Source organism: Lagenorhynchus albirostris, chromosome 14, assembly GCF_949774975.1.
Source record: "Lagenorhynchus albirostris chromosome 14, mLagAlb1.1, whole genome shotgun sequence".
Classification (NCBI taxonomy): domain Eukaryota; kingdom Metazoa; phylum Chordata; class Mammalia; order Artiodactyla; family Delphinidae; genus Lagenorhynchus; species Lagenorhynchus albirostris.
In genome coordinates this window covers 65,099,086-65,381,089 of record NC_083108.1, presented here as the reverse complement: position 1 = coordinate 65,381,089, position 282,004 = coordinate 65,099,086, and the positions used below count along the sequence as shown (strand labels likewise).

The following is a 282,004-nucleotide window of genomic DNA, read 5'->3' as shown; positions in this document are numbered from 1 at the left end:
TGGCTGAATAATATTCTTTTGCATAAATATACCACATTTTGTTTACCCATTCATCAGTGGATGGACATTTAGGTTATTTCCACTTTTTTGGCTATTATGAATAATGCTGCTATGAAAAGATTTTGTACAAGTTTTTTTTTTTTTTTTTGCGGTACGCGGGCCTCTCACTGTTGTGGCCTCTCCCGTCGCAGAGCACAGGCTCCAGATGTGCAGGCTCAGCAGCCATGGCTCACGGGCCCAGCCGCTCCGCGGCATGTGGGATCTTCCCAGGCCGGGGCACGAACCCGTGTCCCCTGCAACGGCAGGCGAACTCTCAACCACTGCGCCACCAGGGAAGCCCTGTACAAGTTTTTGTAAAAACATGTTTTCACTTCTCTTGGGTGTATCTTTAGGAGTGGAATTACTGGCTCATATAGTAATTCTATGTTCAACCTTTTGAGAAACTGGCAAACTGTCTTCCAAAGTGGCTGCATCATTTTATATACTCCCTAACAATGTGTGAGGGCTCCTTTTCTGTTTTCTTATTTTGCTATTATAGCCATCCTAGTGGGTGTCACGTGGTATCTCATTGTGGTTTTGAACTGCATTTCTCTAATGACTAAAGCTCTTGAGTGTCTCTTCATGAGCTTATTGGCCATCTGTATATCTTCTGGGAGAAACATCTATTCAAACTTTTAAAATGTCTTTACCTAATTTTAAATTGGGTTGTCTTTTTATTGTTGACATGTAAGAATTCTCTATATATTCTGGATTTTAATCCCTTTTCAGATATATAATTTGAAAACATCTTCTTCCATCTGTGGGTTGTCTTTTCACTTTCTTCAGTGTCCTGTGATACACAAAAGTTCTAAATTTTGATGAAGGCTGACTTATCTACTTTTTCTTTTATTGCTTATGCTTTTGGTGTCATATCTAAAAAAGCACTGCCAAATCCAAGGTCACGTAGACTTGAAACCTCACACCTGGTCTCAGATTGGCTGAAACAGCACAACTCAGATCAGATTGGGACTTGAACTCAATCACACCTCAGATGGTATTCAAACCCAGCTAAAACTAAGATTGGGACTTGAACCCATGGGCTGGGACTCAAACCCACTTGTCTTTTAACTGAAATCACATGCCTGGTCTTAGGACTTAATGAAGCTCAGGTTCTCTTTGCCTCAGCGCAGAAGGAATTCAGTGAGAGGCAAAGCGATAGGTAACAAGTAGGTTAATTGAGAGAGACACATGGAGAAAAAGGAACCCTCCTGCACTGTTGGTAGGAATATAAATTGATACAGCCACTATGGAGAACAGCACGGAGGTTCCTTAAAAAACTAAACATAGAATTACCATATGACCCAGCAATCCCACTACTGGGCATATACCCAGAGAAAACCGTAATTCAAAAAGAGACACACAGGTACTTCCCTGGTGGCACAGTGGTTAAGAATCTGCCTGCCAATGCAAGGGACACGGGTTCGAGCCCTGGTCCGGGAATATCCCACATGCCGTGGAGCAACTAAGCCCGTGAGCCACAACTACTGAGCCCGTGTGCCACAACTACTGAAGCCCGTGAGCCTAAATCCCGTGCTCTGCAACAAGAAAAGCCACTGCAATGAGAAGCCTGCGCATCACAACGAAGAGTAAACCCCGCTCGCCGCAACTAGAGAAAGCCCGCGTGCAGCAACGAAGACCCAACACAGCCAAAATAAATAAATTAATTAATTAATTAGAAAAAAAAGAGCCACACAGAGTGTGGACCATCTCAGGTGAGAGGCCCTGGGAGATACACATTCCATAGACAGAAAGGATTGAAAGTGGCCCCGAAATATGCAGTGGTTAGTTTTTATGGTCTGGGAAATTTCATAGGCTAATGAGTGGGAGGATTTTTCCAATGATTTTGGAGAAGGGCGGAGATTTCCAGGAATTGGGCCACCACCCACTTTTTGGCCTTGGAACTGTCATGGCGCCTGTGAGCATGTTGTTTAGCGTATGCTAATATTTACAATGAGCACATAATGAGGCTCAAGGTCAACTGGAAGTCGAATCTTCTGCCAGCTTGGGCCTAGTCAGTTCTAACCAGTTTACGTCGTATCCACAATGGCTAAGTCATTCTTTTAAAGGTTGTGCCCTGATCCCTTCCTTCCCGTTTCAGATTTACCTCCATGTTTTCTTCTGAGAGTTTTACGTTTTAGCTCTTACATTTAGGTCTTTGGTTTTTTTTAACTTTTTAAAAAAATTGTGGTAAAATATTCCTAACATAAAATTTGACATTTTTAGGGGCTTCCCTGGTGGCGCAGTGGTTGGGAGTTCGCCTGCTGATGCAGGGGACACGGGTTCGTGCCCCGGCCCGGGAGAATCTCACATGCCGCGGAGCGGCTGGGCCTGTGAGCCATGGCCGCTGAGCCTCCGCGTCCGGAGCCTGTGCTCCGCAACGGGAGAGGCCACAACAGTGAGAGGCCCGCGTACCGCAAAAAACAAAAACAAAAAATTGACATTTTTAAAAGTACAGTTCAGTGCCATTAAGTAGATTCACATTGTTGTGCAACCATCACCACCATCCAGCTCCAGAACTTTTTCATCTTCCCAAACGGAAACTCTGTATCCATTAAACAGTAACTTCCCACTTCTCCCTCCCCACAAGCCCCTGGTGTCACCGGCAAAGCCCGTGAACAATTCTCGGGAAATAAAAATAGAATCTGGGTAATAAAATAAAGTCTAACCTTTCTTCTTCTTTTCCTCTGCTCTTACTCTCGTTTCACTCGCTCACAGGGGGCCGCCTGCAGAGGCTGTGCACCCGGCACTTCAGACCAGAGTTCCTGGTGCAAAATAGCTGCACAGACACCTCAGCTAGGTGGGCCACGTGCAGAAGTGCTGCACGCAACACTCAATGCAAGATGGCGGCAGGGGGCCGTGCGCAGAGATGCTACGCCCAGCACGGCGGTCTGGAGCCGTGAGCAACACGCCTGCGCCAGACCCATGAAAACCCCGCCCCCTTCCCACTGACGAGAGCCCTATCCAGCAGCCCCGCTGAGCGCCTGTTGGGGAGGGCCTGATGGAGAGTACTCTAGACCAAGCTCACACCTCTCCATTCTTTGATCAAAGAACGAAGCTTTCCTTTGCTTCACAACCAAACTCGGTCTCAATCTTTTGGCTCAAATGACACCAGGTAGAGGGACCCCTGTTGGGGCCCGACTAGAAAGGGCCAGTAACACTGGCAACCACCATCCTACTTTCTGTCTCTATGAATTTGACTACTCTAGGTACTTCTTGTAAGTACAATCATGCAACATTTGTCCATTTGCATGTGGCTTATTTTGATTAGTCCATATCCATTCATTTGTTAATGGATACTTCGGTTGTTTCCATCTTTAACTATTATGAATAAAACTGTTATGAACATTGGTATACAAATATCTGTTCAAGTCCCTGCTTTCAGTTCTTTTGGGTATATACCCAAAAGTAGAATTTCTGGATCATAAGGTAATTCTATGTTCAATTTTTTTGTGGAACTATCATATTGTTTTACATAGTGGATGCACCATTTTACATTCCCAGTAGCCATGCACAAGGGTTCCAGTTTCTTCACGTCCTCACCAATGCTTACTATTTTCTGTTGTTTGATAATAGCCCTCCTCAGGGGTGTGAGGTGGTGTCTCATTGTGGGTTTGATTTGATTTCCCTGATAATTAGTAATGTTCAGTATCTTTTCATGTGCTGTTGCCCATTTGTATATCTTCTTTGGAGAAACGTCTATTTAAGTCCTTTACCCATTTTTATTGTTTTTTTTAATTTTTAAATTTATTTTTGGCTGCATTGGGTTTTCATTGCTGCCCGTGCGTGGGCTTTCTCTAGTTGCGGTGAGCGGGGGCTGCTCTTCCTTGCGGGCGCACGGGCTTCTCACTGCGGTGGCTTCTCTTGTTGCAGAGCACGAGCTCTAGGCACACGGGCTTCAGTAGTTGCGGCGTGGGCTCTAAGAGTGCAGGCTCAGTAGTTGTGGCGCACAGGCTTAGTTGCTCTGCAGCATGTGGGCTCTTCCCAGACCAGGGCTTGAACCCATGTCCCCTGCATTGGCAGGTGGATTCTTAACCACTGCACCACCAGGGAAGCCCTTTTTTTTTTTTGGCCACACAGCACAGCACACAGGATCTCAGTTCCCCGACCAGGGATGGAACCTGTGCCCCCTGCAGTGGAAACGTGTAGTCTTAACCACTGGACTGCCAGGGAAGTCCCCTTTACTCATTTTTAAATGAGTTTTTGTTGCTGTTGTTGTTATTGACTTGTAGGAGTCCTTTATATATTCTGGATTTTAATCTCATCAGATATACGATTTACAAATATTTTCTCTCATTTTGTGGGTTGCCTTTTCACTCTGTTGATAGGTCCTTTAAATCACAAAAGTCTTAAATTTTGATGAAGTCCAATTCATCTATTGCTTATTTTGTTATTGTTTCTTGTGTTTGGTGTCATTTTCAAGAAATCATTGCCAAATCCATTGTTATGAAGCTTTCCCCTTATGTTTTCTGCCAAGATGCCCTTGTTGCTTACCATAGGAATGGGTTGCTATGGTGATAGGAGCATGGGGGAGGATTATTAAGGAGGCTGCAAAGTGGAGAAGCTTGTACACTGTCCAGGGCTGGAGCTAGCACACCCTTTCTCACAATACCAGGGTGTACCCTAAGGGCATGCAGTGTTCCAAGTTCTTCATGCCAAACTGATTTCATTGCCATTCTTGGGCAACATGGAGTGCCCAAGACTACTGTCGGGGAGGCTGAGTCTGGGGGTGATTGCAAACAAACTGCCAAGCAGCTGTAATTCCTCTCCCAACATTGAGAAAATAATTCTCTAATAGTTAGAAAATGTATGGTGCTGAAACACTGGCTTGGGTAACTGGGTTTGAATCTTGGCTTCCTCTCAAATGTGCTATGTGAGCTTGAGTCTCAGATTTCTCATCTGTAAATTGGGGCTAATAACATTCCCTTCTTATAAGGTTAATGGGATGGTTAGAAGAGGCCAATAAGGTACATCACCCACCACCTGGCACATGGTAAGCACTCAATAGTGTTGGCTTTTATGGTTATTATTGGGCTGCTCACCCAGCCTGCCTTCAACTCCAGGACAAGAGCACGACTAGGCGAGCCCATCCTTTCTGGTTACTGGACCTGTAAAATGGGGCTATAATTCCCATCTCCTTCAGGGTTGCATGTAAAGGGGCTGTGCAAACTGTGGAATGCTGTGCCATGGAACTCTGGTGAAGCCGTGACTGTCCCACAGTGGTGTCCTCTCCAACCTGGACTCTTGGAAGGTGAGCTGGACTGGGGTGGAAATTTGGGGGGCAGGAGAGCCTTTCCAACTGCATTGAAAAAACCCCTATAGGTCCCTCACCTGCATCCCCCCCTCTCCCGCCACCAGAAGATTGTGGGGCTTTCCATCCCAGAAGATGTGCTGGGACCGGGAGGCCCCGCCTCCGTTCCTCTGGACAGGTGAGGCCTGGGTATTTCCAACCACCTCATTCTGAGTAAGTTTTGATCTGTGGCCTCCTGCCAAGATTCTGCCATTCTTTCCTGACAAACAACACGGCTGTTTTGTAATGTGCCTTATAAAATGGTTTTATTAATAATTATCAAATGTGTACACACAGTTGTTCACAAAGAAATCATAAACATCAGAGAGCGCCGCCCAAGAGCCCTTCCGGCACCCCTCCGGCCTCAAATACCCCACAGCCACCCTCACCCCATTCCTCAGTCTGGAAGACTCGTCCGCACCTGGTCACCCTCCCACATCTCTCAGTTTTCCCTTCAAGGGTCCCTTCCTCGGACAAAGTACATCTGATTCCCCATCAGGCTTCTTTGCTGAGAGCTCCCCTAGAATTTGGCTTCTGCCCCTCCAAGCACACGTGGTGATGACACGCCCACTTGATAATCATTGGAGTCACTTCTGCCTCCCTCAATATAGGTGAGCTTCCTATTAGCGTCAGCCCAGTCTCCCCGAGGTCCCCAGGGCCTGCAGTACCTAGCGCTGGGCAGACACTCAATAACCGTTGATGAATGAATGGATAAACAAAGAAACAAGCTTCGGGTAAACAGCCCCTTTCTGGCTACTTCCTTTTTTTTTAATTTATTATTTTTTAAATTAAAAAAATTCTTTTTTGGCCTTGCTGTGCAGCATGCAGGGTCATGTAGGGTCGTAGTTCCCCGACCAGGGATTGAACCCGGGCCCTTGGCAGTGAAAGCATGGTGTCCTAATCACTGGACGGCCAGGGAATTCCCCCCCCCCACACCTTTTTTTTTCTTAAAGTGTTAAGACACAGGGATGGAGGTTGCTGAAGACATGCTCCCTTTCTATCTCCCAAAGTGCCCCTCCTCCCTTGCCAGGTAGGAGATTCTGCTCTCACCTCTGCAGGTGACTGCTGCCCTGCCGGCTTAACAGAAGTGTGCTCTGCCAGCTCTGGGATTCAGTGTCGCTGGTGCCCACACCTGACCCCCTTATCACAGCCATATTTGTATAAATTCTCTGTGGTCAGAGCCTTGGGAAACCCCTGTGCAGAGGAGTCTTTGCTGCCTGCAAGAAAACCACATGAGGCAGTGCTGATGGTGGGAAGTTGGCTATGAGTGGTTAGAAAGGCAAGGGTCATTGTTCACATCTATGAACCCCTTGTCTTTACGTGGGGGGCATGAAGGTGGAAGTAAGGCACTGTGAGCCCCCATCATGACAACAGCTGGGAGCAGTGAAACCTGGCACAGGGTCCTCCCAGCCCCTGTTGGCCGTGCCCTCCATAGCCTGCCATGGGCAGTGGGAAGATGGCCCTGGGAAGCCAGGACCTCTGGGGGCTCTGGATATCCCTGCATCTGGGAGGCTGCACAGAGGGTGGCTGTGCAGTGCAACTGGGGTGACGGGAAAGCCTGCCACATCTGGGATGCAGGAGAGGACCTTGGACACAGAAATGTCATGTGATTTTTGCCTGACAGCCTCAGGCCATCTCTTTGGTGCTGGAATGCAGTTTTTTTCTTGCCAAACTATTCAAACACTGTTGGGCCAGGAGTGCCTCGTGGCGCTGGCTTATGGCATTTGGTTTTATTTAGTTTGCTTTTTATAGCAGCAGAACCTCTGCTCAGACTCTGTGCTCCATCACTCGTGGTGGATGGAGGGCTGGGGACCCAAGGACCTTACCTGGCTCACCGGAAGATCCCACCTTCCCAAGCCTCATCATGCTCTTGTCTAAAACAGGCTTTGGGAGATCGAGAAATCTCTTATTAACTGGAGAAGATGAGAGCACAGAATCTGAGAGTGGGAAAGGGACCAGAGCTGGGCTTCTTGCTGGTAAAGCACCTGGATAGTGGGGCTTGCGGAGGCTTCCGGTCCCTGGGAAGGGCCTGGGCAGCCAGGATGCTAATGCTTTGCAGCAAGGACCCCTTTTACACGTACGTCTGACCACTCACTCCCGGGGACGTCACCTGGGTGGCCAGCACTCCACCCCGTGGGACAGTAGTACAGGCGCAGGGATCCAGAGCCGCGGGCCGAGCCACCCTGGGGTTGGGTCTTCAGAGGTACTGGGGGCCAGTGGCCTGGCCCAGCCAGAGGGCAGGGAGCAGGATGAAGGGGGCAGGGCAGCAAAGCCTGGGCTCCCAGGCCCAGGCTGAGGGCTTCATTGCCACCTAGAATCAACCGCAGAGGCACAGCCATCTCAGCGGCTTCCTCGGCTCACTTCCAGGCATGGGCTGCCCTGCTGGGTGCATTGCGGCCAGCAGCGGTCCTGACTGTGGGCTGTGGTGTCCAGGAGGGCCAGCCATTGAGAAATGAAGCCTTCACTGGCCAGCTACTGAGTTGCATTTGGGGTGGGGGAGGAGGGGGGTTGGCAGCCAGCCTTCAGCTGTCCCCTTGGTGAGACACAAAGATGGAGGAAAAACCTGATGGTTCTCCAAGAAGCAAGTCAGAGTCTAGGATGAGCACCCTGGGAGGGCAGCTCCACCCTGCACCCCAGTATGTTCATTCCACCTCCCTCCAGCTTTGCTTCGGTCCCAGCCCCCATCAGAGCCGGAAAGAACCCAAGTTGAAGGTGGGCTGGATCACAGCAGGCTGGGGGTGGGGAGACACTGGGAATTCCCCGGAGACTCAGTCACACCCACTCAGCTCTGCGTAAGGCTGAGCGCGGCTCTTCCTCCTGATGGTTGTTCCTGCCGGCTCTCGCTCTCCGTTTCTGATTTTCCCTCCAAATGCAGTAGAACAGCCCTGGAGGGCTGATGCTCTGTCAGAACCGAGACTCTCAGCCCTGCCCGTCCTTCCACCCAGCTGTTTACAGCTGGCCCTGCCCATCCCTGCTGACCCCCTGCATGTGGAGAATGGGGCTTCCCTGCTCTTCAGGCCTGAGGCTGTGCTCCCTGCAGGCCCTGGCGCTCATGCGCATGTCCTCCAACCACGATGCCAGGTGTGGGTGAGCCCTGGGATGGGGGGGACCTTGTCAGGAGGGACACAAGGGCAGCTTCTGCAGGTAAGACCCTTCCTCAGTGGACACAAGCTTATCCTCAGGGTTCTCATCCTCATTTTCTGCGAACAGGGGATGGGGTGTCTGTCTGAATCCTCAGCGTGGCCTATGCACCAGGGTTCCCCTTCCTGCTCGGCCACAGAGCCAGGTTGGCCCACAAGGAGCTGAGACGGTGATGGCTGAGGTGGGTGGCTCTCTGCAGTCACCTCCAGCACCGCCCTTCCTGGGGGCGGCGGGCAGGGTCAGGGGACAGGGAGGGGTGCTAAGGGGTTGGAGAGCACAGGCACCGGGGCGCCCAGGGTCTTCATTGCAGTGGGGACTGTCTTGTTGCCTCGAGACTCTGAATCTTCTCCTCGGAGGCCTTGTCGGGGAGCAGCACCTCCACAGTGTAGCTGACCTTCCTGGCATGCATCAGGCTGTAGGTGTTGTCAAAGCGCAGGACGTCTGCAAGGACGGAGAAGTAAGCAAGCAAAGCGAGCCTGGCACATCTGCACGCCCAGTGCCCTTGGGAGTGGGCCGCCCAGAACTGTGGGTGGGGCTGGAGGGTCTGCCCCAGCCCATCACTCCCGACTATCTCCTTGGCCGATGCTTGTGCCAACCAAAGGAATAATAGTAACCACCAGCAGCGTGCATCAGCCCCGTCTACGGGCACTGCATCGGTGCTCACAGCTCCCTGAATCCTCAAAGCAATCCCACAGAAGGCACTATCACCCCCATTTTATGGATAAGGAAATGGGCTTAGAGGTTGGTTAGACTTATGATTCCAGAGCAAGGGAGGGGAGGGACTGGGATTCCCTTATCCTGATGTTCCAACCCAGAGGGGAGCCCTGCTTTCCCCAGAAGAGAGGGCTGAGTTCCATCAGCCACATTCTCATCATGCCTTTTTTAGAGGCATTTTGTTTGACACCAAGGTCCAACATGAATGCTGGGACGTGGTGACTCATCCAGATTTCTCCGTCTCCACCCTTCTAATTCTCCCTTTGCCACGAAGATGAACTAGATGTGGATGAACTAAAGCATTAGCAGAACTCATTCTCTTCTCCAGGGGAGATCAGCTTTGGGTTTCCCTTCTCCTAGCTCTGTTCCCCACAGAGGTGGGAGGTCAGCAGTGGTCCTGGGCAACGTCGCTTCTGCTAAAGTGGACCAAACTGCATCTGGCCTGGGAGGCCTGGGAATGGGGGAACAAAAACCTGGAAGAGTCATCTCCTCAGGATTCCCAAAGTGGGGTGGTCCACACATGTGGACAGGCTGGGAGCCCTGATGCTGAGCCCATGGCTGTTTTCCAGCTGTCTCTTACTTAGCCTGTTGAGTGCAGTGAGGGGGCTTTCCAGGAGCTGAGTCCGCGGCTGTGAACCGTGCTCTCCACCATGTGTCTCTGCCTTTGTATCCACACCTGGGGGCCACTCATAAGATCCAACACCTGAAACCAATGTCCCTGGTGCCTGTGGGATCTAGGAGCTAGCGCAGACTCCCACACCCTCCCTGAGATCTGGAAATAGGAGCAAACAGAGAGGTCAGACTGGCAAGAGACGTCAGATCATTTCTCCGCCATGAGGAGGAAAATGACTCCAGCGAACCCTATAGATCTTACTGACGCCGGCCTGGAGGCAGGTGAGGCTCCCGTCCTCGGGCACCAGGTGGGTGTTGTAGCGCTGGCTGGGCAGAACCTCCATCATCTCCCCGGCCTGCTGCCACTCCCCCATCTTGGTCTTCAGGAAAACCCCGAAGCCGATGTCCACCTCGTCTGATGCGAACTGCCACCTATAGGGGACAGGGCCCCACTGACAACCACCTGCCTGGGCTCCGGGCCCCTCCCAACCATGCCCAGGTGTGGAGTGGCCGCCATCCCTACCTGAGCACACAGCCTGGGAACAGGATCTCGTTCTCCACCTGCAGGGAGGAGCCTCGGCCCACGGTCACCTGGTGCTTGTACTGCACCCTCACCTGGTTGTGCAGGTAGTAGCTCCTGGGCACCTTGCCCCCGTAGTTGATGTCTGGGCGAGGGTGAGTGAGAGGGCACTAGACCATGGCTGTCTCCCCTCCCTCCCCATCCTCTGGGCACCTGTACCTTGGTCAGGCACTTGGGGTTGCCATCGGTGTCAGTCATGGTCCCCCCAAACTCCACAGGCAGCTGGTCGGGGCTGGTGAACTTAGGCAGCTCTTGCTTCCAGCTGTCTTTGGGGGCGAAATTGGGGTTCCATGTGGGATCGGGGAGGCTCGACTGAGGGCAGTTGGGCCAAGCCCAGGGCTGTCCTGTGTCATATGGCTCCCTCCCCCTATTTCCCACATCCTCCTGGTGCCCCCGGGGACGGACCCCTCCTGGCCCCTCTGCCCTCTGGCAGGTGGACTCATTGGCCTCAACGTTGATGCCATAATGGAGTGGGTCCTCCAGAGCAGTGGGTCTGGAGGAGTGGGTCCCCGAGCCTGGTGCCCTCGGATGCAGGAGCTGTCAGGTCTGCAGAGGGGCAGCCCCCAGCTCAGGCTCTGGGCTGCAGAGGAGGCCAGAGCTGCTCACTCATCTCCAGGAATCACCACCTTCCTGCGCATCTCCTCAGTTATGTACGGCTTGATCAGGTTGAAGGCCACTGGGAACAGCTTGGAAGCTGAGAAAGGCACTGTTTCAGGGTCTCCTGGGGTCTCAGTTCCCTGCCTTGTTGCCTCCACATCCCCTGCCCCCCACTCAGCATATCCCGGGCTGGTTCACTCACCTCTCACAACAATTATATTCCTCAAAATCTCAGGGTAATTTGCCTCGAGTGCTGTGAGAAACTGTGAGGCCAAACTCAGGTCAGTGCACAAGCTACAGGTGCCTAAATGCTGCCCCCTTAAGGCTCCCAAGGCCCCCCAGACACCCAGAACCCACCCAGACAAGAGAAGCTGCTGCTTTCCAGTTTGTTGGGTCCCAGTCACAGACCCTCCTGAAGCCACTAGTGCAAAATTCTTGACAGATTTCAAGGGGGTGACCCCACCTACTGCAGAGTAAGAAAATCCCCCTCAGGACTCTGGAAGGTTCCCCTCCATGTGGTTTAGACAATAGTTCAGCTTCAGAAACAAAAACTTTTAGCATAAGAAAGATTCAAAGTTGTAAGACATACCTTTTTTTTCTTAATTGGGATAGAATTTACATACCATAAAGTTTACCCTTTCAAAGTGTACGATTCAGTAGTTTTCAGTATATTCACAGAGGTGTGCAGCCATCACCGCTGTCTAGTTTCAGAACATTCTCATCACCCCAAAAGGAAGCCCGTACCTGTTAGCAGTCACCACCCCCACCCCTTCCCTCTCCCTGCAGCCCTGGTTAACCACCAGTCTGCTTTCTGTCTCTATGGATTTATCTATTCCGGGTATTTCCTATCAATGGAATCACACCATATGTGGCCTTTTGTGTCTGGCTTCCTCAATTTAGTATGTTTTGATGATTGTTAAACTTTTTTAAAGTTTAGGTTCTCTGCTATTCTGGGTTGAGCAGAAAGAAAAGAAAAGGCAGGCTGGCTGCCCCGGGGGGCCCAGGTCTTGTCAGGGCCTCCCTTCCCTCCTTAGGGCTCTCAGAGCAGACTTGCTTCCAGCCGCCTCCCAGACAAAGCAGCAAATGGGATGGGGGGAGGGGCTCAAGCCAAGGGCAGGGGGTGGGGCCGGTAGGGAGGAGCGGGGAGGGAGTATGAGAGGGAAGGGCATCGACAGGGACCCTGGCAGGCCTGGTGACCATGTTCAGCAGGTCACCTGTTGTTGTGACCTGCTGGACTTGAAATGGTGACATTGGGGTGATAAGTATGATTTAGCACAGCCCCAAGAGATTGTGGGTTTGAAAATATCCCTGCAAACAGCAAGTAAGGAGCTGCAAACCTGTGGGCGGAGCGAGGACCCCCCCATACACACTCCACATCAGCAAGCGAGGGACAGAGGCCCAGGAGGGCGAACACCCTGCCCCCCTTGGTGGGGTTCCCTCACCTCCTGGGCAAACTCCACTCCTGGCTTCCACAGATGCCTCTGGCTCAGCCCCTCGAAATCGAAAACAGCTATGATTTTCTCCACTTTCTTCCCCAGGTGCAAGGGAATGATGGGAAGTGAGACCCCCATGAGGGTCAGTGCCCCCCACACCCCACCAGAGGTGGGGCCGGGCTTGAGCCCAGGGCACTGGCCTGGCTTATCCCGGCTCCGCCTGGCGTGGAGGTTTCACGCCAGGAAGCCAGGTGCAGGGGGGATGGGGCCGTCCCAAGGGGCGCCCTTCCCACATCTGTCCATGGGAAGGCAGGTCGCCATGCCTCAGTTTCCTCCTCTGTCCAGTGCGGCTGAAATACCTGTCTTTCTCCATCAAATGAGGCCACAGAGAGCAGCGTGGCCTGGTGCGTGGAGCTGGGCTTTGGGGCAGTGAGCCCCAGTGTGGACCACTTAGCGGGTTACTGGCCTCTGAACCCTGTGTACGCTCAGAGGTGCTGGGAGGAGCCGAGGAGACCAGGGAGGTAGGTTCTGGGTGCCCAGTGCTGGGGGCTGCCTTGGAGGCTGCCAGACTGTGGCTGCCCCGGGGGCTGGGAGGGCCCCGTGGGACCCTTGCCTCCTTGCTCCGCTGCTCGCACACTCCCTCAGGGACAGCCCACAGCTCTGGGACTTGGCCCTGAGCAGCTCTTGTCTGGAGATGGAGAGGAGGAGGCCCTTGAGGTCCAGGCCTCTGATGATGTGGTACCACATGGGGCTGCCCTCGTTGTTGTGGCCACAGGTGCCGTTGGCGTTGTATAGCCTGACAACCTGGATGCACGAGAGAGAGGGCTGGGGAGGGGGTGTGGGTTTGAGGGAGACCTGGGTTCCGAGGCGGCTGGGGGGCCGGGGATCTCACCTCTGGAGGCTGGCATGCAAGGATGTTGTGCAGATCCTGTTGCTTCCGGAACTTCACCTGCTACAGAGACACGGGAGGAGCCGAAGACCCCCCCGAGCCAAAGGCCTCTGCAGGGACCCAGGGACACTTGGCCAGGCCCCTCTGCCTGCAACCACTGAGGGCCTGCCAGGGCATCTGGGGCTCCACGGGCACAGAACTGGGGATGTGGACAGGAGTGGGACAGAGGAGACGTGGGTCTGACATGGATGAGGAGGGAAAAAAATCTCAGAAAGGAACAGGTGAAGCCAACAGGTGCAGCTGCCTCTCCCTGCATCCTTCCACCTGCTTGCCACCCTCCATTCCCCACGCGGTCTCCCAGGGAGTTCTGGGAGTCAGACTTCACCCCCTAGCTTCCAGTTCTCCTTAGTCAAAAACCTAGACTCCGATGGTGGCCTGCAGCCCCACCCCACTGCCACCACCATGGGCCTGCGCCACCCACGCAGCTGCATCTCTCCCCTTTCTCTCTACAACACAACCTCCTGTGCTCCTGGATTGCTCCAGCTTGCCTCCACCTCAGGGCTTTTGCACTGCTGTGCCCTCAGCCTCCGATCATCACCTGCCTGCCTCCTTTCAGGCATTCGTGACACAGCCAAAATGTCACCCTTCAGCAAGGAAGACCTCCCTGACCTCCCTCACTTCCTTCCATCCCACTGTCTTTGTTAAACTTTCCACTCTCAGGAAGCGTCTTGTTTACTTATTTATCTGGTTTCTTTTCTCTCTCTTTCTACCACTGCACTCTCCCCAGTGCCAGCACCAGCTAGACTCACCTTTGGGGCTCAATAAACAGTCATTGCATGAAAGAAAGAAAGAAAAAGAAAGGAAGGAAGGAAGGGAGGGAGGGAGAGAGGGAGGGAGCGAGGAAGGAGGGAAGACAGGAAGAAAGGAAGATCTCAGAAGACTTGGGGTAGGAAACAGGGCCGGTCAGGGAGGCGTTGCCCTCACCTTCCGCAGCATGTCATCGGATTTCTCCAGGTCAAAGCTCCGAGCTGCAACAAGGGGACAGGCTGTTGTTGTAGAATCCTGGGGGCCTGTTCCAGGTGTCTGAAGAAAGAGGCCCCACTCCACCCTCCCACCCGCTTTGCTCAGAGTGTTCCTTTCCTGACATGGGGAACCACAGTGTGGCTTGGGTAAGAGCTGAGGTACCCAGAGCCCCAGGAAGACTTGGGTATAGGCCCCCTGAGTTCCTGGGCTGATGGCAGTGGGTGTGCCCCTGGGCGGGCCTTGGTGATGGTGGTAAGCAGAGAAAGAAGCCACCACCCAGGAGGGAGATAGGAAGAGAAGGTGTCCAGAGAAACAGCACATTGAGTCCCTGTCACACCCACGGCCACTACCAAGGCCTTGGGGACCCCAGCTGTGCCCGCGGCCCTTTTTCTGATGCTCCAAAAAAGTTGTTAAGAGATCAGACCCTGGGACTTCCCTGGTGGCGCAGTCGTTAAGAATCTGCCTACCAATGCAGGGGACACGGGTTCGAGCCCTGGTCAGGGAAGATCCCACATGCCGTGGAACAACTAAGCCCGTGTGCCGCAACTACTGAGCCTGTGCTCTAGAGCCTGCGAGCCACAACTACTGAGTCCGCATGCTACAACTACTGAAGCCCGCACACCTAGAGCCCGTGCTCCGCAACAAGAGAAACCACTGCAATGAGAAGCCTGCGCACCACAACAAATAGTAGCCCCTGCTCGCCGCAACTAGAGAAAGCCCGCGTGCAGCAATGAAGACCCAACGCAGCCAAAAATAAATAAATTTATTTAAAAAAATAATAAAAGTGCAAAAAAATCTCAGTGATCATTTTTATATTGATTACATGTTGCAGTGATACCAATTTGGCTCTGTCAGGTTAAATAAAATATATTATTGGGAATTCCCTGGTGGTCCGTTGGTTGGTACTCGGCACTTTCACTGCTATGGCCAGGATTCAATCTCTGGTTGGGGAACTAAGATCCCGCAAGCCGTGCTGCATGGCCAAAAAATAAATAAATAAAATATATGATCAAAATTGATTTTACTTGTTTCTTTTCCCTGTTCTCACGTGGCTACTAGAATATTTGAAATGACACATGTAGCTTGCATTTGTGGTTTGTGTTATGTTTCTATTGGACAGCGCCAGTGTGGACTCTGGCCACCAAGACCCTCAGAGTTGAGAAGCGACCCGGGAGTGCGGAGCTCAGAGGAACCTCAGGGGCCTTGGGGGCTACCTCTTCTGGGGCAGAAGGAGAAATTGAGGCCGGTGCAGGGCTCTCTCCCCCACCTCACCTGGGCTAGCATCCTCTCCTGCGATGGGCTCAGCTCACCCTCTTGCCCGCTCATTCTCCCTACAGTGGTGGGTATGGGGTCCAGCTGGCTGGTCCCGAGTGCAGGCCCCACTCTGTGGCTCCCTGCAGACCACCTGTCTTCTGCCCAGCTGGCAGCCCCGCCCATGCCTACCACTGCCCAGAAGCCCCGCCTCTTCCTGCCAGGCTTCTTGTCCCTACATGGCAAGGTCCATTCCTTGCTGGGTGCCTAAGGCACCAAACCTTGACCTGACTGGCCCAGATTCAAATCCTCATGTGTGAAATGAAGACAGCGATCTTTGCCCCACAGCATGTTGAAAGTGACACCGCCTGTTGTCACGCACACAGGGGCTGCTCTCTACCCTGCCTCTCAGTCCCCACCCTCTACTCCTGCAGTCCCATCAGATACTTCCTTGAGCCAGGAAGGCCACCACTCACACCCAGCAGAGGTCTGAAACCACTGTCATTGTGCCCCGACATGTCCCAGGCTCCAATTACCACCCCACGTGTCTGGAGCAACTGCCCATGATTCATCACAGCCTTTAGGGCATGTGGCATCGGTGGTGAGGAGAGACTTCCCAGACCCAGACCCAGCAGGTGGATGGATGTGCAACCCTGAGCTGGGCCACACCCAGCCTTCAGGTGAGGGGTGACAGGAGACTCCTGGCTACAGTTAGCTCCCCCACCCCTGGACAAGCAGAAAGCCAGAGCCCAAGACAAGGACACGTGGGATCATGCTGCATGAACGGGACCTGCACACAACAGGCACTTGTCTGAGATAAGCACTCCAGTGCAAGGAGCTTATTCCGGAGGTGATCCGGGGAAACACAAATAGGAGAGTGAGGAAGTGAGACAGAGGTGGGGAGGTGGCTGTACGGGGAAGTAATGAAGAAAATAAGGACAAGTCGATCCCAATGGGGATAATGGGAGACAGTGTGGAACGCTCACCTCAGAGTCCCGCCCAGGGTCTGAGGGTCTTTAGACACCTTTGCTTGAGGGCTGCTCCAGGGGCTGACGATCCTGCTGGCACCTGTGGCCCTGGAGGCTGGAGAAAGGCCTCGGGGGGTGGTGAGGTTGAGGGGATAAGGGCAGGGGACACGGGCAGGGCACCAGCAGCTTCACCTCTAATCTGGGACCACGTGTTGGGCTTTGTGCCTGCTTCTCGGACAAAGGCATCCCTGCTCTGTGAACCCCTTACTGTTCCTCCTGGAGCCTGGAAGATGGAAGTGGAGTGCCCGAGCCGTGCAGCAGTTGGGTGACAATCAGGACCGTCTGAACTTGGAGCTTACTCAGGACTCTGTCTCTCACATGCCGGCGCCAGGCAGAGCACACACCTGGGGCGCCTCGCTGAGCCCGAGATGCTCCCTCCTTAGCCTTGCACGGGAGTAACTGGAGTGGATCTGCCTCTCTTGTAGGGCGAGGTCTCCCTAGAACCCCACAGACCCATAGGCTAGAGCTTTAGCCACAAGGGGCAAGTGTGGGCCACCCTCCCCTGCTCCTTCCCTGGCTCAGGCCCCCATTCCTCTCCCTGGTTCCCCACCCCAGCACCTCCGAAGCCCACCTTTGAGTAGTCCTGCGTCTCCTCCAAAGCCTCCCTTGGCTCCTTGTCAATCTCAGGAGAAACTGCAAACTCCGTAGCCTAGAGCGCAAGATCATTTGCTGTCCTTGCTGAGCGGATTTCTCCTGTTCTCCTCCTTATTCCAGCCCCCTTGCCTCTCCACTATTACCTGTCCAGTTTTTCTTATGCTGTTCCCTCTCCCTGGAATGCCCTTCCTTGCAACACCCTGCATCCAATCCCTGCCTCCCTCAAGGCCTATAATCAAAGCCCTCCTCTTCTGCAAGGTCTTTTCTAATTGGTTTTATTTGCTGGGAAGTGAGTCCCAGTCCAGTGAATGCGGCGGGAACGGGGCTTGCACACAGTAGGCACTTGTCTGAGAAAAGCACTCCCACTGTGGCACGCTGTACACAGTAGGTACTCAATAAGAGTTTGCCAAAGATGTGATGTCCAGGGAAGCTGGGAGTGGCCACCTCTCCTTTTTCAGTTCTTATATGGCTCTCTGTGCTCGTGGGTGCCCAGGGCCACCCACTCTCCAGACTCCCTGCCTCTACCTGCCCGTGTCAAGACTTACCTGACCTGTGTCCCGCCCCAGTGTCATGTGAGCCTTCAGCTAATGAACTCATTCCAGCACTTGTGTGCCTTGGCTAATCTATTATCTTTCCCAGGGACACAGGCCCCAGTCAGTTAGGACAAGTATGAAGAAGGCCCTCAAGGGCGAAATAGCTCCCTTTCTCCCCTCTGCCCTATTTTCACTCTCTCTTTTTTACCTGTTCCCTCCCTCCCTCCTTTCTTCTTTTCTCTCTTCCTTCCTTTTTTCCTTTCTCCCTATTTCCTTTTTTTCTGTCCTCTTTTTTTTGGCCACACCACATGGCATGAGGGATCTTAGTTCCCCAACCAGGAGTGAGACCAGAGACCCCTACAGTGGAAGCACAGAGTCCTAATCACCGGACCACCAGGGAAGTCCCTTTCCTCTGTCTTTCAACATTTATTAAGAACTGACTGTGTGCCAGGCACTGGTCTGGGCACTGGAGGCCTATTGTTTCCATAAGACCCGGGCCGCATCCTGGAGGGCCTCTCAGACAAGCAAATCCACGGCTCTGGCCCTGGGCAAGCAGAGCTGAGATGGGGAGCCTGGTGGCCCTAAGCTAGCTTGGGGGCTGGGCTGTCAGGGAAGGACACCCAGAGGAAGAGGCAGAACTTGCTTTGAAAACACGTAGCAGTATTAGGCCTGCAAAAGTAAGGGGGCCTTATAGTAGAGGGAACAGCATGTGCGAAGCCCCAGAGGCATGCAGCTGCCTGGCTTTTCCTCAATGGAAAGGAGGATAGTGGAGGGCTTGGAGCAGAGGACAGCCTCTGGCTACAGGTGGAGGGTGGCTCCTAGGGGCGAGCCTGGGGGAGGGAGGAAAGGAGGGGTTCAGGTGAGGGGGAGATGCCTCACCCAGGAGAGTGTGTTAGTGTCCTGGGGCTGCTGTAACAAAGTACCACAAACTGGGTGGCTTAAAACAACAGTTTATTCTTTCACAGATCTGGAGGCTAGAAGTCTGAAATCAAGGTGTTGACAGTGTCACGTTCCCTCAAGCTCTGGATAGACTCCTTCATTGCCTCTTAGCTTCCGGAGGTGGCCATCACCCTTGGCGTTCCTTGGCTTGTTGCTATATCATGCCAACCTCTGCCTGTCTTCACATGGTGTTGTCCCTGTGTGTCTGTGCCTTCACATGGCATTTCCATCTCTTATCAGGACACCAGCCATATTGGATTAGGGCCCACTCCAATGACCTTGTCTTCACTTGATTATATGTACAAAGACCCTATATCCAGATAATGTCAGTCATAGGGGACTGAGGGTTAGGACGTCAATGCATCTTTTTAAGGGATACAGTTCAACCCATAACGGAGAGGGACATGTGGTTTCACTTAATTTCTCCCAGGGGGCAGCCTTGATCCCTGCCCTGGCTCTCACGTGTCCGGTCTACAGATGCCTGGTCACCATGGGCGCCCCCAGCTCCCACTGGCCAGGAAGGTCAGAACTAGGCAAGACCGAACTTGGTACCATGGCGCCTTCTGCTGCTCAGGTGTAGCAAGAGCAGTCTGGTTCCTGAAGGCTACCCCTGCAGAGCCCCTTGGAGACCTCATACTTTTTCAGCCATGGGACAGCCCTCAGTCCTGAGGCTGAGGTGGCCAACTGGAATGGCGCTGAAGGTCTGGAGGCCGCAAGCACCAGCCTCGGCATCTGACTGACCTAGGTTTGCATCCTGCCTCTATGGCTGCTGGCTGGGTGACCCTGGGCTGGTTGCTCTGCCTCTCTGCATGTCAGTCACCTCCTTGGGGGAGCAAAGGGAATTGTGCATGTTCCCACATGGCACAGGGCTGAGCACAGAGTGGTTGCTCAGTACCTGGCAACTACTCATTATCAAAGTATTAATTACATTAATAAAGGAGTTAATAACTATAATGCTTTTAAAACAAACCAGGCAGATAGTAAATGCTGATGAAGTAATTTATGTTCTTAGCATCTACTAACTGCCAGAACTGTTCTCCTTGGATCTTGAAAGGACCTAAAAGGGCCAGTATTAATAATAATAAATAATGTAATTATATATAATATTATTATGGGCATTTCTAGGCCCTTAGGGGTCCAAGGAAATAGAATTATGGGGTTCCACAAACCCAGGAAGCTATCATATTGCACTGAGTCACGTCTCTCTTTGATTAATAAAAGGAGGGAGAATTCTCTAATAAATGTGGGGTCAGTTACATCTTTTCCTGCAAATAGTCTTAGATGTTGTCAGTTTTATTTATTTATTTTTGCTTATTTTTCTCCCTATGAATTAAATAAAGACTCCAAGGCTGTGCTAATTTCTTGCCACAAGGAATATTATGAGGGTGTAGGCAGTGGTCCCAGAGGGTTGGTGGGGTCAAACCTGTCCCATACTGACCAACTGTCTTAGTTGTCCAGGACTGAGGCACTTCCTTCAATGTGGGAACTTTCAGTGCTAAAACCGGGACAGTTCTAGAAAAGTGAAACAATTTGTCACCCTAACTCCTTCCTACCCTCCTTGGACCAGAAGCTTCCTCCCAGGAGGAAGATTGACTCAAGCCCAGGGAGGTTGAGTGATCTGGCTGACTGATCTGACTTTGAATTCTGACCCTGGCCCTAATTAGCTGTGTGACCTTGGGTAGGTCACTCAACCTCTCTGAGCTTTGATCTATAAAGCTAGGATGTTGTAGGTATCCAGATAAGTTATGTAAGCACTTGGCTTGGAACCTGGCACAAACAGGTCTCCAGTAAAGAATCTCCTGGCTGTGGTTTCTGCCTTTCATATCTGGCTGCTGGCTACTGGTTAGAGACTTGAGGAAGGGCCTCTGTTCCCCGGGGAGGCTGATGGAAGCAGATGGTTAGAGCTGACACATCCCTGCCATGGTTGATCATACCCGACATGCCTTGGTTGCTCTCTGGACATGAGCTCCAGGAGGGTCTAAGCCAACTTGCTGACTGCTGTCTGCTCAGGGCCAGCTCAAGGCTGGGGCGCACTACAGACATCTAATGAATATAAAATGTTTTTTGGATTAATTAAACTGAACTCCAGGGTGGAAGGGGAAAACCCAGGACTTAGGTAGGGTTAGAGCACAAGCAGATGGTGAGGCAGCCTGGAGTGGTCATTAGGGGAAAGGGGGCAGGCAGGGATGGGTGAACAGACATTGGCTATGGAAAGGGTTTGGGTTCCCAGAGAGATGGCTTAGTACTGGGTCTGGTAAATCTTGCAACATGACCTCAAGCATTTCCTTCCTGCTCTCAGAATGTCAAATCCCACATGTGTAATATGGGATGGTAATTGTGCCTACCTCAAAGGATTATTGTGAGGACTAATGAGATTGCACGAGGAACCGTTAGCCTGGGCCCTGGGCCTGCTGTTCATGGCTCCACCAAGTTCTCCCCACCTCCCTGTTACACACACACACACACACACACACACACACACACACACACACACACACACACACACACACACACACACAATCTTCCAGGTCTTGGTAGCTCATGGGACCCCTTCAACCACACAGGGCTTCAGCATGTGACAGATACACACCAAACCCTGCCATACCACTGGGCTCTGCCCCACAGACACGCTCAGGTGCCCATCATGCTCCCTTGGGTTCCCCCAATCCCGACCAGTCATCCCACACACACCAGGGCCCCGCCAGTCAGCACCACTGAGGCTGATTAACAAAAACACATCAAATTCTTTTACTTCTGAAGTCTCCCCTTTAAGGGGAGCCAGAAAATAGAACATTCTTTTTTGGAGGGAAGGGGATTTAATTTAAAAAACGAAAAACCAAAAACCAAAAACTATAATTAGTCAAATACTGATCTCAGGCCCTGTGTGCAGTGGGCCCAGTCCTTGGCTGGTTGCACCCCTGCAGTAGCCCCGCCTCACCCCAGGGGCTGGGGTGGCACCAGGAGGGCCGTGGGGGGAGGCCAGCGGGCCCCTGCTCAGCCCTCCTCCACGGGCGGGCGTCACCACTGCAGGAAGTCCCGGATGAGCTTCCAGAGCTTGGTGACCCACAGGTTGACGCCCAGGTCCATCAGGTACTGGATCTCGGGTGTGAGCATGCGTCGACAGAGCTGCGCGTGCCGCCGCCCAATGCTCTTCTTGAGGTTGTAGCCCAGGATGGATTTGGTGCCCAGCGGCTGCCAGGGCTGCATGGCCGAGTCCTGGATGGCGGTCGCGTCCACCGCGTGGCCGCCGTCTATGCAGATGCGGCGCATGCGCTCGTTGGCGCGCCTCAGGGCGGCCACCTCGCGGGCCATGCGCTCGCGCCCAAAGGCCTCCACCTTGCGCCAGAAGCTGGCGTTGAAGTGGCGGTAGAGGCGGGCGTCCAGCACGTTCCAGGCTGTGGCGCGCCGGTACAGCTCGCCGGAGAGGCGCGGCACTGCCGAGGCGCGGCGGGCATTGAGCTTGAAGTAGAGCACGTCCTCCAGCTCCCAGCACAGCAGGTCCTTGAGCAGCACTAGCGACTCGTCGAAATACTCCTGCAGGAGCACGAGGTGGAAGCGGCGCTCCACCTCCAGGATGTGCTCCTGCACCTGCGGGCTGCCGGGGTCCAGGTCGCTGTCGTAGCCCAGGTCGAAGAAGAGCAGGTTGTGGAGGTAGTGGGCGTTGTAGCCGTGGGGGTCGTAGTAGCGGTCTGGGTCCTGCAGGAACTTGGCCAGCTTGTCGCGGCCCGAGAGTTTCCACGTGAAGGGCACCACGGAGCCAAAGTAGTGGAAGGAGGACTCGAAGAGGCGGGCGGGGTCGCGGAGCACAGTGATGAAGGTGGCGTTGGGCGGCACCAGGCCCCGGACCTCGTCGTAGTGGAAGCGCATGTGGTTGCAGATGATGTTGAAGCAGGCCCCGGGCCGGTAGTCCTGCACCAGGCTGCGTGCGAAAAAGGCCGGGTAGTCGAAGTCGTTCCGGCCGTTGGGGAAGGCGAACTTGAGCCCGTGCTTCTGGCCGAAGCGGAACAGGATGTTGAGCAGCGTGCTGCTGGCCGTCTTGTGCGTCTTCATGAACACGATGTCGCGCCTCGGCTGGCAGCCTCCCACCGAGCCGTTGGCCGGGGTCAGTGCCTCTGGCTCACTCAGGGCCGGGGAGCAGGGTGCTGCGCCCTCGGGGGTCCTGCTTGGGATGGAGTGGTGGCAGAGCCTCAGGACTTAGCACCCTGGGCTCTGCTACCCCAGGTCTAGAGAGCGGGCTGCTGGGGGTGGGGTGTGTGGCAGGGGAGCCCAGGGACCAGATGGGCCTGCATTCAGGCTGCAAGGCCTAGGTCAGTTGTTTGGCTTCTCTGGCCTTAACTTTCCTCATCTGTGAAATGGGGACAATAAGCCTGTTCATGGTGTTGCTGTGAGGACAATAACACGTCTCATTCATGGCCACTGTTAAGTACATTTATCATGAATTAGCATTAGGTAGGACCACATGAAACTTTGCAGGCCGAAAATGGTCAGTTATTAGCAGTTTCCTCTAGTTCAACTTAATACCTCCAATTAAGGGCACAGGCTGTGCTGCGTCCTGGGCAGAACAGCCCTGTGGGGAGGTGGGGTGGACTCATGCTTAGGAGCCAGGCTTGGAGGCAGACAGACCCCAGTTTGAATCCAGGCCTGTGCCAGCTGTGTGCTCTTGGACAGGTCCTCCCCACCTCCTGGCCCCATTGGAGCCCACCGTGCAGATGGTGTTATTTGATTCTTATGCTCCATGTCAGGCTCTGTTACTATACCCACTTCACAGATGAGGACACCGAGGCCTAGGGTTCCACAGGGTGTTCTGCTCTCAGTGGGATTTCTGCCTGGCACAGCATGATGAAGGGCACAGGGTGGCCACCCAGGAGGTAACCGTGGTCACGGGGGCAGGAGCCAACCCTCCCCCACCCCCAGCCCTCAGCTGCCCAGCAGGGCCACTCACGTGGAGGCCAGGCCAGTGTGCAGCGGGGGGACGGCGTAGGAGTACAGCAGTAGCAGGAAGCTGGTGAAGAGTGCTCCCAGCACCAGCCCCTTGGCCATGGACTCCCAGCGCTTCTTCTGTGGCAGCGGCATCTCAGACACCTGTGGGGAGTACAGAGCAGGGAAAGCGTTAGGGGGCTGGCCGCAGGGAGCCCCCACCACCATCTCAGGCCTGGCTGGCTTGAGAGGCAGCCTTCAACATTGGGACCTGCCTTTGCCAGCTCTGTGGCCCCCCAGCAGGTCCAGACAGGGACAGAAAGACTCTCGGCTGCAGATGGACCCGCTGGGCAAAGCCAATGCAAAGAGAGGCTAGGGAGTGTGGCAGGGAGAAGGTTCTGCTGCCTGGTTCTGTTTTAACTTTTAAGCTGAGTGGTGGGTACGTGGGTGTTCATTAGTTTATTTTTTACACCTTTTGGGCCTTCATGATGAAATCATGTTGTAAGTAAAAAGGAAAAGAAGACCCTTTCCCAGTGCTCTGTCCCCCCAGGCCTGGGGCCAGGTTTGTCTACAGGGAGGGGCCTGGGCCCGAATCCCTCACCTTTCAGAAGGCCCAGCCAGCCCGCCTGTCCCCCGTGCCACCCTTCCCAGCTTCCCAGTGAGGGGCCAAGGCTCCTCATCTCTCCTTACAGGCCCCCGTGCCCATGGGATCTGTAGGGGAGCCAGATGGAGAAACTGAGGCTCAGAGCGAGGAAGGAGAGGGCTCAGATCACACAGCCAGCCCGGCCTCTGCCCACATGCCCATCTTTTCTCCAACTGCCGGCAGGCAGGGTTAACCGGGTAAGTATGAATTTCAGATAAACAACGAATAGGGACTTCCCTGGTGGTGCAGTGGTTAACAATCCACCTGCCAATGCAGGGGACACGGGTTTGAGCACTAGTCTGAGAAGATCCCACATGCCATGGAGCAACTAAGCCCGTGCACCACAACTACTGAGCCTGCGCTCTAGAGCCTGCAAGCCACAACTACTGAGCCCGTGTGCCACAACTACTGAAGCCTGCGTGCCTGGAGCCCGTGCTCCACAGCAAGAGAAGCCACCGCAATGAGAAGCCTGCACACCGCAATGAAGAGTAGCCCCTGCTCATGCGACTAGAGAAAGTCCATGTGCAGCAACAAAGACCCAAAGCAGCCAAAGATAATAAAATTAAAAAAAAAACCCACAACAAATAAAACTTTTTTTAGTATACACGTGTCCCAAATATTGCCAGGGATATAGTTATACTAAAAATTATTCAATATGTCTCTGAATATCAAATTTAACTAGATGTCCTGGTTTTTTTGTTTGTTTTCAGTTTGGGGGGTAGTAGGTTTTAGGTCTAACTGTGGCAACCCTGTCGGCAGGGGGCTGAGGCCTGAGCTGTAATGGGGGCAGTTCAGGCTAAGCCATGGGGGGTCCAGGAGAGAGCTGGGACTTGGGAGCCTTCCCACTGCCCCTTAGCTACAAAGCCAAGGTCCAAAACTTTCCACTGCTGCTGTGGTGCATGCTGCACTAGGCCCTGGGCCCCAGAGGCCAAGAGAGATCACGCGTGCTGCCCCGTGATCACACGCATGTCACGTCACCACTGACCCTGCAGCCAGAGGTCAGCCAGTCAGCCTGGAGGAGGACCCTATGTAATTCCCCCTGGAAAAGTGACCGGAGGCACCCACAAACCTTTCCCAGAGAATGGGTACTCCAGGTCTGCCTGACTAGCCCCTGAGTTTTCCGCTTCTCATCTAGAAAGTTGTCCTCAAAGGAAAGGACATGAAGAAGAAATTTGCAGAGGAAGGAACTATATAAGAGGGAATTTGGCTTCCCTGGTGACAATGACATATCTCTGTTCACTCTTAGGTGGGCAAGGTGGACAGGGTCAAGGGTGGACGAGAGTGTGAGAGAGTCTCCGGTACTCCTATCAAAGGAGGAAGGTACAAGCTCTTCCAATTCCAACTATTCTGCAAAAACACTTGGGCAAAGTCACCCATGCAAGGGTGTTCATGGCGGTTTGGTCAGAAAAAAGTTAGAAACAACCTCAGTGTCCATCAGCAGGGCACCTGTTCCACAAACCAAGGCCCCTTCCCAGATGGAGGCATCTGTACCCGCGTAACAAAAAAAAAAAAAAAAAAAAGGAAAAGAAAAAGAAACAAGGTGGAGCTGAGTGGACTTGCTTGAAAACACACCATGATCTACTAATGTGGAAAAAGAAAGTTCTGGAACACTATGCCCCCAAATCCATATAGGCAATAGGTAAATATACATAGGCCCAGAAAGAAACCACTGTAGGGGCATATTCTAAGTTTTAACAGTGGTATTCTCTGCGTAGCTGGGGGAGGGGTATAAAAGGTAATCGTTTTCTATATTATGCATTTCTGTAAGGGTTGCATTTTTTTTAAGGAGCATGTATTACTTTTAATCAGAAAAAGGCAATAACACGTATTTACTATATTTAAATAGTAGATAAAGCTTGCGAGGTGGGTAAAGTCAGCTGGCGAAGGTCTGGTCACGAAGAGGTCTCAGGAGAGGGGAGGAGCCAACCTGGAAGCCCCGGGCCTGTGTTTCAATCACAGGAACCCCTTGGAGCCTCAGTTTCTCATCTGTTAAGTGGGGAAGCTGGTAGTGCTGGCTTTTCCTGCTGGCAAAACGACTAGCGCATAGTTACCGCTCAAAGAGCGTGGGGACCTGCTCTGGGTTCCTGTCTTTGTCGCCCTCAGGGTAGTCTCCCCCTGAACAAGGAGTGGCTGCCCCCAACCCGACCAAGCACAGACCTGCCCCCTGCCTCAAGTGACCCCACCAGCCTCCTGTTCCTCAGGGGTCCCAGCAAATATCAGGACAGAGCCCTGGGCCAGGCCAGAGCCTCAGATGTGAGCCCCAACCCTGAGTGGGGCCCTGGGCTTCGGTTTCTCTGACTTTAAAATGGGGAGGGATTCGGATTGTTGCCCTCTAAAAAACCCCGGGGCCCACCCCTGCCCCAGGAGCCCCACTCACCAGGGCACTTTCTGGAACTCTGGGAGGCGGCTGGCAAGGCTCTGGGCGCAGGTCAGGCAGCAGGGGGCAGACCTGCCTCCCAGGACCACCAATCAGGCTCTGCCTGGCCCCGCCCAGGACCGCCCCCTCAACCCCCATCCCTGCTTCCCTCATTCATTTGTTCATTCCCCAACTTTGGCTTCCTCAAAACCAGCCGGGCCCTGCCCTGATAGGTGCTGGGCCCTGGGCCCTTTCCACCCTCTGATTTCACTTTTTTTTTTTTTTTGCGGTACGCGGGCCTCTCACTGCTGTGGCCCCTCCCGTTGCGGAGCACAGGCTCCGGACGCGCAGGCTCAGCGGCCATGGCTCACGGGCCCAGCCGCTCCGCGGCACGTGGGATCCTCCCGGACCGGGGCACGAACCCGTGTCCCCTGCATCGGCAGGCGGACTCTCAACCACTGCGCCACCAGGGAAGCCCCTGATTTCACTTTTGAGCCCTGCTATGAGCCAGGCCCTGGGATGGGGTCTCCTCCAGAGCATCTCACTGACTCCACCCAGCTATCCTGGGAGGCAGACCCCACTGTCACATCTATTTTGCAGATGGGAAAACCGAGGCTCTGGGAGGTGATGTGACTTGCCCAGGGTAGCAAGGCAGTGGGCAGGGCTGGGATTCGAGTTCAGATCTGTTGGCCTGAAATGTGCATGTTCCTGTTTGTCCATGGCGGCCTCTGCCTGGCATGTCCCAGGCCCAGCCCAAGCCCGTGGGAAGGAGGGTGTGCACAGCTGGATGTTCCATCACAGAAGGCTGAGGCTTGCAGGCAGCTGACGGTCCCAGGTCTAAGTCCATGGGGTACCAAGGACAATCTCAGCCTGGCCCAAGCCTCACGGCCTGTAGCCTGGAAGACAGTGCAGCAAGGAGGCTGAGGCTCAGAAACGGCAGAGCCACCATCAAGGTCACACAGTGCAGCAGTAGCAAAGACAGGGCCAGAACCTGAGTCTCTTTCCTCTGCTATGGTGGTGACAGTCCCAGGCACTCAGGGCAGACCATCCCCCCTCCCTAGCTCACCCTATCTATTCCTCTCCTTCTGGGTTACCCTAGCCACATCACCCTCCGTCTGTGCCAATGGCTGGCTCCTGGCCAGGCCCAGCAATCCTCCTGTTTGGCTGGACCAGCACACTCCAGGGAACAAAGGAGAAACAGGACTCATCCCCCACAGCATGCACACGGGGAAACCGAGCCCGGGATGGTGAACCTTCTTGCCTAGAGCATCACCACCAGGCAGGCCTCAGTCCCAGGGTGTCCTGCTCCCCCCAGGGGCCTGTGCGTGAGACAGAGGAAGACACACTCACCTCCGGCCGTGTCTGGATGCCCCTTTCCTCTCCCTGACTGAGCCACATCTGACTCCCAGGCTGCCTCTGTAGTCACTGGGAAACAGGAACGCTCCAATGACACCCAGGAGTGTGCTGGCTGGCTCCCTCATGCTCTAGTGGGTGTGAATATTCATGAGTTCCCTCCCTGGGGAGAGCAGGTGGCATGTCCCTGTACCCTGCAGGTGCTGCCCTGGCCCTCTGCCCCCTGGGTGGTCCCCAAACCTCTCTGGACCTCAGCAGCCAGGCAGCTCCTTTATCCAATGGCTCAGCAAGGCCCCTGGCGTCCTTGGGCCAAGGACAAGCAGCCGCAGAGCCCGGCAGAGAGCCTGGGACCGGCTTGAAGGCCATGGGAGGGACAGGGAGGCAGGTGAGTTTGGGGAAGCTAATTTCTCCTCCAATCACATCTCATTTAAGTCTCACAGCTACCCTATGAGTCAAGTACCATTGTTAGCCACTCCCCAGGTAAAGATACCAAAGCTCAGAGAGGTGAAATCACCTGTCCAAGGTCACACAGTTAGCAAAGAGCAGACAGAACCAGAGTCAAAACAGGGACTTCCCAAACTCTAGGGCTTAAAGATGCCAAGACACAACCTGAGACCAAGATTTGCCTAAAATCTGTGAGAGCCCAGAGAGCAAGCAACTCAACCTGGAAGGCCTGCTGGAGGAAGAGTACCTGACCAGGGCTGGGAGGTACTGAGTCTGATGAGATTCCACCTCTCTGACCTCCAAATCCTTTATCAAAGAAGTACGGTACGGAATCCTGCCTGTCCTGCCTCCACCCTGTGTGAGGGATGGTGGCACAGGACACCCTGGACCAGCCTTGAGGAATTTGGGCTGATCAGAGATGCTGATCCTTCCCAAGGTCTCCCTAGGAAGAGGCAGTTCTTGGGGCCAGAGGCCCTCGGGCTCAGCCCAGGCACTGGAATCTCTCGCATCCTGTTCTTTGCTGGGTTCAGGTCTGTTCTCGCTCAGCCTTGCCCATGGACAGAGGGTGCCCAGAAAAGCCCCCCACATCCTTCCGTCAGCACTGATGCCCAGAGCTCCCACCATGGCCCATGCGTGGGGCTCTAGGAACCCAGGTATCACCATCAGTTTTTTAATTAATTAATTAATTAAATTTTTAACATCTTTATTGGAATGTAATTGCTTTAAAATGTTGTGATAGTTTCTGCTGTATAACAAGGTGAATCAGCTATACATATACATACATCCCCATATCTCCTCCCTCTTACATCTACCTCCCACCCTCCTTTTTTTTTTTAACATCTTTATTGGAGTATAATTGCTCCAATTGTATAAAAGTATAATTGCTTTACGATGGTTAGTTTCTGCTTTATAACAAAGTGAATCAGTTATACATATACATATGTTCCCATATCTCTTCCCACTTGCGTCTCCCTCCCTCCCACCCTCCCTACTGTGACGGTCATTTATCCCACATCGAGCACTTTCATCGGACGAGCAGCTGCCAGTCCCTCCCAAGGAGCAGCAGGCATCTGACAGTGTGCTCTGAATGCTCTTTCCCCCAAAGCCCCACCCAGCCGGGGAGCAGCCCAGCAAGCACCCACGAAACAGGGGAGGCCCAGAGTCCTGATCTCCCTGAGTGCTGAACCAGGTCCAGGGCATGGGATAGAGATGTTTTATCTTTTCTGGGCTGAGCTAGCTTGAAGACGGATGCATGGGAGAAAGTTGGGGCAGAGCTGGCATCAAATAGCAGACATGCTGGTTTATGAGCGTGGACTCTGGACCACAGCCCAGTTCTGTGCTCAGGACTTCCCATGCATCACGCACTCTCATAATCTTTGCAGAGAGCCCTTTAGATCCCCCACTTTGTTGTATATAAGGAAGCTGAGGCACAGGGAGGGGATGTGACAAGCCCAGTGTCACAGAGGGGTAAGAACCTCGTCCATGTAGGAGTGGAGTGAAAGCTTTTGAGCAAGAAGTGAGATCGTGGGAAGAGTGGGAAGCTAGTAAAGAAGAGCCACATAAATATTTTATTGACACACATATATATCTGTAACAGTAATATATAGTTTTGAAAAAATTAAACATTGGAAGTTTCATATTTCTAAATATTGTTTTTGTCATAGTAGATCAAGGCCAACAATAAGGAAAAATCTATTTGTTGCTTCTGCTCTTAATATTTCTATTTGGAATTTGATCACTTCCTTTCCTCTTTGATAACAACCCTACTCTAGTAGCCAATGCATGCATTGCATTGTATACATTTTATTCAATTAATTTGATTCAACTGATTTTCATACAGTTCTTTATTAGCTGACCTTTGGGGTTAGACTTACACAAGCACTAATGCTACAAAAACTTCATTTTAGAATGGCAAATGATCATCTAATAAGAGTTTTGCTAGGAAAATTATTTGAGGAATGCCAGAGGATGCCTAAGGAACATTCTGATCCAGTGACACTCAAAGTAAGAAGCGGAATATAAGATAAACTGGCAAAGATAGAGGGAAATTTCAGTGTAGCATAACATAGGCTTTTACTTTTTTATTATATATTCATTAACGTCCAGAAAAACGAAGATGAAATTCTAAAGATGCAAATGCATACTAATGCTCTAATCCTATGTCAACACCAATTAATTTTGTATGCAATTTTTCTTCCAGAAATTTACATTTCCTCTCCCATAAAATTAGTCTAGAAGCTGGACAAGTTACTAGTAACTAGTTTTTCGATTATGATAAGTGACCATAGCCTAAAACTGGCTATAATACAGACATAACACTCTGAACAGCTTCCTATACACTACCAGTTGTAAGGCTTTGTACAGATATGCCTTACCATCTTACAGACATTCAGTTTTAAAATGTAAATGGTACAGGATATTGATAAACCAATTAGTGCTGATGCAAAGCAAATTCCTCTTTTATGTCAATTACAACATGATAATAGTTCAAGATAGTTTAAGTCTGAGACAAGGGCAACTCAATAAAACAACAGCATCTTGATACGGTAAAGAGGAAAATGTGACTCAATTACTGTTTTAAAAATATCTCAAGGGCTTCCCTGGCGGCGCAGTGGTTGAGAGTCCACCTGCCGATGCAGGGGACACGGGTTCGTGCCCCGGTCCGGGAATAACCCACATGCCGCAGAGCGGCTGGGCCCGTGAGCCATGGCCGCTGAGCCTGCGTGTCCGGAGCCTGTGCTCTGCAGCGGGAGAGGCCACAACAGTGAGAGGCCCGCGTAGCGCAAAAAAAAAATAATAAAAAAAAAATCTCAAGAACTTTGGCTCTTTTCATTGCTTTTATCAAAAGCTATGATATAAAACACTACTCTGATTTTTTACATATTTAGTAAGCAGTTTGGGGAAGTATGAAGAAAACACCTCAATAAAAGCATTTTCTAAAGTAAGAAATGTTTGGGATTAGAAGATGCAAACTATTATATATAGAATGGATAAACAACAAGGTCCTACTGTATAGCACAGGGAACTATATTCAATATCCTGTAATAAACCATAATGGAAAAAGAATATGAAAGGAATATATATATATATATATATATATATATAACTGAATCACTTTGCTGTACACCAGAAACTCACACGACATTGTAAATCAACTATACTTCAATAAAATAAATTTAAAAAAGGAAAAGAAGAGCCACGTGAAGCCAAGCTTTCCAGAGTGGGAGCGTTGATTGCAGAACCTGCGCCTCCAGCCCTGCCAGAGGGGTCTCTTCCCCCAGTGTCAGTGACGTCGGCTCCGGCTGGTTCTGCCCCCACCGGAAAAAAATTGTTGTAATTATAAAAGCAGCATATGCTCAATGAAAAGAAGTTCAGACAATTACAGAAAAATATAAAGAGCTCCATCCCCAGAGGGCAGCACCCTTAAAGCTTCGGCACAAGCCTCCTCACATTTTTTCTATCAATAGAGGCAATAGGAGGTGTCTCTGTTGGGGAGCACATTTTGTTTTTTTCACATGTCAATAGATTATGGACATCGTTTTGTGATCACAATGAGTTTTAAATTGATCTGTTCTGCAGGTATTTACTGAGCACCTGCACTGTGCCCAGCACTGGGGTGCCTGATGCCCGGTGCACGGAGCTCGGGCTCTCAGTGCTGGACGTGAGAGAGGAGCAAGCTGACAGCTGCAGATGCTGTGATAGAGGACACACTGGCAGGGCTTCCTGGAGCACAGAGAAAACACCTGATCCAGCCTGGAGGCAGGAGGAGCGTGGCCAGGGAGACTTGCTGGGGTAGGGGGCCCCAGCGGCAGAAGCTACAGTGTGTTTTCCAATTTCCAAAGGCAGTTAGTTCCCTTTCTCCCTGGGTACATGGCTAAACTACATTTCCCATTCTCCCTTGCAGTTCAGTGTCCTCACGTGACTGAATTCTGGCCAGTGGAATATGAGCAGAATGAGCAGATAAAGGGCCTCCAAAGACATCGGCTACAGAATATTCTGTGGAACCACCGCTCCTGTGAACCATTCCCTGACTGATGGGCATCCATGCTGTTTGTTCAGTGCGCACACATAGGAACAGGGCTCTGGCAGAGATGGTGGTGGAGTGAGGGTGTCTTAGGGCTGTTTCCTGTGGCTGGAAGGGAATCTTACGGGGACAATGGAGGAGACTTTAAGAATAGAGCAGAAAGACTCTCCCTACAGTGCTTAGAATGCATATTTGACAGCAACTGTTATAGCTCTAAAAGTGTCCGTCCTCAGACCCAGCACTTCTACCTGTGGAAATTTGTTCAAAGAAGAAAATCTAACAAGAGATCTGAGACGGAGCACAAAGATGTTCCTTGTAGTATTATTTAGCGAAGGGGAAAAATAGAAACAACTTAAGTGTCCAACAAGAGGGGATGGTTAAAAATATGTGACATTCATCCAAATGGTCTAATATGTCCTCATTAAAATGATGCCCATAATATATAATGAAGTAAAAAAACACATATATACACACATATATGTACACACATACACGCACATAAATATATACTTACACACATATAATTTTGTTTTACAAAGAGTCTGTATTACTTTGGAAAAAATTAAAATAACGACGTTTCCATTTTGAAAAACTGCAGTCTGGCTGGAGGAGGAGGGAAACGTGGCTAGTCTGAACCATGCCCCACCTTGTTGTGTGACCACGGCAGGCATGCTGCCCTCTCTGAACCTCAGTGTCCTAAAATGGGGAAGAGACAGCAAGGGTCTGGGACCAAGAAGAAGCTGGAAAGTGTGAGCTGCACAGTTGAAGGTGCAGATGGAGAGGTTGGCCCTCCATCCAGGAGCGCTGGGGGACTGACTTGCAAGAATCTGGAAGCTTCCCCCCTCTGAGACCCTCTGGAGGGGGTGCTGGAGTAGAGATGGGGAGGATCTCCCGAGGGGCACTTCAGCTTTCAGGACCACCTCCAAACTTGTCAAGGAGCCCTGACAGCTTGCTCCTACTGCCCCCTTGGCTGGGGGAATGGCTGCAGCTGGGTACCAGGCCTGGCAGCTGATTAAGAAGGCAGTGTTCTTTGATGACTAGAAAACTTTTTGATCTTGCAGGGTCAATCACCTATTTCCACGGTTCCAAATGGCAACCACACAGACACGCTTAGTGTCACCTGCTAGCTCATGTGACGGCGGGGACACCGAGGCTCAGAACTACGAGCAAGCCCACAGGTCTTGCCTCGCTGCTTTGTCCAGGCAAAATCACCACCCCTCCTGATGGCAGATTTGAGTCGCCCCAAAGTAGCTCTAACTGAAGAGTGGCAAAACACATGTTAAGCAAGTAGTCAGTCCCTTCTTTATTAGCTTCAAAATCACTGAGAAGCCCTCAGGTGAGTATGTGAGAGTTGGTAGTATCATTCTCCTTACCTTCTAGCATGACTGAAATGTTTTTTAAAGGGATATCATGCACTTGTTTGCATAAAAATATGTAAAATATAAAGGTTTTTTAAAAGGTGCTGAGCACTTGCTATGCACAATGCCCTGGATCTTCCCGCCCGCCTCACTAATCCTGGAGAGGTCTGCCTATAAATCCCAGCTCCCCAGCTGGGCGACCTTGGGCAGGTGACCTCCCCTCTCTGAGCCTTGGTTTCCTAACAAATGGGGATACTTCAACCTTCTCACGGGTTTGCTGTGAGGATCAAACGGGGTGAGGCATAAGGAGCCCTCTGCACACACCTCGGGTTATTATCATGACCCTTCTAGATCCACCTGGCAGGAGAGGCAGGACCCGCCAGTACCATCTCCTGGAGGGCCACCCTCCCCATCCAAGCACCCATACTTCCCATGCTCCAGACCCAAGGTCCCTGACTCCCAGATTTCACATCTGAGAAAATCAAGGCACAGAGAGAGAAGGACTTGCCTAGGGTCCCATGGCAAGTCTGGGCACCACTGGGATCAGATCTGGGGGTGCCCAAGCCACACCCCATCTCTGCCCTGGGGCTGGCAGGTAGGAAAGCATGTTTCCTCTGGAACCCCACTTCCTCTGAACCATCACTCCTCACCTGGCTATTCCCCTGACCCCAGCCTGCTGACCCCCATGGGCGCTCTGCTCCATCCTGCCCTCCCTGTCTGGAGTAGGACAGGGCTCCTAAACAGGGATGGTCCATATTCCTTGCTCAGTCTGAGGGAAGCAAGAAGCCCTTCACAAGCCTGTTGCCATGCCTGGAATTCCAACATCTGTGTATCGTTCTCCCAGGTTAATCATTGCCTCTTTCACCAGGGTGACACAATTAGTCCCTTAAAGCCTAGAGGGAAGGACACACTCCTCCCTTGCTGGATTGGACCCATGCCCTCAAATATCAGACCCATGCGCATCAGACAAGGGGATGCACAGGAGGCAGGCGTGCTTCTTTGTCCACAGGGATTCCTTCAGGCAGGGCTCTGCCCAAGTGAGAAGCAGGGAGGAAACAGTCCGAGGTGGCAGCTGGGAACAGGGCTCTGTTGTCTCTGCTCCCAGGGTAGCAGCCTGCCCACCCCCCGAGTGTCAGGCAGAGCTGGGAGCTAGGGAGGCAATGGGGGAGGGGTCCTGAGCTGGGGGCTGGGGGCAGCCATGGAAGGTCTAAGAGGCTAGGACCCCAGAAGGGCAGACAGATCTTGAGCAACGCTGGGGTCCTGAAATGGGGACTCCGGCAAGCCACTGAATTTGGAGTCAGTTTAGCCACATTTGAACTATGTGACCTTGGGCAAGTCACCGAATCCCCCTGAAACTCAGTTTCCCCCCTTGGATAATAGGGTTAGTAACAATGCCTCCTCTGAGGGGCAAGGGACAATGCAGCAGCACATGGTCTGCTCCAGCTCAGGCCTGCCCATGGCCTTACCGTCTCTGGGCCTTATGTCACCCTCTTTGTAAAGGCAGAGGTTGGATTCTGGAACTGGACTGTCCTCCTGAGGATTTCCATGGCACCTGTCACCGGGGCAACCCAGGTGATCAGGTGTCAGGTCTGCCACCCTCTCTCCCTCCCTCCCACTGGTGTGGGTTACTGCAGCCAGATGTGTGCCCATCACCTCTCCTGCTCTAGGCAGGTGGGAGGGGGTCCCTGCTGGGAAGGAACCACAGCCTTGTTCTGTAATGTTACCAAAGCACCTTGGCTTGGCACCAACGGGGGCAGACCAAGATGGACCCCCTTTCTGAGCACTGGTCCAGGGAACAAGGGAACTGTTGGGTTACCTACGGGGCCATTCCTGGATACCAGAGTTTATCCCACTCCCACAAGCCTTTCCTTGGTGGCCTTGCCCCCTAAGCGGTAGAGGACAGGGCCTTCCCCAGGCAGAGGGGATCCATTATTTACGCTGATGCCCAGCCCCTGCTCTGACGGCCCCTCTTCTGGGGAGGGCTGGTGGGAAGAGGGAAGATCCCTGCCCCTCCTCCCCCAGGGCTCTGGCACCATGTCCAAGATTAATGATTAATGAACTCCCAGTTCCAGCCCAGCTCCAGCCCCACCCGCCCCAAGACCAAGGACTGGGTAAACCCTGGAAATGGGACCGTGGGGAAGAAACCAAGGGCCGGGCGAGCACCAACCTGCGCCACCCCCCTCCCCGCCCCCCCGCAGGCCCCAGCCTTCCCACCCTCTGTCAGCTAGGACAGGTGCGTGAGCCCCAAAGCGGTAGTGTAGCACTCCCTCACCACTCAGGTCTAGAGTCTGGCGTGCGCAGCCCCAGTTCCGGGCGTGGGCAGCGCGGGCTTGGACCCCAGGGGGTAGACTGAGGCAGGGCGCAATCTGGTGATGGGTGCTGGGCCCCCAGGACGTACCTTGTCCCCGTCCTTCTCGGCCTTGGCGTGCAGGCTCGGCCCCGGGCCGCGCCGCCCGGGCGCTTACTAAGGCGGCGGGGCGTACCCGCCAGGTCCCCCTGCTCGGCCGGGCCTGGACCATGTTCCCGCCCCCGCCGCCGCCGCAACCTCTCCGGCCAGGTGCTGCCGCCAGCCTGGCCCGGCCCCCCCGGCGCCGCGGCCAATGGGCGCCCCGGGGCCCGGCCCCCTCCCCTCCCCTCTGCGCCTGCCCGGGTCGCACAGAAGCCGCATTCAGCGCGCCGGGGCGCAGCGTCGCGCCCCCGCCGCTGGCCCAACAAGGCGCGTTTGTCTCGGATGTGCCAACGGGGCCATTGTCCTGCCGCCGGACCCTGAGGCTCGGCTGAGCTCCCAGCTCCGTAGAGGATTCGAGGGTGCCTGGGAAACGGGGTGGCGTGGTGATGGTGAGGGCAGCCCAGCTCTGGGAAAAGGGAGGAGGCTACACTAGCTGCTTAACTTTATTCACTGGAAGATATGGCCTGTGGCTCTAAAGTCAGTGCAAACTGGGGACACATTTTTAGCATCTGAAATGTGGATGAGAGGAGTAGGGGTGGTCATACCACCGGGAGGTCTCAGCTGACGCCCCCCCTCCAAGGTGCCCATCACTGAGCACAGTGCCATCAGGATGCAGGTGCCGCATTCAGGATCTGACTCTTTCCAGTCCCAGGCTTCCCTCCTTCACCCCAGAGGAGCAGGCCCAAGGATGGGGATTAGTGCCTGCCTGGAGCTGAGAATGCTCAGCTCCAGCTGTGGGCAGTGCAAAACCAGCTGGCCACCCAGTGGGGCGTAAGCCACGTCAGAGCCCCACTGCCCCTGCCATTACTGGGTGACTCCGGAATGGGGAAAATTCCACGTTAGCATGACTGCCAGGGATTTTTCCATATCTTTTTTTTTTCCTATTTATTTTTGGCTGCGTTGGGTTTTCATTGCTGCGCGCAGGCTTTCTCTAGTTGCGGTGAGCAGGGGCTACACTTCATTGCAGTGGGCGGACTTCTCACTGCGGTGGCTTCTAACGGAGCATGGCCTCTAGGCACGCGGGCTTCAGTAGTTGTGGTATGAGGGCTCAGTAGTTGTGGCTCGTGGGCTCTAGAGCGCAGGCTCAGTAGTTGTGGCGCACAGGCTCAGTTGCTCCACAGCATGTGGGATCTTACCGGACCAGGGCTCGAACCCGTGTCTCCTGCATTGGCAGGCAGATCCTTAACCACTGTGCCACCAGGGAAGTCCAGGATTTTTCCATATCTGATAGGCCCGCTCTCTGGCCTTGCCCTGGGATGTACATGCACCCAGGCAGGACCAAGTTATCCCCTAGGGCTGCAGACTTTGGCTCCAGAGACCCTGACCCTGTCCCTGACTCTAGAAGACCACCCCCCACACACACCATGAAGCATGTCAGAGTGGAACATAATCTCTCTCTGATACCCACAGCACACCCACGGTGAGGCCCAGTGAGACAGGAGCCCTAGGTTCTCCACTCCCTCAGCCAGAGAGCCTGCCCCAAGCTCTTGCCTTCCCCCTGCACAGGGTGGGTCTGAAGACACTGCCCAAAAGAGTTCTATAGAGCCTGGGCACTTCTACAGAGTGAGGGGCAGAGGGCCAAGGCCCTCAAATGCCTAGATTTGGCAAAGGAGGAGCCCAGTTCCAAACCCATACTTCCCCATCCTGTGCCCTGCTCCTGAGAGCACTCAGCCCACAGGAGCACCCTGGGGGGGCATTCAGAATCTCCCTGCCTGACCTGGGAGGGGTTGAGTGGCCCTGGCTCTGCCATGAGGCACCGGCAGTCCAGGCAAGGGCATGTCCCCTTGGGCCTCTGCAAGGGCACTGCCAGGGTCAAGTGGGAAGCTATAAGGATGGCCCAGCCAGGGTTACAAGTCCAGCTGCTGGCAAAGCCACATTGGGGGTCATTGGCAGCTCTGCCCATAAGCCCACAAGGTAAAGCTAGGTACCCTCAACTCAGGCCCCATAGATCCTTCAGACACTGGCTTTTACCTCCCACGCTGACTCCAGCAGGAAGTGATGACAATCACGGTTGGTGTTTGCTGAGTACTTTACCTACCAGACACCTGACACTAGTGACTCTCTGAAACATTATCAGTGAACCCTTCACACATGCCTGGGAGGAAGGCTCCAGAATTTCTACGCTTAGCTTACACGTGAGGAAGCATGTTCACAGAGGAAAAGTCTCTGGGCTGGAATGTGCACCTACCTTCTGGCACCCTTGGACCCCAAGGGATCCACAGGCAGCCAGAAAGCTCTGAGCAGTGACCGGCTCCTCTCAGTGAATACTGAGGGCTGGCCAACCTGGAGCACTAGGTGGCCCTTCTCCAACCCCAGAAAGGCTCACGAACACAGAATTCAACTGGCTGCAGAACTCCAGCCATTTAATAACAAATGCTTCCCCACCCTACCCCCCATCAGAGCACTGGGAAAATCGTGGGTCCAACCGTACGTGTGGGGGAGGGGATGCAGAAAGCCAGGGTGAATGGGAACAGTCAGTGAGGGGCTGGTTGGGTCCCGCCCCCTGTGTCGCTTGACCCCCGGGAGCATTGCGGGGTCAAGGAGAGGCAGAGGCCTCTCTGCCCAGCCACCAGCAGGGAGCTCCATCCGAGCGAGGCTGGGGCTGTCCATGGGCCCAGCCAGAGATCTTGAGAGGAGGCCAGGGCCGGCAGAGGGAGGAGAAGGATGAAAACAGAAAAGACCCTGGTCTGTCACCAAGCCCAGGCCCTCTGGGTCCCTGTGCCAAGTCCAGCCTCCGGGAGCTGGCCTCACCCATGGCGAGGCTGCCGCCACTCACTCCGGCCTTGCCTTCTTGGCCTTCTTCTCAGACCTTACAGCCTTATCGTGGGCCTTCCGCTTTTCCACCAGTTTGTTGGCCTGTGAGGAAGAAGGGGAGGATTAAGCTGTGATGGGGGGAGGTCGGGGAAGGGGACTCCCCCTTCTGCCACTCAAGGCCACCCCTTAAAAGCAGAGCTTCCAGGAAAGCTAACAGGCAAATTACCAAGGGGAAAAAGCAAACCCCTCTGAAGAGCCTCAGGTGAGGAACCGTGCCTTCACCCCTGCCTTTATGACTCTGTGAAGTTATGGGCCCACAGCAAGTCAGGAGGATTGCAGCCTCCCAGAGCTGGAGGCAACTGCCCCACTGACCCCCTTCACCTGGGAAAGCTGGGGGCCATTCAAACCTTCACCAGGAGCTGCTAGGGTGGGGTCGACCTGGAACAGTCCTTCCCCGGGGCCATGTGGCACTATCTATTCCAAAACAGGTGGCCTTTCAACCTGGCAATTAGACTCCTAAGATTTTACCCTGCAGAGACACTTGGAGGTAGGAAGAGAGGTGCTCAGGACTGTTCTCTGAGAACGACTATAAAAGGGAGACAACCTAATCCTGTCAGCAGGGAACAGGCCATGCACTGTATGATGCCACGGACAGTTCATGCTGTGGTTAAATAACAAACACACAGCAGAACAACCTACAGGCAGACCTCGGAGATATTGTGGGTTGGATTCCACCCACCACCCCAATAAAGCAAATACTGCAATAAAGGGAGTCACGTGAATTTTTTGGTTTCCCAGGGCATATAAAAGTTCTGTTTATGCTATGCTGTTGTCTGTTAAGTGGCAATAGCATTATGTCTAAAAACACCGTGCATATACGTTAATAAAAAATACGATACTGCTAAAAAAACCTAACCATCGTCTGAGCCTTCAGTGAATTATAGTCTATTTGCAACAGTAACATCAAAGAACATTGATCACAAATCACCATGACAAATATAATAATAATGAAAAAGTCAGAAATATTGTGAGAATTACCATCACTGATGACACAGAGACATGAAATGAGCAAATACTGGAAAAATGGTGCTAAACAGATTTGCTCAACACAGAGTTGCCACAAACCTTCCATCTGTAACAAACTCGTTATCTGTGAAGTGCAATAAAGCTAAGTGCCATAAAACCAGCTCTGCCTGTATGTGTAGCACAATGCCCCCCAAGTAACATCTGTGTTATCACATGCACAAAGAAACCTGGGGGGCTGTTACTACAGATCACCCCAAGGGCAAGACTATGAGCCACTTCTGCGTCCACTACAAAGTTCTGGCATGCACAGAACTCTCTTAAAAATTTTTTTTCTTTTATATTGAGCATATGTGGCTCTGTGAATGAGAGGAAACAAAACAGAAGCTGAACCAAAACCTCCCACAGTCCTTCCAGCTTCACGCACTTCTGTGAAGTGCAGGCCCCGAGTCTGCTGCAGCAGCTCTGGCCCCCAATCCCAGCAGACTCAGAAACCACCGGGTGCAGGAAGGAGACTGACACCAAGATGCCCAAGGCAGGCAGACAACGTCAGAAAAATGCTAGAAAAGGGCCCAGAGACTGCCCGGGAGAGCCAGCCGGCCTCGAAGCTCAGCTGTGCGGCCCCAGCTGGAGCCTCAGGCGGCGGGGAGACTCACCTCGCGGATTTTTCGCCTCTTGCCAAACATGATCTTGTTGTAAAGGTACTTCTCCCGCTTCTTCATCATCATGATGGCCAGGCGCTTGGCCTCACTGTCCTCCTCCTGGGCCAGCCGCTGCTTATCCTCCAGCTTCACTGTGCCCACCATCACCTTGGGCTTCTGGGGACACAGGGGGGACACTTGTGGTTGCAGGTTGACCCCCACCCTCTACCTCCAGCCCCCTGGCTCCCACCCTTCTGGCACCAAGGTGGCCAGTGGGGCTGCTTCCCAGGCCGAGAACCCAATCAACTCCCTGGTACCTTCCCCTCCAGCCTCGGCTCCTCCGGGGCCGTCAGTCGGGCCTCTTCCTCCCTTTCTGAACCAGCCTCCTTGTCTTCTTCCTCCTCCTCTTCTTTTCCTCCCTCTTCATCACCATCACCTTCATCATCTTCCTCCTCATCCTCCTCTTCAGATTCATTCAAATTTCCTACAAACAGCCGAGGATTACGAACACCCGGGAGCCTGCTCTTCCCCTTGTGGCGTGAGAACTGGCGCCAGGCACCACCCTCTTTGGCACAGACGTTCCAAAGGCAGAGCAGGGCCATCCTGACCACAGGCCCTCTGGCACCTCCACCACAGGCCCAGCTGCCTTCAGAGCAAACTCCAGGCCCCCAACCCCTCAGCTCTGCTGCCTCGCGTGGAACTTCCAGACCATTCTGCTCAGTCACTCTGGACATCAAGGAACACTGGATTATAAGACACAAACGTTTCCTCCTCCTAAGCCACATTACTCCGATGAGAGTTTAAAGGGCTTTGTACCCCTGCTGCCCTGTTCTCTGGAGCTTGCCACCTTTGTAGCCAAGAAGGGAAACAGCCAGGTGAAGCCCCTGGAGCCGAGGCCAGCCTGGAGGAGCCTGCCCACCCCGCCCTGCCCAGCTCCCTTTCACTCACCTGGGTGCTCTCCCCGCTGCAGGGCCAGCAACTTCTGCTTCTCAGGGGGCACATAATCGCCTTCCTTCTCTGACACGAAGGGCGAGAGGTGTGGAGGCAGCTGCACCCCGGGAAAGTAGTCTGCCACAGGGAGGAGGAGCCGGGCGTTCACGGAGTCAAACACCCACTGGGGCTGCACGTAGCACCTGCACAGGGTGAGGGCAGAGAAAGCCGTGTTGCCACCCGAGACCCCACTGCATCTGCAGGGGCCTGGAGACAGACCTCCGCCCCCAGAAACCCAAACAGGCGGAGGAAGACGAGGGCCTTGGGGGCCTACCTGCCGATGACGGGGGTCTGTTGCCCAGGCCGGTCGACAATCTGGTGGGTGATGCCAGAGTGTGTGACGTCGTATGTGGCCCCAATGCACAGAGATTTGTCCCAGGACACGTTCCCTCCAAAACTCCTACAGGCACAGGGGGAGCCCATGAGGGTACTGAGGCATGAGGTGCCCACCCTGGAACCCACTGGCCCACAAGCTCACGCTCCTAGGACACACCTGTCCCCTCCCCACCCCAGGAACCCCCCCTTCAATTGGCCGACGCCTCCAGTGCTGGCCCAGGGGAGACCTTCTGCCCTAAGCTGGTGAGGAAGTGATGCCAGCTGCCCTCTAATGGGTGCTTTCCACGTGCTTGGGGTGTGCTGAGTTTTCCACACCCATTTTGTTGAATCCTCACAACAGCCCTAAGCAGCGGATACTGACGCCAGCCCATTGTTACCGATGGGCGTCCAGGGCTGCGCTGTCTACGGCAGGACCCAGCCCAGTATGGCAGAACCAGTGCCGTCAGGCTCCCCACCTGATGACAAAGGCCAGGGCCTCCCGGGGCACCTCACGGTTCAGGAAGAACTTCAGGCCCTCGAAGAGCTTCTTGTGCTTTTCCTGAGCCTCCAGCTCCTTCCTGCAGTCCTCCTGCGCCACCATCTCCTGCCGAGAAAAGGGGCTGCTCACACTATCAGGCCTGCTTGCACCCCACTGGAGGCAGAGGCTGGAGACGAGCCCCTCCCCAGCTTCCTTCTAAACCCCTCAGTCCGCCCGCCTCCCCAACCCCCGCTTCCAGAGGGCAGCGCAGTCCTCACCCCGTCAGCAGGAAACTCATCCACCTCGGCTTCCTCCTCCTCCGCAGGCACCACCACACGGGCCAGACTGGCACTGAGAGAGGCCAGTTTCTGTGGGAAAGCAGCAGGGTTTCAGGGATGCTGCTTGCGGGTGGGGAAGGGTAGCGCTGGCAGTTCTTGGCCGGGTATCAGTGGGTTTGGGTTCTGAGGGTAAGCCCTGAGACCACCTGTCTAGCCATGACCGCCTCCACCCCCAGGCCAGGAACCACCCTTCTGGGGAATGCAGGGCCAACGCTGGAAGCCTCTCTCACCTCCATAGAGCTCTCCGAGTCCAAAGCATAGGTGTCCTCGCTGGCCTTCGCTTCTGCATGAGCCTGACCCTCGAGCTGGGAGGCAAGGGGAAGGTCAGAGGAAGAGGATGCCCCTAGCCCCCACCTCCACGTGGGGAGAGAGGCCGTGGCCTCTGCCCGGTGAGGAGAAGGTGCTGGGCTGGGCCGGGCCTACCTTGGGAGGGTAGTGCAGGTTAAGCGACTGGTAGAGGCGGAAGTTGACAAACCCCAGCAGGGTAGTGTAGAACTCGGTGAAGGTGGCCATGACCCTGTAGTCCACGTCTGTTGGGTGCTGGGGACACAGAGACGCATCAGCAGTGTCAGTGCAAAGATGGCACTGACAACCCATGTGGGGTGGGGGCTCCAGGTGCCCAAGGACCAGGAGCTCCTCCAGGGTGGCCCCGCCTTCGGAGCTCTGCCCCAGGAGAAGAGGCTGTGTGGCATGGCCCTACCCAGGAGCATTCTGGGCACCAGTGAGGCTCTGGACAAGGGTCCCAAGGCTTGTCCTGGAGACCAGTGCCAGATCCCCGTGCCATAAAGGGGATGCTAGGAGTGAGAAGAGGGAAGCCTTTGTCACGAGGTTCCCGGGACAGGCTGGTGCCCCCGCTCCCTGCCCCAGCTCTCCCCTTCACCCTGCAAGGCAGACTTCTGTTCTTGCAGAGGCCGCTCACGCCTGCTCCCTTAGCCATCCCGTAATTTCCATTTACTGTCTTTTCTGGGGCCAGCCCATGAGCTCCTGGGGGCCTGGCTGGGAAAGGTGGCCCTGGATCAGCCCATCTGCCTGGGTGGGGGTAGTGGGTGGGCGGCACTCAGCACCTACGAGCCCTGGCAGGAGCCTTCGGACAGATACTCAGAATTCAGCAACCCTGCCTTGGGCCCGAGCCGGAGACAAAGGCACAACCCGAGGACCCAGGACAGGCTGGGCAGCTGCCTGGCGCAGCCCCAGGGAGCTCCTGAGAAATGCTGCCTGCTTGGGGCAAAAACACAGAGCAAGCGGGGGACACGGGAGGGCTCGTCTTAAACCTTGAGGAGTTGATAAAACAAAACAGGGCAAGGATCTGAGACCCAAACCAAAGTGCCTCGACCCTTGAGCAGCACTGCCTGGCATACCAGAGAGGCCAGGCCAGCCTGGCCAACTTCTGAGACCTGAACAGGGGGATACACCAAGCGATGATGAAATCAGTAATGATCACAGCATCCCTTCTGTGCCTGTGCGCCTGTGACGCTGAGCTGTTTCTACATCCTGCCAACAGGCAGTGACTGGGCTGTGGGGGTAAAGGGGCCAAGAGGTGCCCCACCTGTCCCCCACTGTTACCTCAGTCCTTCCATGAGCATCCACCAGGGCCTTCGACGGGCCTGTGAGCACGTGAGCGGTGACTGCCCCACAGCACAGCAGCCCCCTGGGCCCCGCTACCTGCCTGGGTCCTGCTGCCAGGAGCCCAGCACTGGCTGCACAGGGGCCCCAACTATGACCCAGGGCTGGTCCCCCATCCTCTTGCTGAGAGGAAGCAGTGGCAGTGAGCTGGCCAGAGAGGAAGGAGGAAGGGGTGGCCCGTGCCCTCCCCCGTTCCTCCAGGGCCAGCTGTGTGGAGGCCGGCCTCCACAGGGCCCTATTCACCACTGGCAGTACAGACAAAGACCAGTCTGAGCAGTGAGGAGGTGGGACATCAGAGAGAAGGAAGGAGAGGGAGGGGCAGAGAGGAAGGAGGGAAGGCAGGGCAGAGAAGGCAGGAAGGACAGAGGAGAGGAGGGACAGAGAGGGGAAGAAGGAAGAGCACAGACTTGCACACACACCTGCCCCCAGGGAGTGGGCACAGGGACTGCTGAGGGCCGAGCACCTCTCACCCACAAAGACCACAGGCTGCCACCAATTGTCACTGCTGCTCTGCACTCAGCGGGGGTTCCAGCCTGTGGCCCCCAGCCCAGAGTAATCAGCAGTGGCCCAGGGGACCCAGACCACCAGCCCCCGCTGCCTGGCCAGCAAACCTGCCGTCCAGCTGAGTCTCCACTGAAGGCACCAGTTCTCACTCAAGGCACAAGCAGGAAGCAAGGCCAAATGCAGGCCCACAGCAGGATAAGTCAGGCGCCAAGCCTGAGACCCTGTGGGAGACTAGAGGCTAACAACCCCCATACGGAGGCCAAACCAAGATTTCTCTCGACGGATCCTGCCAAAAATTCTCACAGTCTTAAAAAGAAAGATGAGTAAGAAATAGTGCCAGTAATAAGTAGTACTCCTCTTGTGCTCATCCTCCCCAATCTCACACAGTCCCCAGTTCTGGGTGGGGCACAGGAGTGGGGGTGGCAGAGCGGGGTGAGCACCTAGCAGGTTGGAGGGCAGGGCCGTGTATACAGGCAGTGCTCGGCCCCGGTGGCCGCTCACTGTTGGTTCTGCAACCCCCGAGGGCCAAGCACCAGGCACTTTTAAAGCTTTTTTCCCTCAAATCCTCACAACAAGGCTTAGAAGGTGGAAGCATGTTATTAACTGGGCACAGAGAGGTAAGGGAACACGTCCAAGGTCAACCAGCTAGAAGGTACTGGAGTCAGGCTGGCTCGGGCTCTTGTTACAATTCTGTACCACACCCCCCCCCCCGCCACTGCCCTGTCCGGCACTCAGGAACCCAGCTGGTTCTGCAGGACAGGAAGAACCCCCCTTCACCCACACCATTATCTCTGTCTAGGAAGCAGAGAGGGAGCAACGGTCCCTGCACAACCCTTCCCTGTGGGCACACTCACATCGTGGGAGAAGGTGTAGGGCGTGATCCACACGATGGGCTGGCCCAGCACCTCGGCCTGGTAGTAAATACCTTTGATGGACAGGAAGACCTGCGGTGGAGCGGGGACAGCGTGGTGAGGACATGGGGGTGCGGGGCGGGGGGCTGGGCCCCACTGGGTGGCCCCGGGCTCACCTTGCGCAGGGCACGGGCGGCGATGACGTAGTGCATGAACTCCACGGCCAGCCGGTGGCACAGCTGGATGGTGTGCACGTGGCACTTGCCGGTCCGTGGGAAGGTGGAGAAGAGGAAGCACATGGAGAGGGCGTCGTCCAGGTCCCGCAGGGCATCTATGAACGTGGGGTACCTGCGTGGCCAGGAGGGTGGCGCTCGTAGGGTCGCACAGCCTGGGCTCTGAGGGGCCCCTGAACTCGTTGCCCCACCCCAGGCCCTGCCACCGCCATCTCCTGAACAGGGAGCTGGGCAACGCCCTGGGGCCTGGCAGCGCCAACCTCCCCACAGCTTCCGGAGGAATACGGAACCAGGATGTGCCCACTTGGCTCTGAGGTCAGAGAAATATGAGTCAGGAGGGGCCAGCCAGGTCTTCAGACACAGAGCAAAACAGAAGAAAGGTCCGCAGGGACCTCTCAGAACAAGAGAGGCACTTGGTTTCCTGGTTCAGAGGCCAAAGACTCAATCAGCCCCCTCTTGTGCCTCGAAGTTTCCTCGCTCTGCACCTCACAGACAAACCCAACAACCCGGGCCTTTCCTAGAAACAGCACTGGCCATTCTTTCTTAAGCAAGGGCTGAGGAGAAGGAGGTGACGCAGAATGGGAATGCCACCATACTGCCATCTAGTGTGCACGTGAATCCAGACACTTGCTTTTTTCTTGCGCATTTTTTTTTTCATTTGTTCCACAGGACAGCTGTGTCACACGCGTCATCTCTCTGTTAGAGGAGGACCTGCTCGGAGCAGGAGCAGTTCGCGGACTGCCCAGCTCGTGGCCACGGGCTGGGGTGAGAACACCTGCTGTCGAGCTCCCAGGCCAAGGCTATTGCCCTGCTAGCCCATGGCTGGCCCGACTCAACGAAGCCAAGTCCATCCAGCCTGGAGCTAAGTGTTCCCAGGGCCAACAGCCACCAAGAGAAGGCAGACATTCAGTTAGCCCAGAGTTTCTGCACCTTACCACCACTGACATTGTGGGCCAGGTTGTCCCATGTCGTGGGGGCTGTCCTGTGCACTACAGGGTGCTGAGCAGCATCCCTGGCCTCTACTAATTAAATACTAGTAGACCCCCTACCATCCAAGTCAGGAGAAGCAGAAGTGCCTCCAGACATTGCCAAGTGTCCCCACTGATTTAGTCAACGAATGACGGGGACTGCTGAGAAGGATGGGCAAGAAACAGTTGAGATCAGAGGTGTCCAGTCACGTCTTCCAGGACTGACCATGCACCCCACGCATACCCCCAGGACTCCGGCTCTCTCTCACCACAGGGCGTTTGCACTTGCTGTTTGCTCTGCCTGAACCATGCCTCTCCTGGCTGGCTCAACTGTCTCCCCCCAGAGACCTCCTTTGACAAGCCTGTAACTAACGTGCGTCCTCCAGCTCCCTTCCTGGAGAGCATCCCTCGTGGCACTCGTGTGGACTTGCAACCATTAGAACAACTTGGCAGTTTGTTTTCTGGTCTGCCTCCTCCAACAGGACGCCAGCTCTGTGAGCAGGGTCTCGGCCCCGTTCCCCACTGTACCCCCAGCACCAGGTCAGAACCCCCGGCTCACCGCTCCTTGACGATGTGGTCGAGCTTGTAGTTGGGCTTGTTGTCCTTCAGCCGCTCCACCGTGTTCCACTCACTCTTCCCATAGGCCTTCCGCAGCTTCCGGACGAACACCTGGGAGAGAGGAGGAGACCGCTGATGTGGGGCCAACGGCTCCCGTACACCCCTTCCATGGAGGAGGGATGCTCGGGGCAGGAGGGCTCTCCGACCACGGCTGTCTGCCGGCACGATCTGCCCCCTCAGCCCGGGGTTTGCACAACAGCCACCTTCACGGAGCAGCGAACCTGACCCAGACTGACGACAGAGCCACCCCACTGCATCCCGCTGACAGATGAACAGGGATAAGCATTCAGACGGGCTGACTCCGCATGTTTACGTGAAAGTATAAGGTTTTCAGCCCTATTTTCCAACTGAGAAGTGAGACAGACCAGGGCCAGGAGGCTGGGCCAGAAACACCAGTCCGCATGTGTGTGAAACGAGCCTTGGGCCCACATGTGGGGCTGGGCCACACGAGAAAATGCAGTTGAGGCCAATGGTGGCCCCAGAAAGTCCTCTAAACTGACCAACTGCCTCCCCCGAGCACTTCTTCAGAGGCTCAGAGGCCACCTGCGCTGAGACTGTAAACAGCAGCTCTGAGACAGCCAGTCCCACAAGGGGCCCAGTTCCAATGCAATGAGCTGGGGTGTCTGGAAAACCCAGCAGCAGGACAGGTCCAGCCGCCCACCTCGGCCAGCTCTGGCGAGAGGGCTACCAGCAGCTGTACCCCACAGCCTGGCCCTGCTGCTCGGCAAAGGCTACAGTAACAGCAGTCTACTTTCAATTATTTGCATTTGGTATAATTAAGTTTCTTCTTTCCCTGCAGTATTTAAGCATTTAATCGTTTCTATTTGAGGAATGAAAAGCTTGGTCTCCTGGGAACAATTCCAGAAAGAACCTGAATAGGAGTGGTTTATTTGGGCAGAAAACACACCAGAGAGCCCCTGAAAGACCACAATCTTTGCCTCAGAGGCAATACATTTACCCTTCTCCAAAAGAACCAGGGGAAAAGTATGACAGGTAATGCATTAATCATTGGTCAGGTTCTATGTAAATGATTTCCACACCTAAGATCTCAGTCAATCCCCCTGACACCCTTTTGAGGTAGAATTACCTCACCCTATGTACAGGCTTGCTCAGAGAGATCAAACGATTTGCCCAAGGTCAGTGTTAGTGGGTCTGCATAGAGCTGGGAAGGGCCCCATCCAGACCCTAGAGCCCAGGCCTCACCTTGTACTCCCGGAACTTGTTGACAATGGGTTCATGGAGGAGGAATCTGATGTCTTTGATAAGGTAAAAGGTTCGGGCTGCCGTGGAGCCCTTGTTGACCTTCTTCTTGTGTTTGGGTTCATGGGGATAAATGCCCTTCAGGATGCACAGCCGCCTGGAAGACAAAGGCCACTCCTTCTATCAGCAAACGTGCTGAGCACTAGGCACGCTGGGCCTGGAAAACTGCAGTGAACAGAGAACACAGGAGCCCTGCCCTTTGGAAAACTCACTTTCTAGTGCAGGAGTCCGACAGTGACAAGTTCCCGACAAACATAGTGCAGACAGTCCCAAGCACCAGAAAGGAAACAATCAGGATATTGACAGGGGCCAACTGGTAGGTACCTCTTTTAGCAAGGAGAGTCAGGAAAGGCCTTGCTGACAAATCAACATTTCAGCCACATGGAGGTATACCTCATTTTATTGAATTTTACTTTATTGCACTTTGCAGGTAATTGCATTTTCTTTTTTTTTTTTTTAAACAAATTGAAGGTTTGTGCAACCCTGCATTGAGCAAGTCTATCGGCGCCATTTTTCCAACATTTGCTCACCTTCATGTCTCTGTGTCACATTTTTGGAATTCTCACAATATTTCCAAACTATTTCATCATTATTATATGTTACAGCGATCTGTGATCAGTGATCTTTGATGTTGCTATTGTAATCATTTTGGGGGCACCACGAATAGCACCCATACAAGATGGTGAACTTCATCAATAAATGTTGTGTGTGTTCTGACTGCTCCACCCGACCTGCCATTCCCCAGTCTCTCTCCCTCTACTCAGGCCTCTCTACTCCCTGGGACACAATATTGATATGAGGTCAACAAATAACCCTACAGTGGCCTCTAAGTGTTCAAGTGAAAGGAAGAGTCCCACATCTCTCACTTTAAATCAAAAGCTAGAAATGATTAAGCTTAGTGAGGAAGGCATGGTGAAAGCCAAGACAGGTCGAAAGCTAGGTTTCTTGCACCGCAGCCAGCCAAGTTGTGAATGCAAAGGAAAAGCCCTTGAAGGAAATTAAAAGAGCTACTCCCGTGAACACATAAACGATAAGAAAGCAAAACAGCCTTATTGCTGATATAAAGTTTTAGTGGTCTGGACAGAAGATCAAACCAGCCACAATATTCCCTTAAGCCAAAGCTTAATCCAGAGCAAGACTCTAACTCTCTTCAATTCTATGAAGGCTGACAGAAGTAAGGAAGCTGCAGGATGAACTCTGAAGCTAGCAGAGGATGGTTCATGAGCTTTAAGGAAAGAAGCAATCTCCAGGACATGAAAGTACAAGGTGAGGCAGCAAGTGCTGATGTAGAAGCTGAAGCAAGTTATCCAGATCTAGTTAAGATAATGAACTAAACAACAGATTTTCGATGTTGATGAAACAGCCTTATATTAGAAGAAGATGCCTTCTAGCACTTTCCTAGCTAGAGAGAAGTCAATGCCTGGCTTCAAAATTTCAAAGGACAGGCTGACTCTCTTGTTATGGGATAACACAGCTGGTGACTTTAAGGTGAAGCCGATGCTCATTCACCATTCTGAAAATCCTGGGGCCCTTAAGAATTATGCTAAAATCTACTCTGCCTGTGCTCTATAAATGGAACAACAAAGCCTGGATAACAGCACATCTGTTTAAAAACAAAGTCAGGGGCTTCCCTGGTGGTGCAGTGGTTAAGAATCCACCTGCCAATGCAGGGGACACGGGTTCAAGCCCTGGTCCAGGAAGATCCCACGTGCCGTGGAGCAACTAAGTCCATGCGCCACCAACTACTGAGCCTGCGCTCTAGAGCCCGTGAGCCACAACTACTGAAGCCCGTGCACCTAGAGTCCGTGCTCTGCAACAAGAGAAGCCACCGCAATGAGACGCCCACACACTGCAATAAAGAGTAGCCCCTGCTCGCCGCAACTAGAGAAAGCATGAGCAGCAATGAAGACCCAAAGCAGCCAAAAATAAATAATAAATTAAAAAAAACAAAACAAAAAACATGGTCAATGACTATTTTAAGCCCACCCTGGAGACCTACTGCTCAGAAAAAAGTTTTTTGTTTTTTCAAAATATTACTGCTCATTGACAATGCACCTGGTCACCCAAGAGCTCTGATGGAGATGTACAATGAGATTAATGTTGTTTTCATGCCTGCTAACAAAACATCCATTATGCAGCCAATGGATCAAGGACTAATTCTGACTTTCAGGTCTTATTAAGAAATACATTTCATAAGGCTATAGCCACCATAGACAGTGATTCCTCTGATGGATCTGGGCAAAGTAAATTGAAAACCTTCTGGAAAGGATTTACCCTTCTAGATGCCGTTAAGAATTTTCGTGATTCAGAAGAGATAAAAATATCAACATTAACAGGAGTTTGGAAGAAGTTGCTTCCAACCCTCATGGATGACTTTGAGGGGTTCAAGACTTCAGTGGAGGAAGTAACTGCAGATGTGGTGGAAACAGCAAGAGAACTAGAATTAGAAGTGGACCCTGAAGGTGTGACTGGATTGCTGCCATCTCATGATAAAACTTTAACAGATGAGGAGTACTTCTTATAAATGAGTGAAGACAGCGGTTTCTTGAGATGGAATCTACTGTGGAAATTGCTGAAATGACAACAAAGGATTTAGAATATTACATAAATTTAGTTGATAAAACAGCAGCAGAGTCTGACAGGATCGACTCCAATTCTGACAGAAGTTCTACTGTGGGTAAAATGCTGTCAAACAGCACTGTGTGCTACAGAGAAATGATTCACGAAAGGAAGAGTCAATCAACGTGGCAAACCTCACTGTGGTCTTATTTTAAGAAACTGTCACAGGGCTTCCCTGGTGGTGCACTGGTTGAGAGTCCGCCTGCCGATGCAGGGGACACGGGTTCGTGCCCGGGTCCGGGAAGATCCCACATGCCGTGGAGCGGCTAGGCCCGTGAGCCATGGCTGCTGAGCCTGTGCGTCCGGAGCCTGTGCTCCGCAACGGGAGGGGTCACAACAGTGAGAGGCCCACGTACCGCAAAAAAAAAAAGAAACTGTCACAGCCAGCCCAGCCTTCAGCAACCACCTCCTTGATCAGTCGGCAGCCGTCAACATCGAGGCAAGACCCTCCACCAGCAAAAAGCTTACCACTCACTGAATGCTCAGATAATGATTAGCATTTTTTAGCAATGAAGTATTTTAAATTAATGCATGTTCATTTCTTTTAGACATAAAACTACTGCACACTTAACAGACTACAGTAGAGTGTAAATGTAACTTTTATATGCACTGGGAAACCGCTTCATTGTGATATTCATTTTATTGCAATGGTGTGAATCTGAATCCACAATATCTCCAAGGTCTGCCTATAAAGGGCAGAGGGAAGAGAATCTTAAGAAGGACAGCGGCTGTAAGAGTGGGAAGTGCTGGGTGCGTTTGGAAGATGAAAAGTGAGCCAGGCAGCAGGACGCAGGCTGTGGAAGAGTCTGGACTGGACTCTCCAAGGAGCTGAGAACCACAAGCTGCAGGATCAGGGGTCACTACTGCCAGAAGGGAGAGGATGGGTGACAAAGACCCAGATAAGAGAGCAGCAGTGCATTGCACCAGTGGGCCCATTTTGATGACTCAGGGTGACACGACCCAGTTCTCCAGCTTCCCTGTGGACCACACCTGGCAAAGCACAGCTCACTAAAGCAAAGCCAGGCAAGAAAGAGAAGGAATAGCAGAATCCCAGACAGAGTTTGCAGCAGTGCAGTTAAGAGAGGGATGTGGCTGAGTTTTCACTGGCCAGGCACCCGAAGTCCCCCTCTCCTCTCCAACCTCACCTGAAGTCGGCCAGGCTCAGTTGCAGCTTCTTCCGGGCTTTGTTTCGGGTGATGTAGTTGGTAGCAGCGCCTCGTTCATACTTGGGGAGGATAAAATCAATTCTCCATTAGCAATGATTACAATGACGGAGAGCAACCTCTGGACATTGCTCATGCAAGAGGCGACTATTACTCTGGATAAATGGCCAAGAGGCTGTGGGGACGGAGTGCTCCTGCACTGTCCCTGCAGTTGTCAGCACAGAGGAGGACACACACATCTGCACGATGCAGGACCATGAGGTTGCTGTGGATCAGGTGCTATGCCAAGCACTTAGTAGTGGCTGTAAGTACTGACCATTATGATTACTGATTTGCACACATTATTCATTTAATCCCCACAACACTGTGAGGTGGGTGCCATTAAAATTCTCATTTCACAAGGGAGGAAAACAGGCTCAGTAAAATAACCTGCCCAGGTCACATAGCTTTTTAAGAGCTGGGGCTGGATTCAGACCTAGGTCCAAGTCCAGAACCTGAGTGCCTCATCCACTAAGCCAGTGTTCTCAACTTCTTTTTCATTATAACCACCCCTCCACCACCAGAGGCCTTTTTAGACCTTTTCTCCCCTTTAATCACCCTCTCTCACAGCCCCATAAAATGTTAATACCACAGGTACACTGTAGATGTTTCTGTAATGTGGTCCTTCTGAGGGCTACACATCATTGTAATGTCTAAGATGTCCCCCAACCAATTTCTGTTCCCTTCGGCATGACACCATCCAGTTGAAAATGCACACTCTAAGCCACACAGCCTCTCTCCTTCCTCATTCATTCAACAGACAATCACAAGACCTCTACTATGTTCCAAGTGTTTAGCTAGATGCTAGGAGGTAATAAAGACAAAAGGCCTGGTCTCTACCTGCACCCAAAGAGCATGTTGTGTTGTGCAACCATCTGGACATCTGTGGTGCTAAGACGCTGCCTCACACTCACACGTCTGTATCCCTGATAGAGCAGCAGTGCACTGTACCAGCTCCCTGCAATGCTAACCAAGCACGTCCTTCCCAAACGAGGTCTTCCTCTGGATTAAGACAGCATAGGCCTCAATGGCCAGGTCCAGCTCTAAAGGGACAAACCTGTAGCCTTCTGAGGGGTATGTTTATGAATAATCCCACAGTCACGAAACATGCCCTTCATTCATTCTTCCCTTTAGACATTGTCTACTGGGGATCAGGCCCGCGCCAAGTTCTGAGGGTACAAAGATGACTTTTAGACTGTCTTAGGGAAGTTGCTTTCATTCTTTCATTAAAATTGTTTTCTATTGCCCTACACTGTCACCATTCTTATTCTTTCAAACATTAAGAGGATAATTAAAGTCAACTGGGGTGACTTTACTCCCTGGATGTATGGCGGTGTATTCAGCATTTTGGGCTGTTAGATGCTATTGGCACCTAGGGGGTAAGAGGCCAGGAATGCTGCTAAACGTCCCACAACTCACAGGACAACCCTCCCCACAACAGTTATCTGGCTCAAAATGTCAAAACGGTTGTGAAACCCTGCTTTAAAAACTGTCATGATTTGTTGGGACTTCCCTGGTGGTCCAGTGGTTAGTACTCCGAGCTTCCATTGAACGGGGCCCGGGTTCCATCCCGCAAGACGCTGGGCGTGGCCAAAACAAAACAAACAAACAACAACGACAAAAACTGTCATGATTTGTTTACATATCTGCACCTGTACCTCAAAGTCAGGTTTTCAATGTTACATCTTTGTAGTTCCAATCACTAGCACTTAGCTCAACAGCTGGATTAAAAACAGATTGGCAGCAGGAACTTTCCAGCTGACAGAAACAATCGAGGCAACTACATCTTCCTCATCCTCATCCCCATCCCCTCTCTAATCTCTTCATGCCATCAAGGTGATTCTCCATACAGCAACAAGAACAACTCCTTGAAAAACAGATATTACTCCCCCTTCAATTGATTCTTACTGCTTTTTGAATAAAATCAGTCTCCTCACTGTGCCTGACAGGCCTTGCGTGACCTGGTCCCTGTCCAACCGCAACTTCACCAGATGCCACTCTCCTCTTGGTTTACTATACCCCAGCCAAGCTGATATCCTTTAATTCCTTGCACACAGCAAGCCTTTTCCACCCGAAGGCCTTGGCACTTAGTTTCCGCTGCCAGGCTTGTTTGTGATCGTTTTATTTGGTTATTTACTTTAGTGTCCAGCTTCCCCACTAGAAAGTGAGCTCCACGAATGCAGGGACCACAACTAGTTGATTATATCTCCCATCCCCAATGTCCAGGACAAAGCCTGATTCAGCAGAAAAGGGAGTCACAAGTTTTAGAGATGATGAGCTCGAAATAATGGTGAGCTCTACCTAATGTTCATCACTTTCAGTAAAGTTATCCTCCGGCTCGGCCTGTTTTGGGGTGCAGCTCTGCTTGGTAACCTCAACGCTCTTTCACAGCTCTACTCCAGGGTTCTTTCCCCTATTTTACAGAACAAGTACTGCCGTCCTCGCCCATCCTCGAACTCCTTCTGCCTGCTGTCTCCTGTCGCGTTGATCCCAGCCGCTTCTGCACCCACGAGGATCCAAGGCCGGAGAAAGGCGCAGTCCCCGGGCTCCATCGCTCCCGTCTCCTACCTCCTGAGGCACCCCCGTCCCCCCTGCCCCAGACCCGCCCTGGCCTCTCGCCCATCACCTTCTTCTTCTCCAGGCCTCCCATGGCTCCACGCAGAAGAATCTACAAGCACCGCGTAGACACCACCAGTTCCTCTCGCACTTGCCCTGCCTAGGGCCCCGAGGCCCCCGAGCCGCCGGCCTGCGCGTGCTGTCCAAGGAGGTGCCTGAGCGAGTCTACTGAAAGATGGAATTTTTCTCCTGGAGATTAAAACTAAATCCTCTGAAAAAAAATCGCTAAGACATATCTTTTGGGCTCTTTCTCATTGGTGAGCCTGTTACAGACATTTTTAATGTTTAAGCATGGGCGTATATTCAGGCATTTCTATAATCATCCTGATGACGAGCGTTTGACGTTATAAGCCCCGTTGCCTGTTGGGATGGAAGGGGGCGGAAGACTTAGAGGCGACGCAGCGCCTTCTGGGATGCAGAGGAGAGAATCACTCAGAGGTGTGGGGGTACGAGTCTCCCTTGTCTGAGAGGCCGCCTCGGCGGTAAGTGAAGCTGGACGCGCTTCGCCGGTGGCTATTGGCTTTTACGTTTGTCCATTCGCTGTTACCGGGATAAACTGAGCAAAAGCAGACTTTTTTCTTCACAGGGGTGGAGAGACTCGAGAGGCCACTTATATTTTCTGAGCCTTAGCGGAGGGTTGAAAAATGACGAAAGACCAAGCAGAATTACAGAACTCGTGGTATATTTAAAATGCACATTTAAGACGTTTTGAGCTTTTAATATGTATACACAAATTTCGTAGTGTGTTCCTCAAAGAATAATTACAAATTTATACAAATATTCACACCAAGTGGTGTGGTCTGGGAAGCAGGTAAAATTTGTAAAATTTGATGTTTTCTTCTTTCAGGCCTCTAAACTCCATTTGGAGATTGCCTCAAATTTTTATTTATTTATTAATTATTTAAGTTATTTTTGACTGCTGCGGCACATGGGATCTTCACTGAGGCATGGGGGATCTTTCGTTGTAACTCACAGGCTCCCCGGTCGTGGTGCGTGGGCTTTTCGCTAGTTCCGGCATGAGGGTTTTTCTCTCTCTAGTTGTGGCGCTCTGGTTCCAGAGCGTGTAGGCTCTGTAGTTTGCGGTACATGGGCTCTAGATGAGGCGCGAGAGCTCCATAGTTGTGGCGCACCGGCTTAGTTGCCCCTCAGCGTGTGGGATCTTAGTTCCCCGACCAGGGATTGAACCTGTGTCCCCTGCATTGTAAGGTGGACTTTTTACCACTGGACCACCAGGGAAGTCACAAGATTGCCTCATTTTTTTTTTTTTTTTTTTTTTTTTGGTACGCGGGCCTCTCACAGCTGTGGCCTCTCCCGTTGCTGAGCACAGGCTCCGGACGCGCAGGCTTAGCAGCCATGGCTCACGGGCCTAGCTGCTCCGTGGCACGTGGGATCTTCCCTGACCGGGGCACGAACCCGTGTCCCCTGCATTGGCAGGCGGACTCTCAACCACTGCGCCACCAGGGAAGACCCTGCCTCAAAATTTTGAATTTGAGGCCCTGTGAATGTGACCTGACCCAAAGTTGTAGTGATAGAACTCACCCTTTAAAGGTAAATACAGACATTAAACACTGGCTAGTGCTTGTTTTGAACAATGTGCATTTTATTATGTACTTTCAATTAAAGCTAAAGTAAAGTAAAAACCTCGTGATTCTACAAACAGCGAAAAATGAAATGAAATGAAAACCAGCTAGGGGAAGGTGAGCTGGCAGAACTTTGAATGAACTTGCCAGAGAGGTGTGAGGAAAACCAGGGTCATGTGGTGCTCCCAGCAGAAGACCAAGGAGTGTTCCAGAAGTGGGGCAGGAGAGAAGGAAGGATGGCAAAGATTGGTGCCACCATGAAAGTTATAAAAGGTGCAGAGGTGGTGGTCTCTATCACATCTCTGTTTAATTCATCAGTCTGGTGCCTGCAGAAACTGGTTTGATTCTGGAGAATGACTATAGATTACTGTGCACTCAAGCAAGTAATAGCCCTGATCACAATTGATGCGCTTGAAATTGTTTCATTGCTAGAGCAGATTAATAAGGCTTGAGGTATATGGTTTGTTGCCATTGATTTAGCAAGTTCATTCTTTTACATTCCACTTAGAAAAGAGGATGAGGACTTCCCTGGCGGTCCAGTGGTTAAGACGCCACACTTCCAATGCAGGGGGCCCGGGTTCGATCCCTGGTCTGGTAACTAAGATCCCGCATGCTGCGTGGTGCGGCCAAAAAATAAAGAGGATCAGAAACACTTCTCATTCTCATGGAACTGACAATAATATTCATTTAGTTTTACGTTGGGGCTATGTTAACTCTCCTGCCCTCTGTTATAATACTAGTCTGAAGAGATCTGGATCATCAGAACAGCCCACAGATGTGACACTGATCTGTTACACTGATATCATGCTGATCAGACAGGACATGTAGAGAGGGCTCTGAAGCAGGTCCTGGCTGCAGAGCAAACCGTGCCCCACTTGGACCATCGGATCCAGCAGACCCTATGGTGTTGGTGGAGTCAGCGGAGGGAAAGATTCAGTATAGAGCTTATGGCAAGCCCCAGTGGGAGAATCACAATGCAGAACTCTGGAATTCTTGGGCAAGGTCATGCCACCTACTGCAGAGAAGTGTACACCATTGAAGAAATACCTGCAAGCTTGTTACTGAGCCCTGGTATAAAACAGTTGGCCATTTGTCATCAAGTGACCAAGTTCAGAACTTCCAATTATGAGTTGGGTTATTTTGGACCCAGTGAGGAATAAAAGTAAATGGGCCCAGCAGAGGTCATTGTAAATATAATCAAGCCCTCCTGGGACCAGAGGGCACAAGTAAGCTGCATGAGCGAGTAGCCTAGGACCCCTATTGCACACAACAGTTGCTCCAAAATCCCTTCCCTGTTTGCCCCTAAGCCTGTATGGAGGTCCCACATGACTAGCTGAAAACGAGGAGGAAAAGACTCAAGCTTGGTTTATGGACAGGTTGGCTCAGTGCACAGGTGCAAAGCAAAAATAGACCACAGCTACATAGCAGCCACTTTCAGAGTTGGTCTTGAAAGACAGTGGAGATGGAAAATCTTCCCAATAGGTGGAGCTGCAAGCAGTCATCCGCTTTTTATGGAAGGAAAAGTGACCTAAGTTGAAAATACAGATAGGTTCCTGAGCAGTGGTCAGTGGTCTGGCTGTCTGGAAGGGGATCTGGAAGGAAAAGGACTAGAATGTAGAGATAAGGAGATCTGAGGTAGAGGCATATGGCTGGATGAGAGAAATAGAGAAAACACTGAGCCCCCAGTATGCCACTATTCCTTGAGGAGACCAACTGGCCACTTGACAATTCAGCTACAGTGGGCCTTTCTGTCCTGGAAATGTCACCAGTTTGTCCTGAGAGAGAGAGATACCTAACCTGGGCAAGGGTCTGCCTTGTCTGCCTGCAGACTCAGCCAGAGCCACTATTCAGCAGCCTATGGAATGCCTGATCTACAAGCATGGAATCCCACGTATCATAGCCTTCAACCAGGGACCTGTTTTACATGCAGGGAGGTGTAGGAGTAGGCCCATGGCCTTGGGATCCCATGGATATACCACCTACTGCACCATCCAGAGACATCCAGCATCACAGAATGCTGGAACAGCCTTCTACAAGCATAGCTGAGGTACCAGCTTGGAGGAAATACTCTGTGATAAGCCAACCCACTTACTCCCAATGACTCACTGGGAGAATATTGTGCTTCCCATTCCTGTAACTCTGAGCTCTGCAATGTTGGAGACCCTGGTCCTCAAAGAGGACATGCTTTTCCCAGGGGACACAGAAAGGGTTCCATTGAATTATAAGTTGTGGCTACCACATGGGTACTTTGACCTTCTTGTGCACAGGGACCAGCAGGTTTGAAGAATTTTTCGCACGGTTTGCTCTGCAGCCAGGACCTGCTTCAGAGCCCTCTCTACATGTCCTGTCTGATCAGCATGATATCAGTGTAACAGATCAGTGTCGCATCTGTGGGCTGTTCCGATGATCCAGATCTCTTCAGACTAGTATTATAACAGAGGGCAGGAGAGTTAACATAGCCCCAACGTAAAACTAAATGAATATTATTGTCAGTTCCATGAGAATGAGAAGTGTTTCTGATCCTCTTTATTTTTTGGCCGCACCACGCAGCATGCGGGATCTTAGTTACCAACACTGAGAGGCCCGCGTACCACAACAACAACAACAAGACACATGCACCCCAATGTTCACAATGGGGATGGGACAACACGTGCAGAACCCAGGTGAGCTGCTTGGGAGCCTCCTGGCACTCCATTGCCCACTGCAACTGAGAATGGACACATGAATTACCCCTGGCATGAAAAGAGTTAACATACCAAGGGTTCACGACCCTCAGCAATAAGGTTTGGGTTATGCTATCAAGACCTGCTGAGGTAAGAGCTGAGACTCAGGTGAGTTTAGGATGGATGGTGGAAGAAGATGAATACCAACTGCAGCCCTGAGTCACGGATCAACCAAAGCAATGGAGGTTATGGTTTATTCTAGTAGCATCCCTTTTCTTAGGTTCCACTCAGGAAGCGAGGCCCATGGAACTATCTCTGAACCTGTGTGGAGAAGTAAATGTATGTGCTGCAAGGGGTAGACTGTAGTGGCTTCAAAACATGTCTCTCAGGCCTCCTACTGTGGGGAGCACAATTGCCCAATCGCCCCAGCTGTGCTCTGAAACCCATCGAGTGCTAGTGCAAAGACTGTGCTTCCCATGGGCTCCCAGCCAATGACTGAGCACAGCAAGGATACTGAGGGAGGCCTGGTCCTTGGAGTCACAGGACTCCTCTGTTGGGTGACTGTTTTGTGTCAGTCTCAGCCTATCATCGATAGTGATGCTATTGGCTAGGAGTGCCTGGGGGGCCTGTACTACCAGTGGGAGCCCCCCACACCCCAGACGTTTCCCCAGCTGGAGCCAGTGTCGTGGATGGACTAGTCCTTGTGATTGCAAGATACACCTCAGCAACAACCATTAGGGAACTTTGGGGGAAAAGGAAAGGTTTATTACAAGTCCTGGAGGGTACCTGGCACGTCTGGGGCCACACAGCAAGGTCACAGGTAGAGAGAGAGAGAGCATGCACCTGGAGTTTTGCCTTTATTGGGGTTGAGGATGAGGTGCCTAGGGTTTCACAGGTTCACTCTTTATTGGCAAATTTAAAACAGAAGAGCCAGAATTAGGACACAGGAAGGGAAAAGTGGGGTCACTCAAGCAGTCAGTTATGTAGGTTACCCAGGACTTTCTAAAAGGGGAATTTTGGGGAATTCCCTGGGGGTCTAGCAGTTAGGACTCTGCACTTTCACTGCCGAAGAGGCAGGTTCAATCCCTGGTCAGGGAACTAAGATCTCACAAGCCGCTGGGCTAAAAGAAAAAAGTGGGGGAGGGACTTCTTGGGTGGGGGCAGCCTGTCTCCTTATCTATTTGTTTAACTAGTAACTGTGTTCCACAAAATGTTTGAGGTGCGTGTCTTTGAAATGAATGCCTCAGCAATCGAAAGCTTAATGTCAGGCACTTAAAATTAAAAAAAAAAAGCTTACTGTCAGGCACTTACACTACAGTAACTTTTTTTTTTTTTAATTTATTTTTATTTTTGGCTGCATTGGGTCTTTGTTGCTGCGCTCGGGCTTTTCTGTAGTTGCGGTGAGCAGGCTTCTCATTGGGTGGCTTCTCTTGTTGCAGCCCACGGGCTCTAGGCACGTGGGCTTCAGTAGTTGTGGCTCGCAGGCTCTAGACCGCAGGCTCAGTAGTTGTGGCGCACAGGCTTAGTTGCTCCGCGGCACGTGGAATCTTCCCAGACCAGGGCTCGAACACATGTCCTCTGCATTGGCAGGCGGATTCTTAACCACTGAGCTGCCAGGGAAGCCCCACTACAGTAACTTTGATCCCAGGGCTTGCCGTAGGCCTTGCTGAAAGTTTCTTAAATCTCTACAGCATTAATTATTAGAGAAATGCAAATCAAAACTACAATGAGGTATCACCTTACACCGTTCAGAATGGCCATTATCAAAAAACCTAGAAACATAACTAATAAGAACCTGCTATATAAAAAATAAATAAAATAAAATTCAAAAACAAAAAAAATCTAGAAACAATAAATGCCGGAAAGGGTGTGGTGAAAAGGGAACCCTCCTGCACTGTTGGTGGGAATGTAAATTGATACAGCCGCTGTGGAGAACAGTATGGAGTTTCCTTAAAAAACTAAAAATAGAACTACCATATGACCCAGCAATCCCACTACTGGGCATATACCCAGAGAAAACCATAATTCAAAAAGACACATGTGGGCTTCCCTGGTGGTGCAGTGGTTGAGAGTCCACCTGCCGATGCAGGGGACAGGAGTTCGTGCCCCGGACCGGGAAGATCCCACATGCCGCGGAGCGGCTGGGCCTGTGAGCCATGGCCGCTGAGCCTGCGCGTCTGGAGCCTGTGCTCCACAGCGGGAGAGGCCACAACACTGAGAGGCCCGCTTACCACAACAACAACAACAAAAAGACACATGCACCCCAATGTTCATTTCAGCACTATTTACAATAGCCAGGACATGGAAGCAACCTAAATGCCCATCAACAGACAAATGATTAAAGAAGATGTGGTACATATATACAATGGAATATTAGCCATAAAAAGGAACGAAATTGGGTCATTTGTAGAGATGTGGATGGATCTAGAGACTGTCATACAGTGAAGTAAGTCAGAAATAGAAAAACAAATATCGTATATTAACGCATATATGTGGAACCGAGAAAAATGGTACAGATGAACCTGTTTGCAGGGCAGAAATAGAGACACAGATGTCGAGAACAAACGTATGGACACCAAGGGGGGAAGTGGCAGGGGTGGTGGTGGTGGTGTGATGAATTGGGAGATTGACATATATACACTAATATGTATAAAATAGATAATTAATAAGAACCTGCTGTATAAAAAATAAATTCAAAAGTTCAAAAAACAAAAACAAAATGACATGTACCACAATGTTCATTGCAGCACTATTTACAATAACCAGGACATGGAACCAACCTAAATGTCCATCAACAGATGAATGGATAAAGAAGATGTGGCACATATATACAGTGGAATATTACTCGCCATAAAAAGAAACAAAATTGAGTTATTTGTAGTGAAGTGGATGGACCTAGAGTCTGTCATACAGAGTGAAGTAAGTCAGAAAGAGAAAAACAAACACCGTATGCTAACGCATATATGTGGAATCTAAAAACAAAAACAAAAAAAAATGGTACTGATGAACCTATTTGCAGGGCAGGAATAAAGAGGTAGACATAGAGAATGAACTTGAGGACATGGGGTGGGAGGGCGAAGCTGGGGTGAAGTGAGAGTAGCATTGACATATATACACTACCGAATGTAAAATAGCTAGTGGGAAGCAGCAACATAGCACAGGGAGATCGGCTTGGTGATTTGCGATGACCTAGAGAGCTGGGATAGGGAGGGTGTGAGGGAGGCTCAAGAGGGAGGGGATGTGGGGATATATGTATGCATATGGATGATTCACTTTGTTGTACAACAGAAAGTAACACAGTATTGTGAAGCAATTATACTCCAGTAAAGATCTATTAAAAAAAAATATCTCTACAGCAGTCTCAGACCTCCCTTACCTATTTCCTTCCTTCCCTCTCTCCTTCACAGGGGTCAGACCTGCACCATAGTCTGACAGGTCCACTGGCTTCCTCTGGTTTCCTTTCCCTTTATACTCATAGAATTTTCCCCATCAATCCTATGCACATCTAATACCATCTTGGCATCTGCTCTTGGAGGACCAGGACTAACACAACCAGTCATAGATTTATAGCTTGATTTTTCACAAACCAAATACACCCATATAAGCAGTACCCAGCTCAGGAAACAGAACATGGCCAGTGCCCATGAGCCCTCCCTGCAGTGCCCCCTTCCAGTTCCTATCCCTCAAAGAGAATCACTAATCAAATTCCCACATCATACCTTAGTTTTGCCTATTTTTCAACTCTCTGTGGACAAAAAAATGTCACCTGCTGTATCAGTAAAAAAAAAAAAAGGATGTTCCTGCCATCAGGCCATCAGCCACTGCAGCAGCCTCACTGGGCATCCTTGCTACGAAGTCCAAGCTCATACTACTCACTGCACGACAGGCCAATAAATTGAGAGATGAGTTGTTGGGGCAAGGAATAGCGACTTTATTCAGAAAGCCAGCAGACCGAGAAGATGGTGGAATCATGTCCCAAAGAACCATCTTGCCTGAGTTAGAATTCAGGCTTCATTTATACTAAAAGGGGAGGGAGTAAAGTCAAACATTTCCTGGTTCTGGTCAGCCTCAGGAGGGGATGTGTTAGTTTCCTCCTTCCTGTAGTCATTCACAGGTGGGCCTGGTCTGGATGTGAGCCAAACAAAGGGATTTTAGCTTAGTGCTCATCACCTGGGAGGCAGGGGTCCCAGAGGAGGGTCATTATAATTCAAGCTTATAGGCAACATCCCTTTAGTGATTAACTTGTAATAGAATTCCCTATTACACCCTGAAGGGATTCAGATGGAGAAAAACAGGATACTAGCCCTAGATAGCTAAAGTGCATATCAAAGGAATGATTTCAATGAGCCCAGACTCTTGCATCTTCCCATACATAGAAAAGCACTAAATTCATTAACTTGAGATGTCTGTTTTCTCTTTAATTAACAGTAATCTTTTGATGTTCCAACTACCTGGGCTTTTTGTTGTTTTTCGTTTGTTTGTTGTTTCTTTGTGTGTTTTTTGTTTATTTTTTTGCAAAAACTCCTCTATGTATCCTGGCTCCTCCCTTACCTCTTCAGAACAGTCCCTTAGAGTTATCTGAGAGGCTGTATCCTGGGCTTAAGTCCTCAGAAAGTCTGCTGAATAAAACATAATTTTAGGGCTTCCCTGGTGGCGCAGTGGTTGAGAGTCCGCCTGCCGATGCAGCAGACACGGGTTCGTGCCCTGGTCTGGGAAGATCCCACATGGCGCAGAGCGCCTGGGCCCGTGAACCATGGCCGCTGAGCCTGCGCGTCCGGAGCCTGTGCTACGCAACGGGAGAGGCCACAACAGTGAGAGGCCCGCGTACCGCAAAAAAAAAAAAAAAAAAAAAAATTCGGCATGGGGGAATTCCCTGGCAGTCCAATGGTTAGGACTCTGTGCTTCCACTGCAGGGGGCACAGGTTCAATCCCTGGTCAGGGAACTAAGATCCCTGTGTGGCACAGCCATAAAAAAAAAAAAAAAAGAAATTGGGGATGGTGTCAGTTGACTGTTTCTGTCTATAAGTCTTATGCAGTTGAAATCATGAAAGCTGGAATAGTCTGAGGGCTGGAGAAGCTGGGGGCTGGCTGGACATGCTTCTGTTTCTTCAGGTAATCACAGGGCTTCTTCAGGTAATCATGTGGATTACTTTCCTGGGCCAATTTAGGCTTCCACCCAGGATAGCAGCCTCAGGGTGGTTGGACTGTTTACACAACAGCTCTCAAGTGTTGCCAAGAGCAAGGTGGCAGTGCATTATCTTTTCTGACTTGAAGTCATATATTATCACTTCTTGTATATTCTGCAACTTACAAGCAAGTCACAAATCTGCCCAGATTCAAAGGGAGAGGACTTAGACTTTGTGAATGAATGACAAAATTATAGAAGACCACAGTGGGATGGGGTATTGTTGCAGCCATCATTGCAAAATACAATCTGATATATGCTCTTTGTCTCTATTAATGCTTTTTGCCTAAGACTATTTGATCTGATAATAATATAGCTAAGCCAGCTTTATTTTGGTTGGTATTTTTCTGGTATATCTTTTTCTAACCTTTCACTTTTAATCTTTTTGCATTTTTATGTTATAGGAATTTCTCTTGAAAACAGAATATAGCTGGGTATTTTAACATCTTTATTGGAGTATAATTGCTTTACAATGGTATGTTAGCTTCAGCTTCACAACAAAATGAATCAGTTATATACATACATATATTCCCATATCTCTTCCCGCTTGCGTCTCCCTCCCTCCCACCCTCCCTATCCCACCCCTCCAGGCGGTCACAAAGCACCGAGCTGATCTCCCTGTGCTATGCGGCTGCTTCCCACTAGCTATTTACCTTACATTTGGTAGTGTATGTATGTCCATGCCTCTTTATTGCTTTGTCACCGTTTACCCTTCCCCCTCCCCATAACCTCAAGTCCATTCTCTAGTAAGTCTGTGTCTTTATTCCTGTTTCACCCCTAGGTTTTTCATGACATTTTTTTTTTTTAAATTCCATATATATGTGTTAGCATACGGTATTTGTCTCTCTCTTTCTGACTTACTTCACTCTGTATGACAGACTCTAGGTCTATCCACCTCATTACAAATAGCTCAATTTCGTCTCTTTTTATGGCTGAGTAATATTCCATTGTATATATGTGCCACATCTTCTTTATCCATTCATCCGATGATGGACACTTAGGTTGTTTCCATCTCCGGGCTATTGTAAATAGAGCTGCAATGAACATTTTGGTACATGACTCTTTTTGAATTATGGTTTTCTCAGGGTATATGCCCAGTAGTGGGATTGCTGGGTCATATGGTAGTTCTATTTGTAGCTTTTTAAGGAACCTCCATACTGTTCTCCACAGTGGCTGTATCAATTTACATTCCCACCAACAGTGTAAGAGGGTTCCCTTTTCTCCACACCCTCTCCAGCATTTATTGTTTCTAGATTTTTTGATGATGGCCATTCTGACTGGTGTGAGATGATATCTCATTGTAGTTTTGATTTGCATTTCTCTCATGATTAGTGATGTTGAGCATTCTTTCATGTGTAGCTGGGTATTTTAAAAACCAACCTGATAGTCTTCGCCCTTGAACTGGATAGTTTAATCTATTTACATGGATTGTGATGGCTGATATATTTGGGTTTCTGTCTTCTGTCTTATTTTTGTTCTACCTATTCAGTTTTTCTGGGTTTCTTTTTTCTCCCCCTCCTTTTTGTTTTCTTTTAGATTAAATTCTCCCCACAATAATTCTGTTTGTCCTTCTACTAGTTTACATACTGTTTCTGTTCTTTAAATGATTATCCAAAATTTTTAACTTACACTTAAAATCAATAGACCCTCCAGAACATAGGATTATTTATTTAAGGACACCAGCAAAATACCTTCAAAGTCCACAGAAATGATGAGATGATGATTTTAAGGACTCCTCCTTTTTTTTTTTAAAAGAAGTAGACTTTATTTTGGGGACTTCCCTGGTGGTCCAGTGCTTAAGAATCTGCCTTCCAATGCAGGGGACGTGGCTTCGATCCCTGGTTGGGGAACTAAGATCCCACATGCCACGGGGCAACTAAGCCCATGTGCCACAATTACTGAGCCCACGTGCCACAACTAGAGAGAAGCCTGCGAGCCGCAACTAAGACCCAGTGCAGCCAAATAAATAAATAGATAGATAGATAGATTTTATTTTTAATTTTTCCCCCCCGCCACACCACACAGCATGTGGGATCTTATTTCCCCGACAAGGAATCGAACCCACACCCCCTGCATTGGAAGCGTGGAGTCTTAACCACTGAACTGCCAGGAAAGTCGCCAGGACTTTATTTTTTAGAACAGCTTTAGCTTTACATAAAAATTGCGTAGGTAGTGCAGAGAATTCCCATATATCCCACAGTCAGTTTTTCTTATTATTAACATCAAACATTAGTATGGTACATTTGTTACAATTAATGAACCAGTATTGATACTTTATTATTAATATACATTATTCAGATTTCCTTAGTTTTAAACCTAATATCTTTTTTTTTTTTTTCTGTTCCAGGACACCACGTTACATTCGTCATGTCTCCTTAGGCTCCTCTTGGCTGTGAGAGTTTCTCAGACCTTCCTTATTTGTGATGACCTTGACAGTTTTGAGGAGTCCTGGTCAGGTATTTTGCAGGATGTTTGGAATTTGTTTTTTTACTCATGGTTAAACTGGGGGTTGGAGGGACTTCCCTGGTGGTCCAGTGGGTAAGACTCCGCATTCCCAATACAGGGGGCCCAGGTTGGGTCCCTTGTTGGAGAACTAGATCCCAGATGCATGCTGCAACTAAGACCCAGCATAGCCAAAATAAATAAATAAAATAAATAATAAATAAATTTTTTAAAAACTGTGGGTTGGAGGAAGAAGACCACAGAGGCGAAGTGCCATTTTCATCACATCCTATCAAGGGTGTATGCTGTCAGCATGATTGTTCACCTTGGCTTTGGTCATTTGGTTGATGAATTGCTTGTTGGGCTTCTCGATTGTAAGGATGCTCTTCCTCCCACCCACTTTCCGTACTGTATTTTTTGGAAGGAAGTCACTCTGCACAGCCCACACTTAGGGAGTGGGGAGTTATGCTCCCCCTCCTTGAAGGCAGAGTATCTGCATATATTATTGGGAATTTTTCTGCATGAGAGATTTGTCTCTTATCCATTTGTCTTAGTCTGTCTGGGCTGCTATAACAAAATACCATAGACTTGCTATAACAAAATACCATACCATTAGTAGCTTGCAAAGAACAGAAATTTGTTTCTCACAGTTCTGGAGGCTGGAAAGTCCACTACCAAGGTGCCGACAGATTGGGTGTCTGGTGAGGGCTTGCTTTCTGGTTCATAGACAGCCAAATTTTCACTGTGTCTTCACATGGCTGAAGGAGTGAGGGCTCTCTCCGGGGTCTCTCTTTTTTAAAAAATTTTATTGAAATATGGTTGTTTTATAGTGTGTTAGTTTCAGGTGTATAATAAAGTAATTCAGTTATTTTATTTATATAGATATATTTATAGATATATTTATATATATATATTCTTTTTTTTAACATTCTCTTCCATTATAGGTTATTACAAGATATTAAGTATAGTTCCCTGTGCTATACAGTAGGTCCTTGTTAGTTATCTACTGGGGTATCTTTTATAAGGAGTCTAATCCCATGCATGACGGCTCCTAATTACCTCCCAAAGGCCCCACCTCCAGAAAACATGGCATGGGGATTAGGTTTCAACACATGAATTTGGGGGGACACAAACATTCAGTGTATGTCAGTGTTTATTTATTTGTTGAATCATTTATTTATATCAGTATGTAAGCATGGATATTTATTTTTTACTTTGGGTTATAGTCTAATATCACTTTTGTTGCTCAAATTATTCCAGCTTTGGCCACTAGGGGCCCCCCTTCAGTTTGCTCCTGTATCCCTTTGACATGATCAGTGTGGGTGCACGTGTGCATGTGTGTACTTCCTTACCTTCTGGACCTATAAGATGCTCCAGGCTCATCTTGCATATTTCTTGTCCCAGTCCTAGTATCAGTCATATTAGGGGAACCTGGTTCCTTTTATTGGAGAATGGTTATTATAAATCAAAATCTGGGCACTCAGTAATCTTATTGCTACTGTGCTGTCTTTGCTTCTAGACCCTCTCAGCTGACAGCAAAAAGTATGTTTGTGTATACTGTTCTGTTGTGTACACACATACCTATAACAATTTCTGGATGTAACCATCTTTGTCTGTATTTAGCTAAACATGAATTCATGCTGATGTCTCCACCACACCGTCACCACACAGATCATTCTAGCCTCCTCCCCTTGCTTGTCTGTAAACCCCGACTCCAACAGTGAGAAGCCTGACTTCTGTAACCTGCCATCCATTTGCTTAATTGTTCAATTCCAATACTCATGTCTGCTAGCATCAGAATTATTAACTCTCACCCTCATGATATAGTGCTTATGTGCAGATCTTCTTGCCTTTATTCTACAGACCCGACTCATCATCACAGTTTCTTAGGCCAGCACTCTTTCCCCCACTCTTTTTTTTTTTTTTTTAACAAATTTATTTATTTTTGGCTGTGCTGGGTCTTCTTTGCTGTGTGCGGGCTTTTCTCTAGTTGCGGTGAGTGGGGGCTACTCTGTTGCGGTGTGCGGGCTTCTCATCGCGGTGGCTTCTCTTGTTGCAGAGCACGGGCTCTAGGCGCGTGGCCTTCAGTAGTTGTGGCTCGTGGGCTCTAGAGCACAGGCTCAGTAGTTGTAGCACACGGGCTTAGTTGCTCCACAGCATGTGCGGTCTTCCCGGACCAAGGCTCGAACCCGTGTCCCCTGCATTGGCAGGCGGATTCTTAACCACTGTGCCACTGGGGAAGTCCTCCCCCACTCTTTTGGTGAGGTTGCTTCATACATTTGTAATACAATTAGATTGTTTGTCACATTCTGCATTCTATCCTGGGATCCCGTCGTCTCCTGAATAATATTTTTTAAATTTGCATGCGTTAAGTTCACTGTGTGTGCTGTAAAGTTCTATAGGTTTTGACAAATATGTAGTATTATATATCCACCATTATACTCTCATACAGTTTTGCCATACTTGCTTCACCTATTCAACCCTCCCTTCCCCTACTCTTTCCCCCCAGCCTCTGGCAACTACTGATCTTCTTACTATTTACCATAGTTTTGCCTTTTCCACAATGCTGTGTAATAGGAATAATCGGAAACCTTTCAGTCTTGCCCCTTTCTTCCCTCGGCAATATGAATTTAAGTTTCACCCCTGTCTTTTTGTGGCTTAATAGCTCATTTATTTTACTTTTAAATTTTTTTTGGCTGTGCCACTCAGCATGTGGGATCTTAGTTCCCTGACCAGGGATCAAACCCATGCGTCCCCTGCATTGGAAGTGTGGAGTCTTAACCACTAGACAGCCAAGGAAGTCCAATAGCTCATTTCTTTTAATTGCTATTTTCAGTTATATAATATTTCATAGTATATATGTACCAGAATGTGTTTATCCATTCACCTATGGAAAGACACCTTGGTTGCTTCCAGTTTTTGGCAATTATGTATGAAGTTGTTATAAACTCTCACATGCAGATTTTTGTGTGGATATAAGTATTCATATCTGTTGGGTAAACAGCTAGGAGCACGATTGTGGAATCTGATAGTGAAACTATGTTTTGCTTTGTAAGTAACTGCCAACTGTCTTCCAAAGTGGCTGTACCATGTTGCATTCCCACCAGCAGTGAGTGACAATTCCTGTTGTTCCACATCCTTGCCAACATTTGGTGATGTCAGTGTTTTGGATTTGAGCTATTCTAATAGGTATATAGTGGTATCATTGTTGTTTTAATTTGCAGTTACCTGGTGACATATGAAATGGAGCATCTTTTTATATGCTTATTTGCCATCTATATATCATCTCTGGTGAGATGTCTGTTCAGGTCTTTGGTCTATTTTTAAATTGGGTTGTTTGTTTTCTTATTGTTGAGTTTCAAGGGTTCTTTGGATAACCATCTTTTTTTTTTTTGCGGTACGCGGGCCTCTCACTGTCGTGGCCTCTCCCGTTGGGAGCACAGGCACCGGACGCGCAGGCTCAGCGGCCATGGCTCACGGGCCTAGCCGCTCCGCGGCATGTGGGATCTTCCCGGACTGGGGCACGAACCCGTGTCCCCTGCATCGGCAGGCAGACTCTCAACCACTGCGCCACCAGGGAAGCCCCTGGATAACCATCTTTTATCAGATATATCATTTGCAAATATCTTCTCCCACACTGTGGCTTGTCTTCTCATTCTCTTGACAGTGTCCTTAGCAGAGCAGAAGTGTTTTTTTTTTTAAATGAAGTCCAGCTTAGCAATCATTTCTTTTATAGACCATGCCTTTGATGTTATATCTTTTTTTTTTTTTTTGCGGTACGCGGGCCTCTCACTGTTGTGGCCTCTCCTGTTGCAGAGCACAGGCTCCGGACGCACAGGCTCAGTGGCCATGGCTCACGGGCCTAACCGCTCTGCGGCACGTGGGATCTTCCCGGACCAGGGCACGAACCCGTGTCCCCTGCATCGGCACGCGGACTCTCAACCACTGCACCACCAGGGAAGCCCTGATGTTGTATCTTAAAAGTCATCACCTCTTCCAGAAGTTTTTTAGTTTTGTCTCTTACATTTAGGTCCACTTTGAATTAGTTTTTTGTGAAAGGTAAAAGGTATATGCCTAGGATTAATTCTTTTTTTTTGATATATCCGATTGCTCCAGCACCTTTTGTTGAAATTACTGTCCTTTCTCTATTGTCAGTTGCCTTTGCTCCTTTGTCAAAATACTGGTTGACTATTTTTGAGGTAGTCTGTATATGGGCTCTCTATTCTGTTCTGTTGGTCAGTCTGTTGATTTTTTGACCAATAGTACACCATTTTGACTACTGCAGCTTTATTGTAAATCTGGAAATCAGGTAGTGTCAGTCCTCCAACTTTGTTCTTCTTCAGTGTTTTGCTGGTTATTCTGGTTTTTCTTTGCCTTTCCACATGACCTTTAGGATCAATTTGTCAATATACACAAAATACCTTACTCGGATTTTGATTGGGATTATTCAAAACTATAGATCATGTTGGGAAGAATTGACATTTAATAAAATTGAGTCTTCCAATCCATAAACACAGAATGCCTCTCCATTTATTTAGAACTTCTTTGATTTTTTTTTTTAATTTTTTTTCCAGGGTTCTTTTTTTTTTTTTTATTAAAGGATAGTTGATTTACAATTTGTGTTAGTTTCAGGCATACAGCACAGATTCAGTTATATATATATATATATATATTCTTTTTCAAACTCTTTTCCCTTATAGGTTATTACAAAGTATTGAGTATAGTTCCCTGTGTTATACAGTAGTTTCTTGTTGGTTATCTATTTTATATATAATAGTGTGTATCTGTTAATCCCATACTCTTGATTTATCCCTCCCCTTCCTTTGGGATTCTTTGAGGTATAGGTTTGAAGTACATTATGAAAGAGACATCATTTTTTTCTGCCATGTACCAGGCTGGTTTTTAAAATATTATTTATAATAATAATAAATCACTTTAGTCTTCATTATTATTTATTTATTTATTTATTTTCTTTTGTGGTACGCGGGCCTCTCACTCTTGTGGCCTCTCCCGTTGCGGAGCACAGGCCTATGGCTTACGGGCCCAGCCACTCCGCAGCATGTGGGATCTTCCCAGACCGGGGCACGAACCCATGTCCCCTGCATCGGCAGGCAGACTCTCAACCACTGCGCCACCAGGGAAGCCCATAGTCTTCATTATTATTGAAGGTCTTAACAGTGGGAATGGAAGCGCTCCCAGAAAGGCAGGAGCAACAGCAGAGGAAGGTCCCTTGGCCACTGCCTGCCATGACCTCAGTCAATTGTCTCCTCAGAGCCTCAGTTTCTTCATTAACAAACTGGAGGATGATGGAGCTGTTCTGAGGGCTAATTGAAAAAGATGTATGTCCGTTGGTACAGGGGCCACTCAGTTTTTATATCTTGAGTCAGAATCTGTTTCATGAACATAGACTGCAGGCCAGTTTCTTGACCTACTTGAATCTTCATAAAAACTCTCCCACATGTGGGTATTGTTATGACCCCTTTAGAGATTAAAAAAACAGAGGCTGAGAAATTAACACGCCCAAGTCTACACAGAAGTAAAGGGCATATTCTGCGTCTGAGCTCAGTTGGTCAGATGCCAAGTGTCCTTCTAGCTTAGCCATTGCTGGCCGCACCGTGCAGCATACGGAATCTTAGTTCCCGCGACTGGGAATCGAACCCTCACCTCCTGCAATGGAAGCACGGAGTCCTAACCACTGGACCGCCAGGGAAGTCCCTAGCTCTGCCATTTCTGATCACCAGGACCTGGAGGCATTGCCTCTTCCACTGTTTCCCTGCCGATCCTCTTTCCTCGGCTACCTCCAGCCTTTACACATGCTGTTCCCTCTGCCTGGAATACTCTCCTTGGCTGGATAAGTGGCCAAAGGAAAGGAAGATGAGCCCTATATTTACTTTGAAGCTGGACCCAGACCTCTGCAAGAGTCGCCTGTAAATTCAGAACAGTTCCAAGGATCTGTCTGAGCAGCTCTCCTGGGACCTGCAAGTAGGAATCCAGTGTGTCCCCTCCTGAGGTCCTGTCAAGACCGCTAGCCTTTGAAGAGGGAGGGGGAATGCAGGGGAAAGAGGGGAAGACTGTCGGACAGGATTACTCCAATCCTGCCACAGCATCATTTGATATTTCCCAGCCTTATGTTGGGGAGAAAGAATTTTCCTCTACCCTTCAAAGGTTCTTTTGGCTGGTCTGATGATCAAATTGACATGAGACAGAGTAACAGAAAATCAAATTTAATTTTGTAAGTACGAGAACCCCACATACATGAGAGGTTCAAAGATAGAAAGGTAAAATGAGGTATTTATGCCATCCTGAGCTAAGGAATGGGATAGGGACCTGGGGCTTCAACAGGAAGGAGGGCAATTCACAGGAACAAGAAGCAAAAGAGCAAACATTTGGTAATTAGATATTTGCCCTGCCACACAGATGGGTCACTCAGATAAGATTCATCTCTGGTAATAATTCTCATTTTGGGAGAGACTTCCAATGTAAGTTCTTCCAGGTAGTTAAGGGAGGGACAGATGTTTCTCTTGAGCCCACAGGGTCTTGATTTCCTTTAGCTCAAAAGAATCCATATGCCATGGCGTGTTTGGGGGAGGCTGGAGCTGAACCTCTTCAGTTGCATGGCTTAAGATGGTCCAACAGTCTTGTGTTACATGCAAGGCTGTTTTCTCTTACTTAGCTGGAATCCAGATCCTTAGAATTTGGAAACTTGCTAAGTGGACACTGACTGTTCCCTGTAACATTCTTTCCTGGATTTTGACAGATAGTTATTGATAAGAGCTGAAAGTGTTATGAGCTCGAACCACACACTAGGCACCGGTGGTAAGCATTTTATAAGCATTCTCATTTGATCCTCATGAGAAACGTATGAGCACAGTGCCACACGCCCATTTTACAAGAAACAGGCTTAGAAAAGATGTCTCTTGCCAAAGGTCACAGAGGCAAAACTAGAGTCCAGGTCTGTGGGATGACCCCTTTTTTGGTGTTGCTGTTGAGATTTAATAATTTTTTTTTTTTGCCTTATCAAGGACATTCTTAAGTGAAACCAGGTTTTCCCCACCTTGGAGTGCACGGGGGTAAAGAATACAGTGACTACTAGTACAGTTTGGTGTCACTGCCTTGATTCCTGCTAAGACACTAGCAGTTTTAGATGCCACTGCTTTACACCATGAGTGCAAATACCCAAAAAGCAAACAAGGCAGATAATGTCTTAGTATTTTCTAAAGTAATTTTGAACTCACAGACCCCCTAAAAGGGTCTTGGAGGCCTCCAGGGATCCACAGACCACAATTTGAGAACAATCCTCTGGGTTATGGGACTATCAGTGATTTTCTGGTTTTTCTTTCCCTCTTCTTCCTCTACCTCCTTCTTCTCCCTTAACACATTTTCTGATTTTTCATGCAATCCACATATCTTACTTATATAATTTTTAAAATTTAAGATTAATTATGAACATCTTTCTACGTTAAATGGAGTCTAAGATTTTAATATATTTACATTTTTAATTAAGAAAATGGATTTTCCATATGTAACGATACAGCCATGTATTTATTCTTCTCATGCCACCTTCACACATACAATTTTTTTTCACTTCACCTTTTTTTTTTAAAAATTGAAGTATGCTTGATGTACAATGTTATATAAGTTTCAGGTGTACAACATAGGGGTTCAAAATTTTTCAAGGTTATACTCCATTTATAGTTCTTATAAAATATTGGCTATATTCCCTGTGTTGTACAATATATCCTTGTTCATGCATAAAATTTAATTTTTTTCCTGTTGGATTCTTTCTTAGGCTGTATCCTAGTCCAGTTGTCCTGAGACCACCAAGAACAAACCTTTAGTCTGACAGTCAGCTCAGTTGATCCACTGCAATGAGGGGGAGGAACTGAGGGCATATGACTACACAGAGGGCAAGGTGATTACAGGATTTGGGTGAAGAGTGGGGTTAGGTTAGGTGAAATGTAAACCAAGCAGTGCTTTTTTTTTTTTTTTTGGCCGTGCCACGTAGCATGTGGGATCTTAGTTCCCTGACCAGGGATCGAAACTGTGCCCCCTGCAGTGGAAATGTGGAGTCTTAACCACTGGACTGCCAGGGAAGTCCCAACCAAGCAGTATTTTGATAGGCTCAGCACAGCACAGGGCTGCGTGAGAAGTGTCAGCTTCAGGTTTGGACAGCAAAGTATCCTGTGTAAGAGGAAACTACAAAGTTGAGACAGGCATGGAACGTTGAGTCCAGGAATTCCATACTGGGGCAACTTCTCTGTGTCAAAGTGACTTGGCGCCTCTGGGGTTGTTTCTTTCTTACTAACATAATTTCAGGCAGCAAATTCCTGATAGTTTGTGATTGTAGGGGAAAAAAGAAATCCCGGTAAAAAAGTACAAGTAATAGTCACTCACACAGCATGGTTATCGGGACACTTTACAGTTGTTGTAACGTGACCTTGGGAGAAATAATGTTTCCTTTTTACATTGCAGCTGGCTTTGTCTGTGCCTGTCTGGACAGGCAAACTTTTACCTGCTCATTCCAAGCTAATCTTTACTTTCTCAGCTATAGACCCCCAAACAGAAGTCCTGAACCCCAAATGATTTAGTCGTTTTTCTTTTTCACTTCCCCTGACTGCATTACCTGAAACAGTTCAGTTCCACCCCCAATCAGTCACTCTGTTTCTGATAGCTATGGAAATGCACCTCGTCCCCACTGGTCACTGTGGTACATTCGAGTCCTCAGGGATCAGAGGTGACTCTCCCAAGGAAGCTGCTTCTCACCAGAGGCTGCTGTCCTGGAGGTGGCAGGAAACAGAATCATTGACACTGGCCACAGGCAGAGGGTTGGGGAGCGGGGCAGTCCCATCCCAAACCAAGGCAGCTCCATTGCCCACAAATTTCCAAGGCCCCCGTGGAAGTCTGAACCCAAGAATCTGCAGAAGTTGGGCCTCTAGCTGGCATCCCTCCTTCCCTGGAACTTCACCCTGATGGGCCATGCCCAGCCTCCTTGCACTAGACGATCTAATTTTATATTTATAAGGTACTTCCGTAAACAGATGCAATCTCTATTTATTTATGTCTGTATTTATTGGCTTGTGATAAGTCAGGCACAAAACTGGATTATCTTGAAAGACTGAACTGTGGCAATTTGCCATAAAATGGATTGCAGTAAACATTTTATTTAGAAGTGATTAGAGATGTTTTAAGGTCGTAACATCTTCACAAGTTGAGCTGGAAGGGAGCTTAATTAGAATGATCTTCTCTAACCCTTTCAGCTCACACAGGAGAAACTCTTTCAAACTCAGAGAGGTTAAGTCACCTGGCCAAGGTAACACAGCACCTCCAGAGCTAACTCTTGGACATAGATTCTCCTGTGGACCTAGGCAGGTGGGGGAATCCTTTGTTCTCTCTCCTCCTTGAAGAGAGTTTTTTTAGGTTACTTTCTTAGTCCTGACAAGTGGCCCTGCTAACCATGGCTTTGTGTCTCAGATGATTAAGTCTTGTTCATTAAATGGCTTTGTTTTGTCTCCAGGAGGCTCCCAGCTTTCTGGTCGGCTGAGAAAACTGGCCTGTCTGGTCCGGTTCGGCTGCACTCCACACACCCCCACCCCCACCCCACCGCCGGGGCGGGCTGGCAGAGAACAGCTGACTCCAGCCGCTGCTCATGTGACCGTCGCAGCTCCCTGTCCTGCTCCCTGTCCCAGGCCAGAGTGGACACTTTCAGGGTCTCCTTCTGGGAGGGGTACCAGGTAGGCACCCCAGCCCTGCCCGTCCACCGCTGGAACAGCCAAGGGGATACAGGACAGGAGTGGTCGGACAGACTTGGGCAGATCAGAAGTCAGACCTCCTGTGCTGGTCCAGGGCTCTTTGGGCAGCAGGGACAGAATGTGGTTGGCTCCGCAATGTCGCACACCACCACTGCTTGCCCTCCCCCTCCCCCTGTCCCCGACCTCCAGGAAGGCCTGCTCTGCCCTGCCCTTCCTTCCTCTGTTCTTTGGCCTTCCTTTCCCCTCAGCTACAGACCTTTTCCCCTTTCTCTCTGCTGACTTAGCAGCGTGCCGCCAGGCGTGGAGGGATTAATCAGTGACAGGAAGCTGCCTCTTTCGGAGCAGTGACTGCTGTGGTCAGGAGAGCCTCTGCCAGGCCAGCCCTAGGAATCTGTCCTGCTCCCCGCCTGCTGCTTACCCCTGCTCCTGCCATGGGGTGCCTTGGGGCCCTCCTCTTCCTGCTTGGGGGCCTGGGAGCTCTCGCCCAGATCTGCGGTGAGTACCTGGATCTACTCCGTGCCTCTTGCCTGCTGGGTCCTTAGGAGAGAGGACCGTCTTGTCGAAGCCCCTCATTATATAGCTGGAGAAACAGGCTCAGATGTGTGTGTGTGGCAGGGATGACTTAGCTGCCCCTCTGGGCTCCCACAGCAGTTTGGACTTAGCTGGACCTCAGTGTTGTAGCACATTTTATTGAGATGAATTGTATGTCTGACTCGCCGCCAGACAAGATCACTTCCATTAATTCAGTCATTTGTTCATTTATTCATTCAATACACATTGATTGAGCCTTCTCTTTGCCAGGCACCATGTTAGGCTTTGGGGAAAGAACAAAGAGCAAGACAGGTCTCCCCCCATCCCTCCTAGAGCTTCCATTCTAGTGAAGGGGATGGTGGTCAAGAGGCAAGTCAGTGCTGTGTTGGGGGCTGTGATGAGTGCCAAAGGAAGCCCAAGGCCTGGAGGGGGTGGGGGAATGCCAATTCAGGGAGAAGGGGTGGGAAGGATTTCCAAGGACCAGGGAGTGATGCAGAAACTAAGACCCGAAAGAGGAAAAGGAGCTGGCAAGGAAAGGAGTGAGGGGCGGGCACCCCGGCAGAGGGAAAGCGAGCGTGTGGAGACCCTGGCGGGTCACGGTGGCGGCAAGGCGTTTGCTTTACGTTCCATACAGGGGCCTGCCTGCTCCGGTGCCCCTGGGAGTATCTCGGGAACTCTTGGGACCTGTCTGGGAGTTGGAGCGCACAGGCTCAGGGCTGCTCGTGCCCCGGAGCCCCACGGGAAGCAGAGGCAGGAAGGGAAGGTGGGCCGCCCGCCTCTCTTCATTCCTGGTCGTCCTCTGCCCACAGCATTTCGCTCTGCCTACACCAGCAGGGTCTCCTGTGACCCTTGCAGAAACCGAGAGGCAGGTTCAGTCGTGTGCAGGTGACTCATGAAGCAGTCAAGGGTTGAAGGGGCCAGGTGACCTGCCCAAGGCGCCCCAGCTTTCCAGGGCTTTGCTGGACTCAGTTCTCAGAACTCCAGGTCACGGTCTTCCCTAGGCACCAGGAGCCTCCCGCCCGGCGTGTTCCACAAGTGCCACCAGACCCCTCAGCCCTTGGCTCTTGGTTCCTGTCCAGGCAGTCCCCAGGGCAGACCCGGCACCCTCAGCGGGTATGAACCTTTCAACAGTTGGTCCATAGGCCTGACCCCAAAAGAGCCCTGGACTGGGTTCGGGGGTGCAGCCCACTGCTGCTGGGCCATTTAGTCACTCCCAGTCTCATTCACTCACTTATAAAATGGGCTAAGAATGCTCCCCTGCCTTCCTCCTTGGTGTGATGCAAGGATCCCACCACCTGCTTTACCAGGTTCAAGCCCTGTGTGGCTGTGAAACTGACACAGATCTGCACTAGTGCCCATGCAGGATGGGCTTCGTGCTTCCTCTTGTCAAAGCCAGTCCTCAGCAGGCAGAGCTGGGCGGCCCTGTGAGCTGGAGGCCCTGAGGGGAGGGAGCTCGCCCAGGCTCACTTTTATTACCCTGGGTGAACCTTAGCAGCTCCTTCCTGCTAAGGAAGCTGAACTGTGTTTACCCACCTCTCTTTACAGCACCAGCTCCTCTTCCTATCCTGCTAATCCCAGGGCTGACTCACCCGCTGGAGGTCAGAGCCCAAGGTGGGGGCGGGGCTCCCTCTCCAGTTTGAAGAAAAGGGAGAGGAAAAGAGAACTGTGGAGGGAGAGATAAGGAGAGAGACAGGCTGAGAGATGGAGAGAATGAGATAGATCCAGAGAGAGAGAGAGATTCCTACAGAAATGGGGGCAGGCACACAGAAAAGCACTGAGAAAGAGAAAGGAAAAGAGAAACAGCCCCCTCCCCAGTTCCTTTGCTCCGTCCCCTGGGAGGGGCGACCTGCCCAGCAGCTGGAGCCCCACAGCAACTGGGAGGCAGTAAATGGGGAAAAGTCTAAAGTGGCTCCAAGGCCACCTACTCAGCTCAGGTTCCCTCCCTTCGGGAGGAAAGCGCCAGTCAGCTGGAGCTGGGAAACACCCCTAAGGGCTTCTGCTTCCCTCGTGGGTAAATCCCGAAGCACACAAGGATGATGGCTTTCTAACAATTCACCTCACAATCTCAGGTCCTTTTCACCTAAACTGAGGGGGCAGGGAAAGCGTTATTCTGAGATCTGCCCAGAGGAAGTTCACCAGGCAGCCCCAGTTAGCCAGTGGGCAGGCTGCAGTGTTTTTGTTTTTGTTTTTTTTTTAATTGGAATATAGTTGATTTACAGTGCTGTGTTAGTTCCAGGTATACAGCAAAGTGAATCAGTTATACATATATATCCACGTTTTTTGAAGATTCTTTCCCCATATAGGTCATTACAGAGTATTGAGTAGAGTTCCCTGTGCTATACAGTAGGTCCTTATTACTTATCTATTCTATATATAGTAGTGTGTATATGTCAATCCCAGTCTCCTAATTTATCCGCCCCCCTTCACCCCTGGTAACCGTAGGTTTGTTTTCTACATCTGTGACTCTATTTCTGTTTTAAAACTGGTTCTGTAACCTGTTCCCTGTGTGAGTTGAAGTTTTTGTAAATGGGTAGAACACTCCCACACTTTGGACTTCTGTTTCCTCTTTTGTGCAATGCGATGATGGCAGTACCTACGTCACAGAGCTGGCCTGAGGACCGAGGGAGGTGGGGTGCAGTGCCTGCGGCACCCCACGCTGCTCGGCATCCAGTCTCTCTGTCACTCCTGATGGGCAGAGTGGCTGCCTGGCACCCGCTTCCTCTGCCCTGGGCCCACCAGCTCTCCCTGGCCCACTCCGGCCACTCTTTCAGGATACCGGCTTTTCCTGTTACCACTGCCTCTTGTTACAGTCGGACTCCCGCATACGAGTAGGGTGTGTGCCAGGTGACAGTAAGGTGGGGATGTTTATTCCCTGGAGAAGACCCTGGTAAGGTGTCACTGGTGGCATGGCCCTGCGACCTCACTTGGCCTGTTCTCTTTCCTAAGAAATAACAGAGGTGGACAGCACGCTGGTGGAGAGGCTGGGCCAGCGCCTCTTGCCCTGGATGGACCGGCTCTCCCCGGAGCAGCTGAACCCCAGTATCTACGTGGGCCTGCGCCTCTCCAGCCTGCAGGCTGGGGCCAAGGAGGCCCACTACCTGCACAGCCTCAAGCTCAGCTACCAGCAGAGCCTCCTGAGGTCTGGCCATGCTCTCTCTCCTCTTTTCCCCATGGCGTGCTCCACATCCTAAGAGACAGGAGATCTGTGTTCCGGTTTGGGCCTGTCACTGCTTTGTTGGGAGACCTTAGGGCAACTTTCATCTCCTCTGGGCCTTTCTCCATCTGTGGAATGGGGTTGGTCCGACTAGACTGGAGATGCCAATCTGGGGCCCTTGGGCGGCTACTGTACCCTCCGGTACCTGAGGCAGACATTACTAATCCATGGCCACACTCTTTCATACTGAGCCCAGCAGCAGTATTGGACTATCCGTGCTCCCTTTCCAGGGGCATTAAGAGGAAGCCTGTTCTGAGGTCCAGCACAGGAGTCTGAATGAGAGGTGAAGGGTCAGGACCACCATGGAGCATCTCCTGCTTGGACTCCCTCTTGAGAAGTGGATGCAGGGCAGGGAGAGGAAAGAAAGGGGAGAGTGTATGGGTGAAGTGTGACCAAAATGGTGGGGCAAACAGGTCATTTGGATGCAAGAGCCCTCAGAGTTTATCCTTGAGTTTAATTTCTCATCTTTATGAAATAAGCGTGACATACACAACTTACATAACTGACTACATCTGCTTTTGGCAGGTCTTGGAAACGTTCCAACTGCTAGGATTTTTTTCCGCTTTGTAGTGGTGGTGGGGGGGCACTCCAAGCCAGGCTTACCAGGGTGGCACTTTCTCACTGAAGTGTTGTTAACTGGCGTTGTCCTATGTCTGCCTCCAGCAATGACAACAGTGACTCCGAGGCCAAGCCCTCCATGGGCCAGCTGGCCCTCTACCTGCTCGCTCTCCGGGCCAACTGCGAGTTTGTTAGAGGCCGCAAGGGGGACAGCCTGGTCTCACAGCTGAAGCGATTCCTGGAGGACGAGAAGGGGGCCATTGGTGAGGAGGCGAGGTCTGCCGGTGTGGGGGAGGGCACATCAGACAACATTGTCTGGTGAAACGTCTACATTAGAACTTCGGGTTCTCTCCCCAGGCCTCTTTCCTGCCCTCCATTCTGCCTGTCTCCATATCTGCTAGAGGCTTGGGCCTGTCCCGGTAGCCATTCTTGATCAAGCCTTTCCTGCATTCCACATACACTCTGTTGGCAAGCCCTGCTGCTCACCCACCAAGACTGGCCTGATTACCCACCCCTGGGACAGCTGCACAGCCTCCCTACTACTCACTCCTTACCTCTCTCCACTAACTTTCCTGCCTCCTACCTCAATCTGGCACACACAGAGCGAGCCTTTAAATATAAATCTGATCTTGTTAGCGCTGCTTAAATCCTCCAGCAGCTGCTGCCTGCTGTGGTCACAGCCCTCAGGCCCAGTCCTGCCCACCCACCCTCTGGCTCACCCACTCGCCCGCCCCTCCGTGGGCTCCGGCCATCCTGGCCTTCTCTCAGCTCACAAACCAGCGTCTTGACATATGTTCCCTCTATCTGGAAGGTTTCCTTCCCCTTCCAGCTCACTCCTACTCCACCTTTACCTCTCTCCCGCCCTTTCTCCCCAGCATCCCTGACTCAGAGAATCCTTCCCCGACTCCCCAGCTACTCAAAGACCTCTGTTATTTGGCCACGTGGACCTCGGTCCACAGTTCAGTTATAATCACGATCTCGTGAGCGTGGGTTGTGTTATTTCCGGAGGCCCTGGCTGCACTGTGCCTGGCCTGTCATCACTGTTCATACCTCCAAGCACAGCGTCTGACACTTAGTGGGGTTTCAGCAAGTATGAGTCAAGGGAATGAAGGAAAGATGGATCCCACGACCCAAAGGACGGTGTCGGGAAGTACAGGCAATGGGTCCAGTGCTGGCTGTGCTGGTTGCTGGGAGGGGACAGAGAGGTCACTCCTCAAGCCCAGCATGACAGCCCCACCCTGTGGTTTTCTCCCTCCCAGGGCATAATCACCAGGGCCACCCTCACACCAGCTACTACCAGTACGGCCTGGGCATCCTGGCCCTGTGTGTCCACCAGAAGCGGGTCCATGACAGCGTGGTGGGCAAGCTCCTGTATGCTGTGGAACACAAACAGCATCTCCAGCAGGGCCACCTCCCTGTGGGTGAGTGGGCCAGACCCTGAAGGCCAGGCTGGCACTCCTCCAGCCCCCGGCCCCAAATGAAGGCCTCCACCTCTGGTCCCATGCTCACCTTTCCTTGGGACCCCTCCTATCGAGTCCACTAGGAGCGCAATGGTGAGGGTTTGTTGTGGTGCAAGGGCTGCGAGCCAGCGCTGGGGCTGGACTGGCTTCCTGACCCCATCCTCCATCACATACTTACTGTAGGTCACCCTGGACAGATCAGCTGGCCTTTCTGGCTCAGCTTCTCTGATAAAATAACACCCCAGCAGCATCTCAGTAAAAGATGCTTTACATGTAAAGGGCATAGCATGGTGCTCAGCATGGAGAAAGTCCTGGATACACAGCTATGATGTTCTCATCAAATGAGCTGAGAGGCCTGAGGCCTGGATACTGGATCTGCTTCCTCACTGTGTGACCTTGGGTTTCCAGTGCCCTTTCTTGTCATCATGATTGCAAGGTCTCTTCTAGGCCTGGCTGTGTTCTGTGAGTGTGTGTGCCTCGCATAGGGCGGGGTAGGATGGAGTAGGTTGGAGGTGGGGAGGGTAGGTACCCAGAGAGAAGAAGGCAGCAGGGCCCCTGCCAGCAGAGAGCTTGTTCTGCCTCAGAGGCTTATAGAAAACCCACCGTGGACACATTAAATCATCCCAGGGTAGGGAGCTTAAAACCTCCCAGGGCCCAAGCAGCTCCCTGGACCTAATAAACCAGACCACCTGGGGGTGGACCCAGGCACCTGCTCCTTTAATAATCTCCTGGTGAGGAATTCACTGGCAGTCCAGTGGTTGGGACTCTGTGCTTTCACTGCCGAGGGCCCAGGTTTGAGCCCTGGTTGGAGAACTAAGATCCCACAAGCTGTGTAGCACGGCCAGAAAAAAAAGAAAAAAAAAAAAAAAGAAAAATCAAACAAACTCCCCTGGTGATTCTAAAGTGCGGGCAGGTTTGGGAACAAGTGTGTAGGCTAAAGTCCTCTTGGCCCTCCCTCCTCCAGTCTCTCTCCCCAACCTCTAACCCCCAGGCAGCAGACAGGGATACGGTGACCACCCATCCCAGTTTGCCATCCTGGAAACTGGGAAGACTAGGTTGTTGGTCCCCCTAGCTGGTGGAAACTTTCTGAAATGCTGCTCTGACCATATTGTCCCCCTACCTCCAGCCCTCCTGTGGCTGCCCATTGCCCCAAGGTCCTGCCCGGGCTGACCCCACTTGGCTCTGTCCCTTGCAGACACACTGGCCATGGCGGGCTTGGCCTTCTCCTGTCTGAAGCTATCCAACCTCAACCCCAATCTGAGAAACCGGAGCACTGTGGCCCTCGGGAGAGTGCAAGAGAAGATCCTAAAGGCCCAGACCCCAGAGGGCCACTTTGGGAATGTCTACAGCACCCCTCTGGCACTGCAGGTGGGAAGGAGACTCTGGGCTGGGCTCCACCCTGGTGGCTGGTGGGAGGTGGACTGGTGGAATGCTGGAAGACCTGGCCCCTCCCCGCTGGCTGACCCACCTCCTCTTCCCCATTCCATCACCAGTTGCTGATGGCCTCCCTTAGGCCCACGGTGGAGCTGGGCACAGCATGCCTCAAGGCCAAGGATGCTCTGTTGGCCAGCCTACAGCACAAGGCCTTCCAGAACCCTCTCATGATTTCTCAGCTGCTGCCCATCCTGAACCAGAAGAGCTATGTGGATCTCATCTCTCCAGACTGTGAGGCACCAAGAGGTAGCCGGGCCTTTCATAGAAGCCCTGCTCTTTTCAATCTGCAATGAGGTCTGCCTGTCCCAGGAAGGGAACTTGCTCCATCTTGATTTGCTGAGTCAACAGGGGTTTGCAGGTGTGCATGGGACACACAGGCAGCTAGAATGCAGTCACAGATGCTAGAAGCTCACAGTGTGGGGAGGGAGATATCAAATGGTGAGCTCTGGGCGGGCCATGAATCTCCAGCCCCTTGTGTGATACCCAGTACAGAAGTGTTCGAATGAATGAATGGCGAGAGACACATTTCTGTTAGCTCTGATCATCATAATGAGTCCCAGTTAGCTGCTTGAATCAGGGCTTCATCTGGGAGAGGGACTGGGGTGGGTGGGTGAGATTTGCCAGGGGAGAAGAGGGGAGGAAAGGCAGAGCAGGGAGGGGGCAGCAAGGGCAAAGGCTCAAAGGTGTACAAGACTGGAGTTGGGGGGAAGGGTCTCACTAAAGAGTGGGGTTTGAGAGAATGAGCTGGAGTGGCAGGCAGGAGGGTGAAAAGGAGGGGAGGCCCTCAGAGGTAACATGTATGTTCTATAAATAACCCTGGGTGGGGGGTGCTTGTGGCAGAGAGGTGGGAGGGGGGTACTAGAGGCAGAAAAACCAGTGAGGGGCCTGACCTTGGGTGGCGAGGGTGGTGGGAGCTGAGGGACAGGGGAGGCTGGGAAGGCAGCCAGATGGTGGTGGTGTTGACCGGAATGGGACCGAGGGGAAGGAGGAGGTCTCGATGGGCCACAGTGTCTTCCAGGGAAGAAAGGAGGACTAAGGTCTGGCCCCCTCCCCTCAGATCAGCTGCCCCTTCCCCTCTCCCTGGCACAGTCCTGTTGGAACCAGCTACGGAGACCCCTTCACAGACCCAAGTCCCAGAGGTCATCCATGTCACGCTGAAGGTCTCCAGCACCTTTCTTTCGTACAGACACTCCGTCTCTGTCCCTGTCAGCTCCTCTTTGGAAGATGTCCTGAAGAAGGCCCAGGAGCACAGCAGATTCACGTGAGACTGCCCCCCACCCCCCCGCATCTCCCAGCCCTCACCCGACTCGACCCCACATCCCCAAAATGGGACGTGGATGGGGCAAGGGATGGAGAGAGGGTTCCCTTGGGAGAGGCCCGGGCTCTCTTCCACCTTCTCCGCTGCCGACTCACCCACGCTGTGGCGGAAACAGGCATCATGATTAGGAGAGCAGGCTCCCGAGGCAAACCCTCCACATCTGGAATCTCAGCTCCGCCTCTGTCCAGCTAGGGACCAGGCCAGTTATTTTCCTGCAGCTCATGAGGATGGCAGTTGTGCTCCCCGCATCCACCAGAGACCATGCAGGAGTCCAGGAATTAGTGCGCAGAGAGGACATGGTGCATGCTTTTTGTGTGCAGGGTCCCGCACTTAGAAGTGCTCGATACATGTTAGCTTTCAGAAGAATAAGAATTTTTATTATCAAACGATCTTGGTCCCTGTGATTATTTAATTACCTGGGCAACAAGCCCTCTGCAGAATGTGGAGGTGGGACAACAGCCTTAAACTTGCTTCTCACCCTGAGATTTGACAGATCTGAGGACAAGCATTTCCAGAGCACTGCTCTGTGCCAGCTGTGTCTGTGCCTAAATAAGATGGGAGGGATCACCAATGGGGATCTGGCCCAGAGAATGAGTACCTTCCACCAGACCCCACTAGACCCCAGACTTCTCTTCTAGAAAAATGTGCCTCAGTTTGAGAGGGTCCCAATTTCCGTTCCCAACTGGAGCCCCCAAAGGACAGCATCCTGCTGCCAGGGAGGACCCACAGCTGGCACCTTGGGGTCATCTGGGGCAGGGAATTTCAGGCCAGAGATATGCAAAAACCCCTATAAAGGCTGAAAATTCTCCCAGACCCCAGGTTATTTCTGTAATAATATGACTTAGATGTGTACTAATGTTTACTATTTAAAGTCCTTTCTCTTTTGGCTCTTAGACGGCTATAAATCCTAAATAGCTTTGCAAATTAAGTACAAAGAAAACTGTGAACCAATAACATTCAAATAGGGACTGTCTGCTGAGGAGCAGGTGTACACACCAGTGCCAGTGAGCCCGACGTGCTCAGCACTTTCTTGGGTTGAGCTGCTGTCAGGCGGAGTTTGCACAGGCAGCTGCAGCTTGTACACTCTTCCCTGGCCCCGAACATGCCACTTATTACCAAGCCGACCTCAGTCCTCTGGGGCCACACACCCTTGGGCACCCTTGGGAGGCCTTAGTCGGCAGGCCCTGGATTACCTAGAACCTGCTGGTATTCGTGTTTGGATATTGTTATCAAAATGGAAAAAATTTGAACTTAACATTTTTATTCAGAACTCCAGGACCTCTGAGAAAACGTCAGGGATACCAATCTGAGAAATAATTCTCTTGGTGGTGGAGGGGGGTGTGGAGGCACATTTGAGGCATGTAAGTGCACAGCAGAGAAAGCTGGATTCTAGAAGGAGAGAGAGGAAAAGATGAGAGAGACGGAGAGGAAAGAGACAGAAAGAGGAGAGAGAGAAACGGAGAGAGGCTGGTCCAGAGCAGTTCTCGGGCAGCCATGTGGCCCCGCACTTAAGGGAGGACTGGGGACGGCTGCTCCCTAAAACCTTCCCTTTGACCAGGTCACCCTGAGGGTATTTCTGTTTCTTAAACTACGAAAACCCTCCCTCTCTATGAACAACACCATTGATAAGGAGACAGGAAGGACAGGGCCACAGTGTTTTTAAGAGGATCCCTTTGGGGACTTCCCTGGCGGTCCAGTAGTTCAGACACAGGCTTCCACTGCAGGGGGTGCAGGTTTGATCCCTGGTCCGGGAACTAGGATCCGGGATCCCTTTGTGTTTGTGGCAGTGGCGTCAGGGAGGGGTGGCGTGAAGAAGGAGTCTCTTGGTTGCAAAAGCCAGGAATCTAATCCAAGCCTCTCTGGTAGTGGGGAGCATGGGGTGTGTACAGTCGGAGAGAAGACTGAGCAACCCCAGCCATAAGGATGGGGTGCCCCTGAGCCACAGAAACTTACGGAACCAGGGACCCAGAGCCACCACTGGGCGTCTCTGCCTCTGTCTTGCCTGTTTCCTGCTTCTTTCTCACGCTGGCCTCCCTGTCTCTCGTGGGCCGTTGTCAGCTTCTGATTCCCACCCCCTGCAATGTCAGCCCCCCAGAGGGGATGCAGTCCCCGAGTGGGCGGTGTCCTTCGGGCTGGAGAGGAGGCGTGGAGGAGAGACCATGGTGAGGTGGCCCAGGAGGGTTTGGCTAGCGCTGCCCTGAGAGCGACGGCAGGACTTGCTTGTGTGGGTGGTTCTACTTCTGCCCTTGGGTCGAGGGGAGCAAAAGTCACCTTTCCTCCCTCTTTGCCTGTCGCTTTGGTAGGTATGGAACACAGGCCTCCTTGTCAGGCCCCTACCTGACCTCTGTGATGGGGAACAAAGCTGGGAACGTGAGTTCTGGCAACTCTCCGAGCCCCCGACACCCCCCTGCTGCAAGGTGAGTCTGGTGGCCAGCCCCCTCTGACGTGTCCCCCAGCCCAGCCCTGTCCCAGCACTGAGGCTTTGTCGACTCACGCCAGCTTTCCCTGAACCTTCCTGGGCCTCAGCCTCAGATAACCACTGATGCTCAAGTTTGCATATAATATATTAACTGTATTCTAAAGAATTTTTATATACGTTATTGTGGCAACTCTAGGAAAGCAGATAGGCAAAAATAAGAAAATTAAAATTGCTCGTAATCCACTACCCAGAAATAACTTCTTTTAACTTTTGGTGTATTTTCTTCCAGATAATTCTTAAAATATGTACGTTTGTTTTTTCATAGAAATGAAGCCATACTCTATAGCAGTGCTCTCTGATAGAAATAAAATGTGAGCCACATGTGTAACTCTAAATTCTGAAGTTGGTGAAAGTAACATTAATAATATATCTTATTTAGTCCAATACATCCAAAATATAATTCCAAGATGTGATCAATGCAAAATTATTAATGACATATTTTGCATGCCTGGTTTTTGTACTTTTCAAGTGCTCAGTAGCCACATGTGGCTGATGGCTGGCATATCGAATGGCACAGCTCTATATACTGTTTTGCAATTTATTTTTTTCAGCTGTAACATATTGTAGCCATCTTTCTATGTTGGTATATGTAGGTCTTCCCCTTTCTTTGTAATAGCCACATAGGATATCTCATTCAGCAGGGTGCTTTGGGCTGCAAGTAACAGAAATGTAATACAAACTAGTTTCCATGACATCCATTGGCTCATCCATTGGCTCATGTGACCAGATTCCAGTGGGAGCAAGGACTTCAGCCTCAGCCCCACCTCCCTGTGACTCTCCTCCTCTCTTTGCTGGCTTCCTACCTCCAGAGAGGCTACTCTGTGTCTTCCTGGGGCTGCTCCCTTTTATGACTTGGGAAACTTGTCTCTGAAACCCCCAGCAAATGTCTCCTGGCATCCTGAAGGCGGACTTGGGACACAAGCGCGTTCCTGGACCCATCCCTGTTGCTAGGAGATGGCCCAGATTCTGCGCCCATCATTGGCTAGAGAGAAGGGACCATGGCAAGACTGGCTTAGGCCAATTAGGGCCCAGCCCTGGCGTGGAGTGGGATGGGTGGACCACAGCTTATCAACTCCTGCTGGACCTTTAGGGTGTCTCCAGTTTTAACTCTTATGCCCCAAGCTGTCATAAGCATCCCTGAGCATCAGCCCAGTTACCAGACAGACTCTTAAGGGTCATCTGTCCCCACTCCTGCTACCTGAAACTTCTAGTGGGCATTTGCCATGGGCCAGGCATTGGGCCAATTGCTTTACAGAAGGTGGGACTTGCTGAGGGAGCCCAGTAAAAAGCATTCTCTTTTCCTGCCTGGCTTCTGGACAAATGGAGAAATAAAACCAAGAGGTGACAGATGGAGAGACCAGATCTGGCCTCTATTACTGAGAAAGACTGGACAGAGGAGGTAGCTGAGGGGGAGAGCCCAATGGACTCGGCCATGAGGCAGACATGGATGGTCGTGTCCTCTACGTACCCCCTTCGACTCCCACTCCAGCAGGAAGCCCACTCCCATGGGGAAAAAGGAGGGCCCGGTTGTTGATATCACTATTATCCTCATTTTAGAAATGGGAACACCAGCACTCAGGTTAAATAACCTGCCCAGAGTCACACCCCTAGTGAGTGCAGAGCTGGGGCTTGACCAAGGTGTCGTGCTCGAGCCTGGATTGTCCCTAGTGAGCAAAGGCTCACTTCACTCATGGTCCCCAGACCACACCGAGCAGGTCCCTCTTCCTGATGGCCCTTTGGGGGACTATGAAGACAGTGACCCTGCTGGTCAGGTGTTGTCAGGGTCTCTGGTTCTTTTGGCCCCATGTTGGTTTTCCGGCGTGCTGTCCCATACCCTCCCACACCCTCTGGGGGTCCCCCACTGCAAAATGAGCCTGTGGGTCTCAGCGACCCTGAGGTCACAACTGAGTTCAGAGTCTCCAGACTGGCTCTGGACAGGCCCCCAGTCTCCCTCCACCAAGCCCTGAGCCCATCTTACAGACCGTGGCCTCAGGGCAGGGGTCCAGAAGGTGAGGTTGGTGGGGGGAACACTCCGCCCTGTTAACTCCCAGCCCACAATATTTCTGCAGGTATTGCTGACTACAGACCCAGGGATGGAGAAACCATCGAGCTGAGGCTGGTTGGCTGGTAGACCCCAGGCTCACCACCCCAGCTGCCTCCCACACTTCCTGGGCTTCTGCCCTCCCTCCAGACATCCCTGTAACAGGCACACGCCTGACCCTGCTGCCTCCTCTTGTGCACTTGTCCCCGGATCGCCACAGCCACCACCCCTGCGGGGGTCCTAAACTACCACCCACCCTGGAGCAGGGAGCCCAGCACCTTCCGCAGCAGGTCTGTCTGCCCAGGTCTGGCCCCATCTGGCCCCGCAGGTGTCCCATGAAGGCCACTCATAGGCTGGAGGGCATGAGCATCTGACTCCTTGGCAGGAGGAGGCCACCGGCCGCTGGCGTTGTGAGTACCGCTTGCTCTGGGATGGGGGTCCCGCAAGGAGAGCTCTGTGGCCCTGACCCTAGCTTTCCACTCTTTACTCCATCGGGGCTGCTGCCCCAGAGCCGACTGCGGCATAGCAGCTGGCGAGGGCTCTGTGGGGCTGCTGTCAGCCCACTTCCAAAATGATTAAAGAATTGATTGTGCACATGCCCCAGGGTCCTGATGTCTCATGCTTGGAGCCAGTGCGGGGGCTGGGAGCAGAGAAGGAGGAGAGAGGCCCGTGGGGAGCAGAGGAGGGGGGTAAGCATTCTCCTGGGTAGGGGTGAGGGGTGCACAGGAACGGTGCTGGCGGTGGTGACGCTGATTACTGTTCAGGGAGTGTGTACTTGCTGGACGCTCTCTTGCACAACTCTGAGGTTGTTGATGTTTCTGTTTTCCTCTCTGCTTTACAGAGGGAGAGTGTCTGGTGGGGGGGGCGTGGCTTAGGAGACGACAGACCTGGCCTGGGGAGGCCTCCTGGTTCCTCCACTCAAACACTGAAAATCAGGGGCTTTCATGATTGTGTCGACTTAAAAAAACAAACAAAAAAAAGCATAACATGAGAGTAGCGAGTTAAGTTTTCTTTGGGGCAAAATGAGGACTATAGCCCAGGAGACAGCATTTCAGATAGCTCTGAGAAACTGCTCTGAAGAGGTTGGGGAAGGGTCAGCACTATATATGATCTTAGCGAAGGGGGTACATGTGGTCAAACACACATTTGGGCAGAGATCTGCTGCTCGTCTCTTGAAGGTTACTGCTAGTCACCATTACTGCTAGGCTCCATTAATGATTTTAGTCCTTTTCTAGATAAGAGAAGATGCAAGAATTGGGCTCATAAAATCTTCTCCTAAAAATATCTGCCTGTTCTGCCTGTTTTTCCCAGAGGACAGAGTGCCTCATTCCTGATCTCCACCCTGAACTCCTTTCAGGGTGTGTCGAAGGTCAGCGGCTACAGGAGCTAGTGACCTAATCCTCGTAGAGGCAGATGGCGGTTGACAAGTTTTAGTTGGCAAGTGTTAGGATTACATGGCAGAGTCCAAATGCAACTGGAGGCCCAGGACCCTAGAGCTTTTCCCTAAGGCACAGTCAGGCGCCACCCCAGGCCTCAGCGGCCAGTGGGGTGGGGACCCTGCCTCTCTGTGGGAGGGCCTGGGCTCTGGGCTGCCCTCTGGGAAGTAGGGTTCAGGCCAGGCAGGCACCCCACAAGCCCCACCCCACCGAGGTTAGGAAAGGGGTCTGCCCTTGGAGGGGCCCTCTGGCAGCATGTCAGGTTTCAGAGTGACTCTCACAGGGCCGTCCACGCCATGGATTAAACATGTGCTTCTTCCTCCGATATTTAGGGTCTGGGCAAGTAGGGGAAGTAAGCGATTTAAAAAGTGCTTTACAGGGCTTCCCTGGTGGCGTAGTGGTTGAGAGTCCGCCTGCCGATGCAGGGAACACGGGTTTGTGCCCCGGTCCGGGAAGATCCCACATGCCACGGAGCGGCTGGGCCCGTGAGCCATGGCCGCTGAGCCTGCGCGTCCGGAGCCTGTGCTCTGCAACGGGAGAGGCCACAACAGTGAGAGGCCCGTGTAACGCAAAAAAAAAAAAAAAAGTGCTTTATAGACATCCAAGTACCTAAAAGCCAAATGAAAAAGCCGCCTGTTTTTTTTTTTTTTTTTCCGGTATGCGGGCCTCTCAGTGCTGTGGCCTCTCCCGTTGTGGGGCACAGGCTCTGGACACGCAGGCTCAGCGGCCATGGCTCACGGGCCCAGCCACTCCGCGGCATGTGGGATCTTCCAGGACCGGGGCGCGAACCCATGTCCCCTGCATCGGCAGGCGGACTCTCAACCACTGCGCCACCAGGGAAGCCCGCCGCCTCCGTTTTGAAGGTGAGATGTCTGCTCAGATCCCCAGAGTGCTTGTTCGCCTGTCCTTTCTTAATCTCAGCCAAGGGCACTTTAGAGAGGATTCAGGACCTGCCCTGGGACCCTCTCCTCACAGAAGGGTGGAGGCTCAGAGAGACCTGCAGCTTCCCTCAGGTCACACAGCCTGTGGGTGTCAGAGCCAAGGTCCCTACCCATTGACCCCAGCCCTTTCCCCTGCACCGCCTTGCTGCCTCCTCACCTCCTGAGGAAGCCAGGGCCCTCCCATATAGGGGAGGCCAGCTGTGGCAGGTCCCAGGCCAGGCTAGGGGGAGGGTGGACTTAACTGAAGGGAGCACCCCTGCACTGGGCTTTCAGCGTCCATGGTCTGGATGTGAGCCTCCCTCTGAAGGAACTGTCTTAGTCGGGGTGTGTTTGGCTCTGAGCAACAGGGAGCTACTGAATCCTGCTCAAATCAAAGGATATTTGCTGATGGACTTCCCTGGCGGTACAGTGGTTAGGACTCCATGCTTCCACTGCAGGGGGCATGGGTTTATCCCTGGTCAGGGAACTAAGATCCCACATGCTGCTCGGGGTGGCAAAAAAATAAAAAATAAAAAAGGATATTTGCTGAAAAGACTCAGCGCACCAATTTAAGGGCAGCCAAGGGCAGTAGGGAAATGGAAGTTGGGGCTCAGGGCTCCATCCCTCCACTACCCTCAGGCTCTCTCCTCTCCGTGTCCTCCCCCTCTGTCAGCTTCCTCTGAACGTGGCCCCAGCAGTGACTCTGCTGACTTCCAGTTTAATTCCCCAGGCCCTCTTATCTTCTTAGCCTGTGTCCCAAAGCCTGGAGAGGGGTCTGACCGGCACAGCCCGCTTCTGGGCCCTGGGTCATGTGTCTAGTCTGGCTCCATCAGCAGGGACCCCGAGAAGGGGCATGGGTGGGAGGACAGTCATGTCCACAGTAAGAGTTTGACAAGCAGCGGCCGCTCTGGAATGGGGGCCCAGGTTTGCGTCTGGCCTGCATTTAGAGCTGTGTGACTCCAGACAAGCCCCGTCCCCTCGTGCAGCCTGTTCCTAACTCACATCTGTGGGGTGGCGCCTTGGTTTACATTCATGCCTGTGAGCTCATCATAGATCACAGGTGGGGAGACTGAGGCCCCGCAGTGAAGTGACTAGTCTAGAGACATGCAGCGACAAGAGAAGAGACCCATCCCAAGCCTCTGCAGCTCAGTTGCTGGAAATGGGTTCTTCTTCCCTCCTGGTGCCTCTCAGGGTCCCGCCCCGAATCACCTGCTTCCCGCAGCAGCGGTGGGGGCCGGCAGGTGAAGGGCAGCGCTCAGACCGGAGGGATATGAGAGCCTGTGGGCAGGGGCAGGCTGCTCGGGGCTGCTCTGGGCATTCAGGTGGACCCCAACGGGTGTGAAGGAGCCCCTGCTGCCCTGCCCTCTGTGAAGCTGGGTGCCCACCCCCACCATTCTCCCACAAGGGAACATCCTATGGAGAGTCTTGCTGCCTGCAGGTCAAGGCAGGTTAAAAACTGGGGCTCGGGAGCCAGGTAGATGTGGTCTGAATCCCCCACCACCACTCAAGCTGCACGATCCCTGCTTTGGGCTCTGCCCTCAGCCTCCCCCTCGCCCCCGCTCCCCCACAAGGGTGTACAGCGCTCTCCCTCCCACCAAGGCCAACACAGGCCTCATCTTGGTTAATCCTCATTCCTCATAGCTCACCCCTCACCAGGCCGGGCAGGTGGGAGTGCTTTTTGGCAGTCTTGGAGGAGGTGTAGACACTGCCTACCACTCCACAGTAGCTCAGCTCTTAGAAGATTGGGGGGTGTTTACTATTTTTTAATTCATTGCTGTTTTTTTAATTAAAGGAAGCTTAACTGGAAAACTGACAAAATCTCAAAAAGAATCTAACCCTTAGGGGCCCTGATTCCTCCTCTTCAGGAAATGTGGGGCTAGGGGGGCTTCCCCCTTGGCTGGCTCAGTTTCCCTCCCACAACCACTCCTGGAAAAACGCCATCTAAATACCTGCATATTTTGGTCTTTCACCTGGAAATCTCCTGCCCTACAGTTTGGACTATTCAGCAGTGATTTGCAGGCTTATGCGGGTGTCAGAATCACCAGAGGCAAATGAAAAAAATTCACATCCCTGGGCCCACCAGAGGGTATCTGAATTCAGCAGGTCTGAAACAGTAGTGAGGCTGGGGAATTTTAATCCCAGTCCAAGGATTGTGATGGGGATTAGGGGACACTTGCAGCCATTCTGTGTTCTGACCACCAGAGGGCGCCGTGGACCGAGATGAGCGGTCTCCCTTTGCGGTCTTGTTCCTCCAGACAGGTTGCTGGTTCCTCCATCAAGGACTTGCTGGTCAGACGACAGGCTAGGGGTGAACCGTGTCCCAGTGGGAAGGAGCTTCCATAGAGAAGGAAGCTGGACGTCAGGAAAGAGGCTCACAGTGGGCAGTGATTCTTGCACACTTGGACTCCTGAGCTCAGAGAGGCCAGGGCCCAGCCTGGAATCCCTATCAGCCTGTCCTGCTCTGGAGTGTGCTGTTTACCCAACACCGATGCAGGGGCAAAGGCTTAGTGGCAGCTGCTCTGGCTCCCAGCCCACCTAGGGCTCTTTGTCCTGTCAGGGGTGGGGGCAGAGGGTGGACCCCAGGAATTTCAGCTGTGAGTCAGCTCTGAGTGCCCAGGGGATGGGACAGGGGCTGCTGGCCAGGGATAGATGCTGGCCGGCGGGACCCTGCTTCCGCAGCTGTGGGTGGCCTTGGTGATTCAGCTTCCCTCTGCCTGTCTAGAGGGGGCCCGCCCTGGGCTGGGAGAGGGAGGAGGTGTTCGGGTTAGGGAGGGGCGAGGGAGGGGTATTAAGGGGCCCCGTGGTCCAACTCTTCCGGATGCAGAGGCCCCACGGGATAACTGTGGCCGGAGATTGGGTGGTTCCGAGACTGGTCCTAGGATGAGGTCTCCTGGGGGGAGGGTGTCCTTGAAAATGAAATCTCCTGAGAGGCTAGGGCTTTTTATTAGGCTACCTCAGAAAGATACCCCAGGGTCTCCCGCCCTGTGTTCATCTCTATGGGGGGCCTGCCTTGGCGCTGCGTGGGGAGGGGCCTGATCCCCCACCGGTGTGGGGAGGGGGGACAGACAGGCTGACCACTCCAGCTAGGAGGAGGTCTGCTGACGGAGGTAAAGCTAGGCTGATGGAGGAGGAGCTGCGAGCGGGCGGCGTGGGGGAGGGGCGAGACATCCCTCTCGGCTTCGGGGGCGGAGCCTGGACGGAGGTGGCGCCTGGGGCTCAGCCCAATTTTCCGGGTGAGGCTCGAGGGGCGGCCGCGGAGGCGGGGCCTAGAGCACGGAGCCTTGCTCTCCGCCCGAACCTGGCGAGAGACCCCGCCGCAGCCTGAGCCGCCGGGAGCCGGAGCTGGCGCGGAGGCCCTGCCGGAGCCGAGCTGAGTCGAGCTCGCCGCCTGACACCGGCCGCAGCGCAGGCCGGCGCGTCAGCCCGCCGCAGGGTCTGGGCACTGTCGGAGGTAGCGAGCCCGTCCACCGGGACCACCGGCACCACCGGGCGCGGGAGCCCGGATCGCCCTTGCAGGCCTGGCCTGAGCACGCTGGAGGACCTGGGGTTTGGACTGAAGAGAAAAGGGATGGAGGATTCCATGTAACCATAGCGTGGGCACTAGAAGGGGAGAAGAGTGGAGACTTCGCCTGGCACGGGGCAGAGGTGCCCGGCGCTTACTAGGCCAGGCTTGAGCACCAGGGAGCCTGGCATCCCAGCAGAAGCGACCTAGGCTCTGCCCTGCCTGAGCCGGGGACACAGCATAGCTCTTGGACCTCGGCTGTCGTAGGCCGGGCACAAGAAGCAGTGTCCTCACCTGAGACCGAGCGGGATCTACAGTGGGGCTCTCTGGTGGCCCAGAGCTGGTCGCTGGGGAGCCGGCCTCCTGACCCGGCCCCACTGGTACGGATGTGCCGCTGCCCGCGGGAGCGCCATGACGGCAGGATGACCTCAGCTGAGGCAGTGGCGGTGGCTGGCGGTGCTCGGTGGGCCGGGATCCCCCAGTGGCCCCCTGACACCCCGCAGGCGCTGCGGCGGCCTGGCCGGGCCTGGGTGGCCGTGGCAGCGCTGGTGTGGCTACTGGCGGGAGCCAGCATGTCGAGCCTCAACAAGTGGATTTTCACGGTGCACGGCTTCGGGCGGCCCCTGCTGCTCTCGGCACTGCACATGCTGGCAGCTGCGCTGGCATGCCACCCGGGGGCACGGCGCCCCATGCCCGGCCGCACCCGCCGCCAAGTGCTGCTGCTCAGCCTCACTTTGGGCGCCTCGATGGCCTGTGGCAACGTGGGCCTGAGCGCTGTGCCCCTGGACCTGGCGCAGCTGGCCACCACCACCACGCCACTGATCACGCTGGCCCTGTCCGCGCTGCTGCTCGGCCGCCGCCACCACCCACTGCAGTTCGCCGCCATGGGCCCGCTCTGCCTGGGGGCCGCCTGCAGCCTGGCGGGAGAGCTCCGGACACCCCCAGCTGGCTGTGGTTTCCTGCTGGCGGCCACCTGCCTCCGTGGGCTCAAGTCCATCCAGCAGAGTGAGTACCCAGGACACTGGTCGAGGAGCTGGGGATCGGGGTGGGAGTGTGGCCTGGGTGGCCCTGTGAGGGGGTATGGCCATTATCCAGTTTTACAGATAAAGGAACTGAGGCGCATGGCTTGGGAAGAGTAAGGAACTGAGGCGCATGGCTTGGGAAGGGTCAGGAACTGAGGCTCAGAAAGGGCCAACCGCTCAGTGAGTTCCAGGCCCCAGACTTAGGCTCTAGAGGCCCAACCAGTGTTTCATCCAGTTGGCTGCCATAAATCTGTGGTCCATGTTTTGTCAAGCCTGGATCTCCATACCTGATCGAGGAAGTCACTGTATTGTCCCCATTTGACAGGTAGAGGGGCTTGCCCTGGGCCATGTGAGCAGCAGAGGCAAGATTTGAACCCAGGCAGGCAGACTTCATGCCGTCCAAGTGATGTGGCATAAGGCTGTGGACCCGAGGGAGGCCTGATAGTGGAGACTAGGGAAAGAGAAAGAGGGCAAGGCCATGAGCTGGGATTTGGAAGTTGAGGGCTTTTGCTAAGTCTGGGAAGGGCTGGTGTTTACTGGGAGCTGCAGTGTAACTGGTCCCATGCTAGGTGTTGACCTTGGGTCTTCATGGCAACTACCACCTTCATCCCCATTTTACAAGATGCTGGAACTGAGACCCAGAGAGGTTCGTGATTTGCCCACAGGCACACAGCTCCTAAGGACTGGAATCCTAGTCCATGTGACTCTGGATCTCAGCTCTGATGAAAGGGGGTTGGGGGCTCTGGACAGAGGGTAAGGTGGAGGCTCCAGGCCTAGACCCTGCTAAATCACTCTGCCTGAGGGTGGAGACCACCTTCCTGCCTGTCCTACTGAGGGTCCTTTGAGTCACAGCCTCCACCATCTCTCTGCCTCAACCCAAGGGTGCCCACTCAGGTTGGGGAGGCCTGGGTTCCAGCCACACCTGGGCTTGTGCTTCCTGGGCAACCTTGGGCAGAAGGGGAGATCTGGATCTTGTCTGGGCCCCATCTGTTTGGTGGAGGAGGTCAGAGTTGATAGTCACAGGGCTTTCTTGGTCTCCCTCCCTTTCAGCTCTGAGATCCTGTGACCCAGGCCTGGGAGAGAGAAGGGGCTGCTCCAAGGACCCTGGGCTGGGGTTAGGGCAGCCTGCAGCCAGAGAAGGTTGAAGTCAGAGCTCAGCCCTGCCTTACAGTCATCGGAGCCAGGACCCAGAGTCCCTGTACCCATCCTCCAGGGCCCTGAGGTAGGGCCAGAGCCCAGTTCTATTTTTGCCTTCAGGTTACATGAGAGCTGGGACCTGAGCTCTGGGCATGAGTCAGTGGGAAACTTGACCTTGTACCCTGCCCTGGGCAGGGCCAGAAGGCTGGGAAGGCCCCAGCCTCAGGGTTCACATCACGCCTGCTAAGGCCCAGTGCTTCTCACACAGGAGGAGCCCCAGCCTGCAGGACAGGCTATGGCCGGCCAGACCTCAGGCACATGGACATGGGGTGGCAGGTGCCTGGCATCAGGCTGCTCCTTGGCTCTGCCAGCTCTCTCCTTGTCTCCTGCCTGCCCCTGAGGCAGGTTGGTTGCTTGCTCCAGGTGCTCACAGCATCCTCTGCTTCCTCCATCAGGACTCCACATGCCTTGTATTATAGCCTCTTGTTTACCTGTCTGCCTCCCACCAGACAGGAGCTCTGAGAGGGCATGGCCTGGTTTTGAGGCAGCTCCATGTCCCCAGCACATAGCCTGGGGCCTGGCCCAGGTAAGGTACCCCTTAAATGGTGGATTTATTAATGGTCTGATGGCAGAATTGGCAGGCTGGTTAAACTCCTTGGCTCAGGGTGCTAAGGAGGGAGCTTAGGAGGCTGGAGGCCCCACCAACAGAGATGGGAGCCCAGCAGAGGTGGGGAGGAACAGACTAGAGATAAGGGGTGAGATGGGTTTTGGACAAGAGGAGGTTTCTACTGCCAGACTTTCCAGGAAAGTCATCAGGGCCAAATTTAGACTAGAGTGTGAATGGCTGACACCAGCTCCTTCCCTGAGGGCAGACTCCATGGGAGCAGAGGATGAAAGTCCAGAAAGAGGAGTGCCCAGCAGCCACGGGCAGGTCCAGCAGTTTCTCTCCTTCCTGGGCCAGTTGTGGACCTGGGGGGCTACACGGGGAGAGGAGTGATGCCACCTTCCCACTCACAGAAAGGCTGGGAAGTGGGGTGCCAGTGTGCTGAGACTTGTCCTCAGCTACATCCACCTGCATGAGGGAACAGCCTGACCCTGCCCGCTGAGCTCTCAGGCTGGTGAGGAGAAGTAGAGATCACAAGGCAGGGGAGAAGTGCTGGAGCCAAGGTGGGCATAGCTGTGGTTGGGTGGCTACTTCTAGGGGAAACCAGAGAAGGCTGCCTGGGGGAGGAGGCAGGCAGTGCTGGTGACAATAATGTAATAATAGTGGCGAACACTTGCTGAGCCCTCACTGTGTGCCCACACCATGCCCAGCTCTTCATACAGCCAGAGTAGGAAAGGGCGTTCTGGGAGGGGGAAGCAGGGCTTGCCAGGGCACGGGTGTCAGCCAGCTGGGGCAGCATGTGGGGGATGGTGACAGCTGCCGTGGCCAGCAGTTGCTGCTGGGCTCCAGGCCCTGCGCTCAGCACCTCACAGGCCCCCGTGAGGGGCATGTTGTCACCTTGCCCATGCTCCCACAAGAGGACAGGCATAGAGAGAGGGCGGCTTGTGTCATATCACACAGCTCGTGACGGAGCAGAGACGGGATAAGCCAGAAGCCAGCGGAATGGGGTCTAGAGAACATTTGTCCACAGGTGACTGAAGCTTGGCGTGTTCAGATGCTGAAACAAAAGTGTCTTTGGAGGAAGAGAAGTTGTTTGTTTTTTGTTTGTTTTTGGCCACACGTGTGGCATGTGGGATCTTAGTTCCCCAACCCCACGCCCCCTGCATTGGGAGCACAGAGGCTTAACTGCTGGACCGCCAGGGAAGTCCCAGGAGAGGTTGAAATGCAGGGTTTGGTGGGAGCTGGCAGAGGAGGGGTCGCTGAGGAGGCAGTATGACAGACTGGCATTTTGGGGCCCCGGGTGGGTGGCCTCTGGCAGAGGATCCCTGCTCTTTCCCTGGACTGCAGCAGAGGGAGGCAGAGGGCTGGGTGGGATGCAGAACAGGAGCAAGTGGCAGGGGGAGGAAGTTAGGACCTTCCTGCCTGGCTGCCTCTCAGAGGGTGAAATTTGCCAAAGGTGAAGTTCACCTGAAATCCTAAACACCTTCCAGTGATCGCACCTTTAACAGGCAGGCCACAGGCAGCTCGTAATGGTGCTAAATTTGGAGCGGACGAACAGGAGGCATTCCAGTTATCTGTTCATTTCTAGAAATGCTTGACAGAAGGACTGTTGCCTAGAGAACAAAGCCAAAACATCAGAATGAAATGGAGGGAGAAATAAGATTTCCTATTCTAAGCATAGCCTATGAGTAAGCGCCTCTGTGGGTCTTTGGAAAGTGTGTGTCAGAAAATGCATAGAGGCTCAGAGAGCCCTGGGAGGGGATGGGGAGCCATGACTCATCTCTCTCCACAGAAACTGTCTCGTTGCCTTCATGCAAGTACTATCATTTCATCTGAGCCGGGTGTGATTCTATGATGGGCACCACTGGTTTTGTGAACCAGCTGGGTGGTAATATGAATACACACACACAGGCACACATGTGCAAGGTGGTAGGATCCCCTCTTCCCTCGCAAAGACTAAGGTTTCCTCTGTGTCCTGGATTCATCTTGACAAGCCCCAGCGTTGGTAGCAAAAGATGCTGATTATCAGCGATAAACAGTGAGTGACAGCCGGGAGCAAACAGTGACCTTGTTGTTCCCTGTATCCCAATGGTCATAAGTGATCGAACATTTGATTCAAACGGTTTTTATTATTTCAAACTCTCTATCTTTTTTAAGCTAAAGGCCACATAGCTAGTAAGTGACAGAACTGGCCTGCTGGTGGCCTGTCCCTACTCTGGCATGGGAGCTGCACTGTGGGGCTGAGGGTGCGAGAAGGGCTGAATCCAAGAAAGCTGGGTCGGGCCGCTTGGTTCAGGGCCTTCAAAGTTGGTTAAGAGCCCAGGATGTTTTTCTCCAGGGCCTGGGGAGCCCCTGAAGAATTTTTTTTTTCACGGTTATTGATCAGTGGGACATCACAAGCAGATTATTGTTTCAGCCTGTGGGAGGAGTAGGTGATAACGCTTATTTGTTTTATCTTTTTACATTTACTGAGCACTTACCTTCTAAGGGCTTTGTGTACATTATCTATTTTAATCTTTACAACAACCCTGCATGTTTAAGGTTTTATTATCCTCCGATTTTGCAGGTGAGGAAACCTAGGCCTGTAGAGGTTAAGTGCCTGGTCACAGGTAGTCAGGAGCGGACCCGGGTCACCACTCAGGCAGTCTGACTCTGGTTTCGTGACCTTCTCGTTACAGAGCCGTAGCCACTAATTCCGCCTGAGGGGTTGGGGCAGGCAGGCTTCCTGGAGGATGGGCCGAGGAGGAGGTTGTGCCGGGTTGGCCTCGTGGGGGTTGTCTCGCGCCGGGTGCTGATGGCTGCTGTCCTGGTTGCAGGTGCCCTGCTGCAGGAGGAGAGGCTGGATGCGGTGACCCTGCTGTATGCCACCTCGCTGCCCAGCTTCTGCCTGCTGGCAGGCGCGGCCCTGGTGCTGGAGGCTGGCGTGGCACCGCCGCCCGCCCCCACCGACTCCCGCCTCTGGGCCTGTATCCTGCTCAGCTGCCTCCTGTCTGTGCTCTACAACCTGGCCAGCTTCTCCCTGCTGGCCCTCACCTCGGCCCTCACTGTCCACGTCCTGGGCAACCTCACTGTCGTGGGCAACCTCATCCTTTCCCGGCTCCTGTTTGGCAGCCGCCTCAGCACCCTCAGCTATGTGGGCATTGCGCTCACCCTTTCAGGAATGTTCCTTTACCACAACTGCGAGTTCGTGGCTTCTTGGGCTGCCCGCCGGGGCTTCTGGCGGAGAGACCAGCTTGGCAAGGGTCTCTGAGACCTGAGGGAGCACAGGGACCACGCGGGACTGCCTCAGCCTGAATCCAGCCTTGGCCCGTGGCCATGGGAAAACGGGGAGAGTGGGCAGCCTCTGGGGCTGTCGGGGGAGATGGGTCTTCCTGCAGGGCCACCTTGGAGGCTGGAATGGGGACTCCCAGAGAGACCCACCTCCTGTCCCTGCCTGCCTCTCCTCATCACAGACCCCACTCACCACTGGATGGTGGGTCCAAGCCCGGCACAGTCACTGTGCTTGTCAGAGTAATTATTACGATTAGTATCAACTACTACGCCGAAAACTGCTGGCCAAACTTTTGAAAACCTCACCATGTTCTAATGATGAAGATGATGATGATGGTGATGATGATGATGATGATTCTTGGGGGGTCGCACAATCCTTCCTCCAAGAAATTGGGGAGGCAGCTAGGAGGCCCAGGGAAGGGCTTCTTTGCTGCTGGGCTTCCCTAGGGAGTTGGGGTCGTCTGTGCCAACTCCAGGCAGCTGCTGTGGCCTCAGCCCTGGGCCCCCCAATTTTGGGTCTTCCGTCCTCAAATAAACTATTTTTGCTTGTACACCTGTGTCATTCCTCGGGGTGGCAGCCAAGGGCCGATAGCTGCCAGCTGCCCACAAGGAAACGAGGACCCCCCCCCCGCCTTATCAACCGGGGCCTGGCCAGGCCCCCACCCCAGCCCTCTGCTCCGGCCCCTGCACGCCATCTTCCCGCAGCCCCGGGGGCATCTCCTAAAACACACTCTTTGTGTGGCTCCACACTGCTCTTGGGACAAGGTCAGAGCTTCCTACCCCAGACCATAGGGCCCTCAGGGCCTGGCCCCACAGCTTCACCAGGCTCCTCTCCCCTCTCCCCTCTCCCCTCCTTGGGCTCCACCTTCCATCTGCACCCGCTTCCTTCAGGTCCACCCCCCTCAACCCCCGACACCAAGCCTCCCCACCGGAGCCTCTGCACGTGCTGGTCCCCTGTCTGCTGTCCACTTCCTACATCTGCTTCTCCCTTTCTCATGGCGAAACCCTTGCCTGGGGGTGAAAACCCAAACATGCAACCCTCCTCTAAAAGAAAAACCAAAAAAGAAGCCTGAGGAAGGAAGGGCCTGGACGAGGGGCCGTGCCCAGGGTTGTGGGCGCAGAGGGCAAGGAATCGAGTGGCTCCATGGAAGGAGGAGCACTGGGGGGCGGGGGCACCTGGAGGGCTGGCCCAACTCAGCTGCATCACGTCTCATCCTTCCCTTGGCGGTAAGCACTTAACTCCTGCTACCTATCTGCCCCTGCTGGGGGCTGCCTGTTAAAAACCATAAGGTCCCTGCCTGGGTTAGAGAGACCTGGGGCCTAATCCTGCTCTGCCTGCCTCACTGTGTACTTGGGGTAGGTACCTTCCCTCCCTGAGCCTCAGTTTCCATATCTACAAAATGGGCTGATGATCCCCGTTGGGAGGATTCCAGTGAGGAGCCTGGTAGGCGGGGCCCGGGGAGGAGAGAGAACGATGGGGCCAGTGGGCTTGGTCCTTATCTTGGGCTAGTCATCCACTCTCTCTGAGGCTCTAGGCTCATCTGGAAAATGGGAGGATGGGAGTTAGACCAGGCCGGGGTTGGGGTCTCGGGGGCCTGGGACTCAGGGAGGAATCATGCATTCCTTCACATAGCCAGAATTCGTGGAGGACTGCTGTGCCAGCCAGTGGTAGACAGGGCTGCATGGAGGGTCAGCCCCAGGCTGGGTGTGGGGGCAGTGAGGGCCTGGGAGGCACCCGGCCCGGGCAGGACAGGCGCAGGGTTTCCTGGCTCTGGCCTCAGCCCAGGCCCGTCTTGTGGAGGGGAAGTGGTCCTAGGCTGAGTCACTCACCACCCACCCTCCCTGTGACTTAGAGATGCTACCGGCCCAGTCCCGTCCCGGTGCAGCCTGGATACCTCCGGGTTCCGCACTGAGGCTTGGCCAGACAGGACAGAGGATGAGTGGCTTCAGGTGGGTAGGGCCTCCTTGGTCCTCAGGACCCTTCCCCATTCAAGGAGCCCCCTGCCATAGTAGGAGCCTCCTGCAGCGCCCTGGCCCTGGCTCCCGGGCCCCAGGCAATGCTTGGCTTTAGAGTGAGCCTCCCGTCAGATCAGAGCCAGCCCCTGGCGGTTGTGGGGCCAGAGTGGGGGGAATTGGAGCTGTGCTTGACCTGGGGCCACCCAGCATTGAGGTGATTCCCTCAGGGTCAGAGTTAAAGCCCTCCCTACCACCCCTGCCAGCAGTGGGCACAGTGAGCACTGGCCTGGCAGTCAGAAAGCCTGGGTTTGTGTCCTGGCCCCCTTTCTCACCTATCTGACCTGTCTGGTCTCTGCCGGCTTCACAGGGATACTCACAGGGAAGGGCTTATCAGGTGATTCCCATTGACGGCCCTCTGGACTCTGCTTCTTACTTGTTCTGTTTCCTCGTGCGAGACACTTCACCTCCTCAGCCTCCCTCCTTGTGCCCAGTCCCTGCTGGGAAGCGATCTCTGGATAACAGATGTCACCTTCCTTTGGGGGCGGGGGGGATGTCTCTTCCCTACCCTCACCCCTCCCCTGCCCCATGCCAGGCTGGGTTGAAAGCCACAAAGCTCATGCCAGCTCCCTGCACCTCTCCAGGCAGGGCCCTGAGCACATCCCACTCTCAGAACTGCCTGCTCACCGCTGTCTTCCCAGCACCAGCACAGAGCCTGGTGTGGATGGAGTAGGTGGGAGAGAATACCAGTCAAGAGCAGGGGTTGGACCTGGGTTCAAACCCCAGCCCTGGTGTGTCTGAGCTGTGTGACTTTGGGCGGGAGTCTTCCCCTCCTGTGGCTCTGCGTGTTAAGTGGGGGCAGCGGCAGAGCCTCACCCGTCTGGCTCTGGGAGGCGGCAGGAGCTAACATACATGCCCAGTGCTTAGCGACAGTGCCTTAAACTTGTGGATGAAAAATTAACCAGTCGATCTAAGAGAGAAACGGAAATTTTATTAGAGCCAATTTGAGGATGATAACCCAGGATGAGCATCTCAGAAAGCTCTGAGAACCGTTCCGCCCATTAGCAGACCAGGCACAGTTATGTAAGGTTTTTTTAAGACAGAGGGCTGTACATCAAATGACATATTATTGACAGTTTACATAATCCAGATCTAAGCATCATCATGGTGGGTCATGTGACCCCTTACAAGATCAGGAAGGGGTGTTATCTTTTAAGGAGTTGCCTGGATGCTGGAAGAATGTTGCTCTTTATGGTTGACCAGGTATTCCTGCCGATGCGGGAGGTTTGGTCGATGCATAAATGCAGATACACAATGCACAGTGTGGGGAGAGAGGAGGCCAAAAGGCAGAGAAGAATTTTATATGTTTAGGTTTATCCTGTCTTGCCATTAGACATGAATTTTATTTCACAAACCTAACAGGTCCTCGAGCCATGTTAGCAGACTGGCTCACTACAAACGCCTCCCAGTTCCTCTTCCAAGACTTCTCTTGCTGCCCCCACCCCCAGGCTTCCCTTGCACATCGAGGGCCCCAGGGCATGCTCTTGCCCCAGCTCCCACCCCCTCACCCTGCCTTGGAGGAAGCTGGGTCTGTGCTGGGCATCCTGCCATTGTGGATTCAGAACAAAGCTTCTGCCTTGTCTCAGCCCCAGCTGCCAGGGGGCCCCTCCCACCCTCCCCAGGGGGGCCTTGAATTGTCATTCCAGGGGGCCAGGGTAAACAAGGACTCTTGCTCCCAAATCAGCTCAGGGATGCCAGGGACTCCACCATCACACTGTTCCTGCTCAGTTGTAAATACTTCTGAGAAATAACACAAAATACAGTGGACAGCCATGGAAGGTTTTGAGCAGGCAAGGACTGTGATGGAACAACAAATGTTTTTTGATAATGGCCCTTCAGTTTGGTCTGGATCCTACGTGGAGGAGAAATTGAAGGGGCTTGGGACAGGAGGCAGGGAGACAAGGGAAGAACTATTGTTGTGGTCCATTGAGCAGATGACAGTGGGGCCCGTGTCTTGGGCGTGGTGCAGAGTAGCATCACTTGTACTGATTTGGGGTAACAAGTTATCCCCAAACATTATGGCTTAGAGCAATGAATATAAATTATCTCAGTTTCTGTGGATTAGGCATTTGAGAGTGGTTGAGTGGAATAGTTCTGACTTAGGGTCTCTCATGAGGTTGCAATCAAATGACAGCAGGGCTGCAGTCATATAAAGGCTTGACTGTGGCTGGCAGGTCCACTTCTAAGATGAGTCATTCACATGGCTGTTGGCAGGAGACCTCAGTTCCTTTGCCATGTGGGCCCTTCCACAGGGCTCCTTGAGTGTACTCATGGCATGGTAGTTGGTTTCCATCAGAGTGAGTGATTCAAGAGAGCAAGAAGCCACAATGTCCTTTTTGATCCAATTTCAAAAGTCACACTCATTTCTCTAATATCTTCATTTATTAATTCAAATTATTGTCATTTCTCTGATGTCTTATTGGTTACAAGTCAACCCTATTCAATGTGGGCCCTCCCACCTTGACTACATAAGGGCATGCACCAGGAGGAGGGGATCATGGAGGTCAGTTGAGATCATTGAGGTCACCTCTGAGGCTGGCTACCACATCAGCTTGTTGAGCGAGTGAGTGAGGACACAGCCTGGGGCCATGCGGAATGAGTCTGGGAGCTTCCTGCTCCAGGCTGGATCTCTTCAGCTACACTTCTGAATCCTTCCTGACACAGTACTATACAATCCTGGCCCGCAGCAGGCACTCGGCAAATGCTTGTCTCTGTGACGGCTGGAGGCTTCTTCCTCTGGTCCCCACTGCAGGCAAGGAGAAGGCCTGGGCTCCTGGGTCTGGTAGGTAAAGCTCTGGTTCTCTGATGTTTCCAAGCCCACTCCCCGTGACCTCTCCAGCTATATGAGGCCACCCCTGCTCCCTGTGCCTGATGGAGCCTTCCAGTACCTAGGCCTCCTTCTGCCCCCTCCTGACTGCCACAACCCTCATGTGCCCCCTCTCTCCCTCTCCAAACACTGCCAGCATCCCAGTGGGTAGATTCTGGCTCAGCAGTACCTGCTGCCTGGGCTGAGCACTTCTCTTTATATGTTTAAACTTTCTTTGGTGGAAGAACCCTTGTCCATGCTTCTTATGCTGGAGCCCGATATCAAATAAGCCAAAGCAGAGTTGCCCTAGATGAACCAGGAACCCCGCACACCTCTGCCAAGTTTCCCAGGTGAAAACCACAGATCTTGTTCAACCCTTATACACATAGAAAACTAAAGCCCAAAGAGATGGCCTTAGTGCACTGGGCTGCTATAACAAAATGCCATAGACTGGGTGGCTTATAGACAATGGAAATTTATTGCTCACAGTTCTGGAGGCTGGAAGTCTGAGATCAGGGTGCAGGCATGGTCGGGTGAGGGCCCTCTTCTGGGTCACAGGCTTCATTTATAAGGGCTTCATTTATAAGGGCATTAATCCTATTCTTGAGGGCTCCACTCTCATGACCTCATCACCTAATTACCTCCCAAAGGCCCCACCTCCCAATACTATCACCTTGGGCATTAGGTCTCAACATATGAATTTTAGGAAGACACCAATGTTCGGACCATAGCAGCGATCTTGCACAAAGAGGGAGCAGCAGGGCGAGGTCTTCATCTCCTAATTCTTGGGATTCTGCTGTTCCTTGCTCCCCACTCTGTTGTGAAGAACAGAGCCAGAGTGTGAGGTTATAGGGGTGTGCGGGGTCCGGCCCAGGTTCACAGGGGGTGTCTGCCGGATATTCCCCAGCTCAGTCAGCAAAACATTTTTTTCTTCAGGGGAAAGGCATTATAGATATTTTGCCAAGGGAAGTCTAGAAAGATCTGTGGTAAGAGGCTTTTATGTGTGTTTAAAGCTTTCTGCTTTTGCGTGTCTCTTGGCACCTGTGAGAGGGGGAGTAGGATGGTGTATTAGTCCAGGTCCTCTGAGAAGCAAGCACCAAGATGGGATTAAAAGTGCAAGGATTTTATGAGGGCAAACATTTGTGAGAGAAAATGGGAAGGGGGCTAGGAAGGCTAGGAGAGCCCATCAGACTGTGATGCAAGTGGAGGAGAGAGGGAAGGAAGTTTGGCGGGAAACGTTCTTGACCACACAGCTGACAGCAAGGAAGCCAATCAGAAGAGTCCATGTCTCCCAGGACTGGGCCTGCCTTGGTATCCCTGCTATACTGGGGAATTGGCTAGAAGGAGCCTGAGGGAAGTCTAGTCTCAGCATAAACATGGCGATGGATTTCAGAGTGTCACGGCGGGGCCCTTGTTCGGTATTGCATCCTGTAATCGGAGGCCTGTGGGACACGTTCTGTGGCCACCCCAGATGGCATGGTGACTCCCATTTTACAGGCAGAATTCCAGAAAAATTCCAGGGTCTGCCTGAAGTCACAAAGCAGGATGAGAATCCTCACCTCTCGACTCTCATCCCGAGCTCCTTCCTGTGTGACATAAGTCCGCAGTCCAGAGGTGGTTGATGGATTCTTAGTGCATCTGGACTTAGCATCCCAGTAGGTAAGCAGGGCTGTGTGCTTCAGGGTCAAGAGCTACCTGTCCCTAGATTTGTAATGAGATCACCACCTCAACAGAGGTTGTTCAGGAAAATCCTCAGGGCCACCGTTTATCTGGCAGGGTATTATGAACTTCACAGAAACGTCTCACACCAAATTTAATTGACTTTAATTCATCATAAAGAAAGAAGGTGATTCTGTACTTTTGAAGTAGGAAAGTTAAAAGTTCATGAAATCAGAGGCTTGGAATCTCTGCTCCAAGCCAGGCTGTTGGACTGTGAGGGACATTTCATTCTCCCCTCTTACAGGATTGCGTTAAAACTCCAACATGACAGGAATCCCAATGGTCAGGACTCTGAGCTTCCACTGCAGGGGGGCACAGGTTTGATCCCTGGTCAGGGAACTAAGATCCAGCCTCTCTACCCTGAATCCAGAGGAACAGAGTAGACTGTTTGCAAAAAAGGACGTGGACCCTCTCAAGAGGTCTCAACCTCAACTTCTTCCACTTGGGATGTGAAATGCTGGTCCTGCCATATCCAAATCTGAATATTGAAAGAATAATTTAAAAAGGAGGATCCAAAATTATATTTTCTCAACTATGAACAAAAAAAAAATGCATAGAAAGAAGGAAATATACCACAATACCTAAGTGTTGACTTGGTTACTGCTTGAGGATAGTATTGTAGATGGACCGTATTTATTTTCCTTTTTCCACAAATGAGTATGTAGTTTTAAAAATACATTTCTTAGGGTGCCAGTTCTGACTAAGATAGAGTAAACATAGTCTGTCCTTCCCACTGAATGCAAATAAAAACCCTGGGCAGAATGCAGGAAGCAGCTCTCTGAGGACTCTGAAAAAGAAATGGTAGCATGTGGACTGGGAAAGGGAACCAGAACTTGGAGTATAAACAATCTGGTGGTGAGTCTCCTGTTTTGCTTTTTGCTCCTGTATCTGCTGGCCTGGTCTCAGAGGCAGCGTGACTCCTGGAACTGTGCAGTGGACATGGAAAGAAAGAATTCCAAGAGCAGCCCTGTCTTTCTGGTCTAAGGAGTAGGAAGGAAGGCCTCTTCAGGACAGAAAGAGTGAGGGAAATCTCTTTTTTTGTTGTTCTTTTCTCATATAGTCCTGTCCCCGGGCAAGCCTCATACTGAAGTTGAAACTGGGCAGCAGAAGTAGCAGTAGCAGTGGAAGCCGGGAAAGCACCTAAAACTCAGAGGGGAATCCTTTTGTCTGACCAAAAGAACTGTGGCTTGAAAGGTGTGTGTGCTGGGGAGGAATCCCCTTGCTTTTTTCTCTCTGTTCGTCCTGTCACCTGGTCCTAAAGCAGAACCGGTCACAGAATGTATGCAGGAGAGCAGGGAGGCTAAAAGCCCTGATTTCTAGCTGGAGGACCAGGGAAAGGGTGGTCTTGAAAACTGGGGAGTGTGGGAGAAACTGTGGAGAGGAGGAAGCTTGAGAAATGGATCCCACAGGCTCACGTGTATGGATCTGACCCTAAACATTACTGCAATGACTTTGAGAATGAAACTACTATGCAGACCACCCAGATTTCAGACTGGGACCTGGGTGGCACAAGCTTAGGGCAGATTTGACTTATGTTGCAAAAGTTTTGAAAACTGATAATTGAACTATGGCCCTGTTAAAAAAAACAAAATTCAACTGCGTAAATTTAAAAAATCTTATTGGCTTTATTCAGTGATTCATGAATTGAGAAGTATCCAATCTAGCAAACATAAAGAGCTCTGAGGAGCTGTACAAAGTGAAAGACTTTTATAGGCAAAAGGGAGCAGAAACAAGGAAGTTATTCTAGGCAGAAAATAGCATTGGTTATTGCAAGGTTACTTTCCTTTAGGGGATGGCAGGGGTCTATCAGGCAGATTACCTAACTAGTGCTGATCAGGTGATTCCTGTTTGGTTTAATATTCCATTTCTGGGTTAGCTGAAACTAGTTAAGTCTCAGTTTGGTGATGTGGGGCTTAGCATAAATGACTCCATTTGGGGCCTGTTGTCTTGTTTTTAACAGACCACAGGAGGCAGACCAGAACTGATCCTAAATGGATCAAATGCCTCCTAAAACAAAGACTCAACATTTTCCATAGGATTTAACCAAGACCTAGAGTCTCACAATATAATATTCAAAATGCCCAGGATACAATCCAAAATTACTCTGCATACAAAGAACCAAGAAAGTCTAAACACTGAGATGACCCAAATGTTGGACTTATCAGAAAAAGACCTTAGAAATGAAAAGATAGAAAGTCTCAACAGAGCAATAGAAGATATAGAAAATAACCAAATTAAAAATTTTAAACTAAGAAAATACATTAATCAAAATTTGAAAATATATTGGATGGCCTTAGTAGCAGAATGGCAGAGGAAATTCAGCGAACTTGGAGTCAGATCCGTAGAAATTATCTGTAGTGAGCAGAACGTCCACCTCTGCCAAATGCCCTGTTCCCTGGAACATGTGACCGTTACTTTACATGATAAAAGAGAGTTTGCAGATGTAACTCAGGTTATGGACTTTAAAATCCGGACTATCTAGATTATTGGGTGGGCCTAGTCTAATCACATGAATCCTTAAAAGCAGAGATTTTTCTCTGGCAGGATTCGGAGGTGCAGCAGAAGGAAAAGTCAGAGGTATTCAAAGCTTGAGAGGGACTCAACCCACTTTTTTTGGAGGGGCCACATGGAAAGCATTAAAAGGAATGTGGGCAGCTTCTAGGAGAACAGAGCAGACCCCAGCTGATAGTTAGTAAGGAAGTGAGGTCTTTTTCAACTACAAGGAACTGAATTCAGTCAACAATCTCAATAAGCTTGGAAGCAGAATCTTCCCCAGAGCCTCCAGTAAAAAACACACATGATTTCAGCCTTAGGAAATGCCTTGATTTTGGCCTTGTGAGACCCTAAGCAGAAGACTCAGTCAAGCCCAGCCAGACTTCTGACCTATAGAAATTGTGAAGTAATAAATAGGTGCTGTTTTAAGCCACTAAGTTTGTGGTAATTTGTCATAGCAGCAAGAGAAAACTAATACATTTCCCAATATGAATAGCAGTGAGAAGTAGTAAGATATTACGTTAAGTGGATTATGAAAAGTTATATGTATATTATAATCTCTAGTGCAACCTCTAACAAAAACTATACAGAATTAAAGTGGAATACGTAAAAATATTAATAATTCAAAAGAAGGCAGGAAAAGGGAAATAAAGGAATGAAAAACAGAAAGGACAAATAGAAAACAATAAAATGGTAGACTTAAATCTAAATATCAATATTTTGGGCATAAACACACCAATTAAGAGACAAATTGGATGTATTAAAAAAGACCCAACTACATGCTGTCTACAGGAAACACACTTTAGGTTAAAAACAAATGGATAGGGCTTCCCTGGTGGCGCAGTGGTTGAGAGACCGACTGCCAATGCAGGGGACACGGGTTCGTGTCCCGGTCTGGGAGGATCCCACATGCCGCGGAGCGGCTGGACCCGTGAGCCATGGCCGCTGAGCCTGCGCGTCCGGAGCCTGTGCTCCGCAACGGGAGAGGCCACAACGGTGAGAGGCCCGCGTACTGCAAAAAAAACCCAAAAAAACCAAAAAAACAAATGGATATAAAAAGATGTATCACGCAAACACTACTTAAAACAAAGCTGGAGTGGTTATATTAATGTCAGACAAAATAGACTTCAAAAAATTAAGAAGGATAAAGAGACAGTGCATATTGATAAAAGGGTCAATTCACCATGAAGACATAACAATCCTAGGTATGTATGCACCTAAAAACAAAGCTTCAAAATACATGAAACAAAAAATAATAGAATTGAAAGGAGATGTACACAAATCCACAATTTTCATTGGATACTTCAACATTCCTCTCTTAGTAATCAATAGAACAAGGAAAAAGAAAACCAGGAAGAGTGTAAAAGAATTGAAACCACCATCAATCAACTGGTCCTAATTGACATTTATTGAACACTCTATCCAAAATAACCTTTTTTTCCCCCAAGTGCATATGAAACATTCACCAAGACAGACCATATCCTACGTCATTAAGTAAACATTAACAAATTTAGAAGAAATGAAATCATATAACATATGTTCTCTGACCTTGATGGAATTAAACTAGAAACCAATAACAGAGAGATGGTTGTAAAATTTCCAAATACTTAGAAGTTAAACTACACATTTCTAAATAATACATGGATTAAGGAGGACATTACAAGGGAAATTAGAAAATGTTTTGAAATGGACAAAAATGAAAATGCAGTATATAAAAATTTGTGGGATGCAGGTCTCAAATCAATAATCTAAGTTTCTACCTTAGGAAATTAGAAAAAAGAGCAAAATAAACTCAAAGCAAGCAGAACTATGGAAATAATAAAGAGCAGAAATCAATGAAATAGAAAAGGGAAGAACAATAGAGAAAATTAAAGACACAAGGTAGGTAATTCTTTAAAAAGATTTTTTAAATTGATAAACCTCTAGCCAGACTAACAAAGAAATAGAGAAGACAAATAATCAGTGTGGAGAATGGAAATGTGACGTCCTATAGACCCTGAAGTTAATAAGGATATTAAGGGAATACTATAAACAATTCCACATGCATAAATTTGACAATTAGATGAAATGGACCTATTCCTCGAAAATCACAAACTACCAAAACTCACCAAAGATGAAATAGATAATTTGATTAATCCTTTAACTATGAATGGAATTGAATTCTTTGTTAAATCCTTCTGAAAAAGAAATCTCCAGGCCCAAATAGTTTCACTGCTGAAGTCCAGCAAACATTCAAAGAAGAAATAACACCAATTCACACATCTCTTCCAGAAAATAGAAGAGAGAATACTTTCCAACTCTTCCTTAACTTAATAAAGGGCAACTACAAAAAGGCCTATAGCTAACATCATAGTTAATGGTAAAAGACTGAACACCTTCTAAGATTAGATATAAGGTAAGACTTACTATAAAAGCTACAGTAATCAAGATAGTGTGGTATCGGTAAAGAGACAGACACGTATCAAACAGAATGAAGAGTATGCAAAGGGCAGCTCAATGCACAAAGGACAGCCTTCAACAAATGGAGTTGAAACCATTAGACATCCACGTGAAAAAATATGAACCTCAAACTAAACCTCACACCTTATACAAAAGGATCATGGAAATAAGTGAAAATTTTAAACTCTCAAACATTAGAGAAAATCTTTGTGATATTAGGTTAGGCAAAGTGTTCTCAGACGTGACACCAAAACAACGATCCATAAAAGGAAAAACTGGTAAGTAGCACTTCATCAAAATTTAAAACTTTTGCTCTGAAAAATACACTTTTAAGAGAAATGAAAAGACAAGCTAGACTGGGGAAAAATATTTACAAATCCATATCTAATAAAGGACTTGTATCCAGAATATACAAAGAATTCTCAATATTCAATAGTGAGAAAACAACTCAATTTAAAAACGGGTAAAAAAGTTGAATAGACACTTCACCAAAGAGGGAATGTGGAAGGCAATTAAACACACAAAAAGATGCTTAGGGCTTCCCTGGTGGCGCAGTGGTTGAGAGTCCACCTGCTGATGCAGGGGACACGGGTTCGTGCCCCGGTCCGGGAAGATCCCACATGTCGCGGAGCGGCTGGGCCCGTGAGCCATGGCCGCTGAGCCTGCGCGTCCGGAGCCTGTGCTCTGCAACGGGAGAGGCCCCAACAGTGAGAGGGCCGCGTACCGCAAAAAAGAAAAAAAAAAAAAAAAAAAGATGCTTAACATCATTAGAGAAATGCAAATTAAAACTGCAATAAGCTAATACCACACACCTATCAGAATGGCTGAAATAAAAAATATTGGCAGTTCCAAATACTGGCGAGAAATTGGATCTCTCATAGTGGAAGGCAAAATGGTATTGCCACTCTGGAAATCTGGTAGTTTCTAAAAGTTAAACATAACCTTTACCATACGACTGAGCAATCCCACTCATAAACTTATGTTCACATAAAAACCTATACACAAATATTTGTAGCAGTTTTATTCAAAATCGCCCAAAACTGGAAACAACCCAGATATCCTTCAACGGGTGAAGGTAAAACAAACTGTAGCGCATCCAACAATGGAATACCACTTAGCCATAAAAAGCAACGTGTGTGAATCTCAAAGACAGACAGAAAGTAGCCAGTCTCTAGATGTGACATCCTCTATGATTCTATGTATGTGGCAATGTGGAAAAGGCAAATCTATAGGGAATGGAGGAGAGATAGGTGTTTGCCAGAGGTTGGTGTGGGGCAAAGGTGTGACTGCCAAGGGGCAGCGTAAGGGAATTCTTTGGTTGATGGAACTGCCCTGTGTCCTGATTGTGGAGGTAGTTACACGAATGTGTTAAAACACAGAGAACTTTACACAGGAGAAAGTTAATTTTATGGTATGTTAATTAAAAATTTTTAAAAACTGAAAAAAAAGATATTCAAATAAATTTCTCTTTAAAAATGTTTTCAAAGAAATTTTCCACCTGGGTTTCTTCCTGATGGGTTTCTTCTGCTTTGGGGGGGGCTCTGCCATACCAGCCCTGGTGTTTGTGGTTCTGTTTATTCATCTGTAAAATGAGATCAGTCTTGAGTAGCGATTTTCCTTCTCCCCTGACCCTAAAATTACACCCCTGGGCAGGCCCTTTGTGGAAGTGAGGGTGGGGCAGGTTTGGAGAAAAGGAGCATTTGGCCTCCAGTGGGCTCTGACCCACGAGCAGTTGTGCTCTTGACTGGCCCATGTACTGTTTGTCTGAAAATCTCTAGATTAGAATAGCTGCTCTTGACCCAGATCCACACACACCTCGGGGGTTTGAACAATCCTGGATTTCAGGGCCTACTGGTAGGGCCCACTCATTTATCCCTTTGGCACATACCCCACTGGACCCCAGCGGTCAGCCAGACCAGGGCACTGGCTCTAATGATCAGCAATCTAAACAAGGCCCTTTGGGGGAAGCTGGAAGTGTGCTCCTTGTTCTAGGAGTCCCAGATTGCACATGGATTAAACATTGTGCTTAATCCAATGGGAAGTCTGAAAAGGCTTCGAGGTCTAGGCCTCCTTAAAGGCAGGGTCTGAAAGGACCGAAACCATTTTTCTCCCACACAGGATGACTTCTTGGAAGAGCACTTTCTAAGCAATAAAGGGCTGTGCGCAGGCGGGGAGCTGCTGTTGTGAAGACGACTTGCTGACCCGGGGCAGCAGGGCCAGAGTATCATTCGTGATGAGAGCTGCCAGTTACACCAAGCACCAAGCACCTACCATGTGCCAGGCACCGTGCTAAGGAAGCACTGAATCTTCACGACAACCTTGTGAGGAAAGGGCTGTCATCGCCTGGACGAGGAAACTGAGGCTCCAAGAGGCCCCACATCACACAGGCAGGAGGTGACAAGGCTGGGTTCCGGTCCACAGCTCCAGCCTTCTGAGCTGAGGCCTGTGAGAGAAACCTCTGAGCCTGATGTCAGGCCTGCTCTCCACACGTGCCCCGAGATGGAGACTAATACCACCTTTCATCAAAGGCTGGTAGGGGATCTTGCCACGTACAACAGCACTCAAAAAGAAATGTTTTTAAAGAAATTTTATACAATGGAATGCTTCCTTTGAAAACTATCTTATGCGTAAGTCCCATCTAGAAGACCAGGGTTGAAGGTGGAAGCAGGGTTGGCTTGGGGCCCCCAGGGCTCCTGGAGTACCACTTGAAGGCTACTCATCCAGTAGGTTGGCACTTACTGGAGAAGCATGGGAGGTGCCATGATGCTTAAGGCCGGCTTCGTGTTCAAAAGAATGAGGCGGGATTGTGGCAGACCCATTCCTGGGTTGGTCGGTCGTGGGGAGGGCTGCAGAATACCAAACTTGCCATATGCGCAGGGTGCTGGTCCATTTGGTTCACTCTTCCCTCTGGTCAGCAGCCATGAGCTATCACTCACAGGGTAGGAAACTTATCTTCACCATCTTACATTTAATAAGCTGAATCTTTAAAGTTATGAATTATAAGATTAAGAGCTGCAGTACCCTTCCTTTTTACTTGCCCTTAAAAAAGGCATCATCTGGTTTTTCTGTATCAGTGAAAGTAGAATGTTTTAAGTACAGATCTTGGTGTAGGATCAATGGCAGATCTGTACCTCTGACCCTGGGGCAGGGGCTGGTGGAATGGCTCACAGTGGAATCATCAGACGGACCTCCTTCTCATAGATGTCGGGGATCACTCCCATGGGGGAGCTGACCATGTGCACAGTGTTCTTGCCAAACAGCTGGAACTCATAGTGGATGAGCTGCTCCCAAAAGCCATTGTTGGGCCGGATGATGGGCCGGCATGACTTGGTCCATGTGTGGGCATCCAGCAGAGACATGGCGTGGTATTTCATGAGATAGGCAAGGCAGAGGGCGGCCGAGCGGCTCACGCCGGCGGCACAGTGCAACAGGGTGCGGCCCTGCTTCACCTCCACGCTGTGGATGTGGTCTGCAATGGGGTCGAAGAAGTCACAGAGACGCGACATGGGTGTGTCAGCCACAGGCACCTGCACGTAGTGGATGTCCTCATATAAGGTGTTCACCACCTCCACTGAGACGTTGATGACTGTGGTGATGTGGTTGCTGGAGAGCAAGAGCTTGTTGTTGGCTGCTACCCCGTTGCTGATATACAGGCTGCTGGTGATCTGTGAGAGGCCGCTGACCGAGGGCTGCCGGAACTGAACCGGGAAGGCACACGGAGATGCTGTCATCGGGCTGGTGGGTCAGCGGCCAGTGAGACATAGATGCTGCATCTTCCTGCTAGTCTGTGTCCGTAGAAAACTGCAAGGAGGGAGAAGGGACAAATGAGGAGCCAAAGTTCTGTCCCCCCCCACTTAACATAATTCAGTGGCTGCCCACTGTCACGATGAGATGGAGCCCCTAAGCTTGGCTGTCAAGGCCATTTGTGGCCCAGCTCCTGCCCATCTCTTCAGCCTCCTGTTAACCTTTCCCGCGTTCTGAAGGGCCTTGGCTGGGCTGAGCCACTTACAGTTCCATATGGAGGGTGGTCCTCTCTGGCCCAGGGCCTTTCCTGCTCTCATCCTAGAACCCCCTTTCCTTACAAGCCTGTCAGGTCCTAATCTGTTCCATTCAGCAGAGGACTGTTGAGCATTGGGATCGTAGCCAAGGGTCACTTCCTCAGGGAAACCTTCCAGAACGACACCCCTCCCCCATATTTGATCAAGTCCCAGCTCCAGGCAGGCCCTATGTGCCCTGCTTCCTAACATTTCCTGAAGAAGTGCTTTTGCCATGATCTGTCTGTGAGTTCTCTTGAGATATCACTGTATCTATCTTCACGCCTACTATATCACCAGTGCCCAGTTGCGTGTCCCCACAAGTAGGTACTTAAAAATATTTGCTGAGTGAAGAAATGACTCCAACAACCACAACTCTGCCTCCTGAGAGGTTTTCTGGAAAAGATGAGGTCTCTGGCCATGTTTCTCTAGAACTTTGGGGAGGAGCTGGGTGGAGGTGAGGGTGGTTCTTAGGCTGCTGGAGAGGAAGGCCAAAGGCTGCATCGACATATCTTACCTGCCAGTACCCCAGAGTCCAATGCAATAGGCTCACCCCAGGTAGGGCAGATGGGGTTGGTTTGTTCTAGAAGTCTTGTGAGGGTAGGGGAAAAGACCCACCCCCAACTTCACCCAGTTGGAAGCCTAAATGCTAAGGAATGTTCCAGATCCTCATCATCTGAAAACCCAGAGAGAAGTGGACTGAGGGCCCCCAAAACTAGTACCTAGTGGGCAACAGGAATAGGGGAGACTGTTGTTCATCACAGGGACAAAAACTGTGCAGAGGAGATACTGCTCTGCAAGGTGAGGGTAGTAATGAGAGGAAAGTCATTTTCATGCTAGTCAAGAAATATTTATCAGGCACTGTAGTAGGTGCTGGGGATACTGAAATGTACAAGTCAGCCATGCCCCCCCCCCTCAGAGCTCAAAGTCTAGTGGGAGAGACAGACATTAAATAGGCAATTATGGGTGCAACAGAGTTGGAAAATAGGGATAACAGTACCTACCTTATAAGAATCTTCTGAGGATTAAATGAGGTAGCCTGGGTAAAGTGTTTAACAACAGGGCCTGGCACATTTATCTACAAATGATAACTACTGTTGCTGTTGTTAGGGAAGTTAAAATGCAGGGCATTATGGGAATGAAGAATAATGGTATTTATTTCAGGCTGGGGCTACGGAGTTGCGAAGATCGCCTGAAGAAATGTCACAAAGATCTGAAGAACGTTTAGCGTGAGGGAGAGGGAGAGGGAGAAAGAGCGACTCGGCAGCATCTCAGTTTCACCATTTTATAGCGTACAAAGCCTTTGGTTCGATCTCCAAAACAGCATAACGAGCCGGTGTCTGGAGTTAATATCTCCATTTTACACACGGGGAAGGTGAGGCGGAGTGGGGAAAAGGACCTGTCTAGGGTCACAAAGCAAGGTTCAAAAGCCGGTCTTTCTGGTCTCATTATGTGTGGGAAAAGTGGGTAAAAACCGCGGAGTTTTCGTTAATACTGGGTTATAAACGTGGAACAAAGTCCAAGGGTTGACGGGAGAAAGGGGCCGCTTCCAGGGGTGAGTCAGGTAGGTTTCCTGGGGAGTTGGCGTTGGAATGGGCTTCTTCGCCCGCTCAGTGTCAAGACCTCGGTGTCTTACCTCTCTCTCGAGGGCGGGAGGGCAGGTTAGTTCAGGAAACAACCTTGGGCGAGGGTCCCCAGGTGAGAGAAGACCGGTCACGACCCAGGAGCCACAATCCCCGCCGGCCCGGTGCTCCAGTTTCCATAGCAGTGGTCCCTCGTCGCGGGGAGGAATGGGCCGTGCTGGGTCTCCGCAGAAACCCAGGCCTCGTCTCCTCGTCCCGGAGCTGCCCCGCCCAGATTCACCCGGTTACCCGCCCTGCGATCACGCGGGGACTACAGCAGTCCCAGTCAAGAAGTAGGGTCTGCTCTGCGCGCTGCAACCGGCAGCATGTCCCCAGCCAGTTTCCATGGCAACGCTCCGGGCCGCACCACGGCAGCCGCCGAGGGACAATCCTGCCGCGTCCGCAGCCTTCGGGGCTTTGCTCACAAGGCCCGCCCCCACCCCCCCACCCCGGTCCCGCCTTCCTCTCGCGTCTCCCGGGCAACGCGCGGTGTTCAGCGCCTCGCGTCTGCACAGAGGCTCGCTCCGCGTCTACGCCCCTCACAGATCTTGGTTATCGACCGGGCTCCCGTTCCCGAGTCGCTCTCTAAGGTGGAAGGAGAGAATCCTGCAGTTAGCCAGCAGCCCAGGCCCTCCGTCACATGGAACCTAGGCTCGCCCATTGCTTGTGCGGTAGCCCCCCAGGCGACCACCAGTTCTGGCACCAGCCCGGCCTCGGCCTTCTTCCGGCAGAGCCGGAAGGCTCGGCAGCCGCCCCGACAGATCTGCTTCCTGCGGCCGCGGACCGCTCAGTCGCCGGTGCTCTTCAGGTGCGGCCCGGGGGCCCAGAGCGTTCGTCAGAGCCCGGGCCCCCGGGGGGAGCCGAACTCCCTCAGACCCCTGCTCCCTAAGCCGGCCGCGGGGACCTTGGCCCTGGCTCTTCAGAGCCTCGGGCCCCTCAGAGCCCAGCCCTTTCTTAGACCCCAGGAGAGTCTGAATTTCCCAGCCCAGCGCCTCGCCCGCCGTGGAGCCCGAACGCCCTCAGTCCAGACTCCAAGGGAGTCTGGAATTCCCACCTCCAACCCACATATCCTCCGAATCGCCGCGGACCCGGCTTTCTAGTGTCCCAGGTTTGACGTCGTGTATCCCGAGGGTCCCTAGCGCCCTCTGGGCCGAGCCTTGAACTTCCTTAGAGCCTGATGAGGCGCAGGTCCCCTCAGGCCTGACACTCCCCTCCTCAGCCTCTACTTTCCGCAGTGGCCCAGGGAAAGCCCCCAGTTCCCTCAGCCGGGCCCCAATCCCCACAGACCCCAGTTTCTCCTCCCCTCGTCCATTTCACAGCCCCCTCACAGCATCCTCCAGGCTCCCACAGAGACCTTGCTTTGGAAAGCAATTTGGTTCAAAATGATCATTATTTATTACTTGAAAGGGAATATTTCCATAAAACTGCCTTTTCCCCCCTTCCCAGGAATTAATGGTAAATTTGGTGCACCACTGAGTGGGTGAAGACTGTTTCATATGTCTTTAAGTATTTTAGGTCTTTTTTGTTTGTTTTTCTAACGGAATTTGGGAGACTTTTGTGAGCATCTTGATCTCTAAACTAACCTTTTCCAACACCTCATGTCTTTGCTTTCAGAAAAAACGTAAATGGGAGATAAGGGGTGTTTGTTTCTACTAGTTTGTAAATGTAAAAACATTCATAAAACCACAGTTCCAAACTGGCTGAAAATGAATTAGGAAAAATTTTAATCCTTCGAAATGTTTTATCCTTAAAAATTGTCCTATCAAAATAATATACACTTATCATAGAAAAATCAGGCAAGCAAAATGAATGGCTAGAGACAATCACTATTACCATGTTGGTGTATATTGTTCCAGATCTATTCATATATATGTACTGCAACATGCTTACACATTTTTTTTGCGGGGGCTTGGGGGGGTATATGTCACAAAACAGTTTACTATTTTGTAATCTTTTTTCCCCCACCCAATACACTTTGGATGTCTGTTTTATTCACAACTGCATAATATTTTATTGTATGACCTAACCACAATTTATTCATTTGCTTCCCTATTGTATATATAGGTAGTTTCCAAATTTTAGAAAGAAAATATTATGAATAATTATTTTTAAGTGGGAAAAGATATGTAGTTGCAAAACCACTTCACAGTGTCACCAAATTATCAAAAAGTGAAAACTCAAGGCCTGGTATTATCCATTTTTGACCAATTCCTCATTTTGACCAAATTGTTATCTCTAGTTTGGCCTGGAGCACCTGGCTCCATTCCATCACACCCCATCCCATACCTCTCACCCTCCAGAGTCTCCTCAAGTCCTTGTCCACCCCAAACTTCCTTCACTTTTCCAGACTTTTCCCAAACCTTTTTCCCTTAGAATTCCCCCATCAACCAACCTAACCTCTGTCCAAACACTTTATTCTCTTTTTTCCTGTTTCCTCTGACCTCCGCCACCCAGATCCCCCTTATACCTAGGCTTGAGCAGTGCCCCCCCACCTCAACCCCCCTCAGATTCATCCCTCTGACTTTGCTTCTTTCATCTAAGATCCTCGCCTCCCATTTCAAACTGTGTTTTCTTAAGATGACTGCTCCTGTGAACAGTTCTGAATCCCTGTTGACACTTCTCTTGTGGATTACTTTGACCTTTCTGCATCCTTCTCAGGATGGTTTTCCCTCTCAGCATCCAAGAAACACCCATTTAGCGCACATTTCCTACAAGAAGAAACCTAGGCCTACTCCCTTGCTCCTCTGACAACTATGACAGGGTGGTGCCTCTCCCAAGAAACTTGGGGAAGCCTCAGCCACTACCCCAGGATCCCATCAGATCAGGTCCTGTCCTAGCCCTGGCCTAGCCATCAAGCCTGTACCACCTTGTCCTCCCTCTCCAGCTTAATGAATTCCAGTGAAGCAGCAGTGAAAAAATTTTTGCCCAAGAGCCACTTAACTCGGGTGGTTATTCGTGACAACCTCAGTGCACAACGAATCTATGAGATGGAGGTAAAGTTGTCACAAGCTTTTGCATTAGAGGGTGTTAGTGGCTTGATCCATGTTCATTTCACTCTCCCCAAAACCTTGTGGGGAGATCACAGATCTTAGAGGTGATAGGAAGCCATCGAAGTACTCTAATACAAGCCCGTTTTACAGAGGAGGCAGTTGAGACTCAGGGTTACTGATTTGCCCAAGGTGTCACAGCTGTTCCTGAGCTGAGGGAACCAAGGAGGACTCCATGTCTCTTGGCTCTGGTGGCATTTTTTTTCCTCAAAGTACATTAGCTTTCTGTTTAGGGACTCCCTGAATGGATTCCTACTATCTCCCATAAAAAGAAGTCTTGGCTCTTAGAGCTTGAAGTGGCATTGACAGCATTTGGTCATTTTTTTCCTTCAGGGATTATCCCCCACTTTCCACATGAGAACTGAGGCTCTTCTACTTTTTGTTTATGGACAAGAAGGGTTTGACCTGCTTACCCAGAAGCCCTCGGAAGAAGAGGGGAACCGCAGCAGCATCATCCCACAGACCCTGATTAATTCATTAAATACATCTTTGGGGCCTGCTTGGGACAGGCACTGTTTTGGGCACTAGGAAGAGGCTAGTGAACATGATGGACTCTGAGAATGTACTCGTTTCTTCCAGCGGAGCAGGTAGCCCAGAGTTGAACCGCTGTCCCCTTCTTGACTCTGTTGAACCTCCCTCCATGTTCCAGGACCAAATCTGGATGGCGCATGGGATTCTGACATTGAAAACAGTGGGAAAGATGTAAGAGATAGTGTCAGATCCTCTTAAGGGTCACAGAGACCAAAAGAAGACTGGAGGCCTGGGTGTTTCTCCCTCTGCTAAATTTCCAGTGGCGTGGTGTAGTGGAAATAGGGTGGACTTGGACATGGGCAGGCCAGCTTTGTGTGAACTTGGGGAGTCACTTTTCCTCCAGGACTCTTTTCTCATTTGTAAAACAGGATCTATTGGGATCCTCTCAGTTGCAGGTGACACAAACTGAACTTGAACTCGTTCAAGCAAAATAGAGAATGATGAGTTTACATAATCAAGGGTAGATAGGGCAGGGTCACCAATGTTTGGGATGAGTGATGTCAGGGGCTCCAATGCCATTGGATGTGTCTTCCACTCTCCCTATCAACTCCCCTTCTGCTTCTTTCTGCATGTTGGCATCGTTATCAGGCTGGCTGTCCCTGGGGAGCATGGCCACAGGAAACCCTGGCCTGTAGCCCAGAAAGGAAATGGAGTGCTTCCATTGTTGGTCAAGTTAGACAAATCCTGGAGAAGGACTCCAGTTGGCTCAAGTTGGGTCACGGGCCCATCCATGCCCCAGTTAACTGTGGTCAGGTAGTGTAGGCTACTCTGACTGGCCCAGGATGGGTTGGGGGCCAACCCCTATAACCAGTGGGTTTGGAGATATTGCACCTCTGGTAAGTGGGGTGAGGATCTGTGAGATATAACTGGAAACTCTCTTGAGTTGGCTTTATATGTGCCATCCTCCAGCCATCCAGAAGGTCTCCTTTTGAAGCCGTATTGAACCCTTACATGTTTTGGGTACACAATGTCCATTATGTATTATTACCCCATTTAATAGTTCAGCAAACCGAGGCTCAGAGATGGAGTAACTTCACTAAGGGGTATCGTGGACTTGCAAACCCAGGTCTGACTGACCATGGTGCAGGATGTTCTCCCTAAGGACAGGGACTGTCTTCTCTGTAGACCCAGTGACTTGCTGCAGGCCCAGCTTGTAGGAACTCAGTAGATTTGAGAGGCTTGAGTGGCAGCATGGCAGTCTTTCTCTCTCCCCCGCAAAGCGCTCCCAGCTTTGGCTAGCCACTGGCTTCTCAGGGCCTCCAGGAGGGCAGCTAAGATCTAGTGTCTTGGGAATCCTCTGAGCAACGCTCTGAGAACAGTGGATGATGGCCGGTATCCCTTTATCTATGGCCACAGTTCTCAACCAGGACGGCTTTGCTCCTCAGGGACTCTGGCGCTGTCTGGAGGCCTTTTTGGTAGCACAAGTGAGAGTGGGATGGTGCTACTGGCATTTAGTAGGTGGAGGCCAGGGATGCTAATGCTGCTAAATATCTTACAATGCACAGGCCAGCCCCCTGCCACAAAGAATTACCTGGCCCCATGTCAGTAGTACCAAGGTCAAGAGACCCTGATCCATAGTAAAAGTGCTATCACTCTGTGCCTTGCTTAAAAATATCTGGGCATGTGTCCCACCTTCCTGACTAATGTTGTAGTTGCTGTGAAGACCTGCAGCTGATTTTTCATAGTATCCTCTCCACAGCTAACTCATTGGAATAAGTAAATGAATAAGACAAAGGATATGCCTTCCCAAAGCTAGCAGTCTTCTTGGGGACAGGATAGAAATGGTAAAATAGAATAAATAATTAGAGTTCAGTGTGACATAGGGGGTGTCACCAACAATATGTGGGGGGCACCAAGTGAGTAATAGGGACTGGGTGATAGGAGTTAAGGAAGGGGGTTTACAAGATGCACCCTTTCTCCTCCTCCCCTCCCCTCTCTTTCTCACCACTCTTCAAATAGAGATGTTAGGTCAAAATCAGGCTCTGAGGCTGCAGACTGTCAGAAGGTACCATAGGAGTTACCTAGCTCAATGCCCTCACTTTAAAATAGGGAAACAGAGGCTCCCTGTGAGCCAAGTTATTGATGAAATATTGGGTCCAGCTGGCTCCTTTTCCACCCTCATATCAGGAGCACAGATGCCTCTCTTACTGTGAAGTAGCTTCTTCATCCTAAACTCACCTCTGTTTTTTGTAAGACAAGAGCCTCAGAGAAGACCAAGAACAAGATAGGCCACTTGTATGACCACCTGAAAAAAAAATTCATGACAGACCAGCTCAGAAAGCTGGGGCACTGGCGACGGGAATCCATGAACGTCCGGCAGTACCTGGATAGCATCCGAGTGTACAAGGAGCCTAACAAGAAAGACCAACCACCCTAGTCAAGGCAGAGTGATCTGCCCTGGGGCCATGACGACACTAGGCTGACGGGAGAAGAGCTGGAAGGGAGCCAGTCTACACCATTGTAGAACAACAATAAATGAGACTAGTGGACAGTGGAGCACAAAACCCCTCAGCAATTCTAATATTTCTTGCCCTGTCCCATCCCCTCTTTTCTGGTGAAGGTGATTCTGATAGTCCTGTAGCTGCCCAAGTGGAAACGTCTGAATCGAACCAACTTCCAAGGTTAAGGTATGACCTTTGGTACCCACATGTCTGGTACAATGCCAGGCCAGGTGCACTGGGACAGTGGTACCTTGGATGGGAAGGGCTCGGTAATGCCGCTGCCTGGCATTCCAGTGGTAAGGAGTCAGGGTGGGGCATCAGGCAGACCTGGGTTAAGGGCTATTTCTGCCATCCGTCAGCTGTGTGACTTTGTAACCTCTCTGAGCCTCTGTTTCCTTATCCTAAAGAGTGGGGAAGTAGTGCGGGAACCTACCTCCAAGAACTGGCATGAGGATGTGGAGCGCCTGGCCCGGGGCCTGTCATTCTCAGTGGCTCTCATCACGATGCCTGCAGTTAGGTTCCAGCCTTGTCAGTCCCCACTTCCTGGCCTGCCTGCTGTCCCAGCTATGCCCCGACAGCCCACGACATGCCTTTACTTGCTCAGGCTCCTCATCTAGAATGCCTCTTCAGCCCCTCAGGGCTCTCAGGAAGCTCTGCATCCTTCAAGCTTTATCTCAGTGCCATCCCCCCCACCCCACAAGCTTCTCTGACCGTCTTCTGCCTCCTGCCTGCCCCTCACCCACCCTGCCCAAGCCACGTGGGTTCCCCTCCACTCTGAACTTGGCTTACCTGTGGTGGCTTCACTCTGCCTTCCATGGTAGATGTTGGATATTTGTCCCAGCCCTTGATTAGACTGTACAGTCTTTGACAGTGGGGGCCAAGGATCCCCCAAGATTTAGTTCAGGCCTCTTCCGTGCCATTTCCCCCACCCAGCCCCACCAGAAAAGGCTGCTCCTTCCTGTGCCAACACATCTGTCTGCACTGAGCATGCAGTTGGCCATTTCTTGTTGCTCCCTGTCTCCCTGACCACATTGTGAATGTCTCGATGGCTAGGATGCTGACTCGTTCATCTCTGCAACCACAATGCCTAGTAACATTGAGTAGTTACTCTATATTTTTTGAATAAATGTTCATTCCTTTGTTTAATTACAGCTTCAGCACAGTGCAGAGTAAGGGCCTGGTACATATTTTTTAAAGTTAACCAAGTCCTCTCACTTTACAGATGAGGAAACTGAGGCCCAGAGAGGTGACCTGACTTGCCTAAGGTCATGCAGCAAGTTAGTGGCAGAGAACTAGAAGCAGGTTTCCCGACTGCCGTGGAGTGGTCATTCTGCATCACCACAGTTGCTAGGTAAGGACCTCAGTCCTCTTGGTGGCTTTCAGAAGCCCTCTTCATTCGTCCTCATCCTCATCCAGGTGTGGGGAACCGGATGTCAATGATGCTTTTATTTTCCCCTTTTTTTTTTTGGCCCACTGCTTGGCATGTGGGATCTTATTAGTTCCCCAACCAGGGATCAAACCCACACCCCCCTGCACTGGAAGTGCCAGATTCTTAACCACTGGACCGCCAGGGAAGTCCCCTATTTTCTCTTTTAATGGTCTTCTTTTGAAAACATGATACTTTTCAGTGGGAGCCCAAATAGTCTTTTTCTAGGTTTTTGTCTGTTTTCTTGGCTAAACACAAACTGATTAGAATAATTGACTTTAAATATTTAAATTTTATTATACAAGCAATATGACCACATTTGCCCAAAACAAAAATTCTTCTATTAGATCAACCATTGCTAGCATTTTGATGTGTTTCTTATATTTTGTGTATTCGTTTCATTTCAACAACAGTCTTTTTCCTTGGCACTGTACCTAGAGAAGGGGAAAGGAAGGCTTTGGGGATCCTGGTGTCTTCAGAAGGCCCACAGAGCAGCCCCAGCCCCTCTTTTCTCCAGAATGTCCCCAGGAATTCTCCACCTACTAGATCTTCCCTAATGCAGCCTCTCTGAGACTCACCCCAGTCTAGCCTCTGGCCACATGCACCCTTCTTCCCTAGACGGCTGGCCTTGGCAGAGGGTCTTTGCATCCTCATGCTGTGGCCCAACGGACTGGGGGACCCCTGGGAGTGGGGCAGGTGGGGGAGTTGGCATGTCAACCTAATAAGTCACTTTATAAGCCACTAACTCATCTCAGACTGTGTGGACTTAGTCTTCCCACTTTTGCATGAAAAAACCAGAGGATGTTGTATTTAAGTAAGAAACAAGAAGTGATGAAATTCTGGAGAAGCCGCCTAATTGTTGAGAGAAAAAAAAAATAAAAGGGAAGGAAAATCAGTGAAGGAAGAATGGAGGAGTGTTGGATGGGAAGATATTATTTGAGAAATAGAATCCTGAAGCTAAGGAGGGCCTTAGGGATTCTTTAGTCCAGAGGACACACACACACACACACACACACACACACACACACACACACACACACACACACACACAAACAGAACTCTTAGTTCAAATGAAGTCTCACCTGGAAGCCCATTCCAGTAAAACCACTGACATATTCACATTTATTGAGCACTCATATTCCAGGCACAAGGCTCAGCTCTTTTCAGACATGAGTCATTGATTCCTCCCAACAACAAAGTAAGTAATTTTCTTAGCCCCGTTTTATAGATGAGAAACTGAGGCTCAGAGAGCAAGAATCCCACCTAAGATTGGGCAGCTAGTAAGTGACAAAGCCCACCCGAAGCCTGTCTCATCCAAAGACCATCTCCTAAGTGCCATGTGATAAGCTCCCAATCTCTATCACTCTAGTTGGAAGTGGAGGCTAGGGACCCTGAGCCCTCGGGAGCATGAGTTCACAGACGGTGATGTGGAGCCTCAGCTGTGTTGTCAGCTACCTGAGGTTAGGTGTTTCACAGAGAGCTGGACTAAACTCCAGGTCCCCCTTCTACCGGGTAGCTAAGGGGAACTTGTCACCCATTCTGGGATGGACAGACTGTTAGGGAGAGTTAGGCTGCGTTAGCTGTGGATGAGGCACATGCCCACCCAGGAAGTGGAAGAACAGAACACAGGAGTCCTGACCATTGCCCATTAGCTATGTAAAGATGTTTTCAGTTTTGTCCTCAGGAAACCTTTGTGGAATACCCTTTGTGTCTGAAGAACCGTGCTGATGGCAGGGGGCAGATGAATGATGTTCTTTTAATGGGATTGAGTGTTTTGGGTGTACCTTTAATTCTTGCTGAAGACACATTTCCTTCCCTCCTCCCCTTTCACCACATGCACGTCACTCCTTTAGGGTACTTGAAAAGCCTTCCCAGTTTAAAAATCTTGCTAGGTGCACAGTGGACCTAGTTCCTTCTCCAGAGTTCTCCATGACCTGGAACAAAGGGAGGGAACTTCTGTTTACCGAGCACCTGTTACACGCAAGGCATTTTATATCCTACCTCATTCAGTCCTCACAACTGTACTCTTCAGGTATCACGCCCACTTTTAAGGTGAGGAACCCGAGGCACAGAGAGGCTAAGGAACTTACTTGGAGTCGCTAGGTTTGAACCAGGGTGTGAGATGCATAAGGCATACTCTTTCCACGCCACCCGGCTGCCCCAGTGATGCTCGGCTTCATTGCAAGCACCGCCCTCAGTTTCAGCCATTGTCGGCTGCAGGAACTGCTCTGTGAGGGATGCCCATTCATGGCCCTGGGCCCTGACTTTCCTCCTAGGCTACCACTCTTGGCCATGTGGTCAGTGACATGACAGGGAGGAATTCTTGGGTGAGGACTCGTTCCCCTCATGGCACGTCCCAGCTCCAGGCTGTCAGGCAGGGGCAGTGGCTTCAGATCCCAGCAGGTGGATGTGGAGCAGCCTACCAAGGGGCTAGGCAGCTAGAATTATAGGGGCAGTTAGTCAGGGAGCAGGGGAGGCAGTTGCAGCTAAGAGTGATCCCGAAGTTCTTACGTATCCACCCCATCCATCTATCCACATACCCATCCACCCATCCACTCACTTATCCATCTGTCCATGTGGCACTTCACCCCACAATCAGAACACAAAGGTGGAGAAACTGATTTTCTTGTTTGCTGTGACACCTCTCACTTCTCCCAATCATTGTGGGGAAATGGGGTGACCTGCCGACTGGGAGTGCCTCTGCCCTGATTCACTCCAACCTTGGGCAAGTCACATCTCCGCGCTGAGAGTTTGGGGAGCTGGAAAAACCTCAGAGCTACCTCACGCAGGCCCTTTCTCTTATTTCATCAATGGGTGACAGAGGCAGAGAGTGGGGAACTGTCTTGCCAAGGTCAGATAAGGAATTAGTGTTGGATTTGGGACTGGATGCCAGGGCGCTGCCACGCATTTGTAAAGTGGGAATGGGAATCCTGGCTCTCCTCACTTCCTGGGATTGTAGGGAGGACCCCACGAGATAAGTGGTGGCAAAGTGCTTTGAGAAGTGAGGTCACCAGGGCAGAAAGTGCCAGAGGTGCAACCAAGGCCCCAACTGCTGGGCCAGCACAGATCCACAATGACCACAAGGGGTCGGCAGACGCACATGCACTCAGCTGGGATCTGCTGGAAGGCGCATACCTGTGAGCCAGGGCCTGGCAGGGAGACCAAATCATTTAATTCCTGGAGACCCCTAGCACAAACAAGAGGATGGATGCATGCCAGCCCAGCCCATTGTTGAATCGGGAAGTGTTATTCGGGTATTACAATTCAGAGCCTGGTCCAGCCGCTGACTCGGGAACTCTGCAGGGCTTTGAGGGCTCAGGGGGCTGGGCCAGGAGCAGGCCTTGACTGGGACCCCCTGTCTCCCCCAGTAACCTTTCTCTGGGCTTCAGCTCTCTAACCTGCAACTGTTCCAAGGAGGGTGGTGCTGGTGGCTGATGTCTGCACTTCCTTCTGTTCTCAAGCCTGGGATGTGGCACAGAGCTTTGCACACATAATGCTCCATAAATGTCTGCTGAGTAAATGGGAGCAACTCCTGCCCCGAGCAAAGCCAGAAAAATCCAGGTCAGCTTGTGGCCACAGATACAAATGTAGATGCTGGTTTTTGTCTCCTTTACCCAGGAAAAGAGATGCACAAACTAAGAGGGAGGCAGGGCAGCATGTAGCTAAGAGCACAAATTTGGAAGGAAGGCCTCAGTTCAAATCCCAGGTCAGCTGCTTTCCAGCTCTATGCCCCTTAGCAAGTGCCCTGTAAAATAAGCCGGTGTAGATTTCCTCTGCTGTTATGCAATTAGATCTGGCTTACCTCTTGTCCCTTTGCCGAATGAGAATATCTGGCTGGAAGCTCTGCGTAGGGCAGAATGAGAAATAGCAGAGTCAGGAGGGCTGTGTTCTGTGGTGCCAACATCCACTATGCAAGCCCTTGCTGACCTCAGGTGTTTCATTCAGTTTCTTTAGAGAAGAGACATGTTTTCTGCCTGGGAGAAATGTTACCTGCACTTTGCAAACTTCAGTGTAGAGAGGGGTAGGGCAGTGGGTTGGAGCAGTTATCCTCCCACCTCCCCCCCACCCCCTGCCCCCACCGTCCGTGCTCCAGGTTGTATGTGAGTCTGTTTATTATGCACTGAGCAGATATGAAAGGATATTGGAAAATATGTGTACGGCATACAAATAATACCCATGGGCTCACAAACCTGTTTGAGGAATAAAATCCCCCATTTCAGTTCCCTGTTCTCACTCCTACCCTCTGCCATAACCTGTTGACTTTGAGCCCAAAGCTTCCCTGGATTCTCTCAAGCCAGCTGGCTCCTACCTCCTCTTTAGCTGGCTTAGACAATGTTCTCAGCTGCTGCTTCCACCTGTTTTGCTCATAAGAGTTCTCATCCTCTTTCCATATTCTAAGCACTTGTTGAAATCTCTCATTCATCAGTGATCCGTCTTTCTTTCTTTCTTTTTTTGGCCATGCTGCACAGCGTGCGGGATCTTAGTTCCCCGATCAGGAATCAAACCCGTGCTCCCTGCAGTGGAAGCTCGGAGTCCTAACCACTGGGATGCCAGGGAATTCCCTCAGTGATCCATCTTTATTTAAAATTGAAACACTCCCAACATGGCCTTCCCAAGCCCTCTTAACTGTTCTCTTTTTCTCCATGGCATGTCACCTTCTAAATGATTTATTTGGTATATTTCTGTCTTTTCTTACTAGAATGTAAGCTCCAGGATGGCAGGAATTTTTGTCAGATTTCTTTCACTGCTCAATCATCAGGGCCTAGAAGAAGACTTGGCATATGATATGAATTCAATGAACATTTGTTAAATAAAGTCTTCTTTCTATTTCTATTGCTGTTGAATGCTTAGTACTTTTGGAATTTTTTATACTTTTGTTTCAGTGGGGTCTCTTTGGGTCTCAAGAAAGATGGAAGGCAAACATGGGTTCTTGTCAGATACCCTGAGCTAAAAGTCTCAGTGTCAGTGGTCCTTAATGTGGAGGGATCATGGACCCCTTTAAGATTATGATGAAACCTACCACAAATCGGCACTTACACTTAAAATTTACATATAATTTATGAAAACCATACACTTCATCTTAAGGACCTGTTCTCTTAGAACATTTCTGGAAAGATGTGTAGAAACTATCAACACACTAGCCCCAGAGAGGAGGAAGAGGGGAGCTCTTCTTTCATTATATATCCTGTATAGTTCAGTTCTATATAGTGCAAGCATTACAATTTCAAAGTTTTAGAAACCAGTTAAATATTTTAAAGAAACCTATGTTCTAACCCCTTGGAGTGATCACAAGCTCACATGTGTTCAGGGGCTAGGGAGGTCAGTGCACGTGGCTTTAGGACAATAGGCAGAGGTGGCTAAACAGAGCTTGCACACTCCACCCCAAGATGCTTAAATGCAAATGGCATGAAAAACATGGTGTTGATCAAACTTTTCTGGACTGTTTTTTTAAAATATATTTATTTATATTTATTTTTGCCTGCATTGGGTCTTCATTGCTGCCCGCGGGCTTTCTCTAGTTGCGGAGAGCGGGGGCTACTCTTTGTTGCGGTGCACGGGCTTCTTATTGCGGTGGCTTCTCTTGTTGCAGAGCACCGGCTCTAGGCGCGCGGGCTTCAGTAGTTGTGGCACACAGGCTCCAGAGTAGTTGTGGCGCACAGGCTTAGTTGTTCTGCAACATGTGGGATCTTCCCACACCAGGGCTCTAACCCGTGTTCCCTGCATTGGCAGGCGGATTCTTAACCACTGCGCCACCAGGGAAGCCCGGGATAGATTCTTTAAAATCAGTGATGTTTAACCTTTCTGGGATCACAGACTCCTTTGGGAATCCCATGGAAACTAGGGACCTTCCCCCAGGAAAATGCACAGACAGGTAAAACTCCACAGGCTACTGCAGCATCTTCACAGACCGCCAGCTAAGGTTACCCAGGCATGTCCAGGAGCTCCAAGAACTTCGCTTTTGGATGCGTTCCTTGTACTAAAACGCTCGGCTTACTAAACTCTTTCTCTATTCCTTTAGAGAGCCTGAACTATGTTGCCACTTGCGGCGAAGTGCCCTGGCCAAAGCACAGGCCAGCTGGCCCAGGTGGTGGGGCGGTGGCTTCGGGCCCCTGAGCCTGGTGGCAGCGGGAGGGACCCATAGACAGGTAATGGCTGCCATGGGGGGCGGTGGGCGTCCTCCTCAGCTTTTAGCGTCATCCGGCTGGTCCCCTGCGCTTCGGGCGCATGTTCTGGGTTTTGGGGAGCGAACCTGCCCGGGTCAGAGGCGGGGAGCTCCGGCGCGGGGCCCGCGAACAGAGCTGCGCTGGGAGCCGGCGGGCTCCGCATTCATCATTGTTCCCACAGCGCCTGGCACGGGTTGGGGCGCAGGCAGGGATGGTGGTTCAAAGCGCGCCGTCCCTTCCGCGTCGCCCGCTCGCCGAGCTCTCGCCCCACAAGCGTTTCCTGGGCGCCTTCCAAGGGCCAGCCCCGGAGCCGGGAGCTGGCGACGCAAGGGAGGGACGAGGGTCCAAGTCCAGCCCGCTGCACGCCTGGGTGCAGGACCATGCTGGCGAAGGCGGCGCGGGGCGCACTGGCAGCGGAGAGACCCGCGCGCGCCCCTGCCGCGCGCTCGTGACGGTGCCCCCGGCCCCGCCCCAGGCCTTCGCCTCTCGCTTCCCCCCTCCCCCCGGCTCGGCCGCGCTCCGGTCGACGGGCTCCATGGGGAAAGCGGCCGCTCTGTGCCGAGGCGGTGGCTGTGGCGGCCGGTCCCGCGGGCTCTCGTCGTTCTTCACGGTTGTCCCCTGCCTGTCCTGCCACACGGCGGCGCCGAGCATGAGCGCTTCCACGCCCGGCTCCGAGCCGGAGCCCAAGCCTCAGCACCAGGCGGTGCCCCAGCCCAAACGGGATCTGGTGTCAGAACAGGTGTCGGAGCCAGTTTCTGAGCCGGTGCCAGGATCGGAGCCTGAGTCCAGGAAGATGTCTGAGCCAAGGCCAGGATTCAAACAGGAATTGGAACTGCTGCAGGGGTTGGGGACCGGATCAGGTCACCGGGAAGAGTTGGGCTCAAGCCTGGGGGCTGGGCCCTTCACCAAGGCCCCATCCGAGCAGGTGCTGGCGCTGGGGCCAGTAGTGGGGAGCGTGCCCTTGACCAAACTCGAGTCTGGGTTGTTGCCGGCATCAAAGGCTCCGCGACCAGGGCAGGTGAAGACACATCTTGGGGCTCCAGTGCCAGGGAGTGGCTCGCCCTCCGCTCTCCCGATGGTCTCACTTCCTCTGGACAGCTTCAAGGGCTGGCTTCTCAAGTGGACCAACTACCTGAAGGGCTACCAGCGGCGCTGGTTCGTGCTCAGCAACGGCCTCCTGTCTTACTACAGGTATGGAAGTGTCAGGGTGGGTTGGCTGAGTTTGGAGGGTGGTGATGCTGCAGCCATGGTGACAGAGGGCATCCAGAGTTGGAGGGCACTGCCACTGGCCTGGAGATGTTTGGGAACTCGCACTCCAGCAGGAGAAATAATGCTTCTGGCCAACCTTGAAGGGCTGGGGCCCTGACCTCAGGCAGGGGAGCCCCTGTGGACATGACCTCTGGAAAGCTTGGGTCTAGGGAGTGAGCAGTGACGTTGGAGTGAGGGAGTGATTTGGGACCTCGGGACCCCTCTGGTCCTGGTAGTTGTGGGACCTGGAGCAGCCAGCCAGAGTCAGCCCCCAAAGTCCTTGATTCAGGAGCTTTCTGGTTCAGAAAGTTACAGTTCAGATCACTGTATAAGGACTGAGGGGGACAGTAACCTTGTTCAGTCCTTGGGACGCACTCATGGGAAGGGCTCCTGCTCCCTCCTCATTTGGTCAGACTATTTCCCACTTTTCCTGGTGCCTGCTGGTTGCTGGGCCTTGGCCTGGGGGCACAGCAGGCTCACAGACGCATCAGACATGGCTTCTGCCCTTCAGGAGCCCATCTTGGCATTCAGTGGAGAACCAGGAAGCATCCCACCGTGGCCTTTCTTATTCTAGAAGCAGTGTGGGATTCAACAGTGAAGTCCAGTGGTGAGATAGCTAACACTGTGTTCCATTGAAATGGATTGAAAGGGGGAAAGATCCTGAAGGCTGTCTAGGTATGTTTCCTGGGGATGGTTTAAACTTTGAGATCTCTGATCACTCTATACTATCAATTCTCAAACCTGAGTGAGCAGTGGAATTCCCTGAAGGGCTTATTGAAACATCAAGTGCTCAGCCCCCCTGCTGAGTTTCTGCTGCAGTGGGTGTAGGAGGGGCCTGAGATTCAGCTTTTCTAACGAGTTCCCAGGTGATGCTGCTCTGGACCACAGTTTGAGAAGCACAGCTCCATTGTCATTGCAAACAGGAGGGCCCTGCCATTCTGTTTGCTGAAGCTCGGGTCACTTTGCTCACTTCACTCTGCTGGGCAGTATCTCTTCAGGTCAACCACCAGAGCATTTATATGGTCCTTCCTCACCTTTTTGGAGCACAGCTTCTAGAGGATAGTTGAATCTGTGATGCCACTGAGAATTTGGGAGCTCCACTGAACTTAAGTGATGGTTCCCACTCAAAGTGGGGATCACTGTCTTTAATTCCTGGCAGGGGAGAAAGCTGACCTGTGTTTCTATAAATTTATTTATTTTATTTTTGTGTTGGGTCTTCATTGCTGTGCGCAGGCTTTCGCTAGTTGCGGTGAGCGGGGGCAACTCTTTGTTGCAGTGTGCAGGCTTCTCACTGCGGTGGCTTCTCTTGTTTCGGAGCACAGACTCTAGGCGCGAGGGCTTTAGTAGTTGCAGCACGAGGGCTCAGTAGTTGTGGCTCGCAGACTGTAGAGCACAGGCTCAGTAGTTGTGGCACACGGGCTTAGTTGCTCTGCGGCATGTGGGATCTTCCCGGACCAGGGCTCGAACCCGTGTCTGGTGGATTCCTAACCACTGCACCACCAGGGAAGCCCTGACCTGTGTTTCTAATGTGTTCATCTCATGTGGTGTCGTTGGTGCCCCTCGGCCCACTTGGCTGCAGCATACAGCTCACAGGACAGAGTGTTCTTAGAATTTGGCAACTGAGCAAAAAGAGATCCTTTTCCAAATGGTGTTTTTATCCCACTTCCCATACTCCGTCAGGTGTGTAAACATTTCACCAAGGCATACAATGATAGGGATCATCATCATGATTTGCTATAAATAAGTGTCACTCTGTCTCATAGGCAAGGGACATAACACATAGGGCATGTCGACTGTGGACCACACTCTCTGCTTTATGTTATGTTCATTTATTTCATCCTTGAAATCACACTGTGAGGTGGGTTCCAGGATTGTACAAATGAGGAGTTCTGAGCTTTGCCAGAAGGATGTGGCTTGTCCAAAGTCACTGGGCAGGGTAGGCAGTAGAGAGAGATTCTCACCTAGGCCCTTTGCACTCCAAAGTCTGTGCCTGTCCCAGATGTGTGTCCTAATGCCTGTTCATCCTTGAGTTCAGCATTTCTGAGTTATCTGCATTTTACCAGGTACTACTAGGGGTCAGTAGTTGAGGTCAAGGTAATGTTTATGAGTCTAGGGTCCCACAGTGGCAGGGAGGCCTAGTTCTAGTGGAAGTAAAATCTGACCTTATGTATTTTTGTTTTATTTTAATTGGAAGAGCAAAAAAGTCCCTCTTTTTTTCTTAAGATAACTATGTATAGACAGCTAGCTTTTCAAGATTATCTCAAAAGTACAGATTCTCTGGGTAATTAAGAAAAATTCTTCTTGCTTGCTGATAAGGTTGTGGGGACAAATACTGGTTTTGGGGGGAGAAGGGGTTGGGGACAAGTTTTCTTGTTGTGTGCTTTCACAGTCCAGCGCTGTAGTTTCATTTGTGGACATTTCTAGATTCCAGGGTGGGCAGAATTGTTGCTCGACTCACTTGGGTAGGATGAATGATCCCTGACATTTGTACAGCCCTCTCCCTCCTTTAGCCCCACGTGAGGCCGGCCACGAAGATGTCTTCATTCCCATTTTAGAGGAAGGGAAACTGAGGCCGAAGGAGCAAACTTTAGTGGTGTATCCTGAGGCACCCACCTTGCGGACTGGGCCTCCAGTGCCACAGGAGATGAGTCAGTCTCCAAGTGCAGAAAAGGCCCTTCTGAGGTGGAGCTGGAATCACCACTTCTCCCTGCACTCCAGTTCTGCCTTCTAGAAGACGGCTTTGGTCTGCTCTTCCTCGGGCCTCACAGCACTTCAGATGTTTGACACCACTCTCCTGTCCCTGCTTCTGGTCTGAATCCTGCCTTCCAGACCAGGCCTGGCTGTCCTGCCTGCTGGGCTCAAGGACTGAGCTCCCTTTGGGCCTGCCGCTCCCAGTCCTGACAGCGCAGGTTATCCTGGGTTCCATTTGCACCCAGCGCCGGGCATGGGTCACCTCCTCCAACCTGCCCCAGACCCCCAGTTCTCAGTAGTTCTCCAAGTGTGTGTGCTTGGAATAGAGGCAAATTCAGGTGCTCAGAGCTGCAAACAGAATGAGAGAAATTTTATTCATGATCTCCTTTCCTTAGGGGTCAGGTAGAGTCAGCTTTAGTCCTGGGATGACAGCTGGGGAAGGAATCAGAGCTGCTTCTCTTGCTAGCTTCCCTTTTGGAAAGACCACTGTCTAATTTTTTTCTTTTAATTAAGCAAAGTCTGTGTTTGGAGAAAATGCGGGCACGTGTCTTGTCCTCCCTCCCTGATCCCATCTTCCAGCCTTCCCCGCTCCAAGACAACCATCATCCCAAATCCTGGTCACTGTCCACTTTCTTTTCTTTTTATTTAGTTTTAGCTAACCTATATGCAATTTTTTTAAAAAAACACATTGTTCATTTCAACCATTTGAAACTTTATAAAAAAGCATATTGTACAGCATACGATTTGGGGGGACTAATTTTGACTGCTATATAACAGCCCAGGACGTGAGCGCAGTTTTTACTTATTCATGCTCCTCTTGATGGGTCACTACAAAAATGCTTGTACACGTGCGGGCGTTCCTCTTGGGTGAAATCACTGGGTTGTGGAGAATGTGAAGGCCAAACTCTTTTCCAAGGCAGTTGTGTCAATTTATAGTCCCACTGGCAAGAAATAAAGAGATTTTTGTGGATCTCTATCCTTTGCAGAACTTGGTATTGTCAGCATTGATTTTGCCAATTAAATGGTTATTGCACTGTAGTCTTGAGCTGCATTTCAATCCCCATTATTTTTACTTTGATAAATAATCAGTGGGGGTTTGGATTAGAATTTCTCCATTAAGTATCGCTTCCTCGAGTGCTTCTGCCCTAGATTTTGCTGGAAAAGCTCATTCGATTGCTCAAGTTTATTCTAAGGGAGAAAGTACATAGTGCCAACAGCTGGGCTTAGTAAATTTATATTATCAAGAATAAAAAGATGCTCTTTGTAAATACTGTCACATATAGAAAGTATTTCTGGGAGGTATGGGTAATTGTTGGTAGGTTTTTACTTCTTTCCAACAATGTGCTAGGAATATAAATACAGGAGATGAGGTTCTTATTCCATTGCCTGGTACTCTTAATCCCATATCTATTTGAATATTTGAATACCAATAAGGGGAATATGGTTTTGCGGGAATATGGTCTTTTTTTTTTTTCTTTTTTGGTTGTTAGTTCCCATTTAAAAAATTTAATCCCCAGTTCTCATCTCCCAGGGAACATGGAAGAATTCATAAATGATGCAGAATTTTCAAAGGTATTAGCCCCAGCAAGTCCTTAAGGAAAGAGTGTTTCAAACATAAGTTTTATCCACGTTAATGAGAAGATTGATTTGATTAAACTAAATTCTGTTTTGTTGTATACAAGTTGCCTGTTTGGCAACATTATAAATGACATCTATTTCCCAGGAAATGATTTCAAACAAAATATGAAACAAAAATGTTTTGTTTTAATTTATTATTGTTCAGACTGATACATGGGTAGGAATGGCAAAGCCAGTTAGCAAGGAAGGGCTCAAAGAAATTAGTCTGGGTCTATAAGAAAGAAGGCTACAGTCAAGTGAAAGTAAGTTTTGAAAGTCCTCTGGCTGAGGAAGCCCACTGAACATATGGTGAGCTGGGCCCACTTTGGGGTGGTGGCCAAGACATCTTTGCCTCTAGAATGGATCAAGCACTCCTTCCTCCAGTGGGGCCAACTGTCAAAGGCAAACTCTCATGGAGACAGTATTTTTTTTTTTAAATAAAGTTTTATTGGAACACAGTCATGCCCATTCATTTTGTCTGTGGCTGCTTTTTTTTTTTTTTGCCGCATGGCTTGTGGGATCTTAGTTCCCTGACCAGGTATCGAACCTGGACCCCCAGCAGTGAAAGCACAGCGTCTTAACCAGTGGACCACCAGGGAGTATTTTTAATATCAGTTTAGGTGATGCTTGAAGGATGGAGATGGAAAAGACTATCCAGTTGCAAAGTGTCCCTGAAAACATGAAGTTGAAGGTGCAAATCTTCAGGTTAAGCCACTGGGGTTTCCACCTCAGAAGGCGGCCTTATTATATTGGATTTAGCTTTAATTTGAAACATCATCCAGTGTTTCATACTATGAGGCCAGATAGGAGGCTGAAAAGGAATGCCCAAGTTGATAATGTGTAAACATTGGTTTGAAGTCCGTTTCTTTAACGTTTAACACAAGGGTGTTGCAAAGAGCCTGTGAGTGGACTGGCAGAGTGTTTTGGAGAAGCACAGTGCATTCTTAGCAAGGTCTAGTGACATGAATTATGATCTCCCCCCACAACCCGCTCCTCTTCCTGACCTTCTTCTTTCTATGAATAGCTGAAAACCTCTGAGTCATGCTTGCTGCCTCCTACCTGCTTCACCCCACATCAGGTGGAACTGCTGAGCCCTGCCTGTCTCCTTCCTTTCATCCATCCTTCCTCCCCATTCCTAGCGCCACATCCTGGCTCAGGTCTGCCTTCTGCTGAGCTGGTGCCCCAGCCTTCAGCTGTTGCCCTGGACAGGGTCCCCGGTGTGGTGCCACCTCCCGCCCTGGGAGCCCTGGATTTGCCTGTCTTCTCCAGGCATCTCTTTCAACAGTTCCATCCCCTGTGTTAGCAGTCCCCCACTTTGGGTTTTTCCCATTTGAAATATCCATAGTAGCCCCAGACTGACCTAAGGACCACATCTTCCTCCTTTGGGAGTTTACAGGGTTTGTGTATGGGCATCTCTGCAGACAGCTTTGTGCCAAAGGGACACCGTGGCCAAGTTTGGTATCTTCTTCATGTTCTACATGAAGCCTAGCACAGTGCTTTGCCACTGATATGCCCTCAGTAGCTTGGTTAGTCTGAATGGATGAGTGAGTGAATGAATGAGAATTGCCTGCAATTTTATGGGGTTTCAGAAAGCAAGTATGTTAGTGCCAAACTCGGACTTTTCTTAATTTGTTTTCAATTTTGAAAACTTGTTTGCTGAAATAAGATTGGGAAGATGAACTGGAGGTTGCCGGCTTAGCCAGGAGTGCTGGAAAAGTGATAGTTATGAAATGCAGATTATTTGGATATGTTATGTTGACAGATTTGAATGTGTTGAAATAGGCTCCTCCATGAACCAACAGCCTTGTATCTGTGGTCCTCATTTGTATTTCCATAGGGTTACAAGGGTTTGTGCATGTTGTCTCTGTGTTCCTAGGATGATTTGTCACTTCATAAAGTGTGGCAGTGACTGGATGAGTGGGGAGTAAAGATAAAGCTTTTAAAAGGGCTTTTCACAATCCCAGAGCTCTTTAAACTAGTTTCATGTGCACCCGACGGTTTGCTTTGCATGTGTTATATGTGCAGGACCCTGTGGGAAGCAGGCTGTGTGTCAGAGGTGAGGCCTCTGCCCTAAAATGTTAGATCTAACTGGATAACAGGCCCTCACAAACATGGGGTTCTCTGTGATGTCAGAGTGATTTCCAGTTCACGCTTGCGGTGAGGAGTGCAGCCTCTTCCTTATTGTCCTATTACATGGGGGAAGAAGTGGGAACTCGTGGGCAGCACCAACCTGCTGACTCAGCAGGTGCTAAGGCACCCACCCACCTCACATCGGGGAGACTCCTTGCTGGGGTGCCATGTTGGGGTCTCCAAGACTAACCCAGATTCAATGACCCCCTGGGAGGACTCCCAGCACTCGGCTCGATGTGCGCTCGCAGCCTGCTTTATTACAGTGAAGGGAAGCAAAGCACAAGCAGAAAGGGAGGAGGGGCAATGGATGAAATCTGGGGAAGCGAGGCACAGGCTTCCAGGGCTCCTTTCCCAGTGGAGTCATGCAGGACATGCTAATTCCTCCAGCAGCTTGTTGTGACACATGTGTGAAAGGTTACCAAGCAGGGATGTTCGGTAGAGACTCAGCACTCAGGGATTTTATTGGGGGTCTTGTCACGTGGGTACCCTCTGCCTGGCACAGTCCCAGAGTCCAGGCTCCCAGAAGGAAAGCAGGTGTGCAGCATGGACCACACATTGTTTGCACAAGCAGTTTGGGTGTAGTTAGTCACGCTTACCAGTTAGGGGAACCCCGAGGTGTTGCAGGAGCTTGCCAAATCCAGACTCTTAGGGCCAGCTTTGGATGCAGGCCTTTCAAAGGATGAGCAGTCTCCGGCTCACCTCCTTCCTCCCTGCAGACGTCATCTGTCAATGGACATTTGGGTTGCTTCTACCTCTTGGCTATTGTGAATAGAACATGGGTGTGCATCTCTTTGAGACCCTGCTTTCAAGTCTTTTGGATATATCCCCAGAAGTGGGATTGCTGGATCATATGGCAGTTCTATTTTTAATTTTTGAGGAACCTCCATACTGTTTTCCATCATGGTTGCACCATTTTACAGTCCTACCAACAATGCACAAAAGTTCCAGTGTCTTCATATCCTTGCCAACACTTTGTGTTTTCTTAATATTTATTTTATTTATTTATTTATTTAATTTATTTCTTGGCTGCGTTGGGTCTTCATTGCGGTGCGCGGGCTTTTCTCTAGTTGTGGCATGCAGGCCCCAGAGCGCGTGGGCTCTCTCGTTGAGGCACTGGAGCTCAGTAGTTGGGGCATGTGGGCTTAGTTGCCCCGTGGCATGTGGGATCTTAGTTCCCCAACCAAGGATCGAGCCCAGGTCCCCTGCATTAGAAGGCGGATTCTTTACCACTGGACTACCAGGGAAGTCCCTGTTTTTCATTTTTGTTTGTTTGTTTGTTTTTTTAATAATGGCCATCCTAATGGGTGTGAAATGATATCTCCTTGTGGTTTTGATTTGCATTTCTATGATGATTAGTGATGTTGAGCGCATTTTCATTTGCTTGTTGGCCATTTGTATATTATCTTTGGAGAAATGTCGAGTCAAGTCATTTGTCCATTTTTTAATCTACTTGATTTTTTTGTTGTTGATTGTAGGAGTTTTCCATATATTCTCATTATTAATCCTTTATCAAATATATGATTTGGAAATATTTTTCTCTTATTCCATAGGTTGCCTTTATACTCTTTTGATTGTGTCATTTTATGTACAAACATTTAAAATTTGACGTAGTCCCAATTGCCAAGTCCAGGGTCATGAAGATTTTCCCCAGTTTTCTTCTAGGAATTGTATACTTTTAGGTCTTAACATCGAGGTCTTTAATCTATTTTGAGTTAATTTTTGTATACAGTGTAAGTTAAGGGTCCGATTTCATTCATTTGCACACAGATATCAAGTTTTCCCAGCACCATTTGTTGAAGAGAACTGTCCTTTCCCCATTGAGTGGTCTTGGCACCCCTCTCAAAGATCATTTGACCATATATGTGAAGGTGAAAACCAAACCCTTTTGAAAAACACGGACACTCATTGAATATGACAGCGTGTCATCTTCAAGGTCCAGCTACAACTCTGTCATCTGGGACCATGGGAAGTTAAATCTAAGAAGGCAGACCACTAAGGCCCCGTCTCACATCTCTAGGCTTCTGTGACTAGCTACAGAGTCCTCTACTCACAGAAAGAGTGTTTGCCATAGCCTAAGAGGAGGTGGGTGGAGATCAAGAGCAGACACTTAGGTTGCCAACAAGACTGCTGACAGCCCTCTGCGTTTCGACACTGGAGCCTCCTTTTCCACCTTCCCTTCATCCCATACCTGTACAACCCACCCACCCTCAGGACCAGCCTTATCTCTGCCTCTCCAGGATCATCTCACCTCTTCCTCCACGGTCACACTCTGATGACAGTGGGCTCTGTGACCATCCTGACAGGAGAGGGAGTTAGAACTGGGTCCTCAGCTCACTCTCCTCCTGGATCAGGCAGCTCCAAAACAAATCACCCCCAAACCCAGAGGGTTAAAGCAAGGGAGGATTTATTCTTGCTTGCATATCCGCAGGTGGCTGGGACAGCTCTGCCTCAGGCAGCGGCACCTGGGACCCTCTTCCACCTTGAACAAGTGGGCTAAGTGATATGTCATCTGTGGGCATGTGCAGCTGCTTGAGGGCAGGACCAGTAGATCATATTTCAGTTGTTTCCTCCTAGAAGGCCCATTGCATGTTAGATCAGTGTTCAGTAACTCTTAGCTGGCCACACACTGGACAGACCTGTCATCGGTACCTGGGAAGCTAGTGGTGGGAGAATGTCTAGGTAGGAACGGAACTTAAAGGTCATCTGGTCCAACCATCTGTCTGTTCATTGACTTCTTCCTATAGCATTTCTGGCCCCTCAGCAGGAGCCTGGGGCAAACCTCTCAGGTGACAGAGAATAAAGCTTTATCTCCAAGACAAAATGGTATTCCTGAGATAATTCTGAAAGTTAGAAAATTCTTCCTCTGTTGAGCTGAGATGGGTTTCCAGGCAGCATTTGTCCTGATTAGGGTGTTTTTCTGTCCTGCACAGCTGGACTTATCCCTTCCATGTGACCATACTCTTCATCTTCAGAGAGGCTGGCTCGGCGTCCCTGTGTATTATCTATTGCTGCATGACAAATCATCCAACATTTAGTGGCGTTAAGAATTCGTGAGTGAGGGACTTCCCTGGTGGTCCAGTGGTTATGACTCCACGCTCCCAATGCAGGGGGCCCAGGTTCGTTCCCTGGTCAGGAAACTAGGTCCGTGTGCTGCAACTAAAGATCCCGCTTGTTGCAACAAAGATCCCGTGTGCCGCAACTAGACCCAGCACAGCCAAATAAATAAATAAATAAATATTAATTTTAAAAAAAAGAATTCTTGAGCAGGAGTTGGAGGGATTCTGGCTGGGGATGATTTCATGAGGGTGACACTCATCTGAAGGCTTGACTGGGCCTGGAGGCTCCACTTCTAAGGCAGCTCCCTCACTTGCCTGGCCAAGTGGTGCTGGCTGTTGACAGGAGGCCTCCGTTCCTAGCTCTGTGGACTAGTCCGAAGTGTCCTCACAATATGGCAGCTGGCTTTCCCCAGGGGGAGTGATCCAAGAGAGAGCACGCAGGAACCACAATGTCTTTTCTGACCTACCCTCGAAGTCACACTCTGTCATTTCCACTGTGTCCTCTTAGTTATACAAGTCAGCCCTGCCCAGTGGGGGAGGGAGGCTCCAAACCTTTGTGACCTTCACTTTCCTCATCTGTAAACGGACCTACTTGGCTGTCTGAAATAAACCGTGAAGAAGCATTTGGTAAACTCTTTCGTAAGTGAAGGGGATGTTCTGAATGTCAGGGTTTTTCTAACAGTGAATGCGTAACGAGTGAAAACCTCCTGTTGAACCCCACACTCCTGTTTAACCAGTCCAGTCAAGGAAAGCAGGGCTGGATTTCCCAGAGGATGAAGAAGACATATACTTGAGGTCTCTTTCAGGGATAGTCACTCCGGGAACTATCTTTCTAGAGTTGAGGAACTGTGTCGGGGGGAGACCCCTCTCTGCTGACAGGGCCCTTCCCTTGTTCAGTCCAAATGTTGGAGGGGAGACAGAAGGCACACTCTTGCTGGATGCTGTGAGGGCCCAGGAGATAAGACTATGCCACAAAGGCCCCGACCTCATCTGTCTTGCTCACTGATCTGACTCCAAGGCCTGCCCTGTCACGTTGACTGAACGAAAGAATGAACGTGCCCCGCAGGGGTGATGGTTGTTTCAAACTCAGCCTCCGTTTGGGAGTCTGTGACTGTGCTGTGGGGACTTTGGTTTTGCAGGCTGCTGTCACGGTTTGACAGGAGCTGAGCTGCTGTTTCTGCTTCCGTTGAAGCTTGGTGGGAGTCACTTTTACGTAAGATTATTTCATCTAATATTAACGTCAGTGCTTATAATACCAGAGCCCGTGAAGGGAAGTAGAATTCCTGAATAAATTATGTCTCACCATCAGCTCTGTAAACTCGTATAGTAATATGTGCATTTAAATTTGTAATTGTCCTTAGTGTGTTAAATTTTGACTTCAGTGTCTCCTTAATTGACCTCTAATCCCTGGCATTTCAGTCTTTCTTTTGTCTTGGTAACTGATTTTCTTTTTTAGAGCCTCCTTTGCTAGGTGTAACATTTTTAGGGGGTATGTTTTAGTGCTGCTGAACATTTAAGCTCACAGATCACTTGTAAAAGGAAGAATCTAGGTTGCTGGGACACCCTGTAGATTGTGGCTGCAGCTACAGAGATTGTGTGCTGATTTAAAAAAATCAGATCCGTTCAAGTATCCTGAATGTGTAGGCGCAGGACTGTGCTCAAAATAGATCCCCCCCTGTGCCCTAGGGACCCGTCATCTCGTTCCTTGATTCCCGAGACACTCAGCACATAGCCTTGTGCGCTGGTTCACAGGGGCTCGTCACCAAAGTCCTTCATCGCTGCTGTTGGCTGTCGCTGTACACAGGGAAGAATTTAAAATGCGATAGATTTTAAATGGATTTTATTTTTTACTGTGGAAAATTTCAAACGCATAAAAGTAGATGATGGCCCATCACCCAGTGTTAGCAAGTCTCACTGTAAGGTCAGTCTATTGCCTCCCCACCCTCAGTTAACTTGAAGTAAGTCGCAGATATCTTTTACTTAATTCTAAGAATTAAGTTAAAAAATAAGTTAGGGCTTCCCTGGTGGCGCAGTGGTTGAGAGTCTGCCTGCCGATGCAGGAGACATGGGTTCGTGCCCCCGTCCGGGAGGATCCCACATGCCGCAGAGCGGCTGGGCCCGTGAGCCATGGCCGCTGAGCCTGCACGTCCGGAGCCTGTTCTCTGCAACGAGAGAGGCCACAATGGTGAGAGGCCCATGTACCGCAAAAAAAAAAAAAAAAAAAAAAAAGTTAAAAAATAATTTTAATAATAATGAATATTTGTAAATATTTCATTATGTATCTCTTTAGAGATGAAAGTTTCTTAAATATTAACCTAAATGGCATTAAAATGCCTAAAAATTTAACAATAATTCCTTAATATTATCAAATATCCAGTCAATATTAAAATTTCTCCATTGAGTTCTCTTTAATAAAAAAAATTTTGTAGGCATTCAATAGATATTTATTGAATGAAAGTTTCTTTAAATTCTATAGTGCTTTACAATTTTCAAAATTTTTACATGCATGATTTCATATAATTCCGTAATAAAATTTCCCCATTAGTTTAAAATTTTTTTAGAGTTTCCAGAAATCAGGATCCAAATAGAGTCCATTCATTGCAATTGTTGATATTTCTCCTCAGTTTTTTTTTTTTTTTTTTTTCGGTACGCTGTAAACACTGATACAAACTACCATCCAATCCGTGGACCCTGTTCATATTTTGCCAGTTGTCCCAATAATGTCCTTTCGAGGTAGAAGATCCACTCCAGGATCATAGATTGCATTTGGTTGTTGTGTCTTGTCACTTTAGTTTCAGTCTGGAACAGTCTTCCATTTTCCCTTGTCTTTCATGACCTAAACGTTTTTGATAAATTTAGGCCAGTTACTTTGTAGAATCTGCCTCAATTTGGGATTGCCTGGTGTTCCCTTATGTTTAGATTCAAGTCCTACATTTGTGGCAGAAATACCACAGGATGCATACTGTGTCCTTCACAGTATGTGTCCTGATATGTGCATCATATCAGGAGGCACATGATGTTGATTTGTCCTACCACTAGTGATCATCATTTGGTTAAGATGGTGTTTGCCAGGTTGCGCCACTGTAAAGTTAATTTTATAATTACTAATTAATGACTAATTAGAAAGTATTTTTATGGGGAGACACCTTAAGGCTATGTAAAACCCTGTTTGTCAACAAATCTCCCCACTGATTTTTAAAAAAATATTTATTTATTTATTTGCTTGCACTGGGTCTTAGTTGTGGTAGGCAGGCTCCTTAGTTGTGGCATGCATGTGGGATCTAGTTCCCTGACCAGGGATCAAACCTGGGCCCCCTGCATTGGGAGCTCAGAGTCTTATCTACTGCACCACCAGGGAAGTCCCTTCCAACTGATTTTTACCACCCTTTGGTGATTCTTGCCTGAATCTATTATTACTTTTTTTTTTTTTTTGCAGTACATGGGCCTCTCACTGTTGTGGCCTCTCCCATCGCAGAGCATAGGCTCAGCGAGCCCGCTCCGCGGCATGTGGGATCTTCCCTGACCGGGGCACGAACCCATGTCCCCTGCATCGGCAGGCAGACTCTCAACCACTGCGCCACCAGGGAAGCCCTATTATTACTTTGATGGTTGCCAATTGGTGATTTTCTAATAACATCATTCCTTCTATATTTATTAATAGGCATTGTATTATAAAGAAGAGCTTTTAATTTATCCATTTATTTATATCAGTGTGAACCCATGGATTTCTAGATTATCCAATGGGTTGTTATCTGTAATTATCATTTATTTTGACACTCAAATTGTCCTGGTTTTGGGTAAGAGGAGTCCTTTTAAACTGGCTCCTGTGTCCTTTTGACATTCCCTGTTTGAACCCTCCTTCCTTTTTTTGTACAACAGAATGATCCTGGTTCTTCTGTACTGGAATCTGCCATTTCTCCAATGAGCCCTGGTTCCTTTTAGTGGAAAATGGTATCTAGAAGCCAAACACTGAGTGCTAGGTGGGCTCATTGTCATTGGGACGTTATTGCTTCTAGGCTCTCTTTGTGGATAGAGGTAGTTTTTTCTTGCCTTTCTCTTCCATGTTTCCAACTTCAGACTCTGACAGTAAGAGATCTGGCTCCCATTATCCTCAATATATTTACTTATTTGCTCAGTCCCTTGTATGAAAACACCCTCCTGGTCACGCTGGCCAAATCTCCTCTGTTCCTGTGCAACCAGTCGTGCTGGCTGAGTTATCTCGACATTGGTATTGCTGATCTTGGTGGCGGTCTTGGCCAAACCCCTCTGCCACAGGGCCTAGCTGCACTGTCTGAATCCCCACAGCTTAGTTTCTCCTGGGAAAGGGGAAGGGGCTCCCCAGTCTCTCTTGATTTATGGGTTCTTCTTCTCTCTTTCTCTTTTTCCCCTTGCAATTTATTTGTTGAAGAAACGGGGTCATTTGTTCTGTAGTTTCACACAAACTGGATTTTGCTGATTGCATCTCCATAATGTTATTTATCATACTCTTCTATCTTCTTTATTTCCTGTAAACTGATAGCTAGGGATTCCATCAGAGTAAGATTAAATTATACTAGCAGGATGGTTCATGGATATATTGAAGAGGGGCATGTATTGGCTGGTTCTTTCTTTCCCCCTTCCTTCCTTCCTTCCTTCCTTCCTTCCTTCCTTCCTTCCTTCCTTCCTTCTTTCCTTCCTTCCTTCCTTCCTTCCCCTCTCCCCCCTCCCTCCCTCCCTTCCTTCATTTCTTTCCCTCCCCTTCCCCCTCTCCCTCCTTCTCTCTCTGTCTCTTTCACACACACATATGAGCACAAATATCAGAGGCCATTGTTGACAATTTTCTAGACCCATTAGTTTATTACAGTTTGCAAAATGCTGATATTCTATTATTGCCTTTTTCAGGTATTAGAGGGAATAATTCTATAAAGAGAAACTTCCCCTCATCAACCATTAGGTTACCCAATGGTTTAGTTAATATGGAAATGGTAGGAAAATGCCCCATGCTTTCTTTTTTTTTTCTTTGCGGTACACGGGCCTGTCACTGCTGTGGCCTCTCCTGTTGCGGAGCACAGGCTCCGGATGCACAGGCTCAGCGGCCATGGCTCACAGGCCCAGCTGCTCCATGGCATGTAGGATCTTCCCGGACCGGGGCACGAACCCGTGTCCCCTGCATCGGCAGGCGGACTCTCAACCACTGCGCCACCAGGGAAGCCCCCCCATGCTTTCTTTTATTCACCAATTATCAAACAAATAAATGGGTCCCTAGCATCCCTCCAAGGTTACTGATGACTTACTTTTTCAGCTTTATTATGAACTCTTTGACTTGATGTCTTTTAATGTATTACAGCTGTTATTCTTGTTCTAATCTTTGAGAGATAATTCACATACCATGCAAATAATCCATTTAAAGTGTACAACTTAATGGTTTTTAATATATTCACAGATATGTACAACCATCACTAAAGTCAATTTTAGAACGTCTTCATCATCTTCAAAAGAAACCCCATACCCTTTAGCTACCACTCCCGTGCGCTCCCAGCCGTGTGCTCCCAGTCCTAAACAACCACTCCAATCCTTTCTGTCTCCCTGTATTTCCCTATTCTGGACATTAATATGGATGGAATTATACAATATGTGGAATTTTGTTCCTGGCTTCTTTCACTTAGCATAATGTTCAAGGTTCAACCAAGTTGAACCCCATTGTATGAATCTTTTTTTGTCCATTCATTCATTGATGGTATTGTTTCTACCTTTTAGCTGTTATGTATAATGCTATTATAAATGTTTGTGTACAAGTTTTTGTGTGGGCATATGTTTTCACTTCTCTTGGGTGTATACCTCAGAGTGGAATTGTTGGGTCATGTGGTCACCCTATGTTTAATCATTCTTTAGTGTTTTTGAGTATGTCTCTTTGGATAACTTTTTTAGTGGTTCTTCTAAATATTACATTACATATACATGACTTATCACAGTCTGCTGATGTCATTTTACCAGTTTTAGTGAAGTATAGAAACCCTACCTCCTTGTAAGTTCCTTTACACTCCCCCATTTACAGCATAATTGTCTTAAATATTTCCTCTACACACATGTAGAACCACATCAGACAGTGTTTTAATTTTTGCTTCAGCCATTAAAACATTCATCCATTTTCTACTTGACAAGACCTTTTTAGTCTAAATTTGAGATCTAAAGCATTTGCGCAATATTCTGTGACAGGCTTTCCACTTAATAACCTGAAGAACCACCTTAGGTGTCACTGAGTAGTTCATGATATTCTGATATTTTGATGGAACCGCAAAAAGCGTCTAATGGATTTTCAGTCAGTGATGTTGATGGAGTGGGGTGGTGTTACTCCCATTACTCCACCTTTAGCATGTGAGGTTGGCAGAACTTCCGGTGTGGGCCGAGCCTGGATCATCTCCCTGGGTTTGTTCCTCTGCATGTAACACGCATGCATTAATTCACTCTGCCAGCCCAACATCTCTGAGCTCCCACCGTGTGTCACGTGTGTGGGGGGGACAAGACAGGCCAGGTCTGTGGCTCACGGAACTTATGTTCTAGCTTGTAAGCGGCAAATACAAACAATGACCCGGTAAAGCAGAACATTTTTTCTGGATGGAAGCCCCAGTTTTCTCCTTGAGAAGAGCCCTGTGCTGGTGGCAGAGAAACTGAGTTCTGGTGCTGGCTTTGTTGTTTACCAGCTCTATGGATGGGGGCACATGATTTACCTTTTTCTGGCCTCCTCTCTTTTCTTGGATATAAAATGAGGCTAATTTCCTCCTACAGGTGACTGCCATATAGAATATACTTGCTAAATATTTGCTGAACAAATCAGTGTCTGCTTTGCCCACTTTCTGGACCCTTGCAAGGATCAAAAGACTCATGTTTGTGACAGACTCTTACAGAAAGTGAGGTACTACCTGGATATAAGTTGTCTTGATAAGTGTGCTGTCTTTTATAAATTACTGTCATCCTCCATTTGTGTAAAAATGTAGCCTCGTGAATTTCAGTAACTGGAGGATGGATCCTGAGTCTCCTTTTTAGTTTTTATTCTAAAAATTACACTAGAAATATCCTTCCTGTAGAACTTGTAGCAGCATTTATTTAACATTTCTCAAGGGAAACTCTAAATGGCGAAGAATGAGGCCAGAAGCAAAATGAAATGGGGTCAGGTCTCGTAGTGATAGTCTCATCTCTGGAAGCAAACACTGCACTGTAGATGCTTCTGTTTGATGGGCCACGTCTGACACTTGCCATGTCAAGCATTTTCTAAATAGAGCCACCAGCTTTGGTGACTTTTGAGAGCACACGTGAAGCCTGGCGGACAAGTCTGTGCGGCCCTGTGGGTAAGAGGCAGGGCTGTGGGTGGGTGGCCTCGCTCTAGTGGCGCGGTCCCTTTTGGGAGCTCCACTGAGCTGCCCACATCTCCGAGGCTCACCCTCCGCATCTGGAACAGAGAGGTGACATTCCTGCCTTTCTTGTCACATTTTAAATGGCTAACCTGTGTGAGACACTTCTAAGGTAAGCCCTCGGGATGGGGTAGTTAGGACAAATAGCTGAGCTTCCTTACTTAGACCTGGAAGGGTCCTAACAACATCCCCTTGGCCCAAGAGACAGAAGAACCGAACTCTGCTGTTTTCTCCTGCCCACGTCTCTTACAACCTTCCTCACTGCCCTCCCCACCTTCCGACATCCCTTCTGTGGCTGCTACTCACGTGTACCAGCAAGTTCTTAGTTGAGAATAACAGTAAACCAGCTCTGGATATGTTAAACCAAAAAAAAAAAAAAAAAGGTATTTACTGGAAGGATCTTCATTTGCTCACAGAATCCCTGGAAAGGCAGAACAGAGATCTCAGAGGAGAGGTGAGAAGAAGGCAGGCTGGGCAGCCGGATCCAGGCTCAAAGTCGTGTCACAGAACCATCCCGGCAAGGACATTGCCACCGGGGCCCTGCTACCTCTACTGCCGCTGAGAAACAATTGTTGCTGCTGCCACCACTGCCAGCAAAGAATTCTCCCCATTCCTTTTCTTTTCTTTTGGCCGTAAGACTTGTGGGATCTTAGTTCCCAGACCACAGACTGAACCCGGGCCTTCGGCAGTGAGAGCATGGAGTCCTAACCACTGGACTGCCAGGGAATTCCCCCCATTCCTGTACTTTTAAATGTAAACTTTTAATAAAGTACAATATACAGAGAGGAAAGTGGGCAAATCACAAAATGAACACACTGAATAAGCTCTGCCCCGCTGAAGAAATAAAACATGACCAGCCCTCCAGGAGTCCCCCCATGTCCCCTTCCAGTCACTGCTCCCCCAAGGGTAACTGCTGTCTGGACTTCTCACCCCAGAGCTTTCTTTTACCTGTTACTGTACTTTTTATCAGTGGAATCACACAGTACGTCCTCTTGGTGTCTGACTTCTGCTCAACATTATGTTTGTGAGGTTCTCGCAGGTTGTTACGTGCAGTTCTAATGCTTTTATTCTCATTGCTGTATAATAATACATCACCATTGGATAAACCACCAAACAAATATACCACCATTTGTTTATCCGGTCTAGTGTGGACAGATGTGTGTGTTGTTTTCAGTTCTCGGTTATTAGGAAGATGCTGTGGAAGTTCTGGAACATGTACACGTGTGCACATCCCGAGTGGGGAGTTCTGTAGGAGCAGAATTGCTGGATCGTGGGGCATGTGTATGTTTACTGATAACTGATGACATTGAGCACTGCTTTGTACGTTCGTGAGCCATTTGGATATCCTCTTTTGGAAAGTGCCTGCCTAAATCTTTTGCCCATTTTTAAATTGGGTTGCTGGCCTCTTTATTACTGATTTTAGGAGTTCTTTGTATTTTCTTGACACAGGTTCTTTGTTGGGTACATTTATTGCGAATAACTCTCCCAATCAGTGGCTTGGATTTTCCGAGTGTATGTTTTGCATCTCTAGATCCAGATTTTAAAACCTCTGCAAACACACAGGATTTGCCTGGTTGCTAGGGATCCCAGACAGCAAACATCACACCTTGTTTGCAGTCACAGGATGGCATTCCAAGATGATATAGCCTCTGGGGAGGTGCCTGGGTCAGGACTCAGCCACGCACAGCAGACATGACTCTGGCTAGTGTGAGCAGAAGGCTGTGCGGCCAGGGGTGGGGTCATTTCCCACTCGCTGGAAGGGCTGGAGGAGCGGGATGGAAGGAGTCAGGAGCAGTCTGGGCCCCCAGACTCTCACCACCTCTGCTGTGATGGGGTGAACCGCTGATACCACTGCAGGGAGCCCTGGAATCGGGGGCTGCCAGAGCACAAGCCCTGTGTCGCAGTTCCTGCCACCACGATGGGTGCCTTTCCTCTTGCTCACTTCCACATTTAGGTTTTGTGTGAATGCATGTCGTCGGTGGAAACTGATTCCTTGGAATCTTTGATGCAGGTTGTTTTTGGCTGTCTAGCCACTATGGTGTCGGAAGAGGGGAAACCTCCGAGCAGGACGGGCAGCTTTGGGGCAGGGCTGCTCCAGTAAGGAGAGGAGCCATGCGGGTGCCGTGGTGCTGAGTATTCTAGGCGGGAACTGTGTGGAGGGCAAGGTGCAGCCCTGTGGTTGGTGTGCTCAGCTGATGAACAGGCTCAGCTGCATGTGAGGTTCCAGAAGGTCATTCCTCCACCCATCTGTTCAGCCATTGTGTTTAGGTCCTAGGCTGCTGTGATAAAGCACGAAAAAGTGGGTGGCTTAAAACAAAGGAAATGTATAGTCTCATACTTGTGGAGGCCAGAAGTCTAAAGTGAAGGTGTCAGCAGGGCTGTACTCTCTCTGAAGGCCCTGGAGGAGAGTCTATCCCAGGCCTGCCTGGCCTCTGATGTTGGCTGGTGATCCTTGGCATTCCCTGGCTTGTAGATGCATCACTCCCATCTCTGCCTCCCTCCTGTTTCTGTGTCTGTTCCTCTTCTTATAAGGACACCAGTCTTATTGGACTACGGCCCACCCTGATGACCTCATCTTAACTTGATTATATCTTCAAAAACCATATTTCCAAATAAGGCCACAATCACAGGTGCTGGGGGTTAGGACTTCAATAAATCTCCCTGGGGGACACAATTTAGTTCACTTTTATGCCCATCATCAACCCAGGCCTTGGCTGGACCCTCTCCTTTGGCTGCTCCGGATCCCTGGGCTTTCCCAGAGCCACAGCCCCCATGCCGCTGCTCTGGGTTAGCCTGACCCTCCTCCTAGTCTGTGCTTGGGCAGAGTCCCTCACTGTTTGAGACACTGCTCCAGTGTACGCCTTGACCCCTCTAGGACAAGAAAGGGTCATTCTGTTTCCTGAGATCTAACCACCGGCAGCTTATCCTTTCATTTTGATTTTAAAGCCAACTTTTAACTGACAACCAATATGTATGTAGCATACAATATATTGTACAATATATGTGTGTAACAGACACATAGAAAAATAGGTAAATTACAAGAGTGTAACTCAATGAATTTTTATAAAGCGAACACCCCCTTTGTTTTGAATTTATTTCCCTCTGCTTATTAAATAGTACCTTGCAATTTATGGGCCTGCCTCTTTCACAAAGTGGAATGTTCTTTGAGGCCAGAAAATGTGTCTTATTTACCTTTATATCTACCACCTCTCCAGTTTCTAGCACAATTTCTGTATATGGTAACCCATAGGAAGTACTTGCCAAATTAGAATTTAGAAGATCGGAGAGGAATTTACCAAGTGAATCAGAGTCAGCTTGAGCAAGCATTGAACAGAAGTCTCATACAAGGCTGAGTGCTTTGCTCCAAATTAGTAGCCTTTGTCTTTCTATGTGTCTGAGTTAAAACTTGTTGCCTGTCAATTTTTTTTCTTGCCTGTGGACATTTTTTTGTGTGTGAGAAGGTCCTCCAGAACGCATAGCCCAAGGCAAGGATTAAAGAGTTGACACTTTCCATCGACAGATGAATGGATAAAGAAGATGTGGCACATATATACAATGGAATATTACTCAGCCATAAAAAGAAATGAAATTGAGTTATTTGTAGTGAGGTGGTTGGACCTAGAGTCTGTCATACAGAGTGAAGTAAGTCAGAAAGAGAAAAACAAATACCGTATGCTAACACATATATATGGAATCTAAAAAAAAAAAAAAAAGTGGTTCTGAAGAACCTAGGGGCAGGACAGGAATAAGGACGCAGATGTAGAGAATGGACTTGAGGATGGACTTGAGGACACGGGGAGGGGGAAGGGTAAGCTGGGACGAAGTGAGAGCGTGGCATGGACATATATACACTACCAAATGTAAAATAGATAGCTTGTGGGAAGCAGCCGCGTAGCATAGGGAGATCAGCTTGGTGCTTTGTGACCACCTAGAGGGGTGGGATAGGGAGGGTGGGAGGGAGACGAAAGAGGGAGGAGATATGGGGATATATGTATATGTATAGTGGATTCACTTTGTTATAAAGCAGAAACTAACACACCATTGTAAAGGAATTATACTCCAATAAAGATGTTAAAAAAAAAAAGAGAGTTGACAGTTTGAGAGATGCAGTCGAAGGGCAGTGAAGCAGAAATGGGGAGTGGGAAGATGGAAGTCACAATGATGCAGTGCGTTTCCCTTGCTGGATGTCGCTTCACAGCGAGCGGCAGAGACACAGTGGGCCTGGCGCACATACTCCTCCAGAAGACACACGAGGAGGAAACACACCACTCAGCAGTCCGCAGAGGCGCAAGTGGAGGGAGGATGTATCTGCCCCATTCACTCCCATCTCCCGTTTCCCACTATCATTTTACGAGAGTCCAGAAGTGGAGGGACAGTTGGGCAAGGAGGAGGCACCGACTGACAGAGGAGGTGGTCGTGGGAATCTGGGAAGGTGCACAAGGTTTGTGTCCAGCACGCTCCGCACCTTGCGCTACTCAGGTCCGCGCATACCTTCATTGGTATCTGCTCTCCCACTGCAATGGGGGGACCACCACCCTCTGAGAGAACAAAGAGACATTGACCCCTTCCCTGGGAGGGGACGTGGCGAGTCTAGTCAGCGACAGGGTCCCCTTCCTGGTGGCCAGCTGGGGTCGCCTGGAAGACTGAAGCAAGAAGGTTGTGAAACAGGCTGGTCCTGATGCTGTGATCGACATTCATCCTCTTCTTCCTCCACCACCCCTTCTGAACCCTCTTCACTCTCTGCTAGCACCATGCATATTTTCAACTGCACAGGGGGTTGGGTGCTTCTAACCCCTGACGTTGTTCAAGGGTCAACTGCATATCATCTTCCCTAAGGAATGTAACCAAAGCAGGAGAGAATCAGAAACAGTAGTTCAAATGAAAGATAAATGTCTTCCTGAGTGTCAAGTCATCTGACTTTGGAACTGGTAGAAGAGTCAAGGAAGTAATAACAGATGATGAACAGCCAGGGAGTGTAAGTGAGCATTAAAGAGCAGCAGAAGTGCCAAATGAGCTCCGGCACTGGCAGGGTTACATGCTGACCAGTTGCTCTTCCTTTTCCCACATCCTCTGTGGAAAGAGCTTTGGTACGTCGTGGGGGAGGGTGGGGGAAGAGTGGTGTCTGAATTTCCTTTGAGTGTCTAAAGGAGTGAGTTAAGTAGATCCAGTCATGATAGTTGGATCTCACTTTTCAGACACTGGTCACAGTTGGAAATGGCCCACACTTTAGTCACCTCCGCTTCCCCTTACCTTGGTACCATTAGCTCCATGACCTTGTAACCAGCCAAGGGTCAGTCCCTTGTCGCAAGGGGTACTGTGTCAGCCCAGCCATTGCCTTCATCTCCTGGGGCCAGGGGAGAATGGTGGCATCCTCTGCCACTCTCCCCACTGAGACCCGCCCCCCCACACAAGCCAAGCCCTTACCAGTCAATCCCGAGAGGCCTTATTTCCCATCTCCCGTGCCAGCTCCAAGGGTCTGAGATCCCAAGGATGTGCCTTGAGGCTTTTATTCAGTCTAGAACTATTGAGTTTGGGAGCCTCACCCCATCCCTTCTCTTGCATCCCACAGAAATCAGGGTGAAATGGCCCACACCTGCCGTGGCACCATCAACCTGTTCACTGCGCACTTTGACACGGAGGACTCTTGCGGTATCGTGCTGACCAGTGGGGGCAGGACCTACCACCTCAAGGCCGGTTCAGAGGTGGAGCGGCAGCAGTGGATCACCGCCCTGGAGCTGGCCAAGGCCAAGGCTGTCCGCTTGATGAGCAGCCAGTCAGGTAGCGAGTGCTTGGTGCAGCGGGAGTACGTGCAGGGTCGTGGGTCTGGAGAGAGTGGGAACTGAAAGTGTTTGGAGGCCAGTGGTGACCAGGCTAGTTCAGACCAACCTCGGAAGGTCAGGGTGCGTGTTTGCCCTTCCCACTCAGCTCCGTGCGTCCTCAACAGTGGGATGTTAGGTGGTCAGGGTGGCTGGCAGTTCTCGGGATGGAAATGTTGAGGTGGCCAGGGCTGTGTGTGTCTTTCTTTGGACAAGTCTGGTTCCTGGGCTTCAGCAGAACTTTCGGTTGCTGCAGTGAGTCAGTTCCAGAAGCAGAGTCAAGGTGGGAGGCCAGGATGGTGCACTTGTGCCTCAGGCCAGACTTTTTTCGAGGTCCATTTGGAGATTGAAAACCATTTAGCCAGAGATGCTGTCTTTGCCAAGATGGAGGGTCAGCTCAGAAGTCCTGAGCAAGACATTTTATTTTTTACTTTAATACATTTTTGAAAATATGTATTGTCTTTATAAGATTCATAAACCAATGGTTTCAAAGCATATGCAGTGAAGTCTGCCCTTGACTCTTATCCCCAGCTACCCACCCTGTTCTCCCACCCAGGGGCAACCAGAGCTACCAGTATCTTATGTGTTTACATGTGTATTCAAATAAGTACTTATAGGAAATTCAGTCCCCCACCTTGCTTTTTTTCCATTTGGCAATAGTATATCTTGGAATTTTTTCCTATAAATACATAAAATGCTTCCTCCTTGTTTTTACAACAGTACAATACTTCATTGTACGAATGTACCCTAGTTTATGTAACCTATAGCCTGTTGATGAACATTTAGGTTGCTTCTTCAATTTGCTATGACCTGCCACCCTGCAGTGAGTAACCTTGCATTTCATTTCAGGTGTGTACAAGAATAAATGAAACATACGTCCCAGGAAGGGGGATTGCTGGGTCGGTGGGACTGTGCATTTGTAATTCTGAGACACTGTCACTCTGCCTCCCACCTGGGTTGTACCAGTAGATGCCTGCGGCCCTGTGTAAGAATGCTGGCCTCCTTAGAGCCTTGCCTGCCCAGAGCAATAGCAGGTTTCTGATGGGTGAAAACTGGGTCCACACATACAGAGGGGAGGATTGGGAAGCTGTGATCCTTTTGAAGTTATAAGCACAAGGTGTGTGTTTATATAGACCTGTGTGGGTTTTTTTTAATATAAATTTATTTATTTTATTTATTTATTTTAGGCTGTGTTAGGTCTTCATTGCGCGCGGGCTTTCTCTAGTTGCAGTGAGCGGGGGCTACTCTTTGTTGCAGTGTGCGGGCTTCTCATTGTGGCGGCTTCTCTCGTTGTGGAGCACGGGCTCTAGGCGCGTGGTCTTCAGTAGTTGCGGCACACGGGATCAGTAGTTGTGGCACACGGGCTCTAGAGCACAGGCTCAGTAGTTGTGGCGCATGGGCTTAGTTGCTCCGCAGCATGTAGGATCTTCCCGGACCAGGGCTCGAACCCATATCCCCTGCATTGGCAGGTGGATTCTCAACCACTGTGCCACCAGGGAATCCTAGACCTGTGTGTTTTTTAAAGAGGCAGGGCCCCAGGTGAGAAGGAGTCACAGCCCCTGTTCTCCAGGATTGTCTCCAAGGCTGGTCCGGGAGATAGTGAGTCCTGTGGAAGGAGCTCTAGCACAAAGCAGGTGGAGGGGCTAGTGACATCAGTCATTGTGCCCCATACTCAGTCTCCCTGCATTGGGGTCTCTCCCCCAGCACTAGCTTCTCAGTGCACATGGAAGGTCATTGACTATCAGTCTGACCTTCTCTTTTAGTCTCACCCATTTGGAGCATGGGTCCCTCCATGATGACTCTTTTTCTTGGGGTCAGCACCCTGTGGCTTGGGTGTGTCAGCAGTGATGCTGAGCTTGGCCAGGGGTCCCCAGGGTACCACTCCATTTCCCAGTGAAGGAGGGTGTTTGGGGGCATCTCAGGTATGGGCTGCATTGAGACCCCCAGCAGGACCTGTGGTCTCAGTTTGGATGCTTGTAGCAAATGATGTAGCTGGTGTTGTGGCTGGGCTCGGGACAACCCCATTGGCCAAGTGCAGGGACATTGCTGGTTGTGGAAGAACTAGGTTCCTCTTAGTAGCTTCTAAGTAAAATCAATCAATCAATCAATCATTGCCTCCTTTTTAGGAACTTCTTGAAAATAATGTAGCAGGTAGCACCTACTGGATTCATCATTCTGGAACAATTTTCCTGGGACAGCCAGCAGCAGGGGTTTCTTTTGCAGCTGGTACGGAAGTACTGTTAACTCAGCTGACAGTGCTAGGGATTGCTAGCCTGCACTTCCTCTAGGAGAGTCTGGGACCCCTGAGGGAGCAGCCTCAGGCACACATTCCTTCATTTCATGTCCTTTAGGCGTGGTCAGAGGCTAGAGATGCACCACATGTCTTGTGTTCCCAAGAGGTTAGCCGCCTGGGTAAGGTCACAGAACAGACATTCAGGTACAACTCAAAGTAACACATGCTACGTGTCAGTGAGACTTGGTAGGATTCCTCTCCTTTTGGTGTCATGAAGCACAAATAATTTCACTGAAGAGAAGACACAGATGGCAAATAAGCACATGAAAAGGTGTTCATTATCATTAGCTGTTAGAGAAATACAAATTAAGATCACTGTGAGATATCACTACACATTATTAGAACAGCTAAAATTAAAAATAGCGATAATACTAAATGCTGGTGAGGATCCATCATAAGTTACTGGTGGGAATGTAAAATGGTACAGCCACTCTGGAAAACATTTTGGCAGTTTCTTAAAAAACTAAACATGAAAATTACTATATGACCCAGGAACTACACCCTTGCATATTTATCCTAGAGAAATGGAAACTTATGTTCACACAAAAACCTGTACACAAATGTTCACAGCAGCATTATTTTTAATTAATTAATTAATTAATGTCTGTGTTGGGTCTTCGTTGCTGTGCTCAGGCTTTCTTTAGTTGCGGCGAGTGGGGGCTACTTTTCGTTGCAGTGCGCAGACTTCTCATTGCGGTGGCTTCTCTTGTTGCAGAGCAAGGGCTCTAGGCCCTCGGGCTTCAGTAGTTGTGGCACGTGGGCTCAGTAGTTGTGGCGCATGGGCTTAGTTGCTCCTTGGCATGTGGGATCTTCCTGGACCAGGGATTGAACCCATGTCCCCTGCATTGGCAGGCAGACTCTTAACCACTGTGCCACCAGGGAAGTCCCATAGCAGCATTATTTTTAATAGCAAAGTACTGGAAACTTCTCAGATGTCCTTCAGTGGATTGAACAAACCCTGGTACATCCATTGAATGGAACGCTATTTGGCAGTCACAATGAATGAACTATTGATGCGTACAATAACTTGGATGGATCTCAGAGGCATTATGCTGAGTGAAAGAAGCCATTCTCAAAAAGTTGTATGATTCCATTTATATGACACTCTGGAAAAGGCAGAAACTAGAGATGTAGAGCAGGTCAGTGGTTGCCAAGGGTGAGGGGTGAAGGGAGGGAGTGATACAAAGTTGTAGTATGAGGAAGTGTTTTGGGGGTGATGGAATTGTTCTGTGTCCTATGGTGAAGCTGTGTCATGAATCTATACATGCGTTAAAATGCATAGAACTGGCAAATTCCCTGGTGGTCCAGTGGTTTGGACTCGGCCTGCCCTGGCCTGAGTTCAGTCCCTGGTCGGAAAACTAAGATCCCACAAGACGAGAAAAAAAAAAAAAAAGCATAGAACTGTGCAGCAACAAAAAAATTGCTGTGTGTTCATTTGAAAGTAAAATGCAGTTTTGACTTCTGTCTCTTCTTGGTTCTCCCCGCCCTACAGACCTGTCCAGCTTTCCCTCTCCTCATTGGCACACCGTCTTGCTGTCAGGCCGGCTTAGAAGCTGAGCCTCCTGCTTACAAACCCTCTTCGTTAGCACCCAGCCCCTTCCCACACCCTGCTTCCCCTTAGGTCTGCTTCCCCTTCAAGGAGAGGCCATTATGGAAACCCTCCCTGAGCTGGCCCCCTGCCTGGGCTAGATGCTTGCTCTCTGCCACCGGGCTCAGCCCCTCATGTGCATGCACAGTGGTGTGCTAGTTAGTGTGAGCATGAGTTCCCGGAGCCTCAGATTCCCTGTCCGTCAGTCCACCAGAGGCTTTGACTGTGTGCCTCCCAACGTCCTTCCAATTCAAAGATTTCTAAGTCAGTGGGAACCACGTTTCCTGGGTTCAAACCATGGCTTAGTAACTGTGTGACCTTGGGTGAGGTGCTTGCTGTCTGTTGCCTCTTTCTCTCCTCTGTAAAGCAGGCTTAATCATAGAACCACCCCTTAGAGGTGCTGTGAGGACTATCTTAGACAGTGCATGAAACGAACTTAGCACATGACTTGTCAAATGCTCAAGAAAAGTCAGCAGTAGTTATTGATAATAGTCACCTTGGCAACTTTAAAATAATACAGGTTCCCAGGTCCCCCTGCAGGGATAAATCTGAATGAATGAGAGCATTGGGGATGGGGGGGGTGGGGAGCGGGGGGCGGGCACTGCATTAAAAAAAAATCTTCCTGGATAGGATTGCCAGATTTAGTAAATAAAAGGTCAGGTCACCAACTTTCATTTGCACTTCAAACATACACAGATATTTTAGTGTAAATGTGTCCCATGCAATAGTTGGGACATACTTACACTGAAATTTGTTTATTGTAATTCAGTGTAAAGGGCGTCCTACATTTCATCTACCTGCATTTAGCCGCATCCTGGGGGACTTTGATGCTCAGCCCACTTGGGTGGGTGTGGTCCAAAGTGGAATTTCTGTCAGAAAATAGAGAGTATCCTTTCACTTGACACAGGGGGGAGCTAGAGGGTAGTTTGTTTGCTTTCCTTGCTCCTAAATCAGTGAGTAAGGAAGCACCAGAAGTTCGGCTGGCTTGCAACCTACCTCTCAGAATCATTTTCATATCTTCAGATCCGCCTCCCAGTGGGGGCTCCAGGAGGCTGTGAGCAGTGAACCCAGAGCCGGACACCTCTCTCTCTTGGGCCTTACCTCCAGTGGGGGCTAATCCAGCTCCTCAGGGGCTCTCTCTCTCTCCTGCCCTGCTCCCCCAGGCTGACCTGCCCCCACCTTGAGGTCATAGCCCTATTCTGATATCACAGCCCAGCACTTGGAATTATCCCAGGCAGCCCAGATTCTGCCCTTAGGGCAACCAAGGCGGCGTTTGAGCAGGGGGTGAGGGGGCCGTTTGTGGCTGGTGGCCCTAGGGGCTGACCCTAAAGACCATCTGGGCACCCTGCCTCCTATTGCTTCAAGATGAAAATCCTCTAAAAGTTAGGACTTGGAAGGCTTTCCTGCTGTCCCTATTGGCCATGGTCCCCCAAGGTAGAAATAAGTCCCTGGGGAGTGGTGGGGGGTAATCTAGCTCTGGATCAGCTCCTGGAAAACCTATTGCCTTTGTGCCTCAGCAGGCAAGTGGCCTGGAGAAATGGTGGTCTTGCCTTGGTCCACTCAGCACTCTTCCCATTCGAAGGAATGGCTTCCTAAACTGGGGGTTTCTGACTTGTTGGGGAGAACTGTTCCTTAGTGCTCAGAAAATCCCTGCAAGCACTGAGCCATGGCTTCTCCCGTGGTCACCCCCAGAGGCTGGGTGGGGACAGGGGTGTGCTTGTCTCAGGACAAAGGGAAAACATAGCCACATTCAAGCTATTAACCCTTGGACCCCTTAGTCCCAAGGAGGAGGAACCCCATCCACTTAGCTGGTCAGAAGGTGTAATGAGGTCTCTTGTAAGCTCATTAAGTTAGTAAAATATTGAGTGGCACGGATTAAACAACACACACACACATGCACACACAAACCCTGAAAAACTTCTCTCTAACTTTGGTGGGCACAAAGGCTGCTGGGGTGAGTGCATTAAAATTCTTAGGGGAGGACCACCAAGATTCTGATGAGATGATCAGATGGTGCCCATTAAAAATGGTCCCGGGCTTCCCTGGTGGCGCAGTGGTTGAGAGTCCGCCTGCCGATGCAGGGGACGCGGGTTCGTGCCCCGGTCTGGGAAGATCCCACATGCCGCGGAGCAGCTGGGCCCGTGAGCCATGGCTGCTGAGGCTGCGCGTCCGGAGCCTGTGCTCCGCAACAGGAGAGGGCACAACAGTGAGAGGCCCGTGTACCGCAAAAAAAAAAAAAAAAAAGGTCCCCATTTTTAATATGCAGCGCTCCTGCTGGCCCCCCATGGATCTCATTTTGAGAAACATGGTCTGCTCAGACTCCTGGATGGCTTGCTGCAGCTGCCTTGCTTCCCCCATTTCCAAATTCTGTGTTTTCCATGGAATGGGTTTAAAAAATTTTTTTTATTGAAATATAGTTGACATTTACAATGTTGTTTTAGTTGGAATGGGGGTTTAATTCTGTTTTACTACCATGTATTTTTTTGGCTGCTTTGGGTCTTCGTTGCTGCACGTGGGCTTTTTCTCTAGTTGCGGCAAGCGGGAGCTACTCTGTTACAATGTGTGAGCTTCTCATTGTGGTGGCTTCTCTTGTTGCGGAGCATGGGCTCTAGGCACGTAGGCTTCAGTAGTTGTGGCTCGCGGGGTCTAGAGCACAGGCTCAGTAGTTGTGGCACATGGGCTTAGTTGCTCCCCGGCATGTGGGATCTTCCCGGACCAGGGATCGAACCCGTGTCCCCTGCCTTGGCAGGCGGATTCTTAACCACGGCGCCACCAAGGAAGTCCCTACCACGTATTTTTTTTAAATTCACTGGAACCACAGAGACAAAAGGGATGGTGTGGGGCGTTCACCAGGTGCACTTCTATCTGAATTCTTGTCCCCTTTCTTCTAGGTATAGGTGCAGCCTTTATCTCCACCTAAGAAGAGGGATTCTGTCCGTATTGGGAGTGCTATACCCTTCACTTATCAGAGACTCTCTCTTCATCGTCCTCACCTTGACTGAGAGAGTGGGACAGTGGGTGTGAACTGTTGGTCATTGAAACTGATAGTGGTGAAGGGTGTTGCTGACCAGAGGGGTTGGCTTTTGTTTCTGTGGTGGCCCCGGGATTAACATTTAACGGTACCCCAGGAGGGGAGCCATTGCTCTTTGATGGGTCAGCAGCTCAAGGTGGGAATTCCCTGCTTGCTTTGCTTTGGCTGTGAATTCGGGGCTCCAAGAGCATGAATGCCACACAGCCCTCTGAACAGATAAACAGATCTATGTCTAGTTTGGAGGGGAAATCGGTTTCTGGTTTTGAGTCCTTTGGATTAGGCAGTGTCCAGCCTTCAGGTGTTCAGGCCTGGAGCCCTTTGTGATCTCAGCACTTCCCTTCAAGCTTCTGGCCCAGGTGGGAGGCATGACGTGTCCTGGCCCTTGGTCCTTGGCTCTCAGGTTGCAGGACAGGGGGGTTGACCTCACCCTACCCCTCCAAAACATGGATGGGTCAGCCTCCCTTCCCCTCAGACTCTCCTCTGCCTTGACTCACACCTGGGCCACCTCATGCAGACCAAGGGAGGAATGAGGGGCAGTTAAGATTTCCCCTCAGCGATGCCAGGACAGGGAGCTGAGCTCACTCCATTCCACGTGCCCACCCTGGTGTTTGGAGAGAGAAAAACCTGTGCCCAATTTGAGAAATGAGGCCTTGAGGATTTTGTCAAAATAGAGGACCAGCCTCTGCATCCCGAGAGCTTGTTGCACGCAGGCCAGTGGCTTTTACTTTGCAGCTTCAGCAGCACCTTGTGTGGAGTTGTTGCTCACTAAATGTGTCAGTTGAAAGAGGTCCAGGTAAAATCCTCAGGTAGGACAGTTGGACTCAGGGATGCTACAGAACCCCAAGGATGGGATTTTTTAAAATCCTTTTGTTGTTATGGAAAATTTATGACATAAACAGAAGTGGACAGAAGTCTCAGGAGCCGGCACATACTTGTCACCAGCTATCAACTCAGTCTTGTTTCTTGTGCCTCTACCCTCTTCCCTAATCCTGTGTCATTTTGAATATTCGTCAATATTTCAGGATGCATCTTTAAAAGATAAGGATTCCTTTTTTAAACATTTAATATTTAGTTCAAGGTACTGTTATCACATCTGCAAAATTAACAGTGCAGTGGACTGAAGTTTGTTTAAAGGAAACTTTACTCTCCCTGGTGACTTCGAGGGTGTGAGGGAACTAGAAAAGGGGGTGCAGTGCCTGAGAAAGGGGGACACACATGTGCTTCCAGTAGAGAAGACTGGGCTTTATTCGGAGTCTGAAGGAACCCAGGGGAAAGTTAGCGTCCCTCAGCTGGGAGAGAATTTTGGCCCTTCCTGAAGAAGCGGGGCTTGGCACAGAGCAGGAGGTCCTGGAAGGCTGGAGACCTCTGATGGCTCGGCCTTGCCAGGGAGCCTGCAGGGTGGGGTGGGGGGGTATGAGTTGGAGTCAATTTTTAAGAGTCCACATTAGCAAAGGCAAGAGCCACCAGAAAGGAACTTAGCAAAAGGATGGTATTTTGTTGTGCAAGAGGTGTTGACAGTTTGGACTTAGATGTGATCCTGTGACCCATACAGATGGCAGAGGCTACCCCTGAGGGACTCGTGTAAATCGGTGCTAGTTGAAGAGGCTCAGGGTAACTGGGTCACCAGCGAGTTCAAATGTATGTGCACAGTTTGAGCAGACTGACGCTCAGTTCTCAGAGAAACTGAGTTGGATTTTTGCAGCGAGGGCAGTGTTTGTTCTGACCTCGCCTCTTCCCACAGGGCCCTCTGCCAGCCATCCCAGAGGTGGCCCCCCTATTTCAGTAGAAAAATAAGCATTCTGAAATGTTTGTATTGGAGGTGGTCTTCTTAAGAGGATTAGTAGGTCAGAGTCATTTGACCAAAAAAGTAGACAAAAAAGTCACTTGTCTACATTTGGTACATTCTTACCATTAAGATGCTTTAAGCAAGAGGGAGGAGATATGGGGATATATGTATATGTATAGCTGATTCACTTTGTTATAAAGCAGAAACTAACATACCATTGTAAAGGAATTATACTCCAATAAAGATGTTAAAAAAAATGCTTTAAGCATCACTTTCCTGCCAGGGCAATTACCCTGCTTCCTTTGTAACTAACCTTTGTAGCTATAGCACTTACCTTTGTAATTACCAGATTCAGAAGGCTTATGCTTTGTTGCCATTTAGATGTTAACCTGCTCGAGGATCTGTGGGCATGAGTGCCAAGCCTCTGATGCAGGTGGGGCTGGCAGCTCATTGTGTCACTGGTTCCAAAATACAGCATGTGTCCTGAACCCAAGGTGAGCAGGGCTAGAATATCTTCCTGGGATCCTCCTGCACTTAACTTTGCCAGCTTGAGCTTTGATTTGGAGGTAAACTTTGAAAGGTCATGGCTAGGTATTCTGGGCTGTGGAACTGGAAGGTGGGGCTTTGTTCCCCTCCCCCCCACAACCCTGCTGCCCTGGGCAGTTGCTGAATCTCATTTGCATGATGGTGTGAAGGGGCGTGGCTTAGTAAAAGCAGTGCAAAATTTGGGATCCTGGCTTTGCTTTGAGTCATTGTGTAACTTTTTAAAACAATGTTTTTATTGAAGTATAGTTGATTTACAATGTTGTGTTAGTTTCAGGTGTACAGCAAACTGATTCAGTTATATATATGTATCTATCCATATATATCTGTGTATATATAGACATATATGTTCTAGTTCAGATTCTTTTCCAGTATATATTATTACAAGATATTGAATGTAGTTCCCTGTCCTGTACAGTAGGCCCTTATTATTTATCTATTTTATATATAGTAGTGTGTATCCGCTAATCCCAAACTCCTAATTTATCCCTCTCCCCGCCATTTGCCCTTTGGTAACCATAACATTGTTTTCTATGTCTGTTTCTGTTTTGTAAATAAATTCATTTATATCTTTTTTTTAGATTACACAAATAAGTGATATCATATGATATTTGCCTTTTTCCATCTGACTTACTTCACTTAGTATGATAATCTCTAGGTCCATGCATGTTGCTGCAAATGGCATTATTTTACTTCTTCATGGCTGAGTAATATTCCACTGCATATGTATTCCACATCTTCTTTATCCATTCCTCTGTCAGTGGACACTTAGATTGCTTCCATGTCTTGGCTATTGTAAATAATGCTGCTGTGAACATTGGGGTGCATGCATCTTTTTGAATTAGAGTTTTTGTCTTTTCCATTGTGTGACTTCGGACGAGGCCCTCAACCACTCTAAGCCTTAATTTTTTTGCTCCTCAAAGGGAGGAATAATGCCTATATCCTGAGATGGTGGTAAGGGTAAATAATAACAGCAACAACAACAATAATAAAAAAACCTCAGACCCTGGCCCCACCCCCCCACCCACACCTGAAGGGACCAGGGCAGGGCTGGCTATCTGCTCCAAGCTGCCCTGGGAGAGGGACTGTGTGGCACAGCTGAGCAATACCAGTCGTTAGTACCACCCACCAACCCTGGCTCTTCAGCTGGCTCCTTAGTCCAGTACTGGTCCGTGGCCTGTTAGGAACCGGGCGGTGAGCGGCGGCGGGTGAGCGAGAGAAGCTTCATCTGTATTTATAGGGCTCCCCATCGCTCGCATTACTGCCTGAGCTCTGCCTCCTGTCAGATCAGTGGTGGCATTAGATTCTAATAGGAGTTGCGCTGTGAACTACTGTGAACTACGCATGCAGGGGATCTAGCTTGCGTGCTCCTTGTGAGAATCTAATGCCTGATGACCTGAGGTTCAGCTGAGGCGGTGATGCTAGCGCTGGGGAGTAGCTGCAGATACAGATTATCATTAGCAGAGAGGTTTCACTGCACAGAGACCATAATAAATCAACTGCTTGCAGACTCGTCTCAAAACCCTATCAGTGAGTGGCAAGTGAAAACAAGCTCAGGGCTCCTACTGATTCTGCATTATGGTGAGTTGTATGATTATTTCATTATATATTACAATGTAATAATAATAGAAATAAAGTGCACAATAAATGTAATGCACTTGAATCATCCCGAAACCATCCCCCCACCCCCACCCCGATCCGTGGAAATATTGTCTTCCATGAAACCGGTCCCTGGTGCCAAAAAGGTTGGGGACTGCTGACTTAGTTGACAGTAGGTCTGCCTGCAGTGGTATCATGCCTGTGGGGATGTCTCCTCACTGCACTGGAAACGCCTTTATAGACAGGGACCTGTTTTCTAATTCTTTTCTTTTTTTCATGGTCTTCTATTCAGGGTCAGTTGGTGGCAGGGAACAAAAACCCACTCAGAGTGTCCTCAGTAAAAGTAGAGCTTATGCAGCACCCTACAGGGACTCTCCCATGTCCCCTCTGTTACCTTTCCTTCTATGGACTGGCTTCTTTGTTCCTCTATATCTTCATTCTCCCAGGGGCTCTGACCTGCCCTGGCTGAGCTCGGCCTCGTGGCTGCTGTCTCTGTGCCCCAGATTCAAATTCTTGGGCAAGGGAACCCGGAGCGGCTTGGAGCAGGTCTCCAGCCCTGCTCACATCAGGTGCAGCTCGGGGTGGGGGTCATGGCCACACCTGAGGGGCGACCTGAACGTGTTTAATGAGGGAGTGTGAAATCCTGCCCACTCTTCTGGGTCTCCCTGAGATGTGACCTCTTCTCTGAGCACCTCTAACCTCCGTGGAGTGGTCCCTCACTGCCACCCCCAGGAGTTGGCTCAGGAAAGAGAAGGTGAGGGCAAGCAGCAGCTGGATGGGCTGTTCGTGCTCCGCATGCTCTGTGGCTGCTCTCTCCTGTGCCCAGCCCAGGCCAGGGAGCTGTGGAGAGCCAGGACCCAGCTCTGAGGGAGGCGAAGTGGGCAGGCTGGTGTAACAACCACAGATTGTGGAAGGGAATCCTTGGGGGATAAGACATGTCCCCTGGAGGCAGGGGAAGGAAGCACAGAAGCTTCAGAGGCCCCTCACAGGTAGGTGGGGTTGCCAGGGAGGCCCTGTGAGCATAGGAAGAGCTGGGCCCAATGGAGGCTGGTGCCCCGTCCACTGGGCACAGAGCACCAGCGATGCAGGGCCTCGGTGTGATGCCTGCACCTGGGGCCAGGCGAGCTGCCACCCTGCTCAGGAGAGGGTGCCGGTGGGTGGGGCTCTGGGCTGGCCTCCTCCCACCGTGTCTGCCCCAGTAGCTTTCCTTGTCCTGTGTCTGCTGGTCTCTTTCAAATAGGTTTGTAGAGAAACCTGTACAAAAGGTTTGAAACCATTGGTGCAGAGCTTTCACCTGAGATCGGGATTGGCTTTGAAATGGAGGCTGACCTGAGGGTGGCAAGGGCTCGGGCCAAGGCGAGGGTCAGGGCCTGGCCCTTTTTACCATCTCCCCCCTCCCCCACCCCCACCCCCAGACACACACACAAAAGGAAGCCAGTGGGGACAGCTCGCTGGAAGGCTTCCCAGACTCAGCCTGGGTTTGCACTTGACTGTGTTTAGCTGGCATTGCTCTCCAGGGGCCACCACATCCTGGGTCCCTTCTCCTCCCACAGAAAGGACTGAGGCTGTGCCCGTGCACAGGCCCTCTGCGCCTGGAGGCAGAAGGAATATTCCATCCAGTCCCCACGTGTTTGGTGTGCACAGACCATACACTTGTGAGCCACCTCAGTCCAGGTGAGAGTGGGTTAGAGCAAAGCGGGGCCAGCGTTTAGCCGCATGCCGAGAGAGCTGGACCCAATGCAGCCACCCAGGCAGGAGTCGGCCTTGGACACCTCCCTCTAGAGCAGGAGGAAATGCTTGTAATGGGTTGGTGCGGGACCAGGGCGGAGACTGCAAGCTGGGCTTCCAGTGGGCGAGTTCTGGTTTTAGATGAAAGTGGTGGGTTTTTCTCTCCCACTGGCACCCACCTTACATTTCTCTTTTCTCTGGAAGACAGTCGGAAACACTGGGTTGCTCGGAGATGAGGTAGCTTCTCTTGAGGAATGGAATTTCCATTTTAATGAGGCTCCTGAGTCAGGGCCCTCTGCCTGCCTGGGGCGAAGTGCCACTACTGTGAGCCCATCTTTCCTCATCTCCGTTAAAGCACGAGGAGTGGGAAGGTTGCACTGGCCCACGGGACGTCTTGTCACTGATGAGGCAGCTGTGTTCGCAGAGAACTCCTCTTCATAGACGTTTTGTGAGCGCAGCCAGAAGTGTCACCTTCAGGACTTGGCCACAGAAACCCTCGAGCCCAGACATCCCGGAGGCAGCCCTGCCGGCTCCGGGCACACCTGTGACTGGTTAGGCCTGGCTTTGAGGCCGTTGTGAGGCCTGGCTCTCCCTCTCTTCCGCTGAGTGACGTCCTCTCTGGACTCAGGTTCCTCTCTGCAAAGGGGAAACGACAAGAGCCCCTGGGCAGGTGGACAGCGGCATGAGCTCTGTGCACTGTGGGGTCTCTCACACTCGATGGCTGTTCTTATGTCATGAAGCCTTTTCTCCAGGACCCCCTCCTGACTCCCCACCCCAGGTCTGCTTCCCACCCACCGTGGGTGCCCTCCTGGCCCCTGGTGCCTCTCTTTTGAGCATTCACCATCGTGTCGGTATTATTCATGGTGCTCTCATCTGTTTAACGTCTGACTTCCCTGGTCATCCCGCCGCCCAGGCCGGGCTCATCTCAGAGTAGGCACGCAGAACTGTTGGGTGGATGATGGAAGGGATGGAGGGAGGGAGGGAGGGAGAATGAGTGAGAGAATGAGTGTGAGGAGTGGGTGCCTGGTGCTTTGGCCAGGCCTGGTGGCTCCTTTGGTCCGTATGCTCTGGGTGCAGGTAAATTGTGGGGGTCCTCACAGAGCCAAGTTTGGAGAGCGTCCTTCCAAAGGGCATTACCAGGAGCGTGAGAGGTCAGGAGGGACTATGTGTGACTCCAGGCAGCTCAGCCGGAGACACCACCGCGGGAGCAGCTGTGTCCTTCGCAGTGGGCTGTCCAGCAGCAGTCACTGTAGTTATCCCTCCTCTGGCTGATGTTCACGTGATCTGAGTGGCGGCTGGAGACGTTTGGCTGTGTGTGATAATGCAGGGGTCTGAGTTGCACCTGTGCAAGATCATGTGTAGTGGTCTTCGTCTCCCGAGTGGAGGGCCAGCCCCAGGCCCCAGCGCCTGGGTCCTGACCCCCAACAAAGGGTGGCTCCTGGGAGAAGGAAGGGTCCCCTTGGGCTGGTCCTGCCTCGACTGCTCAGATGTGTGGTGTAGGCAGGCCCCCGGCTTTCACTTCCTCGTCTGTGAAGTAGGGACGGTCCCAGTCCTGGCCCAGGCGACTTCACAGGGTGGCTGAGAGAGGCCAGATGAACATGTGCAGGAGAAAGAGTTGCAGGAGTCATTGTTGGGGTTGTCATCATTGACAGGGGTGTCCAGGTGGGCCCTCCTCAGCTCCCCCATGGGGAGATGTACACTGCAGAGGGCGTTGCCACTGAGCAAGTACCCAGGTGTCAAGCTAGCCAGGTGGCTTTTGTTAGGAATCTGCCATTTTCCAGGACCATTCTGTGAGAATGCAGGAGGTAAAAAGGGTGTTCTTAAACATTTCTGCCTTTTAAGAAAAAAATCTTTATTGTTTTGTAAAAAGACTGAATGGAAAAAGAAAACTGCAAATCATACTGGAAAATGGACCAAAGGGAGAAAAATCTCAAATTTACTAACCTAGAAATGATCATTGTTAAACCTTTGCTGATCATTGTTAAACCTTTATGCGTATATATGCATTTGGATCTAGATATGTAATTTCACACCACTGGGAAAAGTCCCAATATGCAGTTTTGTAACTGGCTCATTAAATTCAACATGTTGTGGGCATTCCATGCAATAAATATGCATCTGTGGCATCACTTTTTATTATGGAAACTTTCTAATGAGCTACATACATGTATATATAACATACTTGTACACATGTAGAGTCCCATGTTCTTATCACTTGCCTTTCAACAATTATCAATCTATGGCCAATCTTATTTCATCACACTCCGTCATCTTGTTCCCCCATTATTATTTTTTTATTGTGGTAAATATACATAACATAAATTCACCATTAATGACATTTAGCACATTCATAATGTTGTGCAACCATCACCTCTATCTAGTTCTAGAACATTTTCATCACCCCAGAGGAAACCCCATGCCCATTAGCAGCCACTCCCTATTCCCCCCTTCCCTCTGCTCCTGGCGACCACTAATCTGCTTCCCTCTGCCATTATTTTAAACCAAACCCCATCTGCAAACATTTTATGTGTGTCTCTAAAAAACAAGGACTCTTTTTAAAGCATCAATTTGAGACCACTATCACACCTGAAATAATAATTCTTTAATGTTATCACCTGTTTGAATATCTAATTATAATGTCATTTTTAATGGTGCATGATATTCCATCAAATGGATATAGCATAATTTAATGAAACATTTTTTAGCCATTCAGGTTGCTTGCAGTGTTTCCCTATTATCTAGAAAAGCACTGGACAAGCATTTCTGTACTCATTTTTTTCTTTCTTGTTCTTCTTCTCCTCTTCCCCCTTCTCCTCCTCCTCCTCCTTCCTCTTCTTCCTTTTTTTTTTTTTTTTTTTGCCCTGGTGTGATTATTTCCTGACAGTAAATTCTTAGAGAAAGGATTACTGGGTCAAGTGCATGCTTTCCATTTTGATGCTGTTGGCGAGTTATAAAGGTTGTTCCAGTTAACGCTCCCTTAGCAGAAAATGCACGGCGTGGTTAAGGTACGCCCACAAATACTCTCCTGTGAGCCTTTGCCATAACTTATCCAGGAGTGCTGCTGCTCTTCCATTTGTGCAGAAATGCCCCCGTTGCATTGGGCTCAGGGTCTCCCAGATGCGATCACAGCTCAAGGCCATCAACGGATAACCGAATGTGGGAGAAAAACGCCGTGGCACCTACAGTGAGAGCCCACGTGGCCCTTCTGCTGAAGGAGGGCATGGAACTGTCGGGGAGAGTGATGACCGCAGCCTCATGAGCAGGAAGACAGAAGGCCCCGTCAGTGGAGGAGCCAGGCTGGTTCTCAGACACACTCATCAGTCTGGAAACTGGGGAAGCTGTGGGAGGAGATCCATACTGTCTTTTGGAGGGGAGGGAGGAAGAGGGAACCGGTGAGAAAAATCATCCGCCGCTCTTACTTAAACTTGACTTTCTATGCTATTAAAACATTACAGTGATAGCAAAGGCAATTTAAAAGAAGAAATGAAAACATTGCCATGATCCAGCCATTGCCATTCCTTCCCCGCCCACACCGCACACACCCACACACAGCGGAGAGCCCACCTTCCACTCGGCTTTACAGCATCAGTATTCTGGGCGAATGTTCTGCAGCCTCGCTTGTCATTTTTTATGCTTGGCTTCTGTTCTGTGGAGAGCCTGTGGCCCCAGTTTTCTTACCCTGTCGTCCTTTGGCTGGACGCTCAGGCAGCTTCCAGTTGTGGCCTGTTACAAATGTAACGCCCCATGGACCATGTCATGCACGTAGCTCCCTCTCTTCTCTAGTACCTTCCTAGGAAACGTTGCATTGGGTAGGGGTGCGATGGTGTTGTGGCTCTTGATTCCACTCTCCTGTAGCCTCGTTGTTTCCAAGAAGGGGATGAGTGCCGGCCCCTCACCCGGAGGGCACATGATCATAAAGCATAAGTCAAGTAGCAGTAGCACAGCATGTGTATGATCTAGAAATAATTATTCATATACTGGGGGTGATCAAACTTTTTCATGGGGCGCATGATCATAGCCGCTTGGTGGTTTGGCTTGTGGGTTCTTTGAGGGCCAACATGACCTTCTACTCACTCTCTGTGCCCGCCACCAGCACATCCCACAGACGTTTGACAGATGCTTCCAAAAGGTGGTCCCAGCCAGCTCTGCCACCTTCCTGCCTCAGCCGCCTGGGCCTCCCTGCGCTTCCAGGGCTGCACTTGCTGCTGTGGGAGCTGGACAGATGTGACTCCAAGTAACGGGAACGCACATACTGCCCTTTCCTAGGAGAGCTGCAGAAAGACAGGCAGCACTTTTTTTAAAAAAGTGTATCCAGTTTCCTTCCAGAATGAAGTAGTGATAGAGCCAAGGGGACAGAGGAGAGTTCAGTCTTGTGCTTGGGGGTTGGGGGCCCTAAGGCAGAAGGACCGTGGCCCCGTTGGTGGTCGGGTGCCCTGCCCTGGCCCCCCTGCGCAGTCTTGCCCCTTGCTCCTTATCCGCCTCGCGTTCCCGCCCAGCTCCTCTGTTACACAGAAACCAGCTCATCCCCACGCTTCAGACGTGCCTCTTGCTCTTCAGTATCCCTTGGCTCATGATTTTTCCTCTTACATGTGTATTTCACATGTGCCAGTCAGATTCTCGTTTAATATGAAGCAAAAACCCTTAATCTGTGTGCAGTCTATTTAAAACCAAATGAAGGTGCCTGAACTGAATGATGGCTCAGGCCGAGCACTCAGTCCTTATGGGCTCATGGCCACTCACGGTGAGAAGAAAGGTGCGGTTATTTAGTGTTATTTAAAAACTGTGAGTCGCCCAGTATCGTTTTTTCTGGATTCCAGTGCCAGTGCTTTGGCAGTAAACATGCCTCAATGATCCGTCTCCTCTCAGAAAATGGCCATGTGATTATCCGTTAGCTGGTCCTGGGGACACATTCAGTCACCAGTGGGTGGCATAGCTGCTGAAACTCTCATCAGTGCGTTTTCCTCAGCTTAGCCCCTACCGCGTAACGACCCCATCAGTTGTGAGATGGGGACAAATGCCACAGGGTTGTGACTGCCATTTTCCACATTCCGCTGCAGTGCACCCAGGCCACTAAAATACCGTTAAACCCTTTTAATTTAATCCCTTTTGTATTTATGGATCTAACTTCTGTCACATCACCACATTTCAAGCAACCCAAAAGTAAATGCCATGTACCAATTTTATTTTAACATTAAAAATGGATTTTTTTCGTCCCACTAATACATACACGTAGGAAAGGAGGAGTGAAAATAGTGCTAATAATGGAAAACAGTGCCCCACTCTCCCTCACCCCCCAGCCCCTGCCTTCCATGGTTCCTGTGTTTAGTTAATGCCGTGGTCCCTGCCACACACTGAGTCATTTGTCCTTGGGCTCAGACCCCAACTTGAGTTGTGGGTGTGGAAAGGCGGGTCCTGGGGGGGGTCTCTCGGCCAGGGTACCCACCGTTCACCTCTCCACTGGAGCCTGCACTTCCCAGACACACGCTAACTCTTGGTTTCTTTGTGTAAGATGACTGATTGCAAGTGGGTTGAAGCATTCTGACCGGGCCCACTTGGAGGGAAGGAGACCCATTAAGGAACATACCCCATTTCCTTTCCGCGCACCCAGATGCTGAGGGTGACCCTGGGCGGTCTGGGTGTGGTGCAGGCACGGCTAAGGCACCGGCTCAATGAGTCGTGAACAGTCCGCTGAGAGGAAGGCACGGACACAGGGGCAACCTCAGCGCCTTGCCTGAGATCACTGTTAGGAAGTGGTGACGCTTTGATTAACATCTGTCCGCTCAACTAGACTGTCGGCTCCGAGCAGAGTGCAGGGTCTGCAACACAGTAGGTGCTCAGGAAATGAATGAGTGAATGAATAGCGGTGCCGAAATTCAAATGTAGACTTTTGCAGCTTCAAAGCTGTGCCTTGCTGCATCCCCTGGATGAGAACACAGTGCAGAGCAAAAACAGGCAAGGATTGTTTTGTTTGTTATCTGGTGGGGGCATCCAGGAACAGGGAGCTTTGCTTAGTTAGAATCTGGCCCTGGAGCATGAAAGAGTTATTGCAGCTTCCCCAGAGCCCAGGCACGCACCTGCCTTCTTAGAACAGCCTCGGTTTTACTGCATTGAACCTCAGGGAGTGGGAAATAGAGCATGTGAGTGGGATTTTTATTGGCCGTAGTGCTGGTGTCTCTTTGCCTAAAAGCAGCTAAAGAAGATAATCTGCAATCACAAATTGAATTCTATCTAAAGAACACCTCTGCCTCACGCAACGGTCAGTCCTGGCTGGTTGGGTGGGGATTCCCTGGGGAACGTGAATGTTGGCCATGTGTGGCCATGACCAACGTGGCTGGTACACTGGCCTTGTGTGGGCTGACGGGGGAGGCAGGGTCTGCCCAGTTAGGGAAGGTGGGGCCCAGGGGACAGCTGGGCCTTCAGCAGTGGCATGTGGGAGGTCTGACCACACGGAGGTGACAGGTCTCGTGGCCTTGGTGGCTTGCAGTAGCTGCCCCAGCTGGAGGGTGTGGAGCACAGGGTTTCTCTATGGACAGCCTCTCTCTCTCTCTCTCTCTCTTTTTGTAATATTTATTTATTTATTCATTCATTTATTTGGCTGCACCGCGTCTTAGTTGAGGCATGCTGGATCTTCGTTGCGGCGTGAGGGATATTTAGCTGCAGCATGCGAACTCTTAGTTGCGGCATGTGGGATCTAGCTCCCTGACCAGGGATCGAACCCGGGCCCTCTGCCTTAGGAGCGCAGGGTCTTAGCCACTAGACAACCAGGGAAGTCCCTCACTTTTTAAAAATTAGCTTTCCTTTTTAAAAATTGAGATATAATTAACATATAACATTGTGTAAATTTAAGGTGTACAGTGTGTTGATTTGACACATTCATTTATTTTATTTTTTTTCTAGTTTTATTGAAATATCATTGACATACAGCATTGTATAAGTTTAAGGTGTACAGCATCATGGTTTGACCAACAACCATTCTTTTTTGTCTTCAGTGTGTGTGTGTGTGTGTGTGTGTGTGTGTATGTGTGTTTTTAAAACATTGTTACTGAGCATAATTGACATGCAGTAAACTGCCTATATTTAAAGTGTACAAATTGATAAGGGTTGGCATATGTATGTACCTGTGAAACCACCACCACAGTCAAGATTAGGGACAGTATCCATCATCCCTGTGCCTTTTTGTAAATCCTCTTGAGCTCTTCCCATCTCTACCTCCCCAGGCCACACTAACCTGCTTTCAGGCACAACAGAGTTTGCATTTTCTGGAATTGTATACAAGTGGACTTGTCCAGTATATTTCCTTTCCATTTGACTTCTTTCACCCAGTATAACTGTTTTGAAATCCCCTCATGCTGTGTACACATCACTAGTTTTTTCCTTTCATGGTATTCTATCATGGGATGTGCCACAGTTTATCCGTTGCCTGTTGGTGGACAGTTGGGGTGTTGCTGGGTTTTGGCTATTGCAGATAGAGCTGCCATGAACATTTACATCCAAGCGTTTGCATGGACATGTGCTTTCTTTTCTCATGGATAAATAGCTAGGGGTGGAATGCCTGGGTCATAGGGTAAATGGATGTTTAACTTTTTTAATTAAAAAAATTTTTAATTTATTTTATTTTTTTTGGCTGCGTCAGGTCTTAGTTGCGGCATGCAGGATTTTTCACTGTGGCACAGGATTCTCTCTAGTTGTGGCGTGTGGTTTTTTTTTCTCTCTCCAGTCATGGCACAAGGGCTCCAGGGTGCGTGGACTCTGTAGTTTGTGGCATGTGGGCTCTCTGGTTGAGGCACACGGGCTCAGTAGTTGCGGCAGACTTAGTTGCCCTGTGGCATGTGGGATCTTAGTTCCCTGACCAGGGATCAAGCCCGCGTCCCCTGCATTGGAAGGCGGATTCTTTACCACTGGACCACCAGGGAAGTCCCAATGTTCAACTTTTTAAGCAACTACCAAATTGTCTTCTAAAGTGTTTGCACCATTTTATACCACCACAAGAAGTGTGAGAGAGTCCAGGCTTGGAGAGGCTGAGTCAGCCACCCAGGACAACCTGAGGAAGTGTTGAACACAGGTTTTCTTGGTGAACACACTCATTTTGCATTTTAAAAATGATTGCATGTTTTCTCAGGCATTACAGCGTCTTATATGTCTTCTTTGCTTTAAAGAACAGGGGACCTGTGTACAGGTCGTATTCATCAGTACCCCTGGCATGGGGGGTGGACCACTGAAGGCAGCTCACTGTAGATACAGGTTCTGCCTCTTTTCATTCCCTCGGGGCCTGAAATACCACATCTCAGTGGCAGGGAGGCTTGTTCAGAGATCATATTTCCATCTAAAGGTAAACGAATAACACTGCAGTACTGCTAATACTGTAGCTCCCAAAATATGATTGATCATGTAAAATCTTTGCCTTTGGGAATGTTCGGAAAAGAATGCAATTTATGGAGATCCGTTACTTTTGGAAATATATAGAAAAACCGTGGCACCTTGATGCAAAATGTGCCTTTTCTCAACCTGGTGTTCCTTGCCCACATCGCCCCTGGGGCCCAGAAGCTTCCCAGAGCCCTGCCTACTTGGGTCAACCAGGCAGTGATAGAGTGGACAGCTCTGTCTGAGAAATGACCACCATAATCACTCAGGACTGCATTAATTGAAAGTGACCCTCAGAGTGTGAGATCTGCAGAATGACTATTTCCCCTCATGAAGCTGCTCAGAAGCAGGGACAGCATTTTTAGAATTCGGGTCTGTGGTTGCTTATTTAAATGTTGTAGGTGAAAAGCCTTGGTTTTCATTCTAAAAACCGGAATGCTGTCTCCAGAAATAGATTTATGTACCTATGGGAATTCACTTAGTGATAAAGGTGCCATTTGAATCACTTGGGAAAGAAGGGACTGTTAGCAAGCGTGTTTTAAATTATATCCTCTGGAATTTGTTTTTGTACAAGGTGTGAGGTAGGCATCTAATTTTGTTTTCCAAAAGTATATCTAATGTTCTCAACAGAATTTATTCTGTTTCTGAACACTCTGGTCTCCACTGATCTCTTTGTCAATTCCTGCACCCGTATCCCACAGTTTACTCCCTGTAGCTTTATAGTCTAATTTGATAGCTGATAGGATAAATCCTTCCTTGTTCTTTAATTTCAAAAATTTATTGGGATTTTCCCCTTCTATGTAAATTTTAGAATCAGCTTAAGGTTTTTTTTTTATGTTTTATTTATTTATTTTTGGCTGCGTTGGGTCTTCGTTGCTGCATGCAGGCTTTCTCTAGTTGTGACGAGTGGGGGCTACTCTTCGTTGTGGTGCGCAGCCTTCTCATTGCCGTGGCTTCTCTTGTTGCAGAGCACGGGCTCTAGGCATGCGGCTCAGTAGTTGTGGCTTGTGGGCTCTAGAGCACAGTCTCAGTAGTTGTGACGCACGGACTTAGTTGCTCCGCGGCATGTGGGATCTTCCCGGACCAGGGCTCGAACCTGTGTCCCCTGCCTTGGTGGGCAGATTCTTAACCACTGCGCCACCAGGGAAGTCCCTTTGAATAGTTTTAATCATAGATCTGGAGCACCCAGTGACTTCCACATATTAGTGCTTAATATTTCTGAGTTAGAAAACTTGCTTTCATGCTAAATTTTATGGAGGTTATTATATTTTATTATACAATAAATCCTTACTGCACATCTCTCTGTGCCAGACAGTGTTAGGAGATAAAGATACAGTGGAGGGGCTTCCCTGGTGACACAGTGGTTAAAAATATGCCTGCCAACGCAGGGGACACAGGTTCCAGCCCTGGTCTGGGAAGATCTCACATTCTGTGGAACAACTAAACCCGTGCGTCACAACTACTGAGCCTGCGCTCTAGAGCCCACGAGCCACAACTACTGAGCCCGTGTGCCTAGAGTCCCTGCTCCACAACAAGAGAAGCCACCACAATGAGAAGGCTGCGCACTGCAATGAAGAGTAGCCCCCGCTCGGCGCAACGAAGACCCAACACAGCCAAAAATATGTTTATTAAAAAAAACAAAAAAAGATTCAGTGGAAAACAAAATGAGTCTCTGCAGCCAGGGACATTACTGCCTGCTGGGGGGAGGCAGACAGATCCACAGAAAATCATGGTGGATTGTGTCTGATGCTTCACCCTGGCAAAGGAAGCATGAGGAGGGGAACCTAACCCAGTCTGGATGGTCAGGGAAGGCTCCCTGGAGGAGGTGATACATAAGTTGAGACCCAAAGGGCAAGGAGGAATTATCCTGATGAAGGTGAGTGGAGTACAGTGAAAGTGAGGCCCAGAGGTGGAGGAGAGCATGGCCGTCCTGAGCTGCAGACAGTTCTCAGGTGGCAGGAGCAGGGAGGGGTGGTGGCGGGAAGGGACGTCCCAAGGTGAGACTGGAGAGACCAACAGGGACCAGATCATGGATCGTGAAAGGCCTTCCCAGCCGGAATCCCCGCTGGGTCCCAAGGGCTGCCGGCTGGAGTCTGGCACTCTCAGCTCTATTCCTCTGGCTGCAGGGTGGAGAATGTGTCAGAGTGACGCTGGACAGTGGCAGAGGGGCCAGCAGATCCAGGTGGCAGGTGGCGCTGGCCAGAGGTGGAGGCAGTGGGGAAGGAGAGAAGTACTGGGATATGAGAGAGCTTCAGGGGGCAGAGCCAGGCTCTGGGTCCCGTTTGTTCCTCATGGTGTCTGTAGTACCAGAACCCAACTGAGCTGGGTTCCCAGCCATGTCACTTTCTAGCCACATGACCTGGGACAAATGATCTAACCCAACCCCCCTTCCCACTCAGCCCCGTTCCTTTATTTGAAGAATTGGGCTGTTGTGAGGCTGTGTACAGTGTCAACACCGTGTGTGGCCCGTGGCACCAATACAGGTGACAGTGGTGATTGTGATAGTGGGGACAGTTTGATCAGCCGCAAAGTGTCCTGCGGGTTAGGAAAAGGGAGCGAAAGGAGTGACGCCGGCCCCTTCGATCTTCTGTTTCCCCAGTGCCTCGTCAATCCCTCTGAAATCGCTGCTGAGGCACAAGGTGCAGAATCCCACCGAGTTCCCAGGGAGCCTTTTCCTCCAAGGACCACCTTCAGTAGGGAGCCCCCAGCCCTCTGCAGCATGGTGAGCAGGTGGTGGATGGTGTGCTCAGAGCCGGGCCCTGGCCTCTAGGCCACATTCTGCCCCTTTCACTCGGGGAGCTCTCTGTCCGAAGGCTGAATGTGCTCTGGGGTGGCTGACAAACCAGCCAAGGCCTTTGGTATGATTGACTCTGACAGACTCAAAGGGGAGCATAAAATGATTTTGCTATGGCTCAGACTTGCAGAGCTCCTGCAATTACACGTCCCCTTTCATGTAAAATTAGATTAGCACTGCAGCTCTAGTATAATGAGTCTCTAATGCCAGGGGCCATGGTAATTAATAAATTGTAAATGTTGACTTTTGATTCAAGGCTTCTTGGGGAGTAATTAATTTTTAATAGCTTTGGATGAATCTACATGCAATATCATGAAAGGGCGAAAAAATGGCTTGGCGTCAGCCCATTTACGGGTATGGAACTGTCTGCTGACCATCTCTGAGTCTGCGCCATAAAGGAAAAGTGAACGTGAAGGGTGTGCTCCTGGTGTTGAGTGGTGACACATCAGCTTCTGATTGTTGTAGTCTCTTGAAAGAGCTGCATTGTTTTTAAACATGAAAGGAGGCTCTTGGAGGGTTTACTGTGCCGTCTCTGAGATGCATCCTGGAGATTGCAGGGAGAGGTTCTGGAAGGAAGCCCAACCCTGACCAGAGGGGGAGGGCCTGAGTCTGGCAAGCAGGTGGGGACCACATCCTCTGCAGACACAAAAGCCTGGATTTCTGGGCAGTGAGGTTGGCCCTCTCCTAGAAATGATCTGGCCCATCCTCTTTCCAGATTGCACATCTTCCACTGTTTCCAGGGGCCAGTAGCTAACACAGGTGAATGAGGTTTCCTTTCCATTGACCCTACCAACTCAGCTCAGATAATTGCAGAGAGAAAAAAGTCAGCCTACAGAGCACACAAAAGTCAGGAAAAAATGGTGAAAGAGCCCTGGGACAACCCAGTGCCTCTCTGGGGGATTCACCACATAGAACAGGCATTTGCTTGGGCTCCCGAGTCCATTGGAGACCCTCAGGGGAGAGAAATGGTGTGAATGGAGGTGGTTTGGGTCCAACCCTTCCGGGAGGCAGTCCCAAGGACTGGAAGGTGGGACAGACCTCAGTTCTGGCCCCAAGAGCAGAGTGAAATTTTCTCTCCTTGAGATTCTTTCTCTGTAACAGCTTTGCCACCTCCTCAAGTGGAAACTGTGTTCCCATTTTAGAGTGTAGCTTAATTTGCTTTTGTGCCATGTTGTTTGGGGGTAGGAGGGATGTGAATCTCGGTGAGAACGTGTGTTTCTTGTGCACCTCTCCATACATGGCGACACTGGCTGTCATCTGAAAGAAACAGAGGTGGTGAGGGTGACTCTGTCTCACTGTTTCAGGTGATCGGGCCCCTGGGGTTGACAGACATGTAGTTTTGTTGTAGCCAATGTTGTTTTTGTCCATTGGCTGTGGGCTCCTTGGGCTGGAGGCAGAGGTTGGCTGGGTGACACCCAGGGCTTGTTCTCAAGTTTCAGCCTCAGCCTGCAGGCATTCCTGGGTCAGGAAAGACTTTGGTTATGTAGCCCCACGTGACAGTGTGGTTGACCCCCCCCCCCCACTTTTTAGGGAGAGAGAAAAAGAAGGGATAGAAAAGATTTGACAACTTGAAATGGTGTCACACGCTTTTTAGAGGTTTTGGCTGCTTGTCTAGTTTGCACACACACGTGATCCGTGTGGATGGATTTGGAGGGAGACAGGAAAGAACAAAGCCAGAGGCCCCCTTTTAGTCCTGAGAATTCAAGATCTCAGTTTGGGAGCTGGATTTGGAGTGTGTGTGTGTGTGTGTGTGTGTGTGTGTGTGTGTGTGTGTTTCCTTCAGTTTCCACTGCTGCTTGTTCTCATAACCTGTGTGCCTATAGCTTTCAGGCAATATAAAATAGCAAGATTCCAGGCGAAATGCAAAAAGCAACCCTGAAGGGATGCAGCAAAGTGCATTTTTACCAAAGAGAGAGGGAGAGAATTGGGGGAAGACTTGATAGGTTAAATTTTTTTTGTTTTTGTTTTGTTTGAGATGTAGTAACTTTCTGAGAATCCACTGGCAAATGCGGTTAAGGGTCTTTTCAAGACCGATAAACTTTTGGATAAGCCATTTAAAAATCAGTTAAGGGGTGTTTCTTCTGTTATCTCTGTGCTTTCCTCATTGCATCACATGGCTACCCTGAAACTAAAGGGAATAGGATCTAATAATTGGTTTTTAAATTCCATTGCTTGGAAGGACTTTGACAGTCAAGGCCAGTATGATCCCTGTTCCAAATACTGCCCTTACCCGTGTTGCGAGAGCTTACACATATTTGGGGATTCTACATACAATCAGTCCTGTGTCTTTACGAAATATGTTGTCAATTTTAATTCTACTTTGTGGATAGAGAAAAATGTATGGAATGGCAGAGGGCCTTAGCTAGCCCAGAGCAGCGAGACGGAGAAGGTCACAGTCATCTCCCAGGGCTGGTTGCAGGTCAGTGGGGATTTCAGGAGCCTTTGCAGTAAATGGTTCAATTCAGAACCCAGCTAGCCTCCTACTCTGTCCCCAAGTCAATGGGTATATAGATAGATATCACAAAGGAAAACAAAAGAGTCAGAGGGCTGACGATTAAAAAAAAATCCATAAGCATTTATCAAAACAGCAAGAAATTAAGTGTTTAAGAACCATGTACAGAAGCTTCAATCACCATGGTTTGCATGATAAGAAATAGTTTATGAATGCAAGTATTTTTTTCCATCCACCATCTGCAGTATCGTTTACTGAAGAAACTGAGGTTATAAACCTTCCTGCAGTTGCTTCCTGCAGACATCTACTTGCAAGCCCAAGGATAAAAAAGTTTGCATTTGTATTTTTTAATGAATAGTCTCTCTGGGATTTAATTAGTCATTGTGTCTATGCATGCATAATTCATAATCTGGGTTTGTCACTAGCACATGCAGTTAAAGTCAGATGAACAGAAATAGTATTTTCAAGCAAAATGTAAAATGCTCTTTGGCCAATTATCATTGGTTGACAACATGTTTTATAGAGATAAAAGTTGATTGGTAGCTGTTATAAGTTTTGGTTTGTCTTCTTGTCTGTTGGGGAGAAAACCAGTACATAAGCCTCAAGGATCTTCACGGCACTTTGAGGACCCAGAGTCTCTAATGCTCCCCAGCCCGCCTGACATCAGAGAGGCGCCCTGAGCTCGTGAGAATAACGTTATTAATCGCTGCCATGTTCGCCTGCTGTGTGCCTGGCATTTCTACATCCTTTATGTGTAATCCTCCAAGTAACTTGCCCACACTAGTTGGCACTGAGTTAGTACGTGGCAGAGCCTGGCTTTTGGACCCAGGTCTAGCTGACTGCAGGCTTTCTGCTCCATCCTGTCTACCATGTTGTCTGAAAGCTGAAGGTAAGAGTGATTGAGATTGTATTTCAGCTAAAAGGATGATTTAAAAAGTGATTAAAGTTGTACACCAGTATTCACAGAAGCGTTATTCACAATCACCAAAAGGTGGAAGCAATCCTAGTGTCCATCAGTGATGAGTGGAAAAACAAAATGTGATATAGTCACACAATGGAATATTATTCAGTCTTAAAAAGGAAGGAAATTCTTTTTTTTTTTTTTGGCTGAGCCACATGGCATGCAAGATCTTAGTTCCCCAACCAGGGATCAAACCCTGCCCCCTGCATTGGGAGTGCAGTCTTTAACCACTGGACCACCAGGGAAGTCCCAAAAGGAAGGACACATGCTACAACACAGATGGTCCTTCTCTTTCATTTAAGAATTCTTAATCAAGCGTTTTTTATGATTTCATTCTTTCCTCTCATGTGTACCTTTTTTCATTCTTTTAATAAAAGAGATTATAATATGAATCTTTGATGTATTATAGTCTACTTTAAATTAGTACATTTACCACTTCCCAAATAATTTAAGAACCTCACAAGTTAAATTCCATTTATCCACTCCCACGCTTCATATTATTGTTTTTTTCAATATACAGACATGTTTATTGACAAAGCAGTAATTCCTTTAAATAATTTGTCAACATAAATATGTCAAATGGGTTTTAAAATCATTTCTCTCTCTGTTCCCCAACAAGAATTACTCTACTGATATGAGCTATATATTGCTGTTCACTTACTGCTAAACCTAAACTAGTGAGATGATAATGGGTAACTGTTATACGGCACATGACAACTAATTTGAGTGGTAATAATGAATGTTTAATGATCCTCCTTTCGGGCATGAACATAGAACTTTTCATGTATACCTTACCAAAATTATAACCATTAACCTAAAAATTATAGTTGCAACTGAAATAGTAGCCAGGAATTATAGATTATAGCCAAGTCAGAATATTGCATAAATATTCCATATGAACACAGATACAGGGGGCACATAGGAAGCACCAGCGTCCTGTTTTCATTCAATCCAAATCCTTGTTTTGAAATTTATGAAAGTTGTGATTAGTAGAGAAGATATTTGAGTCCAGATATTAAAAGGCTCTTATTTCTATCAAATAAGTACAATAGTCAAGGTCATTTTCACTTTTCACTAGCTCACAATTTCTAAACAAAAATAGCATGTATATAAAAATGTGTCCCCTATATGGGTAATATTTTTAGAATACTCTATTTAGATCAAGGAAAGAGTGAACATAAAGTTTATCAGAATTGCAGAATTTTTATACCTTAAATTTCATTTTTTATATGTAGATGATTTTCCAATTGCGTCCCTCTATCAGGCTATAAATGTGACGTTGTGAAAAAGAAGAAAGGGATCTGAAAAATGAATAAAGTGTTTTAAAATGGTCTTTTTTCACTGATGGAAAATATCTTTGGTTACATTTCCAAGTTATATCATTCCTGATATTCAATTAAGAGCCTAATTTCATATGCCTGCGATGTTGCAAAGAAAACCTCTGCCTCCTTTCGGGTTGGGTTTGCTTTCCTTGTTACAGGGCAATTGAAAACCAGTGCCACTGCAGTCACAAATATGCAATTTTACATCAAATCCCAGGGCTATTATTTTTTAATTGTTTTAAAAGACACATTGTGCTTATAAAATTCAAGAGAGAAAAAACCCTAATAACATAAAAAAGAGTAGCCAGTAAAATCTGCAGTTTTTCCCAGTTATGATCCTCTTTATCAGAAATTAATGTCCAGTTGAATGGTGCATCATACTGGCACCAGCTCATCAATATGATTCTGCCTCTTTAAAACTCCAGTTTACAGGCCAAGGTGGCATGTGTTGGGTCACATTCTCCAGCTGTGTACATACTCACTGAACACATTTCTAAATGAGCAGGCATTCTTGACTAAAGCTAAGGCAAGATCAAATGAGAAAAGGAATTCCAAACGTCCTTTGTAAACTATAAAGTGCTTCAGAAATATAAGATGGCAGAGTCCCTCCCATCAGGAAACTTGCACAAACCTCTTAGATAGCCTCATCCATCAGAGGGCAGACAGCAGAAGCAAGAACTACAATCCTGCAGCCTGTGGAACAAAAACCACACTCACAGAAAGATAGACAAGATGAAAAGGCAGAGGGCTATGTACCAGATAAAGGAACAAGATAAAGCCCCAGAAAAACAACTAAATGAAGTGGAGATAGGCAACCTTCCAGAAAAAGAATTCAGAATAATGATAGTGAAGATGATCCAGGACCTCGGAAAAAGAATGGAAGCAAAGATCGAGAAGATGCAAGAAATGCTTAACAAAGACCTAGAAGAATTAAAGAACAAACAAACAGAGATGAACAATACAGTAACTGAAATGAAAAATACACTAGAAGGAATCAATAGCAGAATAACTGAGGCAGAAGAACGGATAAGTGACCTGGAAGACAGAATGGTGGAATTCACTGCCGCGGAACAGAATAAAGAAAAAAGAATGAAAAGAAATGAAGACATCCTAAGAGACCTCTGGGGCAACATTAAACGCAACAACATTTGCATTATAGGTGTCCCAGAAGGAGAAGAGAGAAACAAGAGAGGCTGCGATAGTGAAGAGGCCCGCACACCGCGATGAAGAGTGGCCCCCGCTTGCTGCAACTAGAGAAAGCCCTTGCACAGAAACGAAGACCCAACACAGCCAAAAATAAATATAAAAATAAATAAATAAATAAAAGATTACTATTAGGGCTTCCCTGGTGGCGCAGTGGTTGAGAATCTTCCTGTTAATGCAGGGGACACGAGTTCGAGCCCTGGTCTGGGAGGATCCCACATGCCGCGGAGCAACTAGGCCTGTGAGCCGCAACTACTGAACCTGCACGTCTGGAGCCTGTGCTCCGCAACAAGAAAGGCCACAATAGTGAGAGACCCGCACACCGCAATGAAGAGTGGCCCCCGCTTGCCACAACTAGAGAAAGCCCTCGCACAGAAACGAAGATCCAACACAGCAAAAATAAATAAATAAAAATTAATAAACTCCTACCCCCAACATCTTCTAAAAAAAATTACTATTAATAAAAAAAAAATACCTTTGACTATACATGCAACGATTTATTTCTGAAAAGCCGTTGGGTTTCTAGTGCTAAAAATTGTTCTGTGGATTCTCTGGCAGCCTAGAGCCTCTTTCTCCCCTGCCTGCCATCCCAAGGTCATCTTGACAGGGTGTGGATTGGGGGTGAAGAGGGAGGTGGCGGCAGAGTCGGGGAGAGAGAGAGGGAAAATGTATATGTATTAGCTCAACTTCTAAAGCACATGTAAAATTATGCCATTCTTGGTATTACCTGTGATGGGTTTGCTCATTCAAGAACTACTGAGCACCTCTCAAGAGTATATGAACATTGTGCTAGAAACTGACAGGCTCCCAGAAGACAAAGACTCTTGTAGGCTGTCTGGAGAGGAAGGATACCTGGGCTTGGAGCAGGATATGGCAGTGTAGGTGGTTGGAATGATTAAGTGTCTGGTATATGGTACTAGCAGGGAGTGCTCTGGGGGCTCAAGGAGGTGGAGGCAGAGGCCACGGTGCGGAGCCATGCCCCAGGACAGTAGGCTTCTGCTTTTCATGTGCCAGATCCAGCACTGGCCACTGAAGCACTTCTGGATTAAGGGCTCTGCAGCTGCAGTGGGTGGGCAGGGAACCTGGATTCCAGGTGAGGGATAGTGGAGCAGAGGCTCAGAGGTGACAAGGGATAGTCAAGGTCGTGAGGCAAAGACTTGAGATATCATGGCCAGAGCGCAGAGCTATCACTAGAGGGGCCTGGGAGTTGAGATAAAGAGCGGGTATCTGCCTGGGACCTACAGGGTTAGGCTTGGAAGTTGAACCTTACTTGGTCAGAAGCAGGGCAGTGGCATTTCAGGTTCATAACAGGGGCAGTGACAGTCTGTACTGGGTGTCTTAGGAAGAGTCATGTGGCCAGAGAGGAGGCAGGGCCCAGGCAGGAGGCTGCTGTGGTGGACTGGGGACAGAGGAGGAGGGCTAGGTCTGGGTTCCCAGTAGTGTCAGAAGGAAAGAATGGGCCAAGGGCTGGAGGAGCTGGGAGCAGGCTGGTCGTGGGCGAGGAGGAGGGGATGCACCATGGAAGTTCTTGTGTTTTCAACACACAACAGAGGGAGCAGAGCACAGATGGGCTGGGAGGGCAGAGGGTGGCTCTGGTTGGGATTTAATAGCAACATCAGTAGTAACAGTGGCATTCCAGGCAGGTCAGGGGTGGTTTACTAGTCACAAGCAACAGTGGCAGTCATAGTTTGCCCACCAGGATGAGAGTGTGTAGTGAGAAGGTCAAAGAGCGAGGCCTGAGCCATGGGGCAGAGGGAGGAAGAAGATCTGGGGCAAAAGTATCTTCCTGCCTTTGTGGATGAGCATCAGTGGAATGTGTTCCAGTTTTGGGGCTTTTCCAGAACCTGAATAGAAAGTTAAAATCTTGCTGTATGGCTTGGATTGTTTCTGTTAGTTCCAAATCCTGAATCTTCTGGGATCTTCAGTATAAATAAATGTGAGCATGTCATGTCAGTACAAATTCTGGCCCTTGTGCTAGTGTGCATGTGTGTGTGTGTGTGTGTGTGTGTAGAAATGGCCTTCCCTAGGTATCCTTCACTGGCCTCCCAGAAGGTGAGGATGCAGACATTCTGGTGATTGCTGAATGTGCCATAAGTTAGACAAAGGAATTAAATGGAAGGAATCATCTGTCACAAATTGCTCAAGAAATTCCATTCCAAACAAGGAAATGTACAAAGACTTGAGACTCTCCTCATAAGTGTCAGCATGTCCACTTGGTAAATATTGGGTGTTTGGAAGGCAGCTGGGCACCCCATCCCCCTCATCTGTTGCCTGTGACCATCGTAGCAGGAAGCCCACACAACCTGGTGCTCCTGGTGCCTGACCTGTTTCTTATCTTCGGATTCTGATGGTATGCTACCTTAAGAAAAAAACAAACAAAAAAAAGCTCTTGGAAGTAATTTTCAAAGGAGAACAAAAGATGTTAAGTTAAAAGACTGTAGAGGTGGTGGTTTTGCTTATTTTTTTAAGGCACCACATGTGGATTGTGATTCTTCTTCCTTGATGTGAAAACAGAAAGAGCCCCTCTCCGCCCTCCCCCCCTTTCCTGAATGGCGATGTCCACTCCTGTTCCCACTGTGTCCTTTGTGAATGTGTCAGCTCCATGCTGTCTGTGTAGCAGCCATGGTCCATGTATGTTTGAGCAAAGTCCCTCATGCCTGCTTGGACAGCATTTATTAACCTTGACTTGAACTCATTCCATTTGGTTTTCCCCCTTTAAACTGGGGTCTCAACCAAATAGTAAAAATGAAGCTGTCTTTGGACTTGAATTAATGCGACATAAAAAGTTGTTGTTCTAAAAAGAATTAAGGGGCTTCCCTGGTGGCACAGTGGTTAAGAATCTGCCTGCCAATGCAGGGGACACGGGTTTGAGCCCTGGTCCGGGAAGAGCCCACACGCCGTGGAGCAACTAAGCCCGTATGCCACAGCTACTGAGCCTGTGCTCTAGAACCTGTGAGCCACAACTACTGAGCCCGCGAGCCACAACTGCTGAAGCCCGCGTGCCTAGAGCCTGTGCTCCGCAACGAGAGAAGCCACCACAATGAGAAGCCCGCCCACCGCAATGAAGAGTAGTCCCTGCTCACCGCAACTAGAGAAAGCCCGTGCGCAACAAAAGACCCAACACAGCCAAAATAAATAAATAATAAAATAAATAAATTTATATATATATATAAAAGAAACCCCTAGCAAAATAATAATAAAATAAAAACAGTTAAGGCAGGAGTTGCCAGTTTCATCCAGTGAAGAAAAGAGTCACCTCATCTTGGACTCCAGAAAGGCCTGAGGGAGGCCATGAAGTGAGCAGGGCCTGGGGTGACTGTCCAATCTCTGCTGTCCCCTCTGCTTGGCCAGACAGGCTCAGTTATCTCAGACTTGGAACCAGAAGGAACCCCACCCCACCCTCACGTCCCATAGGGAAGCTGAGGCTCACTGAGAGCAGAGGTGAGGGTGGCCACATGGTGGTGATGTTTCTGGTTTGCGGCAGAGGCAAAGTCAGAGCCAGGGCTCCCCCATCGAAGTCTGGGACTTTCCTGGCTGGGGGCGAGGAGCAGTGGGAGGGATTTGAACAGAAATGAAAAAACGTGGAAGCGGTTCTGTGTGATGTCACCAGACTCCAAGCAGCCCCATCTGTTGGTTGATTGACATTCTGGCACCAAGGATGTGGGAGAGGGAATTGGATTCCAGGTGGGATGGGACCCCCAACAGCCTTCCCTCCCCAGGTTCTGAAACAGGCTCTAATTGGTTAACTCCTTGCAACCCCAGGGTATATGACAGTGGAGAAATGAGGGCCTGAGCCAAGGCTCCCCCCCCATTCCCCCGGGCCAGGTGAAGGGCCAAGCTTCTTTGGCCTCGATCGGTCCCGGATAGCGCCCTCAGTGCCGGCTCGGGTTCCGGGCCATGTGCTCGCGCATTTTAAGAGGCTGAGCTGCGCTTTCCGCCGCCCGCCCGCGTCCCGCCACGGAGAGCTAGCCTTTGTCTAGACTGCTGGGCTGGAGGAGAGCTAATCCCTGCTCGGGACGGGGCTGGAAGACGCCGCGTCCAGTCCTCCGGGGACTGGCGGGTGGTCTCGGGGGGCGCCCTTCGCTCTTGGAGCGGGGCCTGGGGGGCAGAGGTGGCCTCCTAAGGTTGGTGGGGAGGAGGCTGGAGGAATGAGGACGCGCCGCGCCGCTCCCCTGCTGCGCTCAGGCTGACCGACCGGCGGGCGGAGCGGGGTCTCGGCTTGACTGCGCTCAGAGCGCGCGGGCTGGCCTCTGTCCGCGGTGCTGAAGAGGCGGCCGCGGCGGGGAGGCGGGCCCGGGGCCGCCGGGCAGCACACACCCAATCCGGGGACCGCCCTCCTTCTCCCGTGCTCGGCGCGGCGGTGGAAGCCGGCACTGCACCGAGATGGACTGAGAGCGCGGCAACGGAAAAGCGGCGGCGGCGGCAGCAGCTGCAAGAGCCCCCGCAGCCTCGGGGCCAGACCCACTTCCACACCCAGGAGCCCCTCCCTGGGGTGAGTTGGGGCAGACAGAGCAGGGATGGGGCGGATGGGTCCTGGGGGCATGGGGATCTCTTGGGCTTTAAAATTTTCCTTACCCACTGTAAATTTCTTCCAGCCCTGATCTTGAGTAGCCTACAGGGCTGAGGGCTCAGATCACTGCCCTGGTACTCCCCCAGTCCTGGGATAGAGGGCAGGGAGGCCTGCCCTCACAAGCCAGGGGACAAAGGGTTAATCCAGAAGTCTAAGGACAGTCACAAGGCATGTCCTACTCCTAACCCTGGGTGCAGCTCACTGCATGGCACTGGGAAGGGCTGTTTGTCCAGGCTGTTGTCAGAGGAACAACACCTTCCCCTCTCTGTGCAGGGGGCTGGGTCTGGGCAGCCTGGCCACTGGAATTCAGCCCAGACAGAGGCCAGCCATCTTTTAGCAGAGAAGACAGGCTTGAGCCTTCACTGGGGCTACAAGTGAGAGGTAAAGTCCTTTCCCTGCCTTCCCCCAGTCTCCTTAGGCACCTGAGCTGCCATGGCCAGGGCTTCAGGGGCCAGTGTCACAGTGCACCAGGCTGTTGTGAGTGAACTGGACTCAGGCAGAGGCGCTCTGGAGTGGATACTGGGCAGCACTTCCTGCTAGAGTGTGTGTGTGTGTGTGTGTGTGTGTGTGTGTGTGTGTGTGTGTGTTTTCCCAGCACGCAAAGGGGATTTTAAACTCTGGTGGTGGCTGTCACAGGAAAAGCCCTTCTCCAGCCGGCCTGTGCCTCTGAGTAAGCAGTCTGAGGTCACGCTGGGCAACTTTCTAGTCAGAGGAGCCTTGGGCTTCCTCCGTCGCTAAAGCTGCCCACCTCCTGCCTCAGCCATCCGCTGAAGGGGGAGATGTGTTTAAACTTGATGGGTCACCTCTGCCTTCGATCCCACCAGCATTCGGTTCCCATCTCCATCACCTGGCAAGGTCAGACAGATAGACCTCTTGATTCCTAAAACCTGATGGGTGGGCTGTTGGGGGGCTTTATGGCCTCAACAAAGGACTTTTGATGTGTTGGGGAGGTGAGGGGCTGGAAAGAAGGGGACCATGTAGAAGTCTAGTTGTGCTGGATTCCAAGCTGTGTGAGGTGCCTGTTCTAACCTGATGGATGTAAATGAAGCTTCTAAATCTCGACAGACTCATGCTGGAGGACTGAGGTCTGTGTTTTGTTCCGTCTGTCTAGCCTAAGCTGTGGGCATCAGAAATGACTCTGGTGGGCAGCTTCCTTGGATCATCGGGTGCCTGACAGTGCTGATGAAATGAAAGAGAGGTGGAAAAGATGTGTGAGATGATGTGCCGATTTTAGGGTCAGTGTGAGCTGCAGTGGTGCTGCAGTGCTGATGGAAATGCATGCCAAGGATGTGCTAGCATTACTTGCATACGGCAGACCACCCAAGTACCATTTGTCTCTGGCCAGTGTTCTGTAGAGAGGAAAGGTCATAAGGGGGAAAGTATGGTAACTGCACATCTGACATATACTCGACTTACATTACATTATTCTTGATCCTTGATTCTTTTTTCCACCCAGAAGCATTTTTGTTTTGGGTAGGTAGGTTTTTTCCTATCATGTAAACATTTTGTATTTGGCCAGATGAATAAACCTTGATAGAGTGTAATTGTCTGGAAGGATGGCTGACTCATAACTGTACTTTGACATCCTTGTTGACATCCTTGTTTCATTAAAATATGAAGTCCAAAACATATAATGGCAGGCCAGCTACTGTTTTGGGAAAACAGTATATTTGAGCTTTGCATGTTGTTTGTTTTGAAAATACAGTTATAGCCCCAAAGTTTTCCGTAACTAGATCAAGTTGGGGTATATGTATATTTTTAGCATGCTTCACACCTGTAATGCAATCAGGCTACCTATTTTTATTCATAGTCTGAACAACTTAAAACCTCTTCAATAATTAAGGTGGGCTCAAGTTCTCTGTAACTGAAGAAGATAACATTTGAGGCTTGACTGGATGATGCACAGTCCTAGATTCAGCTCACAGTCTCTGCTCAGAAGTCCTGCACTTGGTTGAACACGTGCAAGCCTGCATCTATGCACAATTGTAAAATGGGCATGAAAAGTAGGAACCGAACCTTTCTGACTGGATTTCTCAAGGCCAAGGCAGAAAGTAAAGATGTAGCGATGAATATTTAGCAATAGATCAAATTTTATTTTGGTGAAAGCAGTTGATCTCGGTTTCCAGGTAGAATGGTGTTAGGGATGGTATAAGAGCTGTGCTGTGTAAAGAAGTGAAAAGAGGCCCAGCTTTGTAGATTGAGAGATCTGAGTTCAAATTCCCTTTTTCCCTCCTAACTGTATGCCATGATGTGGTCTCTCTGAGCCTCAGTTCTATCATTTGTGAAATAGAGAAAGTAACAGCTCCCTGGATGTAAACTTAGCATGGGACTATAGGTGCTCCGTGTTATCCTGAATATCTCCTGCCATAGTCTGCCACCACCGGTTATTAGGAGAATGTGTGTTGAGACAAAATCTCCACACAGTGGTGTTCAGTCTCAAACCATGAGGGCCATGCAAGGAATCAGTAGTTTGCCTTGGGATAGCCTGGTCCTGCTGGAGGTGGTGTTCCCAAGGTGGGGACTGTCCCTGGGTCTGCTGTCATCCAGGGACATTGACTGGGCAGTGGTGGAGCTTGGGCAAAAGGACTGTTCTCTCCTGGAGGAATGGAGCCTAAATGCCAAAGGCCGTGAGGGCTCTCTGTTCAGAGAAACCCCTTCCAGGAAAGGGTTTGTGGTTGCTGCTGTTCCCCCGAGGTTCTCTCTCTCTGAGACGCGGTTTTCCTCCAACAACGTGTGTCTTCTCCTCCTGCGTCTGTGCCCCAGGCCCCATGGTTATAGCAGCTAACACTGGGTGGGAGCTCACTCCAGGCCAGGCTTTCCTGTCCGTCCTCCATCCTCATGACAGCCTGGTGAGATATGAACCATTACCACGCCTGTGATACAAATGAGGAAACCGAGGCCAGGAGAGGTTAGATCACAGGTGCCTAAGGTCTGACTGTGTGGCCCCTGTCTCTCCAGCAGGAGGAGAGGGCCATGGGGGAGCTGATGGCACAGAAAGGGGCAGTCACCCTGATCTCCAGGCTCACAATCCAGTGCTCCCTCCTCACACTGTGGCGACAGCACCCATTGCTGGGCAGCAGGAGGAGGAATGATGAGCAGGGGTTAGGGTCAGCCGGACAGAGTCCCAGTGGGGAGGGGTTAGTGTGCGAGACTTCCCTTCCAGGCATGCCAGGTTGGCTCATCCTCACACGGGAGTGGGGCTTGGGATCTGGCAACAGGGACAGCAGCACCTTGGCTGTGAGCAGAGCTGGAAGGTGAAGGGTCCTTGGAAATCAACAAGGCTGAGGCCGACCTGTTAGGTTATGAAGAGCCTGAGGCCCTGAGAGGGAATAACTCATCCATGGGAAGGGGGGGTCTTTATTCCATTTCCCAGGGCAAGGGCCCCCCTAATGGACCGCTCCAGCACTGCCTCTCTGGGGAGCCTGGGATTTGCTGGTGGCTCTGTCAGAAAGGGCTTCCTAAGACCAGGGACCTCTACGATCCCAGAGATGACCCTGAGGTGGGCAGCTCCCTTGGCCCCTGGCTCCCCTGACTGGGAAGCAGCTCCATCTGGCCTCTGCTGGCACATGGGTGCATTTGCAGACTGCACTGATTTCCATTTCCTCGGGTGATGAGGTAATTTAAAGGTTATTCAGTTGAGTTTCTAGTTCCCTTGGCTTGAGGCCTTTCTCTAAAAACACCTGCTGCTAACAGCCTGGGCAACAGGCATCGATATAAAAAGACATGCTTGTCGCCCATAAACTTGAATTATTTAACGAAGTGCGTGGGTCTCTTATAGCTGCTTTGCACACATGCCCTGTCTCAGTGGTTTCTTAATGAGTGTACCTGTGAACTAGCTTTTTTAATTGAACGGCTTCATGAGGATAAACCGATCGCAGCCCCTGTGAGCACGCTGCTCTTCCTAGGCTGCCATTTGCAGTCCCTGACCCCCAACCTCTTAAGTCTTCCACCTTGAACCTCAGCCCCCATGAGCTTCGACTCCTTCCTCTCCTTGCCGTCTCAGGCCGTCCTCTGTCTGTTCTCCTACCACACTTTCTCTGGATTCTGTCCCTTCCCTCCGGCCATGCTGCCACTGCTCTGATTCAGTTCCTCGTTATCTGCTGACTTTTTGCCAGGTCCTTTGACCAGCTGCCTCCCTGCTTCAGGCAGCCCCTTTTAGACTTGCCCCAGTGTGCTTCAGGCAGATTAACCTTTCAGGAACTGGTTCTGCTCTTGTCACTGCTCTCCTGACAAACTTGCCCTGGCCACTTCCTGCCTCCAGCATGAGGGCAGGTGCCTCAGCTTGGCCTCAGGCTGGCCCAGCTCCCTGCACTGCGAGTGCAGAGCCAAGGCCTCTTGTGCAGCCCGGCCCTCCTTCCTCTCCTGGGCAGTGCTCCTCCCAACGCCTGGACATGTCCCTTCCGTCTCCCACCTCTACCAGGCCCAGCTTCAGAGCTGCCCTCCTCCAAGATGCCCTCCCGCCCAGACTTTTCCTCCCCTGCCTGGACCCAGAGCACACTGGCTCAGTCATCCGTTCATAGGGGTCAGAAGAGCCTTGCCACAGGTGAGGTTCAGTGCTGTGCACCAGGAATGCCAAAGTGAGTGGGTTGTGGGTTGTATTGTGTCCCCCCGCCCCAAAAGATATGTTGAAGTCCTAACCCCCAATACCTGTGAATGTGACTTTATTTGGTAATAGGGTCTTTGCAGATGTCATCAAGATGAGGTCAAGAGGGTGGTCTCTAATCCAATGTGACTAGTGTCCTTACAAAAAGAGGAAAATATGGACACACACACACACGCACAGAGAAGGTCATGTGAAGGCAGACACACAGGGAAAGGCCATGTAAAGATGGAGTTACGCTACCACAAGCCAAAGAACGCCCGAAGAGACAAGGGCTCCCAGAAGCCAGAAGAGAAAAGGAAGGAACCTTCCCTACAGCCTTCAGAGGGGCATGGCTCTACCAACACCTTGGTTGTGGACTTCTAGCCTCCAGAACTGTGAGACAATACATTTCTGTTGTTTGGAGCCTCCCAGTAGAAAAATAATACAGTGAGAACAAGCCCTTCCTGGCCCTAGAGGTGCTGACCATCTGCAGGGAGACAGACAAGATCCTTCTGAGTCAGTGTGATGAGTGCACAAGAGAGGTACATGGATGTGATGGGAACCCTGAGGAAGGGCCCTCCTCCAAGCAGCTTTCCATCTCCTCTCTGGGGTGACAGTAGTCAGTAAGGTTCCCTTAGGGGGGCCCACACCCCAGTGTCCAGAGGTGACAGGAGCCAGCCAAGGTGGGGGACAGGCAGGGCATCCCGGGCCAGGCGAGCAAAAGCATGGGAGGGAAGAGCAGCTGGTGGAGCCGAGGAGTGGGAAGGAGGGGGTTGCTGAGGCCCACAAGGCTTCACTCCTGGTGGGTTGTGGTTTGCCAAGGAGTTTGAACTTAAACTTGCTGCTGTGGGTATCAGGGAACCATGGAAAGGGAGCAGATAGTATTTTCAGTAAAAGGTTTCATGGCGGCATGAAGGATGTATCAGAAGGAGTAAAAGAAAAAGCTGAGACCTTGGAAGTGAGCCAAGGCATGGAGAAGAGCGTATGGATTTGCAAATTAAGCTGAATTTAACATCATCAGGACCTGGGGGCCCTTTGAATGTAGGGACTCAAGGAGAGGGAGAGACCCCAGGAGCTGACCCTCAGGTTTCCAGCCTGGTGCCTGAGGGCAGAAAAAAATGTCTGGAGAGGGAAAGGTTGTCATGAGGGAGCAGAGGAGAGATGCTGGGCTCAGCTGGGGACAGGTTGAGTGTGGGGGACATCCAGGTGGCCATGGAGGTCTGGAGCTTGGAGGGGAGGCCTATTCTGATGGTACAGATGGGGAAACATGAACAGGGAGATGGGTGGGACACGGCACCCTGGCCATGGACACCATCACCCAGGCCCCAGCATGGAGCGGGAAGAAGAAAGGGGTAAGGACTGACTCCTGCCTGGGAGCTGGGACAGAGGAGGCTGGAGGATAACGGGTGTGTGGCAGCAGGAAGCAGGGGGCAGTTGGTGTGACTGGGACCTGCCGGAGTAAGGGCCCCAGGAAGGCATCAGACAGAGCTGCTGTGTTCAGGGATGACTGTTCTGAGCAGCAGTGCATCCGTCACTTCTTGCCTTCCCTGCATCTTCTGTCTACACTGCCTACCACATCCCTCTCCCAGAGCAGGCCTGGCGGGGTGAGTGCAGGTGGGTGCCTGGATACCTACCTGGTGGCCTCTTCTGGGCCTCATCCCCGAGCCACAGCTAGTGTCTGTGGCAGCCTGGTAGCTGGGGTGGGGGGGCGAGGCCTGCAGCCTGGCTGGATGCCCCCCACGCCTGGTTGCAGCTGTGTCCGTTCTTTGCAGGGCCCGTCACCATGGGCGGCTCTGCTCCTCCGCCTCATGGGGATTGTGCCACGGGTGCGGCAAATGCTCCAGCCCCTCTCTGATTGCTGCCTGCCAGGTTGGTCTGTGTGCACTGATGTGGTGGTTTCTCTGATGTGACTTCTGGGCCCTCCTGCCCCCAGACTCACTCCTTATGTACCTTCTTTGTGCCTGACCTTCCACCATTAGAGAGTCTTCTGTAGGGTCCCATAAGTTTCGACATGAGCAGGAGCTGATTCTGGTGTACTGTTTCCAATGGTAATTTGTTGAGAGATTAGGTTAGGAAACATAAAATTGTAAAACATTTAAATGATTCTAAAATATATGACAAAATGTAGTCGTCTTACATCACCTCCCTCCATCTCACGCCCTGCTAGAGAAACACACACCCATTTGTTAACAGTGGTTCTTTCCCAGATTTCCCCATGCATTTACAAAGCCATGTAAGTCCACAGGCACCCATGCATACACACTTACATGTGTATGTGAGATCATTTCATGCATATTGATAAGCAGCTTGCTTTTCCCCTTACCAATATATTTTGGAGATCTTTACATGTCAGTACAAATAGGTGTATCTCATTTCTAAATTAACAGCATGGAATTCTGTAGTGTATCATAATTTGTTCAATCATTTTCCTCTTCATGGATAGTTCCTTTACCTTTTATTACTATTTCAGGGATGCTGTAGTGAACCTTTTTGTATATGCATCTTTGTGAATGTGTGTAAATTTTTCCAAAGCATAGATTCCTAGGAGTGGAATTGCTAAGTTACAAGGGCATGACCATGATACATATCAACAGACACTATCAAATTGTCAGCCCCCAAAATGCATAGATTTACATCTCCCAACAGTGTGGGTTGTCAACAAAGGCTACCCCATCATTCTTTTTACTCTTTGTTACTCTGATGGGTGAATGAAAAGGCATTTCCTTGCTCTGTTTTGCATTTCCCTTATTACCAATGAGACTGAGTATACTTTTTTCTGTTTATTGACCAATCATATGCATTTTGTGACTTGTATATTCATATTCTTTGCCATTTTACTGTTTTGATGTGTGTATTTTTTTATGCTGATATGTAGGAGCTCATTTTAAGTTATGGTTATCTCTCCTTTGTTGATTATGTATTTTGCAAGTATTTTCTCTTTGTTGCTTATCTGTGCCTGTGGTGCTATGGAATTTCTAAACGTTTATGTTGTAACATCTGTTAATCAGAGGCTTGTTTTTTAGTAGTGGGGAAAAAGGAGCTTGGAGGTTTAAAATGTTGCATTCTTGACCCTTCTCTGGTCTGTGCTTGCTCTTTGACTTTGAACAAAACCCCTTAACTTCACTAAACTTCCATTTTGCCAGCTGTGTCCCAGTGCTGTCTGTCCTACCCGACCTCACCACAGCTGCCGTGAGGATCATGGGAGAAGCTGTCTTCAGGGCTTCACAGCCATTCTGAACTTCAGTTAAACCAATTCATTGATGGACACTGAGAGCCAATCTTCTGACACAGGCCTCATCTAGGTCAGAGGTTTTCAGGGTTCCAGGACCCTGCCTCTGACTTTTCCCAGGTGTTTTTTGAGTGCCTGCCCTATGTTGGTGATGTCACCCTCATGACTCTGCAGAGGGAAGTGTATTAGTTTGCTCAGGCTGCCATAACCAAATACCACAGACTAGGGGGCTTAAACCACAGAAATGAATTTTCTCACCATTCTGGAGGCCAGAGTCCAAGGTCAGGGTGTCAGCAGGATTGGTTTCATCCTGAGGCCTCTCTCCTTGGCTGTCTTCTCATTGTCTCCTCACATGGTCATCCCTTGATCTGTGTCCTAATCTCTTCTTCTTTTAAGGACACTGGTCATATTGGATCAGGGCCCAATGTGTGACCTTATTGTACCTTAATCACCTCTTTAAAGGCCCTGTCTCCAAACATACTGACATTCTGAGGTACTGAAGGTTTGAGCTTCAACGTATGAATCTGGGGGCACAATTCAGCCCATAACAGGAAGACAGCCCCGTGTCTGGATGAGAATCGTGGAGGTGAGGCTCGGAGAGGCTCCTGTACTTGTTTCCAGTCACCCAGTGAGCCGGTTGCAGATCCAAACTCAGCCCCATGCATTAGACCCCTAAAGCCCACGCCTCCCCAGGCAGCTTGACTGATGTTAGGACTGTTTTGGCTTCCACTGCCTTGACTTCCTGCCCACTGGTCACTGGCCTGTGTCCCCGCCATCCTGTGGCCTCAAAACTCATGCTCCCTGGGCAGGGCACCTACTCCCAGCCAACTCTCCTGCACCGCCTTTGTCCCCTCAGGAAAGGGTTTCAAATAATAATTAAATTTTTTGAATGTAGCTTGTTCACTTTTTGTTGTTGTTGTGGGAAAGATCACACAGTGAGATAAAGAGCATTTGGAATACAGGAAACTCCCCAGTAACCTCACACCCTTACAAAACTGTTTTTGATTTTTGCACTTTCCTTTCCCTTCCCGCCTCTGCACATATAATTGTATTTCACAGCTTTGGTATCACATTAAAGAGGGCCCTTCATGCTCTGCTCTTGTCACCCCACATTATCGCTAACAGTTTCCCTGTCTAAAACAATCACTTTAATGGCTGTGTAATATTCCATTGAGTTGAAGTACTCTAATGATTTCAATCATCCTCCAATTGTTGAGCATTTGAGTTTCCCATGTGCACTATTATAGATAACAATGCAATGAATGTCTTTGTACTGAAAGCTTTTTACTTCTCTTGAATTGTTTCCTGAGGGAAAATTCCCAGGAGTTGGATTACCGGGTTAAGGGCAGCAGTATCATCATGGTGCATTGATGAGCTAGAATGTCTCTTTCTGCAAGGAGCCTACGATGCTCCATGCCACCAACAACGAGTGAGCACGCCAGCTTCACTGTACTCTCGCCAGCATTAGGTGTTAATTAAATTCATATCTGACCATTTTAATATACTTAAAAGAGTACCTATCTCAAGGCGGCTTTAATTTGTACTCCTTAAATAACCAACAAAGAAGGAGGAACATTCTGAAATGGATTTGTATTTTCAATTCTTTTTGTTCACTTTCTTTTTCTTTTTCTTTTTTAAAGGAATAATTGGAGACTAGACAAATGGATATTAATCCCTTGGGAATCCCAGCTCTTCTGTGGTTGTCTTGAGGGATTTGTTGGTAAAAGTAGTATTTAGACTTTGACAAGCAAAAGGCCTTTTGGTCAATAACGGACATAAGCAATGGAGTGGGGCCAGATGGGCCAGCCACTCCGGGGAGCAGAAGTGTCTGAGAAGAGGCCACGTCCTCAGAGCGACCTGTTGTGACCTGACCCTAATTCTCTGGCTGGTCCGAGGGCAGGCCACCCCTTCCTAGCACATGTGCAAGGATGCAGCATAGCCCCTCGCTTGCCCCAAGGCAAAGCCCGGCAGGCTCAGCTCCCAGAGAGGTGGCCCCCATCTCTTCGGCTGCCCCTCGCAGCAGAAGGCACATGTGGGCAGAGTCAGGCCGAGGCACTGTCCCTGGTGGAATCTGTCTCATCGTTACCTTCTTTCAAACTGACTTGAATGGTGCACTCTCCCCCATTCCCTTTTTCTGCTCTAAAATAATCAATGATAAATTGAAAATTTTTTCCCCCTCGGAAGTTTATTTTAATTGCTTAGCAACACATTATCATAAATTTCTCTCAAATTAATTCTTTGCCTTCATTGCAGGATCATTTATTAATGATGATGGCAGTCAGCATCTATGCATGGCTATTCTTAGAACACTGCTGTCTTAAAGGGCTTCATTCATAAGATATCCCCACAAGGAATGTGTGTGCTAGACAGACCCTTGGAGAACTTGATCCTCCAGACAACACAGAGAAGGTCAGCACCTCTCTTCTGGGGGCCTGAGCCCCTCATCAGTGGTGAGCCTGAGGCCCAGAGGGGGAACCAGAGGTCCACGTTGGTATAAAGCAGTGGCCAACTCATGTCAGGTCAGATTTTGCCCCTGCAGGACTCCCAAGCCTGTGCTCACCTCTGCGAGGTCCAGTCTAGGTCCAGACAAGGGCAGAGGTGCAGAGGGGATGGGACTGCATGGTGTTGTGCATTAGAAATGCCCTGTGTGGGGTCAGGGAGCGGGGTCAGCAGTGGAAGGCTTGGGAGGCAGAAGACAGTATGGGTGTGTAGATTGAGCCAAATAGGGCTCCTATGAGTGATAAAGTTGCTTTCATCGATTGATTCATTGATCAGTTGATTGATCTGTTTATTCCTGGGCTCACTCATTCAGTGCACATCTACTATGTGCTGAGCCCCGCTGGAGGCTGAGAATAGAAAAGACCACAGTCTCTGCCCTCAGGAGTTCACAGTCTGGTGTGGGAAATAGACAAACAAGAACCCACAGCAGAGCATGCTAGGTCCTGGGAAGGAAAGAAGCAGCCCTGGGCATTCTGGGAGCCCAGACTTGAGAAAATTCCCTGTGATCATATTATTTTAACGTTTCCATATATGCCTAGCTTTCACACAATTATAACTATATTGCATGGTTTGCCTTTTTCTTCTCAGCATTTTGTGTTTAAGCACAGTTTCTTATTTCTGCAAAGTCATCACATATATACTGTGTGGTTCCAAATGGTTCCCTGATATTCCGTGAAGTTGATGAGTTAAGCATTCACCTGCCGTTAGGCTCCTCGGCTGCTTCTAGGGTTTTGCAACAAATGGCATTGGATGCAGAGCCTTGTTCTCCTTTCCCCTTGTTCACACTGGGTGGGAGGTGTAGACGTGCTTGTGGTTCTTATAGACCACGGCCACGTGCCCCTCCCCTCCAGTGCCTTACGCCAGTTTCTGGGCGCCTGTTCCTCTATTGCCTTCAGTACTGGGATGAGCAACAGTTGCACCCACCCACCAACACACACGGATACGTGTGTATGGATTTTAGTTGAGTGTGCACCATATTATTGAGCAAAGGAGGAAACATGTCGGAACTTGAGTCTGATGAACAGTGTTCCAGTAGCAAGAGGAAGTGGGGAGGCTGGCTTCTAAGACTTGCCGCTGCCACCCGGGTGGGATGTGATGAGGTAAGTGGTCACCATCAACGTGAGAGCAAACCAAACACTTTATTTATTTACTTATTTTTTAAATATTTATTTATTTGGCTGCACCAGGTCTTAGTTGCAGCACGCAGGATCTTTGTTGCAGTATGCGGGATCTTTTAGTTGCAGCATGAGGGATCTAGTTCCCTGACCAGGGATAGAACCTGGGCCCCCTGTGTTGGGAGCGTGGAGTTTTAACCACTGGATCACCAGGGAAGTCCCAAATCAAAGTCTTTAAAGTGACCAGATAAACTGGTCTTGATATGGGGTCGGATAGAGCTTAGAGGGAAGGTTGCAGCTGCCTCCAAGGGTTGCCAGCACAGGGTATTTGGGGTGAGTGGACCTCAGGAAGGTCACAGAGTTAGTGGCTTGGTTTTAGAAGGTCACATTTGAGTGTTGGGGACCATACATCTGGAGCTGTTCAGGAGATGCCCTCAATGGGTGAAGTGCAGAGCTGGGGTTCAGCCTCACCTGCATGTGGTCAGGAGGGAAACTTGTCTGGGGCCCAGGGTGGCCAGCAGAATGGATAGAATTACCCACCGGTCATCGTTTGCTTGGTGTCTTGGCCTTCTCACTGCTGGGTCAACTGAGACTTTTCAGCTAATGTATTTCCTTCTTTAAGGACAAATTGGCACCCTCTGAGTACTTGTGAAGCTAGGCTGTAGATTTTTAAGTATTTCACATAAGCAGAATCTGGTCATTGTTTGATGTGACTTACAGTGTAAAAGAACTATGTAGAAAGGAGAAATAGTGCATGTGTTTGCCTTGGTAGGAGTGCATGATTTTCTTCTGTATTTTCCTTTACTATTTTAGTTTCCTCCCCGGGTATGCTTTGTTCCCTATCTTCTCCTGTCGGCCAGGCATGGCTTTAGGTGAGGGTGGGTGGACAAAGCAAACAGGGTCACTGACCCCAGTACTCACTCGCTGTGAAGGCAACGCGAGGTCCTCAGCCCCTCTGCCTCCCCCTTTCTCAGCTCTGAGACAGAGGGCATGGCTCTGCATTTGAAAGATTCTTCCAGCTTCCAGAGTCTGGTTCAATATCTTGGGTTTACTGCACATGCCCATCCTATAAAAGTCACCTGTATGTTCATGATGCTCCTGTCTCACCTCATCTTCCCTCATGAGGCCCCTGGGGACCAGGAGCAGCATTCTGCTTAAGGGACCCCGCAGAGCACAGTTCAGGGTGTGGCCTCCAAGGTCAGCCAGAACGGGTCGGCTCCAAGCATGTTGATCCTGCACAAGTCATGGTATGTCAGAGCCTTAGTTTCCGCATCTGTAAAAAGGGTGTTTGAGGAACCTATCCTTGGGGCTTAAATGCAGAAACTCAAGGAATGCAGGTAAAGCTCACAACCCAGCGCTTGGCACTGGTCAGCACTCTGTCACAGGTGGCCATTTGCACCATTGTTATGCTCTTCATTTTGTAGCCCCAAAACCAAGGCCCAGAGTGGCTAAATGTCTTATCCTCCCCAGGCCAGTGAATCTGACACCATCGCTAAGGATTTATTCTTTAGGTGGAAGAAGTACCAGTTGCTTCAAAGGTCCAGAAGGGAAGTGTAATGACCCCGCACCACCTTCCCTGAGTCTATTGTATGTTATAAGAGGAACTTTGTTGTATATTTGAAAACCTTTAAATTGGTGAAAATTGATTGATTTGGTTTCAGTAAATTACACTTGATAAATTCCATGGACTGAGCTCCCAAGAGGTGGCAGTGTTGAGGAGGGCTTGGTTGGGGGTGGGGGAAAATGGTTAGAAAGCAGTCCTAGGGCTTAGTCCAATGGGAGAAAAAAGACGGTAGGGCACAGTGAGGTTGGGGCAGAGGCCAACGAGTGGGGCTGGTCGCAGCTTGGACTGCTTTACTGTGTGTTCAAGCCAAGATGTCAGTGTTGCCGGAGCAGAGGGAGGGAGGGGAACTGGATGGGCCTGCTTGGGGACTTGGAGACCTCTGAGGGGAAGAGTGACAGAGTCTGACATATATTGGAATAGGTGTTCTTGGGATGTTACGCTGAGCATAGACGGTGGAGGCCAGAGTGGAAGTGGGAGACCCTCTGGGAGGCTCTGGAAGAGTCCACAGGCAGGATGAGGGTAAGTTAGGCCCAGGTGGCAGCAGCGTGGTGGTGAGAAGGGACAGGATCCTGGCTGTAATCTAAGGGCAGAGTTGTGGGGATGTGCTGACCACGTGGAGGTGGGTCTAAGGTACAGAAGAGTCAAGGATGACTCCAGGGTGTCTGTCCAGAGCAACTAGGAGGATGGTGCTGCCACTAGCTGAGGTGGGGAGATGGGGAAGGGTGGAGGCACAGGTCTAAGAGTGCCATGGGGAGCTCAGATTTGGACAATTAGGTTTATAATGCCCATCAGACATCGCATGGAGAGGTCCTGCAGGCAGCTGGACAGGCGAGTTGTGTTCAGAGAGGTCTGGGTGGAGACATTTATTTGTCCCCAGATACCCACAGCCCTGTGGTAGTAGCGCCAAGGGGGCCGGGCTCCCTGGGGCCCCGCCTGTTGCGTTCCTCCCTGACACTAGACAGGTGGCTGCAGGTGGCGGGATACAGGTGCGCCAGCCTCCACAGCAGGTCTTAGAGGTGACCCCGATTTCCTGGAATCACCATCAGGCTCTGGGCGGGTCATCCCCATTTCCGACTTGCCCCTTGTCTCTCAAGGGCATCTTTACCTTTGAAATAAAGCAACGCCGAGCCCGCTGCTGCAGAGGGCGGCACCTTCGCTCGGGTGTTTGTATTAGAATATGACGTTTAAATGGGGGGCCTGCCCGGCGCCTAGGTCCTAGGTGTCCTGGGAAGGTCGCACGGGCGAACAGGCGGCGTGCGGGCGGAGACCGCGCTCCCGGGGGAGGAGAGGGGGCGGCCCTCGCACTGCTCGCGCTGTGTCCGGCTCCCGCGGCGCCTATGGGGTTAACGGGCTCAGCGGGCTCGTGTACCGGGCGGCGGTCGGGCGGCGGTGGTGCATTGTGGTAACGCGGAGCCCGGACCTGTGAGCGTCCGCCGCCTCCGCCGGGCGGCCCGCCGAGCTGTGCGCGCGTCCCTGCGAACTCCCAGGGCGCGGCGCCATGTAGCGCCCGGCTGCTCGGAGGCCGCCCTGCCGCGGGGATGAAGGGACGCGGCTGCTGGGAGACGGCCTCCGTGCGCTCCTTCTGCAGCTCCGGCTGCCTGAATAAATTTAAGAAGGGTTAGTGCTGCCCGGCTTCCGCCCGGAGGCCCGGCTCCCCGCTCACGCCCGCCAGGCGCCCGGCTTGATGCATGATCAGTCCACGCGAGCCTCTGAAGTCACTCCCTCGCGGCGTGGGGAGCGCGGGGAACCCCAGTCCCCGTACGCCGCCGGCGTGAGCTCCGAACTCGCTTTACGCGCGGGGTATTTTGGAGACGGGGCTTCGGCTAGAGACCTGTCTGTCTGATTAATCTCTGCAAAAACGAACCAAAATATAATCCAGAGCTTTCTGGAAAAAAGGGGGAAGTGGCGGCCTTGTTTAATCCTCCCACCTACCTCTCCTTCTCCAGGGTCGGCTTGGGGTCCGCATGCCCTGGCGCCTAGGCAGAATTGCTGCTTTGCCCGCAAGGGCTTCTTCCCTTCCAGGGGCCACCCTGGGTGTTGGCTATGCTCAGTGCATGACCCAACCCCCTCCCCTTTGCCCTCTGAGCAAGCTGCAACAGATGAGGCGAGTCACTGTAAGTGGCAGCCTAGGTTTGAGCAAGCACGAGCCCTGAAGCTGCTGCCCCCAGGGATGGTGGTCCTGAATGACAGCTCCAGGCTGTGCAGGCGCAACCGCCTGAGAGCCCTTTGTCAGCAGTGGGGGAAAAAATCTTAGCTGTCTTATAGGCTAAAGCCTTGCAAACTCGTTAAGCTCCTTTGTGCAGTTTCTGATGCTTGAACATCATTATTGGAGATTTTGTGTGAGTGAAACTTGCTGCGTTTTCCTTAATGAAAGTTTATGTTATAATTTGAAACTGGAGAAAAATTAGGATTTTTTGTCCCTGTAGACCTGAAAGACAGAGATGGAGTTAATTTCACTTAACACCAATTTATTAGAAACTGGCTCCTTTTAGGAATTAACACCCTCTGATCTGTAATAAACCTTGTCATTAACTTTGCCTGCTGACTGGTCACACTAATGGCTTCCGAAGGCCCTGGCCCAGCACCGACTCCAAGCCTCAGTGCCTGAGCCACATTTAACATTGCAGGCTCACCTGAAAACAGCATCAAAGTCGTTGTACACGTTTTAAATTTATTTCATCGGGAACTGATACTACAGCTCTGTCCTAAGGATCCTTTAAAGAAACTTGCAAGTGAACTTTGTCCAAAATATGTCTTCTGGTTTTAGAAGATTGGTCTTAATTTCCAGTTTTTATTTTGGCTATAGTGTCATTTGTAATGCAATTATGTTCTTTATGCAAAGTTTAAATGATGTTCCTATTATCAATTTGGATGGATTTATTCTGAGGGTGAATTTTGGAGTTAGGAAAAAAACAGAAAAAGTTAGGTGTTAAAATTGTATTTCGTCTACCGGCCTGCCTGATGGTCTTCTTGGTTGCTGTTCTCCAGAAGATTTGCTGCTAACAGGAGCACTGGGCCTGGTATCCACTTGCTTTTTGCTTGGTTGTAGGAGGGATGTTCATCTTTGTCTGGAAGCTCAGGTGACCAGAGCAGCTGTACTTCGAGAGTGGTGACAAGGTAGCCTCTTTGGTTGCCAGAGCCCTGCAGGCCAGGCCTTCCTACTCCTCCTGTCAGTGATTCACTCTGCACGGTGGGTCTGGAGAAGAGGAACTCAGCAGGTGGTGTGTCTGGTACAGTGCTTAGAACAGAGCCTGGAGCAGGACTCGCTGTGCTGGCCAGAGGAGGCCCAGGAGCCCACAGAGCACGCAAGAGCAGCCAGGACTCAGCTCAGCATCAGAGGCCCCATGGGCAGACTGCAGAGTGTCTCCCTTGGGCACCCTGTGTGAAGGTGGGCCTAGGAAGGCCAGAATGGAGTTTTCAGGAGAAACTGGATATCTCTCAGTTTTAAAATATTGGCCAAAAAACGTTTTTTACATACTCTTCAAAGCCAAGCGGTATTTCTGTAGGCAGGAAAATGCCTGTGAACCTTGCTGGCTAAAGAGAGAGGAGCAAGGAGGCAGAGATGGGGGCATTGGGAGGCCTGGTTAGCTGTCAGTCCTGGGAGGTGGGAGCCTCCTGGCCTCTCACACCGTGCGCATGGCAGACACAGGCAGAGGCCCCTCATCCCCAGCTTGCAGACAGGGTGAGACTGGTCTCGCGCCTCCTTTCAGACACATTGAAGGATACTGAAATGAGAGGTCACTCCAGACAAATTTCCGCTACAAAAGGGTTCCAGTGAAATTGCGTCCCTTCCCTGAGCCCATCTTTGTGCAAGTTGAAGGGGAACTGGGCTTGCTGCCTGCCCCGGGGGACTAGGGACTGAGGTCCAAGCAATGATCACTTCAGTGGCAGGACAGCATCTGGGCTTATGGAGGTTTTTCACATGGGTTGTTGTTCTAGGGGTCCCACAGTGTAGCCGGGGGGCCAGGGGACCTGGGTTATTGTCCTGACTCTGCTGCTGGGCTTTGTGACCACAGGCAAGTGCCTGCCCCTCTGTGAGCCTCAGTTGTCCCCACCCCTGTCAATGACAGCAGGAGTGGGTTGACAAGGACCTGGGCGTGGGAGGAGGAGCCCGAGAGTCCGTTGACAAGAGGCTGCTCGTCAGCAGGCAGTGTCGTGTTCAAACCCCACCGCTTGCCTGACCTTCAACTAGCTTCTGAGCTGTTTTGATTCTCAATTTCTTCATCTAAAGGATGGCATTAAACTGACTTACCTGGCAAGGTGGCCGGGAGGTTGAAATGAGGTAATATGTGTCTATACCTACTAATCGGTCAGTCTGTCTATTTATCTGTGTCCCTCTCTCTGTGCTTCAAACAGAGCCAGGTGCCTCAAATGCGGAGATGCCCTTTCAGGATCTCTCGTAACATCTGAATTCAGCCCTTGGCGGCTCACTTCTTTGCCTTTGCGTGTGTACGTGTGTGTGTGCAGATGTGTGTAGGATTTCTGCATCTCTTCTGGTTGGAACGCAAAGCTCTGACATTGCAGAAAACAGGGACACCTCGCCCTGGCAAGGTAGACTTAGCAGAGGTCAGGGCCAGGTGGCCTTGTGCGGCCCTGCTCATGACACTGCTGAGGGGGCCCCACTTTCTCAATTGGGACCTCAGGGAGCCCCTGGGTGCCCACCAGCCAGCCTCCATCTTCTGATCGGCCACACTTTTTGCAGAAAGCTGAACTGAGCTTGGCAAAGACTGGCTGATGTGTCAGGGAAACAGGAAGGGATCACGGATGAGTGCCAGATACTATAGACAGAGAATCTGGACTCCCCAAGAACCTGGCTTGAGTGGAGGCTGCAGCAGGTGGGGCTGGGGGCTCAAGTTCTGGGGCAGAACCCGGTGATTGTAGAATGTGGTGATTTGGGGGGATTCCTTCTTGAAAGAGGCTAAATGCCAGGGGGAAGTTCCAAATGTGTGGTTGCTTTTGAGTCAGAGTGAAGAGCAGTAAACGGTAAGAGAAAACAGAAGCATTTGTCTTTTCTATTTAGCAGAAAATCTGGCCAGTCTTTCACTCTGTGCGAAGAAATGGCCCAGCAGCTGTGCAGGACCCACAGTGTCCACAGCCAGGCGACAGGAGTTGAGCCCGGAGGGGCCGGGCATGCTGGAACCCAGCCAGCGTCCTTCTGATCCCTCACACCCCTGCCCCCCCAGGAAGGGACAGACGGTGGGGGACAGCCCTGGCTGGCCAAACTCAGCACAGGAGGAGCCGGAACGCCGTGTAGAGGAGATCTGAGCATATTCACACAGGCTGAGGCACACAGGAGTCCTTGGGCTCTGAGCAAAGGTGCTGTTGGGGGCAGAGAGGTGGGCAGGGCACCCAGCACAGAAGGCCCTCTGTGGGCAGGTAGCTAAGGGGTGGGCTGCATGCAGGCTGGCCCCGGGTGGAGGGAGCATAAGTGTTTGATTCTCTCCTGTTTGGGGGAGAATCAAACACTTGTGCATGTGGGTGTCACTGTGTTGCGGGCGCAGGCCGACAGGTACAGAGGGTGGAGAGCTACTGGCAGGGGGAGGGGAGGAGAGGAGGGAAGGGTAGGGAAGGCTATGCCAGGCTGTGAGGGCTCTAGAGGAAAGAGGGCCACGATCTGGAGTGCCTCTGCCTTGGGGAGGCAGAGAGTAGGAGCTGGTTGTCCGCTTGCGGCCGTTCCCTTGGGTAGCAGGCTGCCAGCGAGGAGGACATTGGCAGCGTGGGGATGACAAGGCTGTGACAGGCCCCAAGCTGCCCCGGCCAGCGTTCTGTTGCCATCGGTGGCCCCATGGAATCTGGGGGATGACGTTTTCTCTCCGGGGAGCTGGTTTGTTTGTCGTTCATGGGTGGGTGTGCAGGGCTGTGATGGCCCACTTGGTGCCCATCTTTAGAAAAAGGCACCCTTTTTTCCTCAAGACCTTTTGCTTCTATGTATCCTGAGATATGTGGAAGAATCAGACTATGTTGTCATATTCTGATTTATCAGAGCAATACTCTTTTCTTTAATTTGCTGGATGTGTGTTATAATAAAAACAAATTCCCAGTGTCTGTGGTGAATGGTGCCTCCTAGAGTTGTGCAGTGCACAACCTGCTCAACCATATGCAACAGCTCTGTTTATATAAACATGTATTAGGAGCAATGTTTGGCTGGTTCTGAGGATAACACAGTGACCTTTGTCGCCAGGCGAAGAGAGAATGAATGGGCTGCCCGGGTGCCAGGCCAAGCCAGGTGACCCTGCATGAGGCCTGGAGGAGGCCAAAGTGGGAGCCAGACTCAGAGTGGCCCTCGGAAGCTGAGTGGGGAGCAAAATGGCGAGAGGGGCCTCCAAGCCACTGTGGAGAGAGGGGCAGCCTGAGACTGGCCGCACGGGGTCAGGCTTGAGCTCCAAGGCCCCTCCTGCCCAAGACTGAGAGGTCTGCTGTGGGTACATCGTCCTCTGACCTCATCCAGGAGCGTCCTAAATCTTGCAGCACTGCCCTCTGTGGACACGAGTCAGTCCCCCGACACCTGGTTTTCCTGTAAAGTGCCAGTCAGCTTAGACCAGCAGCTGCATCTGATCAAATAGATGAGCAGTATGAATAAAGATGAAGTTGTGGGCCTCGGGCTGCCAAAGATAAATTTCCTTTTTTGTCCTGTTTCCCTCTGACGTGTGTGTTGATTTATGCCTGACGCACATCTTCAGGAATAGTAGTTGCTTAGGCTAGGCGATGTGGCAAGGCCGGAGGATGGAACCCCACCTGGGCAGCCCTCTGCGTCCTGGCCTGGCGTGCCCTGCATCCTTGTGGCCATAGGTGGGAGCTGGTTAGAGGACAAATGTTTTTCCTCAGAGGGCAGAACTAACAGCCGGCCAAGCCCCCGGGTACATTCCTCCGCCTGGGATATTTTTACATTAGAAGCAGCACAGTTCCCATGGGGTGGGGTCCCTGGAGCTTGACTCTTAGCTTGTTAACCATCTGGCAGCTGCTTTGCTGCTTCATGAACTCCCCTCCCCAACCTCACCTCTCCCCGCCCCCAACACACACACACTTTGTTCTTTGCCAAACTCTGCGTTTCATCTGGGCCTGTCCTCTGCATCCTGTACATTCAGTGTTTTTAAGGGTTATTTACCGTTAAGGCAGCAATTCCAGATGTTCAAGATCATGGTGTTTCCATAACTTCATTACCCCTCATGTCACTGTTTTTAGGTCTCTATTTTTAGTCAGTGTTTTTCCTTTATGTGAACATCCTTTTTACATCATTGAGATACAAAAACATCACTGTTGTCACATGGCTGTACATCATAAGCTCTTTCCCATGTTATCACAGACTTAATGTGTGTCCGCTGAATGGCTGTGGAAAGGCTTTTCCTTCTGTTAGACGTTTTGGTTCTTCCCAGATTGTAACCAGAGCCAAGCTGCCGCCTGAGAGTCTTGTGGCATGTGAACATTTTCTCTGCTGTTTCTTTCCGGACACACACCCAGGAGTGCGATCGCTGAGGCAAGGGGTGTGACTGCTTCCCTCTGGCACCCCATCACCCTCAGCCAAAGTGTTCTGGTCCATGATGTTCTCAGGGCTGGGTGTAGAGATCTGCTTCTCTCCACCTCCCCTGCATTCGTATTTTTCTGAGAGTATTTTTTGACCAGGCATAAAATTGTGCCTTGTTAGTCTTTTAATTTGCAATAGACTAACCGAAAAAGGATGAATTTTCCCCACAAGTTTGGTTATTATTTGTTTCTACCCCCCTGCGACTTGCCACCTGCATCTTCTCCTGCCCTTGTGTGGAAACCCAAAGGGAAGCATCGTAAATCTTGTTGGTTTATGTCGGATATAAACCTGTCTGGCTGGAACCCAAGCCAGACAGGACTTCTTGGGACCCTTGCACTGCTCTGCTTTCTTTGGTGGGTGGGATTCAGAAAAATGGTCCCTGGAACTGTCATCCTCTAGCAGGCTCTGCTGTGTAACCAATGGGGCCCCTGTTCAAAAATTAAGTTTCAAGACGGAGACAGCTGAGCATTAAACCAAGGGAGGGGCCCTTCTGACTTGGGGCCTTATTGTGACTGCACAGGTCATATGCCTGTGACGGCTACCCTGCCCCATGCTCTGGAGTCATCTAGTTGGAAGTGGACAGAGTTTGGAAGTGGCTTGCTTGACTGAGCTGAATCCACCTGTTAGGTTTCCCAAGGGCCACTCCAGACGCAGATCCAGGTATGGGTGGGCTCCTGACATGGGGCCACTTGTGGCCACCTGCAGCCCCTGCTCCTGACCGACACTGGCCATGCACCCCTCCACCCCCTGGCCCCATTCTGGTCTAGTTAGCCCTGGAGTTAGTTGTCCTTTTCTCTGTGGTCATTTCTTTTCTTTTCTTTTTAATTAATTAATTAGGCTGTGTTGGGTCTTCATTGCTGCGTGCGGGCTTTCTCTAGTTGTGGCAAGCGGGAGCTACTCTTTGTTGCAGCGCGTGGGCTTCTCATTGCGGCGGCTTCTCTTGTTGTGGGTTCGAATGGGCTCTAGGGCGCACAGGCTTCAGTAGTTGTGGTTCACGGGCTCTAGAGCACAGGCTTGGTAGTTGTGGTGCATGGGCTTAGTTGCTCCACGGCGTGTGGGATCTTCCCGTGCCAGGGCTTGAACCTGGGTCCCTCGCATTGGCAGGCAGGTTCCCAACCACTGTGCCACCAGGAAAGGCCTCTGTGGTCATTTTTGTGCCGACTTTCACCTCACCCTGACCCCTGGCGGCTCTTTCTGGTGGAGAGCTGGCCCTTCTGCTCACCTTTGCCTGCTTTGGTCATCTCACTGCCCTGAATATTTAACAGTTCCTGCTGTTTTTCCAGCTAGAGCTTTCACTTCTGCCTTACCCACTTCTCTCTTACCTTACCTCCGAAGCCTTCTCCTTGCCATCCTGGGGCTAGGAGGAGCTGCTGCTTATATAGTGAGAAACTGGTTATCCCTGTGGCTGCAGATAACTGCTGATAATCAGTGAGGGTGGTTGCACTTGCTGTTAATTGGAAATGCCAGGCTGTCCCCCAGATCACAGTCCTCATGCTCCCTCCCAAAGAGCAGCAGTTCCTCGGTGGGTGTTAACTCTGCAGGGGACGCTGGGTCTCCATAGGAGGGGAAATGATCCTGTGGGTCATCTGGGAAGTGGCATTCCTTGGGCGACGGGCACCTGGGGCTGGCTGCCCAGCCGGCTGCAGCAGCAGAAGTATCACTCCAGGAGTTACTCCCCCATGAATTGCATAGAGTTTGGAGCTTTCTTAAATGACCCTTGGCTTGATTTAGCTCTTACTCTCATGGGAAATGTGGCCTTATACTTGTGGGTTTTTTCCACATTTTTCAATGATTGAATCAGGAAGGTGTCGATGTGAGAGTTCTCACATTGAGCTGAGAAACATTCAGTTACCCACACAAAGGAAAATCATGTAGCCATAGAATCTTTGACTGTCACAGTTGGATGAGATTATTGCCATTTGGTGGTTAAAATAATTTTTGACCTTTTTCCCAGATTACAAAGATAATTCATCCTCATTGCAGAAAATTTAGTAAAGAAAAAGCATTTAGAATAAAATTAAAAGTGCCTGTAATTCCATTGCATAAAAATAACCTCAAATGACAACCACGGCGCATTGAGAACCTGTGCCATATGCCCACGTGTCTGGGTGATCTTCTCTGTCAGTCTCTTTGGTCTCTTTCACCCAGAGCCCCAGGTGGCTTGAGATCCCCCCGCACCCCAGTTTTGCAAGTGTGAGAGCTGAGACCCAGAGACAGACAGAATTTGCCTGGTCACACAGCCTTAGTAAATACTCAAACCCAGTGCTAGTCTCACCACACACCCGCATCAGCATTTAATAGCATTTTGAAACCTGCTGAGAATTGGAAATGGCATCTCATTCTTTAATGGGCATATCTTTGATTTCTAAGGGGGTTGAATCTTTTTCATCAATTTATTAGCCTCTTGCAAGTCAATGACTTCTTTGTCATGCACTAGTTTTGTCTAGTGTTGCATCTGAACCACATTGATATGATTATTGTAGTTGGAAAGTATGTTTCCTGTGGTAGGTCGAGTCTTCCCTTATCAGTGTTTCCCCCCACCAACACTTTATTATAAAAAATTGCAAACATAGAGGAAGGTTGAAAGAATTGTGTAGTCAATACCTATACTCCCACTACCTAGATTCTACCATTAACATTCTATTATATTTACTTTATCACCTATGTATCCTTCTGTCCATCCCTCTATCCATCAGCCCATCTTAATTTTTTAAATGCTTTTCAAAGTAAATTGCAGACATCAGTACTCTTTCCCCTCCCAAACACTTCAGCATGTATATCATTAATCAGAGTTTCATATCGTGGATTGCACTAATCATCGTTTGAGTTCTGATAAGTGTGTGCACGCACCTTTGCAACCCAGAAGCTGTCAAGATACAGGACATGTTCGTCACCCCAGGGTTTCCTCAGGCCCCTTCCCAGGCAGTCCACACCCCACTGCCAGAAGTACTGCTGTTCTGATTGATTTTACCACGGATTCATTTGGCCTGTCTTAGAACTTCACATAAATTGAATTATGCAATATGTACTCTTCTATGCAAGGCTTCTTTCACTCAGCTTAATGTTTGTGAGGTTCATCCATGTTGTCATGTGCATCATAAGTTTGCTCTTTTTCATTGCTTAGTATATTTATTTTACTGTATGAATATACCATAGTTGATCCATACTCCCGTTGATGGCCACTTGAGCTCTTTCCAGTTTGTGAGCTGTTACAAACATCTCTTAACACTAGAACTTGTCACCATCCCTCATGTGACACCAAGCTGTCCAGTTTAGACAGTCCCAGGAACAGCCTCATGCAGAGCCAGAGCACTCAGTGTGGTCCTCAGTTGTGGCACAAGGGGACTGAAAGGTTAAAGTGCCTCTCTTCTAACTTGTATTCCAGTGTTAGGGGTCCCTGGGGGTGTGATCATAAAACACTGAATTCCCTGAGAATAAGAATTAGGTCTGACTCACATCTACAGAATAATTGAAAAATATAGCAAAACATGAGGAAATAAAAAGGCATAAACCCACAAATATACATTTTAATGTACATTAAGTGTAAGTTTTTTGCAGATCTCTTATCATGTTGGGGAAATTCCCTTTTATTCCTAGCTTGCTGAGAAATTTTATGATGAATGGATGTTGAATTCTGTCAAATACTTTTCCTGCATCTGTTGAAATTATTATCACATGGATTTTTTTTCAGTCTGTTAATATGATGAATTATATTGTTTTTTTATATTTTGGCCCTCCCCCCAGATTCTTCTGATTCAGTAGGTCCGAGGTAGGGCTTGAAGATTTGCATTTCTAACAAGTTCTCAGATGTTGTAGCATGTATCAGTACTTTATTCCTTTTTGTTGCCAAATAATAATTCCATTGCATGCATATATGGACATTTGGGTTATTTTCACTTTGGGGCCACTAGGAATAATGCTGCTGTGCTATGAACATTCATGTGCAAGTTTTTGAATGGACATATGTTTTCATTTTTCTTGGGTGTATACCCAGGATGGGATTGCTGGGTTATATAATAACTGCCAAACTGTTTTCTAAAGCAGCTGTATCATTTTTTATTCCCATCAGTAGGAAGGTTCCAGTTTTTCTTCATCCTTACCAACATATTATTTTCTGCTTTTTTTTTTTTTTGGCTGCACTGGGTCTTAGTTGTGGCACGCAGGATCTTCGTTGCAGTGCGCGGGCTTCTCTCTAGTTGTGGCATGAGGGTTTTTCTCTCTCTAGTTGCGGCGTGCAGGCTCCAGAGCGTCTGGGCTCTGTAGTTTGTGGCACGTGGGCTCTCTAGTTGAGGCACAGTCTTAGTAGTTGTGGCGTGCGGGCTCAGTAGTTGTGGTGTGTGGGCCTAGTTGCCCTGCGGCATGTGGAATCTTGGTTCCTCAACCAGGGATCAAACCTGCGTCCTCTGCGTTGGAAGGTGGATTCTTTATCACTGGATCACCGGGGAAGTCCCTATTTTCTGCTTTTTTTTTTTTTTTAAGGACTAATTATACTAAGCATTTTTTCATGTGCTTATTGGCCATCTGTATATCTTCTTTGGAGGAATGTCTATTCAAATCCCATTTTTTAATTGGGTTGTCTTTCATTGATTGATATTTAAATGTTGAGCCAGCCTTGCATTTCTGGGATAAACTTCACTTACAAGATGTATTACCCTTTTTATGTACTGCTGGATTATATTAATACCTTTCTGAGGATTTTTATGTCTCTGTTCATGAAAGATATTGGTCTATAGTTTTTGTTGTTGTTTTGTTTTTTTGTAATGTCCTAGTCTGGTTCTGTTATCAAATAATACTGGCCTCATAAAATGAATTGGAAAGTATTCCCTCCTCTTTAATTTTCTGACAGAGTCTATGTAGGATCAGTATTGCTTCTTCTTTAAATGTTTGGTAGAATTTGTCAGCAGAGCTGCTTTTTTAAAAAAAATTTATTTATTTATTATTTTTGGCTGTGTTGGGTCTTCGTTTCTGTGCGAGGGCTTTCTCCACTTGCGGCGAGCGGGGGCCACTTTTCATCATGGTGCGCGGGCCTCTCACTGTCGCAGCTTCTTGGTTGCAGAGCATGGCTCCAGACGCGCAGGCTCAGTAGTTGTGGCTCACGGGCCCAGTTGCTCCGCGGCATGTGGGATCCTCCCAGACCAGGGCTCGAACCCGTGTCCCCTGCATCGGCAGGCAGACTCTCAACCACTGCGCCACCAGGGAAGCCCTGCTTTTTTTTTTTAATTGAAGTATAGCTGATTTACAATGTTGTATTAGTTTCTGGTGTACATCAAAGTGATTCAGTTACACACACACACACGTATATTCTTCTTCATTTTTCTTTTCCATTATAGGTTATTACAAGATACTGAATACAGTTCCCTGCGCTATGCAGTAGGACCTTGTTGTTTATTTTATATATAGTAGTTTGTATCTGCTAATCCCAAACTGCTAATTTATCCTCCACCCCCCCCCCCACTTCCCCCTTTGGTAACCATAAGTTTGTTTTCTACATCTGTGAGTCTGTTTCTGTTTTGTGAATAAGTTCATTTGTATCATATTTTAGATTCCACATATAAGTGATATCATATGATAATTGTCTTTCTCTGTCTGACTTATTTCACTTAATATGATAATCTCTAAATCAATCCATATTGCTGCAAATGGCATTATTTCATTCATTTTTATGGCTGTATTTTATTTATTTATTTATTTTTCAGTACGCGGGCCTCTCACTGTTGTGGCCTCTCCCGTTGCGGAGCACAGGCTCCGGACGCACAGGCTCAGTGGCCATGGCTCACGGGCCTAGCCGCTCCGCGGCATGTGGGATTTTCCCGGACCAGGGCACAAACCCGCGTCCCCTGCATCGGCAGGCGGACTCTCAACCACTGTGCCACCAGGGAAGCCCCTTATGGCTGTATTTTCATGGTAATATTCCATTGTATACATATACCACATCTTTATCGATTTATCTGTCAATGGACGTTTAGGTTGCTTCCATGTCTTGGCTGTTGTAAATGGTTGTCAGCAGAGCTTCTGAGCCCTAAGTTTTCTTCTTTGTGAGATTTTTAACTAAAAAAGTCAATTTTTTAATAGACCACTCAGGTTATTTTTTTATTTTTATTTTTTGTGGTACACGGGCCTCTCACAGTTGCGGCCTCTCCCGTTGCGGAGCACAGGCTCCGGACGCGCAGGCTCAGCGGCCATGGCTCACGGGCCCAGCCGCTCCGCGGCATGTGGGATCCTCCCGGACCGGGTCACGAACCCGTGTCCTCTGCATCGGCAGGCAGACTCGCAACCACTGCGCCACCAGGGAAGCCCTCAGGTTATTTTCGTTCACTGAATGAGTTGGGGTAGTTTTGTATTTCAAGAATTTATTTCATCTAAGTTATCAAATTTGTGAGCACAAAGTTTTTAGTGATATTTTCTTATTATCCTTTAATGTCTGTAAGATCTGTAGTGATGTCCCCTCTTTCACTGATGTTATTGGCTATTGATCATATTGATATTTTCAAAGAATCAGATTTTGGTTTTATTGGTTTTATCTACTGTTTTTCTTATCTGCTCTTTAAAAACATATGTAATATAGATATCCTTCAAAAGGCAAATTGAATCATACTGTACATACTGTCGAACTTTTTCATTGACTTTTTCATTGACTATGTCTTAAATTTTTTTTCATATCACACAGAAGTCACATATCTGCGTGTCAGTAGGATACATTACTAGAACTGAATCAGTAGATGGTTATTCTTTTTTCTTTTAAAATCAACTTTATGTATGATTTTAATTTGATAAAATGAACTGATTTTAACTGTTCTGTGAGTTTTTACAAATGTATAGACCTGTATATCCACCAATCCAAATAAGATATAGAACATTTTTATCATCCCCAAAAGTTTCATCATGCCCCTTTTCAGTCAGTGCCCCCCATACCTAGCCCCAGACAACCACTGATCTCCTTTTGGCACTATAGTTTTAATTGTTCTAGAATTTCATATAATGGAATCAAACAGTAGTATGTGTGGCTTTTTCATTCAGTATAATGTTTCCAAGTTTCCTTCTTGTTGTGTGAATACATAATTTGTTCCTTTTTATTGCTGACTTTTTCCCATAGTGTGAATATGCCACAAGTATTCATTCACTCGTTAATGGACATTTGGGCTGTTTCCAATTTGGGGCTACTATGAGCTGTGAAGCTGCTGTGAACATTTAAAATTAATGTATTTTTGTGGCCATAAGTTTTTATTTCTCTTAGGTATACCTAGAAGTGGAATTGTAGGTCGTGTCGTGTTGTAAGTGTATGTTTATCTTTATAAGAAACTGCCAAACGGTTTTCCAGAGTGGCTTTACCATACTACATCCCACCAGCAATGTCTGAGAGTTTGTTGCCCCACATCCTGTCAACCCTTGCTATTGTTAGCCTTTTAAAATTCCCCTATTCTTCTGGGCATGTAATAGTATCTCATTGTAGTTTTAATTTATACTTTTCTAATTACTAATGATGTTGAGCATCTTTTCATGTACTTATTAGCCATTTGTATATATTCTTTTGTAAAGTGCCTTTTCAAATCCTTTTCCTATTTGGTGTAGGGGTAGGAGGTGTATTGTTTACCTTATTAATGAGTTTCAAGTGTTCTTTATATATTCTGAATACAAGTTCTTTTTCAAGAATATGTATTGAGAAAAAATTCTCCTAATCTGTGGTTTACCTTTTTATTTTTTTCAATTAATTTATTTTATTTTATTTTATTTTTTTGGCTGTGTTGGGTCTTTGTTTCTGTGTGAGGGCTTTCTCTAGTTGTGGCAAGCGGGGGTCGCTCTTCATCACGGTGCACGGGCCTCTCACTATCGCGGCCTCTTGTTGCGGAGCACAGGCTCCAGATGTGCAGGCTCAGTAGTTGTGGCTCACGGGCCTAGTAGCTCCGTGGCATGTGGGATCTTCCCAGACCAGGGCTCGAACCCGTGTCCCCTGCATTGGCAGGCAGATTCTCAACCACTGTGCCACCAGGGAAGCCCTACCTTTTCATTTTTAATGGCATCTTTTTAAGAGCATATAATTTTAATTTCGATTAGATCTCTTATTAAGTTCTTCTATGATTAGTGTTTTCTATGTTCTAAGACATTTTTGGCCACCTTAGGATAGTGCTGATTTCTTCTAGATGTTTTATAGTTTTAGCTTTTACATTTAGATTTAAGATCCATTTTCAGTTAATTTTGTGTATGGTGTGAGGTAGTTGTCAAGGTTTTTTTTTCTCCAAGTGGATATTCAGTTGTTTAAGCACCATTTTCTTAAAAAAATAAAGTTTTTCCCTTATTGACTTACCTTGACACCTTTGTTGAAAATCAGTTGATCATACATGTCAGGTCTGTTTCTGAATTCTCTATTATGTTTCATTATAAATCTATACTTATGCCAACACTATACTGTCTTGATTATTATAGCTGTATGGTAGATCATGATAACAGGTTGTATAAGTCCTCCAGCTTTATTATTCTTTTCCAGAACTGTTTGGCTTGCTTTTCCATATAAAATTTAGAACTGGTTTGTCAGTTCCTACAAAAATGTCTGCTGGGATATTGGCAGGATTGCATTGAATCTATAGATCAATTTGTGGAGAATTGATAGCTTAACAGTACTGAAGTTTCCAATCCATGAATATGGTTATTTATTTTTGTTTAATTTCTCTTAGCTATGTGTTTTCATGCACATATTTTACTAAATTTACCTGACAGTATTTACTGGTTTTGATGCTATTTTAAATGGTATTACTTTAAAAAATTTTTATTTTCTAGTTGTTCATTGCTAATATTACAGAAATGCAGTTGATTGTTGTATACAACCTTTTATCTTGATATATTCACTTGCTAGTTCTAGTGGCTTTTCTTTAGATTCCTTAGGATTTTCTGTATTTGCTATCATGTTGTCTATAAATAAAGGCTTTTTCCTTCTTCCTTTTAACTTGTGTGCTTTTGATTTCTTTTTCTTGGCTTGTTGCACTGGCTAGGACCTCCAGTATAATAATGAATAGAAGTGGTGAGAGCAGACATGCCTTCTTCCTGATATTAGGGCAAAAAGTTCAACTTTTCATTGTTAAGTATGAAGATAGCTGTAGGATTTTTTTTTGGCTGCGTTGGGTCTTTGTTGCTGTGCACAGGCTTTCTCTAATTGCAGCGAGCAGGGGCTACTCTTTGTTGCGGTGTGTGGGCTTCTCATTGCGGTGGCTTCTCTTGTTGTGGAGCATGGGCTCTAGGTGCGCGGGCTGCAGTAGTTGCAGCACGCAGGGTCAGTAGTTGCAGTATGTGGGCCCTAGAGTGCGTGGGTTTCAATAGTTGTGGCATGCAGACTCTAGAGTGCAGGCTCAGTAGTTGTGGTGCATAGGCTTAGTTGCTCTGCAGAATGTGGGATCTTCCCGGACCAGGGATCGAACCTGTGTCCCCTGCATTGGCAGGCAGATTCTTAGCCACTGAGCCATCAGGGAAGTCTCTAGGATTTTTATAGATGCGTTTTATAATAACGAGAAAGGTCCTTTTCTTCCACGTTTTCTGAGTTTTTATCTTGAATGGGTTTTGAGTTTTGTCAAATGCTTTTTCAGTACTTATTGAGTTGATTATGTTTTTTCTTTATACTGTTAATATGAATTGTATTAATTTCAAATGTTAAACCTTGTATTCCTGAGATAAACCCCATTTGTTCATGATGTATTATCCTTTTTAGCTGAATTTTATTGGCTAATAGTTTTTCAAGGCATTTTGCATCTATATTTATGAGTGATCTTGGACTATAGTTTTGTTTTCTTGTAATGTCTTTGCCTGCTTTTGTTATCAGTGTAATACTGGTACGTCTTATGATGAGATAATACTGCCTCATAAGATGATTGTGAATTGTTTCCCCTTCTTTTATTTTTTGACAAAGTTTGTATAACAATTGTGTTATTTCTTCCCTAAATATTTGGTAGAATTCACCAGTGCAGACATTTTTACCTGACCATCTTCTTTGAGGAAAAGGTCTTTAATTTTAAATTCACTTTCATTATAAAGCACTTTTTTTTTTCTTGTGTAATTTTTGGTAATTTGTTCTTTCAAGGAGTGTTCCAGTTCATCAAAGGTGTCAAACTTATTGGCATAACATTGTACATAATATTTTTTAAATATCCCTTTAATGTCTGGGGCTTCCCTGGTGGCGCAGTGGTTGAGAGTCCTCCTGCCAATGCAGGCGACACGGGTTCGTGCCCCAGTCCTGGAAGATCCCACATGCCGCGGAGCGGCTGGGCCTGTGAGCCATGGCCACTGAGCCTGCGCGTCCGGAGCCTGTGTTCCGCAACGGGAGAGGCCACGACAGTGAGAGGCCCACGTACCACAAAATAAATAAATAAATAAATAAATAAATAAATAAATATCCCTTTAATGTCAATAGAGCTGTATGATGTTCCTTTCATTCCTATTATTGGTAATTTGTATTTTCTTTATTTCTTGATTATTCTAGCTAGAGGCTTATCAATTTCATTGATCTTTTCAAAGAAAATCTTTTCAAAGCTTTTAGTTTAATTTTCCCATTGTTACTCTTCTCTATTTCATTGGTTTTTGCTCTTTTTTTAAACCATTTTATTCCTTCTACTCACTTTGATTATAATTTGCTCTTCTTTTTCTATTTTCTTAATGTGGAAGCTTAGATCACTCATTTTAAACCTCTCTTCTTTTTCATAATAAGCTTTAAAGCTATGCATTTCCCTCCAAGCACTGCTTTAGCTGCATCATATAAATTTTTGATATGTTGTATCATTCATTTTAAAATATTTTCTAATTTTCCTTGTGATTTTTATTTGACCCATTAGTTATTTTAAAGTGTGTTAAATTTTCATGTATTTGGGTGTTTTCCAGGTACCTTTTGTTATTGCTTTCTAATTTAATTCTGTAGTAGCCAGAGAACATATGATTTATCATTTTAAATTTGAGACTTGTTTTATGGCATAGCATTGCTGTGTCTTGGTGAATACTTCATGTACTGTTTTAAAGAATGCGTATTCTACCATTGTAGGATGTGGTGTTCTGTAAATGTCATTTAGGTCAAGTTGATTGATAAAGGGTACTTGAAGATTCACATGTTCTAAATCTTTGTTTTGTCTCTACCTTCTAGCAATTGCTAAGAGAGTAGTATTGAATCTCTAACTATAATTGTAGATTCCATTTCTGGCTTTGCTTCATATACTTTCAAGCTCTCTCATGAGGTACATGCACAATCAGGGTTTGTATCTTCTTAATGAATTGACTTCTTTTGTTGTTATGAAATTTCCCTCTTTATCTCTGTCCTCAAGCCTCTTTTCAGATGTTATTAAGGCCATACAGTTTTCTTGTAATTGCTGTTTGCCTGGTGTTTCTTTTTCTAGTATCTTACTTTTAGCCCATCAATGTCTTTACATTTAAAGTGCGTTTCTTATAGAAAGCATATGGTTGTTTATTTTATCTATGGTTTTATATTGAAAGGGGTTTTATATAGATAGCGTATAATGAGTCTTGCTTTTTTATCCAGTCTGATAAAGCCTCTGACTTTTAGAGTGTTAAGACCGTTTTAATTTAATGTAGTTATTGGTATGGTTGGGCTTAAATCTACTATTTTGCTGTTTGTTTGGTCTCATCTATTTTGTTCTTTTTTTCTCTTTCCCTGCCATCTGTGGTATTTTTTTTTTTTTTTTTTTTTTTTGCGGTACATGGGCCTCTCACTGTTGTGGCCTCTCCCGTTGTGGGGCACAGGCTCTGAACGCGCAGGCTCAGCAGCCATGGCTCACGGGCCCAGCCGCTCTGCGGCATGTGGGATCTTCCCGGACTGGGGCACGAACCTGCGTCCCATGCATCGGCAGGCGGACTCTCAACGACTACGCCACCAGGGAAGCCCCTGTGGTATTATTTTTAGTATTCATTTTTTTCCTTTTATTAGCTCACAACTGTACATCTATCTTCTCAGTGGCCACTCTAGGGTTTACATTATGCACATTTAACTTATCACAGTCTTCCTTCAAATCATATACCATTTCAGCTATAAGTAAGAACCTTGCAACAATATATTTACTTCTATGGCCCCCACCCTTTCTGCTGTGTCCCATTTTACTTTTGAAGATACACTTTTTTTACTTGCTCTATACAGTTACCTTTAAATGAAATTTTAAAATGAGAAAACCAGCATCTTTTATGTTCACTCACATACTTATTTTTTCTGTTACCAAACCGAACTTGGGTCCACTCACCCACCACACAGCAAAGCCAATCTACTGACACTGGTTTGTGGTGAAGGAAAGTTTGGTGCTTATTTGCAGGGCACCAAGCAAGGAGAACAGTGGCTTATGCTCAAAGACCCAAACAAGAGACAGATGGCTTTCAGGGAATGGTTTTAATTTAAAGGCAACGTTTGGGGTGAGGGCTGCAGGGTGCATGACCTTCTTCGGATTGGTTGATGGTGAAGTAACAAGGTGATGTTTCCAGAATCTTAATCATCAACCTCCTGGTTCCAACCATTCTGGGGTCTGCATCCTTGTGTTCAGCATATAGCTACCATCCTCCACCTGGGTGAGGGTCACCATCCTGCAGAACTCAAAGATATGTGTCAGATTGTTATGTATATCCCTTGAGGAGGAACTAGGACTCTGTTTTTTTTTTTCTTTTTCCTTAAATTTATTTTTATATTTGGCTGCATTTGGGTCTTTGTTGCTGCATGCAGGCTTTCTCTAGTTGCAGTGAGTGGGGGCCACTCCTCACTGTGGTGCTCGGGTTTCTCGTTGTGGTGGCTTCTCTTATTGTGGAGCATGGGCTCTAGGCACACAGGCTTCAGTAGTTGTTGCACGTGGGCTCAGTAGTTGTGGCTCACGGGCTCTAAAGCGCAGGCTCAGTAGTTGTGGTGCATGGGCTTAGTTGCTCCACGGCGTGTGGGATCTTCCCGGACCAGGGCTCGAACCCATGTCCCCTGCGTTGGCAGGCAGATTCTTAACCACTGCACCACCAGGGAAGTCCCAGGGCTCTGTTTATGCTGAATATTGTCATTACTTTTCTTGCTTAACTGCTTTTCCTTTGTTTTTACATTCCCCCACCTCCCTAACTAGTAAACGCTTGTGCCTGCTCTTTGGAACTTAAGGAAGTTCTGGGGAACGAAAGCCTTTTTCCTACAAACAAGACTTGGAGGGGCTTTTGTACCTGGAAGTCCCCGCAGGGTCCTGCCTGGTGTCATTTCTAGCCCTCTTCACTCCTTTGTCTGGATCTGAGTTTCCATTTGGTATCATTTCCTCTCAGCTTGAAGAACTTCCTTTAACATTTATTGTAGGTCAGGGAGCCACAAATTCTCTCAGGTTTTATTTGTCTGAACATATCTTTACTTCATCTTTATTTTTGGAGGACATTTTTATGAACTATAAAATTCTAGGTTTTTTTATTTCTCTCTCAGCTCTGTAAGGAAGCTGTTCCTTCTTTGTCTTCTGGCTCATGTGCCCACTGCCCTGGCACATCCCCGTTCATGGCCCCAGCATCCAAATCCCAGAATCAAGCTGCCCATCAGATGACCGGGGGCAGCACCTCGCCTCACAGATCCCCAGCACCCCTGGCACTTAAGGAGGCCAGAAGTGGAGCCCACAGCACAGGGGTGTGGTGACCCGAGTTGGGGCTGCCCGGCAGAGTACTTAGTGAACTGCAGAGTGACTTTGTGTGGCCAGCAAGCAGTGACCCTCTGTTGTTGCCTAAGTCTCTGCCTCAGGCTCACCTGCTCCAGAAAAGGGGTCTTTTGTAGGACACAGCCATTCCATGGCCCCAAGTCCTCCGGCCCTAAACGGCCTGAATATTCCTCAGCTCAGCACAGCCCAAAGGCCTCACGGCCCCCCACTACCTGTTCCATCAGTCCCTCCCCCTTCCAGCCAGGGTGGGCCTAGGACAAGGACACCAGAAAGTTGTCAGCCACAGTGACCTATTTAAGGGGAGCCCCGCCAGGCCAACGTGGAGCCAATCGGAAATGGGTCTCGGGTGGAAACTTGGCCCAAAGATGTTGGATCTCTGCAGACCGTCTGGTTGTAATTCAAGCCCGCCTGGCTGTGGGGTTTCAGACTGTGCAGGACTGTGTTCTGATGCCCTTGCAGACTGCGTGGTACCTTTGGGTGGGTCCAGGTTTCTCCCTCAGCCCCGTGGCCTAAGTGAGAAGCCCCTGGGCTCTGCAGTTGAGGGGAAGGTCTCAGCCAGGCTCTGGGGACCTTGCGTTGCCCGGGCTGTGAGGAGCCTCCCTGCAGGCTCAGGGAGCAGCTGCTGAGCAGGGGTCCCTAGGACTCAGGTAGAGAGCCCGCCGGCACAGCCCCAGGTGGGCAGGTGGCCCTCCTCTAGGGCTTTGCTCTGAGACAAGGTTCTTCCTTCCCAGCTCCCTCACCCTCTTCCCTTGTCTCTGCTGGATTTTCCCTCGCCTGGCCTCACAGTGGCTGTCACTTCCACCATCTCACCCTCCCCACAGTTCCCTGTGGCAGTATTCCCTGCTCCTAGTCACAAAGACTTGGCAGTTGGAAACAGCTCCCTTCTATTTTTAGGGACAATCACTTGCAGTTTCTTTGCAAACACCATCACACGTTGGAATTTCTAATTTCCATTTCTTTTAGAAAACAGAAAACCAATTTCTTGATTTACAGTAAGCAGTGTATCAGCCAAGAGCCTGAGAATGATGCTTGCTAGCCCGGAAGAAAATAGTTCTCCCCTGACAGAGGCTGGGCAAGCAGATGGTCAGAGCCAGGGGCCGTTGGGGAGGCGGGGGCCATGGCTTCATCCCTGCCCTCGGGAGCAAACGGCCAGCAAATCCCACCTCGTCTGTCTTTGGCCAAGCTCCTCGCAAGCAGGTTCCTCCCGAATGTGAATTTTTCTGGGGCCTCACTATTTTCAGATTGATTTTCCTCCTTAGCAATCACTGCTCAAGTAGCTTTTCCCCCTGAGCCAAGCCTTGGAAGCCACCTGCCCTCAGTGGTGTCTGCACGGTCCTGCTGGTAGGGCCCCTCGGAGCTGTGAGGGGTGGCTGCCCTCCTTGTCCAGCAGGTGCGGGAACAGGGCTGGGGAGGCGACGGTGGACCTGGGCAGGGGCACAGCTGACTAATGGAGGAACAAGCCGTGCAGAGGGCAGGGGCACTGGTGACCGACGCTCTCGAACCTTTTCCACTTCAGGCCTTTCCTCAGCCCTGTTTCCTTCCCCCGCCTCTGGGTCTGAGCCCCGCTTCTGACTCCCAGATCTGGGCTCTGCCTGCCTGGCTGGGATGCAGTTACTCTCACAATTAGCATTCTGCTCCATCTCACGGTGGCAGGGCCTCCATGGATCCTGGCCTCTGGCCTGGCTCCCAGGGCTTCTTCATAAATGACCAGTTCTGCTGAATCATCACATCCGGGGTGGGGTTGGGGTAGCTTGCTTCGTCACAGGGTTGTTTCTTTCTCCTCCCCATCCCAGAGCACAACTAGCAGAGAAGCCCCCAGGCCCAGGGTCAAATGCATGTACGCATTAAATTCTGCATTAACCATAGCTGGTGGACCTTCTCCGCAGAGCAGTGTGGGTCTGCCCTTCCTTTCAGGAGCAAACACTGGGGCCCAGAGAAGGGAGAGACCTGCTCAAAATCACACAGTCTGTTGGTGGCCGCACCAACACTTAAGCTGAGGACCTGCCCACCCACCAGCCTCCCTAGCGACCTGGGAACATAGGAAACACAAAACAGAAGGCTAGACTGGGAATTGGAAAGCGTTGATGTCTTCCGGGTACAGGAATGCCTTCTTCGGCCGCACTGACCCTCATCCCCAGCCTTCCCCTGTCAGTTCTGGGTCGGGGCTCCCAAGGATGTGGGTCATGAAGAGGACTGTCCACTGCCCTCCGTGTCCTCCAGGAGGAATGTTCAGATGCCTGCGAACACAGGGCCTGTGCCAGGCTCCTAGCTGCATGGACAGTGACCCAGAACGAGGAGAGGAACAAAAGGGCCTTTAGAGGAGCCAGACGGCCTCCAAAAATGTCCCTACCTCCTGCCCCTTTCTCTCGGCCTCACTCTGAGCCGGGTCACTTTAAACACATTCTGCCAAGTGTACTCTTCTGGTGTTGCCATCAGAGACTGGCGGCCTTCCCTTCAGGTGACCCTTCAGGTGGCTGCCTCTGCCCACCTGGACCTCAGACTGGCAGGGAGCAGGCAGTCATGGTAACCTGGCTCCAGGTGTGCCTGGATCGCAGGGCACACGCCTTTCAAGTGACGAGAGTTCCCATCCACCCTCCTGGCCCCTGAGAGTTCCCTTGCTTGGGTGTTCTTGGTCGCCGGCAGTCATGGAATTGGAACAAGGGACAGTCCCCATTATGGGTAGCATGTGGGAGCGGGCGGGAAGAGATGCCACTGGCATCAGACAGGTTGATGAGGTTATCTTGAGGAGGATTGCTGGTGATTGTTTCTTTGCTACTTTATGCTTTTCTCTACAGGGCTTTTTGACTTTTCTACCTTCAGTGTGGCTCTTTTTTATAGCCAGGTAATAATGGCTGATGTTCGTGGCCTTACTGTGGCAGACACTGTGTTAAGCACATTACAGGCATTGACCCATTTTACAGATGAGGAACTGAAGGTAAAGAAGTTAAGTAGCTGCAAGGTCTCAGGGGTGATAAATAGCAAACTGGGACTTGCAGGTCTGCTTGACTCCTAAAGGGGAGAGCATCTTACATGGGCATTTAAATGAAAGGGGTGGCTCTGTTCCCTTTCTGTTTAAGACATAACTTGGCCTGTCCACCCTGCATGGAGCAGACTATGAGATTCTACCACCCAGGCAGGGCCTGTGGGTCTCCTCCTTACCCTCCCCACAGAGCTTGGCCCAGGGCCAGGCCCCCACTCACCACCCACAGCAAGAAGCAGCGGGAGGGCACTCTGAGGTCTGCAGGGCGAGAAAGAGGAACTTTGCAGGGACTGGGCAGCCAAAGGGGGTGGGTCATACGGTGAGTGGGTTGTGATTGCTGCCTTCTCTCAAGAGCCAGGGGAAAACCCTGAACCCGTCACCGCTCACCTGCACACTGCCCTGGGGTTCACAAAACGCTTCCCACCACCGTCCCTTGTGGCATCCGTTCATTCAACAGGTTTCTGTTTGGCACCTCCTGCATGCAGGCCCAGGAGGTGGAGATCAGCCAGGCAGATGCAGCCCCTGCCCCTCCAGGGCCCGTCGGGCTCCTAGGTGGCGGGACCCCTCTCCCAGCCCTGCCCCACTCCACCCCGCCTCCTCCCCGACCCAGTCACTCTCTGTCATTGACGCCTAGAGGTGGCCACACATGGAAAGCTTGTTAGCGTGATTACGTGGGCGTCCGATGATTTCCAAGGATAAGCAGCTGTGGCTGTCTTCGGGCCAGGAAAATGTAATCTGGCAGTTTCCAGTGAGTGGCTCAACTATGCTGGCGCCGCTGGGGGTGGATCAGTGGGTTCTCGTGTGGGTCGGCAGACCTCGCTTCAGTTCAGTCCCACTTGCTTTGGCTGTGAGACAGGTGTTTGTGCTGAGCAAGATTAAACACTCCCACAGGTGGGGCTCCTTGTTGTTCATTAAATGATCCTTCTCATTGGTCAGGGATCTCTGGACCCACAACGGGAAGCGGAGGGGGTGGGACCGTGGGGTGGGCGCCCTTCTCTGGTGGGGAGAAGTGTGAGGTGGGCTCAGTGGCCTCCGGGGAGCTGTGCTCACGGTTGGGCCAAGGGCAGTGCTTCCCCCTTGCCTACGAGGGCAGAAAGAAGCCATTCCATGGTGTTCCCGCCACGGCCCCAGCAGCCAGTGCCATGGGGAGGCCACGGCTCGTAACCTGATGGGATCTGGGGCAGCTGCTAACAAGTAACACCGTCGTGAAGAAACAGGACCAGAGGTGAGACAGCAACACCCAAACTGAAATTGTGTTCTGTGGACAAAGGCTGGATTTCAACATGGAAACAAGGGCGTTGTTTAATTTCCTAAGCTGGCAAGCCGAGAGAACTTTTTTCCTTTTCTTTGGTTACCCAGAAGGCAGTGTAGGGCCCCGGAGAGAGGGAGCCCCAGGAGCCAGATGCCTGGAGGCCACGTGAGCCCCTCGGCCTTGGTTCCTCAGTCTGCAGAGCTGGGAGGCAGCACCTGGAGGTGGGGTGCAGGGTGTGGGGGACAGATATGGAGCGCTGAGGAAACATGTGGCTGAAGCCTCAGATTATGAGATGTTAAAGCTTGGTGAGGCCTCGCCAGCATCTAACCCAGCAGTTCTCACCCGGCTGCGGTGTGAAATCTCCTGGAGAAACTTTAAAAAAATACTGATGCCCTTCCCGCCACCAGGCACCAGGCGGTCCCCCTGACCTGGAGGCTGGGCCTGCAGGGGGCTTTCTGTGAGTCAGGAGTGAGCAGACAGGTGGGATGGAGTTTAGAGGCTTGCAGTGGAGGCTGGGGGAGCATGGCAGCCCCCTGAGGAGGCTCACTGTTGTCTAGGTGAGGCGGGTGCCTCGGGGAGGATCCACCGTGCTGAGACGCAGGTGGGTTCCTGTCTCGACATCATCAGGTCGGAGGAAGAGGAGCGTCCGTGCTCCAGCTGCCTCTCTCGTGCCCCTTAAACAAGGGCTCAGGTGAGAGCAGCGGCGCCTCGCCCCCAGTCAGCTGGTACCGGCAGGGGGTGGGCTGCAGCATCTCCGCCCAAACCCAGCTGGCGTGGGGTCCAGCCCTCACGCACCTGCCTCAGGTTGGCTGAGGGGCAGCCCACCTCTGCACCTTGGGACCTTGGGGCAAGACTCAAACCAGGACGGGGCAGATGAGTGAGTCTGGAGGGGGGGGGATGCGTAGGACGCCAGCTCCCTGCAGTGCTGGATCTGGGACGGCACCCCATTCCTTTAGGAGACCCCGTGGAAACCCTGGTTAGGGTGGAAGCTCTGGGTGGGCTGGGCGCTCTGCGGGCTGGAGGGGGCTGTGGGTGGCAGGTTGGCTTCAGCATCTCAGAAGATGCCATAATTGGAGCCTGCGCCTCTATTTTTAGGCTCCATCTCTGCACCAGTGTTTATTTCCCTGGAGTTGGGCCCTGCTCCCAGAGCCGTCCATCATCCTGAGGATGCTGTGTGGCCCCAGGTCACAGCCCTCTGCTGAGGAGGAAGGCACCTGGTTCTGCGGGCGTCCTAGCTGTCGTTTGCATACACTTATTTTTCACCCATCATGTGGCTCGTGGCTCTGACCCTGCGCCCTAGCCCCTTCCAGTGAGAGGAAAGGGGGTTTGTTTCTTTGCTCTCTGAGGTTTTCGCCCAGCCTTCCGCTGCTTTCTGGCCTCTACAGCCAGCCCAGGGGTCCCTGGGGGTGTTTTTCCCTGAGAAGATCAGAGATTCAGTCACCACAGATACTGGCCTACAGATTCGTGTTTGTGGGATGAGGTTCCTGCCTCTGCATCCCCTGTGGACTGGAAGCAAAGCCCGACTTTTATGTCAGCCCAGGGCACCCATCCCTGGGGCCCCACCTCAGCCTTGTTGATAGCTGTCCAGGTTGGGGTGCCACCCCTGCACCCCTCTCCAGTGGAAGCTGCTGGAGAGCCTGAATGTGGTCTCACCCGGTTCCTGGTGCCCTCAACACACCCCATGCTGATCGCCAGAGAGAGAGGAGGGGCGATGGGCCACAGAGGGCCCACAAAGGTCATATGATGCCGGTGCTCTGGCTTGTGTTTTCCATCTGCCTACCAGGGTTTCACGATTTATTATTTATTATTATCTGATTTTTCCATCAGATTAGATTCCTCCATGCCTTCCGGTATCCTCAAGGCCAAGCTTCTCAGAGCTTTCAGTCACCTGCCTCCTTGGCTGGGAAGGACGTCATTCATCCTATTTTTGGAAGTTTTTTTTTTTAAATCACTGGTTCCTTTTTCTGCAGAATCCCCTGCAGGACTAGTGTCCCACAGAATGTACTTTGGGAAAGACAGATCTGCTTTCCTTCTGGATTTCCCAGTCAGGAAGGACTGGCAGTACCTTGGTGGGGGGGCACTCCCATTCCCAGGGGCCCCCAGTGGCTCCCTGTGTCGTCTGACCTGGTTCCCGTGCTTCACTCTCCAGCGCTGAGGCCTCCGACCTGCCTCAGGGACTGCACTTCAGGGGTGCTCCTCCTCAGGGCTCTGGCCCCGTGCTCCTGGACCTCATTCCCCTGGAGCAGCACCTCCTCCTGTGTCACCCCTTGCAGGGTGTGCCTGTAAGGCAGTCACCTCCTCCCAAGGCCTCTTGGGACCCCACCCCGGGGCTCCTGTCTGAGCCCTTCTCTGTCAAGACTAGGAGACCTCTCAGCCTCCCTCTCCCCATTGCCTGAGTGGGGCCCTCCTCCAGGGCAAAGGACCACAGGAGCAGCGTCACCCCAGGCAGGGCTCACCTCCCCACTCGTCCAGGCCAGGTGGTCACTGGCCAGTACAGGCTTCATCTCGGGCTGGGTGGAGTGAGCTGCTGCAGTCTCTCAGCCTCAGGGCCATGGGAGTGGCAGGGGCCATCAGACTCTTTGTAAAGACCACTCTGCCAATCCCAGCTCCACCACTCAGGAGCCTTGGGTCTTGGGCACAGTCCATAACTCTCCACGCCACCCATTCCTCTCCTGGGTGTGGTTCATGCAGCAAACTGTGTCATAACATGGCGAAGTCATGACCCAAGGAAGCACAGGATAGGCTGTCACTGAGCAACAGGGCTGTAGGGTCTCAGAGCCACCAAAGTCACTTGACCTCGTGGACCTGCTCAAGGCCTGTTTCTGTTGTCAGCATCCAGCTGATTGGATTCTGCAATTGAATTTGGGCAGCTTAACAAACCTCCCGAAATCTAAATAACAGTCAGCAAACCTGCTGTAATTGAATTTTTGAGATGCTAACACTGCAAATTGGAAGTGGCTGTTTTCTGCCGAGAGTGCAGGGCCCCACGGTTCTCACTTGAAACCAACGCCCGCTGGCTGTGCTTGTCTTCTCAGAGGCCCTGCGGTGGGGGTCTCTGCACAGCCAGACTGCAGGAAAGCGGGAGGCACTCCCTGCTCAAAGTTCTTAGTGTTCAGGCGAGATGAAAGCCCCCCATGGGGTCCTGGGGGCCCCAGGGAGGTGTGGCCACTCAGGGTCCCAGACCATGGCTGGAAGGCTGCAGGGCTCGGGGGTTAGGCCTTGTCCCCTCCCTGTCCTGCGGAGAGGGAGGGGAGCAGCGCCTGTCCCCATTAATCCATTTACCATGCTGCTGGGTCAGGGAGCACTGCTGGGTCAGGGCATGATGTCAGCATCGTCAGCTGCCGTTCTAAGTTGGGTCTCAGGCTACGGGCACAGCGGGGCCCACGCTGCACTGATGCAGGCTCCCTGCCATGGTGGAGCAGGGAGCAGGGATCCTTCCCCACCCTCCCTGTGTCCTCTCTTCTGTGGAGTGGCAGGGGGCTGGGACGGGGCCAGCCTGGGGTGAGCAGGCACTCAGACAGCATGTGTCCTGTCCCCCCGCCCCTTCCCCACACCAGCTAGTGGCACTCCTTGGCTGTCTGCTGGCCTCCACCTGCCTTGCGCCACCCACCCATGGATGGCTGTGGGTCCCCTTGTGTGGCTGCCTCCTCCCGTGACTCCTGGCCAATGGGACAAGGCTTCTCTCTTATTCCCCTGACCCCCTCTGGGCCCTGCCTGGTCAGTGGCCTAGTGCCTGGCTAGCAAGTTTTGTACCTTGTCATCCAAGAAGCCATCACCTTCTTTTTACATTTTTGAATGTTACTCCCATCAGCCGGAGGCAGGTCCAGGGGCAAGTGCTGGGGAGCCCGAGGGTTTAGGGCAGTGCTCAGGTGAAACGATGGGTACTGGGCCTTGGGGAGCAGCCATCTTTTTTTAAAAAATAAATTTATTTTATTTATTTATTATTTTTGGTGGTGTTGGGTCTTCGTTGCTGCATGCGAGTGGGGGCTACTACTCATTGCGGTGCGCGGGCTTCTCATTGCAGTGGTTTCTCTTGTTGCGGAGCACAGGCTCTAGGTGCGCGGGCTTCAGTAGTTGTGGCGTGTGGGCTTAGTTACTCTGCGGCATGTGGGATCTTCCTGGATCAGGGCTCGAACCCGTGTCCCCTGCATTGGCAGGCGGATTCTTAACCACTGGGCCACCAGGGAAGCCCCGGGAGCAGCCATCTGCAGACGGAGGAGAGGAGGAAAGAAATTTGGAGTGTGGCAAGGAGGTGGGAAAGCCACGGGGTCTCCCTGGCACTAGATGGGCTGAAGAGCCAAGAGGAAGCAAGGGCATGGAGCGCAGGCAGAGCATGGCCTGGCTGGGCGAGGGCGGGGGTCCCTGGCTTCCTGGCACCTAGAGGTGGATGAGCCATCTGAATGTCCCTCCCTGTTCAGAACCCTGCTGGTGTCCCTGAACTTGTCTCCTCACCTCCATAGGCCTGTCCCCTTCCGCTGCAGTCCTGTCCCTCTGCCAGGACCCATCTAAGCACCACCTCCCCCCAAACCTTGTCCTGCCCAGCGCTGGGTGGAGGTGCAGAGGGAGGCGTGAGTGCTGGGCTTCCCCAGCCTTCACCTCACCTGTCCTGAGGCCCCTCCTCAGCCAGTGCTGCTGTCACTCATCTCCAGCCACAGTGTGTGAGGGGAGGGGGGCCCTGGTCATCCTGTGCCTTGACCCCGAGGAGCTTGTGGGCAGGCGAGGGCAAAGCCAGATTCCCCAGAGAAACAAGCAAGAGACAATGCAAAATGGGGCAGCCACAGGGCCCCTGGCTCCCATGTCCCCACCATGTCACCTCCCCCACCTTCCAGACCAATCTGTGCAGCCTTTTGGTTACTTGGTTTCAAAAAGCTGCCTCCCCACCCAGAAACTTGATCCATTTTCCTCAAAGATGGGGGGAAAAAAGCTCCACTTCTAAAAATAGCCCACCTGGCTCTGCTCTGCTGGCTGTTTCCATGGCAACCCACTCCTTCCCAGGAGTTCCAGGTGAAAGAGGGTCCCGGCCCTGGTGCGGGTGCCCAGTGGCTCCTCAGCTGCAGCCGGCTACTGAAGGGTTCAAGGAGACCCCCAAGCGGGGGTGGGGGCACAGCAGAAACACCGGGGCTCCCTCTGGCTCCAAGCCTCTATGATTTGAAGTAAACTCAAGACTGGTTATGTGCAAAAAGTGAGCTGTGCTGATGAGGGTGACAGGGATATTGGTGGGTGGGGGGCCAGGAAGTCCCAGCTCTGCCCTGGCTGCACGCTGGGGACTTAAATCCTTTTCCAGAGGAGGTATGAATATCCCCAGAGTATGGACAAGCACCCTTAGCCAAGGCCACGTGGGGTTGAAGCAGGACTGCCTGGCCCAGAACCGGGCTCCTCCGCTGTCCCAGGCCACCTCCCTGAGCAGTCAGGGAGGCACGTGTGCCAGGCTTGAGGGGAGAACAGAGAGACCTGTGAGGTCTCTGTGCCCAGGTGGGAGTCTCAGTGCTTATCTAGGGAGCATCCAGGGACCACCCCTCAGGGCAGTAAGTCAGAGTACTGATCAGCTTCTGGTGTTGCTGGCAGTCCTTGGCTTGCAGATGCTTCACTCCAGTCTCTGTGTCATCACGAGTGTTTCTGTGTCTTTGCTTCTCTTCCTGTAAGGAGGTCAGTCATATTAGATTAAGGACCCGCCCTATTCCAATATGACTCATCTTAACTAATTATACCTGCATCAGCCCAAATAAGGTCACATTCTGAAGTTCCAGGAAGGGCATGATTTTGGGGGGACACTAGCCAACCCAGGATAAGGGTTGGAAACTCATGCACTTGGGAAGCTTGCCATGGATGGGAGGCCACTGCCATACTCTGCTGGCCTGGCCGGGATGAACAGAGAAGTTGTGACTGCTGCCTTGTAAACACGTTGGTAACCCGAGTTTTATGGATTTATTCTCATTTAACAAAAAGGAGAATTCATTCTTGCATTTAGCTGGTGAAAATCAGTGGGTATTTCAGGAGTCGGTGCTTTTCTAGAAATGGTCGTGTCTGAGAACAGGCTTGAGCCCTTTATTCCACGGTCATTTGCTGCATGTGATCCCGCCATCCCCAGAGCTGCCTGCACCTTACCTTGAACCCCGCCCCTGGCTTGGAGACTGGGTTGATTGTTCTTTACATGTTCCACAGTCTGGAGCTGCTGTTTGCTTTTGTCACTTTAGCCAGGGAGGCTCGGGGTGCCACTGGCTGAGGAATGTCAGGCCTGAGTTCCCCAGGAAGTCTTTCTCATTAGAAGGTGCAGGCTCGTTGGTGCAGAGTTGCCTGGGGAAGAAGAGCAGAGTCACCTTCCCCATCTGCCAGGCCCGCTTCCTGGTCTCAGAAGCCACAGTCTTTGCAGCTGGTGGAGCAACTCACTGGGCTCCTGCTGAGTCGCTTTTCTGTGAAGGTTTGATCTGAACGTTAGAAGCACACCCAGAGCAGCAGCGCAAGACAGGCAGGCAGAGCAAGGCCTGGGGAAGCAGGGGTTCAGCACGATGGCCCTGGCAGCTGGGGCCGGGAGGATGGGAGGGCAGAAGCCCCTGCCGCCTGCCCCCTGCCTGGGCCTCCCCTTTGCCCCCTCCAGCTCTCCAGTCCTTCTTCCAGTTTGGCTCCCTGGGGTCACTGTCCTTGGAGGCTGGCCATGCAGGGATGTGGGCTTCTGTTCTCTGGCTGCTGGTGGTCTTGGCCAGATGCTTCCTGCCCTGAACCTCAGCCCTCCCGCTGAGATGAGGGTGTGGGTGGCAGGGTCTGCAGTCCCGCCGCCACCCCCAGTACAGACATTCTGGCTCTGTCCTCTTCCTGGTGAGGCTAACAGTCTCGGGAGGGGTGGGGGAGGAGGGTGAGATGATGTAGGCTAGCAGGGAGAGGGCAGGGTGAGATGCCCCTGTTAGTGACCCCCTCAGTGTGGCCTGTGCTGAGAGACCAGGGGAGGGACCCCAGCCCCACCACTTACTCTCTGTAGGACCCGTCCTGCTCTGATCCTCTGCTTTCTCACCTGTAAAATGAGGGTGCTGAGGGTGCTAAGGGTGCAAAGATTAAGTGAGTTATTTGTCCAGTGCTTTAAGAAGTGCCGGCACCTTGTGTATGCCCTGGCCACTACTGCCACTGTCCATTGCTGCCACCGTCCATTGCTGTGGCTGTTTGCTGCCGGACGCCGCCTTCCCACCCAGCCCTTCACGGCTGAGCAGTAGGAAGCTGCCTCTTCCAGAGCTTGCTTCCCGAGCTGCTGAGACTGGGCTGGGTCTGAGTGCAACTCACACAGCATTTCCCGGGGCTCACCAGCTGGTGCAGAGCCAGCCAGAGGCCAGCATGAGTGGAGCAAGGCAACTGACCGCAGGGAGCTCGGTGGGGGTGGGTGAGGGGCCCTGCAGGCCAGCGTGTCCCGGGGAGAGCGGGAGAGACGGGCCTTGTGCTCAGGGGTTGAGATTCGGCGTGGAGGATGGCAAACGATCTTCACCAGGCAGAGGGCAGGTGCCATGTGCACTTTGGGCTCCCCTAACCGGCCCCTTGCTCACACCTACTGCCCGGTGAAGGGGATCTCCTGTCCAGTCCTGCCTCCTCCACCCTCGGCCCCGTGCTGGCACCTCCCCACTGCGCAGGGACCGCAGGCTCCTCATGTCAGCGGCTGGGGCAGACGTGTGAGCGCCCCCGCCTGGGGAGGTGCCCCGGAGCCCAAGCCTCTGCTCTCCGACCACCTGATTTTTCCTACACCAGGGGCAGCCTGGAAGCTCCTCCGCATAGCTGCTCTGTGCTGAGTTCTGGCCTTCACATGAGCTTTGAGGCAGGCCAGGGCTCCACCGTGGGTGGATGTGTGGCTTCGATGTGGTCCTAGATTCCAGTTGCTGCTATTCTTGTATTTATATAGTTGCAGAATTCCTGTAGGATTTTTAAGTCCATGGATAGTTCAGTGTCTGCTGTGTTATTGAGATGTGGATTGTTACTTTGTTCCTCTCAGATGCTCACTGTGCCTGAGTTTTATTCCCAGTGGGAGTGGGGACAGTGAAGATGTGTGGGGTCAGAAAAGCCTGAGAACCCCCAAGGCCACAAGCTTGAGAACCACAGCCTAAGCGACTTTGCACGTATGAGTGTTTTCCTTCCTTGGACGACATGCACCACCAGCAGAGCTCCCGTCCGGGGGGCAGGTGGGGGTGTGTGGGGGGGCATGGAAGCCGAGGAGCCCTTTTCATGGCTCTAGATGGGTAACTGCCAGTTCATCCTTCAGAAAGCACAAGATGAGTTAATGCCATCTATTCTTTTTGCTACTTTGAGGAACGTCACATTGAGTGGTTTCATTTGCATCTCTGATGTTGAGCTTCATCTGTGTGTCCCACATGGATTTACTCCTTGCAAAGACCCCTGACCCTGAACTGAGACCTGGGACTCAGCCTGGCCACAGTTCACCATTTGGGGGCCAGGGTCCCCTTCATTGTTCAGCTTTGCCCTTCAGTCTGTCACCAGCCTCCTCTCATCCATGGACCTCTGCTCAAATGCCCACATACTCCGTTTTGCCAAGGGATGAAGGCCCAGGCTCCTTAGCTGTGCCCTCTCCAGCTAGCTCCTCTGTGCTACTACTCACATCCTTCTCCAGACCCTGCCCTTCTGTGTGTGACCTGCCGCTTCCATGCAGGCCTCCTGGGATGCACCCAAGATCATTCATCCAGTCACTCCTCCTCTCGCCCCTCCCCCCCATTCTGATCTCACTGTCCCTCTGAGAGGTACTTTGCCTGCGCATCCCCATAGAACAGACTTTGCTGGTCAGGTGTCTTCCCATCCCTCCCCTAGCAACACAGCCAGCAACTTGGGAGCAGAACAAGCACTTTCCTGTGTCCCTGGCAGCTGGACCTGAACTTGGACCCTAAGAGCTGCTTGCTAAGGTGCGATTACCCACCCTCTGCCCGTCCCGCAGGAAGATGCTCCGAGTTAGGTTGGTCAGTTCTTTCTCAGAGCACAGGGGGTCACTTTCAGGCTGACCCACAGTCAGCATGCCCCCGTGTGCCCCTCCCAGTGCCCAGCAGCAGCTGTGCTGACTGGTTGGTGGCCATTCTGGTTGTTTGACACGTTGAACCTGGAAAGTGAGAGGAGGTTGCGTTGTAACTAAGAGCCTAGGCTCTGAAGCCGGACAGGCCTGGAGGCTCCAGAATTTCCCCGCCTGTGGCCCTGGGCAATTTCAAAACACCTGTCTGCCCCTCAAACCTACCTCACTGGGTCATCAACGCGCATTAACCAAGGCAGCGCCCTGCCCAGTGCCTGGCACCCAGGAAGGCAAGATACGCGTCAGCCATTGGAGCCTTTCTAAGGTGATCCAGAGAGAGGAAACAATTCCGTGCAGATCCCCCTGGGTTCAGATCCAGCACTGCCCCCTTGATAACAGGCCCTAAACCGGTGGCTTGGTGTCTCAGAAGCTGCGTTTTCACGCCTGCACTGCTGGTCACTGAGGTTCGGCGTTCACACTGGTCAAGCGAGTGGCCCAGGGCCTGGCCCGGCACGTGTGGTCTCCAGACACTGGGTCATTTCGGGGCTGCAGTTGGGCTGGATGGGGTGGGCGAGCCCTGCCCCCAGCCTGGATGCTGCCCACTGCCACCTCCTTGCTCCAGGCACCCCTCCGAGGCTGGCCAGGCCCTGCCTCCAGCTCAGGGCGTGTGCGGAGCAGTGTCTCAGCTGTGGCCACCCCCGTGCACCCTGTCTGCCATGGGAGGAAATCTGTTCTCTCACAATGCGTCCTTTTTTCAAAAATTTCTATCTTGGGTTACAGATTTCCTTCACCAAAAAAAAAAAAAGTTGTTAATTATTTCTAAATCAAGGCATCTCAGACACCGCTCAGCAATTACAGCCTCTGGTACTCACAGGCCAGTGTCGAAGTAGCAGCAGGGCCCAGGCCAGCTCCCCACCCCACCCCACTCGCCGCAGAGCACCCCGGAGGCTCCCATAGCCCCGCGCCCCTTTGGACACAAGCTGGGCTGGCAGTGGGCCAGGCTCCAAGGTACCTCAGACTCCCAGGAAAGGGTGCCGAGGGCACCTGGGGTCGAGTAAGCAGGGAGGGGGTGGGGCGTGAGCACCTGCCTGGCTCCTCATGGAGGCCCCCAGGCGTGAAGAGGGTGGCTCTGGAGGCAGACACACTAGCCAGGGGGCCTGGGCCAGGGCTTCACCTACCTGAGCTTCATCACCTGTCTGTCCCCTGGGAGTGGTACAGTCCCTACCCTGACAAGGCCATTGAGAGGCCACAGCCAGTGTCTCCACACAAGAGACGCCCATAGGTGAGCATGGCCTTGCTCCTCAGGAGAGACCTGCGGGAGGGGGTCACCGGTCGCAGCGGGGAGGGAGCTGTGACTGTGGCCTGGGGGGTCTTCAGGCCGGCTCTGAAGATGGGGCGGCATTGGGCTGGGCAGGGGTGAGACCTCTGAGGAGCTGGGGGTGGTGAGGAGGTTCCAGGCAGTGGGAACACAGTGGGGATACAGTGGGGACACAGAGGGAAAGGCCCGAAACACGAGCACTCATTGTTTGCAGGGACCGGGGGTGGGCGGACAGCGGAGAGCAAGGTCAGGTTGGCGGGGGAGGCATGGGTCAGCCCGGGCTGGGCCTGTGACGTGGCGACAGTGCCCGGGCTTCATTCAGGGTCTGCGGGGTCTGGGATGGGAGCCGCTTCCACACAGCCATCTCCACCTCTTCACCCGGACAGCCCACCCCTGCCTGCACATCAGCTTGGGGGGTGCTGGTGCCCCCTGCAAAGCACAGCCCAGGCCCTGTCATTCAAGCTGGTCCCCTCTTCCATCCCCCGCACTGACTCCAGAGGGGCTGTGCAGACACCTCGCCCTGGCCAGGAGCCGGCACCTCCCGGGCCTCTGGGTGTGTGTTGCTCCGTAAGAACCATGGCGACCCCGCGTGTCTCCACAGATGACTCTGGGGACGACGAGGACGAGACTGCCTCCCCAGCTGATAAGAGCGAGCTACACGACACCATCAAGAAGCTCTCCCTGAAGCTGGACGACCTCAGCACGTGCAATGAGCTCGTGGCCAAGCACGGCGTGGCACTGCAGCGCTCCCTGAGCGAGCTGGACGGCCTCAGGATCCCCTGTGAGAGTGGCGAGAAGCTGAAGGCAGTCAGCGAGCGGGCCACCCTTTTCCGCATCACTTCAAATGCTATGATCAATGTGAGTGCCGCCGGCCCGGCCCAGGGCCCCAAGGGGGAGGTGGCTCCCCAGTCCCCCAGTGGGTGGCCAGGGTGAGGGACAGGCCAGGGCTCCCTCTTGCTCTCGTCATCCTCCGTGTCATCTCATCCACGCGTCGTCACGGGGTGAGGACACTGCTTTTCATTGTTGGGTGGAGCTTGGAGTTGGGTGTGAGATCCGGCTAAGCCCGCAGGTGCTTCAGGCCTGGGTGAGGAAGGGAGCGCCCAACCTAAGCAGCCGGCTCAGCACACACAGTAGGGACGCGGCTGCCGCATTTTTCAGCAACAGCTGCTGCTGCTCTTTCCCCCAGTACGTGGCCCAGATGCAGCAGGATTGGGACCTGTAACCATGGGGGGCTTGCATGTGTGGTGGGGGTCCCTCAGTCAGAAGAGCTTTCGAGTTGAGGCCACCACAGCCGTGCCAACCTGATAGTAAGTAGCTGAACGAGGACCCACGTCTGTGGACTGAGGGGTTCAGCCCCAGGAGTTCCCCCTTTCCACGGGTTCTGGGAGCCACACAGCTGTGACCGTGAACCGGGAGGGTCTCTCCGTGGTGGCAGAGAGTTCAAGGCTGAACCGAGCTTCTGGGTCCTTCCTCTTTCTGCCTGATGAGTGTTCCCCAGAGGTGCATGTGCTCCCTCTGGACACAGGTCTGATGTGTCAGAGGAGGCCACAGCCTCCTCCCAAGGACAGCCGCCAGGATGAGCACATCCCAGCTAGGATGGCACCGTGGGAGCTGGGGGCCAGAGCACAGAGGTGTGGGGAGATGGAGGCTGCCTCAGAGGAGGTGGGTCCAGAGAACGCGGTTCAGGCAGGCTGGCCGCAGAGACAGTGGGCAGTACCAGTGCCCAGGTGAGCCCCAGCTGGGGGATTCAGCCTCCAAAGCAGGGGGTCAGAGCAGAGACTAGGCTCTCTGTCCAACACCAGGAAACCTGAGGGCAGGGTGGGAAGGTGGAGGCTGGAGCCCACTGCAGGCCAAGACCCTGTACCCTCTTCCCAGACTCCAGGGAAACACGCACAGGTGCCCGCAGGTGTGGACTTTGTCCATGGCGTTCAGGGGTGCAGTGGCGCCCACGTGCAGAGAGGCTGCTGGACTGCAGCTCTGTGGCCGCCCTGCTGTTTGGCCCTGTCACTGGTCTTCTCTCTCCTTTTCCCGTGTCCACCCTCTGGCCTCCTTACAGCCCCCAGACTCTAGGGGCCTCTGTCACTGTCCTTCTTCCGGTGACAGGCACCGATATCGAGCATTTAAGGCATAATGATGCATTTGTGCTTCCCCGCGGTTTCCCTGGCATGGCCTCCCCACATGCGGAGACTAAAGCCGCATCGTCTTGAGTAAGTGGTTTTGGTTTTTCCCAGATAATGCGCTGCTCAGCTGGCGTCTCTAGCGAAAGTATTTTATCAGGCATCAGAGGCTCATCTGTGTTTACGAAGCCATAAAAACAGCTCGCTACCTAAGTGCGTATGAATTGTTTGATGGGAAGCTCAGGCCCCTGGGGATGATTAGCAAGCCTGTTAGCAGTTCTGGCACCTGGAGTGCTGGACCCAAGTGACGAGCCTGCACCCTGGGCTGGGATCTGCGCCCCCTGCAAACATGAACCTGACGTGAGGGCCTCTCCCATCCACCTCCACTGTGGGGGCACAGAAGTGAGGTGCTGGGAGCCCAGCCTAGTGCAGAGTCCTGCATTTATTCCAGGGACCCTTCCTGACAGCTGCTTCTCACCTGGTAAGAGCCGGCTCAGTTCTGGGAGGCTGTCAGACCCTGAACGCCCAAACCCCCGCTGTGTGCAGAGGGGCCACCTAGGCAAAGCCTCCCCACTCCTGGCCAGGCTTTGGCCTCCACCCCTGTTACTAGGAGGGGTTTGGACCAGGGAGCTGTAACTAAGGCATCCATGTGGCTCCCACCCCCGAGCCCCGAGGGGAGCCCACTCCCATCCAGGACCCCTTACCCTTCCCCACAGCTTCGTTAGTACCGCTAATATCCACGTGGAGACAGAGGCACAGAGAACTCCCTGAGCTGCCCAGGGTCACCAGCTGCTAAGTGGCCAAACTGGACACAAACCCAAGTCTGTGTAGCGCGCTGCGGGAGTCACGGCCCTCATGACGGTGAGGGTGAGACCCTCAAGGGCTGCAGAGGCCCCCTTCCACTCTGAGGTCAGCACATGGAGGGTGGCCTCGCATCCACCTGGGGCAAACCCCCATTCTCAGGGACCTGAGTCCCTGGTGTGCCTTTTACCTTTAGGCTGCAGCCCTACCAGGGTCTTTCCTGGGAAGGTGGGGACCCAGGATGGGTGGAAGCCACCCCCAGCTGTCCCCAGAAGGCACAAATCCTCATCCCTCAGATCCGCCCAGATCTCAGTGTAAGAAGAGGAAGCTGCTTCCCCCACACTGGCTTCCTACTGCCTCTCCACCATCCCCTCCCTGCCCCCTGCCCTGACTGACGGGAGCCCCTACTGGGGAACTCAGGGAATCTCTCCTCCCACCAGCCGCACAGCCAGGTCAGCCCCCTCCTGTGGATGGTGAATGGCTCTGGGTTTTCCACCTCGTGGGCTCCGATTAAGCCTGGGTCATGGAAATGGAGCAGAAAATGGGGGACGGCAGGCCACACAAAGCCCGCAGGCAAACACATCCTGTGGAGGGCCCTGGGCAGGCTGCACTTTCCCCACACAGGGAGATGCACTGCTGCTTCTTCACCTTCCCCCAAGACGGCCAAGAGTCTGGGGTTGTTCAGCCTTCAGGAAAGAAGTAGAGGGAGATTTCTAAACCTTCAGATTCAGGAGAAGGCATCACTGTCATTAGCCTTTAGATCCTGAGCTCCCAGCAGGGCAGGGAGGGAGGCTCTCTGGACAGTTTCCAAGATCCCAGGAACCGTGGCTACTGAGGCAGGCCTGTCCCTGTGGCCCTGCTCCCCAAGGGGGCATCTGGCCCTCACCTTGAGCCTGGCCCCTTTTGTACGTGTTTCAGGGAACAGGATGTCTGGGGGAGGTTCTGGATCAGGAATACTGAACTGTATTGCCGTTGCCTGCACTGTACCCTCTAGAATACCCCTTCCCCACCCTTCAGATGCCTGGCAGATCCCTTTTTATCCTTCAGAACCCCACATGGACGTCACCACGGCCGGGAGGCTCTCCGAGTTCCCCATCAGGAAGCCGTTCCTCCTGGTTAGATCCCCCAGTGGTCCCAGCCCACTGAGCAGTGTTTAGCCCATTATTTCAACGTCTGATCCCCCACCAGGCTTTGTGCCCCTTGAGGTCAAGCTCAGGTCTTACTCACCTGTGGCCCCAATAGTAGCCCAGTGGGAGTGCCCGATACACTCTGTCTCAATCAAAGTGGGTCTTGTATCTCAGGGGTAAAAGTTCTAAGTGGCCCACATCTCACTTACCTGCTAAGTGACCATTTACAAAGCCATTCTAGCCCCGTTTCCTCACCTGGACGAGGTCAGTGAGAAAGTGCAGGCTCTGAGCAGGGTGCAGAGCTGCTGGTCACTACCCCTCGCCACCCTGGTCACCTGGCCTTGCAGAGAAATGACCCAGCTTGGTTGCTAAGACACAGGAACAGAGCTTTATGAAATCAAGTCATAAACGTGTTTTTTTTTTTCCCACGGGAACGTGGTACTGAGCCCCGGCCTCCTTCCCTCCTATTGTGGTTTCGGTTGGCAGGGTTCTTTCTAGCAGGCCTGCGAGGGTGGTGCCTGGTGGGCCTTCAGGAGGCCTCGGGGGGCAGCAGCTGAGCAGGTCAGCAGCCCCATAGTGAACTTGGGGCTCAAGCAGTTAGGAAAGTCCTGCCTGATGGGATTTGAACCCAGACCTGAGTGGCTTCCCACTGATCCTGCCCTGGGCCTTTGCCAGGTAGGGACTCAGCGAGGACCAGGCAGACCCGTCCGGCCCCTGAGGATCCAGGGGTCCCAGGGATGGTCCAGGGATCTTCCTTGTGATGCTGAGTCTCACGTGGGCTCAGCAGTACAGCCTTTGGGAGGAGTAGCTAAGCAGGGCAGCAGCTCACACACCCACTGGTGAAGGCCAAGTGTGTAGAGGGCCATGGAAGGGCTGGGGAGTGACCCTCAGTGGCAGGGCGGGGCCTGCAGAGGGAGAGGTAGTGGCCACAGAGTGGGGCCGGAAAGGGTCAGGAGGATTTCTCCCAGGCAGGGAAGGAAAACAGTAGCTGTGGACACTTGCTGTGCGCAGGGGGTGCCGAGCTTTTTACACATGGTTCCCTGTAAGCGTTGTGCTGGGACGGCACCCACGCCATCAGGCTCTAAAGCTCCCCCACCCTTTTACCCTTCCTGGGCCTCTGCGGACAGTTCCCCAGTTGTGGTGGCCCCTTGGGCAGGACCTGGTCTTTGGGCGAAGCTCGCTGGCTGTGTGGATGACGGCCTTACCACCCGCTGCCCTGGAAATGAGAGCAGACACATCTCCTTCCCACCTGGGAGGAACAGGTGTGGGGTTCACATGACCCCTGACTGTCCCCGGGGGCCCAGCAGCCCCTCCCAGCCTCCTCTCCCACCTGTTCCCCGTCTGCCTCCCGTCCCCTGCCAGAGTTGGCCACTCACCTAACCTGAGGAGGCCACAGCCTCTCAGACCCTCCCCACCTATCGCCCCTCAGATGTACATTACCTCTCCTGGGAAGCCCACCCGCAAGCCCACGGCTACTCCCAGGGCCCATCTCACAGTCCACCTGGCTGGGTCGGCCCTGGGTGCCAGGGGCTGGTGGGGCCCTGGCCAGCAGGGAGCCAGGACAGGAGAGAGAATCAACTACCCATGGTCACGTCGCCTGCAAGGCGTTCTGCATGCACCATCTCCCCCCGACCCACTCAGCCGCTTATAGTGGGGAAACTGAGGCAGCTGCTAAGGATAGGAGCCCAGGTCTTCAGGCTCCAGAGCCTTGCGCCTCATAGGAGGGAAATAAACCCATCCCTCCCTTGAGCGGGGGAAGGAGGGTCAGGAACCCCTCCTCTGCCCACCTTTAACCCACTCCCAGCTCCGCATCCCTGCCCCACCCCACTCTGCTGACTGTCGCCCTGTCTGCAGGTCCACGAGTCTCGTGGGCTTTTCTTTCTTTCTTTCTTTTTTAAATAACTTATTTAATTGAAGTATAGTTGACTTACAACGTGGTGTTAATTTCTGCTGTACAGCAGAGTGACTCAGTTATACACATGTATACATTCCTTTTTATATTCTTTTCCATTATGGTTTATCCCAGGATGTTGAGTATAGTTCCCTGTGCTATACAGTAGGACCTTGTTGTTTCATGGGCTTTTCTACCGCAGCAGTGTGCAGACAGGACACGGTCTCCCTGGTGATGCTGGGAGCCCTGGAGCTTCCATGCCTGGCACAGTGTCCAGCATATGGGAGCCTCAGTGAATAAGAGAGAGGAGTTGGTTGTGAAAGAACGTGGGAGCGACTGAGTGAATTGCTTAGTGTCTGGCAAAATTCCCTAGTGGGTGATTTTGTGAGTCTGATCAACGGCAGTGCGGCGGGTCCATGCTTGGATCACCGTCTGGGTAACTGCGTTTGATGCCATTTAGAAGGAACTTCACAGCGCAGTGATCAGCCGTGGTTCAGAGACTGAGCCTCGAAGCACTGCACGTGTGCAGGGCTCCCCCGGCCCTGGTGTGGGGACCGCAAGCGGCACCTCCCTCCCCAAGAACCAGGACGCATGCCGTGTTACAGCATTGGCTCCATCACGAGGTTTGAGGTAGAGAATGGCAGAATTAATACATGTTACCAGCTCAGGCTTTGGGTATTTGTTTCCATAAAGTGAAAAGAACAAACTCCCATTTTCTTCTTTTTTCCCGCAAGTTTGTCTTTGTGGGAAAGCAGAGTGCTTGGAGGCAGGCCTCTGGGATGGTGGCAGTGTGATAGCAGGCGCCCGCCCCAGTTTCCTCCCGTTACTTTGCTTCTCACAACGGCCACGTGAGGTTGGTGTCATTACAGCTTCCTTGTCATCGCTGTCGTTTGTATTATTCACGTGCCACCCCCGAGGCCCAGAGCGGTCATTTTGCCCAAGGGTGGCAGGCCCGGCGGCTACATGAGCACAGAGGGTCACAGCCATTGGTCCTGGGCCGTCCCCATTGCTGGCTGCGGGGCTCTGTGCAGAAGGCCAGGGCTGTGTTACCTGTCACTAGGCCCAGCACACCTGGGCTCCCCTGTGGGCTGGCCTTGGGCCCCTGCCCTGGGCAGAAGAGCCCCACAGTGGTGCCACGGTCATTCTGGGGCGAGCCTGCCCTGGGCTGGTAGGGTGCACGCTCCCCTCCCTGTGGGGGAAATAGGGTCTGTCCACCTGCCAGGCGGTGGAGCCTGGCAGGGAGAGAGCCGCTTCTGTGACTCTCAGGCAGGCCCGGAGGCAGCCACAGTACCAGCGTGAAGGCGCTGAGCCCCTCCGTCAGCTGGCAGCCTCGGGGCTTGCTCCCCACTTCTGCTTCTGCAGGCCCCCTCCTGACATGGCCCCTACACCTGAGTTGTGAGAGGCCCCTCAGAGTTGGGGGGCCCTTGACCTCAGGAATAGGTTTTGGGCAGCCAGTGGGCAAGCAGAGCTGGATGGTAGGCGAGCCCCACAAAAGACCAAAGACAGTCGAGGTGCAGAAAGCCAGGGGGTGTGTGCTGGCCAACAGAGGGTGGTGCCCACCAGGCTCCCCTCCAAGGGCCCAGTGGGATGGACCCGGCATGCTTTTACCAAGGAATGTAGTGGCCCACGAGGGACACACCCTGGTGCCCGCAATAGAGCTGGCCGGGTGGGATGGGGCGCAGATCCTGACGGCAGGGGCATGGGGAAGTGGCGGAGGACGCATGCCCAGGACAGCTGGGCCTGGAGGGAGGGGGCTTCAGCTCCAGTTGGAGGAGCTGTGAGAGCATGATGAGGGGGGGAGCAGAGGCACTGGGGGCTGGGGGAGGCGGCCGGTGGGAGTGGGAACAGGGGCGCAGGTGAGGATATGTGGGGGAGGCGGGGGGTACATAGACGCAGAGGCAGCAACTCAGGGCACTTGGCCAGGACCTTGGATTTGTGGCATCATAGAAACGGACCAGATCAGAAGGGGCTGTTTACCGCTGGAAATGCTCTGAGGCTTCACTGAGCCCTGTTTGGAGATCATGAGGGGCTCCTCGCACCCACCCAAGCAGAGTGGTGGTGAGAGGCCCCAGAGCCGCCCTCCTCGTCCTTCCGGGGCCCGTGGGCAGGTTGCTGTCCAGCTGACCTCTGTTCTGCCCCTGACAGCTTGCTCACTTCAGGCTTGGGGAGATGAGTAAAAATAGATTCCAGGACGGTCTAAAATCGGTTGGCAAACTGGCAGCCAGATGGTGCTGGTTCCTGTGCACGAGGGGTAAACTATTTTGAATGTGGAAAGGGCTATTTTAAAGTTTGAACTGAAGTGAGAAGCTGACTCCCCAGTGCTGTGAGTGAGTCACATTAAGAAGAAGCCGTGACCATCCCCTCCGTGTCCGAGAGGGGCCGGCCCCTGTATGCGGGGCAACCCGAGCCGAGGGCCACGTGAGAAGGGGGCCCAGCCCTGGGAGCTGCCCAGCCTCCAGGGGCCGGGAGGGTGGTGGATACGGAGCATGGCAGCGTGGCTGAGACTGAGCCAGATGGACCCCCGGGAGAGCCTGGCACCCCCATCGCAGCTCCTGGGGGACCCGCTCTTGGTCTTGGAGCATGAGATGGCTGTGTTTCATCCAGCATGGCTGCCTCCAAGCCAGACAGTCCCAGCCTGAATCTCAGCCCTTTCCCACCGTCGGGAGGTAATGTGCTGAGGCCAGCCTGTTGCTCCTCAGTGGGAGGGGAAGGAGAGACTGTGTTGACCCTGATGTGTCCCTAGTGTGAGCTGCTGGCCATGCAGAGGGGCTCAGGGAACCCGTTTTTCTTCTGTTCGCCACCTTTATTATTACTACAGACCATTGAGAGGTGGGTCCTAGTGACCTGGCCATGTGAGGATCGATGTGGTGGGGTAGATGGTGGGGCAGCCTCGGCCCTGGCCACCCACTGACCTGGCAGCCCTGCGCCTGAGAGCCACGGCAGGCCAGTCATGTGGCTGTCAGCCCCAGGGCAGGTCCTGGCTGGCTGCGGTGGAAACGTGGCCCTTTCTCCCTTCCTCCCTGCAAGCAGGGTTATCAGAACCTGCTGTGTGCAGACAGCTGGGGACAGTCACCGAGCTGGCCCTGTCGGCCCAGGGCACCCGCCCAGCCTGGAACCACCAGGCATTTGGCCCTTGTCCCCATCTCCTCTGTGGCTCCGAGGGCTGCCCACCCGACATCCAGCGACTCTCCGGCACCCTCCTCATGGCCCAGCTAGGACGGCAGTGACCGTGCAGGAGACTGATGGTTTCCACGTGGCCACTGAAGGCTGGGCCCGAGCGGGGTCCCGGCTCTGCAGACTCTCCTAGAGCTTGAGAGGCTCCTCAGGCCATACACAGGGTGGGCAGGAGACCCAGGCCACTGCCTACATGCCCTGCTCGCCCGCCCGCATTTGAGGAGCAGCGAGGTTGTGGTCGGGATTAGGATTAGGAACAGCAAAAGCGATTAGCGTTCGTCCTCCTTCCTCCCGGGCACAGCTGGGCAAGGTTTCCGGCTCAGACACTCTGCATCTGTCCTGTGCGACACCTGTCGGGGTGACTGGTAGCCACTCCCATTGGGCCCCGACACGCTTCCCCGGGGAAGACAGCCCTCATAGCCCCCTTCACGGGCCCGGCTTCTGGGAAGGGAGAGTCCCCGGTGGGTGCCTCCGTGCAGGGGCATGGGCGAGGTGCCGCCATTTCCTTTCTGGGCTTTTGGTTCTCACTCTGCTTTGGGCGTGTCAACAGGCCCCCTGCCTTCCCCACAGAGGTAGAATCGCATTGCCCACAGGACCCTGCACCTCTTCATCTCAGGGACACTCTCGACAGCCATGGGGGTGGGAGGAAGGGGCAGGCCTGGGAGACTGGAACCCAGTTCCCGTCCAGAGGACGATCACCCAGTGGGTCACAGAATCGGGGACTCTGCAGGAGTCCTGGGGTTCAGCCCTCTGTTCACGAGAATACTGAGGTCCAGGAGGTTATGGGCCTGCCCCAGAGTAGGCAGTGAGGTGATGCCGTGAGGGGCCTGGATGCTGGCCCAGTGTGTCTGAGTCGGGGGCTTTGGGGTGGCCTGTGGCTCTGCTCCTGGTCAGGGCGGTGCGTGAGCTCTGAGAGTTGTGGCGGGGCCTCAGGGGAAGTGTGACCGTGTTCAGGGCCAGGGTCAGCCAGGCCCTTCCTGGGCCCCTGGGAGCCACCCCCTGTCACCCGCCCATCGCCGGGCCCCAGGCCTAATCCAGCTTAGCGAGCACACAGCGCACAGCCCAGCTCAGCATTCCAGGGCGGCGGGGCCAGACCGGCACCTGCCTCTGTTCTCGGCTGGCTGGGATGGGGCCTGGAGAAGGTCGGCAGCATCAGAGGAAACCGGCGCAGTTGGGGATGGACACCAGGTAGGCACCTCAGGGCAGAGGGGGCAGGCGGGCTCTCCACAGCCTGCAGGGTGACCAGAGCAGCTCATCAGCTGCAGATGACCCCCGCACCCCGGAGTCAGTGGAAAAGGCCCTGGTCCAGCCACATGAGCCCCTCGATATTGGGGTACAGCAGCCTCCGCCGTGCCCCCCTCTTCAGGCAACTCTGACACGCTCTAATCTTCATCGCCCAGCCCAGCTGCATGTGGCCCCGATGAGGCCCCCGCTGTCCTGGGGATCTGACTTCCTGCCCCTCTGCTGCTCCATATCAGCCTGTCCTGCAGGGACAGCAAGGTGGAGGGCACCCAGGTTATCAGCTGGCAGCCCTGGCTGTGTGGGCAACAGCTTCTGCTGCAGGGACCAGGCATGGCTGGGTCCTGTTGCTTGAACAGGGTTATTCACCAACATCCTTGTTAGCGAGCATCTCCAGGAGCCCAGCCCCACTCCGGGAAGGCCCTGGGACCCCACATCGCCTCAAGGGGCATCCGGATGGGGGTAGGGATCCAGCTTGACAAAATAAACAGTGACAGTGCTGGTTCCACGCCCTGGGAGACTTGGACCCTGGCCCTACACGCATGGCCTGTGGCCTTGATCAAGTCCCTTGGTCTCCCTGAGCCTCCATGTCTTCCTCGGTCACGCTGTTAAAGCAGCCACCTCAGTGCTTGTGAGAGTGCGCCTCCCCTCCTGGCACCGGCACCGACAGCCCTGACCCACAGGGGATGGTGGGTCTGAGGGAGGTGGGGCCAGAGAAGGGGAGGAAGGCACGTGGTCACACAGGAGGGAGAGCGTGGGGCAGGACGGGGCCCCAGGAGCTGAGTGTGGAGAGGGTCTGGGACCAGGTCTGTGAGAGGCTGTCAGCTGTCTCAGAAAATGAAACCAACACTGTTTTCCCTTCCATATCATTCCTATAGTGTTGAGAGCGTCACGAACATCAAGGGCAGGAGGAAGGGAGCCTAATTCATCTTTGCAGCACAATCATCTTTCCCTCTTTGCTTTTTAAAATTTTATTTTATTTTTTATTGAAGTTGATTTACAATGTTGTGTTAGTTTCAGATGTACAGCAAAGTGATTCAGTTATTTATTCTTCAGATTCTTTTTCCTTATAGGTTATTACAAGATACTGAGTATAGTTCCCTGTGCTATACAGGGAACTATAAACTTGTTATCTTTCCTTCTTTGCTTTTGCTGCTAGGAAGGTCAGAGGCCATGTAGAGCTCTCTGACATGAGTTTGTAGAATTATTTACCATGACATTTGGCTATTTTATACTGTTATTTGTGGCTCTTTTATAAGCCTTGTTTTTTTTTTATATAAATTAATGTATTTATTTTTGGCTGCATTGGTCTTTGTTGCTGAGTGTGGGCTTTCTCTAGTTGCGGCGAGCGGGGGCTACTCTTCATTGCAGTGCGCGGGCTTCTCATTGCGGTGGCTTTTCTTGTTGCAGAGCATGGGGCTCTAAGGCACGCGGGCTTCAGTAGTTGCGACTCACGGGCTGTAGAGCGCAGGCTCAGTAGTTGTGGCGTACGGGTTTAGTTTTTCCACAGAATGTGAGATCTTCCCAGACCAGGGATTGAACCTGTGTCCCCTGCACTGACAGGCGGATTCTTAACCACTGTGCCAACAAGGAAACCCAATAAGCCTTGTTTTAAATGCTGTGAATTATATGAAAGGAAAGTGTCCATCTGTGTTAAAACTCAGCGAGATGACTGCAGGAGCTGTAGAGGGTTGGTGGGGAGTGACAGCGGCAGGTACGACGGAGCAGCGCTAAGGAACGGCGAGGGCAGAGTCCAGAGGCTCTTGTGCAGCTGCCAAGCTAGTCTGATGGGGCAGGCAACCTGCCACCAGGCAGGGCACCCACAGACCCTAAGAACCAGAAAACGTGAAGCACCCATCGTGTGTCTCACCTGTAACAAGGCTCCATGCATGACACAGCCCGGGCCCCTGCACCTTCTCCCCAAGACAGCCAGGCAAGGGGACCGTGCCTCATGTGGCCTGGGGTCTTGTCCTGTTCGCCCATTGTTGACCTGGGCAGCCCCTCCTCCCTGGGCCTCAGTCTCAGGGGGACAGGAGGATCCAGCAAGGGGCTTCCCTGAAGCGGTGGACCCGGCGCTGCCCAGGTAGACAAGGGCACCCCCACACACACCCGCCAGAGCCAGTCCTCTGGGATGTGTTTCTGACAGCACCGCGCACCTGGCTCGGTGGTCTGAGAGCTGCTGGGGCAGCGGCAGAGTGACGGCGCCCCTACAGTTAGGACTCCTTCCTTGGTCAGCAAATGGGTGGCTGGAGCCCAGACTAACCTGACTAGGCACTGGGGCCGAGCTTAGGGTCAAGGGAAGCAAGGATGAAGTGGACACAGGCCACTCAGGAGCCCACCTTGGGGGTCCCCAAATTGCATGGTAGTCACTGACTGCAGCTCTGCACCAGTGGGCAAGCATTATAGATCCAGAATAGCCCCAGACCTGCAACAGCCCTGGATGCAGCGTCTCTCACCTCCAGAGCCTGCTAAGTGCATAAGGAGATTTCTTTCCTTCCCCACTAAAGTCTCTCCCTCCCCCTAACCTGTGCCAGGACACCTGTCAGCACAAATCCCTGCCCCTTCTGGAGAAGCGGGTTACAGTGGCATGTGGCTGGGCAGGGACCAGACCTGCAAGGGAGGGCGGGAGGCCCTTGAAGTGCTCCCTCCCCAGAGCCTTGCTGGGGAGCTGCTGGGAACTAAGCCTCAGTTTCCTCATCTGTCAAATAGGGACAATCCCCCTCCTCCCACCTCAAGGATTTTGCTGAGTGAGCTGAGATGGGGCGGGGGGGCTGCAAATGCAGGGTCTGTGGGGCTTTACCATTGTGGCTTATGGACAGGACATGGGCTCAGTGGGGCTGAGTGACCCATGTGGGAACTGGGCCTTCCCAGTCCTGATCATGCGACCTTTTCCACTACACTTTGCTGGTTGCCTTGGGCCTCCGTTTCCACATCTTCAGAAAGGTGGGGTGGCGAGCCCCTGCCCTGCCCACTCTGCATGGTACTGGGGGTGAGAAGAGATGGGATGACAGAGGGAAGGTGCCCGGGGAGGGCTTGTTAAGGAGTGACGTGCGGGGCCAGATGAGTGGCCAGCCTTCTGGAGCCCCACGCTGGGGCCCTTTCCACCAGCCAGGCCGCCACTGGGGCTTGGCTCCTTATGGGGCTGGAGAGCCAGCCGAGCCCAGGCAGGGTGAAGGCATGTGCTCGGGCGCCAGCCGTGATGAAGGGGGTGTCCATTGAGTGCCCCTTGGCCCTGAGCTCTGCGTCACCTCCCTGGCTCCTCCTGACAGCCCTTCAGGTAGTGCTGTGCGGTCCCTGTCACAGAGAAGAGGCACCGTGCCTCTCTCCCTCCAGGAATCAAGTCTCTAACCCTCAGCATCAGACCTCATGTGATGTGCGTGGAGCCCAGTGGCCGGTGGTAAGGGGGTGGTGGGGAGTGGCAGCCTGAGATCACTGATGCAGGTTGGGCCGGGAACCATGTCCCTTCCGACCACGTTAGAGGAGTCCAGGAAGGGCAAGTCCAGTGGTGCCCGGCTGGGACCTTGCTGCCCTCCAGGGACAGCTGAAGCCCAGACCCTCTTCTCTACTGTGATGACAGGGGCAAAACAACCATCCCGTTTCCTAAGAGTGTGCTAGAACCACTTATGGACCCGGGAAGCTGAAAAGAATCTGGATGTCATAGTAGGCCACAAGTTTGAAGGGGGAACCTTAAAAGCAGAGTTTATGTGATACAGACTTTGAGGCAACTTGGTAGAAAGTTCGACAAGACCCTTTAGCTCTGAGCCAGGCGGTGTAGCAGAAAGGTGGCTTTCCTTCCTTCTGTGCCAAAGCCAGGGTCTGGCCTGAGCTGCTGTGTTGGTTCCAGTGGGGACAGGGGTTATGACAAACCTAGGCCCAGACCACAGTGAGGATGCAGCAGCTGAGAGCTGGGGCCCCTGCCACCAGGAACACGCAGCACCCCAGCTGATAACTGGCGAGGCAGCATGACCAGCAACACCGGGTTTAGTGCTCTCGAATGGCATCTTGACTGTGGGGCACCGACCAGGGCAGATGCCAGGCTGGTTCAGAGAAAGCCAGGGTCCCCATGACCCCACGGAAGCCACAGGGGGCAGCAAAGATGTTTCTGACCCACCTGCGATGGGAGGGGGAGGGGCCACGGCACCCCCGGGCATTCCTCTCTGCCCTGCCTGGCTCACAGGCCACGCCCCCTCGCAGGCCTGCAGGGACTTCCTGGAACTAGCGGAGACGCACAGCCGGAAATGGCAGCGGGCTCTGCAGTATGAGCAGGAGCAGCGCGTCCATCTGGAGGAGACCATTGAGCAGCTGGCCAAGCAGCACAACAGCCTCGAGCGCGCTTTCCGCAGTGCCCCCGGCCGGGCCACCAACCCCACCAAGAGCTTCAGCGAGGGTGAGTGGGCGTCAGTCCATCCATCCAGTCCACCGTCAGTGTCCCCTTTGCCAGCTGGCTCAGCTTACACAGCCCCCCCAGGTTACATACCCCTCAACGCACCTACGTCTGGGCCCGCTTGGCCGGCTCTGGTGCCTGTGTGCCTCTGTATCCCCCACGCCCTCACAGTGGGCACAGTCTCCCCGTGTCTAGTCTCCCAATCTCCAGAAAAGAGCTCAGTGAGTCCAACTGTCCCCTCTGTGGCAGGGCTGCCCGGGTGCCAGGTGGCTGCCCACCTAACCTGGGGCTCAGGGTCACGGGTGCCCTGGGAAGGGGGTCCATCAGAAAGGGAAGCTGGGCCACAGAGAGACTGACCAGCATGTTTAGAGATCAGGGACAGCTTCCGGAAGGAGGGAGGCTCTGAGCAAGAGGGTGAAAGTGCGTTCCAGGAAAGGGAGCGCGGGCACCACAGCGGGGTGACAGAGGTGGGGAGGGGCCATGGGCTCTAGACCTCCCTGGGCAGGCGCGACTGTTGAAGTCACAAACTGAGGCAGTGGCTCTGTGTGTCTCTAGGAAGCCTCTTAACCACCAAAGGCGAGGACAGTGAGGAAGATGAAGATACCGAGTACTTCGACGCCATGGAAGACTCCACATCCTTCATCACAGTGATCACTGAGCCCAAGGAGGACAGGTGGGCTCGGGGCTGGGCGGCCACCTGGAAGGAACCTCTCCCGGGTCAGCCGTGCCGGCCTGTTCTCGTGCTCCACCTGTTTTTCGCACTTGGGGTTTTCTTTAAGTCTTGCTCCAGACGGTATTTTTGCTTAGATTGGTTCTGTTCTTCCTTAAATCAAAAATACCCAAATAGAGTTTGTATTGGGATTTCATTTTAAATGGACAACAGGTCATTGGCTGCATCCAGTTCCTGCCCCAGAGCCGCACAAGTTCCCAGCCACTCCACCACTGTGTCAGCATTCCAGAGCAGACTGGAGACACAGAAAGCCTCTTTTATTTTCTATTTCAAAGTCTTTGTTTCATTTTTCATAAAAGCTTGCTCTTTCAGGATCTTTCTAAATACACATTAATAGTAAATGAGACAGTTACTAGCACTGAAAGCCACATTGCCACACTCCCTGGGACCCTCGGGAAGCGCCTGTGCTTGTGGACCGAGCTGGCAGGACACGTGTGGAGGGAAGCACGTGAGATGGGGTGGGCGGCAGGGCTGTGGTCAGGGGAGCATGCGGGGCTTGAGCACAGATTTTAATATGGTTCGGGGCTCAGTCCTCACCAGGGTTGCTCATTCTTGTCGGGTTGCCTTAGGTCCTGACCCTAGAAGGGTTGGTGTATATGGCAGTGTTTGGGGACATAAAAGTGGCCGATGAGCCCCACAGGGGAAAGAACTGACTGCAGCCTGTGCTGCCCACTGACACCCTCATAACAAGGTGTGTCAGGACCATGTGCTCCCCTGCTCGCCCTCAGGAACTGCATACTTCTCAGCGGCCTCACTCCTACATGTATGCTGTGGCCTGCCCACCCCATGCTGCCTTCCCTGACCCCCCCTGAAGCCCAGCCTGGCCAGGAAGAGGCCGGTGAAAACCTGTGCCTGCTCCTTTTTTGCCTCTGTGGACCAGCGTGTTTCACCACTTCCCTGTCCTGGTTTCTTCCAGGGAAAAGGCATGGTTTGGATTCCTCTTACCCCTCAGGGAGTTTCTGGTCCTATCAGTGGTATATTTCCATTTCCCAATCATATTTTTTATACATATATATATTTATTTTATTTATTATCATCATCATTTTTGGTTGCATTGCGTCAAGCGGGGGCTACTCTTTTTTTTTTTTTCTGGTACGCGGGCCTCTCACTGTTGTGGCGTCTCCTGTTGCGGTGCACAGGCTCCAGACGTGCAGGCTCAGCGGCCATGGCTCACGGGCCTAGCCGCTCCGCGGCATGTGGGATCTTCCCAGACCGGGGCACGAACCCGTGTCCCCTGCATCGGCAGGCGGACTCTCAACCACTGCGCCACCAGGGAAGCCTGGGGCTACTCTTTGTTGCGGAGCACAGGCGTCTCATAGCGGTGGCTTCTCGTTGCGGAGCACGGGCTCTAGGCATGCGGGCTTCAGTAGTTGTGGTGCATGGGCTTAGCTGCTCCGTGGCATGTGGGATCTTCCTGGACTAGGGATCGAACCCGTGTCCCCCGCACTCGCAGGCGGATTCTTAACCACTGTGCCACCAGGAAAGTCCCCCAATAATATTTTAAAAAATTTTTTAATTGAAGTATAGTTGACTTACAATGTTGTGTTAGTTTCTGGTGTACAGCAAAGTGATTCAGTTTTACATACATATATATATATATATATATACACACACACACACGGCCAAAAGGTTCGTTCAGGTTTTTCTGTAACATCTTTTTGGCCAACCCAATACATATATTCTTTTCCATTATGGTTTACTACAGGATATTGAATATAGTTCCCTGTGCGATACAATAGGACCTTGTTATCTGTTTTATATATAGTAGTTTATATCTGCTAATCCAAAACTGCTAATTTATCCCTCTTCCCCCTTTCATAACCATAAGTTTGTCTTTTGTGTCTGTGAGTCTGTTTCATAAACAAGTTCATTTGTGTCATATTTTAGATTCCACATATAAGTGATATCATATGATACTTGTCTTTCTCTGACTTACTTCACTTAGTATGATAATCTCTAGGTCCATCCACGTTGCTGCAAATGGCAATATTTCATTCTTTTTCGTGGCTGAGTAATAGTCCATTGTATATATGTACCACATCTTCTTTATCCATTCCTCTGTCAGTGGACACTTAGGTTGCTTCCATGTCTTGGCTATTGTAAATAGTGCTGCTGTGAATGCTGCATTTCCCAATAATATTTAAAAATCGCTTATATTGCTCTCAAAATTAGCACAGCTTAGCTGTTCTGAAATTCCATTATCACCTGGTAATGGCACCCTTTGGGCTCTGAGGCCAGGGGGGTCCTGCTCAGGTTCCCTCTGGCTCCCTGTCCACTCCCCTATACCTGGAGCCCCCAGGGCCTGGGCTTGCCTCCCGCATGCCCCGCCCTGGCCTCCTTCCATACCTCAGCAACAGCCCAGGCCCCTCTGCTCCCACCCAACCAGCAAGCAGGTGACCCTGTGCTCAGTACTCTTCATTGGCTCCCCTGGCTCCTGGCACAGCCCCCAGTGCTCACGCAGCCCCCCAACTCGTGCTGCAGCTGCACTGGGCAGTGGGCAGATACTCTGCCAGATGCCCCCTTGTCTGCAGTGCCTTCCCCCTCTCCCCAGGGACCTGGGTGGGTTCTTCCCATCCAAGGCCCTAACTGCCTAGTGCCTGTCCCCTGACCAGGCTGGCCCAGGTCACCCCTCCTGGGAGCTCCCTCAGAGCCTGGGCCCCTCAGCCAGAATGCCCCCTGCTGCTCTGGCCACCATCTCACCACAAGTATTCCTAGGCACAGAGATCCATCCGACCCACTTCCTTCCCTTCCTGAACCCAAGTCGAATGCGGTAATCAGACCAGCACAGTGAGGACACAATGGGGTTTGTCCATGCCAGAGGGGACCCACGGGGCTCCCGGGGGCTCTCCCAGAGGTGCCCATCCCTTGGCTTCTCTGGGTCTTGGTCAGCCGGTCCCCCAGAGGGGCCTGTGTGCAGGGACCCCTGGTGAGAACTTGGCTGGGCGGCTGCTGCCACAGGGCACCAGTGGGTGGGAACCCCTCCAAACTGCTGCCCCAGGTCCCTCAGCCCCACCTGAGTCCTGAACTGGAGACGCTCCCCTTGGAGATGCAAGCTGCCCCTCGGACCTCACTGAGGGGACTGGATAGAAGGGGGCTGGGTCCCCAGGAGGCCTCAGAATTTGTAAATAACTTGCCTTCCCTTTTGTGTTTCCTGCAGAAAAGCCGAGGGTGGGACTACAGGCTCCGTGGAATGGACCTCAGACAATGTGAGTGAGGTGGGACCCCGAAGGGGGGGTGAAGTGGGGAGGCCAGCACTTTGAACTCGGGGCCCCCAGGGGCGGGCCCTGTGCCTGGTGCCTTCATCTGAGCTCAGGCAGAGCCTTCCCCTCCCGCCAGCAACGTCCCAGCGTGGGCCTGGTCCTCAGACCGCCCTGGGCCAGAAGCGAGGGCGAGGCCTGGGGGCCGAGGCGGCGAGGCCTGGGGGCCGAGGCGACCAGGCCTCTGCTGACGGGCGCACTCTGCTTCTCTGGTAGGTGCTAGACAGCACCTCACTTGTGCGCCAGGGCCCCCCCAAAGTCAAGAGGCGTGTCCGCATCCCTGACAAGCCCAACTACAGTCTTAATCTTTGGAGCATCATGAAGAACTGCATCGGCCGGGAGCTCTCCAAGATCCCCATGCCGGTAGGGGCCGGGCAGAGCGGCCGGGGGGCCCTGGGGGCTGTTTTCTTGTGCATGGATGGGAAGTAATGGCCTTTGGAAGTATACGCAGCCCTGGGTGTCATTTTCTTAATGACACTTGAGGAGCATATAACGTGTTATTGAATCGTGTTCCATCCGCACTGCTGAAATTCCCCCAGGGCAGAGGTCTCACGCTTGGAGGTAAGGAGCCAGGAAGGGGCTCTGCATTGATCAGACAGGGGGCCCTCAAAGTGCCTCCCACCCTGGCAGATGGGGAGTGGTAACATTGGGCTGTGTATGGGGCCGGGTGAACCCTCCTCCTCCATGCTGGGCTGCCCCTGGTCCCCACCCCAGCGAGGTCACCAGCAGGCAAAGGGCAGGGCTGGCGCTCTCGTGCTGCTAGATCACAGTGGCATCTCCATGGAGCGGGAGCTGGGGCTGCTCCAGGCCAGACTTGGTTTCACTCTGTGACCCAGGACAGAAGACTTGCATAATAGCTCAGAATACAAGGTAGACCCACTTCATCCATTCATTCACCTATTCATTCATTCACTCACTCATTCACTGATTTCTATGATTCACTGCCCTGGCATTTACATCCTAGGAGGGGAGACTGACAGTAAATGTAACAGAATTCTGCCAGATGCAGCAGGTCAGAACGTGGTGAGGGCTATGGAGAAAACAGGCAGGAGGGGCGGGGAGGCAGGCCAGTGAGTGGGGCTGTGGCTTTAGACAGGTCCTCAGATGAGCCTCTCTGTGAAGGTGGTCTGAGCAGTGATGTCCCTGAACATCTGAGAAAAGCAAGGCTGCTGTGCCGACAACCGCAGGTCTGTGCTGGGAGCAGTGGACGGTCTGTGCAGACCCCCGACCTGACACCCCGCCCGCAGGTCAACTTTAACGAGCCCCTGTCCATGCTCCAGCGGCTGACGGAGGACCTGGAGTACCACCACCTGCTGGACAAGGCCGTGCACTGCACCAGCTCCGTGGAGCAGATGTGCCTGGTGGCGGCCTTCTCCGTGTCCTCCTACTCCACCACCGTGCACCGCATCGCCAAGCCCTTCAACCCCATGCTGGGTGAGACCTTCGAGCTGGACCGTCTCGATGACATGGGCCTGCGCTCCCTCTGCGAGCAGGTGAGGCCCGCGCACGCTTCAGCCAGGCCTGGGGGTCAGAGCCAGACAAACGGGACACGGCCTCTGACCGAAGGGGCCATCAAGCCAAGGTCCGGTCAGGTAGCTGGGCCTCATGCGGCGGGGACAGGTCAGGGGCGCCCCACGGAGCAGGCCTCCTGGGGACAGTGTGGGCCACGTGGGAGGAGAGCTGGGTGAGGACAGTCAGGTCTGGTGGGGGAGGGGAGGATGCCTCTCTCGGCCAGAAGGCATGGAGCAGTGGGGGAGGGGTGTTTGCTGGACACCATCAGGGATTCGGGTGGGCTAGAGCGTGGGGTCACCACTGAGCTGAAAGGGAGCAGCCCGCGCCCCACGGGGCCGCAGTCAGTGATGGTGGAGGCCGTGAGTGTGAGGGGCCAGAGCTCAGCTCTCCTCCATCCTCTCCATCGCTTCTACAGGCCTTCCCTGCAGGTACTGGTCTCCCCAAGGCGTGGAACCAAAACTGGGCCCCTCGGGCACCTCAGCCCAGCTCTGGTATCCTTGTCTGAAGGGGGTCGATTCTGTTGGTGCTTCACTGAGTGCCAGGAGGACCCAGGCAGGGGCTACATGAAGGTGCCCAGGATAGATTCGGGTCGGGCTGCCGCTGAGTATCTACCATGTGCCAGCCGCTGCTGTGGGCCCAGGGGTTGAGCTCAGAAAGCAGACAGTTTGCAATCCAGTGGCTGGTTTTTTTTTTTTTTTTTTTTTTTTTTTTGCTGTATGCGGGCCTCTCACCGTTGTGGCCTCTCCCGTTGCGGAGCACAGGCTCCGGACGCACAGGCTCAGCGGCCATGGCTCACGGGCCCAGCCGCTCCGCGGCATGTGGGATCCTCCCGGACCAGGGCACAAACCCGTGTCCCCTGCATCGACAGGCGGACTCTCAACCACTGCGCCACCAGGGAAGCCCCCAGTGGCTGGTTTTAAAGGTGTGCTCTGCCTGCTGTGCAGGCCTGTAGGAGGCCAGACCAGGGGAGGTAGGAGGTTGAGCACAGGCACCTTTAAAAAGCAGAGCTAGGGATTTGCCTGGGGAAGGCGGCAAGGATGACCCAGGGTTCCTGGCCTGAACTACTACTGAGTACATTTCTTCGTTGAACATTGCTGATCAAGTAACCCCCTCAGGAGTTGAGGGTGCAGCCAGCTGGGAAGTGGCCTGTTCTCATGGGCCGGGGGGTGGGGAGCAGGTACTGTGGATGTGGATGGTTCTGACTCTTTTAGGAAGGCCCGGGAGCGGTTTGGCAACAGAGTGAGGGAGAGAGAAAGAGCCGAGGTCAGAGAGAAGGAGGCAGGCGGCAGAAGGCTCTTCTCTGTGTGGGAAGAGTCACGGGAGGGCAGAGGAGGCAGCTTTATGAGGAACCGCCCCCGTCACTGGCTGCTGTGGGGAGAGTGCAGCGCAGGGATAAGGGTGGAGCAGGGAGGCTGGGGAGGCTGGAGGCGGCGTAGGGGAAGGGCAGATTCTGGATGCTGTTTTGAAGAAAGAACAGCCAGGATTTGCTAAGGATTTAGATGGGGAACATGAGAAAGTGGGGCCAGCCATGACTCTAGAGCATTTGGTGTGAGCAGCTGGACCGACTGGATCGTCTGCCCGAGAAGGTGGTGCTGACACTGAGCTCCAGGGCCAGGTCTCTGGGGTCACGTCCCTGAATTTGCTGATGGGTGGGCTTCAGTGGGGGCCCTGGCCACAGGCATCGGGCAGGCTCAGGGACGGCTCACTCATCACCCAGCTGCTGGCAGGTTTGGTCGGTGCCTCTGAGACATAGGAAGGATGAGGGTGCCTCCTATGGGGACTGTTGGGAGCTCTGGGCCGTCTGCACGGAGGCGTGCAGGGAGGCTGGAGCCCACGGCTGCAGTTCCGGGGCGAGGCTGCGAGACGGGAGGCTGGGAGAGGCTTTGCCCTAACCCTGTGACCAAAGGAGCCACAGAAATGAGGAGGGACAGATGAGGAAAAGTTGATGGCAGTGTCCTGGTGGTGAGACTGTGGTCAGGGTGCCCAGTGCTGGAGAGGACGGGGCGGAGGCACCGGGTGGGCAGAGCAGGCTGCACCGCCATCCAGGCTGGGACGGGACACCAGCTGGACTCCAGCTCTGGAGCCGGGCTGGCCGGGAGGCTTCCCATCCTGGGCCTCCTCAGTGCAATACAGCACAACAGATGCAGCCCCTGCAGGCGATGGGCAGGTTAACTAGAAAGTAGGCCCGAAGCCCCTGGTAGAGCCTAACGCCCTCACTTTATTCACCCTCAGCACAGCTTGTCACAATGTCATCACCCTCATTCCACAGCCCAAGTCAGGCGTGAAAACGCCCCGGCCACTGGCTCAGGCCCACAGTAGTTGGGGTGCCCCAGCCCTGCCCCCGTCCAGTGCCACCCAGGCTGCTCCCCTGGGCATTCCCGTGCTTTCCCACTGGAGCACTGTCCTTTCTGGGGGGCCTAGGCCCTGCCGTGTGTCCTGGTTCCCAGGGCCACAGAGCCATTCATACTGGGCACGGGGCAGGCTGTCCCCCGGCCGGTTGGGGGCAGGCCCAGGCCACGTCCAGCAGACGCTCACGGCCTGTGGGTCTGGTCTCAGGTGAGCCACCACCCGCCATCGGCCGCACACTATGTGTTCTCCAAACACGGCTGGAGCCTCTGGCAGGAGATCACCATCTCCAGCAAGTTCCGGGGGAAATACCTCTCCATCATGCCGCTAGGTGAGCGGGGGCAGAAGGACACTCTGGATGACGGGGAGGGTTTGCCAACCCAGAAGCCAGCTTGGTGCCTCCAGGGGTGACGTCAGTCCCCCTGCAGACTTCCTGGATGCCCCCCTGACCTGTACCCTATCCCCAGTCTGCACAAATACTGCTTCTGGTTCTCAGGACCCTGGGACCTCGGGAGGGTGGGTCAGGCTGGCTGGGACCCAGCATGGCAGGCCATGACCTCTGACCCTATATCTGGCCTCCAGGTGCCATCCACTTAGAATTCCAGGCCAGCGGGAATCACTACGTGTGGAGGAAAAGCACCTCGACTGTGCATAACATCATCGTGGGCAAGCTCTGGATCGACCAGGTCAGGGGATGCTCTCGGGGAGGGGCCGTGTGGCCCAGGGATCGGCCGCTGACCACTCCCCTCCCTTACCAGACAGGGGACGTCGAGATTGTGAACCACAAGACAAAGGACCGGTGCCAGCTAAAGTTTTTACCCTACAGCTATTTCTCCAAAGAGGTGGCCCGGAAGGTAAGCAAGGCCACCTCTCGGAGCCTGTCAGGGGGGAACCCCGGAGAGGGGCGTGTGCCTACGCTGGCCCTGCCAATGTCCCCACGCTGGCCCTGCCAATGTCCCCAGGTGACAGGAGTGGTGAGTGACAGCCAGGGCAAGGCCCACTACGTGCTGTCAGGCTCGTGGGATGAACAGATGGAGTGCGCCAAGATCGTGCAAAGCAGCCCCAGCAGCCCCAGCTTGGACGGGAAGCAGAAAACGGTGTACCAGACACTACCGGCCAAGCTGATGTGGAAGAAGTACCCGCTGCCGTGAGTGGGGCTGCGGGGCGAAGAACAGGCAGGGAGCGGGGAGGGGACAAGCCAGACAGGAAGCGAGCGGCGGGCACGGGAGGGTTCAGGCCACGCCTGAGGGGAGCCAGACACCCGACTGTAAATAAGCGTTGACACCATCAGGTGGCAGCACGTCCTATGCAGAGACTTTAAACAGGCTGATTGATGGGACAAGTCCGCATAGTCCAAGGAATGCAAACCAAACATGAAAATAAGTGCAGGAAACTATAAAAAGTGGCACAGCTGATTCCAAAGAGAATGAAACAGAAATTCTACAAAGGAAACATAAAGTAACTGAAATTGAGAACTCCATGGGAAGGTTTAATAGAGAGAACCCATTGACTGAATATAGGTCAGAAGAAATAATCAAAATCTTCAGATAAACAGACAAAACCTGGAAAAGCCAAGCACCTAGAGAGAGAAGGCTGGCCACCTGGTGACCCAGAGTGAGTCCCTGGAGCAGCCCCACAGGCATCCCCGGAGCCTGGGAGGGTGCAGCGTCAGGACGTGTAGGGCACGTTGAGTTTGAGAGCAGGGTCCAGCAGGCTTCTGGTCAGAGTCCAGAAGCAAGAGACCATCTCAGGAGTCTTATCTGAGGAGAAAACAGCAGAGATTTTCCACATCTAAATCTATACAGTGAAACTGTTGAAACTAGATCAGAGAAAATATTAAGCAGCCAGATTTTTAAAAAGATGTACTTTCTGAGGAACGGCAGACTGACAACCTTCTCCTCATCAGCAATAACGGGAGCTTGAAGACAGATGAAATCTTACACATGCAGAAAGACTCACTGACAGGTGAGAATTAATTACACACCCAGCAAGAACATCTTTACAGAGTAAAGTTGAAATAGACATTTTCAAGCCACTCATTTTGCCACCAGCAGACCAGCACTAAGGATAGAGCTCCCAGATAGAAGAACCAAGATGTGTGAAATGAGGAACAAAACCTATGTGAACAGTGAGTAAATAAGAACAATAATGTCTTGTGGGGTTTAAAATCTAAACATTAAGTGCAACTGCACAATCAGGTAAGTCAGAAAACTGGAAACTTTTCAAAGGCCCTTGTGCTACCCAAGAGGAGGGTCAAGATGCACACTAATTTCTGACTATGTGAACTGTGCATATTGTAATTCCTAGAGTAGCTACTAAATTAATATGTTTAATTGGAATCCCAGAAGGAAAGGAAAGGAAAGGAAAGAAAGAAAAATAGAAAAGAGAGAGAAATAGTTAAAGAAATGATGGAAATAAATTTCCCCAAACAAACAGATGAAAGACCTTGGGTTGAAAGGGCCCGTTGGAGTTCCAGAGACAAGAAACAAAGAAAAACTTCTGCCTAGACCACAATATACTGAAAATTAAGGACACCAAGGAGAAAATTCTAATAGCTTCCAGAGAGAAAAGATTTCAGTAGAGAATGAAGAATCAGATGGACATCAGATTTTTGGAATAATATTTTCAAAGTAATGAAGAAAATGAAATTAGAAGGTAAAAGTTTCAGTCCAGGGCCTCCCTGGTGGCGCAGTGGTTAAGAATCCGCCTGCCAAAGCAGAGGACATGGGTTCTAACCCTGGTCCGGGAAGATCCCACATGCCGCGGAGCAACTAAGCCCGAGCGCCACAACTACTGAGCCTGCGCTCTAGAGCCCGCGAGCCACAACTACTGAGCACACGTGCCACAACTACTGAAGCCCGCGCGCCTAGAGCCTGTGCTCTGCAACAGGAGAAGCCACCGCAATGAGAAGCCCATGCACCGCAACGAAGAGTAGCCCCCGCTCGCCCCAACTAGAGAAAGCCCGCGTGCAGCAACGAAGGCCCAACACAGCCAAAAATAAATTAAAAAAAAAAAAGTTTCTGTCCAGCTGAGCTATCGTTCAAATATGAGGCTGTGATAAAAAAACAAAATGTTCTCAGGTGAACAGCCTCAGAAGGTTTGCCACACAAAAACCCACAATGAAAACAGTAGTCTAAAAGGGGGAGGGAAAGAATCCAGAAGGTGCTACAGTAGTTATATGAAATAAAAGGTTGTGTGTGGGAGGGATTTTCAAAATAATTACTAAGACCAAAGAAAAGCAGAAAATGTTCCCACAACAGTCCAGAATTAAAAGTGTAGATGATGTTAACACAATGGAGTCTAGGGAGACAGAGGACACCAAGGGATGTGAAGGTAGAGACCAACAGAAGATTTTTAAATCAGTAAAAAATATTAAAAAGACAAAAACAGCAAGTTAACACAGTAGAAATAAGTCCAGGCATAATAACATAAATAGATGAAACTCACTAGTTAAAAAAGCAAACTATTGGGTTGGCCCAAAAGTTTGTTCGGGTTTTCCCTACCATTTATGGAAAAACCTGAACGATCTTTTTGGCCAACCCAATACTAACTGACTGGATTTTTAAAAATCCAGATGCATGCACCTTCTAAGAAAGATCCAAAGCGTAATGATGGGCAAAGGTTGAAAGTAAAAGATAGACATATCATGAAAATACTAACCAAAAAGCTATAACAGCTATATTAATATAAGGTAAAAACAGACTTTAGGACAAAAGCATTATTAGGGATGGAAGAGTTGCTACATGATAAAACGTTGAGTTCTTCGAGAAGATATGAACCGTATGCATGACACAGACATTATGCATGTAGTGAAAGAGCCTCAAAAATACACAAAGCACACATATTGAGAGTAAAGGGAGAAATGGATAAATCCATCACCACACTGGAAGACAGAGATTTCAACACACCCTTCTCACTTGTTGAGAGTCAAATGGGGAAAAGCAACCCAGCAAGATGGAGAGCAAAAAAACACAGGATATACATATACTTATGGTTGCAACAGAGAACAGGCTTTTTCTCAAGTATACGTGGAATTTATGCAAAAATCAATCGTGTACTAAACCCTAAAGAAAGCCTCAACAAATGTACAGAGGGTAGCACACAGACCACAGCCTATGATAAGACAAATTAGAAGTTATGAACAAGATGTCAAAAAGTCCCCACATATTTGGGAAAAAATTTAAGTTGCTAAATAATTCATGGACAAAATAATAAGTTAGAATGGAAATTTTAAAATGCCTAGAACTGAATGAGAAGAAAAAGATATCAAAACTGGCTGGATATACCAAAGGCAAAGCTTCAAAGGAAATGTATTGCCTTAAATAGGTATATAAGCTTATTAAAGCTTTTTCATTCTAAGAAATTAGAGAAAGTGCAACATACAAACTGAAAGAAAGAAGAAAATATACCTTAAAAATAAAAGCAGAGGGACTTTCCTAGTGGCGCAGTGGTTAAGAATCCACCTGCCAATGCAGGGGACACGGGTTCGAGCCCTGGTCCGGGAAGATCCCACATGCCGCCGAGCAACTAAGCCCATGCGCCACAACTACTGAGCCTGTGCTCTAGAGCCCGTGAGCCACAACTACTGAAGCCCATGCGCCTAGAGGCCGTGCTCCGCAACAAGAGAAGCCACTGCAATGAGAAGCCCATGCACTGCAACGAAGAGTAGCCCCCGCTCACCACATCTAGAGAAAGCCCGTGCACAGCAACGAAGACCCAACACAGCCAAAAATAAATAAAATAAATTTATTTTAAAAAAAAAACAAGTTTAAAAAGAAGTTGATCTTTGAGGGAAAAAAACGAACAGAAAACTACTGGCAAGACTGATCAAGAGAGAATATAGAAATAAATATTATTAATGTTTTCATTATTATATTTAAAGTATAAAGAGATTATTAAAATTCTCATTGGAAGGACAAATTTTTAGAAAAATATAACTTACAAGAACTGAGTCTAGAAGAAAAAAAAAAAGCATGACTAATCCTATAATTAAAGATACTGAAGCAGTAGTTTAAAAATTTCCACAGGGAAAACACAAAGCCCAGGTAGTTTTATAGGTGAATTCTACCAAGTTGTCAAGAAACATACACCTCAATTTTATAGAAAATCTACCAGACCATAGAAAAAGAAATACTTTCCTTTCTTATACTGTGAGGCCAGTATAAGATACCTAATACCAAACCAGGCTAAAAGAGTAGTAGGAAAATAAAAGTTCTACCCTCTTTCACTCATGGATAAGCACAATTCCAAAACAAGACATCAGAAAATCCAACAGTATATGAAAAAGATAACATTCTTCAGTCATGTTGAGTTTATCCTGGGTACGCAAGGATGAGTCTGTACTAGAAAATCCATAAATTTGTTACATTAACAGATCTGAACAAAAGGCATCTTAGGTGCCTCAATATAAGATTAATATGCAAAAGTCAGTTGCATTTCTATACACTAAAAGAAAACAACTAGAAACTACAGTTTAAGAGAAGACACCAATTATCATATCAGAGAATATCAAGGACCTTGTAACAAATCTTATAATATATACAAGACCTCTATAGAGAAAATTATAAAACTTTGCTGAGATATCAAGGAAGAGCTAAATGAATGGAGAAAGATACCACGTTCGGGGGTAGAAAGACTAAGTACTATTAATATGTCATGATCTAAAGAGTCGGTAAACCAAACAAAATCCCAATAGTGATTTTCATGGAACTTGATTTCTTAATTTATATTGAAGAATAAAGGGCCAGGATATTTCTAAAAAAAAGAGGACTTGCCCTATTAGATACTTATTTTGAAGCTATAGTGAAATAGAATAGTAAGCCTGGAAACTATGCCCTGGATGTGTATATATCTTTGGTATATAACAAAGGTCCCATATCATAGCACATGGAAAGATGGCACCATCCACTAAAAGGATCTCGGGAAAATGGTTATCCATATAGAAAAACATTAAGTGAATCGTTCCCTTACATTATTATAACAAAAATCAACTCCAAATAAAGGTCTTACAGTAAGTATTAAGTTTGACTTACTGTTAAACAGTAAGTTAAACTCTAAGTAGAGGGACTTCCCTGGTGGCGCAATGGTTAAGAATCCGCTTGCCAGCACAGGGGACAGGGGTTCAATCCTTGGTCCGGGAAGATCCCACATGCTGCAGAGCAACTAAGACACAACTACTGAGCCTGTGCTCTAGAGCCCACGAGCCACAACTACTGAGCCCACGAGCCACAACTACTGAGCCCATGTGCCACAACTACTGAAGCCTGTGCGCTTAGAGCCCGTGCTCCACAACGAGAGAAGCCACCACAATGAGAAGCCCGTGCACCGCAATGAAGAGTAGCCCCCACTTGCCGCTACTAGAGAAAGCCCACACGCAGCAACAAAGACCCAATGCAGCCAATAAATAAATAAATAATGTTCCTTTAAAAAATAAATAAAAAATAAATTCTAGTCTTTCTGTATCCACATACTATTAAAAAGAAACAAAAAACCTCTAAGTAGAAAATATAGATGAGTATCATCTATAACTTACGGAAATTATCTTAAATAAGACAAAAACACTGATGTATTCAATTATATTAAAATGCTTCTGTTCATTAAAAGAAATTTTTCTGGGGCTTCCCTCGTGGCTCAGTGGTTAAGAATCCACCTGCCAATGCAGGGAACATGGCTTCAATCCCTGGTTCGGGAAGATCCCACATGCTGCAGAGCAACTAAGCCCGTGCGCCACAACTACTGAGCCCACGTGCCACACTACTGAAGCCCGAGCGCCTAAAGCCCATGCTATGCAACAAGAGAAGCCACCGCAATGAGCAGAATGAGAAGCCCACGCACTGCAACAAACAGTAGCCCCTGCTCGCTGCAACTAGATAAAGCCCGTGCACAGCAACGAAGACCCAACGCAGCCAAAAACAGATAAATAAATAGGAACAAAAAGAATAACAGACCTTCTAATGAATAAATAAAGCAAAAACAATCCAATGGGAAAGTGCAAGTCATGAACAAGAATTTCACACAAGAAGAAACATGGCCAATCACCATACGAAAATGATAACATCATTGGTAATCAGGGAAATGCAAATCAGAACCACAATAAGATGCAGTTTTACCTTCATTTGATTTGAAAAAATGAACAGTCTGGTAATATCAAGTGTTGAAGAAGATATGGATCCACAGTATCCCTTATACATCACTGGTGGGAACGTGAGCTGGTATGACCATGCTGGAAAGCAGTGTGGCCTTACCTTCTAAAGAAGAACATCACAGACTCTGCAGCCCAGTAATCCCACTTCTAGGTGTATACTCAAGAGAAACTCCTATAAATGTACAACAGGAAACATAAGATTACTCAAAGCAAAACTTGAAAACAACTCAAACTTATTGGATGAAATAATTAGTATATTCACACAAAGCAATATTTACAGTAGTTGAAACAAATGAACCACAGCAACATACAATACAGATAAATCTTAGTAATATAATACTAAGTTTAAAAAAAGCAAGTCCGAGAAGGTTACATACATATTCTTTTTATACAGTTAAAAACAGGTATCTAAAATATATGTATATGAATACACACACAGACATACACACACACTTAAGACTACTTAAAGATGCAATAAAATTATATTAAAAGGAAAGCAAAGGACTGATGAACCCAGGAGTCCTGCCAGTGGCTACCTGAGAGGAGGATGGATTGGTGAGTTTTCCTTATGGTCAGATGTAGGTTTTGTCAGGATTCTACCTTTGGTTTAGGTGGCAAGGTCGCATTAATACAAGCAGGCCGGGGCTTCCCTCGTGTCGCAGTGGTTAAGAATCCACCTGACAATGCAGGGGACATGGGTTCGAGCCCTGGCCCAGGAAGATCCCACATGCCGCTGAGCAACTAAGCCCATGCGCCACAACTACTGAGCCTGTGCTCTAGAGCCTGCGAGCCACAACTACTGAAGCCTGTGTGCCACAACTAGTGAAGCCCACATGCCTAGAGCCAGTGCTCCGCAACAAGAGAAGCCACCACAATGAGAAGCCCATGCACGGTAACGAAGAGTAGCCCCCGCTCCCCGCAACTAAAGAAAGCCTTGCGTAGCAACAAAGGCCCAATGCAGCCCAAAATAATTAATTAATTAATTGATAGAAAAAAAATACAAGCAGGCCATGTAAGGACCAACATACCAAGTATTATGACTAATTCAAAACTTTCACAGTATCAAAGCAGTATAAAAAGAAGAAAACGAAATAAGATAGATTTAAATCCAACATATTAGTAATTACATTAACTTCCCATAAGCTTTCAGACAAATTTTTAAAAATCAAACTTTATGTGGTTTACAAAAAATACATCTAAATAAAATAAAGACTGGAATAAAAGGATGGAAAAAGATATGTATACATAGAAATACTAACCAAACAAAAGCTGCCTTCAGCTATAGTAATATCACAAAACAGACATTAAAACAAAAGGTCAAAGAGGGACAAAATGATAAAGGTTCAATTTGCCAGGAAGATTTTAAATTTGAATATACCCTGTACCTAATAACAGCCCCAAAATGTATACAGCAAAAGTTGATAGAAATATAAGGAAAAATGGACTAGTTTACAACCAAAGTGGGAGATTTTAACATACTTCTTTTAGTAATGGATAGCAGAAGAAAATGTCTGGAGGACAAGTTTGAACAATAGAACCTTCAGGACAGCTGTAGAACATTGCACTCAACAACTGTGGAAAATGCAATCTCTTTGATTACATGTGGAACATTTGCAAAAACTGACCATATACTGGGTCATAAAACAAATTTCAAAGAGATGAAATTATACGAAGTATACTGTCTGACTCCAAAGTGAGTGTGCTAGAAACAAAGATGACTAGAAAAATTACCATATATTTATAAACTTAAGAAATGTACTTCCAACTAATCCATAGGACAAAGAAAGTATAATGAAAATTAGAAAGTATAACTGCATGATAATGAAAATAATACATAACAAAAATGGTAGAATGCAGCTAAAGCAGTAATTGGAGTGAAATGTGTAGCCTTGAAATGCACATATTAGAAAAGAAGAGACATGGGAAAATATTGAGCTAAGCATCCATCCCAGGAAGTTAGAAAAGGAGCAGCAAAAGAAATCCCAACAAAGTAGAAGGAAGACTATACAAGCAAAATCAGTAAAGCAGAAAAACCTAAAATAGGATCAACAAAGTTTCATCTTCCACCAGTGAAGAAAACGGACAAACCTCTGACATGACTGGGTAGAGAGAAGGTGCACAGCATCAACATTACAGACGCGAAAGAAGACACTGCTGTCACACACATTAAACGAATAATAATGAGGACATTATGAAACACTTCAGGCTGATATATATGAAAAATTGGACAAGGTGGGCAAGTTCCCAGAGAGGTATAATGTGGCAAAACATGCAGGTCGGTGGAGCCTGCAAGGTGCAGGGAGGAAAGGGCGAGGTGGACACAAGGCCAGGTTTGGGGGGTTCAGGGGGTGGACATGCAGGAGGGGAAGCAGAGATGGGGCCGAGTGTGTCCCGGCAGCTCACCCCATGGGGCCCCGCAGGGACAACGCGGAGAACATGTACTACTTCTCGGAGCTGGCCCTGACCCTCAATGAGCACGAGGAGGGCGTGGCGCCCACCGACAGCCGCTTGCGGCCCGACCAGCGGCTGATGGAGAAGGGACACTGGGATGAGGCCAACACGGAGAAGCAGCGGCTGGAGGAGAAGCAGCGCGTGAATCGGCGCCGGAGGCTGGAGGCCTGCTCGCGGGGCTGCGGTGCAGAGGAAGGTGAGGCCAGTGGGGAGGGGGGCCCCCGGGAGTGAGGCCAGCGGGAGAGGGCATGGGGGTCTCCCAGGAACTGGGAGGAGATGAGGGGACTGGAAGAAGCTGAGGGGGAGAGAGGGGATTCCCTGGGGGCAGGGAGGGGTGCTGGAGAAGGGGGCACCCCAGGAGCAAGGAGGAGGGCCAGCAGGAGAGGGGACAGGGAGTGGTTTTCTGGGGCGCTGGGAGGAGGCAGGCTGCCCGCCCGCCTGCCCACTGTGCCGCCCAGCAGAGAAGGAGGCCGAAGTGTACGTGCCGCTGTGGTTTGAGAAGAGGCTGGACCCGGTGACTGGGGAGACGGCCTGCGTGTACAAGGGTGGCTACTGGGAGGCCAAGGAGAAGCAGGACTGGCACATGTGCCCCAACATCTTCTGAGCACCACCCCCCTCCTGCAAATACAGGCGGCTGCACAGCCTGGTCCACCTTCTATTTAATGCACTCAATTTAGTACTCAACTGACCTCCCCACCTTTTCCTTCTTATGTTTTTTAATAACACTTTTTTGGGGCTCCCACCTTGGAAGGAGGAAGTGCTGACCCGGGTTCTTTCCAGCCCCCAGGTGCCCCGGGTCTCCTGTGACCCTTCATCATGGACTTGAGCCCCATCAGGCCCCCCAGCTCCAGTTTCCACACCTCAGGCAGGCTGGCCCGGGCCCTTGGCTGCTCCAGTCACCAGCCCCCCAGGGAGGAACTGGCCCCCTCCCAGGGAGCCACTTTTGACTTTTTTAGAAAAAAAAAGATCTCCATTTCTTTCCAGCCAAGGTATTTAGTAAATATTTTTAGTACAGCACTTGGTGGACAACTTTCTAAGTGTGCTTTCTTGCCACAGAAGTGTCCTGGCAAGAGCCCCTTCTTTTTAAGACATTGGGAAGCCAGATGGACCCCTTTGAATCGGGAGCATTTTGTAGCTCAAACAGCAAGGCCATGTGTATGTGAGCTGCCCACCCCCCAGGAGCCCAGGACCCCCCAGAGAAGGGAACCAAGGGCCGCCGGGCCCAGGAGAGCACAAGTCAGTTGTCTCTGGAGCCAGAGCCCCACGCATGGTGGGGAAGGGGACACTGAGGGACCGCCATGTGGATTTGAGGGCAACAGCCCCTGCCTAGCCCTGGCCATGCTGGGGCTGCTCCCCGGCCCCACAGAGGCCGGGCCTACAGGCGCTCCTGCCACAGAACCCAGCCCCAAATCAGCAATAAGAACCAACCCTCGGCTCAGCCTGGGTTGGTATCCTGGGCACCAGAGAACCCAGAGTCCCGTCTCTGGGGTGTCCCATCTCAGCACCCCTGAACTCTTTATTTGCCATATATATATATATATATATATATATATATATATATATGATATATAAATATATATAAAATAGCTATTTTGCTTAAATTTTTATGATATGTAGAAGTGAAAAAATGATGACGACAGGGTGCTCCTGTCTGAGTTTGGCCCTCCTGTCAGCTGTGCCCTGCCCTCTCCTCAGATTCCCTTCCAGTGGCTTCTGCCAACTGTGGGGGGGGGGCCTGGGCCACTGTGGCCACTGTCCCAGCCCCTCAGAACTCCTACTCAACCTTTCACACTTCAATTTGGTCCTGAAAGTTCATCACAGGGTTTTACTTTCTACTCCAGGACTGGTTTTGTTTTTATTAAAAAAAAAAAAAAAAGTGAAAACACCAACGTGTGAAATGCCTTAGGGTGCCCACTGGAGGGCGGGTGGGCAGGCACGCAGGCAGCCCCATGAGGCCTGCGGCAGAGCTGTTCAATGTTCCTTTTCTCAGAACTGTGAGTGAGCACCTTCTGACCAGTAATAAAAAATCTTGGAGTTTTCCACGGCCCCATTCCTGAGTCTGTGACTGGGTGGAGCAGGGCTGACACGGGAGAGCAGGCGACAGCCCGCAGGTGGCATGGGGGAGGGGTGTGGGGCGCTATTCTGCTCAGCGCCAGAAGCAGGCAGTGGGAGGTTGGTCTGGATGGGGAGGGGCGGGGATGGAAGACCTGGTGGGACAGGGTCTGGGCCAGGAAAGCTGCAGAGGGCTGAGGTGGCACCTACTGGAGGGTCACAGTTTGGCCTGAGGCCAGGCCAAGGCCCTCACCACTCTCCACAGGGAACACTGGCCCTGGTGAGGTCTAGGGTTGCTCAGTGACCATGACCTGACCTCAAGCAACTTGGATCACTAGCTCCCGGGACCCGAGCAAGGGTGGCTGGTCTGGCCCAGTGGGTCCTCCTCCCACTGCCAGCACTTCCAGGTGACAGGATGGAGTGGGGCAGGGCACCACAGGGGCATCAGAGCCAGGCTCTAGCCACCTGTCCCAACACCCCAATGCTGTGGGATCCAAGGCTGGTACCGTACAACTCCTTCCAAGGCCTTAACTTTCCCATCTGTGGGGAGGCAGGCACTGGTGAGTCCCTGCCGAGGTGCTGGAGGGACAGCCCTCACTGGAGAGAAGGGTGTGGGGTGAGGCAACCCCAGGATAGCCCTGACCCAGGAGGCAGTGGAGGATCTGCCAGGGGAGGGAATGGAATATAAGAATAGAATTTTCATATATCCAAATATGACAACAGCAAATAGAATCCAGCCACATACAAAAAACTGATACCCCAAATTGGTAAACATATGCCCAAGCTGGTTTTACACAGTAATGCAAGAATGGGTCAAAATCGGGAAGCTTTTAGTTGTAAATCATTCATTGTACCAACTAGTTCAAGAGGGACTTCTTCTGGATGGTAGACTAAATGCCTGGATTATCCTTCTTTGTGGAAAACTAGACATGTTGGATAAAATTTTAAAACACCTTAAATGCATCCATGAGCTGTAATGGATATAAGGAATCCTCAGGCCAAAAATTAAGTGGATGTGGAAACCTGGGGAGATAAGAGCTCTGAAGTCTGCTTCTCACTGGCATTTACTGAGCCCACTGAGCCTAAGTTTTCACTGCCTCAAATGACCTGCCTGATATAGGGCATCCAGTTTGAGATAATCTCCCTCAAGCTGGGCCCCCAAAGGGCTATACCTTCAATATACCTTCAATATAATGGTGAATCAAGAATAATACAAGGAAAATTGCTTGTCTTAAAGGTTAGTCATAAGCAGAGCAGAAAAAAAAAAAATCCCCTAAGAATTTGTAATCAGGAGCAGACCCTCACTTGGCTTCACAGCCCAAATACATGCTATCAGGATGATCCAATAAAACCTCTAGTAGAGAATACAGCACGGTCCCAAATTGGCAATGTCCCCCGTCACATGAGAGAAACAAATCCTCTCTAGAGGTTCTCCCCTTCATTCCAGACCTTATGGAACCCCAGATGTGAAGATGAAAGGAAAACGAGCAGCTCACAGTATAACATCTCCAAACACACAAGGAAATACAACATACACTGGCATAAGCAATGGCCGACAGAAATAACAGCAGAATCAGACATAACAAAACTACTCAATATAGTAAAATTAACAGACACATATAAAATAAGCATGTTTAATATATTTCTAGGAACAGAAAGGTGGCTTGAAAATGAGTAAAAAGCATTCAAAAATACTAAAGAACTTGCAGAAATTGAAAAAAATCACTAAAAACAATGAATAATTTTATAGCAGATTACACATGAAGAGAGTATTGGTGACATGGAAGTGAGATTTGTGGAAATTATCCAGAAAGCAACACAGACACACAAAGAGGTGAAAAGTGTAAAAATGAAATTAAGAGACATGGAGGATAAAGTGAGAAGATCCCACATGTGTCCAATCAAAATGGAACAGAAGCAATCTTTTAAGAGTTAATGACTAAAAAATTAACTTTTGACAAGAAACACCAATATACAGAGTCAATTCCAACAAATCCTTGTCAGGGTAAATAAAAAGACATCCACAGCTAAATACAATATAGTGAAATTGCAAGACCTTTAAAACAACAAAATTTTAAAAGGAGCCAAACTTGGGTGGGGGATACCTTGAAAGAGCATTGATTAGAGAGTTCACTGTCTTCTGACCACCAAAGAAAGTCAGAAGACAATGAAGTGATATCTCCAAAGTAGAAGAGAAAATGTTAGTATTCCTAGTGAAAATATCTTTCAGGAACCAAAGGAAAATACGACATTAACAAAATGTCTTATTAAAACAATACTGGGACTTCCCTGGTGGTCCAGTGGCTAAGACTCCATGCTCCCAATGCAGTGGGCCTGGGTTTGATCCCTGGGCAGGGAAGTAGATCCCACATGCATGCCGCAACTAAGAGTCCACAGGCTGCAACTAAGAGACCACATGCCGCAACTAAGAGGCCGCCTGCCACAACCAAAAGATCCCACATGCCGCAACGAAGATCCTGCACACAGCAACGAAGATCCCACGTGCCGCAACTAAGACCTGGCACAGCCAAACAAATAAATATTAAAAAAAATTAAATGGCTTATGGAGTTAGACTTTGATAAGTATTGGACTGGTCATTCGGATTTTCCCACATCTTACTGAAAAACCCAAACAAACTTTTTGGCCAACCCAATATTATGTAAAACATATAGAGGAATAGGAATACTAAATTTCAAAAACTGAGGAAAAACACCGTATGTGGGGGAGAAATTTTCAGTCAATCTAAAAGAAAGCAGGAAAGGAGAGGAAAAAGGAATGCAGATAAGCTGGAATAAAAATTTAAAAATAAGAAGATGGAAATAAGTTAACCAATATATCAATAATTACACAAAATTTAAACAAATGCTTTGGGTAAGAACAAAAAATATCAAATAAAAACAAAATCCCACTATATGCTAGTTACAAGAAAACACCTAAAACGTAAGTACACAGACAAGACAGACTTTGAGACAAAAAATATTACCAGATGTCAACTTTCAGAAAATAAAAAAAGCAATCACTTCTTGGCCTTTTGGCTATGATCAAGGGTAGAAAATTTAAAAAGCCACTTTATAATGATAAAAAGTAAAATTCATAGAGTTCTAAAACTCACAGGCACCTAGTAATATCTCAAAATAAAGTAAAATGGACACAATCAGAAGGAGAAATAGATAAATCCACAATCATAATGGAAGATTTTAACATCTCTCTCCCAGTAATGAGAGCTCAGACAGACCAAAAATATCAGCAAGGGTTCAAACAACACAATTAACATCTGGTAACAGGCACATATAGGGAATTACACATAACTGCAAAATACATATTTTTGAAATGCACACAGAACATTTATGAATATTAGCCACATACTTGGGCCAGTTGTCAAGCCTCAGCAAATTTCAAAGGACTGGCATACAGACCACATTCTCAGATCACAATGAAAGTTCAAAATCAATAACGAAAAGATAATTAGAAAAAGCAACCACGTTTGAACATTAAGAAATATGCTTTTAGGGCTTCCCTGGTGGCACAGTGGTTGAGAGTCCGCCTACCAATGCAGGGGACATGGGTTCGTGCCCTGGTCCAGGAGGATCCCACATGCCACAGAGCAGCTGGGCCCGTGAGCCATAGCTGCTGAGCCTGCACGTCCGGAGCCTCTGCTCTGCAGCAGGAGAGGCCACAATGGTGAGAGGCCCGCGTAACGCAAAAAAAAAAAAAAGATATATGCTTTTAAAATAACTCAAGGATCAAAGAAGAAATCAAAAATCAGAAAATACAATTAAAAATTAAAATATTGGGCTTCCCTGGTGGTGCAGTGGTTGAGAGTCCACCTGCCAATGCAGGGGATATGGGTTCCTGCCCCGGTCCGGGAAGATCCCACATGCCGCGGAGCGGCTGGGCCCGTGAGCCATGGCCGCTGAGCCTGCGCGTCCGGGAGAGGCCACAACAATGAGAGGCCCACGTACCGCAAAAAAATAAAAAAATAAAAAAATAAATAAAATAAAATAAAAATTAAAATATTATATACCTAAACTTATAGGACATAGATAAAGCTGTACTTAAAAGGAAATTTATAGCCTAAAAGCTCATGTTGTAAAAGAATAAAGGCTAAATAATGAGCTAAACATCCAATTTGAGTAGGAAAATGAACATTAGGATAAACCCAAAGGACACATAAGGAAATGAAGATCAGAAATTAATGAAAGAGAAAACAAACATAATAGAAAGGACCAAGAAAGCTGAGGTTGATTCTTGGAAAAACTAAAACTGACAAACTTTAATGATAAGGAAAATGGAAGGAGGAAATGGATGAACCCAAAAAACAATATTTGGAATGAAAAGAGGACATAGAGATGCTACAGATATTTTAAGGGTATTGTGAATAACTCTGTAACAACATCTTTGAAAACTGAGATAAAATTCTAGAAAAATAAAACTTAAAACTGACTCAAAAATTAGAAAAACCTGAATAGTATTATAACCTTTTAAAAATTCAGTCAGTTAAAAAATCTCCCCAAACATATACACACAAAACTCCAGACACAACTGACCAAGGACTAACCAACCTTACAGAAACTATCACAAGAGGGATACTCCCCAACTCATTTCTTGAGGCTAGTATAACCTGGTCACCAAAACCTAACAAGGACAGTATAAGAAAGGAAAATCACAAACTAGTGTCACTCACATGCTGGTACAATTCAAAACAAAATATTAACGAATTAGCAATATAGAAAAATTATAATCACTCCAGAAGTGCAAGGTTTAGCCTATGAAAAACTAACCAATGTAATTCACCATGTTAACAAATTAAAGGAGAACACTGAATGGTCATCTCAATGGATGCAGAAAACACTTGAGAAAAAATTCAACATGCATCAATGATATTTAAAAGGAAAAAAATGCTTAAAAATAGGAATAGAAAGAAACTTCCTTAATCTGATGAATGATATCTACCAAAGGGGAAAAAAGCTTTCTCTGTGAGATAGAGAACAAAAGATACCCATTTTTACCCTTTACATTCAACACTGTATTGGCAGTCCTAGCCAATGCAACAAGGCAAGAAAAATATATGAGGTATGAGAACTGGCAAAATTATCATTGCTCCCAGATGATGTATCATAGAAAATCCAAAAGAATCTAAAGATAAAATAGAATCATCAATATATAAAAATCAATTACATTTTTATTTACTAGCAACAAACTGTGAGGAAATAAAGTTTTAAAAACTATTATTTACAGTAGCATCAAAAATCATCAGATACCTAGGATATACCATAGGTACATACATAGTAACAAAGGACATACAAGACTTCTGAAGGGAAAATCACAATACTTTCTTGAAAGACACTAAAGAAAGATCTAAATTAATGGAGAGTTATACCATCTTCATGGTTTGGAAGGCTTATAAAGATATTAATTCTTCTCAAACTGATGACATACAATCAATTCCAATGAAACCCCTATAGCTTTCTCATGGAGCTTTATAAAATGATTCTAAAATTTATATGGAAATGCAAAGGACCAAGAATAGTCAAGACACTCTTGAAGCAGAAAAAGTGGCAAGACCAGCTCTACTAGATATCAAAACTTATTGTAAAACTATAATAAATAAATCAGTGTGGTATTGGCATAGAGAAACAACAAATGTAACTGAATAAAAATTCAGAAACAGATTCATACATATATGAACATTCGATATACAAGAGAGGTTGCACTGTAGATTAATGAGAAAGGTAAGACTTTTCAATAAGGGGTGTAAGGACAATCAGGAAGGAACTGGAGCTCTACCTCATACCATACACAAAAGGCAATTTCAGGTGGATTAAAGGTCTATATGTGAAAGACAAAACTATAAACACTTTAGAAGACAATACAAAACAGTATCGTCATGACCTCAGGATAGGGAAGGATTTCTTAAATAAGTTACAAAAAATGCAAACAGTAAAAGACTGATAAATTAGTCTATATTAAAATTAAGAGGGACTTCCCTGGTGGCACAGTGGATAAGATTCTGTGCTCCGGGGGCCCATGTTCGATCCCTGCTCGGGGAACTAGATCCCACATGCATGCTGAACCTAAGAGTTTGCATGCCACAACTAAGGAGCCAGTGAGCCTCAACTAAGGAGCCCATGTGTCACAACTAAGGAGCCCACATGCTACAGCTAAGGAGCCTACAAGCTGCAACTAATGAACCCACGTGCCACAACTAAGGAGCCCACCTGCCACAACTAAGGAGCTCACCTGCCACAACTAGGAGACCTCATTCAAGAAAATTAAAAAAAAAAATTAAGAACGTCTCATCAAAAGACTATAAAAAGAGAGTTAAAAAAAAGTATGCCAAAGAGTGGAAGATTTTTGCAACACAGATAACTTACAAGGATCTTGTATCTAGAATATACAAAAATACAAATCAATAAAAAGACAAGAGAGTAGAAAAATGGGAAAAAGTATTGAACAAACACTTTATCAAAGAAGAAATTCAAACAGTCAATAGACATGAAAAGATGCTCAACCACATTAGACATCACGTTAATGCAAATTAAACCATAATGAGATAACACTACACACCCTTCAGACTGGCAAAAAACAAATCAAGTCTAGCAATATCAAGTGTAGGTGAGGAAGTAGAGGAATGAAGCACTTAGTGCCAATGGGCATGTAAATTGATACAACTGCTTCTGAAAAGAATTTGGCATTATCTAGTAAAGTTGAAATGGGCATGGCCTATGATGCAGCAAGTCTCCAAGGATTATGCATGTAACAGGAGACATAAACATGAATGTCCACAGATGTACTGTAATAGCAAAAAGCTAGAAACAACCCAAATGCCAGTCATAGAGACATGGATTTTTAAAACTGTGGTATGTTCCATTGTAGGTGTAATTTGTTTTTATTACTGTATAATATTCAGCACTACGATACACTAGTGAAGATGAATAAATTACAGCTACACTCAACAACATGAGTAAATTTCTGGAACATAATATTGAAAAGAAAACAAATTACAGAATAGTAAATAAAATGTTATGTCCGGGACTTCCTGGTGGCAGAGTGGTAACGAATCCGCCTGCCAATGCAGGCGACACGGGTTGGAGCCCTGGTCCGGGAAGATTCCACATGCCACAGAGCAACTAAGCCCGTGCGCCACAACTTCCGAACCTGTGCTCTAGAGCTCGCGAACCACAAGTACTGAGCCCCTGCGTGCCACAACTATTGAAGCCTGCGTGCCTAGAGCCTGTGCTCCACAACAAAGACAAGCCATCGCCATGAGAAGCCCACTCACCGCAACTAGAGAAAGCCCGCGTGCAACAACAAAGACGCAACGCAGCCAAAACTAAATAAATAATGTATTTTTTAAAAAAAGTTATATCCATTTAAGTTCAAAAACAGGGCTTCCCTGGTGGCGCAGTGGTTGAGAGTCTGCCTGCCAATGCAGGGGACACGGGTTCGTGCCCCAGTCCGGAAAGATCCCACATGCCGCGGAGCGGCTGGGCCCGTGAGCCATGGCCACTGAGCCTGCGTGTACGGAGCCTGTGCTCCGCGACGGGAGAGGCCACAGCAGTGAGAGGCCCGCGTGCTGGGGAAAAAAAAAAAAAAAACAGGCAAAACAAAGCAATTATTTAGAAATACAAACCAACATGGTAAAAGTATAAGAAGAGCAAAGAAAAGATAAACACAGAATTCAGGTTTGTGGTTACCGCTGAGCAAGGAAGAAAGGGGAAAGGACCCAGGAGGGGCACACAGGGATTATAAACTAATAATAATGTGTTTTCTTAAACCAGGTGATAGATGTACACTGCATATTTTTCTTACCATATATATATATATATATTTTTTTTTTTTTTTTTTTTTTTTTTTTTTTTTTGCGGTACGCAGGCCTCTCACTGCTGTGGCCTCTCCCGTTGCGGAGCACAGGCTCCGGACGCGCAGGCTCAGCGGCCATGGCTCACGGGTCCAGCCGATCCAGCTCCGCGTCATGTGGGATCTTCCCGGACCGGGGCACGAACCCGTGTCCCCTGCATCAGCAGGTGGACTCTCAACCACTGCGCCACCAGGGGAGCCCCCTTATAAATATTTTATACAGTATTCTTTTGTAGCTGCTCAATGCCTAATAAGAATAATCGCTAAAACAGTAGCTTAAAGGAGAAAAACCCCATATGATTTTATCAATAGATGCTGAAAGGCATTTGACGATGGGAGATGGGGATGGGGGCCTTACAACCCACATTTCATTCTGTGTAACTGGTGCCCCCTGGTGCTCAACTCAGACAAGACTGGCAGCCACGGCTTCATCCCAGAAGCCCCAAGTTTAAAAAACAAGACAACAGCATCAACAAAAACAGAAAAAACTCTTTCCACACTTTAAAGACCAGTCACCAAAACCAACAGACAATATTCTGCTCAACCCTAACA

At 50.3% G+C, this 282,004-nt stretch overlaps 8 protein-coding genes and 1 long non-coding RNA gene across 26 annotated transcripts; 4 read left to right on the top strand and 5 right to left on the bottom strand.

Annotated features, from left to right (window-relative positions):
* Positions 1-8,748: 8,748 nt before the first annotated feature.
* LOC132532309 (SEC14-like protein 4) lies at positions 8,749-14,315 on the bottom strand. Of its 3 annotated transcripts, XM_060170681.1 has the most exons (10): positions 14,277-14,288; positions 13,296-13,355; positions 13,019-13,207; positions 12,413-12,508; positions 11,173-11,233; positions 10,980-11,067; positions 10,533-10,635; positions 10,317-10,483; positions 10,056-10,225; positions 8,749-8,952 (listed from the first exon to the last, which is right to left on the bottom strand). In XM_060170681.1, exons 1-10 carry the CDS (start codon positions 14,286-14,288, stop codon positions 8,876-8,878), a joined length of 1,023 nt encoding a protein of 340 aa, XP_060026664.1. In that variant the 3' UTR covers positions 8,749-8,875. The 3 variants fall into 3 exon arrangements, with proteins under 3 accessions (XP_060026664.1, XP_060026663.1, XP_060026665.1); XM_060170680.1 differs by lacking the exon at positions 13,296-13,355 and having other exon boundaries at positions 8,749-8,908; XM_060170682.1 differs by lacking the exons at positions 13,019-13,207; positions 13,296-13,355 and having other exon boundaries at positions 8,749-8,908; positions 14,277-14,315.
* A 7,113-nt stretch (positions 14,316-21,428) lies between these two features.
* On the bottom strand, positions 21,429-36,301 carry GAL3ST1 (galactose-3-O-sulfotransferase 1). The gene is made up of 3 exons (XM_060170679.1): positions 36,154-36,301; positions 23,603-23,742; positions 21,429-22,819 (listed from the first exon to the last, which is right to left on the bottom strand). The coding sequence occupies exons 2-3, from the start codon at positions 23,731-23,733 to the stop codon at positions 21,679-21,681; spliced, it is 1,272 nt and encodes a 423-aa protein (XP_060026662.1). The 5' UTR covers positions 23,734-23,742; positions 36,154-36,301; the 3' UTR covers positions 21,429-21,678.
* A 2,239-nt stretch (positions 36,302-38,540) lies between these two features.
* On the bottom strand, positions 38,541-55,404 carry PES1 (pescadillo ribosomal biogenesis factor 1). The gene is made up of 15 exons (XM_060120902.1): positions 55,248-55,404; positions 52,565-52,644; positions 48,744-48,897; positions 47,482-47,591; positions 45,898-46,069; positions 45,725-45,814; positions 43,167-43,283; positions 42,974-43,048; positions 42,684-42,773; positions 42,404-42,531; positions 41,887-42,012; positions 41,571-41,755; positions 40,940-41,106; positions 40,638-40,799; positions 38,541-39,060 (listed from the first exon to the last, which is right to left on the bottom strand). The coding sequence occupies exons 1-15, from the start codon at positions 55,269-55,271 to the stop codon at positions 38,977-38,979; spliced, it is 1,764 nt and encodes a 587-aa protein (XP_059976885.1). The 5' UTR covers positions 55,272-55,404; the 3' UTR covers positions 38,541-38,976.
* A 232-nt stretch (positions 55,405-55,636) lies between these two features.
* On the top strand, positions 55,637-90,490 carry TCN2 (transcobalamin 2). Of its 12 annotated transcripts, XM_060170339.1 has the most exons (13): positions 55,637-55,719; positions 67,013-67,121; positions 74,897-75,019; positions 76,622-76,838; positions 77,144-77,351; positions 80,334-80,526; positions 81,265-81,422; positions 82,419-82,580; positions 83,815-83,987; positions 84,113-84,299; positions 85,143-85,314; positions 87,675-87,788; positions 89,920-90,490. In XM_060170339.1, exons 5-13 carry the CDS (start codon positions 77,288-77,290, stop codon positions 89,927-89,929), a joined length of 1,233 nt encoding a protein of 410 aa, XP_060026322.1. In that variant the 5' UTR covers positions 55,637-55,719; positions 67,013-67,121; positions 74,897-75,019; positions 76,622-76,838; positions 77,144-77,287; the 3' UTR covers positions 89,930-90,490. The 12 variants fall into 12 exon arrangements, 10 of the variants coding, with proteins under 10 accessions (XP_060026322.1, XP_060026326.1, XP_060026321.1 ...); XM_060170343.1 differs by lacking the exon at positions 77,144-77,351; XM_060170338.1 differs by lacking the exons at positions 55,637-55,719; positions 74,897-75,019; positions 77,144-77,351; positions 80,334-80,526 and adding an exon at positions 55,867-55,916 and having other exon boundaries at positions 67,045-67,121.
* A 5,790-nt stretch (positions 90,491-96,280) lies between these two features.
* OSBP2 (oxysterol binding protein 2) lies at positions 96,281-273,267 on the top strand. Of its 5 annotated transcripts, none has more exons than XM_060121272.1 (14): positions 96,281-96,754; positions 156,217-156,425; positions 239,968-240,224; positions 253,910-254,102; positions 254,655-254,772; positions 257,987-258,035; positions 258,303-258,449; positions 259,334-259,579; positions 262,155-262,275; positions 262,527-262,630; positions 262,703-262,798; positions 262,907-263,091; positions 271,509-271,735; positions 272,001-273,267. In XM_060121272.1, exons 1-14 carry the CDS (start codon positions 96,414-96,416, stop codon positions 272,141-272,143), a joined length of 2,436 nt encoding a protein of 811 aa, XP_059977255.1. In that variant the 5' UTR covers positions 96,281-96,413; the 3' UTR covers positions 272,144-273,267. The 5 variants fall into 5 exon arrangements, with proteins under 5 accessions (XP_059977255.1, XP_059977254.1, XP_059977256.1 ...); XM_060121271.1 differs by having other exon boundaries at positions 271,998-273,267; XM_060121273.1 differs by lacking the exon at positions 96,281-96,754 and adding an exon at positions 115,375-115,879 and having other exon boundaries at positions 271,998-273,267.
* On the top strand, positions 98,008-102,333 carry SLC35E4 (solute carrier family 35 member E4). The gene has a single exon (XM_060121277.1). It carries the CDS (start codon positions 101,307-101,309, stop codon positions 101,760-101,762), a length of 456 nt encoding a protein of 151 aa, XP_059977260.1. The 5' UTR covers positions 98,008-101,306; the 3' UTR covers positions 101,763-102,333.
* Positions 114,259-119,235, bottom strand: DUSP18 (dual specificity phosphatase 18). Its single transcript, XM_060121276.1, has 2 exons — positions 118,923-119,235; positions 114,259-117,053 (listed from the first exon to the last, which is right to left on the bottom strand). The coding sequence occupies exon 2, from the start codon at positions 116,981-116,983 to the stop codon at positions 116,417-116,419; it is 567 nt and encodes a 188-aa protein (XP_059977259.1). The 5' UTR covers positions 116,984-117,053; positions 118,923-119,235; the 3' UTR covers positions 114,259-116,416.
* Positions 119,235-124,863, top strand: C14H5orf52 (chromosome 14 C5orf52 homolog). The gene is made up of 3 exons (XM_060121738.1): positions 119,235-119,716; positions 121,793-121,906; positions 124,686-124,863. The coding sequence occupies exons 1-3, from the start codon at positions 119,235-119,237 to the stop codon at positions 124,861-124,863; spliced, it is 774 nt and encodes a 257-aa protein (XP_059977721.1).
* On the bottom strand, positions 263,404-270,170 carry LOC132504160 (uncharacterized). Its single transcript, XR_009534757.1, has 3 exons — positions 269,625-270,170; positions 269,054-269,260; positions 263,404-263,704 (listed from the first exon to the last, which is right to left on the bottom strand). It is a non-coding gene; the product is annotated as an uncharacterized LOC132504160 (long non-coding RNA).
* Positions 273,268-282,004: the final 8,737 nt, after the last annotated feature.

Excerpts from the sequence above, each read along its gene's own strand:
- LOC132532309 (XM_060170680.1), bottom strand. Across the intron at positions 12,509-13,018 it reads GTGCGAGCAGCGGAGCAAGG|CTGGGGAAGAAAGTGGAGAA; the intron begins AGGCAAGGGTCC and ends ATTCCCTTGCAC. Across the intron at positions 10,484-10,532 it reads ACCCCAAGTGCCTGACCAAG|TGCCCTCTCACTCACCCTCG; the intron begins GTACAGGTGCCC and ends GCCATGGTCTAG.
- GAL3ST1 (XM_060170679.1), bottom strand. The coding sequence starts at position 23,733 with ATGCCGCTGCCACAGAAGAAGCGCTGGGAGTCCATGGCCAAGGGGCTG. Across the intron at positions 22,820-23,602 it reads CACACTGGCCTGGCCTCCAC|GACCCCCGAGGGCGCAGCAC; the intron begins GTGAGTGGCCCT and ends CATCCCAAGCAG.
- PES1 (XM_060120902.1), bottom strand. The coding sequence starts at position 55,271 with ATGGGAGGCCTGGAGAAGAAGAAG. Across the intron at positions 52,645-55,247 it reads GAGGCCTGGAGAAGAAGAAG|TATGAACGAGGCGCTGCTAC; the intron begins GTGATGGGCGAG and ends ATCCTCCCCAAG. Across the intron at positions 47,592-48,743 it reads ACAAGTTCCGGGAGTACAAG|GTGTTCGTCCGGAAGCTGCG; the intron begins GTGAGGCCTGGG and ends CCTCTCTCCCAG.
- TCN2 (XM_060170338.1), top strand. The coding sequence starts at position 55,882 with ATGACGAAAGACCAAGCAGAATTACAGAACTCGTG. Across the intron at positions 84,300-85,142 it reads AGACTGTGAGGCACCAAGAG|TCCTGTTGGAACCAGCTACG; the intron begins GTAGCCGGGCCT and ends TCCCTGGCACAG. Across the intron at positions 85,315-87,674 it reads CAGGAGCACAGCAGATTCAC|GTATGGAACACAGGCCTCCT; the intron begins GTGAGACTGCCC and ends TCGCTTTGGTAG.
- SLC35E4 (XM_060121277.1), top strand. The coding sequence starts at position 101,307 with ATGGCTGCTGTCCTGGTTGCAGGTGCCCTGCTGCAGGAGGAGAGGCTG.
- DUSP18 (XM_060121276.1), bottom strand. The coding sequence starts at position 116,983 with ATGACAGCATCTCCGTGTGCCTTCCCGGTTCAGTTCCGGCAGCCCTCG.
- C14H5orf52 (XM_060121738.1), top strand. The coding sequence starts at position 119,235 with ATGTCCCCAGCCAGTTTCCATGGCAACGCTCCGGGCCGCACCACGGCA. Across the intron at positions 119,717-121,792 it reads CAGTCGCCGGTGCTCTTCAG|CTTAATGAATTCCAGTGAAG; the intron begins GTGCGGCCCGGG and ends CTCCCTCTCCAG. Across the intron at positions 121,907-124,685 it reads ATCTATGAGATGGAGGTAAA|AGCCTCAGAGAAGACCAAGA; the intron begins GTTGTCACAAGC and ends TTGTAAGACAAG.
- OSBP2 (XM_060121274.1), top strand. The coding sequence starts at position 133,053 with ATGGGGAAAGCGGCCGCTCTGTGCCGAGGCGGTGGCTGTGGCGGCCGG. Across the intron at positions 240,225-253,909 it reads CTTCAAATGCTATGATCAAT|GCCTGCAGGGACTTCCTGGA; the intron begins GTGAGTGCCGCC and ends GCCCCCTCGCAG. Across the intron at positions 258,450-259,333 it reads TCTCCAAGATCCCCATGCCG|GTCAACTTTAACGAGCCCCT; the intron begins GTAGGGGCCGGG and ends CCCCGCCCGCAG.